This window comes from Lontra canadensis, unplaced genomic scaffold (genome assembly GCF_010015895.1).
Source record: "Lontra canadensis isolate GAN:19392208 unplaced genomic scaffold, GSC_riverotter_1.0 scaffold31, whole genome shotgun sequence".
Taxonomy (NCBI): domain Eukaryota; kingdom Metazoa; phylum Chordata; class Mammalia; order Carnivora; family Mustelidae; genus Lontra; species Lontra canadensis.
In genome coordinates this window covers 7,333,977-7,622,334 of record NW_022631025.1, presented here as the reverse complement: position 1 = coordinate 7,622,334, position 288,358 = coordinate 7,333,977, and the positions used below count along the sequence as shown (strand labels likewise).

Here is a 288,358-nt window from a genome sequence, read left to right as displayed (position 1 = left end):
CACAGCACACTTCAAGCTGGTACAAATGTGGGGGCCTGAGAGTTGTTTTAAGCCTCAGATAGTTAAGGGATTTTCATTCCGGGCTCCTGGTTTTGTTGGCAATGGCCATGCCCTAAAAGACATAGTTGCTTCTGGGGTATTTGCCTTCATTTAGTTCCATGTGTCACTAACTACACCCAGAGTTCTTTTCTAAGCATTACTGTCAGACCTGATTTACTGTTTTGCTCTGTTCCCCCCTCCCCAACACCCTGGCCAAGCCTCTCTCACCTCACTGATGACTTCCTTGGAGCTCTCTAGGATGCTCAGGCAGCTGGCACGGCCATGCCCTCTGCGGACTGTGCCGCAGGGTTGAGTTTGGCTGGGCCTTTGTTGCACAGGAACAGGAAATCCTGTTCCGTGCTTATCTCTTACCCCTCGGGGCCTAGAAGCAAACAGCTTTTTCGGTCTTTGGTGCTCCAAACTTCTGGACTCTCTAATCCATTTGATCCTGCTTGCAAACTGGTCGATTCCATCCTGAGGTTATCTCCTTTTTTTTGTTGCTATAGTCAAATATCTTTAGCGTAAAATTTACTGACTTTTTTTAAAAGGACCATTCAATAGCATTAAGTATCTGTGCTTCTTGGGCAAGCCACCGCCACTGCCCATATAATTCTTTTCATCTTCCCCAGCTGAATCCATCCCATTCAACACTCAAGTTCCCAGCCCTTGGCAACCACCGTTCACTTTCTGTGTGAGAGTTTAATGGCTCCAGGTACCTCAAACACGTGGAATCCTACAGTATTTGTCCTTCTGCATCTGGCTGTCGTCACATAGCTTCATGTCTTTAAGATTCACGTGATGGCACCCGTCAAAAGTTCTTTCCTTTTTAAAGTTGAAGAGTGTTCCATTGTATGCATAGACTACCTTTTGCTTATCCATTCATTCAAGATGTTCTTTTTTGCAGTAATTTGCGAAAAGTAGAAAATAAAAGCCAACATTCCATTTCTAGGATTTCAGGCACCCACTTCCGCTCAAGCTGCAGTCTCGGGAACAGGTAATCTGTCTTCTTGGTTCCCCCCGGAAGACAGCTCTACCTGGTGTTCTGACACTCTGTAGCGCTTTCCTTCAGTCTCTGGTATCTGTTTCCTCCCCTCTCCCCCCACCCCAGGTCTGCATCAGTGTCCCAGGTTTCACTGTTATTTATAACTCAACATCCCACCAAATGATACTACGTATTCTATTTAAGGAATTCTGGTAGCTGTAACGGATAAATCCTGAAATCTCGGTGGCTATCTAAAGTTGGTGTTTCCCCAAAAGGAGAAGCCATCAAGAAACCGCACGCTGGGAGTTCACAGGCAAAGTGATCCTAGGAGGGCACAAACGGAGGCGTAAGCAGAGGGAGGGAGGGAAGAAGGAGAACACTGTGTAAAATGTGTTCCCGAGGCCCCAGCAGGGCTCAGCTCTGGGGTGAAGCATGAGGATAGTGGGTGGAAGGGGGCTGTTTTAGATGAGACTGTTCAAGAAAGTGCCTCCATGGAGTAACATTTGGACAGAGACCTGAGGAGGCCACCTTTGAGAGATGAATACGGTGAGGGAGCTTGCCATGAAACAGCAAGGACATGACAGTGAGGTGAGCACGTAGGTCATGTTTTCACAAATGGCAGCATTTCCTTCCTTTCTGAAGGCTGAGTAATGTTCTAGCGTAGATAAATGAATACGCATATTAGATGGGTATTGATGTACATACACATATATACGGATATCTATTTTTATATATATGCACATATATAACCATTCATCTGTTGATATACACACATAGGTATGCAAATATAAGTATGTGTGTATACATATCAAGAGATGAATAAATATACATGTACATATATGCTACGTTTATACCCATATATGTATTCATCTTTTGATGGTCACTTAGGTTGTTTCCATATCTTGGCTACTGTGAATAATGTGGCAGTGAACATAGGAGAGCAAGTATAACTTCAAAATAGCGATTTTACATCCTTTGAGTAAATACCCTGAAGTTGGATTGCTGGATCATATGGAATTGCTGTTTTTCGTTGTTTGAGGGCATCTCCATACCATTTTCCGTAATGGCTGTGCCAACTTACATTCCCACCAGTAGGGCACAAGGGTTCCCTTTTTTTCCCCCCATCCTTGCCACACTTAGTATCTCTTGACTTTTTGATAATATTCATCCTAACAGGTATGAGAGTAGAGCTCAAGTGTTGTCACCACACCCAAATGAGAAAATGGTAACCATGGGAGGTGATGGATGTGTTGACTGTGTATTTCACAGTGCAAACATACATCAAAATATCACGTGGTTTACCTTAAATATACACACTTTCTGTTTGTTGAAGGAAAGAGCATATGGGTCAGACTTGACAGTCGACAAGAGGCCGTCCTTCCTGGAGCTCAGTGAGGGGGAGGGGAAGACATGATACAGTCAGAGGGACAGTAGGGGATCATTCAGAATCGGAGGCCACGAAAGGAACTTCGGATTATATTCCAAACATAAGGGGATGCCATTGAATGGTTTGGAAGAGGGGATCATTTGATATGATTTGCATTTAAAATGGCTCACTCTGTGTATCTCATGTGGAGAGTATTGGTAACCTTTGGTTACAACTTTTGGAGTGTTTTTTGTTTTCTTTGTATTTGTTTTACAAAGGAAAATAGAAAGCGTAGCTTGTAAAGACAAAAAAAAGGCATTTGTATTAGTTGTTTATTGCTGCATGAAAAATTACCCCAACATTAGCAGCTGAATACCACAAACGTTTATTATCTCCCAGTTTCTGTGGGTTAGGACTCCTGGGGCAGCTTCACTGAGTGCCTCCAGCTCAGAGCCTCCCAAAAGATGGGGTCAGCGTGTTTCCAGGGCTGCAGTTGGTCTCTGGCTAGACTGGAGGAAGATCTGCTTCCGGACTCTGGCATATGGCTATTGGCCAGCCTTGGACCCTCACTGGCCTGTTGACCGAGACATCAATTCTTCACTGAAAGGGCAACTTTCATTGTCTAGAGTAAGAATATCCAAGATGGAGAGAGAACAAGAGAGAGTCCCTAAGATGGAAGCCACAGTCTTTTTATACCCTGATCTCAGAAGTGACATCCCATCTCTTCTGCTGCATTCCAATTTTTAGGGGTCACTAGATCCAGCACATCATCGAGGGGAGGATGAATAACACCAAGCGCATCAACGTTGGAGGCCATCTTGGAGGTGCTACCACAATAGCCATTTTTTTTCTAAACTCCTTATTTTCAGAAGCAGAAACCCCTCTGAGTGTAAACCTGGACTCTACTACGCACTTTGGAACCCTCATAGGATGGCTGTGACAGTATGTCTGAAATGGCTCTGGAAATGTGGAAACTCACTTTGCTTTTCTCATGGACCTGGTCCTTTGGTGTTCACTCCAGATCTGGTCTGCATTCTTCTTCATCCCTTGAATTAATGATATGTCTCTCATGCATGGGTTATGTTTTGTTGGTTTGGGGCTTTTTTTTTTTTTTTTAAAGTGGAAGCCTTCCTGTTTGAACCAAGAAGTAACACCAGGAAGAAAATAGAGGGCCGGCTCCTCCAGATTCAGGAAGGGCTTTCTGTGTAATTGTGTATGTCCCAGTAACAGAAGTCCTGATAACCCAGTCCCCCAAAGACCTGCCCATCCAGCAGAGGGGTGGTGCAACAGAATGGTGTGTTGTGTGGAGAGGGGGCAGTATTTGATACTTGTCTTATCTCATTGCACATTTTTTTAAAGATTTTTTATTTATTTGAGAGAGAGAGCATGAAAGGGGCAAGGGGCAGAGGGAGAAGCTGGCTCCCCAATGAGCAGAGGGCCTGATGTGGGACTTGATCCTGGGACTCCAGGATCATGACCTGAGCTGAAGGCAATTGCTTAGCCAACTGAGCCACCCATCTCATTGCACATTTATCCAAGTTTGATGATAAGCTCCTCGAAGGCAGAGACCTTCTTCGTCTCATAACTTTGGATTCAAGCTCCACCACAAAACAGCTCCCTGTGGAAAATGTTCATTCGTCTATTGAAGGGACTCGGTTTAAAAACAAACAAACAAAAATCCCAAATAAACAAACAAACAAACAAACAAAAAACAGTAGTGACAAAACAACCTTAAAATTCAACCTTGCCTAAATTATCAGGCTATTCCCCAAAGAAAGAAAAAAAAATTTCCTCAAAAAATAGCTCCTGTTTCAAGATACAAACACCTGACTCTGGGCAATTTTCCAGCCTCTTCATGATGGCTTCCCTTTCACTCTGGCTTCCCTTTCTGGGTCCTTCTCCTACCCCCAAGCAACTCTGCCTTCATTTTCAGCCTCCTCTTCAAGTACTAACCTTTCACTCTTCTACTTACTTCTGTACTTCTGTCTTGAGTCTCTGAGACCAAGATTCCTTCATACCCAAGTACCACAGGAGCCTTGTCTCTGCAGACGCCATCTCTCCCTTCATCTCATTTCAATATGGAAGTCTTTCCCGCCAGTGGGAGCAAATCATGGATAGCCAGCAGGTGGCCACAGGGAGTGTGGAAGAAAGGGAGCCCCCAAATCACAGTAGACCTATTTGTTTGAGCCTAAAATTAAGCAAGATTCAGTTTCTTTAGGGTGAATGAATTAGGAGGGAGGTGTCAGAATGGACTGCCCATTATCTGAATCTCCTGTGAATACATTAGCATTAATTAATATATACATGAATATGTTTTACATTAATTTGTGTTATTGAAATATGAAATATATGTGGGCCAGCCATCTGCCCGAGGGCATGCAGGAAGTGTTCCCAGAATTCTCTCAGTAGCCATGAACTACAGAGTTCACCTCTACATTTTCTGTCCAGGGTTGGACAAGAGATGTTTCAGCCACTCACACAATTAGGTAAAGACGTGTTTACAGGAAAGAAGGTGAAGACAGGAAAATGCTGGTGGCAGGGAGCACTCTGTTTAGATCCGTGGTGAATGACACATGCTAAACTTCTGAGGGCCACTCTCCGCTGGGCGGAGGTCGAGTCTGACCTCATTCGATGAAGCTAGGAGGGAGAAGAGAAGAGGCTACAGGTCACTGACAGATGGTACAATCTCAGACACCCGACACATGTCATTTTGCTTAGCCTTCCACTAGGGGACGGCAGGTGAGTGAGCCAGACCAGCTGTCCAGAGGGGAAGAGCGAGGCCCAGAGAGCTCAGGCTGTCCAGAGTCGGAACACCAGGATCAGGGTTCACACACATCTCACTCCAGAAACTGCTCTTATAAACCGCGGACCAGCCCTTGCATGGACAAACCCAGAGAATGAAAAGGCAGAGTCCTCGGGAGTCCTTTCCTAGAGAGAGAGACAGGCCAAGGAGAGAGAAGGAAAGGAAAGGGGGTAGGAGGGGGAGGCTAGAGGAGAACATGAGGAAAAAAAAAAAAAAAGAGAGAGGGAAGGAAATGAGCTTCAGGAAAGGAATGGGGAAAAGAAGTGACCACAAAATTGGGTGGAAATGGACTGCTTTCCATGAAAGAGTGAGTTAACAATATTGTTGAGTCCTATGGCTGAGCAAAAAGAATTGCTATTCTCTTTTAATTATCAACAGGAGTCCTGACTACTGGAGGGGAGAAGAAGGGACCAATGTTGGTTCAGTGCCTTCTGTCAGGGCCTCAGCTAGCCCATGGGTGTGGAAAAAATGAGAAGCAGACGTCCTGTCTCCCTGGAGGCAGCTCCCTCAGCACAGGGCTTGGTGAATGGATTACACCTTCAGTCCCCACTGCCTCCCTCCTCTGGGGAGCAACCTGCAGATGGGGCAGGTCGGTTCTACCTGCTGGGCACTAGGACCTTGACGTACATTATTGTCATACAACACCTATTCCCATATTGTGGGTTGGCAATCTGAGGCCCAAAGAAATTAAACCTCACACTACACAGACACACACACACACACACACACACACACATACACACACACACATCCCAATATCTCAAAGTCACACAGGGAGTGAATTCACTAAAATAGTGTTGATTGTGAGCAATTTGATAGCTCAATAAATAATAAGGTTATTTAATAGCTGACTTAACTAGAAATTTCTGAAATAGTATGAGCTTCAGGTTGGGATTGATCAAGGGGTAGACTGGTTTTCGTCCAGTGCTCTCACCTATGTTCTCTGGGTGCCGGGCTCCCCATTCCTCCTCAGCAGTTGCAAAAGGCACAGCTCCACACCACACAACTTCAAGCGTATCTCCTAGGAGGTCTCATAGCATAAAAAGAAATCTTTTCCAGGAGTTCCCACCATTTGTCTCTTTCATTCTCAGTGGTCCAAACTGGATCACATGTCTCTTTATAAACCAGTACTTGTGGCCAGCAGATAAGATTAGGCTTGTAACATAAGCCTCATCTGTATACCCAGTCCCTCTAGAACCTGGTGGGGTATTAGTTTCTCCCAAAGGTGAAACTTGTGCTGAGGAATTAGGTACCAAACAAAAATCAGATTACCGATAAAAGGAATGGGTGGGAACTTGGGAGGGCACCCATATGTCCAGCACAATGAGTATGATAGATTTTGTGATATCGCTTCATTATTTTGAACCCCTTCCCTGTCTCCCTAGTGTGAGGAGTATACTTTCGGATCCCCGTTGAACCTGGGAGTAAACATGTGATGGATCCTTCCCCACTCTGGACCTTGAGATGTTCACGTGACATGTGTTGGGCATGGAATGTCAGCATATGGGGCAGAAGTCCAGCTGTCTTTGTCCTCTTGCACTCCTGCCATCACCATACAAATGTAAACCAGACGGTCAGTCCACTGACCCAAGAGGATGATAGACATGTGGAGCAGACCTGGGTCTGTGAGTGCTTTCCTCTCTAGCTGACCGAGGGCCACTGAGTCAAACCTGCTGTGTGCCATCTTCTTCCATGACAACATAGGGCATTGCTCTGGCCATCTCTTCTCTCCCTCTTGGCTGCTGTCTGGCCTAGGTCTCAGATGAAAGTGAAGGCTGTGGCTTTACTCCCCATTTTCAATCTCACAAAAGCATCGGAGAGAGTCTGTAGCCCCTTCTGAAGGTCTTTCTAGAGTGCCAGCTAGCTCTCGCTCCACGTTTGCTGGTCAGCTTCCTAAGGCAGCACCACACAGCCCTCCCTTCCCAATCCTACCAAGCGAAACCTCGCAACATTGAAATGGCTGCACCTCAGAGTGTCATGTGATTTCTGTATCATAGGAATTTTAGAAACAGATGGCCAGCACAGACGACGGGGACGGTTGCACGATGCATATGGGGCAAAGGCGAACGAGTGAGCAAGGGACGAGAAGCAAGCAAATTCTGGAGGAGCTCTGGAAGGGAAGAGGACTGCTGAGCGCTTGTCTTCTGTCTGAAAAATGCAACCACACGTTGAGAAGCAGAAACACCTGGCAGGCAGTTGCAGAGGCGAAGAGAAAGGCAGAAAGAGATGCTCTGCTTCTAAAGCAAGGAGGAGGATATGTTTAAACAGTTTTTTAAAAATCATGCCAGGAAAAACAGGCAGCAGAAATAATCAATTCACCTGCGCTCGACCTTTGGGCGGTGGATGTGTTGCTGGAGGAGGTCCGGGCGTCAGAAGAGTCGGGGCTCCGCGAATGTAGAGGAAACCGATTCAGCTCAGTGACCCCCGTGCACCCCACGTTGCCCACGCCGCCAGGGCCCTGCTCCCCAGAAACCCCCTCGATGCTCCGAGGGGTGGGGGTGATTTCTGTGGACGTCTCAGATGGCTGATCTCCTAATTCTATCATGAAATGCATTTCCCCAGGAGCTGGCGTTTATCGCTGAATTCTGGCACAGCTCCTGAAACGTTGCATCTGCACCGCTAAACGGAGGTTACGTGTAGTTCATTAATATGCAAGAGGGGCCACGAAATCATCCCTGTCTTTGACAGGAGTCCCTACATGCTTTTCTGGAAAGCTCCGTTTCTGAAGTGGTCTGGCACCAAGACTTTCCTTGTCTTGTTTTAATCAGCTCCATCTTGTCACTGCGTGAAGAGTTAAAGAAAAAGAAAAAAAAAAAAAAGCTTTCTGAAAATCTCAAGGAAGATGCGATGCGTCCTTCTTTCTCTTTTCTTTCCTCTCTCTCTCTGTCTTTTTTTTTTTTTTTTTTTTTGTCATTCGCCCACCCCCCTCCATGAGCACATCAAAGTAAGACGTGACACGCAGTGCCCTGGAGCTCTTAGCAACATGCTTTTAGGTTTGGGAAATTTCATTTCCTACCTTATGATGATTACATGAGGAAAGATGAAATGCTCGCTTTGAGGTTTATTTGAGAAAGAGATGTAATAAATGTTGCAGCTTCCCACTGAATGGAACAAATCCATTCTGGTCATGTGGGGGACATTAAAAATTACATATGTGTGTGCGCCTACACAGCCCGTGTGACTTCAGTGGCATTTGTGGTCCTCGGTTCTGAGAAAGGAGACCTCGGATGGCTTCTTTCAGAAAATGCTGAATAAAGTTTTTCATTTTATCCAGTTCTGAATGTGTCTGATTCCAAATGAGAACGAGTTCCCACCCTGTCTGAGCTACAGCGGTCCCCTTTAAACCGCCCCCATGAACACACACACACACACACACATAAGCATGCACACACACGCACATATACACACAAAGGACTGTAAGATTCACACAGATTAGCATAGTTTAGATGCCCCTGGCTAAAACCCACAAGTGTGCTGCCTGTTGAAGAATTAATTCAGCATCCTTTTACCAAATAATTCATTTTTCCAAACCCTAGAGCAGGGCAGGGAACCCTTGTGTTTTGTTCCGGCTACCGTGTTTTCCTTTTCTTTTCTTTCTTTCTCTCTCTCTCTTTTTTTTTTTTTTTTTTTTTCCCCTTCCCAGTGTGCAAACGTTTGCTTTTGCTTCAGGAACTTCTCTATGAGCTGGGAGCTGAATGGAAAGTGATAAGCTCCTCTTGCCCAGGAAACGGCCAGCACACAGGGAGATGTACTCATGGTTTCAGACCTCTGTGCTCCCTAGGAGGAATGGATGCTGGAGAGGAATCGTGTATTCACTGAGCAGACCATTTTCCTGCACACGGACGCTGGCAGTCCCGGCGCCGTTCAAAGCTCCCCCACCACGTCCGCCGCTCTTTGTTCAGCCCACAGCTGGACCACACAGGTTGTAAGATGCTGCATTTGCGCAGGCTTTGCGCATCCCCTCCGCTCGGGCTCCCTACCTTCCAGATCCAGGCCATCCCTGAGCACCCCCAGGGCCCGTTCTGCGGCCTCTCCTGATCGGATCGCGGCCACCGCTCGGGTGTGCAGCAGCACCACGAGGTTTTTTTGCTTCGGCTGCAGAAAGTGGAAAGATCCTGATCCTTTTTCATCAACGATCTCAACCGTAATGAGTAATCTGTTTACCCTCCCTCTTAAGGAAATAAGAAATCGCTTTGAGTGGATGCTGTGTGCTCCCAGACGGAGTCCGGCCCTGGTTCTGACCAGCTCTGGATTTAAAGGGAGATGACGACTTGTAAACACTGTTCAGTATTTCATTTTTAAAACTTTTCTCAGGGAAGTCCCACCCTCCCTCTGAGGCAGGTGCTCTTAAGACTCCGCCTTTACAAAGGAGGAATATGCAATGAGCCTCTTCAGTTTGTCCCCCCAAGGGCACGAATGGAGGGAGGGGACAGTCACATCCCTGGGCCGGGCCGGGGACCCCTGAGCCATCCTGCTCACTATGGGGGGAGACACAGGGCGTCCCATGGTCTTCTGTTCCCCTCTGGAGCAGAGGCCCTGTCATTCCAGTCTGCAGATCCGTCCCATCCAGAAGTTGTGAGCCCCTCAGATTTATCACAGACATTTGTTCCCCCGGTGGGACACCTCGGAAATCCTCAATAAACGTTTGTGGAGTGAACTAAAAAATAAAGAAACCAAAAGGCACAGCACGTCAAAGCACTTGAAGGTAGATGAGCAGAGAATAAGATTCAAGACAGAAAAGCTTTAAGCCTCTGGTGTGAAAACAAGAGACGGGAGGAGGCAGGGAGTAAATGAAAGGAAGGAGAAAGATCTGTCTTGACGCGTCCTGCTACTGTTGTTGGGCACATGGCCGTAAAGGGCATGGGCAGGGCAAGTGTGCCGTCTATTGACCTTCCTAGTTCAGCAGAAAGGGCACAACAAAGGGCACAGGGATCACAGAACAGGCTTACGGCTCTGCGTGTCCTCACTCGCTGTCTGATTCGGCTATCCCCTTCGGGCTTCAGGATCTCAGTCTGTGGAGTGAGAAAACCTGATAGGAGCGTCCCTGTAGCCTCGGAGGAAATCAGGGACACGTGATTATATTACAAAGTGGCTGTGAGTATTTTACAAAAATGACCATACGAATAACGGCTGTTAATATCAGTGATAAAAATGGTGCATCGAGTGCTTTCTATGAACCGTACAGACAGACTGATAGATAGCTAGCTATGCAATATACATATATGTTCCTGCCCATTTCCGTGAAGGCAGAGATAGTGGTTCAAAACGTTGCATAACGTGCTGCAGCTCACGCAGTGAGCACGTGGCTGAGCGGGGGCTTGAATTCAGGTCAGTCTGTCTCTGAAGTTCACTCAAAGGCACATCAGGGACTCAGGGCCACTACATTCTCCTCGGCAAATAGCCCTCCCAGGAACCTGCTATCATTTGGACTCAGAAAACCCTAATGACCGCCCAGCTCCTGTGTGCCGTCCTGGCCTGCCCCGGTGATGACTGTCCCCCGAGAGAAGGTCCTCGGCGGTCCCTGGGGACCCTAACAAAACACTCGGCAGTGCTCCCGCTGCCAGGCCTTCCAGCAGCAGACCGAGGCAGGATGAGCAAACTGTTCCCTAGAAACCAAGTCTTCCTGCTCCTCTCCCTTGTAGATCTCGAAGCCAAATCCCCTCGTTAATTCCGGGGAAGCGTCACGTGATGCCACCGTCTCTGCGGCTGTCATTTGCCCATTCACTCACTACATATTGGCAAAAAGATATCCTTCTGTCTGGATGCCATCAAATCTTTTTTCTTCAGCGTCTCTGTCTCTTCCCTTCCAAATTTAAAATTTGCTTCCATTATCGTATCAAAGGCATCAGTAGAAATTTGATACAAAGCGTAAGAGTTTTTAAATGAATCCTCCTTGGGCTTTGATCATAACCTTCTAAACGGCTTTAAATAAACCCCTTGAAGACCACGCATAACTGTAGTCCTTTAAAAATGGTCCTATCATATATGTGTGTGCATATGGATGTATAAATTTATACATGTAACATGTCTGTGTACATAGGTATATATGTATGTATGTCTATACACACACCTGCATGAAGATACATGTCTCAGTCACACAAACAAGAAGTTTATCCTATTTTTTGAGGGATGGAACCTGGGCTGATCACTCGCTCGCTGGCGCTCACATAAATTTCCCCCATCTTATTCTGCTCTGCTGTTTGTTTTTTTTTTAATTTTTTTTTTAAGATTTTATTTATTTATTTGACAGAGAGAGATCACAAGTAGATGGAGAGGCAGGCAGACAGAGAGAGAGAGGGAAACAGGCTCCCTGAACAGGCTCCCTGCTGAGCAGAGAGCCCGATGTGGGACTCGATCCCAGGACCCTGAGATCATGACCTGAGCCGAAGGCAGCGGCTTAACCCACTGAGCCACCCAGGCGCCCCTGCTCTGCTGTTTTTTTTAAGGAGATGAGAACTTGTAAATATTTTTAAATATTTATTTTGCAAATATTTAAAATCTCCGCTGGTGCCCACACCCACGAAGCCTAGAACAGAAAGCCAGAGGCCTCACCTTGGGACATCTTGGGATATGAGGTTTAGAGGAGCTTAACCACATTTTCTGAAGTAGCTATAGCCAACTCTATTAAATTTACCTTTGGAGTAAAAATGACTGAAGCTTCCAGCCACTAGACAGGTTTGAGAAGTGTAACTAATTTGTAGGACAGAATGGAGCCTGAATTATGCGGGGTTCCATCCGGCAAATAGAACCCACACCAGGTCATTCATGGAGGGGATTTAATATGGGGAACTGTTTACAAAGGTGTTTAAAGAGCCAAGGAGCAAACAGTGAGGCGACTAGAAATCAGGAGCTGTAAGAGCCCGCTCTCATCCCTGGGGCTGGATGGACAGAGAGGAGCCTGCTGGTGGAAACTGCTCACAGGCAGCGGGGACCAACAGGGAGGGTGGCCTGGAGGTGGCTGGAGCTAGAGAGGGGGCACAGCCATGCCCAGGGACACTACCAGAAGCTCAGAGAGAGAAGGGGAGAAATACCTAGGCTTCCCCCCTCTCCGCATCCTCCAATCTCCTGCCACAACCTACCCTTGGGCAAACCTAAACAAAAAGAAGCCAGTGAGGCCTGTTTTGCAAGGATCAGAACCTCAAAATACAGAGCAGGGGTGGCAAGTTGAGGGCCTGTAGCCAAGAGGAAGTGGAAAATGGCTAGCCCCCGACTGCAGTGCTCGAAAACTAGTTAAGACCTATCTTACTACTGCTGATAGTATCTAGATATGGATACCGGTGTATGTACTGCATAAGCATACTGTCTCTCTGTGTACATCGCTCGTCCACGTGACTTCCAGCACCTTCCCTCGAGAGGAAGCATAATGAACTCAGAACACAAGAACACGACTTGCTTTGACCGATTGGATATGAGCGGAAGCGATTGGGCTGTGTCTGAACGGAAGCCATAGGAGCCGTCCTTGGTGCCGCCATGTTTTCTCTCCCTCTGCTCCAAGACCTGTGATATCTCAGCTGAGATCGTGAGCCCGTATCATCTATCACCCGAGCCAGGACACGGTATTTATTACGTGTTGTTTCACATTCACAGTTGAACCCCATTGTTTGCAGATAGTGCTACTTCACCTGAGAAGATGAGGGATTTTGAAGGAAAACACCATTTGAAAATGAAATTATCGTACTGTTTAAAAATGAGTATATTCTAGGTTTCCCAAGTTTTTGGATACCAGAGGCAAATAGAGGAAGAGCTGAGCAATGGGGTAAAGGCAAAGTGGTGAAGGCCTCAAAACACAGAATCCCCAATTTCACACAGTCGGTTCTAGCTTTGAGATGAGTAATAGTACTTGGGAATTTTCTAGAAACAATCTTAAAAGAAATTTTTTTTTAAAGAATAACCCCGATCATGTCACCCTCTTGCTTATAAACCTCCCCTGACTCCCTTTTCTACCCAAGCTTCCCAGAAGATAAAGAACAGCCTCCTTGGTTTGACATAAAATCTAATCCCCCTTTATCCGCCTGGCTCTGTGTCTGCCCAACACACCATATATCCCAGAAGCTTAATTTCTCACTATGATCGTGTTGTCATTCCTGAGTTTCGTGCCTGGTGCTTGCTCTTCTGTGACACCCAGAATTTCCTCTCCACCTCCAAGCCTCCATCCTCTTTTTGGCAGATCTTACTCATCTTTCAAGTCCGGGCCCAAATGTCTCCTCTTCCGTGAAGCCTTCCAAAACGAGCGCTCCCTGGGGCACCTGCCTGGCTCAGTGGGTAGAGCACATGATTTTGAATCTCAGGGTCGTGAGTTCAAGCTCTATATTGGGCCTCGAGCTTACTCTAAACAAAACAAATGAGGGGCGCCTCGGTGGCTCAGTGGGCTAAAGCCTCTGCCTTCAGCTCAGGTCATGATCCCAGGGTCCTGGGATCGAGACGCACATCGGGCTCTCTGCTCAAGCAGGGAGCCTGCTTCTTCCTCTCTCTCTGCCTGCCTCTCTGCCTACTTGTGATCTCTGTCTGTCAAATAAATAAACAAAATATTAAAAAAAAAAAAATGAGCATTCCCTGTTCTGCCCATGCAGCCTTTCTCACGGTCCGTCGTAATTATCTGCTCAACTCTCTCTGCACTTGACCTTCGCTCCCCCAGGCCTATGGGCTCTTCATTTTTAGAGGCCAACGGTCTGTTCTGGAGTCCAGTGTGTTCTAGGCCCTCTCTAAATATCTGTTGAATAAATGAGTGAAGGAACGAAGAATTCTATTTACCTTCACCTGCTGGTTAGAAATCATGGAAATCCTTAGAATCCACGGGGATTTCTACATACCCCCGTGTTAAATTCCAGACACTTACCGATGCTGACTACAGATAGAATACTGCATGATACTACAGAGAGTTGAGTCTCATCTGTTTCACGTGCAATACTTAGAACTATTTAAATTGAAAGTTAGGAAAAGCTAACCCCCTTCGGAGAAGGAGGTGTGTTGGAGAGGAGGTTAAGCTAGAAGACTGTGTTGTTAGAGGTCCTGCAACAAACCTTCTGTTCGTTTTTGCAACTACACTTGGCTGTGCTTGGGGAGAAGGTTGATTATGTGAACTTTACAAAAAAGAAAATAGAGAAAATAAAACATATGGAAAATAATCATGCTTGATAATAATCAAATAAATGCAAATTAACTTTCATTCGTATCATTTTACACCTGTTAAAAAAAAAAAAAAAAAAAAGATCCAGGCCAAGGCTGCAAGTGAAATTAGATCCTTGTACACTTCTAAAGGCATTATAAACTGGTACAGCCTTTTCCGGAATGTAATAAGAAAATACAGAGCAAGGATCATAATGTTCACACTGTTTTGACTCTGTAGCTAAAGTACTAGGAATTAATTCTGTGAAATATTTTAGCACTATTAAAAAACCCTTTGTAAGTGTTTACCGCAGCACTACCTTTGAGGACAAGCTCCATGCCCAGCGAGATGGGATGGCGTATTAAGGCAATGAAAATTTTGCTGCCATCCAACAAAATAATTATACAACCCACATACACACATCAAAAATATACAATACAAATCAGATGGAATAGAAATCAAAATACTATGTGCCTTATGATAGCAACTCTATAAAAGCATGCTTACAGAAAAGCATCAGAAGGCAATTTTTAGAGTTGTGATGGGTTAGGATTGTGGTTTTTCTATTTTTATCAACATTTTTATATGTTGCTATGACATATGTTCTCTAATAAGAAACAGGTGGAAAGTAAATACACTCACCAGTGGGAATTGGAAGGGTACAAAGGGACTGAGCGAAGCAAGGGACTCATGTATGTTTTTGCCCCGAGCATCCCTCCCCCCTGCAGTGGTGGGAATGGAACAGGAAGTCAAGAAGCATGTCCCCTGCAGGAAATCTGTCTAATTTGCAGGAAGTCGAGGATGCAGGGGAATCCACTGAAGAAATCTCACTTGATTTTGTTCAGAAGAGAGACAACGATCCGATCAGCTGCCTTCGTGTCTCAGCAAGAGCCCTGCTTTTCTTGGATCTCTGCTGTCCGCTCGTCGCGTCAACTGTTTACCAAGAGACCACCAAGTGCCAGGCGCCAATCCGTTCAAACTTTACATATTCATGTCATCAGATCCTCCGAACAATCCGGCAGTGTGCCTACCGTAATGCTCTCTGCATTTCACGAGGGCAGATTCTGGGAAACGAGGCCTGCGTGCAAAATCCCTTTCTGTTGAGTCATACCATAGGCCAGACTGATCCACTGACAAGCGAGGGTTCTCATTCCACAGAGACAGCTGGGAAGGAGCCAAACCCAGTACTCGCCTGGGCCCTTTACATATGTTATCTCAGTAACCCATGACGTGGGTTGGAAAGAGAGCACAGCCCCCATGTGAACTGCAAAGCTCAAATAGCCGGGTCACAGGTAACCAAGGTGTTCCTAGGCCAAGCCCAGAGCCTGGAGAGGCTGACTTTCTAGCAAGCTAGCAGTTACTCTCGGCAGAGGAGTGACTGGCATTTGGGGCAGAATCCTTCTTTGTACGGGGCTGCCTGACAGATGGCAAGACATCCCATATTCCTGGCCCTGGTCACTACAGTCTAGGAGCCTCACTACCCAGTGTTGTGACATCCACAAACGCTCCCCCACTTCTGAACACCCTCCGGGCTGGGAGGACGGACCTCCGCTTGGGACACATGAAGAGACTCCTATTCATTCCACCAAGAAATGTTTATCAAGTGCCTTCTCCATGCCAGGCACTCTGCTGGCACAAGAGGCAGTTAGTGGGGAAGAATGACATTTAAAGTGGTGCCATAAAATGCAATAAATGTGACAACAGACCAGCGTGCTGTGAGCACAGACAGGAAAATGTGTCTAACTGCCTGGAGCATCCAGGCCAAGCTTGGTGACCTGTCATTAAGAAGTGACTCCAAGGAGAGTTCCAGATTTGCTATTCAAAGACCTCCACTGAAACGTTTGATCTGAATCTTTTTTTTTCTTTTTTTTTTTTTGAAAGTAGGCTCCACACCCAGCATGGCGCCCAAAGCAGGGCCTGAGCTCAAGACTCTGACATCAAGACCTGAGCAGAGATCAGTAGTCCCATCTCAGCTTAACCGACTGAGTCACACAGGTGCCCTCCCAAAATGTTCAACCTGAATCTTTATTATTATTATTTCACTTCAGGCTCCCTGCATATTCCCACTAAGAAGTAACTTCTTCGTATGAAATATGGAAGCCAGGAGCGCATGGGTGGCTCAGCCGATTAAGTGTGGCCTCCTGGTTTCAGCTCAGGTCATGATCTCACAGGTTGTGGGATTGGGCCCCAACTCAGGTTTGAGATTCTCTCCCTCTCCCTCTGCCCCTCCCCTCACTCCTGTACAAATGCACGCTCTCTCTCTCTCTCTCTCTCTGTAAAATGAATAAAAATAAAATTCTAAAAAATTAGAAAAATGAAAGCCATACTAATATCTACCCTACGTACCTCACAGAGTCAGCATGGGAGAAAGCTCTGTGGTGTGCTGGGCACGCTGAGCGATGTAGCAAGGATTCAAGTTTGAGCCTAATTTGTGTTCTCAGCTGGGAATCAGGCATGTCTGGAAATGTCCAATGACTTGGTGGGGCAGACAGCCTACTGGCATCTATTTTTGAGAAGTTGGCTTCCCTGGATTCTCATCTGAGCCCTGTGGATAGAGGTTGTCTGTGGACGCTGAGGAGACTGTTGTCATGAGGGGCTCTGTGAGACACAAAGATGCCAGCAATGCAGCTCGGGTACCCAGATAACAGAGTGAGGCTCCAAGCAGGGGGCTGGGACAGGAAACACTCTCTCTCCATCTTTCTCTCTCTCTGTGCCCTAAACACAGCCTGTCGTAGCTCCATGAGGACTGCTGAGTCTCTGGTTCTGCCCTGTCGCTCTAGTGCAGGCGCCAGGCCCTGCTGAAGGAGAGACCCTGACTGCCCCAGCAAGCTCTCCCTGCCTCCCCGGATCCTACAGTAGCCATGACAGGGAGGCCCTGAGTTGGAGGCCCTCTGCCATGGAAACCCCAGTTTGGAATTGTCCTTCCTCTCAGTGGGCAGTGTACAGAACAGCGCAGTTTTCCCTCAAACCACCTCATTCTTAGTAAAAGCACAATGGCTGCAGAGTGTTTCTTGAAAGGGGTAGTAGCTGGAAATCCATTTGTGACTCTCTGTAGTTCATAGTTTGGGTCACCCAGGGACTCCTCCTGGACAGCTCGTGGTGCTAAGGGGCCGTGGGAGTGGAATCTTGTCTCTTTCCAGGCTCTTCCCAGATGTTGTAAGAGCTGGTCCGGGTACATTAGCTTTCAGGCTGACCCAGTGAGGGGAGAACTCCCACTTTCCCTACTGCGAACTTCTCTTTCCTGTTGCGGCAGTCTGTATTTTCCCAAGATGGAGACCACAGTCTCTTCAGACATCCCCCTTGTTGTTCTTACAGCGTGGCCTTGCCATGTCTCTCACAGAACTGGTGGGGCCCGGGCCCCTTTCCCGTGAGCCTGGGTGGATATCTGTGAACGTGTTAAATACTGAGTATGGTCAGTGGAGAGCCACATGACTTCCGACACTAGGGCATCAAAATGCCACGCGCTTTTGCTTCTCCCCCTTAGAACACCAGCTCCTGGAAGCCAGCCCCTGTGCTGTGAAGCGGCTGTGGAGAGTCCCTTGTGGAGAGAAACCGAAGCTTCTGGCTCCCAGTACAGCGGAGCTTCTAGACCAGGGCCGGCCCTGATTCACCGGCCACGTGAGGGGAGCATCCCGAAAGTGAGTCGTCCAGATTTTGTCGCCATCATTTCTTCCTGATGCTAACATGCTCTTGCGTCTGCGTGCTGGCTGCTCATGCTAAGGTCTGCCTTTGGTCTGCGCCATTTTGTTTTATTATAAAGAAGGCCTGTTTGCTCCCTAAATCGTACTGGTTTGAGCTTTAGAATTTGTCCCATCGCAAAAGATTCAATTTGGTTCATTCATTGTGGCTCTTCCTGAGGGAGAAGAGCAGAACTTGAGAAGCTCAAGATGATACTTTGATGTCCTTATTCTGAAAGCCTTTTTGAAATTAGGAAAGACTGAGAGAGTTGAGCATTTCTCTAAAAGTCCCACAGCCAAGGATCCCTTGTGCTGGGGGAGACGGAAGCGGGTGGGATTTTTTTAATTCATCCTCCGAGTCCCCTTCTCTTTCCACTTCATTTGATGCGATCCTCTGAAAGAGACATCCTTGTCCTGAGCTCATTTAAAACAAAGACACCTCTCAATGATTTCTCCAATTTCAAGTTTGCAAAGAAGGGGGGAAGAGAAAGGAAGGTCTGCGGTTACATTAATTTCACTTATTCTCACCTCATTTCTAAACCGAGTTGTTTCCGCTGCATCTCCACCAGCCATTTTCCTCTGCAACCTCTGGGTTTCCTGCAGAGAGAGGACAATGGGCAAGTTAAGTGAGAGAGATGATTTACAAGGCTTTTTTCCTTTTGCTCTAATTTACAGGAAAATCGTCCTTGTGTGGAAAGACAAGCTAAAGCCCCACATCACTGAGAGATTCGTCATGATGGGGGAGAAATGAATAAAAGGGATATATTTTATATTAGTAATACCAAATACATCTGATGATAGTAGCTCCCTTGTTTCTGGGATATGAGTAAAAATGCCATGTTTTAAAAAAAAAAAACTGAAAGAATATTTGCCTTTATTTCAGACGGTACTTCCCTCCAATTCTTTTGCAAGTGTTAATTTGTCTCTGTTTTAGCGAGGATTATGTTCCACTGCATAAAATAGAAAACCAAAATAAAAGAGATTTAAAACCACCAAGTTCTATTCTTTCATGTGAAAGACGCCCAGAAATGAGCCGTCCAGGGCTGCTAGGGCAGCAGTACAAAGACGCAAGACCCCTTCTGTCTTTCTGCTTTACCATTCCTAGCACGTAGCTTCCATCCTCAAGCTGGCTCTGCTGGGGCTCCGGCATCCTGTCTGGGACCCTGGCGGTCAGAAGAAGGAAGGGGAAAGTAAAACCCATACAGCACCCAGCTGTCTGCCTACGTCTCATGGCCAGCGCGTATTCACGGGACCCATTGCCCCTAGCTGCAAAGGAAGCTGGAAAAACATTAGCACCAGAGCATACAGACACCCTCCCTTCCCTAGGTCCCTCCAGAGTTTCCTGTCTGTACTGCATGATCAAAGACCCATCGACAGCTTCCCTTGTCGCCCTGGGCCCACGAGCAAGCAGAGTTCTTTACTAGAATCGTAAGCTCCGTGCAGTGATGACCAGACCACGTTCACCGTACCTTTCCCAGTCCCTGAGATGCGGCCAGAAGGCATGGCCACGGCCCCACATTTTAGGAGTCCTCTCTCTCATTAAAGGAGGACAATGGGTTTGGGGTCCATAACCAGCAATCTGGTAGGTACAATGTCACTAATGTCTGATAAGTCATTGATCATATGTATTATATTTCAGTCTAATCCAATTGAGTAATTATTGTTGGAGTGCCTCCTCTGTTCCAACTCCAAGGCAGGCATGATGAAGAGTGCGGGAAAAGGGGGCGTGTAGTCGTTAGTTACCCTCAAGGAGTTTGCAATGTTAGTAAAGAAGTCTAGTAAAGAACTCGGGAGACATAGAACAAGAGAGGAGAGCCAGAATCAGGTTTTCTACCCCCTAGAGCAGAAAGTAAGTGCAGAATCGGAAGGGAGGAATTTCTAAGAGCTGTGGTGCTAATGTTTTCCTGAAGCAGATAGAACGCACCTTGGGAGTTGAATATGGCGGACCCGTGTGATAGTTCATTTTATGTGTCAGCTTGACTGGACCCCAGGACGCCCAGATATTTGCGAACCCTTCTGGGTGCGTCTCTGAGAGTGTTTCTACTGACTCAGCATTTGAATGACAGACTGAGTAAAGCGGAGTGCCCTCCCCTGCGCGAGTGGGCCCCATCCAGTGCTCTGAAGGCCTGGACAGAATGAAAAGGCTAAATAGGAGAAAACGCTCTCTCTCTCCCTCTGCCTGACTATGTCCAAGCTGGGACATCGATCTTCTCCTTCAGACTCGGACTTGGTCCGGAACCTACACCATCAACTGTCCCAGTTGTCAGGCCCTTGGGCTTGGACTAGAACTGTACCACCAGCCTCTCCGGCCTCTCCCGCTTGCCAACTGTGGACTTCAGGACTACTTGTCTCCGCAGCTGCATCCTGTGCAGAATCCTTATACAACAAGTATGCGACAAAGCTCATGGCACCTTGAGCATGGCACCTTGAGCATGTCCAAGCCCCAGGCACAGCAACAGGCACAGGAATGCAAAGAGGAAAAAGACATCCACATTCCGGAAGTGACTCATGGACTGCCACCCAGAGTCAGGACAGAGGGCAGGCTGGGGCGATACTCCCGTGGAAATGCCGTGATAAGCAGATGCGCAGAGTGCAGAGGAGGGAAGGAGAGGGGCGGTGGGGGAGGGACTCTCAGGGGGACAGGGAATAGATGTCTTAGAAGATCCCCCAAGAAGGGCTGGCAGCCATGTGGGGGTGTTAGGGTGGACTGGAAGGAGGGTGTTTTCAGTGTGAATTGGGTTTGGGGGGGCAGTGCTGATAGAGCTATTGAAAGTACTGGGGAGAGGGGGGATAATGGGTGAGAAGAGAAGGCAGGAGAAGGGACTCAGAGCTCATGGCAGGAGCTTAGGCCACACTCAGAATAAGCAGTGTAGACAAGGTTCCTGGGCACAGGACTAAAAGGAAAGGGCCCTCCAGATTCCTCCAGTTTAGCAATCCTGGATTCCCAGTGTGGAAAAGGAAGCACAGAACCCAGGGAATGGAGGCTGTGGGGGTGTCATCGGCGTCCCCAAGCCACACTGTGCCCTTAACTGGCCATGACTTGCAGAAACTCCCCCAGCTGCAGGACCCAGCGGAGGTCCCTCAGGGACTCACATTGCCTCCTTTTCCTCTCCACTCTTCCCTGTGATGTCTGTCTATCCGTCTACTCTCCAGTCCATGCCTCCCTCCTTTCTCCTCTTTACATACAGGTCACTCTTTGTAGTCTCGCAAGCTCAGTGGGTTTCCTTCTGTCATCCAGTCATACCGGTCAGCCATTTGTCCCCACTGACCTGATAGATACACTTTATTCTGGAGCCCTGAATGCCGAGCCCAGCCCCCTGCAGTCTCTAGCTCCCACAGGGCAAGTGCAAGGATGCCAGGGTCCCTGAAGTCCCAGAGCAGAGGTGCAGGTGCCAACTTGCTCTGCGGGTCCTGAGGAGGCTGAGAACGGATCCCAAGGGATTCAAGATATGCAAATGATACCTAGATTCAGGTGGTGCGGGTTTGATCTGTGTGATTTGTAATAAATGCAATAAGAGCACCATTTATTTCCAACTCTCCAGTAAGATTATTAACTTTTTCTTCCAAAGATAAACTTGATTACATTACTTATTTATGCTATGTACATTGCATTAGAGTAAAAATGCATTGGGGTAAGAAAAAAATGTCATATGCAGTTTTTTTTTAAATTAGTGTTTTTTTATCCGCTGATAATAACAGCTTAGATTATTAAAAAGGAAGAATTTTAAATATGCAGCTCACCTTCAGGTCTTGGTACTGCTTGTTTACTTTTGCACATTTTGTTAAACTTGACAGACACTCTAGAAATATCATCTCCACTCACTTTCAATTCCACATTTTCATACTAGGGCTGTGCTTTTGTGTTGGAGGTCTGTGATCAGGAGAGGCAGCATGATATTGGGGGAAAAAATAGGAGCCTTGGAGCTGCGTATATTTCAAGTCTAAAATCTGTGTGTGCCTTTTACTAGTTAGGGATCAGTGGCACATAATTCACCAACAATTTAAATTTCAGGGTTTTTTAAATTTTTACAAATTTACAGACGATGACAGATGTACTAGATGCCCATGATGAACACGGCACTAATCTGAGCACTTTATTGTGTTACCACATTTAATCTTGAAAACAATCTGATGAAATGAATATTTATTATTATTATTTATTCCACTTTACAGATAAGCAAGTTGAGACTTAGATTAGCTAAATTGCAAAGGATACTTTAAAAAAATAAGCTAGGTGTCAAAACAACACATCGGACCCTAAGAACTGTCCTCTTGGCGGTTGCCCAACACTGCCTGGGATGTAAATTGACTTCCCACCTCCTAATAGCCCCTACATGGTAGGTGTCTTCCCTAAATAAAGATGAAGGAGGGTAGTAAGAACTGGCCCTCCTCGTCCTCTGGGGATTCCAGCATTCATGTGGTGGGCTGGTAAGAGGGGCCGTGACACGCCATTGGATTTATGCCTTCTTCATTCCAAAAGGATTTAAAATGGGCTTATCATTTAATATGGCATGGCTCCGTTGCTTTAAATTTCACAGAGTACTAACATATATTATCTCATTCAAACCTCCCAACAACCCTGTTGAAAATGAGCTTCAGAGACTTGAAGCGATTGGTTCAAGGCAACAGAGTAATTATCAGTAATACAAGGGAAATTTGACAGCAAATTAACCATGTCTGTGCTAGTTATAATTCTTGGTTATTACGATTTCTCCTTGAGTGTTAAACATGAATGCAGTAAGAAACAGGTGCTTCATTACGTTATCATGGCATCTCTTGGCTTGGATGCCTCTTATGGGAGCCCAACAGTGATGATCTTGAGCGTGACCTATACAAGTTTTACCTCCGGTCCTCAGCCTAAACTTTCTGGCTCCATCCTTCATCACTGCCCTATGTAGCTTGTCAAGCCATGTCCCAGAGGCTACAACAGCAGAATCCAACATCCCCTCATCCATCCAGGCTTCCCACACACCATTCCTTCTTTATGGAACCACTCTGGTCCCGTGCCCTCTTTTGTGCTGAGAAAACTGTCATTGCTCTCTGAAACCCCAGCTCACCCTCTCTGTAAAGTTGCCCCCATAGTCCTTTGTCAGGGAATATACACACTCCACCATACTTGTCTACTTATATACCTTTCTACCTACTGGAACAAGGGTTCCAAGACCAGCAAACTCTCATTCATTTTAACACCCACCACCCAAAGGCACATATCAAGGAAACTGAGGTTTAGGGACTTTCATTACTGCTTTTTGGCTAAATGTATCAAGTGTCTACTATGTGCCTGGATATTTATCAAAATGCTTTGCCTGTAATAACACGTTCAGTCCTCACAACAACCCTGTGAGGTGGGCTCTTGTCATTTCCCCTACTCTATAAATGAGGAAATCGTAAAACAACTTTTTTCTGCAGGTTACCCAGTTAGCAAGTGGTAGGAGCAAAACACAGCCCAGGCCCCGGTGCCCTTTGTCTTGGCAGCTCTGCGACAGTGACCCTTGTTTGTCGGTTCAAGGTGTGTTAAAGGAGGGAATAAGCCCCTCGAAGCTCTCACAGTGTCTAAAGTTTATTCACTTTGATCCTATCCCTGAAAGGAGGGCAGCTGGGCAGCCTCATAGTCAGACAGCCTGATCTCCCAGTTTCACCAGAAGCGAAACCTGCAATCCTTCTCATCCTCTACGGGAAGAGCATGGCTGTGTCGTCGTATCTTCACAGCCGCTTTACAAAGGTCTTTGAGAGAACACAGTCTGATCGTGTCCTATCTTCACCGTAGTTGGTGATGCTACGTGCTTTTCCTTACCAACTCTTCAAAGGCCACATATGAATCCAATAAAACTTAAATTAGATGGAAAACTGTGGCTTTATCTTTTTTCTGGTTGTACTAAAGGTAGCATTTAGGGTGGGAAGGAGGGAATCGGGATTCACATCCCCTCTGACATCCTCAAGGAGGTGGGGAGTGGAGAAACCCAGGGAATTTCCTTGAGGTGCCTCCTGATAGGAGCAGAGGGTGCGGGGCATTTTTTTCTTCAAGTTTCATGATGTAGAGTCTATCTTTGGATTGATTCTCCGACTGAATAATGAACTGGAGGGTGAAGGAGGGTGAATTTACTCTTCCAAGTCCAGGAGAGCACCTTATTGCCTTGTCTATCCAAGCCAATAAATATTTGGGGGACCCCAAAAGTGATGGTATCATGTATGGGAGGGGCAAAGCTGAGCCCCCCTCGGGGAGGTTCAGATGCCCTGGACAGTGCCATCTAATCCACAATACGCACTTAAGTTATGGCTCAAATAGGGAAAGAAGCAAAGCACTAGCATGAGTTATGGGAGGAGGGCTTCTCATGGAGAAACAGAAAATGCTTCGTGGATTGCATGAAGTGAAAAGAGTGAAAAGAGAGTGAGCTCACTGATGTCCTGATTCTCGTAACTTCTCATCGCCTAACATAGGGCCTGGGAGATTCCCGTCCCTGCCCAGAGGGATATAACATTGAAGGACATAGAACTGTAGAAGGAAAGAAGAGAAGAGAAGAGAATGATCCACAGCATTAAATACAGGCCTATACATCCGTTGCTTTCCATGTCTTATTTAATTTAATCCACGGGATCCCTGCAAGGCTGATGTTCCGGCCCATTGCCCAGCTGAAGAAACCAAGACCCAACAGTATTAAGTAACTGGTCCAAGTTCACAAAGTTCCTAATGGCCAGAGCCAGGATTTGAAACGAAGTCTCTCTTTTATGGCATTAGCTTCCTCTCTTTCACTAGGCTGCCTTTAAAAACTCATATAAAAGGCAAATAAGCGATTGATGGTGTTCTTCCTCAAGGACATGAAAGGAATGTACAAACAGCACAGTCATTTTCTATAGTAAAATCTTTTAATTATGACCCACATCACAGCACTGCGGCGATAAGCTGATTGTGAGCGCACCTGAAGTCAAAGCACAGCAAGTCCGGGGGCAACGGTTCGGCTCTTTTTCTATCAGCAAATAGAGAACCCTGGGAAGGTATGTTTTATCCGACTTAGACCAAAATGTTACAGAGTGAGACATTTCGAAGGATGCCAGCAGGACGGGAAACAAAAGGACAAGGTAGGTTTGTAACTTACTATCCTTTTAACTTCTTTCCGGGATCTGCTGGTATTCCCTTTCTGGAATAAAGCTCATCCCATCTGAGGACTGATTTAGGGGATATGTTCAGGGAATGTAGAGACCCTTGATGAACAGGTTAGCAGGACTGGGTGGCTGGAAGCATCCATCGACCGTGATGGATATAGAACCAATTCTGCTGCCCCACTGGAGAGTCTGTGTTTTAGGTGATACTCGGGATTCACGAATGGTTGCTTCTCATAAGTAATGAGATAACTCATGGCATTTGTTTCCCAAGGTAGGTAATGGTTCCTATAATCACCTTTAATGATTTATTTACCCTTCATCATTTTTAATCTTTGAACGTTTTCAATATCTATAAAACACTTGGGAATTATGTGGCCCAAAATATTCTAAGATGTTCTCCTTTGGAAATGCTCTGGGGTGTGCCTGGGTGGCTCGATAGGTTGGATGTCTGACTCAATTTCGGCTCAGGTCATGATCTCAGGGTCATGGAATGGAGCCCCGCATCAGGCTCCATGCTCAGTGCAGAGTCTGCTTGTCCCTCTCCCTCTGCTCCTCGCCCTGCTTGCACTGTCTCTCTTCTCACTAAAATGAATAAATAAAACCTTAAAAAAAAAGAAAAGACTCTGAATCAGGCAACAGCTTCTTAGAACTTCAGTTCCAAGAAGCTTATTATCTTGTTTATTCTTTCACATTATACTGAGATATATGTATATGTATGGATATATAAATTATATATAATACAGGCACACATTGACAAAATTCTGGAAAGTACCATTGCAATTGAGCAAAGGCTTCCCCAGTTCTGCCTGCATTCATTAGTAGATGGTAGAGGAAAATATGTTTGAAGATGACAAGTAAAAGAATCTCCCAGCACTTAGAGAAGGAAGGCACAGAATGTTGAAGAAGAAGAAGAAGAAGAAGAAGAAGAAGAAGAAGAAGAAGAAGAAGGAGAAGGAGAAGGAGAAGGAGAAGGAGAAGGAGAAGGAGAAGAAGAAGAAGAAAGGAAGGAAGGAAGGAAGAAAGAAAGGAAGAAAGAAAAGGGATGTCCTAGAAGAAAGTATACTTCCAGGAGACCCAATAAAACACTGTGTTTTAGGGCGCCTGGGTGGCCCAGTCAGTTAAGTGTTTGCCTTTGGCTCCGATTGTGATCCCAGGGTCCTGGGATCAAGGCTGACATTGGGCTCCCTGCTCAGGAGGGAGTCTGCTTCTCCCTCTTCCTCTGCCTGCGGCTTCCCCTGCTTGTGCTCTCTCAAATACATAAAATCTTAAAAAAAAAAAAAAAGACATTGTGTTTTAATTAAGCTCAGTATTCCTTCTAAGCCACTCTTAACTTGATTCAGTTTTTTTGTAACAGCGTGACAGCTGACGTCATCCCATCTAGAAGCAAGAAAAATTCATTGGGACCTCGAAATTCACTGACTCATGTCTCCAACACTTACGGAGACCGTACTAGTCTTACCCTTGGTGTATCACTATACTCCCGGTTTTGATCAGCTGAGATAGAGGACTTAGTAAAGATCAAAAACAATTTATACTTAAAAAATCAATGTATACGTATTCTGTTGGTGGTGCACATTTGTCACTTGTAGGAGTGTAATCTCTGACTCTCTGTAACGGATCTATTTGCTCAAAAAGTTTTGTCATTGTGTGGGAATCAAGTATGTCCCGTAAGTCTAATGAAAACTTAAAGCTGACGGACTCATTTTCATCAAAACCCTAATATACATCACTGAAGGGAACGTGGCTTACTGTGTTGTCTCGTTAAAAAACATGGCAGGGATGGTGACTTACCACGACAAGGTGAGTAACAAAATGCTAAAATTTTAATGAGAATCATTCACGGTCGCCTGTAGGACGGTTAGCAAGTGTATTCTGATGGTGGGGTTCACACTTTAGAGGCAAGTTGATGGCTGATTGACTTTGTTCATTTCAAAAGTGGGGGGGCGGGGAACAGGGTCCCAGTGACGGATGGGGGGCCACTGGCGAGCATGGGAGACGTGGGGGAAATGCAAAGGTGAGCTGGTGGTTTTCACGGAGCGTTGCCTGTATATATGTATATATATATAAACTGTAGTTTATATACCCGGCGCACATGTGATCTAAGCCCTCAGTGAAGGTGCAGGCACTCGGCCCTGCCAGGAGGGCTCAGCCACAGGACCGCTGACATGCGACCGGCCAGCTGTGCCTGTAAAACCTGGGACAGGGTAAAGAAGACTTGAGGCCGGCTCTCAAATGGGGGCACAGATAGAGAGCAGGAATGTTCAAGATCGTCTCTGAAGCAGGACGGCGAGGCTGTTATCTGCCCCTCCTCCGTTTCACTCTGCAGCTCTGCGTCCCTCCCAACCAGAGCCGGACCGCAGTCGGGAGGGACAAGAGCCAGATCCGCCCTGAGCCCCTCTTTCCTGTGCGGGGAGCCCCCCACGCTCGGAACACAGCACTGTGGGTGGAGGGGCCAGGCGGGCCATGATTTTCTGGAAAGGTGATTCTCCATGTGATGTAATAACCCCCGCTTTTCTCTCGGGAGCAGCTGGTCTGTACCAGCGCCCCTGAGCAACCCCAAGCTGGGAGCATAACGTGGGTATTTGTATGGAGTTGGGTGCTGACACACGTCGTTTTCATAATTACTGCATTTCTCATCTCCATTTCCGTGGGCCGAGCATAAAGTGTGCAGGGAAGCAGCCACCTAGATGTGCTTCTATTTCCTCGAGTTCACAGCGATCGTACCATGCTGATGAGTCCTCTCTTCTCCATGACACTGAGCCACCAGCATCCTAATGTTATCGTTATTATTGTTCGGCAGATCCCATACTACTACATACAGGAATAGTGTAAATCACGGAACCAGTGTTGGAGGTCCATAAAATGCAAGGTTATGAATATTTCATTACTATACATTTTATTTCCCTGTCTATTCTGCATCTCCCAAAATGTTGTTTGTTTATTTATTGGCTCACTGTTCACCAGGAATACTTAATTCTTAATATAAGATATGGACTGGATCCCCAGCCCCAGCCTTGTGGTCTGAGCTACACTGGAAAGTAATGATGGATGTTTTGGTTCGGGTTCTGGTTTTCCTTTTTACACCCTTTTGCAACACACACACACACACACACAAGCATGCGCGTGCACGCGTGCACGCGCACACACACACACACACACGGCTGCGGGGTGACTTTACTCACAGAAGTTTCGGCTTCTTCCGCCATAATTGCATCGATTTGCAAACCCCACAAATTGACCCCCCAAACGTTTCTCCTATGAGCTCCGGCTACATATTTAAATTTTGCTCAACGCCTCATTGTATCCATCTTTGGCTGAAGTAAGCAGACTTCTTCGGCTGCAGATCTTGGCAGAGAAAGACACATTGTCCAAGTGCAATTAGCTTCCCTCCCTGCGCCGGGACAAATGATTTGTACGAATCAGCTGGTCCTGCAAAAGATGCGGCCATTATCACCTGCTTTGAATCTCCCTTTAACCACAAAATTCATATTAGTAAATAGCCCAGGGGATTCAATCTGAGCAAAATCAGAACCTAGAGCGCCCTGCATTAGGGTGCTAACTTCTTTCCTGCTATAGGGCATGGTAGATATTAATACAACTCTTTGGTACAGGCTGCAAAATATATAAAATGTCATAATTATATCTGCAATTCAGCAACGAAACAATTTTCCCCCTTTCTTCACTGTCATCAGCATAATAGCAGCCTATGGGGTTTGTACTTTCTGGCTGTGAGCCCTTTTATGGGGCTGTAGGAAAAAAAATACAAGCAGGTTAGTTTCACAGCTCTGAGAAGGCCTCATGACAGAAATATTGCTTTTAATGTTACTGTCTCTAGCTTATAACCCACTCTCTTTGGGTGGAGAGGCCACTGGGCTGAGGCGAGGCCGCTTAGGTTTTTCTGATAAACCCATACGGTCCCTTCCCTGCTTCTCCCACCCTCCTAGATGGGGAAATGATTAACCAGCTCTCAGGATCAGGCTCCCGGGTGGAGAGGGAGGGGGTTAGGCAGAGGTGAAGGAAGTCAGAAGGAGGCCCATCTCCCGAGTTTCTCCTGGAGACATAAAAGAACCTAAGAAAGACGCAATCCGAATGAATCCTCACATCCCGTGTATTTTGCTAGGCAAGACAAATATCACCACTCGTATCTAACATTTGAAAAGCAGGGCCAGATAAAATGATGGATTAATAAGTCCGAGGACAGAATAATAGAAGGAATTTATAGAGCGTGATTCCCGTGTCAATCTGAAAGGGGTTGGGGGGCGGGGGAGGCAGAAATGGGAATTAAAAAAAAAAAAAAAGCGTGCCCTAGCAACCTTAAGTAAAAACCTTGCTGCAGTTATGCTGAATATTAATTAATGTTACCCGAGACCCCTACGGAACTATTACTTGAGAAACCGGTATCTTCGGACCGTTTAAGATTCTTTTTGTCATAACCCACACGATGGGCATCATGGACTGAACACCAAGCTAAATGTTCCCTCTACGACAATTGGTAATAATATCCCATGCACACTTATATCTCCCATCATCATCTATGATGAAGCTAATCCTGTCCTTTCTGCATAAGCTTTTGGAATACCCAGAACAGCAGGGCAAAATATTATCAAACAGGAGTTTACCCGCAGAAAGCCTAGTGTAACAGAGTTCATTTCTGGAAAACAGGCTAGGGATGGAATTTGTTTGAATGGGCCCTATACACAGACACCTGTGACACTCTCTGGAGTGACTGGCTCGGCCACCGTTGCTCAGAACAGCGTCCTATCAGTCGCGGGACGCCGTCCTGAATACACTTCCACTGTCCTTTAGTCAAGAGGCAGCTCGTTGATGGGAGATGAGGTGATCTGAATTCCGTTGGCATCTCTGCCACAGACACTTACGTGGTCATGTCCCGTGGGCCATTCTGGGACTCTGTTTCATCAATGATGAAGGTTGGGAGATAGCCTTTCTCTATGAAAGCGAGACGTGTAGGAATGGATACCATTTTAAAATCTGCGGTGGGTGGCCCAGAGACCACCCCCTCAGCGACAAATACTTCCTCGACTGTTTTTTAAAACAAAGTGAACGGACCAATACTTTCACAAGCAACAGATCGTTATTTAAATAGACTTGGTCCAGATGTCTTGTAAGAGAATTTAATAGAAGGGAAAGCCTGGAAGTTACCAGAAAAGACTCAACTGTGAAACAGAAAAACTGTAGTCCATGCTCGACCCTTCTTGAACTCTGAGTTTAAAGAGACCGTAGTTTTGCCCACACTTAAGGGAAAAAAAAAATGCAGCATATGAAAATTCAAATTTACAAACCAGATCAATTAATGGGTGATTATTCACACTATAAAAGGATTTATCGCTTTACAAATGGATTCCCTGCAGGGTTCCATTTTAATAACTAAGCCTTCTCGGTGCTAGGAACCACAGCCAATTAAGAGTCAGTCAGAAGTGGAGATAAAGCGACTCTGAAATTAAAATGTATGCCAATGGGAAGTCAGTGGTAGAGCCACAGAAATTCACATCACGTGCAATTTTGTAGGGACAGGGAACTTTTTTTCACCAGCCTTAATTGAACACCTACTACAAACCCAGCCGGTCCTAAAGAGTCACTGTCAAGGGATCTCAGAAAACCATAAATGCTCCTTGTCTTGGGGACCCACACGGCGTGTTTGTAGCGATAGGGTGTGGAGGAGGGACTGTCCCCATTTGGGAGGTGAGGGCAGGGCACTGCTTTCTTGTCAGAGCCCATGTCAGTTCCCAGGAATGTCCCCTGTCATTGTATCAACCACAGAATGCCATCACCTCCATTCCCAATTTCTTCTGTCCCACTGACCCAGTACCCCACTCATTGAGAACATTTCTCACATTCAGAAACTCTGCTTGAATCTGAGGACCTTGGTGCTAGAGACATTCTTAGAATTCGACTGCTTTCAGGTGGAGAGGGAATTAAGGCAGGAAGAAATGGAGCGGTGGATCTTTGCGTGCCCACTCCGGGCATCTCTCTAGTCAATAAATCTCTCTGGAGACAGTACGGCACTTGATGTCTACACTCTGAGCCCCGCTTCTTTCTACTCTCGTCATTTTCCGCGTTTTCCCTCTTTATCTCCGCCCTTCGTCTGAGCTTTCAACAAGGGAGCTTCCTCATTCTTTGTCATCCCTTCCCTGGGATCTCTCTCCTTGCTTTCTCTGCTAGTAGGAGTTTGCAACAAGAAAGGTGGTAAGCGAGTAGCTAGCCCCATGATCCCAGTGGCTTCGTGGGAAGTCTTCCCTAACTCGCTAAAGGGAGATCTCTGCTGGGGGTTTAAGGAGAGAAGGTTTGGAACCTGCCATCAAGGGCTTGATAGGGCATCAGCAACAAGGTGACTGAAAGAAATTATTTTTTATTGTACTTGGTTTCATTAGGGTTCAGCTGATGAGGTTGCACAAAACTTTAACTGACCCGATCCAGCACTTTTTTCATCATTTTCTTCTGCAGCTTTCAGCGGTCTGAGAATGTGAGGAGAGAGCCCTCCTAGAAGCCGTTCATCCCCGACAAGGGGTTAAATGTAAAGACATCGAAGGATCTGGATGTGACAGCAGACACATCATTGGAACGGCCACCCTTGAGGTCCCTCCAGAGACGCAAAGTGACACAGCGGGTGATCTGGACCCCCACACTGGGAAGCTTCAAGAAGCCAGAAGGCATTTGACATGCTGACCCTGATGGTAAGAGAATGGGAGGACAGGAAGCAGCGTTTCCAAGGCGAAGGTCGCAGTCTCAGACACGAACGTGCAGAAGTTCTGCGTAACTGCATTGTCCCTGGTCCGGCCAGCTGGTGTGGTGGAGGCCAAGTGGAAATGAAGTTATTAAGAAGAATGTTAAAGCCCCTAAAAATGGTACGGAGAGAGAGAGCCTGAGACAGGTGCTGAAGTCATTTTGTAAAGCAAATGGAAGTGAATTTGAAAAGAATGACTCAAATTTCCATTAAAATGCCTCTGGGACAAAAGATTACAAGAAGATATGCAACAATTCTCAGCTGCCTTCATATTAGTATAATGCATTGGGGACCTCAAATAAGGCTTCATTGCCCGCTGAATTTCCACTGATGCGACTATTATTCAATCGACAGGTAGGTATTTTGGATACAGAGTACATAGCATAACGATCTGAGTATCAACCCTGTATCAGATACTGTACTAAGCACTGTTTTGCAATTGAAAATGGACAGGTTTGTGCTGTTAAGGTGATAAGCCCTTCAATTTCAGCAGACTAGAGTAAGTACAAATGTAGTAGATGCTCATAGAAGGAATGCCTAACCGAGTCTCTAGAATCACGGAAGGCTTCTTGGAGGAGGCATCGTCTAAACTGGGATTTGAACGGTAATCTGAATTAAAGAATGGACGGTGATAACCGATGGATGTTGGCAAGGAAGCAGCAGGAGCAAAGGCTCAGGAGCAGGAAGGAGCAGCATAGGCTGAAGGAACTACAAGTGTGGAGGTGACAGGAAGCTAGACTGGGAGGGAGGGAGTGGGAAGCTCTACACGGGCTAGGACCTCTTGAGTCACTCCAAGGAGCTGCCATTTTATCCTGAGAGCACAGAAAACAATTCAGAGGTCTTTACGCTGGTGGAACAATGTGATCACATCTGCATTTTCGAAAGCACATTCCCGTTGCCACTTAGCGAGTACATTAGTCTGCAGAGGGCTGGCACGGCCAGATCATGTCCAGTTATACTAACTTATCATACCAGCGCAGGAGAGGGAAGAAGGGAAGCCAACACCCAACTCTCTGGCTTGTGCGAATAGGAGGGTCTTGGCACAAATCTCAGACATCTGAGTGGTCGGTTTGGGCGGGGGCAGTAGGAAGCTATTGGTCCTCGTTTAGGCAAGTGAGCAGGTCTGTGAACAGAGTTGAAGTCAGATCAGACGAAGGGATGCATGGGGGGATGTTGGTGTCCTCTAAGTCTCTGAAGCCCTGGGGAAGGGGAGATCAACCAGACATGGTGGGTGAGAAGAGGGTTTGTAACAGCCTTGGTAGAAATCCAAGCAAGAGATTATGTCAGTCTGGCAGTCTGCGAGATCAGAGCCGTGATATGGTTGGGTTTTTGGAAATGATCTAGAGGTGAATCCACATTCTCCATTAGGGAAGCTTCGGGACGTCTGCAATTATAATAAATGCTCTTTTGACCCAGGTGCTTTAGAAAGTAATCTTATTGTTATGTTTTATATTTGGGGTACGATGATGCTAGTTCACATATCCTTAGAACAGAAGACACACGAGTCAGAAGCAGAATTCAGGGCCGCCATGATACCAGGGAATGGGTTGCAACCCACAGTCACTTAGGGCCTGAGGCTAAAATCATGTCGTGTATGCAAGTCTTGAAGGTATGGGCTGCAAACAGGTGGATAATTTTAGAGCCAAGACAGATATTCCTTGACGCCCAGTATATCTCGGTGATACAGTAATTAGCTCTTCCTCATTGGGCTCTATTTGGCCAAAAGCCCGGTTCTCTCCATCTCTCATAGGCCCTCGGAGAGAGCCTCTGCATTCTGGAAAACCCAGACAGACTCTCCATTGTTGAGGAAAGGCACCATGCACATTGCTTCCTAACATTCAGCTTACTGAATCTCCGTCCTCCATGGTGCCCACCTTTTCTCTTTAGCCAAGATGCCTTTTCTCAGTTATTTTCCCAGTCTCCAGTCCTAACTGGCCTGCCTCCAGTCACTGGTGTATCTCTAGAACCTCCCATCCCTGCTTCAGCCAACTTCCTTTGGTCTTCTGCCCACAGGCTCCGTGCAATGAGCTTCCTGTGCTCTCCAAACCTCCCCCTGCTGTCAGCTACTAAGGGGCTCACAGCTCCAAAGAAAGCCGCTACACTTTTAAAAATCGGCATTTTCAACCCTTACCTCTTGTTACCCATAGTGACTTGGGTGGGGAGAGTTCTCAGTTTTCTCATCCATCCAGTGGGGCTAGGCATGCGTGTGTGTATACCTGTCACGTGGCTACAGCTCAGTAAATCTCAGCTGTTGCTGTCATCGCTGCTGGAGTTGAAGTCCCAGCTCCCATATTCTGTAGCTGTGCAACGCCAGGTAGGGCACGAACTCTCTGAGCCTCAGTGTTCCCTATCGCCCACCCATCTCCTAACACGAAGAGGTTCCAATGGGAGATCCTAAACAAAGACCCTTGCGTATTACAGAAATTCATGGCAATGTTACGTCCCCGAAGTTTTCTTTGAAGATGGTGCCTTACATAAGTAACATCACCAGAAAACCGACAGCCCTTGCACGGGGTGCTGGCTGGGCCTGGGGGAGAGGTGACAAATGGGAAGCTTGACTTTGGTTTTGTCGCATGGCTGCCTCTGATACCTGATATTTGAAGGACGCTGAAAGATTATCTGACTTTTATTTCAGGTTAAATTCTCGAAACGCTGCATAGTTGAGCCATGAATACTTAGCTGCCAGTAAAATGTCTTCTCTGAATTATTTAATAATTCGAGGCTTTTGCAGTTAAGGACAAATCTAAGAAATGACTGAGTGAAGCATGTCCGTGGTCATTTATAAACTTCCCACGGAAAACTTCTGTCCGTTCTTTTGTTCAGCCTCTTAAGGAGCCACACAGCAAATACTGGCAAAACAAAAACAAAACCAGCCCTGGTACTAAATTCAGTTCCTCTTTCTGTACAGTTACGATTCTACCTAGGAAGCAATGAGTGCCGTATCCCATATTCTCTCCTTGCCCGCTTTCTTTTCCCCTTGGTTCATTAAAAAGATGACACACGTGGTCCGGAATGGGCCAGCTGACAGGGATTTAAATCGGCTGGAGACGAGCTCCTCATTTTTTCCTCTTGTAGAATGCCTCCTTCTTCCCTTGGCACCTCGCTCCTTGGCTGGCTCATAATTTCTCCTTATAACTCACTATCTGGCCCAGGTGCTGCCTCATGACCTTGTTTCAGCTTCAACTCCTAGCACTGACTGGACCAATTCTTTCTTGTCCTGCAGTCCAGATTCGGAGGGAAGGGATGTGATTGCCTTGCCAACCACTTGCACATCTGTTTGGGCAATGCCCATCCTGCCAGGCCCCGCCTATCTGAAGGCAGACTGGAGATGGACCACCTGGTGCAGGGGACCGTGGCCAGCCAGGCCAGGCTGGGGCGGAGCCACAGATGCAGAACATGCCATCCCGGCAACTTAGCATCCGAGGTGCGCTCTTTTACCTTTCCTTGTATTTTTGTTTGTCTTTTTATGGTATGTAGGAAGTTCATGATATCAACCTGTAAGCCTTTGTCAGAATAGAGATATTTTTTAAAGAAATGAATAACAATACTGACTTAGAAAGCTTTTTGAGCTAACACTATATCAAAAAAATAAGAAGAAGAAATTTAAAATTAAACTGAGGTTTTCTTAAGGGTTCATTAGAACATTGAGGTTTCATAGAGCATTGAGGTTTTATTCTGACAAAAGGCCATTGCAATATCATCCACAAATGATGGACAAGCTGTCTTTGTCAGTGTTCATGGTACAGAGCATTCATGTCCGGTTTCCAAAGCAGGATCTTACAAGTCCTGAGTAACAGGGTATATGTGCTAAGGCGCTGGGGTCAGCTCCTATGGGTTGTCAAGGGTTGATTGTTCAACTTTCACATATTTTGTTATTGTGGCTTGTTAAAGCCACTATTAAAATTAAGATAAGTCAGCTCATAACTAAATAACTTACATTAAAAAATAAGGTAATAAATATTCAAAACCCATCACTTTCTTTTTAGTTTATGCCATTCTACCCTTATCTCTGCTTCTGAGCTTGCTGACATGCACTGTGTCTACATGGTTGAAACACTTTGGAACCGAGTTCTCCTGCACCCCTCCTCCCAAGCTAATGCTTGGTGACATCACACTGACATCTTGAAATCCCAGATGATGGAAGGATTTACATCATGGAGGGAGAGGCCCGCACTCCAAATCAGCCCTTCTCTGCTGATGCCCCCTTCCCCTGAGACCCAGTTGTTAAACATTGATCAGCATCCCACTGGGCATCTGTTTCACTAACCGAAAGTAAAACATGCAAATTCGCAACAGCTTGGGGGCTTGGCTGAAAAGTACTTTTAAAGGGGAACCATGGCTGTAACCCTGAGTTACCTACCCATGAAACGTATCCACCAGCAATGCCCACATCTTTATACATTGCTTTCTGCCCTGGAAAGTCCTACCCATAAGAAAAAATAATAATAATAATCTCAGAATGTGTTGATTTGGGGAGGAGAAGGTGGTTAAGGGTCTCTGAAGCTCATACACAGAAACCCATACACATGCACCTGTACACAATGCCCAACCGAGAATAGAACGTTCGCCTAATGATGGATTTTTTTTTCCTTTTTTTACCTAATGATGGGATCTAAGCTGCTTGAATCAATTACAACTTACATTTAAATTCAGGTGTTTTTCTCTCTTCACCACTACACGTATTCTTGAATACCAATGAAAAAGTATCCTAGCTTTTTACTCCCCATTTTTGATTCATGATGACCTCACTAGGTGCCAAACAAATTCATCCTAATTATAACCTTTTGAAACATTACTCCATTAATAGAACGTGCAAGAGGATGACTGATTGAGTCTCTGGTTAATGTGTTTTGTCACTTAAGAGATTGTCAAAGTGGTTGAGTGTTTCCCACGTCCTTATAAAGCACATGGACAGAGTGACAGCAAATAGAAACTATATAACCTCGTTGCACTTGGAAAAATCTACGGAGGGGTGAGGGACTAAGGAGCCTTGTGAGCCTGGCGAGGAGGCAAGGTGGGCCTGCCATAAGTCGATTTGTATGATGAGCTAAGGAGCCTCCCAGGCAGGTCTCATCAGAATGGAAAAGAGAACCAGGCACAGGCTCGGTCAGGAACAGAGCCAGGGAGAGGTGATTATGAATACATCAGAGCATCTGTCACTTGGATGAGCTCCTGGCCTCATCCCCCACCCTGTGTCTGCATCCTGAGGCAAGCTGGGATAGTATACGTAGAAAGGATAGAGCTGCTCAGGAGGCTCATTCGGAGATTCTAGACCACAGACATTATTGCTTTGGGAACCCTCTAGTGTTAACAGAAGGCTGAAGAGGAGAGTGTGTCCCCCGTTCCACAACAGGATTCTGAACAGCTGTGATATCTCATGGGTACTTGGCCATCGGTGGCAGAGAAGCCCTGGGGGCTGTGGCCGGTCAAAGCAGCATCTGGGCTCATCAGAGGCCGCAGTCCCCCTGGTAAGGTGATCAGGATGGGCAGAGGCCTCCAAATGTAGTGGAGGAGGGAGAGGGAGACATCAGACACGGTCCCCACACCGAGCACATGCAGAGTGATATCAGAAGACCAAAAACAAAGAGGTTGCATGCTAACTAACTTGACTTTTTCTTTGGGTTCACTGGATACACTACCCAAGAATTTCTGAGAAATCTGGGGGGAGGGGAAGAACTTGCAGAGGCCCACAGTTCTGCATTAGTGGGCGGTGATAAGAACTTTTAAAAAGAGTTGCCTCTTTTCCTGTTGGAAGATTCCCAGTACAGATCTGAGTCACAGAGAACCAAGAGCACACTCTCACCCCGAGCACCAACACTGGTCCGCTCGCATCTTGGAGGTGCATCCGAGCGGTCGGAGGTTGTGCTGGTCACTGGGGGGCTTCCCCAAATGAGAGGTAAGCCCTTTGGCTAAAATTTCAGGGGACTTTCTGGAGGCACATGAAAATACTCACCGTGCTACATGCAGCACCGTAGGAATGCTCACTTCCTACACCGATGTCCCTGCCCGAGGTTCCTTTCATTGGGGCATTTGGACAGCACTCTGAGTCCTTGAAGCAGGAGACACCTGCAGTCCTTGCCTGAGAAGCTCTGTGAAGAGACACAGGGCGGTCTGTGTTCTCTCCATGAAGTGGAAAGACTGTTGGAAGGGCAGAGACAATGAAAAATCCAGGCTGGCTCCCAGAGGATGTCATTAGGATGGAGAAATGAACCACTCCTACCAACACCTGTCAGGACGGCACAAACAGCGTCTTTGTGCAAATCACAAAAAAGCAGCCTCTCTGGGTGGCCAAGTTGCAAGGAGATGCACCTTTTTCAGACTGACAACCACTTATGGGGACACAGCTTGGCAAACAGGGACCCGGCCCCCCAGATCTCAGTGCATATGTGCATGGCAGCCCACCCAGCCTAACGGGCTACGAGAGGGTAAGTCTGCTGGAGGCACCCCACGTCAAGAACCAGGAGTAAACGTGGAAGGCTATGCTCTCAGTGATATGAGCCAGAGGCTTTGCTTGACCTGAAACAGGAAGAGTGTGTGGCTAGAGCCGTTGCCTGGGGAATTAGCATTTCCATCTGGCCAGAGAGTATATGCGGGATGCTGCTTTGCAGCCCCAAGCAGCCTTCTGTCGGGAAGGATACAAAAGGCCAGGAAAATCACATTTTAAAAACCAGAAAGTGCCCGATCCACACCTGAAAAAAAAAAAAATCATTGCAGGCCTGGAACAGATCCTGGAACTGATGGAGGTCATCTTCTCACAGGAGAGGCTATGAAATCCACCGGTGTCCTGGCTGCTGGAAGTGCTCCAGGTGCCTCAGTGAGGACAGCCTCGTGCATGGCGGGGCCCCCCTGCAGTGGTGCCCCTAGCAGGTGCGTCCCCAGGGAGATGGACGCCAACAGAGAGGACACAGACATGCAGGGGGGTAGCCAATGGAGAGAAAATTACGTCCACTAGCTGGAGCTCAGCCGTGGCTGGGCAGATGGGGAAATGAGAAAGAAAGGGCTTATTAGACTTCTGTTTGTGTGACTCCAAAGACCAAGATATATTTAGGGGGACAGAGAGCTGGACACGAAGCCCGCCACTTGTTAGAGGAAAGGAGTACTGCTGGGAAGCAAATAGAGCTTCCCCTTGCATTTTGTCTCCTGGTTAGAACCCAGGGTACTTGTGCGTGCATCTAGAGGTGGGGAGGGCGCAGGGTGGGGAGATGGGAGAAGGCCAGTTTGTGGCACTGCCAATGGAAGCTGCAAGGACTGTCACCAAACTGTGAGTCTGTGGTCACAAGTGGCCACAGTTTAAAGCTCCAGTGTAGAGGGCAGTGTCACAAAAGAGAGCATTCTCCCTGACTTTGTAGAATCCCTGGCAATGTGAGCCTTTCAGAAGAGAGGCAGGACTTCAGTGCCTTCTGAAGGTGCTGGTGCTGTCCCCAGGTGGGGAAAGAAGCCATACTCAGCCCAGCCGAGGTGACCCCAGGCCCCGGGGCCTAGGAGGGCCAGCATATGGGAGGTACCCAGAGAAACAGCACAACTGAAGAAGAACGGTCCCAGAGTCACAGGGTAAAGCACGGATCTATGCACGAGCATATACAGCCTGCCCCTGCCCCCGTGGGACCTAAAGACGACCCAAGGGAAATGTGGGGACTTCGTAGAGGCCTGGGGTGCAACATTCACAAACATGACAAGAGGCAGCAAAACCCAAGTGCTCATGGAGTCTCCCTTCTGTGGGCACACAGGTGTTCTGACGACGGGGAGCACAGGTGAAAACTAAGATGATACCCGTAATCAAAACTGATTCTCGGTACCCTAAAAGAGCTTCTTACCTTTCTGAACTCAGCTGTAAACTGTGAAAATATTCAGGCTTCTGACACAGAAGTGCCTTTCTCCTTGCCTGTTAGGCTCAGGCCTTACTCCTCACCGGCCTCATCTGTCCCTGGAACTCGCAGAGCTCACTCTTCCCCGAGGGTCTCTGCATTTGCTGTTGCCTCTCTCTGGACTATTCTCCCTCCAAGCTTTGCAAAGTGGGCTCCTTCTTGTCATTCAGATCTCAGCCTAAATGCCATTTCCGCAGAGAAGCTTTCTCTGACTATACAATTTTTTAGCCCATCTTTCCACCCACAGTCCCTCCCGCACAGTATGTAGTTTTATGGCTTTAATGACACTTATCATTAGCTGAAATTATCTTGTTTTTTTTTTGTTGTTGTTGTTACTTATCTATTGCCTGTCTATCTCCAACAAAATGTAAGTACTAAAAAAGCCAGGGCATTTGTCTTATTCCCAGCTGTATTCCCCAGCATATGACTGCCTGGCACATAGTAAGTGCTCTTTAAGAATTAGTTGAGGGGCACCCGGGTGACTCGGTTGGTTGGGCAACTGCCTTCAGCTCTGGTCATGATCTTGGAATCTCATGACTGAGTCCTGTATCAGGCTCTGCTCAGCAGGCAGTCAGCTTCTCTCTCTGACCCTCCCCAATCTCATGCTCTCCCTCTTTCTCTCAAATCAAATAAATAAAATCTTTTTTAAAAAAGAATTAGTTGTATTAATTTTAAACATTCATTTTCAGTTTCTCTGCAGTTGGGGGAAACACTCACCCTAGGTAAAAAAAAAAAAAAAAAAAAAAGGTGTCTCTAAACCCTTTGTCTTATTCATTTTCCAGGTAAATGAGATTGAGGACTCCTGCCTCAAACTTAGCATGGAATCGTGATTTGTTCGTATGTGCTGACAGATCACTTTCAAGTTCATGCCTCTGACACCTTTGTACACTTACCCTTTGCATATGTCAATAGATTCATTTTGCTGGAACATCAGCTGTCTCTACTGTTCTGACTGTGCCTCTTCTAACCCAGTGCTATTGAAACAACACATTGCTAATGAGAACTTGTGATCTATCAGCAATGTAGGGAACAGTGTTTTACTCCATTAGCAACACTCAAACCACCTGCATACTTTGTGTCAATCCCCATCCTCAAAACTGAGCCTGCTTTAAAAATATTGGTAGCCAGAGACTCTGTTTGAAACAGAATTCAGGTCCCTCCCTTGTGTTTTAGTAACTTTGCATACCCACTGGGATTATATCTGATGCTTTCCAAGTCCTTTTAGGTGACTGATTTGACACCAAATGAGCTTCTAAGACACATTGCTGAATCATCTTCATTGGAAAGTTTTAAGAATAGAATAGGTAACTGCTTAAGCTAGATGAGATGTCATAGTACTTTGAAGCTAGGGTTAGAAACAAATTCACCCCTTAAGATTTGCTCTAGCAAGGTGATTATTCTATCTCAGGATAATAATTAGTCCTCTAAAACTGGCAAGCTTTACTTTTAACAAACAAAATTATCTTGGAAAGAAAAAAACTTCATTAACCAGTATTGGGGAAAGTATATATATTTCATATTTTTAAAGTATTTACATATTATATATTTTATACTTATGTAATATATATATATATATATATCTTACATTTATATATTTTTCATATTTATATGTATATTCCTTCCCCCCTCCAACCCCAGTTAGGTATACAGCAGAATATTGAAGGGATGTTTGAGACCAAAAAAGACCAGTGACTTTGGGGGATATTTCCTGATGTGTTTGGCACTTTTAAAATTTTTGTTGTTTTTCTTTTTTCATGTAAATCATCCTCTAGTAACTAGCATGGGGTATTTCTGAAATTCATTTACTGCCATTTTGCTGTATTGTCCAACAGATTGTTTCTAGTACCTTCTGATGTGTGGCAGCTGTGTTTTAACAATTCCAAGTGTACCATATGAAAGTAATCAAAGACATTAACACACTAGTGTCTGCAGCTCTGGAGGTATTTCCTGAACTGGGTACTGCTGGGCCAAGCAAAGTTGTACGTAAATTACTTTTTTTTTTTTTTCATATGCTGAAGTTTCCTTTAAATATATGTAGAAGCATCCCATGTTTATGTTTGTGCATCCCTGTCTTCATGGACACAGCTCTCTACAAAGGGCAAGCATACTCAAATCTGCAGTCAAGGCCATTTTTACAGAGCGTAGAATGCATAATACATTAATCTGCGCAAAGTGATCTCTCAGATTCCCAAAGGAGGAAATAGTTAAAGTTTAGTGTTTTCTCTGATATAGTGTACCCTGGGTAGAGTAGTAATCGCTAACGGCATAACATCCTAATGTAAGCGGTTATTGGGAAATGTTTCACAAACAGTATTTTATTATAGTAAGATTGCACTACACTTAAAGTAAATATCCCTGGATCCCTTCCAAAGCCAAAAGAATGTAGTTAGTTTACAGAATCTGCTCATTCAGCAATTGTGTCATGATAAATTAGGAATTTGAAAAGAGGGTTCTTTGTTTATTATAAAAGGTGCAGAGAGGTGGAGTAACCTGAAAAAAGTACACTTTCAGGGAACTGTTGGTCAATAAAATGACGTGTTGTGCAATCTTGAAAGGAGGTATAAAGATATGCCCATTGTAGTACGTCACTGATTGTCAAGTCACATATGTCATGCAAGCTAGGTATCCAAGGATGAAGCTTAAAAAAGAAGGCTCCACATGTGGCAGTTGCTGTCATAAGTCATATTTCAAGATTTAAGTTGAGCTTTCCACATATCCAATTTTACAACACTTTTGCGATCCTTAGCAAAAAATGTGAACTCTCATTAGCTGACTCTAGATTCTGTAAACATGTTACAGGTATAGATCTGGATAGATATATAGAGAATGCCTAGCATCACACTTTACTGTACCAACTCCACTTTCCTTGCTAGAGGAAGTGCGCCTTCCAAATGTGCTTCAAATAAGGGGTTCTAGGACTCTGGTAGAAGCCAAGAGCCTGCGTTTATTTGACATTCCACTTCTCCCCTATGACCACTACTGACAGAGCCTCGGCGTGTCTGGCCCTTGTAGAACTTTCACTCTTAATTAAAATAGTGACACCAAACGCTTTTAATGATTCCCCAAGTGCTATTATAAGGTACAGGGTAAATGTTGGAGCTGGAGCCCCCCTGGGGGGAATAAAACGATTTGGAAGTAACATTTTCCGCACTGCTTTGTCCATTGCCTTCCTTTGGCCTTCCCACAGGACTTCACTAGGCACTGGGCCACATCTAACCTTAACTCCTTACTGAAGGAAACTTTTTGCAACATTAAACACCAGAATAGGACATTTTTCCAGTCAGAAAGAAAAATTGTTAAGACATTCAACTCTGTCTTTTCAATTCCTGGCTTTCTTCTCAATTCCATGGTCTGTCTTCTTTATCCAGATACATAGGGAGGAACCATGAAAGAAATTGTCCCCTCCCCCACAGCACCTTGAAGAACTTACACAGTATCAATCCTCAGTGGAGTTCGTATTTATAGAGAACTTACTACTGGCAAATGGTGATACTGAAGATTTCTTTTTAATTTCTTTTTCATCCCTGTCCTTATAGTTGTGCATGAATATGGTCTAGTAGATCAACATAGATCTATTGATAGATAGACAAATAGATGTTGCTTTGAAAAGGAAGAGTTAAGGATTATCCTGTAATACAGAACTCTCGCTGTCTACCTCTCTCATTGCTGAACCTCAACCTTGCCTGTGTTTCCTCAAGCAAAGAAAATTAGAAACAGTTACTGAAAAACTGCCATTTGGATCAGCTACTTTAATTTATTCCACAAATTCTTTTGATGATACTTAGAATGTGCAAGGTACTGTGCTATGCAGGAGAGATGCACAAAATGTGAAATCAAGCACCCTTTCCTCCCATAGCTTCCTGCCCGGTGGGAGGCTGGGTGTTTTAAGGAAGGACTTCCAGCTGCAGAGAAGCAGAACGAAGGCCCTGAGGGTGGCTACTAAAGGGGGGCACTTGTATAGCATGCTTCGAAATGAAGAATTTCATTTGGCTGAAGATTAATCTGCATGGAGAGATAAGAGAGGAGAAGTAGGAGAGGAGATAGGAATTGGAATGAAGCTAAGAAGAAAGCCTTAATCCAGATTATAGGACTTGGAACATCAGGCTTAAGGTTTGAGTGTTGCATCCTCAGCAATGGAAAACCACTGGGGGCTTTGCAGGGACAATGACCTTGTGATCAAGTATCTCTCTTTCATATCCACTGCTGAGAAGGTCTTCAGTTTAGAAGCCCAAAGATTATTCAGGAGACCTTTAACAGCATCCTTGGTATCACCTACATTTTGTGAGAACAGGGTGGTTTTGAAACTAACAAAATCACAACAGAAAAGACGGGAATTACATTGAAAACCTGTATGTTCCTCTTCAAGAAGCCATGTGCTTAGTTATGATCCTTCTTAGCACAATTGCAGTGTAGAAGAGCTTTGTCTTGGTGCATCCCCCCACCCACTCTATCACCAACCCGCCTCACCCCTGCATCCCCACGTAGTCATCTTCCATCCCAGCCCCACCAGGAAGAAGAAAACTAGCTCTCCACCCTCACCTAGCCATTAGTCGACCTAACTAATGCTTTCATGGAGATGAAGGGCAGGGTATGATATAAAATTAATGTCAGAATAAGTGAAGGACTCCTTCAGGTGTGATTCATGAGTGACAGATTTTAATCTTCCTGCCCTTTCCTCCCCCACCAATGCAAACTCTACTTGCTTGTTTCTCCATGAAATTCCTGGCAACCAGAAATCTATTAGTGCCATAGTTGGACTTAAAGTAACAAGTAGCCAAGGAATGGGGAAAAAAAAAAAAAAAAAACCTTGAACCAAATTAATATTAAGATGTAATGACCAATAGTGTAGAGTAGTGTATCCATCAGGTTCTAGCAGGAAAGAGATGGCATGCTCAAATTAGGATCATTCCATGTGAATTTAATAAATTGAATAAAAAGACTATTTACAGAGTTGTAGGGATGCCATAAGGGTTACTGCAGCACACTGAGCTAATAAAAGCAAAGCTGGTACCATTTCTGGCCCAAGAGAGGAGGGGAGGGAGCACTCGTGCTATCATTATTCAACAGCGTACCCTGCAGAGAGGGGCATCATGAGAGGAGCTCAGACCTTAAGACAAGGGACACCCCTGGTCCAGGGTGACAGAGATGAAGCCAGAGAAATAAATAAATAAATCCCTGTTATCCCTCCCTTCACGCTTTTCTCTGAGGCTCTCCATTGGTTGGACTCAACCAGAACTGGAGGCAAGGTGGTGTGTCGGGGGGTCCATTGATGAAGTTGTTGTAAGTCAGCTTTCCTGTGCAGAGCCAGGGAGAAATGAGTGCAGAGCAGATCTGGAGGCGTAAGTAACATACCCAGCACTAGAAGGAGGGAGAAAAGGAAAGTAGAAGCAACGAGCTTGGGAGAGCTGGTGTGGTATATTGGAGAAGGAAGGACTAAAACTTACTGTTCAGAGTGTTGACCTTGTTGAACACACTCACACACACACACACACACCCCTTCCAAAACTAAAGAAACTCAATGTTGGGACCTCCTTGTCCTAAAGCTGAAGAGAGACATTTTCGGACAACCCCTTACTCCACAAGATGATCACCCTTCTCTCTGTGAGGAAAATAAGCTCACTGAAGTCCAGACACTAATGAGATCTTAAACCATGAAAAGAATTCACTTTGAGGTGCATAGACCATTTGATTAGTCAGCTGAGAGTACCTTGAGGAACTGCAGGTAGAGCAAACCATGTCTTCTCTTTTCCCATAGGATTACCTTCCAGGGATACAAAGTCAGCCTCAGATGGAAACCCAGGCGTTCTTGGAGTGCCTCCAACTTTCCTCTTCTCTCTTCTACTCCTTTGTCCTTCCTCCAACCATGGCCCCCCTTCTCTAGGTCAAAGTTTGGAAATCTTCATTCCTGGATTAATCCTGGGAAGGTACTGAGGAATTTCTATTCTGTACCTCTTTAATTTTCACCAGAAGTAAGATTCTTGTGCCTGAAGCATTTACAGGGGAAACTTTCTCTTGCTAACAGCGAACAACTTTGAGGCATGATTATGCTGTAGAAACTTCTTCTCACCTGCATACATCTCACCCCCACCCCTTTCTCAAAAGGAGTAAGTGTCCAAAGAAATCTGAAACCTTGTTTTGTCACACTAACTTTAGGGAAGTACTTTTCTCTGGTTATAATTGGGTCATGGGCTTCTTTTTAATTTGACCAGTTTCATAAAGTATGTTCATCTTGTATGTAATTAAATTGCCTTTTCATTCCAAAACTTTTCTTGGTTATCTGTAGCTACATAACACTGTGCTAAAATGTGGTGGCTTGAAGCAATAGTGTATTAACTTTCACAAACTTATGGGTTGTCAGGACGCTTGCTTCTTGCTTAGGATTTCTCATGCAGTCATCTTGAAGGCTCCATTGGGCTGGCCGTCCAAGATGGCACTCTCACATAGCTGTTGGTTGAGATGAGCTGGAATCTTTGATTAGACCACTTGTCTGACCTCTCTATGTGGATTTTTATTTCTCACAGCATGGCATCGAGGTTCTGAGAGGGAGCTTCTCAGCAAGAGCCTTCCAAGAAAGCCAAGTAGAGGTTGCCAAATTCTTATAACCTAATGTCAAAAGTCCCACCTCAGACCTGCTCCTAAGAGCACCCAGATTCAAGGGGAAAGGAATTAGACTCTACCACCCATTGGTGCTGAGGAGAAATATGTACCTACAAAGAGGTATGGAATTGGTGATGGCCACATTTGGACTCCAACACAAAGTTTCATCTCTTCTTTTGTGTTTTCCTAATGAAATCATGATCATTCATTTGTACTATCATTATTCAACAGTGTGCTTAATATAGTGGAAAGACCACTGAATTCAGAGTGAGGAGGCCAAGCCAACAGTCCCACCAGGGGCAAAGTGTAGCCAAAGCAGCAGCTGGGCTCTGAGGTACCCGTGCATCCATGGTAGCTCTTGGGCTCTGGGGCATTTCCATGCCTTCTAATCCCATTCCAGGGAGTGCAGAATTCAGAAGAACTCAGCCACAGTTGTTTCTTCTTCATTCAAATGTCTCTTACCTCCTGACATTTTCAGGGAGGGGAACTGAACAGGCAGAATTACCTCAAGAATTCAGAGTAAACGGAGTAGGGCATCATCTGGAGTGTGCCAACACATCAGTTTGTACTAATCAATCCCAAAGCTGTCGAGTACTCCCTCTGTGATCTTGGGTTAGTCACTTCTAATTTTCCTTTTTTCTTTTTTGAATAGGAAATTCTTATTGGGCTTTAACTGTCTGAATTAAGAGATTAGGGGAGAAACTACATATCAATATATGTCCATTATTTCCATCTTTACTCCATCCCATGCTTAACCCTGTCCCTATACACGTTGGATATTTTATTTTATTTTATTTTTTAATTGATGTATCATTGACATTCGATTTTATATTAGATTCACGTGTACAGCCTTGTGACCTGATCATTCTATGCATTAAGTTATGTTCACTACAATGTGTTGTCACCATATGTTATTATAATATTATTGAGTACATTCTCTATGCTCTACTTTTCATGCCCATGACTTACTTATTTTATAACTGAAGTTTGTACCTCTTAATCCCCTTCCCTGTTCATCCCCCAGCCCCCTCTCCTCTGGCACCCACCAGTTTGTTCCTGTATGTATGAGTCTGGTTCCATTTTTGTTTGTCCATTCATTTTGATTTTTAGTTTCTACATATTAGTGAACTCATATGGTCTTTGTCTTTCTATAATTTCCCTCTGTATAATGGAGAGAACAGGCATTTCAGAGGTGCTAGAGGAGCAAGATAAATAGGATAAATAAAAATGTTGTCAACAGTAGAGCCCTAGGGACAAGTAAAGTATTTTCAAGAATATTGCCTAAATCAGGGCAAAGTTTCTCTCCAAGGGGCTAGTTTGTTAATCTTTTCAGCTTAAGGGACCACATGGTCTCTGTCACAACCACTCAGCTCCACTGTCATGGAGCATGAGTGTGAAACCAACCTTAGACAAAAAATGGTAACAAACAGATGTAGCCTCGGGGGGCCTGGGTGGCTCAGTGGGTTAAAGCCTCTGCCTTCGGCTCAGGTCATGATTCCAGGGTCTTGGGATCGAGTCCCGCATCGGGCTTTCTGCTCAGCAGGGAGCCTGCTTCCTCCTCTCTCTCTCTCTGCCTGCCTCTCTGCCTACTTGTGATCTCTGTCAAATAAATAAATAAAATCTTTAAAAAAAAAAAAAAGGTGTGGCCAGATTTGGCCATCATGCTTTAGTTGCCAACCTCTGGTCCAATTTATGATTTCACCTGTGAAAAGAACGGAGCGAAAAGTCTGGACAAGTAAATTTGTAATAATGTCTTTTATTTAAACTTACCGAGGTGCAGACACTGGACAGGTGAACTAGAAATACAAAGAAATGGGAAAATATTGTTTGACACTACGATTTCACACCAGATTTCCTCCTAGAAAGGGAATGGTAAGAGAAAATATCCTGACAATGGAGATCATAGGACCTTGGGGAGAGGATGGCTGGTGTAGTAGAGAGAGGAAGAGTAATATTCCATTTATTCCCAGATAGGAATTAAAATGGCAGGGAGAGTCTAAATGATTCAGTATAGCCCTACCCCCTGAACCTCCATTTCCCTACCAGGGCTGTTTAACTTATGAAATGATTTGAGTGAGTGGCTTGTCTGTTTTTTAAAACCAGTGAAGAGGGGTGCCTGGGTGGCTCAATGGGTTAAGCCTCTGCCTTCGGCTCAGGTCATGATCTCAGGGTCCTGGGATCGAGGCCCGCATCAGGCTCTCTGCTTGTCAGGGAGCCTGCTTACCCCTCTCTCTCTGCCTGCCTCTGTCTATTTGTGCTCTGTCTGTCATATAAATAAATAAAATCTTTTAAAAAATAAAAATAAAAAAATAATAAAACAGTGAAGAGATTGGGGCTGCATACCTCTTTCATTTAGAACAAATCCTCAGTCTCCTACTAGGATCTTGGAGTACAGATGCAAAGAAAACCATAAAAGAGTAAGTCCTAGAAACACCTAGAAATCACAGGGAGGCCTGTATACCCTCACGAGCCATAGAAATAGGGTGCAGAGGGAGTAACCAGATGTCCAGAGGGCAGGGGTCCCAGCTGGAGTCTTTGACAGAAACTTTGGGCATATCATGATAACATGATAGCAATGATTATGGCACTCTTAGAAAACATGTCAAATGCTTTCTATTAAAAGGGTAATTAAAGTTTTTTAAAGGTCACTAACTATCCCATTCTATCAAATATGACGATTTATTTGAAAAAGAAGAAATATACATAACTGGCCATCTCATTGCCTCTCTGGGATAAAACTTTTTTTTTTTTTTTAATGAACAACTCTTTTTGTGAAGAGGTTTCTCATAAATGATATCCTCTGCAATCACATTTCCAAATGGCCCATTGCCAGTTTTGGTTTAGAAAAAAAAAAAAAATAGGAGTCAGCAATTAGCACTGGGCCCTTGAAGAAAAAAATGTTCATAATAACAAAAGACTCCAGATAACCCTTCCATAGAATAGTGTCATGTAAATGTGTGCGTTCGCTTCTCTGGGAATGAATGGTGCTAAGAATATCATGGTTGGCCATGTGCTTACATATTCTGGCATATATTTGGCACATTGTATTTGATTCTTGGCCATAAGATTGCAGCGAGCCCCTGCTAATGACGGCCGAAGTAAACATTTCAGAATGTCTTTATTTTACAGGAAAACCACTGGGATTGAGAAGAAAAACTTATTACTCAGAAATGGGTGATCTGAATTTGAGTTGAAAATCTGCTACTTCTTAACTCTGTATCCAAGTTACAAATGGAGCTCCAAGAGCATCAGTATCATCTCTGAAGGGTAAGACGACCCACCCTTCATCTATCGCCTGGTGGTTGTGAGAATTAAGGGAGAAAAGTCGGCGGGATAATGTTTGCAAATTGACGTAGAAATAGAAGTTTTTCTAAACTGATGTTTGAGATGATATTGTAACTAATTGTTCAGTATTTTTACTATAGTTTCAGGTTTCTCTTAGTAGGATTCAAGCATGCATGTACTTAGAATATGAGTCTTAGCGACTTATTGCCAGGACAGTTGACTCTTAAGCAACTTGGGTTTGAACTCTGGGATCCACCAATGCACAGATTTGTTTCAGATCTAAATGCAGTACTATTTGTGGATTTTCTCTTCCTTACAATTTTATTAGTAACATTTTCTTTTCTCTAGCTTACTTTATTGCTAGAATTCAGCATATAAAACATATAACACCCAAAATGCATGTCCATCGACTGTTTATGTTATCGTTAAGAATTCTGGACAATAACAAGCTATTAGTAGTTTTTTGGAGAGTCAGAATTTACACATGGACTTCTGGCTGGGGGTGAGGGGCGGGTGTCAGTGCCCCTGACCTCCACCGTGTTTGTGTCGGCTGTATGTGAAACATAATATTGTCTTTGCCTCCAGCTTCTTTTCCCGATATCCCCACTGTCAGCAAACTGATAATGAATAGAATGAGAGTAATTGGCAAGTTGTGCTTTGTGTGGTCAGTGCTGCTGGTTGCCTCCCCAAGAGCTGTCTATCCCTTCTCCCTTTCCTGTTAATGGAGTCCAGGTTTTTAGTCATAATCCGTATATAAATCCACATCTCAGTCCCCATTTCAAGGACAAATATTGAGTTTTCAAAGCCATTTACAGTAACCCCCTTCCCTTTGTCAGTGGCTGATTAAGAACTGGCCACATAGCTCAGCTAGGTTTGTTGAATGCATAATAATGGACACTTATGGGACACTGACTCTATGCCAGACACTTTTCCCAATTCTTTATGTATATATTTATGCTAATCCTTACACCACCCTATGAGGTAGGTTGTAGGACTCTCTAAGTTTTGCTGCTGATGAAATTCAGAGCTAGAAAGACAAAAACTACTTGTTCAAGGAAGTGTGTAAGTAGAAATAGAATACAACCCCAGGTGGTGTATCTTGTTGAGCACACTCATTGTCAGTGTGCAACACTAAGGTGGACATCTTCTGAAGGCTTTTGGAAAGGGTCTCCTCACTAATAAAAAACAGTCAAGCAGGATATGCCCTGTTCCTTCTGCCAGATGTCTGGTGATTGCACGGGATGCTCGGGCAGCCATCTTGTGACAATGAGGAGCACTAAGCCAATACACTGAATATAGTCCAGTGAAAAGAAAGAAAAATCCTGGATCTTTGACATTATGTTGAAACACTGACTTTGCAAACTGTGAAACTTGCCTACTGCAATACTTACTAGATGAAATACTCTGTTTTCATCTTTGTGTAAACAGTTTTGAATTGGAGATACCTAATACTTGTGCTAAACACATCCCAGCTGAGCTAACACGGACATGCTGTTAAGTATGGTATGTCCAACCTAACTGACTGGCTTCCTTCTGAAGTAGCAATTTATTATCACTAGATATATGTCAAGGATGCTAAAAGGGGATTACAGTTTGGGCAGAGTAGGTTAGAGAAAATGATCCAAGATGCCTTCCACTTCCACTTCCACTTCTGATTTCAGCGAAATTATGGTTTTCTCTATCAATTAAGATCATTAAGATGGAAGGTAATAAAATACAATTGAACAGTCTTCTGGAGAAAAAAAAATATTTGGAAGATAATGGAAGAAAAGATAAATTAGCAGAAAGGTAGGCAGATCCTGTGGTTCAGTCAAGGAACTGAAACCAGAAATAACTTAAAGATCCAGGATAAGCCAAACTTAATTTGGGGACTTGCTTCCTCAGTTTCAACCTTAAACATCAATTAAACAAAAATTCTTAGCCTCTACCTCAACTACCTCATACTTCTCTTTTCTCTTTACCTCCAGCTTCTAGAAGATCACACAGCCTCCTTCCTAATTTCTCTCATAACCACTGTTTCTATTTACTTGGTTTCTATTCCACAACTGAATGGGAACTCCTCAAGCCGAGGCGACTCACTTCTGCATTTGCAAATCCGAGAGCGTATTTCAGTCCTTGACCCATCCAGTCTCTTCATGGTGTTTGGCCTCAACTTTTAGCTCTTGCTCCACATTTCATCATCTCTCTCTGAGTAACTGCACTGCCTCCCACCTACACATGCCCAGTTCTATTTCGCCATCTCAGAACATTCTCCCAACCTCCAGACCCCTGTTTATAGCTCTTTCTGGAATGGCTTCTGTACACTCTGGAAAAAAACAACAGTCCTCCTGGCTCCTCCATCTCTCTCTCTGCCTCTCCCTCCCTTACATTCTTGTCCATTCAAACCCCCAAACATGTGTTTCATTTGTCCCCGATCCGTTTGCATTTCCAATTCCAGATCTACCTCTAGGCTTCCTTAGGCTCCCAAGTGGTCCACCATCAAATCCCATGCTGACCACCAGAAGAGTAAGTCTGAACATGAGTCAGCATAGGAAGTCCAAGCTTTCTTACTTTGGATGACCCCTCATTGGTTTGAATGGCGATTACCTTCAGAATAGCACCCATTTTCCTTTGGGTGTTGCTCCAACTGGCCCCATCCTACCTGCCGGCTCCTTCATGCACCCCGTGGTTTTCCTTTGTGAAATTGCCCGGTCTTCCATCTCTGTGCTTTGGCTGCATGCTGGTTCTTTGATTGAATTGTTCCCATCTACCATTGGATGGCCTGGCAAACTCATCATATCTCAAGGCACAGCTCCGATTATGTCTTTTCTGTTTATCTTGCCCACCACCAGGCAGACTTTTAGCTCCCCATCTGTTTCTAGAAACGTGCCTCCATTCCAACATGCATTGGAAAAGCAGGAGCTGCCTGGATAATGCAATGTGTCACCACCCCTGGCTTCGTAGAAGTGCCCAAGGCCTGAGGTGCTAACCACAGCTGAGCTAATGTCTCCCTTTCTGGACATATTTTGGTTTGAGACCAGAGAGAACTGGCAACAAATTTCTCTGACATTCAGTCAGGGGAGAGAGTGATTATCTTACACAAAACAAACTCAGGCTTAACCTAAAACTACTGTAACAAGTGACTATTTGAAGATATTTCTTATAAGAAGAAATTATAACCCAATAGTTTGAACCTAAAACATTTTTTATATGTGTGTAAAAATCTCAGCAATCTGAAAACTAAAATTAAAATGCCACTCAGGTGTTTGTTTTGAAAAATTCAAGAAAGGAAGCAAAACTAGAACTCAAGACTTGAAAGGTTGAGTCCTTAAAGACTAATGGTAATTTGGGATTATTACTTTTAATCAAAATTAAACACAAATATCAAATTTGTTTTGATAAAGAAGATAAATAAAAATATGACTCAGTAATATTGATCTGGATATAAAATCACAAAAGATAACACAAAATAGGAAACAAAGGTATTCACATAATTAGACATTCTTATTAAGCATTTTTGAAGTCCTGGACTATGCAGTAAGGTACAAAAGATAAATGGAGTACAAATGACAACATTATTATCATGATTTTGAGATGTTATTATTTATGTGAAAAACTCAAAAGACTCATTTGAAAAGAATAAAGTTAGTAAACTTATATGTGAAAAGAACATGCCTATTATGTATACAAATTCAGAAGTTTTTCCTATGTATCTGTAATAACTGATTAGAAATTTAATAGGGAAATAAACTGTAATTTTATTAGAAAAGAAAAGATAGTTCTTAACTAAAGAGAATGTTTCCAAAGTAAAAGTTACCAAATCATTAATAAGAATAACCAAAACATACATATAATACCTAAGAAAAAAATCTACCTTAATAAAAGATACCGTTCCCAGAAAACTGGAAAATTTTTTGAGGACCATAAAGACTGTAATAAATGGAGAAACATAGCAACAGGAAGACAATATTAAAGAAATGTCAATACCTCATCAAATAGTCCTTAAACTTGATGAAATCCAAAACAATCTCAGTATATTTTTCTTGAAACTTAATGATGATCTACAGTTCCATAAAATCAAAACAAAACAACAAACAAAAAAATTGAGAGGTAAATGAGAGAACCCATGGATTAAGATGTCAAAATGTGTTACAAATCTACAATAATCAAAATAATATGCCACTGATGTTATTTTATGACCGCAATTCTTTTTCTCTCTTTCTTTGCCTACTATAATCCTGACCCATTCAAAAGCATCCCTTTCTGTGAAACTTCCTTGGACCACCCAATCTGGAGGTCTTTCCCCATAATATGCCCTTCTCTTTGGTCATTGATCCATACTCTTGTCTACATAACAAAATTTGTACATGCCTTTTTTTCTCATAGTTTAATTTCCTCTTTTTATTGCCTTTGTCTTAATAGTTTCACACCTCCAAGATAAAAACAGTTGTTTTCAGTATCATCATTGACAGAGGGCAGTGTGATATATAGTAATACCATGATACCAAGGCTTCAGAGTTAGCTCTGAGGACCACCGGGAGCAGTAGTACCTGGGAGCTTAGAAACGCAGAATTTCTGGCTTCATCCCAGATATACAAAATCAGAAGCCACATTTTCACATGATTCTCAGGTGATTTGTGTGCACATTAAGTTGTGAGAAGCACTGCCCTAAAGAATTTCATGGAATAAAAATATTTCATAGCACTCCCGAAGCAATCAGACATAGTCAGATATCTTCCTGTGTTGCAAATGAATAGAATTATTCAAATCTTGTTTCCTTGATAGGCAAAATTTTAGTGACACCAAAAGAGCACTAAAGAAACGTGGATTCAGGGCATGGTATAGATTGAAGGATAAAAAGGCTGAAGGGGTGTGTTCATGGGGAATGAAAAGGCAGTAGTTTGTAATTTGGAAATGATCTGATACCTGGTTACTTCTGTAGGGCTTGTTAATTTCTCCTTCTAACGCTGGTCTCCCCACTAAGACATTAGTCTTTACTGTTGTTCTACATTGGGTTGCCTTAATCTCCCCTCCCACTAACTGTCTTCTAACAAAAGCGATCCCCCTTCATGAGTCTGCCCTTTCCTATCAGCCTAAGCCACAGTCCCCAGAGCATCCATTAGAATGTAAATTCCTTAGCAGCACAGAGTAGCACCAAGTAGTAGACATTCAACCTAGTAGGCATTCAATAATTGAGTAGTCAACAGATGAATCTTCTTTATTATAGCAGGTCCCTAAAGGGAATGATATCTGCACGGGTTTGCAATCAATCCCTTGTCCCCTTAGAACAGTGCTATTTTACCCCATAAATTCCTTTTAAGTCTGTTTTCATTGTATCACTACCATTGCTACCTCATGGCTGGACTGTCATAGGAAAATCTGAAATACTCTCCTTTCTCTGGTTCCCTAATCTAGCTTCAAGGATTTACAGTCTGCTCTTATCCAAAGCATCACACCCAAACCCTTTAGCTCCATACTGAATTTATTTTTAGAGTCCGAACCTTGGCTTCCTTTCCAGCCTCGTTTCATGACTTCCCAAAGGGGACCTTGCTTTCTAGCCAAGACGATCTACACATGATTTCTTTACTATGCTTTCTCTGCTAGGATCCATGTCCCCAGAGTAGAAGTGTTTTTCCCTACCATGTTTGCTGATCGAAACCTACCCATTCCTTAAGACTTGGCTCATCCACTTTCTCAATGGAACATGGTAGCCGAGCACTCTAACCTGGCAGGATTCATCACTGATTCACTCCAGGAATATTTGCAGTGATTTTTCCTCTGAATTCTCCTATCACTTATTATCTCTAGGGCCCATCACTTACTATGTATGATCTCTTGAACATATATCCTTCGGCATATGTGTTTTACATGCATGTCAACAAAGAGGTCAAGAGAGGGTAGCCTGATATTAAAGCATCTCTCTACCACATAGTAATGATGTAACATTAGGCAGTTTTCTTCCCCTCTTTGGGTCCCAGTGTCTTCATCTGTAAAAAAAAGTACCTAATTACAAGATTATTATAATTAAGATAAATCACATACTTTTCAAAGCTCTTAGCAGGTATCTGGAACATAAAGAGTACTCCACAGTATTGGTATTCCATCCCCAGAATACCTCATTTACAGTTGGTGCTACTTGATATCCTTATGTATTTCAGTACAGCAAAATATTTATTTATCCATTGGTGAATTGATAAAGATTAGTGTTGACTATCAACACTGACTTTCCACTGAAAGTTTTTAAGAAAAAAATGTCTTACTCCTTTTGGATCAAAGAGTAGGCTTTCCTCTCTAAAAGAAGTGTATTTGGGGGAGGGTATGAAAGAGAGACAAGCACACAGATAATGTGATTAGAGTCCTATCTTAGAGTATTTAGTCTATTTTTTTTTTTTACTCTATCTTTGATAACATATCTTGTAAGGGAGTCTGGTTTTGTCATTAAAACTATGATGAGTAACGAATACATTGTAAAGAAACTTCACTGTTGGAGCCTTGGTCAAGGGCTAAACCTCTGTAAGCCTGTCTCCCCACTTAACAGTCAGATTAGAGCGATGACCCCTATTGTCCCTTGGATTGCTATGAGAGTATGGTTACTTTGCTGTGGAATATCGAGATTGCATTATCTCCTCCATCTTTCATCTATGTGTCAGCCTTAAGAAATAGCTGTTGAATGATTGATTTCAGATTATAGAAGAACAATTCTAGCAATTGTTAAGATATTAGGTTGTCCCTCAGTATTACGAAATCCCCAGATCTTCATACTCACTCTGAAAAAGTATGATGGCCTTACATTATTTAACAGTAAATGGTAACAATGTTTCGTCTTACTCTACTTTGGAAAAAAGATTGTTATATACCTGTTGGACTTCCTCAAAATTAACTAATAACTTATTGGCCGAAGTAAAGATGGCCCGTAGGTTTTCTGCGTGTGATTGTACTAAATACTACACATGCCCTTTGAGTCTGAATTAGAATTATGTGTAAGTATGGCAGAGTTTAAGTAGGATGCTATCACTTTTTATTCAGTAATACAAAAAATATTTGCTATTGGGTCTCATGCATGCCCTGACTTGACAGGTGATGTTGTATTTAAAACTCACACATGCATATTTCCAGCAAATCAGCATCCATGCTCTGGGTGACATGGGATGGGAGGGCATGTCTATTCTTGCTTCTGACATAGATTTGTTGATATGTTGGGGAGCAGAGTGACACATTGATATTTATTTCCCATCAGCCTTATTTTAGGGTTCTCTTTATGAGTCTGTGGAAGGCCAACTTCAGGCCATACTGTTGCTGTCTGTGGCTACCCTTCCAGTGGCCCATGGGCGCAGAACCACAGACATTCTCCAGCCTGAGTCCCCAGGCTTCAGTAGGGAAGTGTTGAAAGAGTAGCATGTGGTAGGTGGGCCTTCTGTGAGTCTACAGCCCTGAGTTCAGTCGCACTGGACTTAGGAACTGGGCATCCCATTTATGCAGGAAACTTGGTCACTGTCTTTGCAACAAAGGCCGGATCTTCCTTCCCCATCTCGTCTGTCTCTCCATAGAAGAAAAGTTCAGGTACGACTTTCCATGGAAGCTCATGGGGGATATGCTGTACTTACGGAAGACTTCCTGAGCTGGCATTCCCTCACATCAGACCCTCTGGTGGCTCCCTCATTGTTGCACAGGTGACAGTGTCCATATAACATGGGAACACAGTGGGAACCTGTGCCACAAAGCCAGGGGAGGGGCTGGTGGCCTGACCTGAGATTGCCCTCTCCCAAGATTGAGGCTTTCAGCCCTCTGCTTTGAACTGGGTAGACGGGGCTCGGCATGTTGGTCATTCAACAGTGGCCAGCCTCCTGGGGCAACAAGGAAAGCTCAGAGCAGCAGGCTGGCTGGTGTTTCTGGAGAACAAGGTGCGACATGAGCTAGATTTTCAATGGTAACAAAGGGCGCCAAACTGCCGTCAGAAGCATCTCCCAAATATCTTGCATCTTGGCAGAGGTAGGAGTTTGCCTTTGACAGATGCACTGTCCCATGTAAGAGTCAAGCCTGAGACCACCGAAATGGGTTCTGTAGCAAAGAACGTGAGGATATGCCTGTCCTTGATCTGTAGGACTCATATATCCCGAGCCTTCTGAAGGTTTTCCTTTAAGTTCCTTCGGGAATAAAGGACCACACCATATGAGCCCTTCTGGGCAGCGTGGAAAGGCTTCGGTTTTATTCTTACTAATTTGACTTGTGTGCTGCTCCCAGCAGGTCTGAGTGAGACTTGAGCACTGACTGAGCTAAGGGACAAGCCAAATCAAGGTGACTTAGACCATGTACCCTAAGCCTCATGATAGAAACTTGTTGCTTATACTGGCTAGAAGTGCCCCCACATTCATGAGACCCTTGCCTACCAGTGTGTATCTTAGAACCAACCAGCATCATTTCTGAATAGACATAAACACTGTCTTTGTGCCTAGAGGATCCTGGATCAGAATGCAGGAAGCAGGGGTTCTGTCCTCCCATGATTTCCCCCTGCAATTTGTGGTCAGATTATGATATTTCCTGGGGAAACAGCAACCTGGCCATCCTCTCTCTCCTTTCCTACCAGGCCCTGGGCACGGGGGCTGGTGAGGAGAGAAGCGAGGGTGGGAATTGGGGGTAATTCAGCACTGTCATAGATGTTGGCCCATCCCAGGCCAGCCTTTTCTCTCCCTCGTCACCGCCTTCCTGCTGCCAAAGTTAGCATGCTGGATCAGTAGGATACAAAGCGACGTGTGACCCTTTCTTGAGCTGGACGCTGTCATCTGGCCAGATAAACTAACCGGCTAGGAAATCCAGCTGGGCCGGTTGTACTTTGCCCACGTCTGCTACAGCATATGGTACACTCTCTTGAAGTGGCTGGCAGAGCTCTCTAATTTTACCGTTCGTCTGATGCCCGCACCCAGATACACGCAGACTGTCATGCGTTGATGCAAACCAGACTCAGCTTGGTCACAAGCGTGGATCTCACGAGAGGAGCTCTTTAATACTGCATTTGAGCTCCACAGTTCCCAGGATGACAGAGCTGGATAGAAACCTGGGAGGGCGTATCCCTCAGGAGGCCTGTGCATGTTCCTCGAAGAGCTTGATGCAGAAAGATTGAGTGACCCCCCTCCACACACACACACAAGGTCTCACCCAGCCAGTTAGTCCAAGGACTAGAACCCTCAGCCCCTGACTTCCAACCAATGCTCTTCCCAGCCCAGGCCGTCATCACACAGTCAGTTTTCGCCTCATCTTCGAAATCCAGCCCCTAGAACCTTTCCTGGAACTGGACCTCTGGGCCTAAAATGGTTTAATGCACACTTTTGGGAAGGGAGAGAACCATAAGGCCTCTAAGTGGTTTTGATCAAGTTTGCCAATATTTACATCGTAGAGTAATCTGCATAAACTTCATAAATAATGTAAAATTCCTCCAAAGCGAGTAAACCATGAGCTACAGCAGTTTTTGGAAAAATCCGTGTTATGCAATCATCCCGACCAAGTGAACAGCTCGATGGAGCGGCGAAGGTAACCACTGATTGCAGTGACTGCTAGTGACCGTTTTAAGTGTGACTATTTTTAAAATACTGTATGCCTCATTAAGCTGTGCTCTGAAAATGAGAAATTTGCTTTAACTGCATTGTTTTGAATTGCTGAGAGAAGGATCTATCCACCACAAGGTGCCCCGCTGCTGAACTCAGCCAAAAAGCTGTTAATAACCCCAGCAGATGTTTCAGCTTTTAGGCCAATAGACTCCCTCCCTCCCGGCCCTCCCCTTTCTAGAATCTGATGCCAAGAGGACTGAACTCCACTTTCTGCGGCTGCTGCTGTGGCCGCCACCACCAGGGCCGAGGAACTGAGTCTTTGAACAACCAGTGGCCACCCGGCCTCGGCCATTTAAGGTCAGAACATAATTGCTTTCACTGTCCGAAGTTTAAATCTTCAGGGGGGAAAAGGAAGGTGGGTGCCCAGAATTGCTGTTTCTGTTTGGGTGTCTACCTTCATTGCCGGCCATTTTGTCCCACTTGTTGTGGTTTCCCCCTGCTACTCAAAGTCCATTTCTCAGCCTCATGGGGGAGGGTTGGGCTTGCTGGGTGGAGGTCATTCCTATGCTCGTGTCCCCATTGGTCACCAGGAGATGCTGGCTTTATAGAGGGGTCCCCTATGTGATATACAGTTGGGGGTGGTTGTCTGCCCAAGATGCCCTGACCTTAGCAGGTCTGCAATATTAGAAGTGCATATTATAAACACAGTGACATCCCTGGGAGGTCAGTACGATATGAGAGCATCGAGGGCCACTGTAGTCCCACACGGGGATTTGTCAACATCTCTGGGATAAACCTTATACCTTACCTGAATTTAAATCTACATTCCAAGGCTTTCCAAATGAGAAGAATTTTTTTTTTAAGATTTTATTTATTTATTTGACACAGAGAGAGAGATCACAAGCAAGCAGAGAGACAGGCAGAGAGAGAGGGGGAAGCAGGCTCCCTGCTGAGCAGAGAGCCGGATGCAGGGTTGGATCTCAGGACCCCAAGACCATGACCTGAGCCGAAGGCAGAGGCCCAACCCACTGAGCCACCCAGGCACCCTGAGAAGAAATGTTTTTAAAAAGGAGATCTTCCCCCTTCTCTCACACTCCCGCCCTTCCCCCTTCCAGTACTCAGTTATTTTGCAGAGAGCGCTTTAAGGCACCCCGGTGACAGCAGGGTGACCAAGAAAACACAGGTGCACCACATTTATGGAATATCACATTGGCTAGGAACACATCCGAGCTGCACATCTATACATACTCTCGTGCAGAGAATTGCCATTTCAACGGGGGAAAAAATTGAAAATCAGAATTAAGTTCATAAATACTTCGCTTCCTTATTTTGATGCAGCACAAAGGCAGAATATCACAGACTCCGTGGACCTCTCTTGTCAGCTTCAACATTTGCCAGCCATAGTCACTGAACTCTAAGATCTCCGCTCTATGCCACAGTAGCTATAAAAAGTAAGTACCTTTTCCCTGGTGCCAGTGCCACCATATTGTTTAATACGCTCAACACTGCGTGTTTCTCTTTATCAGGAAAAGCTCCTGAGTGTGATGCAAGTCTTTTCTTTCTTTCTTTCTTTCTTTCTTTCTTTCTTTCTTTCTTTCTTTCTTTTAAACTGGATAAGGTAATAGATTCCATCCTAACTTTAGGTCCACATCCTTTTCAGTACACATGCAGAGGCACTCATTAATGTGAATGGAATTTGCATGTATGTATCTAAGGGGAAATACAGTTGCCCGTACCTGTGTGTTCTTTATTTTCTTCTCAGACCGAACATGGTACACTTGGGAGTTCAGTGGCATCTACACCTTCTAATTCTGAAATTTAAGTAACTCGGATTAAAAATTATCCCGGTCATTTTGAAATGGGATGTTCCTACCAGCAAATGGGATGGACATTTCTGCTTAGATGACTGATTCCAAAAAGCCAGTACCAGATGATGAGTCTTTAGTAAAATAAACAACCGATGTCATAACAACAAAATAGGCTAAAAAAATACCCCAGGAACTCCCTACTGAATCAGTAGAGACTACATCCTCATTATTAAAAAAATTCTGTATTAAATTACCTATACGAATCTCCAGAGGAGTGAGAACACAAGATGAGGGAAAGAGAATAGAAAATAATCATTGTTTTGTTGAGATTCCAGGCCTGCCGGCGGTGAATATTGGAACTAGGCATTAATAAACTATGTGGAGGCGTCTGGGGCCCATGGAAATCCAGACCAGGCACTTCATTAGGTCCTGAACTTTATGTGGAATCTTCTACTACAGGTGATGAGTTCCAAGCTATTCTGTTCTTGATTATTTCCAGCCCAAGTGAAATGGACAATAAAGAAAAGATACTTCTATACTATTTCCATGATGGATGTTCACGACCAAAATAACTCCACCATCTGATGTATTTCACAGTTTTAAGTTAAAACAGACCTAGTATAATATGCTTGTACATCTGGCTCAGGTGCTTCGTTTGCCATATGTTTGTGAAATAATCCAAGGAGATGTTACAATTGTACCGCTCCTCTTGGGACCCGAAGAGAATGTGCCCGAGAAGAGTTACCTAATTATTCATTCCTGCCAACAACATCCTCGCCTCATAATAAGGGGGTGCTTTCAATGAGACAATAGTGCTTTCAATCTTGAGAGATGTCAGTGCCACTTATTGTTTCAAAAACAGAAAGTCTTTTGCATTTTTTTAAATAAGAAAAAGATCCATGGCCTTTAACGCAAATAACGTACTCTGCAGGTGGTGTAGTTGGTATTCTTACTGGGGGGACAAATGCTGGGCTTCTGATCAAGGTGCTCCCTGGAACTCAACGGATGAAAGCCCCCATAGCCGTGTGGAGATGAGTAACCCCAAAATCCAGAGTCACTAGGAAGTGGCAGCTCCCGTAACTCTACACAGGAGTGGAGAACTTTACAGTTGGCAAATTGCTAACCACATTTAATTCTCATAACTACCTTGCACAGCAGACAAAAAAGGCACACCTTGTTTAACCTTCCCAGTTGTGCCAATATTTCACAACCCTAACTAGCAGATATGTGAGCTTCTTTTTTAAATATAAAAGAGTTTTTAGTCTTGACCCATAAGCACCAGTTGCCACAAGGTGTTCTCACATGGAGTCAGTGACCATCTGCTTTTCCCTTGTTTGTGAACTTGCATCTTTTTGTCCCGTAACTCACTTAGACGCCCCCCCTCTGTCTCTCGATTCTCTTTTGATCAAGAGGCATAATTTGATTTTTCTTTCGGGGGTTCAGAAAAAAAAAGAACAACAAGGAAATTAACTTAATGATCAAAATATAGGCCTACCACGAAAAAACAGATTTTAATGAGGCTCCAGGCCAGGCTGAAGGTCAGGTGGATAAATCATGCTCTTGGCCTAGCTTTACCCACCACTAAATCAATGTAAAGGAAATGGGGCAAAGATGAAGATATCAGCCAATAAATCTCTGTGTGTGTTAATTGTGCATTCCCAGAAGTGCCGAATGCCAGGAGAGCTGTGTCTCCATTAGGGTAAGGCTGACATGACCCTAAAGTGCCAGATTAGTGTAGGGGTTGGTTTTCCCTGGAATTCCAGTCTCAGGATCAAACAGGACACAAAGGATGAGAGAAGGATAGGAGATTCACCCGAGGTTACCTAGGTTGGGTAAATGGGTGCCAATGTCCATTTGCCTCCAACATGCTTGTTCAAAACAACTAGGAGCTACAAAGCATCCCTTAGTTCTGCTTTGCTGGTTAACCTTAATGGTTTTGGATTACTCAATATACAATATTTTCTGGATGTATATTCCCCGTAAGAGGAAAAGTGCGTTATTATAAAGAAGTAATTGAATATTGGTCTCTTGTTAGGGTAAGAGATTCCCCAGGCAAAATTTTTTCACTCATTGCAATTATACACTTTCTGGAAATGTCTACATTTCCTCCATTGTCTTAATGTTTACTGAGTGCCTACCAGTAGGCCACGTGCTATGGATACAAAGTGGAGAAAGCGATGTCCTACTCTCAGGGTGTTTAGGCAAGTGGAGACGCAGACTTGCCAACAAGTAAATACAATGAGATTTACAAAATTGGTTGATCCACAAAGTTGATTGACACATTAGGAGAACACATGGCAGTCTGTTCTGGAAAACTTCCCAGAGGAAGGAAAAATATGAATAGGTGTTTCCAGGCAGACAAAAGATTTCAAATCGTGCACTAGGAGTCCTGAGATGCTAACGATCAATTTTAAGCAAGGCAGTAACGGAATCACATGTTTGTATTTGAACTCTGGGCCTCCAGTGAAGAGGGCGGGGGGTGGAAATGAAAATTCCTGGAGAGAAATGTCAGGGATTATATGGCAGTACTTGAGGGAGTTAGTGGACCTAAATCAAGTCGAAAGGTGGCCCCCTTAGACAGGAGAGGTAAATGAGAGAAGAATAAATAGGGTTCGTTGCTTGGAACGTGAAAATGTGGTCCAAGGCGCCAAGAATGTTGGCTTGGGAAACTGGGCCAAGGGTCTAATGTTCACTAATACAAAAAGTATAGGAGGGAGAGCCAGTTTTGTGTAGTAAAGAGGCTGAGATGAGCACGCTCGATTATGGACATACTGAGTTTGTAGTGCCTGTGGGATACCCAGGTGGAACTATTTAGAAAACAGTGGGAGACAAGGGCTCAGGAGCGATTTAGATGTTAAACCTCACTGGGAACAAGATCCCCCAAACATGAATAAAATCGGAGAGAAAACACTGACATCTAAGGATAGGGGAGAGAAATAGAACCCAGTCAAGGCACAGACAAGGAGTCACCAGTGCAGACATCAACCAGCAGAGAGAGAAATGTCGTGAAAGGCAAAGCCAGAACTGCAAGATGAGAGAAGAGTCAGCAGGACAAGTCGTATAAGATGAGAATGACAAATGCTTCTTCTGGGGCGCCTGGGTGGGTCAGTGGGTTGAGCCTTTGCCTTCGGCTCAGGTCAGGATCCCAGGGTCCTGAGATCCAGCCGTCCGTCCGTCAGGCTCTCTGCTCAGTAGGGAGCCTGCTTCCCCCTCCCTGTCTGCCTGCCTCTCTGCCTACTAGTGATTTCTCTCTCTGTCAAATAAATAAATAAAATCTTTAAAAAAAAAAAAAAGGCTTCTTCTGTTGGGTGAGGAAGTGAAGCAGGGCCGTCTCAGGGCAGCGACAGGCCCAGAGCCAGGTTGGAAAGGATCAAAGCGCCCATGAGTGGTGTGGAGTGAGAGTGAGTAAATCTCGCTTGCATTTTGCAAAGGAATCGCCATCAAAGAAAAAGACATGAAGGTGCTAAAAAAAATTGGTTATTTAAATTGTTTTTGTTTTTGTTTTTAAGGTGAGGGATGAGCCTATTGGTCTGCTGAGTGGAACAGCCAACAGAACATCAAAGGTAAGAAAAGGATGTTATTGATAAAGCACATTTTCGAAGGAGGCAAGGTGGACTGATGTCCACTGTCCAGTGGACGGATGCTGTTCCCTCTGACAGGAAAAGCATCTTTTGCTAGAGGTGAAGACTGGGACGGGTATTGATGCAGATGGGCTCGTGGGCGAATGGGTGGGAAAATGAAAGAAGCCATTTTGATGGCTGCGGGTCCCTAAATTAGAAACAAGGTCATCCCGAAGAGAAAAGACTGAAGGCTGTGAAGAGTGGGTAAGGTTTCAGAAGAGCAGCTGAGGGAACCGGGAGAAGCCCGGGTAATAGGACTGTGGAGTAGCAGCGAGGGCACAACTGAGATTAGTTTCCCTCCAGATTGATGGTCTCCATTCTCTGTGGCCGTGACGTTTCTGTTTCCTCCGGCAGAGCCGTGCTCGAGGGATGTTTATGGCTAAGGAGGCTCCGCGGGGCACTGCTTGAAGGACATGAAGTCCGTCCATCTCTCCAGGTACTTTAGATTACATCTCAAGACCAAGGTCAACCATCCAAACCAAATACTTGAACCATATCGTTTCGGCTTCTTTGACTTTTACTCACTTTCAGTGACTTACGTTTCGGCATGGGGCCTCGGCCTGCATCGAGGGACCCCACAGGAAACAGCCATTGGCCCGTCGGCATTGTTAGCATCATGGCGGATGTGGAGGAAGCCACTTGCCTCTGAACCACGCATGTGCCACTCATGAGGGCACAGGGAGCCCTTTCCCTTAGAAACAGGCGTTCCCTTGGTTTTTCAGTAGCAACCCCCGTGTGTTCGTCGGGTGTAGGGTGCGTGGTCTTGAAACCACAATGCTTGGGTTCCCATCCGGCACCGGCACCTCGTAGCTGGCTGACCTGGAGGCTCTTAACTTCTCTGGGACTCAGTTTTCTCATCTGCAAAATAACCAAAGTCATCCTACCTACTTCGGACGTCTGCGGTTAAGAATTAAATGACACGGTCAATGTCCAAGTGCTTTGTCCTGTCGTCCGGCAAATCATAAATCCACTGTATGCATTTGCTGTTACTGTTCTCGTGACAAATATGATCTCACCACTGCCCCTGTGTTTATGCGTTGCCTTCATCCTCATTGTGGCGTGCGGTAGCATGTTTTAAGTCATTTCTGGTCACCAATTAATACTATTGTTTTCCTTTTGTCCTTTTTTAAAAAATTTATTTCTTTTCAGTGTAACAGAATTCATTGTTTTTGCACCACACCCAGTGCTCCATGCAACACGTGCCCTCCTTAATACTCACCACCTGGCTCCCCCAACCTCCGATCCCCCCCCACCCCTTCAAAACCCTGATTGTTTTTCAGAGTCCACAGTCTCCCATGGTTCACCTCCCCTTCCAATTTCCCTCAACTCCCTTCTCCTCTCCATCTCCCCATGTCCTCCGTGTCCTTTTGTTCTTTTCCTGTGCCTGCCTCACTTAGTTGTTAATCTGTTATGCACCTAGTGTCATTCTGGAATGAGGCAGAATTTTTAAAAAAGTAAACTAAAAGAGGCCTTATACCAATCAACAGCTACAAAGACACGTCTGTCTATGTTTGCTCTTGCTTTGGGAAAAGTTTCAAAGATGGTAAAAAGGACTTGGAACTTTCTTATCCCACACTTGTATCTAGAAATGCATGTTTCCTTGAAGTCTGTTTCTGATATTTCCTATTTCTGATACTTACTTTTCTTACCATCATTCTCGACTGGCTCCTACAGGGACTTGATCCTAACTCAAGCGCTCACACGCTTCTCGTGGTAAATGAACCGCATGCTAATTTTATGGCAGAGAGGGATGGGTTGTTGTCGTTGGAGAAGCAGCTACAGTTTCATGGTGGCATGAGGGCTGGATCTGGTACTCAGAGGGCCTGGCTTTGGCTGCAGACTCTCTCACTCGTAACTCTTTGTCACCGAAGCCCCCTGGCTTCGGTTCTTCTGTGGCCGAGTAGGGTCAACACCAGTGATCTCAGTGTGGTTGCGCGGAATGAAGATGGCGCTTTGCAGAAATTAGCTAATCCGCCTCTAGTGCAGAGAGGTGGCTTTCAAGTTGCCATTCAAACTTGCACTTGAAAAATTGGACCAAACAATTGAGGCTTCTCTTAAACATATTTAAAGCACCCTGAACATAGGTGTCTTACCCAGCTTCATGACTCGAAATATACATACCAGTCACTTAAAAGTATTTATTCAAAAGTCAAAACAAAAAAGCTCTCATTCCCTTTTAAGCATATTCAAGAAACATCGTCTCAGTATTCGAATATCAACTTGGCCTGTAATGTCATCAGAGAAACATGAAAAATATCCCAGATTGTGTTCTTTGCTTTCAACTAAATGAATGATCTGTAGACCCCCGGATACACAAATACATCTGTGTTACCTCCTGGCAGGTAATAGCTTTCTGTTTGTGTTTTGTTCCTCTTACCGTTACTGCTGCTGGTTTTTGCTGCATAGACCAGTAAGCACACGCAGATGAAAGGCGGCTGTTTTTGGTTTTGTTTCAAATCAAGGGATGTGGGTGTGGGATGGCTTATCCCACCTGTTGATATCAAAAGGGTAGCAAAAGATCAGGGTCATTTCTTTAAGGAAATCAGAGGGCTGACTTCTCTGGCCTCCCTCCCCCATTCAGGCCCGAGATGGGGAAGCAGAGGGCGTGTGCTGGCGGGCCACTCCCACCACCACAGAACATCCCTGAGAAATCAGTGTAGGATAGCACAAAAAGAGCCCAACTACAATGGTTGGTCTTCAAAGGGGCTCATTTATTATATTGCTCAGTGCCCCACAGAGTTGCTCCAAGCTCATAACTGCCACTGATTTCAAAGAGAGCTCTGAACTTGCATACGCTTCACAAGGCACGGCGCGGGATGAGAAATAGGCTGAGTGGCTTGAAGCCATGTTCAGACATTTTTTAATGTTCGTAAATGTCTTTGGCACCATCACTTTCACATAGAAACCCACTTACCTCCTGCCGCAAAGTGTGAAATAAAGCCATTTTCAAGCCTGGGTAGGGGATGGTCTGGAAATTGGGCTAAATCTTAAAACTGCATGAAGACTGAAAATAGGATTCACAGGCTGGGGCTCAGTGCTCACTAAATCCCTTCTAAAGTCAGGTCACTGCAACCCCCTGCTCTGCTAGATACCGTCAGTGCCTCCTTTAAAGGGTTAAGACAGTAAATGCAGTCTCCTTAGTAGCTTCCAGACTGAAGGTCCCCAGCTCCAAGGCATCCCCAGATAAGGGCTATATAGGAAGGAAGCACTGTTTCAGCTGGGGTTTGATGGGCATTCAAACTGCCACAGCCCGAGGGAACCTCAAGTTAGGGACTGGCATTTCCTACCACCCTCCTGTCTCAAGAGATGCTGTGGGTCCCTGCTTGATCCGGGAAGCTTGTGGGAGTCCGACTGAGATCCATCAAAGGCTTTCTTATTGAGCACCTCCAAAAAGACCAGACATCTTCCCCAGTTCTGTTTCTGGGGCTCTCCAGCCAAAGACACAAGGAGAAGGAATTTCCTTGGGGACTCAGAAGTGATTTCTGTATTCTAGGGAGCTTTTGGGTAGCTAATTCTGGAGCCTTCTGGAAGGTTTTATTAGTGCCTTTCTTTTAGAAGGATGCAGGAGAAAGCGGTGTCCTGTCCATATTCACTCTTCCGTAAACATTCACTAAATCTTGGGCAATGCATTATAGTGGGTAGCATCTTTAGCTGGAAGCAGAAAGGGAAAAATAAAAGAATGAAATAAGGAGACATTAGGTGTGTTTTCAGAAATCCAGAAGTGCCTTCCACGAGTTTGAAAGCATACAGCCTCGTCTCTCAAGTTCTTTAGGAAAACACTGCTAAGCATTTATCTACGACAAATCCTCACGATTTCTTTATTCCCTTAACCAATGCTTGCTGAGCACGTGCTGTGTGCCAAAGTCATTGAACTTGCTGGGGTTCAGTAGCGGACAAAGCAGACAAAATTCCCTGCCCTCAGTGAGATTGTGTCTTAGTGGCGAAGACACAGGATAACACATGGTAACAAAGTAAGACCGAAATCACTCAGGTATCTGAGATGTGTTAAGTGCTGGGGAGAAACACAGCGGGAGAGAGCAGGGGTCCAGCAGGGTAGGACAGGGGTGCAATTTGAGGTGGGGTGGCCTTGGGAGGTGTCCTTCAAGTAAGAGTTTTTAGGGAGCCTTACTTCTAAATGCTCGCCTTTTTTTCCTGTTAGTTCGAATATTAGTAGAAAGGAACTCCGAATTACCTGTGACGTCTTTTTAAAACTTAAGAAGTAAAGGCATCTTGCCTAAAACGAAGAGAAGGCAAAGTCGCTCTGCTCTCAGCAGCCCCCGTTGGGCTGAGCTGTGGTTTGGAGCACCTTCCATGGAAACAGGCCTACTGCCTAGAATCCTGTTCTGTATACAGCAGGTGCTCAGTAAATGCTGTTCCATGGTCTGGACTCCGCTCTAAAAGTAAAAAAAAGTAAAAAAAAAAAAAAAGTATAAGTGTTTTTTGGGGATTTTGGGTTTTTTGTTTTTTTGTTTTTTGTTTGTTTGTTTGTTTTTTTTTTTTTTTTTTCCACAAAAAGAATGTCTCCATATTTTCCTCTCTCTTTCAGGGGCCTATGATTATATTGCTTAGATACAGTCATAGGGACAGATGAGACATCACAAGTAATTTCTGGAAATTAATCAAGCCGTGTTTATTCACAGTAGCATCCCTAAATTTCCCCATCATCTATAAAGGACCTTTGACTAATCTGTCTTCACTCACTGCCGCCATTAAATTTCGAGGCAAAATGCCAACGGTCTGCCTCCCTTCTTTCTGGGACACCTCCTTATCTCCAAGATGAGACAACCACCCCAGCCCTAAAACACAACATGTTTCTATACTTTCTCCCTTCCTTCCTCCTTCCTTTGAGCTCGCCTTTTCTTTCCTCAGCATCCATGTTATGCCAAGCATGTTGAACTCCCTCAGGCTCCATCCTAACCACACTAGAAAAATTAATTCTTCATATAGGTATTGTTAGAAGCACCGAAAAGAACAGTGTAGAATGGAAAGACATGAAGGTCAGTAATATTTTTCACTGGAGAGCATTTCTCAGTGGAGTATGTGACTACTGCTGCTGTTTCATGTTGCTCACTTGTACCTAGCAGTTTATGAGTCCTTTGACTTGTGTATCTCCTACAGTCCTCTAAATTTTGACTTCTCAAAGTGTGGCCCATGACCAGCAGCGTCAACGTCTCCTGGAAGTTGCTAGAAATGCAGAATCCCAGGCTCCACCCCAAAACCTACTGAACCAGACTACAATTTAACGAGATCCTCAGGCGCTTGGTCATTTGAGGAGCACTCCTCTCGGTAGTCCTGAGAGCAAATCAGAATTTCTCTTGCCTCACTGACAGATAAGAAATAAACAAAACCCAGGTTCAAAGATGTTCCTTCAGCTCGTGGGTAACAAGATAAGACTTGGAGTCAAAGACCAATATTCTTTCCCCACAACTATGTCCCTTCTTTGGATGCTCTTGGAAGAAACTGTCACATACCCCTCTTTGGATCTGGTATCGCCGAGCCCAGTATTTTATAAGGAGCATCTGAACAGTAATTATAGCCTGATATTGTCCCCTGGTGGTAAGTCAGCAGATGTTAATCTTGTACTTGATTATATGTTCCTTATGTAAGCTGGTCTTGCTGCGTCTTGTCTAAAAGGTCTAGGGTTAATGACAGGAAAGAAATGTCAGATTTAGAAATTTCTCCAATTTTCTCCCAGTTCCTTACCAAAGAAGATCGTGTTCCCTGGTTACCATAATTCTTGAAGTTTCTATTGCAATTTTGTTTTCCTGAAGTGGGTTCTTAAGTGTTTCATCTGGTCATCTTGGAGGAAAAGGGAACAGCAAGTAACACATAGCAAGCCCTGCCTTGTACCCCATGCTCTGGGCTTTGGTCTGTCTCTCATGGTTCCCAGAGAGACCTGTTGTGGAAGCCGACAGGCAAAAGAAACATGCCTGGCAGTGCTGGGAACCGACTCTGTCCTACCATGCTGGCCTCTTCCTAAAAGAAAGTCTCACCTGAATCCTCATGGCAGTTGACCCAAGTCAGGAGAGGGGATTATCATTCCCTTCTGTCTTTTGTCACCATTGATGATGGGACGCGTTCGACCCACCATCTTTTCTAAAAGAGAAAAACGACTACCAAACTCCCTCTGGTTTTAAGGGTGAAGTCACAGATGAAATCAAAACAAAGAGGAACCAACTAGAAGCCACGAGTGCAGAACCTCCCCGAAAGGGACCAAAAAATCAGCACAGTGTCTGTTGCCTGGAACACCCATTTCTACACCATACACATCGGCTAAAACCCAGACAGACGAAGCCAGGCCCTCTAAACGTGTCAGCTTTAAATTCTTCATGCTCAACAGAGAGGCAGAGAAATGTCACCTTACTCTTTAAGAAAGGAAAAGGACAAATAGATTTCACACCGAGAAAGAAGTCTCCCAGAATCTCTCATATCCGTGTTCTCAACCCCGGCTGTCAGCTCAGTCCCAGCCGAGACCCTGGGCTGAAATGTCCTCCCGTGTGACTCGAGGAGTCTGCAGATAGTTTGTGTGGCAGTCGCTCCACTAGTCTTAAGGATTTAAATAGAGTTATAGCTACTCAGATTTTAATATATGCTACAACTGTTTTGCTGGCTTGGCATTTAAGGATGCAAACTTTCCAATCTCTTCTAGAAGCATGACACCATAAAAGGGACTACCGTAATTAGGAATAAAGCTGTGCAGTCCTCATTAACCAGAAAAGCACTTTCTAAACCCAGGGAGGCTCTACTTTTATTCCAGGAAAAGTCGAGAAAATGGTGCCTCCAGAACCCAGTAAAGATTTTGGGTCAAATTGTCCTCGCTGGAATTGACTGGGGTTGATGTAAAATGACTTTAAAAGGCAGAGAACAGCAAGCAATCTCGCAGAGGTGATCTGAGCAGAGAAAAGGCTGGCGAGTCCTGTTAAGTAAGCTAATCTTGCTCCGAGTTGCGTTGTTATTTAAGTCTTGATTGGCCAAGTTCATTCCGTTTTAATGCGTTGCGATAGGTCCTGCCCTTATTAACCATGGACATTATGGTGACTGGTTGTAGGTCTTCTGGTCCCATGGCAACAACACGTGACCAGAAGAATGCTTTCTGAATTAAGCCCGGAGTGATAAGTCCCGAGTGACTCAAAATAGCTAAGGAGTGTATATAAAACCAGGCACAAGCTAGTCTCAAAGATAATTGCAGGCTTTACTTCAGTTCTTTAATCTCCACATCCTTTTCTGTCCTGCCAGAACTGTCTACACGGGGGCCTCCCTATGGCCTTAGCCACGGTAAGAACCAAGCGTTTTGTAAGCCAGTGGTTCTTATACCTGTCCAAGGGGATTTGGTCACTCAGATCACAAATGAGCCATGTTAGAAGGGGTTCCGCTGTGAGGCAGTCCCCACGTAGGAGGAAGACCAGAACGTTCTGAAGGAATTTGATTTATTTATGTTTTCTGCATAGATACTTGTGATGTGTCTGCTTCCTGGAAAAGCTACACTGATAGATTGTGGATAGCAGAATAGCTAGCTCTTAGTCTCTCTTTGAGCTGACGTGCTTATCACCCATGTTTTAAAACCTAATTAAGCTATGGTTCATTTATAACAAAAGGACACGGGACAGGATGGTCCAGGCTCAGATCTCTGCTTTGTCACTAACCAGCTCTGTGGCTCTAGGCAAATTAGCTCTCCACTGGGACTCTGTTGCTCTGTTTTATAATCCTAACAGCTCTGTTTATTAAACACTGTCCCCAAAGTCAGGATTCTGCCAAGTACTTCAACTAGATTATCTCATTTAAACCTCACAGTCCCGCCGTGGGTAAATTCTGTTATTACCTCCATTCTGCAGATGGGGAAGCTGAGGCATAGAATGGGCATGGATCTGCTTTGCCTGCCAAAGAGCCAGGAATTCATCAAATTTCCTTAGACTGGGGGCGCCTGGGTGGCTCAGTCTTTAAGCCTCTGCCTTTGGCTTAGGTCATCATCCCAGAGTCCTAGGATCAAGTTAGGCTCCCTACTCAGCAGGAAGCCTGCTTTTCCTTCTCCCACTCCCCTTGCTTGTATTCCGTCTCTCACTGTCTCTCTCTCTCTCTCTGTGTCAAATAAGTAAATAAAATCTTAGGGCAAAAAAAAAGTTTCCTTTGCCCGGGCTCTAGATCCCTGGGCTGCGTGTTTCTCTGTTACCCTCAGCCGCCCAGCCCAAGGAGGTGTTCTCGCTCTCGACATCCTTCCTTGTACTTAGAGATGATTTAGTTTTAACTCATGTGGCTCATCTCGGCCGCTGTGTGTTTCCTTTATTAAGTTTTAAAAACTATTTTGGTTTTTAAAAACTTGTTTCCTCAACTGAGTCAAATGTCTGAATGAGACTGCGGGAAGACCACTTCCTTGAGGACGACGGGTGAGGTTTTCTGCCCATTTTAGATTCCTCCCTTTATAAACGGAAACAATCATGCCTGGCTTAAGGATTATTTTCAGGCTCTAAGCAAAATGGCTATAAGGTGAAAAGCACTGTACGGATAGAATGTGTTACTAGTGTTTTAAAATATCAGCCCTTTCGGGGAAGACTTTCTTATGCGCTGTATTCTCCATGGCATGAAACACGGTGCCCTCCAAGCTGTGAGACGCTGAAGTGGTTGTGGTGATCACTACTTTGATTGTGGTCTTCAATTACAAGAAGAATTCTTAAATTCATTCTTATTTACCTTAGCACCATAAATTGATGTAGCAGGAGGAACAGTTTAATGGAGATGCTGAAGCAGAAGAAGAGAACTAACATTGGCTGAGGACCTAAATTTGTCCCAGGCGTTACTTCGCTGAATTCCCACCATCTGTCGTTGAGAAAGTTAAGCGAAAACCAAGTACAGAGATGTTAGGCAGCTTCCACAGAACACACAGCTTTTCGCTAAGAGTTAGGATTCAAACAGCGACCAGGGTTTTGCCACGCCATACTGAAGATGAATTTTCTTTAAGATTTTTGAGCCTAAAAATATACATATTGTTCACATATCATTATATCAAAATGTCCAGCTCAATCGTCAACATTTTCTTAGTAACTACGATGATCAACCATTAAAGCATAAACCGAAGAATCCTAAAGGTATACATGGAAAATGACCTTGAAATCAGCAAGTTCAAGGACCAGTCCATGACTTTTCCAGCTTCTCCTGGAACACCTCCCGAAGTGTGGACGGCCCTGTCTCCAGTGGCCAACAGTTTCATCTTTGAACACTTAGAGAGCATTACCACTTGGCTCTCCCTCAGGCATTTCAAACTTAAGATGCTTAAAACTTAGTTCATAAAGTAGTTTCCTAATTTTGTTTATAGTTAATGGGGGAGTTGGGCTCACCAGAGGAGAGTGAATGCTACAGAAGGGAACATTATCCCATCAATAATTAACCGCAGATTACATTCTAAACAACACGTTCACTTTTTCATTACGGAGGCCGAAGGAAACCGTCAGTAAAAATTGTTACCCTATCTCCTTGGGATTTTCCAAGATCCTCTGGTCAGAGCTTCAGCTCTGTTTGCCTTAGAAGACAATTGTATCCATCAGGGTTCCCAGCAAGAAGCTGATGGTGCATTCAAATGGAACTCCAGGCAGGTTAATGAAGGGATATTTACAAATGTATGGGCAGGGCTCAGGGAAATCAACAGAGTATGGTATATTGGAGAATTTAATACCTGAGAGGGTGAGGGGAAGGAGCAAATCTCAGAACCCAAGAAAGTCCTGGTGGAAGACCCTCCCCTCCCCCACCACCTAGGATAAATGGGGCCTGAGGTGGAGGTTTGCAGTTGAGCAGAGAAGTAGGCATCCTGATCTCACTATCCCCCACCCCAGAGTTCTTGCCCATGGCTCAGAGTTTCGGCTGGTACCAGCTGGAGGATAGAAGACAAGGGAGTTTACTAATCCAGTTCAGGAACTCACCGGCCTTCAGGACACAGAGCAAGACTCAGAAGAGCAGAGAATTACAGCTCTACAATGTTCCATGCAGCCCCAAATATTTCTCAGGCCTTGTTTTTCCTTCTTACTCCTCTCTTTCCATTTACCTACACCTTTTTCCCCCATCTCCAGTTACTAAATCAGCAACAGGAAGGACAGCTAGTTTGAAAACAGCCTTGGGTTGGGGCACCTGGGTGGCTCAGCTGGGTTCGCATCTGACTCTTGATTTCCACTCAGGTCATGATCTCAGGGTCCTGAGATCCAGCCCAGTATCAGGCTCCACTCTCAGTGGGGAGTCAGCTTGAGGGTCTCCCTCTCCCTCTCCCTCTGCTCATCCCCCTGCTCTCTCTCTGTCTCAAATAAATAAATCTTAAAAAGAAAGAAAGAAAGAAAGAAAGAAAGAAAGAAAGAAAGAAAGAAAGAAAGAAAGAAAGAAAGAAAGAAAGAAAGAAAATTAGCCTTGGATCATGATGGATAGAAATGATAATCCTAGAGCTCTACTAGATTTTGCCATTCAAAGAGGTTAGCATTTGTCTCTTAAGTTACACAAATTCATTCTAAAAGAAATTGTGTGACCCTGCTTCCATAGTTTTGTGTCATAATCAGAAGACCAAACCTGCTAAGAAATATATAGAAATATACACACATGTGCACACACACACACACACACACACTCATTTAGAGGCCATTTAGTGTTCCCACATCAAATAACTTTTTCTGTTTTTCTCGGATTTCTTTCTGAAACTTAGTCTAATTGTTCGTTGTTAAAGTCTTTTTTTAAGCTTTAAATACTGCCAATGGAAGTTCTAAGCTCTGAATTACTAGTCTAATTGCTTTCTCACCATCCCCGATATGTTCAAAGCCTTGCCTTTTGGGAATTATGTCTTAACTAAAGATTTCTGAGATTAAAGTTTTCTGAATGAGGGGTCTCAGAACCAGATTTTCCAATGGGATCTGCTCATGTGCTTAGAGCAGGCAAATAGCATTCATGCCTGTCAAACCAGGTCCATTGGGAGGACCATTTGTTACAGAATCCCTGAGATGGAGTTGACACAGTTTGAACAAGTTCAAGGAAATTTCTGCATCCATATTACTTGGATCCTGGTGTGATGGTCTGTTCATATGTGTTTTGAGCCCAAGAGAGTTTTTTCCAGACCCCAGTAAATCACGTGCTAGTCTACTCCACCACGCCGCGGAACACCAGTCAACAGCAACACACATCAGTGATAAAGAGGACAGATTCTTGTGCGGCACGAGCAGAATAAGGGCAACGTTTTGTCATAAAAGGTAGCTGATACATTGGTAAGCTCACTGGTGGGGGCTTCAGTTCTAGAATACTTCAAGCTCTGTGTATTTTTCCCCTTGATGTTAGTAATAGGGCAGGAACACTGAGAAATAAGCCTTTTAAATTTACGTACTCATTCAAGTATTGATTAGGCCCCTTCGTCGAGGCAAGTATGGCAGTAGGGGTGGGACATGATATGGCAAGTAAGACGTGATCCCTCTCCTTAAAGAGCTTGTAGTTCAGCTGAGTGACCGAATCACATCAGAATGGGGGCAAATTCTGAAAGCAAAATATCGTCAGAGACTCTGCTCCAGGGGGACCTTTTCATCTGTTTCATCCACAGCCCTTAAGCGGACAAAGACCCACGAGGCCATCTGAGTGACGTTATTGTGGTTGTGTATGTGCCACGGGTTCAACAAACCATGTCTTCTGTGGTTATCAACTGATTCTTAGAGCCATCCCATGCCCCAGCCTCATGACACTGTGCAGTCCAGACACACGTTAGTTCTTGTGTTAAGCAGTTGCAACAACCCCCTGATCGGTTTCCTTTTTCTAATACTTGAGTATCTTCACTTTATTCTCCCTAGATCCGTTCTCTAGCACCCCTGTAAGGATCGTACTAAAACAGACATCTTGTAGTCCCATTTCCCTCCTATAATGTTTCACAGTTTCACATGTCCACCAAGGCAAGGTCCAGACTCACCAGTGAGCGCCACTGTGATCTGATCTCTGCAGAATTTCCCAACACCTTTCATGGCTCCTGCAACTACACCTTTCCGTGGATGCTGCCATCATGAGGCTGACGCTGGTAAGCCTCTCCCAGCTTCCACTTCAGGCTTTAACACCTCCTGCCTTTGTGCCAGACGTCAGTCTACCTGGGCCAGTCTTTCCCTTCCCTTCCTAACTCTGCCTCTGCTTTATTGGTCCAGGTCCATGTCTGTCCATCTCCCCTTCCACCTTGCAAACACCATCACCTATTCCCTGAACAACTACATCTGCTTCCTAACGGGTCTCCCCTCTGCATCTACTCGTGCCCCCTTCCCATCCATTCTTGAGTGCCAGGATGGTGGTAACCGTCATGCAAGCCCTCTTTACCCTTTTCCTATCATGTTGGAGATAAAGAAGAGCATCTTTCCTAGGGCCAATCAGAAAGGCCCTTTCAGGCCCTGCTTGTGTCTCCAGCCTCATGCTCCTTATGCGGTGACTACAACCTTCCCCAATCGCTCGCTAGTCTAGGCTCTTTCTTTATTCTGCACTCTTGTGGAAGACTATTCCTTTTCTTCATAGTGCCTACCTCAGTCTGCAGGTGGTTGTAATCCATGTCTGACCTGCCCCCAAAGCAAGCTTCATGACGCAGGGATGACATTTGATTTTGTTCGTCATTGCATTCCTAGCCAAGCACAGTATCAGGCACAAAGGGGATGCTCAAAAGCATTCTAATCCATCAACCAGTCAACCCTCCAGGACTGTTACTTCATTCGGAAAGCCCTACTGTCATTATCGCTAGCACCCCAGGTGGGACTGGCCTCCAGCAGCCTAGGAATGTGTTTTCGCACAGACCTTTATTCTCTATCATTTTACTTGCCAGTCCTTAAGGATCTCAGAGTCCAGAGAGAGAAGTGCTATCATAATCAACTCTACATCCACTATGCCTGACACGTAGATGGTGAACGATACATTCATCAGTAAGTTTTTTTTAAATTGAGGTAAAATTTACATAACATAAAACTATAACCATTTTCAAGTGTCTAACTCAGTGGCATTTCTCACATTCACAATGTTGTACAATCATCACTATCTGGTTTCAGAACTTTTTTGTCACCCCAAAAGGAAGCCCCTTCCCTGCTGAGTCGTCCTTCCCCACCCTGCCTTCTCCCCATCCAGCTTCTGGCAACCATTAATCTGCTCTCTGCCTCTTTAGACTTTTCCATGCTGGGACATGTTGTACCAAGAGAATGTATTTGGCTTCTTTCACTTAGCGTAACACTCTCAAGGTTTCTCTGTGTGATAATATGTATCAGCCCTTCATTTTCATGGCTGAGTAATACTCCATCGTGTAGGGACATCCCATTTTGCGTATTCATTCACCTGACACATATTTGGGTTGCTTTCACCTTTTGGCTATTGTGAATAGTGCCGTGAGCTCCCACACACACTTTTTTTTGAACACCTGTTTTCAGTCCTTCCACTCCCTTCCTGAGAATGGAGTTGTGTCACATAACTGTATGGTTAGCTGACTGAGCAACCAGCGAGCTGTTTTCCACAGAAGCCGTCCCATTTCACATTCTCACGAGCTCATGACCTGAACTGAAGGCAGACAAGCCACTGTAGTGGTCATTTGTTGAAGCAATCAGCCATCCTAGTCGGTTTGAAGTGGTATCTCATTGTAGCAGTACCACTCCCTATCCATTAGAATAACTACTGTTTAAAAAATTAAAAACAGAAAAATCAGAAAAGAACAAGTGCTGGTGAGGATGTGGAGAAACTGGAATCCTTGTGCACGGTTGGTGGGTGTGTAAACTGGTGCACAAAGAAAAACCTCCTGTTAGGGAAGATAGTATGGTGGTTCCTCAAAAAATTAAAAATGGAATTACTGTATGATCCAAGTAATTCCACTTCTGAGCATATACCCCAAAGAACTGAAAGCAGGGACTGAAACAGATCGCAGATCGCTGTTCATGGCAGAATTACTTGCAATAACGAAAAAGTGGAAGGAACCTAAATGCCCTTCGGCAGAAGAATGGACAGACAAAACGTTGTAGGTGTGTATCACGGCATATTACTCAGCTTTGAAAAGGAAGGAAATCCTGTTAAATGCTACAGCATGGATGAAGCTTGAAGACATTATGCTAAGGGAAATAAGCCATTTGCAAAAAGACAAATATTGTCTGATTCCACTGATGTGAGTAGTCACTTTCCTAGAGACAGATAGGAGAAGGCTGGTGGCCAGGACCTGAGGGGAAGGGGGAGAAACGGTAGGCTAAAGGCTGAGAAAGGCTCCCATTTTTTTCCAAAGAGGCAGAAATGCAAGCAGACTCTCACGTGGGATTGTAGCTTGGATGTTTCACTGTCTCCCATGTTCCTCCAACAGCAAACGGAGGCTCTTCCTAATATAAAGACTCCCTAACAGTTGATGATGACATTAGGCATGGCCTGTAGAAAAGAAGTCCCAAATTGAGAGCAACAGGAGGAAAGGAACCCTGGAGAAAATAATCGAGAAGGGACTACATTTCACAAAAGTACCGTTCGAAACCATTTTGCAAATGGGAGAAGCAAAAGAAGAATTCAGAATTTGTGACAAGACAGCTGATCAAGAAAGAGGAAGACATTCTAGAGAAAAATGCCAAGGCCCAGGGTTCCGCCTGGTGAGCAGAATTGTTGGCTGGTCAACTTCTGGTTTCAAGATAGAAAAGCACTTTGCTTTCTGTAGGTAGCAGATATTATTGCCTGAGCATTAGTTCTAATGAAAGAGCTGGCAAAGCGGGATTTTTGTCTGCAGGTGTTTTATAAGCAGAAGTCATGGAAGTACCCATTGAAACCAAAAAGCAGAAAGTCCTGTTCAGAGTCCTGTATTTGGGGATTCCTTTTAATAACAATTCCTATTTATTTGTGTCTGGAAGAACACCAGGGAATAAAGTTATTTTGAAAAGAGGCTAGATGAAGTACATCTCATATCCGCCCCTCCCCCCCTTCCCCCAGAATGTGCAGTAACTAATTGTATCCAAATGAACTCTCATGTCTAGCCGTTTGAGGGAGTCCTTAGGCTTTTCTTAAAATGATTATTCAGGAAAAAAATTTTCAGTTGGGATTATCCTTACTTTTTATAACCCCTTTTTCTTTCCTGGTATGTGGCTTTTAGCCAGTCCTCTGATTCTTAGAATGCTTCCGAAAAAGATGAATTAAGGAAAAAGGAGAGGAAATTCAAATAAGTCAACGGGGGCTGCTTGGCAATAGTGAACATAAAACATGTGGTTAGGAAGAGGTTGAAATGAACTAAAATCAAGGCAACTGCTTTTTTTCAATAGTACTTGCTATTTCTATCTTCCATTTCCATAGAGGGAGGGAAACTAAAATGGTATAATAGAAACAGCTAATATTTATCCAACGAAACATATGATGTGCGAGGGCCCGTTCTAAAGGCTTCACACGTATTAACTCACTTAATCTTCACATCAACTCCGTAAGGATGGGACCGTGGAAGTGTCCATTGCTAAATTTTCAGGAATTTTGTGAGCCTGCCGGTAGCTTGAGATCAGTCATTGTGGGAGTATTTATTTATACCATGGAAATCGACATATGTTACAAATCGGGGCTTTTGGGGGGAGAGCCATTTGTCAAACATTTTCTAGAATACCACTGCTGTTGTCCTTCTTTCACAGATGGGGAAACTGGGACACAGAGAAGTTAGGTGGAGTTTCCATCATCATTCAACTAGTAGTTAAAATTGGTAGCGTTAAAACTGTCTGCAAGGCAGCAGGACTTAAGAGCCCAAGCTTTTCGCCATCATACCATCCTGCTTCTGATGTGTCTGACTTGCGCTGACTGGATTTGGAAAGCCTAGGGCTCTAATTTGGACTCTTTTACTATCGCTGTTCAAGTTTTCTGGGTCTCAAGACATTTTATAATAGAGATGTGACAATCTTAAGAATGCCTCACATTGATCTCTGCTCTATCACAAATGAAATCGATTATCACAGTGAAAATGCAAAATAATCCTTGATTCCTCCCTCCTTCCCCCCTCCCTCCCTCCCAACCTTCCTTCCTAATTTTGATTGTGTCTTCACTATGAAAGTAGAATACGTGTATATCTCTTCGGACTTTGGAAGCCTTTAAGGAGGACTATAGTGAATTTTCTTCCTAATGCTCACATACTGCTTTCCTCATTATCGTAGGAAGCAGAACAGCTGTGCTGACAGTGGGTATCATCATCATCATTAATAAATATTTATTGAGCATGTCCTTTGTGCTGAGCTCTGAGGACACAGAGAGGTAGAACATAGGGTTCTAGAAGCTTGCCCAACAAGTGGCCCAGAGAGAGAGGAGAGGATCCCCAGTATGGGGGGAAGCCTTTTTGGGAGAGGGAGTAGTGCCTGAGCTCATCATAGGTGGGCAGAAGTGTTTGAAGGAAGGCACCAGGACAGTGATCGTTTCTGTGTTTGGAATAAGTGATGCGATTTGGCCTAAGGAGAAGTTCTGTAATAGGAGATGAGGCTGGAAAGGATGGACTGCTGTCTGAAGAGGACTTTTGAGCTTGACTCAGCAGCCTGGGCTTCATATTTTGAACAGTAAGGAATCACCCGTGGTTCCAAGTGCACCAAAGATGAGCAAAGCCGTGCTATGAATACGATGAAATTTAGCCAGGTATGTAGAATGAACTGAAGGAGAGAGTTGCTGGAAACGGAGATAACAGTAAAACAATAATCTGTTACGAAAGCTTCTCCAACATGGAAAATCCTCATGGAATCATTAGAATTGTAAGCAAGATACAATTAGAATGGCAGACTGTGGTTACAACAGTACAAACACCTACGTGATGGGAAACACTGGAAAGAACCACAACTGAATATCACAGTGATTGGATTGGGCTGAAGAATTATGGGGAATTTTTTTTTTCTTGAATTAAGATTTTTGGTTATGGGGTCATAGTTTATCATCGTGAAAATGCATGGAGATAATTAAAAAAAATGGACATAAGAAGAGGTGCTCGAAGGGGACACAAATTTTAGGTAAAATGATAAATTATGCTGTAGGCAGAACAAGATGAAGGAAAACTGTCCAAACGCGATGCCTCTGGGGCAGCTGGAGATAAGGGGCGGAAAGTTTGGGGAGCGATCGACCCTTGACACCGAGAGTTTTGTGAGCCAGAGAGGAGCTGAGGAATTCAAGGGAGCTCACAGGAGGAAACTCCCAGCGAGACCTGAAATTTGGGCTTGGCCCATGAAGGTGCAGAAGAGGAGGAAGAAGGGAAATCCTTAGACAGAACCAAACGTAATTAATCCAAGAAGGAGGAGGAGTGTTAAGACCTGTTAGGACACAGAGACTAACAGAAGTTAGTTTAAAGAATCATTTCATTTACTGAGTGTTTTCCTCTGTGGTGACGCATGATATGTACATTATCTCTACTGTCTTTTAGGATTCTCCTAACGGTGCTCTGTGTCGGGTGCCATTGTTACCTTCTCCTCACTCTACAGATGGAAAACCCAGACCGGAAACACAAGATGGCACAAATCCTTCCAGTCCGTAAGTGAAGGTAAAAGGGCTCCCAGGTCAAGGTCACGTGACTTCTCCAGACCAGAAGCTCATAGAACAGGGGAGCTTTCGTGGGAGGGAGGTTATGCACGCAAAATCCCCCTGGAGGGTGGCCAGCCCACCGCTAGTGTTGCTGAGCCTTGCCACAATTTGTTACGGGTTTTCACAGTTGATACTGAAAGGACTTTAGTGGTATTTCCTCACTCACTTTCCACATTTTCTCAATACGTAGATTGTCTAAATGTACAAATGTTGATGCTTCTTCAGTCGGTGTTATCTGGCTGCTCCAAGCAGCTTTCCTAGTTCATTATCAGCAGCGTATCTGATGTCATACACCACGAAGCTTCTGAAGCCTGGTAACGTATCCATCAGTAAAGCGAGAACCTGGAGCCGGGGAGGGGGGTGTTATTCAGGAGAGAGAAGGAATTGTGACCGTTCAGCAGAATGTTGATTACAAGTTTAATTCAAGTTACATGCATTGGTGATTCATTCCGACAAAACAAGGTGTTTAGGTTATTAGATGCCTAAGTGACCTTCTCTTCCCCTGTTTATGTTAATAGATAGTGTCTCTGACGCAGAGTATTACTAGATAGTTTTGCTCAGTTTTTAGAAAAGACGGTGAATACACAAATCAGCAGAGGCCAGATCCTATGCCCTTCATAATGACTAGCGACCAACAAATCCATCATGAATCTATTAAAACCGTACGCCCTGGGAGCATTACTAGCAAATTTCACAGTCTGAATTCTTACCAAGGTGGGAAATTTTATGGATTTTGCTGTTAACATAATATGCAACCTGATAGTCACGTGAAAATGTAATCACGAGCTATAGTTTTCTTGTTATTAACTCAAATTAGGATATTGTATCTATTTTACTAGATTTCAAAAAACCTAAAACTGTTGCTCCTGTAGTTTTAGATATATTTATATGTTATAGTTGGCTTTAAACACTGGTTAAATTTTATGTTTAATGTCTTACTACAGTTGTAGGGTGCAGTTCATGCATACTAAGCTTGGTTAGTGGTACTACGATTATCTTTGTAAAAATGACTTACAAAGAATGATTCTTTTATAAAAATATAACTATTATTGCTATTCTCTGAAGTCTCTACAGAAAATGAAAATAAAGGGACTTGATAAAGCTTTATTATCGCTGGCTATTTGCTGATTATGTGAAAAATTAAGCCTAGAACTGACTTGTCTCATTGTCATCCATCATTATTTACTTGGTATCTAGACACCTTAAAAAAAGGAAGGAAGGAAGGAAGGAAGGAAGGAAGGAAGGAAGGAAGAATGAAAGAAAGAAAGAAAGAAAGAAAGAAAGAAAGAAAGGAAGGAAGGAAGAAAGAAAGATGGTCCAAGTATAGGAGCCTGGTGGAAATTTTTATTTGACTACATTTCAGATGATACAATCCATAAAGTCTTGATCACGAGACCCATGTTTTAATAACCTGACCTGAAAGAATATTTAGGTGAGGGCAAGAGGTTCCTGAAATGTGTATCACCTTACCGGTCCAAGGGGTATTTTTCAACTCACTGTGCATTCTGAGTCATAGTGGGGTGTGTGCCACAGTGACAAAAAGAAATAGAATAGGAACCGGTCACTTCAGAGAGCATTGCCATTAGCAGGGCTGAGTGCTCTTGGAGAATTTGTTGCCCTGACTGTGTCTGTTGGCCCTAGATCCCTTCTTCACTCTTCTGCTGGACTCTCTGGGGCCAGTGGGGTTGACTCTGTGGGGCTGCATTTCCCAGGCACCTGTATCTGCTGCAGTCAGCCTCCGGGAGGCACCAGCAAGAGACAGGACAGCTGGAGGACAGGAAGGAAGGGCAAGACAGGGTCTCTTCTCTTTCTGCCTCTGGTTGCTTCTCCAGCAACAGCTGTACCCCCGCAGTGGTTCTGAGAACCGTCATGGGTTCCCATCGCTCTAGGAGACCATGGTCTCTGGGTTCTGAGTTCTGCCTCATCCTTTAGCTCCCTCAGCTTCGAGGTGAGTGTGACTTCTTACTCTTGGTGCTCTCAGTTCCATATCTGACTTCTCAGCTCTTCCCTTGCCTGTGTAATCAATTTCCTGAATTAAATTCCTCCATTTCCCTAGTTGGAAACTCGACTGGCACAATTCACTTATACCTAAGTATTTGTATATTGGGTCGTGATGGAGAATACATTCTGTGGGGAGAGGAGTTGTTACAGCAATTTGAAAGCCACTGTCTATGAAAATGAATCTGACAGCACAGGGTGGACAGCGGTGGGCCTGTTTCTTCACTTGAGCGTTGATGGCTGTTACTGAGCTGAAGACCTTGAACTTGGGAGATTCTTTTTCTCTCTCTTAAAAAGGGGAAGCAATGTGGTACAGGAGAAGGAGTACCAATGGGGGGTGAGGAGACCAAGATTCTAATCTTGGTGGGTGGCCATGAGTAATCCATGTAACCACGTGTTCTAGTCCATGATGCTTCCTTTGTGCATGGAACAAGGGGCTCTGAGATTGGTATGTCTTTTTTCTTTAAAGATTTCTTACTTATTTATCTGCAAGAGAGAGAGAGAGAGCAGCACATGACCAGCGGGAAGGGGAAGAGGGAGAGGGAGAAGCAGACTAGACTCCCCGATGAGCAAGCCTGATGCGGGACTCAATCCCCAGACCCCAGATTATGACCTGAGTTGAAGGCAGATGCTTAACCGACTGAGCCACCCATGTGCCCCTGGCATGTCTCTTTTAAAGGGATTCCTATAAAAAGCTGTAGTGTTACCATTTGAAAGAAGACATTGATACACAGCCTGTGACAGCTCAAAGACCAGTGAGACTAGCACCTGTAGGCTGTTTAAAAGAATAGTCACTTACCTAGATCATTCCATTACACTTGCATTATTTAATTATTTTCCTCAATTGATAAGTATTTGTTTATTATGCTAGCACTAGGAATAATAGCTCAGCATTCAGGTCATAAAGTTCTTAGGGAATAAACATTGATATGGGCTGTGGGACTTGCAGAATATCAGGTAACGGTGGTCACGGTCGTTAATGTCGGTAAATAAATCACTCCGTAGACAAATGCCCCCATGGGAAGATGTATTTTTTAAGTAGCTCAGTAAAATATAGGTAAAGTGTGAAGTGTCGATCTCTTTAAGATGCACACATACCCCCCCATGCCCTAAGTCCTATTGAACAAACAAAAAATGTTGCATGTTTTGATGTTCTTTGACCTTATCAGCCATTTCCTTGCTTTCCTTCTTATTTAAGAAAAGTCTATGACCAAAAGTCCCCAGTCTTCAAAATAGTAAAATTCCAACAGATACCACAATGTCTCTGGTGAGATAAGCAATTGTATATTCACAATTCCAGACCAGATGTGAGCTTTTCCTCTGTGCCCAGCGTTCAGTAAAGCCAGGAACTATTTAGCTGAGTTTATCTGAAGGGGAGATAAAAGATAGAAGCTTCCTGCCTGGCATTAAACCTTGCCCCATGCAGAATCCAGATGCTTGCAACCCTTTCCTCAAACTTTGTATATTTGTTGTTGTTTTTTTTTTTTTAATATTCATCACTTTCTGGCTGGTGACACCATTGAAGACTACAATAAACCATATTGTTGTGGAATGTGCTTTGTCCCCACCTGCGGAGAGACTGATTCTTTTTTTTTCCTCCAAAGCAGATTATTTATCTCAATTTCTTTAAAGAGTCATCTAAGGTAATTTTCATGGTTATTTCTGTTTTTATATGTTCCTGGTTTATTTTCTACTCTTCCCTTGAATTTACATAGAACGACTTCAGACACAGGAAAAAATGGCCGGGATTAAACAACAGCAGATTGCGCTTTTGCGTGTTGAACTTGAAGCAAGAATCTGGTGGGTGATGTGTTGGAAGGCAAGCTGGAAGAGGGTCGCACACACATAAGATGCAATGGACGGCAGCTGAAAAGATAAGTCCGGTAACAGCCGAAGGTGGTCTGAAAGTAAAATGCTGCCATAAAATCTCCTACAGCAGCGTGGGAAGGGGACCCACGGCATGTTCTGCTCCCGCAACGTGTGGTTGAGGGGCTTGGAGATGACCTAAGCGTCGCACTGGTACCGAAGCATATCAGCATTCAGAGAAACAGAGGGGAGTGGGGACAGTGGCCTGCCGAGGAGAAGTTAAAATATTTGAACAATTGATAACAATAAGAACTTTCAGGCTCTGGATTCTTGTTCTGATCCCCAAAATGCACCTGCCCAAAGAGGCGCTGAAGCCTCGGAGATAAGTTCACGACAACATTTGTAAAACCCCTTCTCGTCTGGTCAACAATGTATAATGGAGTATTATTGAAAAAATGCTTCAGAATGAAATTATCCTCAGAAAGCCCATCTCCAGAGACAAATGAAGCCTTCCTTTGGGCAGTTAGGAAGCATTTGAATTATCTAGAGAAATACTGAATTCTAAATGGTTTTTCTAAGGATAGACATGATTGGACGTAGAAAGTGTGCCCGCTTTATTTTGTGAAAGTTAAGGGAAAGGTTAATTTCTTATCAGAAAAGTCCCCTAGATTGTTAATGCTGGTGATAGCTCGATAGCAGTGCTTCTTACCCCCTGTGCTGAAGATCTCCTGGAGGATTTGACTGAAGGTATGGACTGCCTTTGCAGAAAGCACATCTCAACATGATCACGGAATTTCAAACACGGTGTCGAGGGATTGTCGAATTCGCCAAAGATCATTTATATTCCACTGCCCCCCTCTTCATCCCCTAATGGGTTAAGAACCCTGTATTGATGATAAATGATGGAACAAGTTTTTACATGAGCAGCGTAGATCACGCCGAGTCTGGAGCTTTACCAAGCTGGGTTAAAAATTCTGACTTCATCGCTTAGTTCTCTCCAAGTCGTTTGATCACATTCCGCTTGCAGTTAAAAAGGAAAAGAATGAAATAAGGATAGACCATGACTTATGTCTATTAATTCGTAATGCATGTATTCAGTATTACTATATCAATGGTATCATAAAACATACACAAAATAGAAGTTATAGAAGACCGAGATGAAGATGAGTAAATAAAATACCCCGCTAATCACGATGATATCATCCTCTATCAGTAGCTAATATCTCACGGAAAAATAGATTCTCAGATTAGAATTCATCATTAATGACAGTTCATAGAAATCCAAATTGCAAGTAGTCTCGCAAAATTGTGAATGTTTTTGACCTATTTCTCGTCAGATCCAATTAGACTGTCATTGTTTTCACGTCTCGGTATGGCTGGCGAAAAACTCTTAGAACTGAAAGTGGCAGATTTGATCTTGATTTTCACCTGTGAGTGCATTATTGGATTTATCTCAATCTTTGATTTCTTTGAAGGAATCTTTGAAGCCACTTGTTTTCCAAATAAGAGAGTTAATTGGTTAAAACCAGACAAGACACTTTGCGGAAGGTGTGAACTTTAGGCAGTGCCAACACCCTGAAGTCAGTGAAAGAACGAGGTGGGGGGCACTGTCACCCCTCCCCGGGCTCTTCAGTGAGTACTCCTCAGGTACAGCACTGGGCACGTGACCACTTTCCTGGGCACCTTTAAAGGTGCTACTTGAATGAATATAATGAACGTTTGTAAAGCTCTTCTCTTTTTGGTCATTATATATTCTTTTTTTTTTTTAAGATTTTATTTATTTATTTGACAGACAGAGATCACAAGTAAGAGAGAGAGGAGAAAACAGGCTCCCTGCCGAGCAGAGAGCCTGATGCAGGGCTCGATCCCAGGACCCCGGGATCATGACTTGAGCCAAAGACAGTTGCTTAACCAACTGAGCCACCCAGGTGCCCAAGAAATAGAATTAATTTCTTTCTTTCTTTCTTTCTTTCTTTCTTTCTTTCTTTCTTTCTTTCTTTCTTTCTTTAAGATTTTATTTATTTATTTGACAGAGAGAGAGAGATCGCAAGTAGGCGGAGAGGCAGGCAGAGAGAGAGGAGGAAGCAGGCTCCCTGCTGAGCAGAGAGCCCAATGGAGCAGGGGTTCCATCCCAGCACCCTGAGATCATGACCTGAGCCGAAGGCAGAGGCTTAACCCCCCGAGCCACCAAGCACCCCCAAGAAATAGAATTTCTAATGTTCTTCCCAAATCACAGTGAACTGCCTTGCTCACTCCACTATGGAGACCCCACCTTAGGCAAATTATTTAATGCTTCTCAGTTTCTTCATCTGTAAAATGGGGATAATGTCACGTAACTCAGTCGGATCAAGTAGACAAAGGGCATGGGTCAAGGCCTGTGCACAAACCCTGGCCTGTGATTTAAAGGAGAAATAAAAGGAGATACTATTATAACGATTACTACTCTATCACACAGTTGCTAAGTGTACTCATGTTGCTCCTAGCCTAATTTAAAAACCACACAAAACCTCCTCTCAGTGCCCTCTATATGACTTTGAGAGCTGTAGTTTCTCACCTCCGACCTCGCCCCCCGAAACCAAAGAGAACAAACCAAACAAAAGCATATTAGCCTTTTCAGCTTGGAAAACAGCGGATTCTGAACACTTAATAATCCTGTTCATTAGCATGAGAACTATTTGGGAAGACCCCTTAGATCCTATCAGATCATTTTAATATAGGGGGGGGGTTGTTTGCTTTTTGGTGTTTTTGCTTTGTTTTTAAGCAACATACAATGTACTAGACGCCTGGCTAAGTGCTGAGGTTTCAAAGATAAATTGAACTTGCTCTAGGCCCTCCAGGCACTAACCACCTAGTGGAGGATACCAAACAAATAATTGCATCAAAGTGGTAAGAGCTATAATGGAGGTACACACTGGTTGCTATGGGAGCAGAGTAGGCTAAGCAGCTTCTTTTGCCTGGGGAGGGCAAGGAGGGCCACCAGAAGGAGGCTGGGCCATAGCTGAGTCTTGGAGAATATGACTGGGAATCTGCATTTTGGTCGAAGGGAGGTATATCCAGTATGGCCCCTTAGAAACCCGCAGGTAGACCAGTTTTCTGGCACCGAGGGGTTTGAGGAAGTCAATGAGACTGGCAGAAATCCGTCTGTGCTCAGCCTTGGATGACATGCTATGACCGAAATTTATCACAGAATGGATTGGAAATAGACAAAGGCTCTTAAGTGAGAGGGTGATACCATCACAGAGAACAGGGTGGATATTTTGGAGGAATGACTGACGAAACAAAATCTCTTGAGACAGTTGGTTGGGGAAAAGGAGAAAGAAGAGCTTTTACCTCTGTAGTCAATTTACTTGCTAATTCTAAACTTATCACTAAAGTAAATGTCGGCTAATTCACTTTTGTCCAAGAGCCTAAACAAGTTTAGGCTCCATGACTGTAGAAGAAGTATTCATTTCCTAAGAGTCTGACTTGCTCCTGTTGGAAGCCAGGCAACACTTAAGCCAGCCATTACCAGTTTGCCTGGTGGGATTACAAGCTTCCAAACGTTGTACGAGGAATTGTTCTCTATGAGGATGTTATAGCCAGATACCAATTTTCAAACCCAACATCCACTCTAAACAGAACATCAACCACAGCCGACTTACATAACAAGTGAAAGTGGCCATACAGACATGAAAGAGCGACTTCCATCTCTCGATGCCAAACTAGAAAGAGAAAAGCAAGTTCAGAGAACACATCATGACTCATCAAAGTCCAAAAGGAAAAGCTTCACGCACACACAGCAACCCGCGCAACCTCTTGGGGTCCTTTTAGCCTGCAACCATATTGGCTTTTGTGTGGATCTTCTGCGACACAAAAGAACCCCATCATTTTCCTCCTTAACATCAGTTGTTACATGTTGCTTTACCCAAGAGATGAAGCTTCTGCTGCATGTTCTACAGGCTTCCCCTGCACCCGTACTGAGTGAATCATTTCTCCTGAGTGTAGGCCTTACTTTCTAACATTTCTACTTTCTGCAGCGCATGCCACAAACGAGACGATTCTTCCGAGGGAAGACCAGAAGGGAGAAGGTGGTGCCTTCTTAGACCAATACGAAGGGAAAAGGAGAGGCAGTATCTGTATTTAAGCTCTGCTGCTAGAGACAGATTTTATTTTTCAGTTCCCATAGTTGAGTATAGAATGCATTGATACCAGTCCTTCCCAGCACAGCATCAAAATTTTATATGAGCCGAGGAATATACACGTGGAGCAAAGCAAGCGTTTTCTTGTCCACTCTCCCTCTGACAAAACGCCGGGAGGAATGGCCAGCCTCGTCTTCCAGTGTCTTACTAAGATGATTGTTCTGTCTTTGAAATGTTGCATGGCCGGTGAAGATGGAATCCTAAAGGGATCAAAGGTACTTATGCACAAGGAAGGATAAGTGTGAGGTTGGGGTGCCAGAGAAACAAATTGGGCCTGAAAAAAAAATTAGAACCTATTATTAGCTAATATAATAAGCATTGCTATTAGGTGAGGGCCCTCTTACTGACAACTAGATTATCTGGTTATATTATTAGTTGCGGATTATGAGGCAGTTAGAAGTTGTACTTTTACTACGTTGCTAATTTCAAGGTTTCTCGATGTTTGTTTCCTGGGTAAAAGTTATCCTGGCATATCCTCAGGCAGAAAAACAAGTTCTAACAGTCAATCCTTTAGGGCATACTCTATCCTATTTCTCTTAGATGCGTTCTCTTTTGTTTTCCTGAGGTTCACTTTGGGATAGATGGGAAAGTATAACGCCGAAGTTATCAAGCAGGTAACAAGGCCTTAGAAACTACGGGATGGCTGACTTTGACACTCCTTGGCTCCTGAACTTGGTGGCCTTGCAAACTCTGCTTCCCCTCGCAGTGGACCAGCCACGTAAACAGATTTTGTCATTTCATGAGCTGATGCAGCCTTGTTTCTTGTCCTCAACTTCTCCAGTGCCTGGTTCCCAGCATCCTAGAACTGCGTTTCAGAGCTGCCTGGTCCACGAGTCAATTCTGCAACTGCAAAATGGTCTTAAAATAGGATTTTACTCTAGGGGGAAAATCCTCAACCAAATAGCCACAGTGCACTTTGAATGACTAATTGAAGCCATTACATTACAAAATAAGGGATACATCATTCTTTTCATAACACTACCATATAGGAACAGTTTTAATTTTAAGAGTCAAGCACTTACATTAATCTGAGTCTGAAATAATAGGCCCCTGATTTAAAATCTCCTAACATTCTTTCACACTTCATAAAACTAAAAATAAAATTGTCTCAGCAAACACTGACCTATTCCGCCAGCCAAAGAACTGTATTTCAAGGAGAATTGGAACAAGAGGTCGCCCAACTGCCAAGTGCCGGCAATCTACTGTGCGGAGCCTTAATCGCTCTTAAATGCGAGGTGGGAGAGAAGAGCCTGTGGACTGTACAGGATAAGAGATTTATTCCCCTTCTTAAATCAAAAGCAGATTCCATGCTTCAGCTGTCCCCTAAGCCGCCCGCCCCGCCCCCATGGGGTTGTTTTTCCGTAATTTTGTATATATTTTCTTCGAAGATGACAGGTGAGGGAAGCTTCAAGGGCCCTATCTGGTCCACGAAGTAAACAGAGGGGTTAGGATGGGCTTATTTATTTACAAGGCATTCAGCCTCTCAGCTGTTTTTTTCCCTCACTGGCATTTGGAAGCTTGCCGTCCTCCAGAAAAGAGACAGATTTGGCAGGAATGTTCTTTGTGCCCGCCTCCCTTTTTACCGGGGAGAAAGGGGACAGATTTATAATTACAACCTTGAGTGGGGGTTGGGGAGAAAAAGTTTCAGCCGGCACGACGATGCCTGTTTTTTCTTTCACGGTCAAGACCGTGCCACCAGCCGCTCTGGTGCCCCTCGGGAGCCCTCCGCCTGCCCCCTCCCTTTCCCTCTGCAGGCTGGCTCCGGCAGGCGGAGGCACGGTTACATTCCAGCACCTTCTCCACATACCCCCAAACTACTACGCGCTATTACTACGGCTGCCCTGGCTCTCCCGGTGCCGCCTCCGCTTCCCCAGCCTCCCCGCTGCGGGGTGGGGGAGCCCGGCAGCGTCCCCCGGCCCGGAGGACGGCGGGGAGAGCGATAACGGGCGCCCAACTCCTCCAGGGCTTGGGGCTCTCGGCGTCCTGCGCAGTTTCCCTGCTCCAGGCACGAGCACGGCCCGAGAGCCGGCGCCTTGCAGACACACACGGATCCACGCATACAGTAGAGCTGTCTCGATGCACATTCTTGCACACCGCCCCCTCCTTCCCCCGAGCTCCCGGAGTCGCTGAGCGGGGCGAGTGACAGGCGCGTCCCGCCAACCCGCGCCCGGCCGGGCAGGGAGGAGCGGCGCGCGGGGCCAACTGCGGCGCGTCTTCCGGCGCCCGTGGAGGCGGCGAGGGTGGGACGCGGGGCGGAGCCCGAGTTTAGGAAGAGGAGGGGATGGCTGTCATCAATGAAGTCATATTCATAATCTAGTCCTCTCTCCCTCTGTTTCTGTACTCTGGGTGACTCAGAGAGGGAAGGGATTCAGCCAGCACACTCCTCGCGAGCAAGGTAAATATAACTTACAACTCCTTTCTCCTCTTTCCCCTCCCTCCGGCCTCCGGGCTGCAGCCGCCGCGCGAACCCCTCCGGCACCGCGCCGCCTTCGCCGGGGATTATTCATTATTATCCTAATTATTATTTATTGTGCATGCACGGAGACCAAAACAAACAGGCGGGCCAACCGCCACAACAACAACAAAAAAGCCCGCCTCCTCCCCGCGGGCCTCAGGTGGAATGCTCTAACGACAGCTCCCGGGCGGCCGCGGAAGAAACGGGAAAGTTTCAACCGAACCTTGCTGTTCTAATAATAACAGTAATAATTACTACTTCGGGGAGGCGAGGGGCGGGGGGAATCCCCACAAACCACAGCCTTGACCCTAGGTAGGTAGTCAGCGATGCGCTGCCAACTCAAGGTTGCAACACACACACACACACACACACACACACACACACTCCGCCAGGTTGCAATCCCCCCCATCCCCTTAAAGCTGGGGGAGGGGGACGGTGGAGGGGGGAAGGCTGGAGGACCCGGGAGGAGGATGGAAAGGCGACAGTTCACCCCAGCAGTCCTCCCCGGAAGAGTTGGAAGGGGAGCGGGAGAGGAGGGCGAGGAGCCCGGGCTGGCGGCGGGGCGCCAACGAACGCGGCTGCCACCGCTTCCCGGGGACTTGTTTAAAGGGCTCCCGTTGCCGAGACGCGAGCGGATCGCGGCGGGCGAAGCCGGAGCCGGCGCGCCGTAGAGGCGGCAGCCACCGCCGCGGGGCCGGTGCGTGCCGGATCGGAGGTGTCACCTCCACTTGGCGGGTTCTCTCGGGCGGGGATGGGGACGCTGACCGGTACGCAGGCCTTTAGGCAAAGGGGTTACCGGGGCGCTGCGCCCGGGTATCTGCGGACGTCCCTGCCTCGGGTACCTGGCGGCCGCGCGGGCTCGGGTGTTGAAGTTCGGGGTGTCCGGCCCGGGCCGCACTGCCGGGAGGGCGGGAGGAGGCCCCAAAGAAGGAGGTCGGAGGTGCCCGCGGGGCTCAGTTACCCTGCCCTCCCCTTCCCGGGGTTTGTTTTCTTTTGCTTGGCGTCGTCCCCCAGCTTGAGCCGCGGGAACCTCGGGCGTGGGTCGCCCGCGATCGTCCGGGTGCTAGGGGCTCGCTGGGGCCCGGGAGAGCCGCCGTGGCTGCGGGCCGGGAGGCCATGATCTGGATAATCTTCTCTGCCTGACTGTCACAAACAGGACCCGCGCGCACCCGGGCAGCAGTGGTGGCGTTCGCCGGAGAAGGGGAAGGGCTGCGGGGGGGCGGGGGAAGGAGGGAGGGGGTGGAGAGGGCGGGAGGCGGGGAGACCGGGTGGGAGCCTCCTCCCAACGATGACACGCACCCCTTCCTTCTCGCTCCCTGCTTTCGAGTTTGCTTTATTCCCATCCCAACCTGATTTACCCCTTCCTCTGCTCTCCCCCTCCATCCGGCCGTCTTCCCTCCTCCCGTTTGCGTTGCAAAACAGGGCCATGCCATCTGCAAAGGTGTCGCGATGCACTTCCCCAAATAACCGGTCCGGCGTGCCAGTCCCTAGGCGCCCTCCGGCTGCGGGCGCACGCCGAGCCCTGTGCTCCGGGTGCCCCGCACCAGGCCTCGCAGCCTGGGCGCAGTTGCACCGCGCGGGGCGGGGCGCAGCAGTGCGGGCTCCGGAGGACCCCGGTGCCCTGGTCCCGGCACTCGGCGGGTTTCCGGTACACGCGGGGAGATCGCCGCCTGCCAGCGTCTTCGCGCTCGCCCCTGCCTCCGCCGCCTGGATTGCATTATTATTTTTATCCGGGTTGCAGCTTGCGGCGGATCCTGGTGAGCGCGGGGCAGGCCGGACTGCTGGGGGTGGGGGGCGGGGGTGGAGGGAAGTTGGACACAGATCAGGCAGGAAAAAAAAAAAAAAAAAAGTTTGGCAGGGCGGCTAAGTAGGGAGGGGGGTGGGAGGGGGCGGCGAGCTCCCGCCGCTCGCGTCTCCGCGCCCTCGGGGCCGGCGCGAGCGTGTCTGCGCGTGAGTGTGAGTGTGTGTTGTGCGCGCCGGGGCCCGTGCGTCGCGAGCAGAGGCGCCGGCAGCCGCCGGGAGCCCCGGGAGGACCAGGCGAGGTTTGGTGGCGGGGGCCGGTGGGGGTGGCGTGTGCGTGTGGCTGCGAGTGTGAGTGTGCGCGCGCGAGCGGCAGAGAATCAGGAAGTCACAGCAGCGAAGCGCACACAGACATGTTTGATGGCCGTGACATGACGCGCGCGAGGGAGGAAGCGGCGGCGGCGGCGGCGGCGGGGGCCGGGCCGCGGGCTCAGGCGCGGGCCTAGGGCTCGGGTGGGGAGACCCGCTCCGACAGCCGGTCGCGCCGCCGCCGCAGGCTCGCCGAGCCCCGCGCCTCTTTTTGTTCCGCGTCCCCCAGGTAAGGAGCCTGCGCCGGCGCCGCCCGCCGAGTGCGGAGCTTTCCAGCTCTTTCCCTGCCGGCCCCCTCGGGGCTCCCGGCTCGCCTTTCCTGCAAAGTCAGGCAGGCGGGGGAAGCGGGCTCCTCGCCCTCCGATCGATCGCGTGGAAAACTTTCCAGCGGGAAGCCCCGCGAGGGCGAAGAAGAAGGCCTCGCCGGCTGCTGTCGCTTGTCAGTTCTTTCTCCTCCGGGTCCGGAGAGTGGAGTCGCTGCTGTTGCACATTCAAACTTCGGGCCTAAACGTGCCTGCAACTCTCGCAGGATTTACTCCGGCAATAAAATAAATATGCCGAGTCGTCCCTTTGGTCTTGCCAGGCGTTTGGATTTTTTAAGAGAAGGAGACGGGCTTGGGGAGTCGAGGGAAGTGGAGGGGCTGTTGTGCAGAATCCATTCCTTCTCTGATGTCTGCGCCGGGTGTTATGTAATTTTAATAGCACATGGGTGCAAAGCCCACACTGGGCTTCTCCCCTCCTTTGTTTATATAACTTTTGCGAGAGTTTTGCAAGGTTTCGCCTTTTTTCCTTCCTCCCCAATCTGGTGGACGTTGGTGCTTTTGAAACAACAAAGCGACGGGTGTTAATATTTTAGGGAGAGGTGTCATCATTGTCTCCTGGTCATTAGATAGACTCCATTCCTAAGTACCTGAAATGTTAGAGCCTCGGGGAAGCGTTAAGGATACACGTTCATCTCCTGCATGGAGCGGTTATTTTTAACATCTGTGCGTCATGAAGAGCAGAGTTAAATTTTAAACTCCCATTTCAAAGGACTTTTTTATTTACACCTGGTCGTGCCGTGCTCCTAGGAGCAGAATGCTTGTAGGAACAGAAAGCTTGTTGCTGGCGTGTGGAGTAGCAGAGAATTTCTGCCGCACCAGCTAGGACTCAGAAGGCCCTGAGAGCTTGACTAAAATAAAAGCCATACCCAACAGCATGTGTGTGTATAGACACTTAGATGTGCAGGTTCAGATATTTCGGTAATATTTTGCATCGGGTTTTTTGGGGGGGGGGGGGGCACTGCTCCAGGCTTGTTTGCTCACACTAGACCTGGTAGGCGTCCAGCCTACTTTGAGCACACTGGTGAAGTGTTAAGAGGTGTGGCAGGTCTTTATCCAAGTTGGTGTATTGTTATGCAAATCATGACACACTCCCTCTTTTAGGGATCTAATTGCGCTTTTATTCTCCTGGACTTTTTTTTTTTTTTTTTTTTTTTTAAGTTCCCTGACTCCAGTGTTTGCACTGAGAAGGGACTGGGAGATACCTGTTAGGTACCAAAGATATTTATTGCAGTGGACTAAGGAAAAAATCCAAACCTGGGGACCGAGATCCATTTACCTGATTGGAGGCATTAAGCAGAGGTGGTGCCTTGTGGGTAAAGAAGATTGTGAAAATAAATTAGGAGTTTGGGGTATCAGAATCCTTGAAGAATGGTCAGAGGGGAGGGAGTGTCTCCTTCAATGCAGCCTTTCTCTTCTGAGTGACAGCAGTGACATCCCAGCTCTGGGACTAGCTGCACTGTGGCGTCTTAAGAAAATATTCACCGCAAGAGTGTGTTCAAAGGAGCTTTAGATCTTTTCTTTTGTTCGGTTTTAAAGTGGTTTTTGAGCATTTCTTGTCAAGTTTCTTGAAAGGTGCTTTGACCAATACCTGAGGCTTGGAATTGACCAAAAAAAAAAAAAAAAATGCCCCTGCTTGTATTTTATTGCTAATGCTGGAATTATTTCTGACAGTGTAACTAGAAAGGAACACTTTGGCAAATAATTATTCAAAACTTTCTGTCTTTGATTAAGATCAGACATTTACAGGCCAATGTAAAAGCGTATCCCATTCTCTCTAGGAGACCATTAGAGGCCCCTTATATTACTATAATATTTTGACATCTCATTTTAAAGGCTTTGTATTTATTAGAGCAAGATCAGAAAAGTGAAAACTTTCATAAGCTGTAAAATTGGTGGTGTCCTCCAGTGTTTTCCTGGCTTTTTTCTTTTTCTTTTTTTTTTTTTTCCCCTTTTAGAAATCTTCCTTTGTAAACAAGGTCTTTGTTTGTCAAACTGCCCTAGGTCAGCAGCTTTCTGATACTCCAGAGAAATAATAAATCATGATTGGTGACATCTTGACGTGCTGCCATGAGAACTGAATTATCACAAATATAATGCTGGGCAGGGTTTGCCAGCGCTGGCCTTGTGAAGGAGTGTTGATAGGACCTGATTTCAACCAGCCCAAGTTTTGATTCCCACTGTTTGGGGTCAAGTTGATTTTCAGGGGAGCCACGGACAGTTTGTTGCTTAACATGAGTGGACTTGGAGAACTCCCTATAAATGAGTCACTTTTCTCTTCTGCAGTGTTTCTGGTGAACAGATGAGAAAATTTCCCTAATGGGAAAGCCATATTTGGGAGCTACTTCTGATTTTTCTCTTGTCACTTTCTTGTGTGAAAGAGTGGTCTTCTGAATCACTCCTTGTCCTTAAATGTGTTCTGTAGATCGTTTCAGACCTACAGAGGATGCTGACTTCTCTGTCATCTTGGGGAGAGTTTGCATGATGGGACTCTAATCTCTAGCCATTTGAAAAAGTCTCGGGTCATTCCGTAAGTAGTTGGGGATGGTGGTAAAGCTGTTTGGTAGAGTACTTAGGAAGGCCTGAGATGTTTATTTTTTCTGCATAGGAAGTCATGATTATATTTACCAGAGAATACAGAAGTCTAAACTCAGCGCTGCCTCAATCATTATGAAAGACAACATATGTATTTTGAGGTTATTTATCAGCAAGTTAAATGGGATCTTGCAACGTGGGTTTGCAAAACTTTACACCTCTTTGCTATTTATTATGACTTTGGGTTTTTGGTTTTTGTTGTTTTTTTTTTTTTCTCATGTGAATGTAGTACTTTTTCCTGGAAGTATTCAGGATACATTAGACTGTCAGTATTACAGGTTTTAAAGATACAGTCAAAGATGCTTGAACAATTATACCTCAGCAAAACATATCGTAGAGCTGATGAAATTCAGAAACCACCTAGCTGGGTCTTTACGACGTTGGATAGAAGCATCTTTTGATTTTAATTATGGGTGAATAACTTACTAATGCACTCATTTGGAATGATGGTTTAGATACGGAATACAGGATTTTGGCTGAAATATTGACGTAAGTGGTGCCCTTCTGGGCGTCTGGATTTATAACACATTATTATGTAATTGAAGCTGTGAATTGTGATGCTTTCTTCGTTATGTAAGACTTTCAGAACATTCACACAGTTATAATCAGGCTATATGCCTGTGTCATGTAAAAGCTTTAAAAATCACAGCTTTCTCTAGTATTTTCAGGGGCGTAAGCAGCAACCCAAGCATCGGTTTTATACCAAGACATTATCTACAGCGATGCAAGCACTGATGTTTTAGAAAGTTTTTAGGAGCTGATCTCCTCCAAATATGGGCCGACCCTTTCGTGAATTGTCCAGTGGATCCCCTAAGAGTTGAAATAAGTTTGAAGTTTAAAAACCATTAAATATAATTCTAATTCCCCCCACCTTCCCCCCTTTTTTAAAAAAACTGAATTCAGAATTTGAAAATTTAAATTACTTAAAAATAGAAAACTCATATCCGAACAAAAAATACCGGATGTATTGTTTTGTAGGTTAATAGTAACCCCAGGGAAATTGTCTGTTGGTTTGTGTTTGTGTTTTCCTTATTGAGGATGATTACGTATTTCTTCACCCACTTGATGTTGCGTATCCCAATTGTTCTTGTCCCACTGGAAGGTAAGTCACTGAACTTGCAAGTGGAATGGACAGGAGGGAAGCCCCCTCCCCTTTTCCCCCCGCACTGCTTTTGAAGTGGGCTCCTGTTGCCCTTTGTAGCGTCTGCAGCGACCGGGCCGTTGCCGCTGTGCCGTACTCATACATGTGCTAAAATGCTATTAAGCAAAACCCATAACTCCGTGAAAAGTACACAATCTACAACTGAGATTTAAATCTACAATTAAATCTGCAGTTGTGTTTTCAAGAATATATCTGAGAATATGGTAAACTGCGCAGGCCTCGTGATGCAGGGAGAGGTCAGGGGAGCTGTCGCAGATCCATGGGGTAGCCTTGTGGGCAGGGGTGGGGCACATGGGGGTACTGATCATCAGAAGAAAAATCCAGAGATTACAGGGACTGGTCTGAAGAATCCATGAGAAGACATTTGACCTGATGGCTCAGGGAGGAGGTTCGTGTTGGGGAGAATTTGCGGAAGACAATGTTGGACGTGGTAGAAAGACTTGATATCCGGACTGTTGCATGAATATTTTATCCGGTGCTTACTGGAGGCTTGTCTCAGAAGTTTTGAACGAGGGAATTCATGAGCAAAAACAGTTTAGATCGCCCTGTGGATTCGAGGCCGGGGTGGGTGTCCAAACCATTGAAAGGGTGTCCCGGTAATGTACAATTTTTGCAGCAGAGCTCAGAAGGTGTCTCCAAATGTGGTATTTTTACTTGATTCACATCAGAATCGTGGTTGTCGCCGACGATGGTTTTGCCTAGTTTGTAGATGAAGAACTTGAAACTTGAAGCGCTCAAATGAGCTATGGTGGTGATTTCTTGTAAAGGGCATGTTAGCAGTAAATGGCCATTATCCATTTTAATTGCAATGAACTTGAAGGGTTCCTACTTGAACTTTTGTGGCTACTGTGAAAGCCCCGGCAAGTGGGGCATATCAAAACCCGTCTGTCCTGTCCCTGAGGTTCATTCAGCAAAGGAGGGTCGAGCTTTACTGCGAAGTCATAGCGCATCTTCTCGGCCAGAAGGTATTTCAGACTCATATGTTTAGGTTTAATGTGTAAATGCAGTTATCTTAGCGGACAGAGAAGGAGGTGGCTACCGTCATTTCTTACCAGCATCCCAAATGAGGCTGCTTGCACAAGGACCTCACAGAACCGAGGAAGGAGGGTTGTACATGTAAATGGACACAGGACAGTACCTGTCAGGGGGGCGTGCTCTGAAGCGAGCTTTTGTCGGTTTGGTTGGCGTGGTTTGGTTTTGGCCAGTTGCCTAGCAGTTTGGGTTCAACTAAATGTTGGAAGTGATGGCGATCGGTGATAACCTTTATAACTACCAAAGGTTGTGAGTCCTGAGTTGGAAGGATGCTCTGCCCTAGTGTTGTTTTGCTGAGGGACTTTTTCTGGTACTTTGGGTTTGCTCATAGGCACCCTCCTCCGAAGCCTTTTTCCTCAGCGGAAAGGTTGGCTCTCCTCGTGAAGGAGGTCCTGGGATTGTGACACAGGTAGGCCACCATCTTGAAGGGTGATGGTGTTAAGTACCAGGTCCCTGAGTATCCCCAGGGGAGGGCAGGGCAGGAATTAGCTGTTGCAATGTTTGTGTTCTCTTTTGTCCCACACAGAGCTTCCCCTGAGCCTTGGCCAGGTCTGACTCTGGGCAAGGACAGTCCTAGGCCAGGTTATTTAAAGGGAAGGCAGCAGCTAACATCGTTTGTTTCCTTGACCGTTTGACAGAAAAGTTCACAGAAGCCGGACCAAGTACCGTTTTTTAATCCAACCCCTTTTTATTTTTATTGTTTTATTTTTAAAGATTTTATTTATTTATTTGAGACAGAGAGATAGAAAGGGCACAAGGCGGTGGGGGTGGGGGGAGTAGCAGATGGAGAAGGAGAAACAGGCTCCCCAGTGAGCAGGAAGCCTGATGTGGGAATCGATCCCAGGTGGGATCCTGACCTGAGCCGAAGGCAGATGCTTAACTGACTGAGCCACCCAGGTGCCCCAAATCCAAGCCCTTTTTAAAACCTACTTGCCTTTGAATGGGAAACTGACAGAAAGCACTAGGAGGAAAACGTTTTCTAGGCTTTTCTAGAATTTGGGGCCCAGTGACATGTCCCGTTGAACTTCAGGCCCGGCGTGTTTGTTCCCCGTGGTGTGTACTGTTTCAAGTTGCACGTCCCAGACGGAGGAGTGGGAAGCCTTTTGGTAATGTTTCGCTGTCTATCCAGGCAACCTTGGTCTCTGAAAAAGAAACTTCTGGTGGATTTATTTCCTTTATCTTCACTGCTGTTCTTGCCCACGCCCCGCTCCCCCATTAAGAATAGCAGTGCTTCTGTTCCCGTTGGAGAGATGTTGCTACTTCTTGTAGGAGAATTATCAATTCCTTTATAGAGAGCTGCACAGAAAGCAAGAAGCGCTTCAGGTCAGGAGATGTTCTGAATCAGCAAACAGACATAAAAAGAACCCTTATCTTAACTATCTCCTGAGCCGCGCAGTTCTCCCGCAACAGCCAGAGAACTTGAAAAGGACGGAGCTATTTATTCCTGGGGATGCGAGGGGGGCCAAGTTTTTATTGGGAATGTGCCACCTTTGACCCGGACCCCAGTCTTTGTGTAAGTCCGGCAGCGATGAAGATGTGCGGGAAAGCCGGCATCTGCCCGTGCTTCCTCGCATGAGTTACCGAAGAGTCGCTGTCGAGTCGGGATGCCCTGTCTCCCCCCAAAACCCTTTCTGTGCTTAGAAAACGAAAGTGTCTGGGAGACATACATCTATTTATTTGCTTGGTTGGTTTTATGTTTTTTCCTTGGAGGCCTAGCTGAAAGGTCACCTTCTCCAGGAAGCCCACCGGTATTCCCTGTGCCTCCTTCCACCCTGCAGAGTGCAGGCAGTTTCTCCTGTTCGTCCTTAGTTGTTTGCCTTTTTGTCTTGCAGGAGCTTCCATGTGGGCCCCCACTGCTAGTTCTGGAAAAGTCCCTTTCCCTATCAGACTGGCGGAGCCTCGGGGTAAGCCTTCCGGGCCTTTCTGTGCCTCCTACCTGCCTTGTGGGCAGTGGAGATTCAGGACAGCTGGGAATGGACAAGCAAAATGGGCCCTCTGGACGTCTGATTAGACTTCAGCGACCTTCATGCATGCCCTCGCGTCCACCTCCTATGCTCTCCCGGGCTTCTGGTCACTTCTCTGTCCCTTCATAGGTTGATCTAGTATCACAGCGAGATCCTCAGCCTGGCAGGCTCTCCCCCCCATTATTGCCGTCTGGAGACTTCTCTGCCCTTCTCTTTGCGTTCCTGGTTCCTGCACGTATGGGGCTCCCGCCTGCCCAGGTGCAGTGGCTGAGCGCTGGGCTGGGGTAGGAGATGTAGGGTTCTGCTGACAGATGTGACTCTGAGCCGGCTGCGGGGTCCCTTTCTCACTTCCTGCCCTCACCTTTTACAGGGGGATGTGACAGCAGGTGTCCTCAACTCGGGTTGCTCCAATGACTCTGATGCCCCTGGGGGCGTGTTTAAATATGAGGGCAAGGGCGGGGCCAGTAGTATTTTGGCTGATCACAGTAGGACAGGAAAAAGGTGTATGTTTGGTCGCTGTCGTCATGGTCAGGCTGGCGACCCTCCACGTTCCAGGAAGTTGAACTCCTATTTAATATGCTGATGGGTGTGCTGGGGCTTGTTCAGCTCAGGAGAGAAGGAAGGAGGGAAGGCATCTGGGGTGGTTGCAGCTGTGGGAAGCTCCAACGACTTTTATTTTTTAAAAACACACACTCCCCAGTTGTAAAGGCAGGATCCAGACGCAGAAAAAGACAGGGTGTACTGCTGAAAATGTCTTGGCCAAGAACACGACGGCCAGCCCTCGGGGAGTGCATTATGGGAGGACGGGGACTCGCAGTGCAGTGCATGGTGTGGGGGGGATCGCTGCGCTTTACGCTCTTGTCCCCCCAGCCCAGACGCGTTGCCTTCCTTCTGTCAGCCACGTAACTGTGGGACAGGCTGCGCTCATCTGTGACAGTGCGTAACTCTTGCCACCCTACCTCCCAACCCAAAGGAAACTCAGATTTTGAGTGTTACCTTGTGCAGAGACTTGGGCTCCTCCCCTGTCCTGGTGATCTGAGCTTGTTCCCTCCCAGGTCCCTGCTGTGTCCACCCCTGTCACTGCCTGTCTGCATGCTGTCATCTGTGCTTTGAAGGAGTAAGAAAAGCGTTTGATTCCTAGGGACCCCCGGGTGGTTGGTGAAGGAGAAGCTGAGTTGGCCAACACTGGACTTGACACCTGAACCACAGTAACTTAGTAGCGCCCCGCGCCCCTGCTCGAGAGCTGAGCCGCTCTGTCATTCACAGCAGCCGCGTTGCTCTCCACAGTGGGAAAGGCTGGTTGTGCCCTCACACCCGCGATGAAGCTCCCAGCAGAGGGAGGGCCAAGAGGCCAGGGCTGTGACCTCCTCCTTGAGAGTCACCCCTTGTCAGTCTACCTGGGTGCTGGTGGCGAGGCGTGAATCCCGGGACAGGCCAGATTCTGCCCCGCGAACGCCACCGCACGCAGGACTGGAGCCCGCCCTCGAGATGCTTGGAGTCCTGGGTGCACAGGTGGGGGAAGCCTTGAGATGCTCAAGCCCAGAAGAACCAAAAAGACTCTATAGAGGAAAAGCACTGGTGCCCCGGATCCCAGGGTTGGTGGTGGTCCCGGGACGGGAAGACCAGACAGAACCCGCGTCTCTGGACGCGATCAGAGCAGCCTGAGGGTCCCATTCCCGTTTTGGATGATCCTCCAGACTCCTGCCTGCATGAGCCGGGGCAAGGCTTCTCCTCGGTTACACTTCTCGTCCTCTCTGAGCGCCTTTCTTCGCAGACCCGCGCGGTAGGCCCAGATGCCGGATGCTTCTCTTCTTCCTAAGGAGTTTCCTCCACAACACGTTGCTGTGTCCACAGTCCCTGGAGGTATCCAGTACTTTTCCATTCCCCCCTCTCGTCTCTTTTCCCCTTGAAGAACCTTTTTTGGGAGTTGCCTTTAACAAGACGAGGAGCATTTGTATGGGACAGTATACAAGTAATCACAGCACTCAGCCAGATTCCCCCACGGAAGCGATCCCATACACAGGCACGAGGCAGGATTAATGGACAGTATACGTTAAAACAGAAAATGTGGCCAGTGGGGACCGCCAGGCTCTGTATTTGTATCTTCATTGTTCAGACCGCTGGTGGGTTACCGGAATAGCTATTGAAGCCCATTTCAAGGTAAACCATAACAGGAAGTAAGCAATTTCCTTTTATTCACTGAAAAATAAAGGGGTGTATTAGTTTGCTGATATACATGAAAGAACATTATAACTTGTAGTACCTCCGAGTTGACGTCAGCTCCCTAAATTTAGGACGCCGACTGAACGAGCCTGTGTCTGAGGGGGTGGCATGCAAAAAAAAAAAAAAAAAGGTAAAAAAAAAAGTTACTTCTGCCTGCTTTGTTAATCACAAAGAATAAATAATAACATTTGGCTCTCTAGTGAATTCAAGGCTATAATTCACCCTTGAAGCTTCCCTGTTGTTTTAGAAACCACTTCAGCTGGGTTCTGAGTCCCATCTTGTATCAGCAAAACACTGTGTTATAATCCCTCCAACGTAGCCTTTCATTGCTTCCCGTTTTAGCTCAAATTCATTCATCAGAATGGCCTAAATTCTTTCCTCCCCTTCCTAGATTTCTTTATGTGAACATAGCTCAGGCACGGATTACGCTCTAATTTTTTATTTATCAAATAACAGATGCTATTCATAGTTTGCCCTTGGAATCCGTGGGCCTCCATTCAGCTCCTTTTTGAGCCCTTCCCACACTACAGGCGGGCTGGAGGAGCCGGGGACACACAGGAGTGAAGGAGAGCAGGACCTGTGTCCTCAAGGCCCTCACTTTCCAGAGACTCAGCCAGAGGGGAGAGCCGGTGGCTACGAGTGGAACTAATGTGCATTTTTTGCGTTTCCCCGGCCATGAGCGGCTGGGCCCCTGTGGTCCATTCCCAGCCCTGCCACTAAGTAGTGGGTGAGCAAATCACCGAGGGGGTCTCATCCTGTGTTTTTTGAGGTTGACGGCAGAAAAGTTTTTGTGTGGACAGTGTGCGTGGCCCCAGGTAGCGTAAGGTCCCGTGTCACACTGAACACTAACACTCTTCAGTTATCATTGATGGGGCCTTTGGGAAACAGCATATTTGCTCGTTTTGGCTCCTGTCCAAGAGGCAGGCATGCCCACCATGAGGCGGTTCCCCACGAGAGGGGATGCCAAGAAGTCTTGGAGTGTGGGTGATGGAATCTGGCTTTCCCGAAGTCAGAGAACTGGGATTTTCTCACTTCGTCCATGCTGGGTGCCATCCGGTAGTCACAGATGACTTCTCTTGGAGATCTTGGGCCACAGAGAAGCCAAGGTTGAATCCCTGGTCTCAGTTCTCCAAGTGGTCTTCGATTCATGAGCCGGCAGGAGGACCACACTTGAAACCGTTCCTTCCGGGGCACCTGGCTAGCGTCTGCCTTCAGTCCAGGTCATCATCTCAGGGTCCTGGGATCATCAAGCCCCTCCGTTGGGAATCCCTGCTTCTCCCTCTCCCTCTGCTGCTCCCCCTCCTTGTGCTCCCCGTCCCTCTGTCAAATAAATAAATCTTTTAAAAAAGAAATCAGTGAACTGTTTCTTCTGATCACTTGTGGTACAGCAGAGACAGTGGGGACAATAATGATGCATGGGGGGCAGGGGAGGCCCGGAGGTCGCACACCACTTACACTGTGTTTTGGTCTCAGCCAGTCGCTATTCTGCGTGGGTATTTGAACCCCTGTCCCACAGCCTCTGCTTTTCCCACAATGGCTAATTCTCTTTCCTTCTCTGTTTCTGAAATTGTACTTCTTTCCCCCCTTTTAACTGTCTAGAATTCTCTGTGAAGTTTCCGGCGCTCATTCGCTTAGGAAAATGTGTCTTGGTTGGATACTTTTTCAGAGGTTTTATGTTTTAATGGCTTTGGGGGGTTAATGACTTGTAAGGTGCACAAGCCAGTAAGTAATGGAGAGCATCTGTTGACTCCAGTAATAAATTTCCAACTTGTTTAGAATTCTGCTTATGTGTTAAATTTGAGTTTCTCCAGTGGGTCTTTTTTTGTATCTTGGATGATTTATATCTTTCTGGGGAATCATTTAGAGTGGGTTTTTTTTTCCCCTTTTAAACAAGTGGTCTTCATAAAGACTAGGGCAGATGGATCTCTATCACACTCCCTCAAACATCTGGACATGACAGGGCAGTCCTGCTTGATGTTTGTTACAGAAATGGCACCATGAAAGACTAACACTGTTTCATTCTGATCTTAACATCATGTTGAAGACATTCCTTTCTCTTTTCTTCCTCCGGACTCAGGATCCCTCTACTGATTGGCCAAGACCGGAGAGGTAGATGTCCACGCCCACAGACCCTGGCGCGATGCCCCACCCAGGGCCTTCACCGGGGCCCGGACCCTCACCTGGACCCATTCTTGGACCCAGTCCAGGACCCGGACCGTCCCCGGGTTCTGTGCACAGTATGATGGGGCCGAGCCCTGGACCTCCCAGTGTCTCACACCCTATGCCGACCATGGGGTCCACTGACTTCCCACAGGAAGGCATGCACCAGATGCATAAGGTAAGAGTTTATTTTCTTGTTCACTCTTGTCTTCTGAGTCATGGATGGCTAATATCCCTAATAACACCCCCTCTCTTTTTTTTCCCCTACTCTTGTTAATAAGAGAATCAAGCAAGGTCTTTGTCTTATCTTGTATATTATTAAAAACATACGTTCTGAGGCTCTGTTATTGTTATAGATGTTGTAAAGGAAGATCAAATCTTGGCTTTTTGAACAATGCTAGAAAGGATTTGTAGTTCTGACAATTAGATTCTGTGATTTGTGGGTTGTGGGCTGTGGGCCGGGTGAGTAAGTACATTCGCGCATAAATCTTCATTTTTCTCCAGCCGTATATGTAAAATCACATATCATCCACGAATGGATGTATTGAAATTTATTCTTCCCTAAGAATGTTGATACTTATTTAAAAAAATAGATCCCACAGAGTGGAAAGTAAACGAGTCATTTTCTAAGGCTTCTTTTTTTGTTAAGGCTTTATCGAAATAAAGTAGTTTCCAGGGACTCCCTAAAATGCACTTTGCTGTCTCCTCCGTCAAGTGGCTTTATTCCGATTTTGGCAGAGGGCTGGGATTCTGCAGAGCGCAGGTCCATTTGTCTGTTTCTGGACTGAGGTTATAATACTCTCCTATTTATGAGGCTTAGATTGTGGCTATAGGAGGGATCCCTTCAGTATAACTAGGTGTTAGGCCTTTCACAGGAGATGCAAAGAAGAGAGAACTGCCTCTTGAGAAGGCCAGATCCTGTGACCATTTGCTCTGAAGGGGAGTAAGTGGCCAGTGAAACTCAGTGAGGCCACACTGTAGTGACCCGAGGGTCGTGTGTGATGAGACAAGTAGAGGTTTTCCATCCCTTTCAGATGACGTCACAGATAGATGGGGCAGTCAGGCTGCCTCGGTATTAAGTACACAGACCATGGAAGATCCTGGTTTAAAACAGAAGGATTACATCAAAAAAGAGCAAGTCTTTCCTCTAGTCGTGTAGGACTGGAGGTCAGTTTTAAAGTAGGGCATCAGAGCCCAGAAGGGAAGACCCTTTTTCTTACCCTTGTCTTGTCTTGTCTTTTCCTTTCCTTTCTTTTCCTTTTTCCTTTTCCTTTCCTTTGCTCTTCTTCTTCCATTTTTTTTTAACAAATCTGGTTATTCGATGATTTTCAAATCAGGAAAGTAATATATACTCACTTTGAAAAGTAAAACCATACTGAGATAAAGAAACGGTTAATTCTGGCCTCACCCCAGGTAACAGCTTTGTGCTTGCTTTTTATACCTCACGTTCCTCCCTGCTCAGTGAAAGGTCCTGGATAAATCCAGGTGTACGCATCATACAGGCCTGACTTTTTGGTTTTGTTTTCCTTTCGCCATAATACCACCATGTCGTCACTGTTAATTACTCTGGAACCTCCTCTTCTCCTTTGACAACACACACTGGATACCCTGCATTGTAGCCCCATGTTCTTGCTCTGCTTTCGAGTTTGTTTTGTTTTTTTAACATATTTTTAGCTTGTCCAGTATGTGAAGAAATAAAGCTGCTTTGTTTTCCAAATGATATTCTTGAGGGGACGTATTGAACATCTTGACATACTGAAGTCATTACATTGTCTTGTGTTCCTATTAAATTAATTTGGGAGCTATCATAGGCCTGATCTGTCACTCGTGGGCCTTAGTCCAAGTGGTTTGAATAATTTCAGGGCGGTTCGAGGCTGTCTCACCTCCCAAATGAAAGATAAAATGTGAAGGAAAGATTTAGCTGACCTTTAGTATTATTTAGGCATTTGGAAGGTGAAAAGCTATGACGGAGTGTTGGGTCACGGATGGATTTTTGCACTGGGTCGTTTCTATGGGTGATTATCTCTTCTGATCTCTTCTATTTTGTGACCTAGTGCCTTTCTCGTATCTTCTCATTATCCCCCACGATACTCTTTTTTTGTTTCACTTTTCTCTTGTTTTACGGAGTTTGCATTTTTTTCCCTCCTGTTTCTTCCTTCCTCCCAACCCCCCAGATGATTCCCTGCGTGGGGACGCGGTTAAGAGCCTCGAGTTCACACCTGCTGACCAGATGCCTCCCCTTTCTCGAGTCCTTTTCCAGGGCAGCTCTGTGCCTTGTCTTTCTCCTCCTTCTCCCTCTGAGATGCAGCTTTTCGCTTTTCAACATCGCTGGAAATAAACAAGTGGCCTAAATACATCTGCTTGTGTTGCTTTGATTTCCTCCCTATTATTACTATTTAACAGACTCAGAGACACTCTTTATACCAAATTCTTCCCATTTTTCTTCCGAACATCCTCTTTATGGTAAATTTCTCCTCTTTTCAAGTGCATGCTTTTGACTCTGCAGAAATTAACTTTCCTTTCTGTAAAACTGCAAACACTCATACTTTCTTGCTTGAAGTCATTTGGTTTCTATAAACTCCTGGAACTATTTCTTTCAGGCGGTTCTGAAAATTGCTCTTCCAGTTTGGGGAGGAATAGACTTTTCCTCCCCACCCCCTCCCCCACATGCTCCGTTGCCCAATTCTGGATTGGATTAATGTCAGCTCAATGGCTCTTTATCGTGTGCCTGTTAGGCACGAGGCCTCACGTCCTGTTTGGAGTCCCTGTGATCTTGACTTTTTCTTTTTTCTTCCCAAACTCTGCCTTTAAAATGTTTGCAAGTCGTCTTCTGTCTGTGGTGCCGGTTCATCCATCACACCTTCCTCCTCTGGCCGCAGCCCGCCCGGCCCTGGGTCTTCCTCTTTTCCCGACTGCCTGGAACTTTCTGGTTTTGACTTTGAAACATTCCATGTAGTTCTTTCCTCACTGATGAAAAAAAATATGACCAAAAAAAAGCAAAAAGCAAAAAGCATCATCATAGACATTTCAAATAGCCTTCCTTCGGACTTTGGCCCGCCTTCAACCACAACAGGTCTCAGGGCTTACTTGAGAGGGTAGGGAAGAGCGGCTTGCATCTGTGAGCAGGACGTCACTTTTATTTGTAGGCGTTTGACATCACGCACACACAAAAATCCACCTGTTAAGGGCGCCTGGGTGGCTCCGTGGGTTGGGCCGCTGCCTTCGGTTCAGGTCACGATCTCAAGGGTCCTGGGATCAAGTCCCGCCTCGGGCTCTCTGCTCAGCAGGGAGCCTGCTTCCCCCCCACCCCCGCCTGCCTCTCTGCCTACTTGAGATCTCTCTCTCTCTCTCTGTCAAATAAATAAATAAAATCTTAAAAAAAATCCAACTGTTTAAAGCCTTAACTTCCGACTTATGAATAGTTTTGCTGACCCTCTTGGTGTAGTCTTATTTTTTTTTTCATCCCCACCTGCAAAGTATGGGTAATACATGAAAGTACAGGTAGTACAGGTATAAACGTATATGTCTGTCGTATGAGCAGTGGATGATCATGCCACGGTTTTGAACACTTTAAAAGTCTTAAATCTTAAAGGCCCAGATGGAAATCTTGTACCTTCCGGAGGCATCTAACTGATATCCTTTCAATGTTCCAGCCCATCGATGGTCTGCACGACAAGGGGATTGTAGAAGATATCCACTGTGGATCCCTGAAGGGTTCTGGTATGCGGCCGCCTCACCCGGGAATGGGTCCTCCCCAGAGTCCGATGGATCAGCACAGCCAAGGTTTGTGTCCGCTGCACACCTGCTCTTGGCTCCGCACTGTCTGTCTTCTGTCTTACCGGTTACTTTACTTGTGACTTCCAAAGAACGTGTCTAAGGAAGGCTGAACCCTGCAGGCTGCTTCTCCCCTCAGCCATGCCAACATGACTATGATTTTCGTATGGGCAGTGTCATTTCCAAGGTCCTTGTGAATTCTACTAGCCCCCACTGTGTCCAAGCAATCTGCAAAGTGACTTTGTGCACCCAATGCGGATTCTTTATTATGATCTTTGAAGGTAAATGAGGTCAGCCCCATTTTCTAGATGGGAAAGCTGGATCTCTGAGAATTTGCTGTGTTTTCTTAAGTGAGTAAGCGACAGGGCCAGAAGGAGAAACCAGGTCTGCCTCCAGATGATAGCAGAGATGTGAAGGTAAGATGAGCCACCTGTGTCCCTTGAATTGCATGCTCAGACATTGTCAGGTGGCTTTTTCTGGCCGTGGAATTACCTGTCATTGCTGGTGGGTGGCTGTGTTTGTCTCCTAGGACCGCTGTAACCAATTCCCACAAACGAGGGGGTGGGGGCGGCGGGCAATGAAACAACAGAAATTGATTCTCTCCCAGTTCTGGAGGCTGGAAGCCTGAAATCAAGGTATCCGCGGACCCTGCTCTCTCTGAAGGCTTTCAGGAAAAACCTTTTGTTTTGCCTCTTCCTAGCTTCTAGTGGTTGAGAGCAACCCTTGGCACCCCTTGGCTTGTAGATCTCTCATTCCAATCCGTCTTGGTCTCCATGGGAACTTTGGAGTGTCTATGCCTGCGACCAGGTTCCCCTCTTCTCGTAAGGACACCAGTCATAGGTTTAGGGTCCCCCCCTAATCCAGTATGGTCTCATCTTAACTTGATGACATCTGCAAGGATCCTGTATCCAAATCAGGTCACCTGCACAGGTCCTAGAGGTTAGGGCTTTGGCCTATCCCTGTAGAGGACATAATTCAACCCACAGTAATGGCCAATCCATATATGACATATTTCTCTTCTCCTCAGCGCCTTCCTTTCTCACTGTTGAAGGCACAGTGACTTTGAGTACAGTGTGACCTGTTTGCAGAATCACTGGACGGTCATTTCAACATGCAAGGGCATGCCTTAACCAAGGACCAGTTAACCCTAACATGTTGATCTTCGCATTCAAAGTTTGTGGTTTATGTATTGTCATAGGTAGTCCTTTGTCGTTTAATATATTGGGTTTTTTTCTCTGTTCGTGATCGACCATCCTTCCACCCGAGGGGAGATTTTTTGACTGAGGATTTTGAGAAAGGTATTCAGAATTAAATATGCGTGTGTGTGTGCACGCGCGCAAATCATGGAGGCATAGGAGTATATCTTCATTCATAGTCAAGCAGGTTTTGGATATCCCAGCCTCTGATTCAAATTTTTTTTTAAGATTTTATTTATTTATTTGACAGAGATCACAAGTAGGCAGAGAGGCAGGCAGAGAGAGAGGAGGAAGCAGGCTCCCTGCTGAGCAGAGAGCCCGATGCGGGGCTCGATCCCAGGAACCTGGGATCATGACCTGAGCCAAAGGCAGAGGCTTTAACCCACTGAGCCACCCAGGTGCCCCTCTGATTGAAATTTTGATGGCAAACAGCTATGAGTATCGCAGATGACGCCTCAAATTTTGATCACGTCAGCCAGACAGCCTGATTCCTTTGGATTTTTTGCAGTATAGGAAGAAAATACTTGACCTGTTCAGGACTAAGAATGGGTTTAGACGACATTCGCAGGATTAGCAGTTAAATTCTAAGGAGCCAGTTGTGTTCCCAGAGCTAACGAAGATCTGTTTTGTACTCCCAGAGAGGTGTAGATGAATGATGTTCCACGATGGTCAAAGCCAACTGCCTGCTCTGTCTGCTCCTGGCTTTGCAGTGCCTCTAGGAGTAGGGCCTGAGGGAAACCTCCAACACAAAACACTTTAAATGCACGAATTTTCGGTGAGCACTTTCATGTATCTTAAAATTTCTCTCACTGCTTGGTTCCTTTTATCCTTCTTGGGATCTCCAACACTTGGTACATCATCTAGCACTTAACTGGATAGATACCTTGTTCATTTTGCTCAGTTAGGTAGAGAAGTGAGCTGATGCATTCACCAGTCAACCATTTTAAATAGATACTAATTTTTATATAATTTCGGCAAGTCGTAATTACCTGGAAATGTAGGGGTCTGCGCTAAATGGAATCCGAATTAGCATGTAATATATTTCTGCCAACCAGTAAAGTGCATTATAGGCTGGGGAAGGAGTTATTTAAAAGCATATTTTTGCATAAAGTAGTATTGGTATAATAGAGTCTTATTCTATGTAATGATCTAAAAAGAAAATAGACCCTGTAATAGCATGTATCTTTAAAGACCCCATTGTAAAAAAAAAAAAAAACAAACAAACCTTTATAAACACACGTATGGAGAGGTATGGTATCTATTGGAAAGCTGCTAGCTTTAACTACCTAGCAACGTGTTAGGTTATTTTGTGGTATTGGTTGAGAAACAAAACCATTTCCATCAATAAATACTGAATCGTGTACCTTATGGTCCCAATGATAACATTGTTTATTTTTAGTCCATTGGAAAGGAAAAGCCTTCAAAGGCAAGTATATAATATTCAATGCGTGTGTGTCGGGGTGTGTGTGTATGTGTGTGTGTGTGTGAGAGAGAGAGAGAGAGAGAGAAGAGAAAATTCATATAAAATTGGCACTTATAAGTTCAAGATTATTAAAAGGAGAGACATGACGGCTTCTCTTGAGGCAAGGTGAAACCAGGGAGAAAATGGCCCTCACAGACTTGGAATGGAAAACTGCCACATTTTGGGGGACCACTTTTGAATGAGCAATTCAAACCAGAGTTCAAAAAGAGCAGATTCAGTATTGACACTGGCATCCCACAGACAAATGTCTATTCTCTCTCAGGCAATTGCATTGCCCCGTTTCCTTAACTAAAGATAATTACTAAAATACATTATTTTGTCTCATCATTTAGATTCTGGTTTTTCCTGAAGTTTTATAGAATGCTAGTCATGTAGGGGGAAAAAAAATCTCTTCAGCTTAAACACTGTCACATTTTTAATGTCATACTGAGATAGAATGATTCTGTTAACATTCCCTGTATTTCTTAGGAAAAAAAATTTTTTTTCCGATCCCCAGTTTCTTGTCACATTTGAGGTAAAATTTTGTTGCATGGATTAATTCCAGAAAATGATTTTTATTCCACTCTCAGCATCTTCCTCAGTGAATGTGAGGTAAACCTAATCGTTGTGCCAGATACAACTGTCTCACTTTTCTAGACTCATTTTCCCATACTTCGTAGTTTGACAGAGCAGTTTAGTCAACAGTTGAGTTTTGACTGCATTGTCTGATGCTTTGGTCCATTGTGTTGGCCGTCCTGTGACGGATCTTGGGGAAGCCACAGATGATGACCTTGGAAATAGGAGAGACCGGAAGGCAGGAGACATAGGACCCATTTCAATGCCTGATGGTATCCATTCAACTATGCAAATCCCAGTAGGAAGATTTTTGGTAGCAGGTTTCTCCCCCTGTGGTAGACAGAGGGTTGGTCAAAAAGGTGTCAGGAAGGTGCTTTCAACAATGAACAAACTATATGCCCGCAGGTACCAGCATTACAATTAAGGGGCGAACATAAGCCTCATGGAGGAGGAAGAATGTTAATGACAAAGTTATGTGCGTATTGGGGATCCACTCAAATGTTTTTTGTCATAAGTGACAACATACCAGGCTTTAAATTTCTGCTGGTCATGCAGGCTGCTCTGGGGCATTTTCTTGGCTGCCTCAGATGGCTGACTAGAACCCCAGTGGCTGAGTGGTTTTGCACTCCATTATGAGGTAGGGATTTGGGGAATGAGACTTAGTAGAACTTCTAGTTCTCCTCAGGGCCGCGTTGCTTTGAATGGATCTTCTCAGCTCACCAGCTTGTCAGACAGAACCTACCCTCATCTTAGAGCATCTGAATACCTTTGTTTCCCTTTCCAAACTGGGATTCGAGATAAAATTATGGCCTTTCTCTTCTCTAGTCTTTCCAGTGATGATGCTGAGTCCCCACTCAGCGTCAGTCTGATGTTCTTGGGCCTCCGTGATCCCACGTGGATGCCCAGAGCTTTCTGCTCAAGCCCGACATAGGTTCCAACACACAGCAGATGTCTAATAAACACCTGTGTGATGACCTTTATGATAATTGTGACTTGGAGTACATTTATTAAAGGGCAAAGACCTTGAATCTGATATTTTATATTGTGTCTTAGGACACCCATGACTTGATTAATTAGCACTCAGTTTGAATTCACGGCAACCTTTAGGATTGCAAGGGACTACTTCGTTCCCTCCTCACCTTGACTGTCGTGCCAGCAATGCTCATAGGTTTTTCTAGGAATTCGTTGGCCAGGATCTATAGTTCATCTCCTGAAATGAGTTCCTTGAAATACTTCAGATTTTTTTTTTTAACTTTTCTTCTCCAAGAAATGCATTCTTAAATTTCCCACGTAGCTCTCTTAAAGCCCAAACAGATTACTCTCGTGTTTATGTGATATTGTAAATGGTTCCTAGAAGATTTCGGAGACATTCAAGTCTCTAACTTGTTTGTATAAAACCAAATTAATATTAGAGCCTGGAAAGAATATATACACATTGGAGTCAGATGGACTTCGGTTTGTATCTTGAAGCTGCCAAGACCTAATTATGTGACACTCTGAGTCTCAGTTTCCTTATTTAAAAAAAAAAAATGAAGGTGACAGCACTTAGCTTTGGGGGCTATTGTGAGGATTAAAGAAATAATGTGTACGCCACTCATATCCCTTTAATTGTCCTTACCCCCCCTGTCTGTGCTCCCACCCATCTGAAGTCCACTGACCAGCCTGCCATCTTGCCTCCAGTGGAGCCTCCAATGGACTTGAGCCCCTCTTACCCACACCTGGAAAAGTCCCTGGGGACTAATAATCCCCAGAGTAAAACCAGTGACCTAAGCAGTGATTGAGGATCCTAAAGAGTATAAATACCCCAGCTTCTTCCCCACCCCCATTTCATTCCCTAGGATAATTTAGAGGTGAGTCATTGACCTCATACCCCAGAGGTTGTGCCTAAAATTAGCACCCACCAGAGCAGCTGCTGTCTCCTACTTACTTCACCTCTACCCACCCCCCAAGCCAGTGTGTTTGCACCTTCCAAGTAAATCCCCTGCACTCAATCCTTCCATCAGGCTCTGTTTCAAGGGAGAAAACTAAGTGCCTTATGTAGTCCCTGTGGCAGTGGAGGCCCTCAATAATTGTGCACGATAATAAACCAAGTAATAATTTGCTGTCCCATAAGACGCTCTTCATTCCCCGTTGCGAGATAGTACACACTCCCCAGGTTCTGTTCTGGAGGTTGGAACTACTTTTAACATATAACACTGTCCCCTGCTGTCTTGGCTTTATGTGTGTAACAGCCACTAGCAGCATACCTTCTAGGACACATGTAGCTATTGATCATTTTGCTTAAAATGTGGCTTGTCCTAATTGAGATGTGTTGTCACTTAGCGCGAAAAAAAGAAGAATGTAAACTACGTCTTTAATCATCTTTTATTTTGAAATGATGATATTTGGGGTATGTTGATTTCAGCAAAGCGTTATTACCAAACTTGGCTCTGTGTCTTTCACTTTTTAACGTGATGACTGGAAAATCTTCACCGCATGTATTTGGTACAGAGCAATTTGATAATCACCCGTAGTTCTGTAATTATTAAGTGATGCATATTTAAATTTCTAGCAGGCAGTGCCATTGCAGAAAACCATCCAAATGACCACGAATGCCGGGCTTCCAGGGTCATTGGGGGCAGCATGTGATCTCCTTTCCTGTTTTATTCTAGGTTACATGTCGCCACACCCGTCTCCGCTGGGAGCTCCAGAGCACGTCTCCAGCCCGATGTCGGGAGGCGGCCCGACCCCTCCCCAGATGCCGCCGAACCAGCCCGGGCCCCTCATCTCGGGCGATCCGCAGGCGATGAGCCAGCCCAACAGAGGTCCCTCGCCTTTCAGCCCCGTCCAGCTGCATCAGCTGCGAGCGCAGATTTTAGCTTACAAAATGCTGGCCCGGGGCCAGCCCCTCCCCGAAACACTGCAGCTTGCAGTCCAGGGGAAGAGGACGTTGCCCGGCATGCAGCAGCAGCAGCCCCCGCAGCCCCAGCCGCAGGCGCAGCAGCCGCAGCAGCAGGCCCTTGTTAACTACAACAGACCATCTGGTAGGTTAATGTGCAACCAAATGAGTAACGCGACGGTCCAGCTCGGCTAAGGAGGACTGCTAAGGGCGCAGAGGCGCTGGGCTGCTCTCGGCCCTGTTCTGGCTTAGCCTTTTGTTGTACCCTTGTGTGGCTTCCGTAGCTGGATCCCTGGGCTCCCGCCCCGCAGGGCTCCCGGGAAGGAAGCCGTGTCCCCGGCGATTCTGCATTCTCTTTCAAGAGGCTCAAGGTTGGTCCGGTCGGGGGCCCGGCCACCCGGCCCAGGTTAAGAACCAGGCCCCTAGAGCGTTCCCAGGGCCAGAAGGTGCCCCTAGACTCAGCTCTCCTCGAGCCACGCTGTGGGTGTTGATTTATTCCTCTCTGCCCCTTGGTGTGGTGAAGAGCATTTAGGGAGACCTCCGCAGAGCAAACCTGCGGTAAAGTCGTTATCAAGTAGGAAATCAGAAACAGAGGGAAATAGCAAGCAGTCGGGGTCAGGGAGGTCAGGGGCGTGGAGGGCCCCCCAGAGCTCACGGTTGCTGCCCCGGAGCTCGAGAGAGGACTGCGGCTTCCTGGCAGCCAGGAGAGGAGACCCAGGGTCTGCTACCAAAGCCTCACCATGCCGGAGCAGGCGGCTTCCCCGTTGCTCAGAGGAACGCAGAGCCTTTTCTAGCCTGAGACTATAGGGTAGATTTTCCAGGTGGGATTTTTTTTTTTAATTATTGGTATTATTATTGTTGTTGTAAGAGACACTGCATGATAGAGGCATCGATAAGATTTGTTCCTAATAAACAGAGTAACAGAATCCATGCGGCCTCTTTCTTCTATAGACCCTGGCATCAGACCCCAGGCTGTGATAGGACGTAACGGGTGGAGATGAGCCGGTCCTTTGCGTGGCCTGCTGACGGTCTGGCTGGACCCCGCCACTAGAATTCAGAGGTGCGGGGGGCTGTGCGATGAGCTTCTGCGAACGTTGTTTTCTCTGGCAAGGTTTCTGTTAACCACCAGATAAACGAAGAGTTGATGGTTCTGTCCTAAGTAGAGTTTGGAATCCCAGGGTCTTCCTCAACGTTGATACCCTGTCCTGTGAATGCTTCCCTCTCCCTGGGGCAAGCCAGGACGTGCCGATCTCTGCCAACGATTCGTTTGGGGCATTGGTACTTTGTCTAAGCTTGGGGACTTAGGCAGTGGAGGGGAGTTCAGATTAGTAGTAGTATTATCTTTCGGTTATCGTCTGCCTTCTGGGCTTGCAAATGTTTCTTTTCTGGTGGGGGAGGCTCCGAGAGTTGGCCTACCGGAAGGATTAACTCGCCTTGTTAATTGCAGATGTAGCCTTAGGAATGGGTTTTTAAGGAGTTTTAAGGAGCAGGAGAGGATCGTGTCCGCTCCAGACTTCTGTGTAGGGACCATGGTACTCTGGCAGGTGGAGGACCCTGTGGCACTGAGGAAAGCCAGGCCGAAAATGGGAGTGTGGACACCTGTTGTGTTTAAAGGGTTCAGAACAGCCTAACTCCAGCTCTTGGGAAGGCAGCCAGAGGGAAGGAAAAGTACACGCGCGTCTCTGGGCGTGTAGCCTGTGCTTCCTAAGCCCCCATGGGCCTGCCTTGTGCGTTGTGCTCAGCTTGAATGTTCTGCGCGTGGGCCCCACCTAGAACATGGAGAGTCGGGACGCCCGTGCTAGCGGTCTGCCCCAGAGCCTGTGTCCTTACCCCTGCCCCGACTCCTTCATCACAGAGGTGCTCATGCATGGCCGGGAAAGAACGTGTCCTAAACCGGGAGCCAAAGACAGCAGCCGTTTTCCTCATGGGTGTCCCAAAAGGAAAAGGATCTCCGCTCCTTACCTAGAGGCTGTCTACTGGTTCTCCAGACACAAGGGCAGCGAAATTAGGACTCTTGACATGCCACATTGCAGTAGTTTCCTCTAGAACCACCAGAGAGTTGGTAGTTGGAGGAGGGAGAAGCAAAGCCAGTACCTCCCAGGCGCTAGTGGTGTGGGACCATGTCCTATAGGTGTCCTTCACTGTGCATCGAAGCGTGGCCTGGGGTGTCATCACAGACCTCCACGAGCATTGCTACTTTTTTTTTTTTTTAAGATTTTATTTGAGAGAGAGAGAGAGCACAAGCAGGGTGAAGGGCAGAGGGAGAAACAGACCCCCTGCTGAGCAGGGAGCCCGATATGAGACTCGATCCCAGGACCCTGCGATCATCACCTGAGCCCAAGGCAGATGCTTAACCGACTGAGCCACCCAGGCGTCCCAGACATGAGTGTTTTTTAAAATGACCCGTGCACAGCAGGAAAAGAGGCCAGAGTACCCTTTAAGAAGGCAGGAAGCTGAAGGGTTCATTTCAGAAAACTTTTCACCCAAAGTTCGCATAAGGAGACCGATGAAAGTAGTAAAACTTAGGGGATCAAGTTTCCGTTGTCTGGACGCTGTACCTAACGGCCACTTCAGTCCCAGTAAGCACAATCCCGAGTGTGTTTTCTGGACCAGACATTACCCATCTCTGATGCTTCGTCTTTGCTCACTAGGCCTTTGTCGTCAGGAGGAATCCGTTGTGTTACTCAGTGCTCTGTCTCTTGTGTTTCCGGCGGTCAGGCTTCATTAGAAGGGAAGGTACTTGGGCAGATAGTGTTTTATGCCAGAGTGGGCAAGGAGGCTGTGCACAAAGCTGGAAGGAGCTCCCTCCTGCCAACAAAGCAGACCCATTCCTGCCACTGGGAAGGCAGCTACACCCCAAAGTGTTGCACAGCTTGTCCCCAAATCTCAGCTTTTAGAGTCAGATGACATCATTACTTGACAGACTTTTTCTGGGGGGGGAGGTTGGCATTTAGGGCAAGTCAAAATAAGGCAAAGCATATTTTATTTTTAGAGTTAATATTTTTTAATTTGTTATTACTTATCTCCATCCCTCTTTAATTTTAAAAAAAGTATTATTGTGTATTAATACCTCTACTAATATATCAGGGGAAAAAATAAGTTTAAGGATGTCCATTTATCTGGCAGTAAATTCCATGTTTCTTTTGTCCGACTTTGTAGTGTTACTCGTGTTTGGGAGAATCTCTTTGGCTGGGGTGGTCTGCCTCAAACCTGCTCTCCCTAAGTGACCCATATCCTCAGAGGCCACGACTGGAGAATTATGGGTTGACTGCAGGAGCTGCACACTGAACAAATAATTCTTCTTAAATTTAAACAATTCTAAATCCTTACCTGCTGTGGGCTCCGTGCACATCTAAGCCATCATCTTTTTTTATTCACTTTGATTCATTTTTTTCTTCTATGGAGACTAAAGCAAAATTAAAAATAAGAACTGTGTAACTTTGGGTTTTTCAGGGTTTTTTTTTGGTTTTTTGGTTTTTTGTTGTTGTTTGTTTTTGGGGGTGTTGGTTTGGGGTGGGGAAGATCTTATGGTAGAAAGTAAACGTTTCATTGCTAATTTTTCTCAGCGCTTGTCTCTCCTGCTCCATGCCCCTCCCACCCCCACTCTTTTTGGGTACCTAAAATATCTAGGTACATTCAATTTAAATACACTTCATTACATTTATTTTTTTCAACCCATGGAAACCTTAAATCCTTATTTAAGGCACAGAATATTGAATGAGGATCCTAGTGTGCTAGGAAGACAGTGTGAGCCCTGAATGCACAGAAATTCTGTACATGTGAGACTCCGGTGTTTTAATAAGTTTGTTTTCCTGTTTCTTAAAATCATGGAAAAGGGATGCATCTGAGAAGGATGCCCCCTGCCCACCTTAGCTGCATGGGGTCACTCTCAGGGGTGTCTGGACATACCTCTGCCTTGATTTCCAAGGTGAGGACTGAGGGGAAAACAGCCACATTTGGAAGCTCTGACAATTGAACCTAAATTGTTTATGTTGGGAGGAGGTAGATAGGAGATAAGCTGAGGAATGTAATTTGTCTTACGTGTGAAGATCCCGGGAAGCGGTCTGATCATTTAGCAGACCGTGGGTGTCGGTAGCAGGGCTGGCTTCTGTCGATAGAAAGCCAACCCAGCCAGGCACCTTGGCTCTAAGCGGCCTGAGGGACAAGCAAGAAACCCAAGGAACAGGCAGTTACATTCTGGGCATGTCCATCTGCGGCAAGCTGCCCTCGCTTCCCTGGGCTCTGTAAGTAGGAGTTTTTATGTAATCTGTTGGGAGGGAGGAAAAAATAGCCCCACGCAGTATATGAACTCGCGGTGTTTAGTCGGGAAAGGAATTTGCTTGTAAGTGGCTCTTGATAGGAGCTCGGCAGGAAGCAGGTGGCAAGCCGACTTATCTGAGTGTTTGTGCCAAGTTGTCTTGAGCCACAGAAACATCCTGAAGTTTGCTGTAGGAGAGTGTACTCCCAACGCTGCCAGCCAGCACAGTACCAAGCTTCCCTACAAGCCTTGCTTTCGCCATGCGGTTTCTCTATAAAGCTAAGTAACTGAATTAGACTTAACCTTCGTGGCCTTGCTAGTATTAAAAATGACCAGAGTGGAGGCTTGGAGCACGTGGCTACCCGATCTCACTGAGTCCTCACTCCAATCCTAGGGGGTGAGGTTACTACCCCATTCTATGGATGGGGAGACTGAGCCTCACGGGGTTAAGGGACTAGCTCAGGCTCGTTCACAGCAAATTGTGGGACTTTTTGAATTGGGATATTTGAATATGGAAGTTCATGTTTGGGTTTCTGTCTCTCTGCTTCTCCATTTTAAGGGTCGGTCAGCTGGCTAAGAATGTCTTTGTCTTTAATGGATTCAGAAAGTCGAATTATTGTGTGTATTAGATCTTGTCTTGAGTCATAGGCTAAAAATGACTAGGACTGGAACTAGGGGTATCAGACATGGTTCGGATACCTTCCTTTGATGAAATGTGGCTTTAAAAATACAGACTTGAATATACCTCAAGGAATCATCAGAGGCTTCTGCGCCAGTAATTACAGGCGAGAAAGCTAACGAAGAAAGTTCTGGAACCAGGTGGAATGTGTAATACCAGTGCCCTGTTCTGGCTTTTGTTGATGAATTATTTAAACTTTGAAAGGAGGAAAATACTCGTAGAACTGAATACACAGTAATTATTATGATATTATCATATCAGCAAGACCCGCATTTTCTTTATTAAAGATGGTGGTGTTTTTAGGGGGCTTAGTGAGTGGGTTTTAGTATGCTTATACCAAGTCTTGAAATATATTTAATTCTCCCAGTTTCTTGAGTTTATTAAAGAGATTTATAGAATCACAGAGAATCAACCTGTTAGAAATCTGTCTCCTCTCTTTTTGACTGGATCACACCTAAAGTAAACCAGATGAAAAATCTACCCTGTTTTAAAGACCTCTAGGGAAAACATATTCTAGAACATCCCTCCATAACTCATTCCAATGCTTAACAACCCTGAGATTTAATGTGTAGAAATTGGTTTCTTATATACGGATGAACGAAACTTCTAAATATAAAATATTATGGAACGCGATGCATTATGTAAAAGACTTCCCATTCAGAAAAAAAAAATCAGAAAGTATTTAGCTGAAAAGAATCTCTTTATTACGACAGTACATCTACGATGCCTAAAATAGAAAATTTTTTTAAATGTATTTTTTTTTTCCCTTAAGAGTTTTTCATCCCTCACTGGACCCAGGGCTACCTCAGGATTATGTAGCTGCACGTGTTTTGGAAAGTTTACCTAATTTCACAAGGAAGGTGAAAAAAAGCACATTAGTACCATGCACACACACACACACACACACACACACATACATACACACACACACGTGTACAGTTTCCTAAGCAGTTTGTTCTAATTCCTCACTTTCCTCCTGTCAAAATGTTTGCTTATACTCTCCTTGCATTGTCATTTAAGCCCATTTCTGAATGGTGTTTGCTGGAAATTGAATAAATGTGTCTAATTTTTCATAATGTACGTCTTTGTATGGTTAATTATTAAGGCGCTCTGAAGTATACAGACTATTATTTTATTACCGTTTAATAGTTTTAACTTTTCTTAGAGAAGATATAGAAAATGCTTGGGAGAATGCCTCTCAGAGGTTTTAACAGCTTACTGAGATATTTTTTTTCATTTCCTAATTCATCTGGTAGCATCACTAATCTTATTTATAATTTTGAAGTAAGTAAAAATTTAACTATGAAGAGAGACAGGACACTTCTTATTTTCAGTCCATACCTAGCAATCAATTTGAACTCCTGAAGTTTAATGTGGAAAATTGCATTACATTAACTTATTAAGTACATTTTGATAAGCTTGATTGCATATCCCTTTATTCTGTTAGCATGAGAAAAAAAATGCTCTCCTGAATCTTAATATTTGCTAGTTTTTATAGGTAGAATGAGTGGATTTGCTCCCCCCCCCCCACACACACAGTGAATGTTTTCAGAAACATTTTCTTATATGTGGTTTTTTAAAAAAAAAATCCACACAAACAAACCTTCAGTTCCTGAGATGCACTGATTAAGCCTGAAATATGCCTTTTAGGTCATTAAGGGAAAACGTGTGCCCCTTTTGGTTCGCAGGGGAGGGCTGGCCGAGCTGCTGGCTGTATTTGGAAACCCCAGCTTAGGCTAAGGGTCTGTCTCAAGACCCACAAGGTGCAGTTTGCAGAATGTGATTTTAGGACCGCACCCAGATTGCATCTGACTGCTGCATGACTCCCTTACTTTCCTGAGCTCTTGAATGCACCTGCAATCCTTAAGAAAACAAAAACAAAAAACCCAACAGTCTACTCTAGAGCTACATTAAACGCTGACCATCCGTTTCTTTAATGTATGTACGAATTGCGTCGTCTTTGGACCATTTCACCGGGGTATATCACTGAATGCCACCGCGCTCTGAGAATAGATGCCGGGCTCTTCTCCTTGACTCCCCCCCCCCCCCCCCCCCCCTTCCCCATCTCCTTTCCTCCCCTCCTCCTCCCTTGTCTGGAGATGGTCAGTGGTCCCCCGAGGCGGGGGGCCGGCGGGCAGGCCGGGGGTGGCCGCAGGGCGCCGGCCCGCCCGAGCTGCCCATGTCGCTCTTGTCCCGCAGGCCCGGGGCCGGAGCTGAGCGGCCCGAGCACCCCGCAGAAGCTGCCGGTGCCCGCGCCCAGCGGCCGGCCCTCGCCCGCGCCCCCCGCCGCCGCGCAGACGCCCGCGGCCGCCGTGCCGGGGCCCTCCGTGCCGCAGCCGGCCCCGGGGCAGCCCTCGCCCGTCCTGCAGCTGCAGCAGAAGCAGAGCCGCATCAGCCCCATCCAGAAACCGCAAGGCCTGGACCCGGTGGAGATCCTGCAGGAGCGCGAGTACAGGTACCCGCACCCCCGGCCCGGGCGGGGGCTGGCCGCAGTGTCCTCCTGAACACCACGAAGCCCGGGGGAGGTGGAGGGTCGCCCTGCCCTGTGGGACGAGGCCCAGGCCGGACCCCAAGTTTGTTTGCCACTGGGGTGATGGGAGTGGACAGGACTGTGATTTTCCGCCACAGAGTTAGAAAATGGTCATCACCCCCTGTGACGTGCCAGGCACCGTGCTGGGCGCCAGGGAGGTGAAGACCGGAGCCCAGCCCCAAGAGCTTGTGGATCCAAGAAGGGCGTCTTCTCACTCTTAGCCCAAGCGGGGCTGCCTTGTGGCTTGTCATTTTATCCTGCAAATGACTCTGAGCGGCCGCGCCTTGCGTGCGCCCTGCCAGCCGGACCTCCGGGGTCATGACACATCTCATGCTACTAGAGCTACTGAGTGGGGTTCTTCATTGTAATGTGTGCATTTGTGGCTTTCCTGCTTGCTCCAGCCTTAGGGGTAAGCTGCCTTCACACAGAGTCTGTATTTAAACTCTTGTTCCAGAAACTTGATTCTTACCTGACTTGACACATTCGTTGGCAAACCTTTTCTGTAAAAGTCCTGATGGTAAACATTTTACCCTTTGCAGGCCCATAGCTAAGGTCCCTCAGCTCTGCCCTTACTGAGAGAGCGTCCACAGACAATGATGTACTGGCCGTGTTCCAATAAAACTTTATTTATAAAAACGGACTGTGGACAAGCTGGAGCTAGCAGACCCTTCATATAAATAAGTGGTTAATGTTAACCAAAAAGAGAGTCCATGAGTAAGGAGTGAAGATAAAACAAGGTTAAGATCACCGTCTCTGGAGTTGGCCAGTCATGCGGGCTCTGTCACTTACCAGCTGTGTTACCTTGGTCAAGTTACATCTCTCTCTCTCTCCTTTTTTTTCTTTTTAAGATTTTATTTATTTATTTACTTGAGAGAGAGAGAGAGGGAGAGAGCATATGTGAGTGGGGTGGAGGCGTAGAGGGAGAGAGAATCCCAAGCAGACTCCCCACTGAGTGTGGAGCCTGACATGGGGCTCAGTCCCATCACCCTGAGATCATGACCTGAGCTGAAATCAAGAGTCAGACCCTTAACCAACTGAGCCACCCGGGCACCCCAAGTGACATTTCTTCTCTATGACTCAGTTTCCTTCTGTGTTAAAAGAGAGTGTTGCAGTACCTCTTATGGGGGGGGGAGACTAAACGATACAGAGTTTCTGAGGACATACCAGCTATTATTGTTTCCTGGTTATTATTTCAGTCAAAAGAAAACTGAAGTTTAGAAGTCCTAGGGAATGTTAGTAAATAACATCCAGCTCCCTTGAAAGACATTATCCGGGTCTTTATTGAAAAACGCATGACTTGTTATTAGATTAAAATACTAACTTGCCAGCTTTGAGTGTGACTCTGAGGAAGAAATCGCAGTGACTTGCCATTAAATGCACTTAGCTTTTTGGATGAAGAGCAGAGCTCTGCTCTCATTCCTAGTCCTAATCCTCAATGAAGAGCTTTCATGTTTCTGTTTCCCGAGTTTCAGGTACCCCCTAGAGAGTTAGATACCCATCAGTCCGTTGGGATTGCCATGTTGCTACGCAGATCACTGTGTGGTACGAAGTCAAATGTTAGCCCTATATTCTCATTTGGGGTAGGAGAACTTTTTTATACGTGGTCCTGTATGCTGTTACCAAGTTAAAAACAAAAGTCAAAAGTATTTCTTTTAAAAGATTTGTTTATTTAAGACAGCGCATACACTGGCAAGCTGGGAAGGGGTTGAGGGAGGGGGTAGCAGAGCCCCGTGGGATGCGGTACTCGAACACACGACCCTGAGCTCGTGACCTGAGCCAAAATCAAGAGTCGGCTGCCTAACCGACTGAGCCTCCATGTAGCCCCATAGGTATTTTTCAAAAAGACAGTAAATGGAATCAAGGAGGTATTGTTTAGTTACTCTAAAATCCTGACTTCCTACGAGCTAGCATTTTTTTTTTCCCTTCCTTGAACGTGCGAAGCTACCAGGACCGTTGTCTGTCATGCTAACGACATTCAGAACAGACACTCTCTATACCTAGAAACACATCTGGACTTTTTTTTTCCTTACTCAGCCTGTGTCATGGGTGTGTATGTGTTTTACTGAGTCCTAAATTTTCTTTATTGTTTTTACCAGAACTTTAATTTGCAGGCCTTTCTAGTCATGAGCCCATTTTAACCCCCTTTTTAGAAGCGATCTTAACGGAAGACGTCCCAAAGTATACAGGACCGAGTGGTACGGTGTAGCCTGTTCCAGGGTGGAAACATTTTGGTCCTCTGGTCCCATGCCAATAAGAAAAAAAAAAAATACAGGTGTCAGTATCTTTTAAATGATAAGCCCTGCACAATATGGGGTAATGACTATTGTCATATTATTATCATTGCTTGATAAACGTCTCCTCTTCTGTAAAGCCACGTGGTTTCCGAAACCATCGCTCTGGCAACCCTGGGTCTGCAAACCTGGTGGGGTCTTTGGACTTGAACTTTCCTGAGGCCATCTTGAGAAGAGGTACAGGTTTCCATGGGCAGCCTTGCAGTGTATCTTTTATCTTCCTTGGTCAAAGGGGTGAGAGCTGACTTCTCTGTATGGAGATGAATTGTTCAGCAGCAGAAATTAATTACATTTCTCCTTTAGAAAGGGTTTGATCAAGTGCTGTGGGCTCTTGTGAGAGCCATTGGAGGAACTCTTGCCCTTGTTGAGAGAGCGGCTCACTCATCTTTAGCACCAGTAACTGGGGGGGGGGGGGGTCCGATGTTTTTTTATCTTCTGATTGAGTATTTGAGCAAGGTCTAAGGGGAAAAAAAAACCCTCTTCTATAATGTTATGAACTTGGCTGGAGCAAAAATCATCTGTCAGAAACTCTAACAGATGTTCATGTCTTGACCGTTGTAATATCACTTACCTCATCTATGAAAATTGAAGGGAACTTGTCAGAATCTCAGATTTCTTTCTAACTTTTAAGTCATTTGGCTGTTTCTCTTGTTCATCATAAAATCAGAATCTTGACAAATTGACCTTCTTCACGCGGCAAGAGCATAAATAAGTTTTTGCCTGTGCACACTTTGCCTTAGATCCGTACAAGCTCTGCCATTAAAACATTTTGTTCCCATTTAAATTGGATCCTTTTCTTCTTGACCATCTTTCTCTTAATGATGGAATGGACTGCCTTTTCCTGTAGTAAGTGTTGGAGAGATATTTCCAGTTTTGTTTTTTGTTTTATTTCCCGGCCTTTCTGGCACACTTTCCTTGCCCTGTCAGTATACCTGACTTCTGTTCTTCCACTTCGAGGTAGACATTTGGACAAAAGGGCTCGGGGTTGTCACATTAGGATGCAGACGAGTTCTACAGATGTTTGCATGGAAGGTGCACTTGTCATTCCAACGAGTTATCCGAGAAAAGCCCGGTCGCATCAGGCCAGGCCTCTCCGGGATCACCTCTGGATTTAGTGTGGACACGGTGGCGCACCTTGCTTCAGGAAGCAAGCCTCGTCTGCTTAGCCTGCCTTCTGTCCTTCCCCAGCTCCCCCAGTGCAGCCCTGAAATTCATTCCCGAAAATTACCAAGGGCCGTTTTATCAGCAGAGTTACAAAAAGTCAGTCTCCTTCTCCCTCTCTCTCTTTTTTTTTTTTAAGTGTCACTTAAAACTTCAGCTTCTTGAAGGAACAAAATGTACCAGTGTCATTTTCTGTTCAAATAACTCTCCTACAGGAATCATAAACTTCTCCTCTAGACCTGAGCAAATATTCTGTTACCTTTAATGGAACTCTTTTTCTTGCCGGAACAGTAACCCCTCTTGATTTACTGTTCAATCTGTATGAAAAACCTGAGTGACCTAATTCTGCTTCAATTTTCTGTGCTCGTGAGGACACTAAATGAGTCTCCTGCAGTTAGCAGTATTGCTTGTGTTGTTGTTTCTGGAAGTTTAGAATCTCAAATCTCTTTATCGGACTACCTGCTGGATCCCATTGATGGGGAGACGAAATTGTCTGGAGAGGAGCATTATTTAAAATGAAGATTTCTATTAACAATGACAACAACCACTGCAAGGAGAGAAAATTTCCTACATTAAAGGAGCCCCTCCTGTACCCTCGCTCCCCACCCACCCTGTGCTGAACCAAATGCATGTAATTTTACTCTGGAATCTCCCTTCCCTATTCTGCAGTTTAAATGTTCGCACTTTGCACTTCTTGCCTCCCTTTCGTAAAAGAAAGATTCTTTTGTGCTGGGGAAGCTGAGATTCACTGACAAATCACTAGGCCCTTTGGAGAAGCACATGTTTCAGGAAGAAGGCCCCTGCCCCCGCACCAGCTCCCACCTTCTTGACTCCCCACCTTCCTCCATCCCTTCCCAGTCCCTGTGACTTAATCTCGGTGCTCTCAGCCCTGTTGTCCTAAGATTATTTGTTTAGTCCTATTTCCACAGACCTTTGGAAGATTAAGGAAAAGCAGCTATGCCTCTAATTTCGCACCTGACCCACTTTGTCAAAGAGAGGAAACCAGAACACCAAGGATGGTTGGAGTTCTGGGATATTCAGATGAAAAAGGTCTACAGTCAATCTAGAACCAGGGAAGTAGCCTGATGAAATCACTGGCTCTCACCACTAATTTTCCCATAATATGGGCTTCGTTTCTGCTTGAGTAAAGTTGTTCTCTTCAGGGTTTTTATTTTCCTATTTAAATTAGATATTTGGGGGCACCTGGGTGGCTCAGTGGGTTAAAGCCTCTGCCTTCGGCTCAGGTCATGATCCCAGGGTCCTAGGATCGAGCCCTGCATCAGGCTCTCTGCTCAGACCTCTCTCTCCGCCTGCCTCTCTGCCTACTTGTGATCTCTGTCTGTCAAATAAATAAATAAATAAATAAAATCTTTAAAAATAAAATAAAAATAATAAATTACATATTTTAAAAAAAAAGTAGTAGGTTTTTCTGTCAAACTTGTAGTTAAGATGCATCATCTTTGGCTATAATTGGAGATTAGGGGCTACGTCACTATTTAAAAAATTGAATTGGACAAATGAAATGGACCTTTGTTCCTACAGTGAAAAATAAAATAAAAATTAAAAAAAAAAAAAAAACATGGTAGAGGCTCCTGGGTGGCTCAGTGGGTTAAGCCTCTGCCTTTGGCTCAGGTCATGATCCCAGGGTCCTGGGATCGAGCCCCGCCTTGGGCTCTCTGCTCAGCAGGGAGCCTGCTTCCTCCCCTCTCTCTGCCTACTTGTGATCTCTGTCTGTCAAATGAATAAATAAAATCTTAAAAAAAAAATGGTAATGATCCCATGAGTATCAATAGGAATGTAAAAGAATCTCGGGTAAGTCTGAACAATTTGATGAAAAGAGGAAAATGGTGGAAGTTTATTATTTTTTATTTTATTTTTTTTTTATTTCAAAACTGATGGAAGTTTACTGTTGTTGTTTGCACTCGCAGATGTTTAGTCTGTTGCAAAGAGGAGAGAGAGCGCCACTTAAAGGTGTGATTGCTTGTGTTGGCACATACAGTTGAAACAACAGCAGGATAACAATGACAGTACTACTAATAGCACATTATGACGATGAATCAGTCAGGAAATCAGAATTAATAATGTGTGTGTACCAAATAAGATAGGAATCTGTCATAATATTGTTTGCAGTGAAGTCAGTGAAAAAAATGATGTGTTTCTCTTACTATCATTTTTGAAGTTTTGAAAAAAATCCCATTTCCTTTTCTACCAAAGCAAACAGCTATTAGTTTTTTGTTTTTGTTTTTGTTTTTTAAATTATTCATTTTGATGTTTGGGCTAATTGAAGTATTATGATATTTTGTGACATCTAGGTCAGACAAGATTTTACTTCTTCATGTTAACACACAGCATCTTAAAAGCTGACAAAACCATGATACAGATTTGTGTTTAGTTATTTTACTTTTTTTTTTAAGGTTTTATTTTTTAAGTAATCTCTACACCCAACATGGGGCTTGAACTTACAACTCTGAGACCAAGTATCGCAGCCTCCACCGACCGAGCCAGCCAGGCGCCCCACATAATATGAATTTTTACAAAAATCTTTAATTATCAACTTTTATAGTTGAAGGTCCCAACGCTGCAGTTAGGAAGTGGATATTTGTTATCTAGGGTGTCACTGTGGGGAGTGAGGCAAATGAGGGCTCCTGTCTGGGCTCCCTCCTTCACTAGCTCTGTAAAGTCTGCCTGTTGCTTGCTCTCTCCAAACCTGAAGTTTTTCATCAGGAAGATGGGACCATTATAACTTTGACCTTGTAGGGGTGCATGCATGTGTGCGTATGTGTGACCGAGACAGAAACAGAAGGAGAGAGGGAGGGAGGAAGAATTAAAATTGTACATTAGCTACACCTTAGTGTAGTGAGTGTTAACTTAGTTTAACTTACTGCCTTTTGCTGTTCTCCATGAAATCTATTCCACGATGCTCCTACCCCAAGTTTGGAGGGAGGTAGTTCTAAAAATAGATTTAAATGGCATGTAATTCTTTGTAAGGACAGGATCCAGGTGAACCTGAAGCCAGTGTATATGGGTAACGGTAAAAGTATCCCAACTGAGTGAAGAAAGTGGGTTGTCTTTTCTCTTCTGTTCTGCCTTTATTATGAAGAAGGGCCTGCAGTTATATTTTCGAGGATGTCTGAGATGAGAATCCACAGCAATCCTTCTCTAGAAATTCATAGTTTTTCGTTTTTATTTTTTTAAAGGTTTTATTTATTTATTTGGCAGAGAGAGCGAGCGAGAGAGAGCACAAACGCAGAGCAGGAGAGGGAGAAGCAGGCTCCCCGCTGAGCAGGGAGCCCGATGCGGGGCTCAATCCCAGAACCCTGAGATCATAACCCGAGCCCAAGCCGGATACTTAACCGACTGAGCCACCCAGGCGCCCCAGAAATTCGCAGTTTTTAAACACTGTTACTTTACCATCCTCTGCTACCCCAACCCTGTTTTTTAAAAATGCCTAATTTGCCTCTTCTTTTTTCAGACAAGCCCGGCTCACAGAGGAAGTGGTTGTGGTTGGCAGGGCTCTCTTTGAATGTTTTGGGTTGGCTGATTTCTGTGGCCTCAGCAGCACCTAAAAGGGCCCTTGTTCACTCAGCTTTAACGGCTGTTGTCATCAGCGTCTTGGCAAGGAGGGCAAATGGCCTGGTTGCCTGGGGCAGGCCTAGAACTTAGGAAGAGATCTCAAGTTCTGCACTCTGACCAGCTGGGCGTTCGGGAGCCAATCCCGCCGTCCTGTTTCTCGTTTTCTCTCTGTTCAAGGCGAGCTGTGACACTTGACTTCCCTCCTCGGTGTATCACGAGCCGTTCTTGTGGGTGTTAGCGAGAGGTCAGTGAAGAAGGTCAGAGTGTCCCGTAACACGTAGCACCTGTCTGCATTCATGCGAAGGTAGCTTTTCTCTGTTTAACATCAGAAACTCTAGTTGGGTGTCAGAAATCGGCCGGCCGGCGATATCTGGAATGTGTCTTGCCAGGAACTTAGACCCACTGAGGGTTCTCGTTTATCATTAAGGCTAAATCGTAATGTGTATTTCCACCTACCCCTTCCCTCATGTCATTGTCTCCTCTAGGCTCCAGGCTCGCATAGCACATAGGATACAAGAACTGGAAAATCTGCCTGGCTCTTTGCCACCAGATTTACGAACCAAAGCAACGGTGGAACTGAAAGCACTTCGGTTACTCAATTTTCAGCGTCAGGTAATGCCTTTTCCCCAGCGAATCTGAGACGTAGGAAATAGATGTACGTCTGTTCAATATTGTTACAAAGATAGAAACTTAGTAAAACAGTGTATCTTTTAGACCGCCTGCATAGAGCTCAAAGTAATAAAGACTGAATTGTTTATTATTCTTTTTTTTTTTTTGCTTCTGTATATCAGAGACATCCCACCCCCCCACCCCCCATATTATGGTTTCCAAAGTCAGAGTAATGGCATTTTGTTACCGTGGATGAAACCTCGAGAATGAATGGGATAGCTTCCCAGCAAGAAGGTGGGAGAGCAGGACCAGAGCCGCTTTTGTAAACACGAATGTAAAATCTGAGCCGTGATGACGAAAATAATTTTAACAAATATGATAGCCACTCTGCGAAATGAATAACTCATCATTTACAGAAACATGTAAAACCGTTTGACCCCATCAGGCCCCCACGTGGCGACTGATCGTGGATGATCGTCTCTGTTCTTCCTGTGGTTCTTAGTGGTCGCTGGTGAAACAGAGCTAGCGCCATGAGCTGTTTTATCATCTCAGTTACTAGAGAAATGAAGGAGAGCGAATTGTTACGACAATGAGTTTTGCTTTGTGGGGCCAACAGGTGTAGGTCGCCCGATCCGCACACTGCCTCATTTAAGCCAAAGGGGAAGAGGGACGTGTGCTCCTCAGGTGGGTGGGTTGACTTGGTGAAAGTCTCAGGGCGTGCAAAATGAATTATTAATGAATGAAAGCAGTTTGGAAGTATTGAATTGCATGACTCGGTCTGTTGCAGGAAGTGACTGAAATCGCAAGGCTACCCCACTTGCTACTGTCCCATGAACCCGGGAGTGCATTTGCCCTCTTTGTTATAATGTCCGTGGTGGTGGGGTGCCAGCTGGCCATAGTTCCGTGGGAGCAGATTTCAGTTGGAAGTCGAAAAGAAAGAAAATAAAAGGCTCTGGGTCCTACTCACTTATAGGTGACATCCTACAACACCTTGATAAAGTGCTTGATCCAGTATTATTAAATGTTTAATAACCAAGCATATTTTCACAAGTGAGATTATAGTCAGATTTGCTTCACTGTGCCAGACTCTTACTGGTCTCTGACTTTTTACTTGATATTATAGAAAAATCCACAATCTATGAAGCTTCCCAGTGAACTAACTGTAATTGATGCTGAGTTGAGGTTCAACTGAATTATTATTTTAATGTATATTCCTAACCCATTCCCGGCTGCCACCACATAATATACAATGTGGATAGGACATCGTATTGATGATAATCTAGGGGCGCCTGGGTGGCTCAGTCATTAAGCGTCTGTCTGCCTTCGGCTCAGGTCATGATCCCAGGGTCCTGGGATCGAGCCTCGCATTGGGCTCCCTGTTTCTCCCTCTCCCACTCTCCCTGCTTATGTTCCCTCTCTTGCTGTGTCTCTCTCTCTCTGTCAAGTAAATAAATAAAATCTTTAAAAAAAAGACATCATATTAATGATGATCTAAAGGAACTCCATGATATAGTGTGAAATGTAAATATCTCTAAGAATATCATTATTGGGAGTGGGGGAAGTCAGCTCCAGTGCTTCCCGTCGTCTGTATGAGCATGAACATTGAACTAATACTGGGTGAGTGCCTGCAGCTCCTGTATGCAAACAGGAAGTCATTTCTCCACTCTTTTTTTTAACAGAGCAGCATTCAAGTTAATCTTTAGACACAAAGAGAATGTTACTGTGGCACTTAAAATGAAGTCAAATATTTCAGAAGATCATTAGCTAATTAATACCATTAGACTAATTAAGCAGAATGAATGAATTTATTTAAAACCCAAGTCAGTGTCTGGTTTTTTTTTAGTGTTAACAGTGCTGTAAGTTTGTGTGTGCCTGTGTGTGTGTGTGTGTTTCCCCTGATTTGAATGTCTTGGAAAGAAAACTTATGCCATCTTTGAAAATACCCCATAGATTTCGAATGGTGTAGTCCCTTCATTTACAAAAAGGCCACCTGTGGTGCCAAACCTTCTAGAGTCCACCGTGTGCCTCCACTAACCGGGAGCTAGAGCAGGGTAGGGCCTGGGAGCTGGGCCTTGCATCTGGGGACAGGCTCCAACCGCTCATCCCCCCCTGCCCCTCGACAGCTGAGACAGGAGGTGGTGGCCTGCATGCGACGGGACACAACCCTGGAGACAGCCCTCAACTCCAAAGCCTACAAGCGGAGCAAGCGCCAGACCCTTCGGGAGGCCCGCATGACCGAGAAACTAGAGAAGCAACAGAAGATTGAGCAGGAGAGGAAGCGCCGGCAGAAGCACCAGGTACTGGGGGGCTGGACCCTGTGCCCCCACAGTGGCAGAGACGCCCCGACCAAGCCCTCTGGCGGAGGCAGGAGGACTGGAGAACAGACCACGGGGCTGGGCAGTGGGAACATGGCAGAGCAGAAAGGTTCCCTGGAGCTGCAGTAGGCCGACCGCCCCAAGGAACAGGAGGGGACAACAGGCCACGCCGGGGAGATGGGTGGTCTGTCCACAGCCTCCTGTGGCTGGGATGAGGTGGAGGGCCCTGCCTTCTGGATACCAGGCAGGCGTCCTCCTCACCATCCCGCCTGCACCTGCCTGCTGCATGGGCACGGGCAGGTTGCCGGAGGGCAAAGGCCCCCGGAGTGGGAACTTGGAAAAGGAAAGAAGAGAGCAAATGGTTATTTTTATAGCAAATATAAATACAGTCTCCTGGGCTTTTCCAGGGCCCAGCTGGAGGTCTCCTAGGGGCAGATATTTTAAAACATCCCTTTTCTAGGCGTTTGGAAGTCGTTTGATGGCGGATCTGATTTTGCGATGCAATCCCATACATTGTGCTTGTTTTCCTGGGCTTCATTTAGTGCCCGGCTTCGTTTCATTTTGAAAAATGTTAGACGTTCATGGGTACACGTTTCCTCTCCTGTCTTTAAAAAACTGCTCCAAACCCTCTGCGGCGAGTTCACCTGCCCCTCCACGGTATTTCAAGTCGCGGTCCTAAGACATCTGAGTTAGAGCAGAAGGAGGCATCACTTTTATGACCTGTTCTCCCTCGAAATGGCCACCTCCCTCGGGTTGATGGGAGGGTGGTTTGCTTTCAGTCTTATCCTCACCCATTTTGCAGGCTTCTGTCCCTGATCTTGCAGTTTTCATGAGGCTCTATCCTCGAGGTCCTAGAGGCTTCCCTTACAAGCTGGCGCCTCCTCCCAGAGGCTATTTTTCCCACTAGCCCCAAATCGCTCAGCTCAGCTGCCAAGAGGCATCCCAGGGCACCTGCACCACAGAAGATTCTAGTCTTCTGATGTTGTGAAAGACACCCTGAGTGTTTTCTTGGGCTCCACGGAAACCTCAGATGACATTGGGAAGTAGGCTTTAAGGATCGTTTTCCCTCCTCTGTTCGGGTCCTATAGGAGTACCTCAACAGCATTCTGCAGCATGCAAAAGATTTTAAGGAGTACCATCGGTCTGTGGCCGGGAAGATCCAGAAGCTGTCCAAAGCAGTGGCAACTTGGCACGCCAACACAGAGAGAGAACAGAAAAAAGAGACGGAACGGATTGAAAAGGAGAGAATGAGGAGACTGATGGTAAGGGGCTCGCCTGCGGGGACCACGGGCGGTGGGGTTCCCGTGTGCACCTGTATTGAGAATGTTAAATACACCATCTCAAGAGTGGGTAAAAGCAGCTTGTCAAATATATGAACATGTCCCTTTGCACTTCCTCCAGAAAGAGTAAAAACATCTCCCTCCTGGACAATGCATGCCAAAAACCCAGGGCCACAGCTGACGGCTATGTAATATTTCCGTGTCCTGGGGTGGCCTTGCTGTGTAGAATTCAGTGTCTCCCATCGAAGCAGGCACCACAGTTTGCAGGGCATTTAACAACTAGACCTGGAAGGACTGATATGATTGTTCTTATTAAAATAGTGCCTCTTTGAGACTAAGGACACAAGTTGTTTTGAGCAAATGTGTCATTAACTTGTGTCTGGACTCGAAGAAGTTCCGTTTCTTGAAACCCCTAGTGCTTAACCCCCCCTTTTTTTTAATGGTAGAAATTTCTCCCTTCTAGTATAAAAAGTGATTTTTAAGTTAATTTTGAAATGTCACTTTTTTGGTTATGGCTGTGTTATTGTCAGATGCTCTTCATGGATCATTACCTTTGTGCTGTTGTTTTTTTAATGCGGAGATAAATCCAGAAGGGACGGTTCACATCGCTGGCCCGGGTGTCTGATTTTATTGACCATTTGTTTTTGGAATTGGACCTCAGAGCACACTGTGGATTTTAGAAAAGTCTGTGTGATCTATAATGATAGGAGACCTATCTACCTGGGACATAATGCCAAACTATGGGATGGAGATAAAATCGTTAGCCTTGACCCCTAATTATGTCCCTGGAAAATTCCAAGTGACACTGTCTTCTTTGGTGGACCGGTGGTTTGCATTTTGTTTTCATTACCTTTTTTGGATTCCAGAGAGTAAGCATATTTCAAAAGACTCTGCATCCAGGTACACTAAATCTTGTCATCTTCTCCTACCTCCCTTCCCCCCTCCCATTTTTTTTACCCCGGGAAGGAGAAGACTGTCCACGAGATCTCTACCCAGCCAGGGAGGCCCTTTTCTAGGGATCTGAGTACGAAGCAGATTTGTCTGATTCAGCTGGAGTGAAGCTATATTAGAACCTCAGTAATAGATTGGCTTGACACTAATGATTAGGCATTTGCAAATCATTAATTTGTGCAATTAAATGATGGAATATAGAGATAACAGCGAAACTGAAGTTTTTTATCACTCTTTCTTCAAGTGAGATCAACCATAACCAAAAGCAATTAGAGTTATAATAGCATTTGGGGTTCCTGCTCATCCACGGGGCAGACAGCAGCTAGACCAAGTGATAAAATGCCTGTCACTCGGGGAGACACTGGAGTGACGCCCCTGGACAGAAGATCCTTGGCTGGGCTGCGGTGCCCTGGCCTCTGGAGGATTTTGTGACATGTCCCTTTTATCCTGAGTCACACGAGGAGAATATTCTGGGATATCCTTTTGGGACGTATAAAGAAGATTTCTCCTGCAATGGCTCCAAGGACATCAGTTTTTATGGCATTTAACCCCATGGTGTTGCTTAATGGGAGGTAGAGGTGGAAATGACTGAATCTGTTTTATCATTCAGCCGTATCAGACTCTGGGTGCTAAACGCCTTGCCTGTGGTCACTTAGGCCCGCTCTGCCAGCCTGTGACAAAAATCCCCCCAGATCTGACATTTCCTGTCAACTGCCCGGTTTGTCATGCTTTTACATACAAGAAGTTACACTTGTCAAAGTCCATTTGGGTCTTTGCCCTTAGAAGTGCTTGATGAAATGTTTCCAAATGAAACAATGATATGTCTGGACTTGGCTGTAGGATAGCCCAGTTTGGGACCAGGGAGAGGAGTTGCAGGAAGGGTAGCGGTGAGACGGGAGTCATCATGAGTTCATTTGGGTTGCTTGGTGTTGGTTACCTGACAGACATACTCCTCTCTCCACTTTGGGTTATTCTTGAGAATTTCCATCCTTCCAAGTGAAGGATATACTTTGGATGATGAATTGGCAAATTTTAGCATCTTTCTCTCTCTTTTTGTTTTGGGCAAAGAAACCTGGAAAAACACAGAGCTGAGTCAAAGTGCTTGCCCGCACTGGTAAATAGTGTTGGTTTGGGTCCTGACTTTGCCGCAGAGCCCGTGTCCTGGGACTCGGGTGGGCAATGCACTCCTGGGCACACCCCCCGCACCCCGACCATCCTGCACTGCTCACAGTCCCTCCCGCAGCCTGGGTCATTCAGTTCACGGCGCCTCCCAGCCGTCCGTTCAGACGGCGATGGGGAGCGCTGAGTGGAGAGTGGAGCTGTGTACATCTTTGCTGTGCTCTCATCATGTCCTTCTTTCCTTAATAGGCTGAAGATGAAGAGGGCTACAGAAAACTGATCGATCAAAAGAAAGACCGGCGTTTAGCTTACCTTCTGCAGCAGACCGATGAGTACGTGGCCAACCTGACCAACCTGGTCTGGGAGCACAAGCAAGCCCAAGCAGCGAAAGAGAAGAAGAAGAGGAGGAGGAGGAAGAAGGTCAGTGCCTTGATGGCGGCAGCCGAGGTGGTGGGGGCTGTGCGTATGGTCAGGGGCCACTCGAAGACTCTTTCATACGCACTCCTTCCTGACCTGGTGGAAGATTCAGGTGACCGAGTTGCAAAAAATGCTTACGACAGTGGGCAGCACGGTGTGAGGGAGGGAGCCAGGCACACCAGAGAGGATGTTGGAGATGAGCGTGTAAGGGGTAGGAAGTGAACTGAAACACTCCAGTCCGTGTTTCCTTGTTCCATAGCGTGTTTCAAAATGAAGCGTACATGGTCAATAGAAAAAGGAAAAACATGGGCACACATGTGTGTTTGCTTGAGGTTAACACCGGTGTGGCAGGGCCTTGAAAATGGAGCGGAAAAGGCAGAGTGCCGTTGGAAAGAACCCGAGGAAGGGGTGAGAGATGGCTCCAGGGTGCAGTCAGAGCCTGTTTGAGCCTGTTTGTTCGGACGGACAGCAATGCCCAAATGGTGCGTTCAGTTCAGCTGCCCTGTTGTGGCGCTAAGGTGAGTGGGCAGACCAGGGTTTTCGGTTGTGACAGAGGACAGTAAATGGTTTCATGTAAAGTAGAACCTAATCAGCGTGGAAAGGGAAGGATGAGATTTAGACTCTGAGCTCTGCAGCTATTGTAATGTCGATGCAGGTATAAATGGCCCGGGTCGACCTGTGAGTGTAGGTCCTCTTGGAAGCTTGAGTGGTTTGGTTTGGTTTGGTTCTTGGTTCATATTTGGTTTTTATGGTGGATCCTGAGTGGCCTGGATGCCCAACGTCCACGGGAACCAGGAAGTCTTCATCGGGTCGTGAGGAGCCAGGCTGGGCGGCGTTCATCATGTATTCTCTGCACTGAATCACTGAACAAAATGTTTTTCAAAAAAATAATTAATTTCATGGCTCCTGAATTCTCATACCTGCTTTGTAATTAAGGGGCGGGGGGATGAATGATGGAGAAGGCGCCTCCTTGCCCCTGACTCCTTTGGCATAAGATCGCTTCCTGCATTGTGAAGATGAACAAGGGATGACTCAGGGCTCAGATTTAGACAATTTTGTCGGTGAGAAATACCTCATTTTCTTGTCAAGGTAGCATTACAGACTTTGCAGAATTCCAGCTCCCAATTTCTAACTTAAAAGGACGTGTTCAGAGTCAGGAGAGAGCACTTGGGCAAACAGGTGGGATTCTGTAACATTCCATGAGGGGACCCCGTGAAGTGACGGTTTTCGCTTTTCCTAACGCGGAGATGTCTTTTGCACAGGTTACCACAAAAGGTCACCGTTGGTGTTTTCGGTACTGAAGTTCAGATTCTACTTTTTGTGTGTGATTAAAAGCTAATGGCCCAGATTTGTGCTTCTGGCTTATAATTACTAGATTCCTGTCATGATATTAGATGGTTATATCATTGTCGGCAAAGAAGGATATATCACTGAGTGGTAGTGATGGCGCCTGTATTTTCGGTTAATCCGTACAAGGCAGGAACCTGTCATAACATTTTTCCTGGTGCTGCCAACGCCACGTGATCTCTAGACTCTACTTCCCAGCCCCTGCCTTTGGGTTTGCCGATGGCAGATACTCTTTCTCTATCCATTCATCTGGCGCACATTACCTGGACGCTTACCGTGAGCCAGGCAGAGGGCTCAGTGCTGGGGGGAAGGAGGGAGATGTGGAGGAGGAGTACACTTGCCCTTTCTCTCGCTTCCACCAGAGAGCGAGAGGCAGACAGACATTGATCAAACACACACCCAAAGAGATCACCGTAAACCGTGAAGATCGCTGTGAAGGAAGACTGGGAGCCAAAGTTGGGGGGAGGGAGCCTGATTTCCTGGCAAATGAATGATCCATCCCAAAGCCAGTCCCGCTCCCCTCTGCCGGACAGGACGCGCCAGGGGGCTCCCGCCGGTTATCTCACGTGACTGGACGTGCAGAATCGTGACTTTGTCATCAGCTCTGCCTCTTCCCTGGTGTGCTTTTACCTAGCATTTGAGCTCGCCCTGCCCTCCACAGGGCCTAGGAGCACAGGCAGGATTTCCTTCTAGAGCCTTCTTGCTGGGACGGATGGGATGAGGAAGGAAACCCAAGAGACCTGGTCCTTCCCACCCCCCGCTACCTCCAGTCCTTCCTGAAAGCCATCTCTTTCCTGGGGCTTTGAGATTCGGTTCAAAGCGAGTTACCTAATTCCAGATGCACCTTTATTCAAGTGCAAAGAAAATGGTTGCTTTCCAAAGCTGATTATTGGACAGTCTGGATTATCTGTCGTTCTTCCCTCCATTAGAGTGACTGATTGAGGGTGGTTTGTTGCAGCTTCTCTGCTGGGGAGGACGGCCGTGTTCAGAAGCTTCAATAGTCATCGCTGACCCCTTCAGTTCTTCCCACCGAGCCGAATATGATGCTGTGCCTATCTAGAGCATGTTTTTGCGATTAAGTAAGGCCTCAATAAGCCTTTGTTTCTCGAGACCCACTGGACCGACAGCGCTGGGCTGCGACAACAGGTGTAGGGGCAGCTGGGCCACAGGCACCTCCGTCCAACATGTTATCAGTTGAACTTGGGATTTCACTGGAAAAGGATTCATTTTTTTTTTTTTTTTAATATTGCCCCAGTGTAACCGAGAAGGTGTGTCTCTTTCTGGGCAAGTGTGTTGCTGACCAGGAGAGTGGGTTTCCTTGAACCTGCCATGAGCGTGTTGGCACCTCTGTTCTCGCCATGAGAGCCACTGCTGCGAAGTATACATTTAGAAGTTATTCTGGAACTTACTGCTCTCAGCCCGCTCTTCCATTAATGCCCTTGAAGTGGAGGAAAAGGAAGCGAACTACTATGTGTGTCTACCTAGGTGTTCGAGGAGGAGTAATTTGCAAAGTAGTGAAATAGCCATTATGTGAAACCAGCTTTTGCTGGGCGACAGGATTAATGGACTCCGATGTGCCCTCAGCGTGACCTTGAGGTCTCTGTCCTCTTCTCTTGATTGTTTTCTAACATCTGCAGGCTGAACTACAGGATGAAAAAGGGCACGGGGCTAATAAAGCCACCAGGGTATGTACAGATAGGCTTGAGTGTGCTGATGTAAAAAATTGGGCCACCGCCCAAGAACTCAGGTCTGTCTGCAAACTTCTAAGTTCCTCACTGCATCAGAAAACATACCCTACTGATTTGCTTTTGTTCCCTTATAGAATATTTCCTTAAAAGATTGGTTGCCTGCTACTTCAGGCTCCTGAGCTGTGAGGAGGTGATGGGATTACGTGGCCAAATGTATTTAGAGCATTTAGAAGGTACCTGGGCACATAGTAAATGCTCAGTAAATAGTAGTTATTTTACCAAACAATTCTGTGGTATAAACATAGGCTAGCAATTGTTGAAACGTGGTTCCAAGGGTTGTTTTTTGTTTTTTTTTTTAATAAAATCTTCTTTTTTCCCATGTTACATATTTGCGATTATGTCAAGAGAATAAATGTTTGGCTACCATTTTTCCCCCCGGTTTAGGATCAGTTAGGCGTTGGGTAGGATGTCTTTTCGGACATTGACAGATTCTTTGACCATTGAGGCATGTGGTTGGAAACGAGGATTTACCCTTTTTGCTGGACTCTGCTTACCCCTCCCTCGCTAGCTCTGACACAAAGAACTTTCTAATTGTGGGGCCCCTCATTTGTAGTGGTTTCTGGTGGTAATCAGGTGGTCCTTGTGGAACTCAATTTTTTTTTAAAGATTTAATTTATTTATTTGACAGAGAGAGAGTGAGAGAGATCACAAGTAGGCAGAGAGGCAGGCAGAGAGAGGAGGAAACAGGCTCCCTGCTGAGCAGAGAGCCCCATGCGGGGCTCCATCCCAGGACCCTGAGATCATGACCTGAGCCGAAGGCAGAGGCTTAACCCACTGAGCCACCCAGGCGCCCCCCTTGTGCAACTCTAGGGTGTTTTTCCTTAAGCTCTGGTTAGGAGCCCAGGCTCATCGCCCCCTACACACCTCCCACGTCCAGCCTACTGAGAAGTCTAGTCCCTTCACGGGTTCTGCCTCCTGAGCAGTTGACTTCAGGCCGGAAATAAATATTTAATTCCCTCTTCCAGATCTTCCAATGCAGCATATACCAACAGAACTACACCCTTGTTGTGAATGTGTGACATTTCTTGGAAACTCATGACACTAACAGGAACCAGCAGAGAATCCGTGGGGACCGCTGTGCCAAGTATTTTTTTCATCGTGGTGTTTGCTCTTCCTTCTGAAAGTTCTTTTATTCTCTTTCTCAGCAAATGCTGTTATAAAGCACATCTCAGGACTGTGACATTTTGGAGGGGGGCTCTTTCTGGCACAGAATTCTACACGGGTCAGTAGAGTAACGGGAAGTGTTACCCTTTTTAGATAGCCCCAAATCAGAAAAACCTCTCAGCATAATTTTTGGTGACGAGCATGAGAGGCACAGTAGTGACGTCATTGAAACATTCCTTGTCAATTCAAGTCACTCTCCTGTTCTTCTCAATTCTTTTCTCTCTCCCATTTGCCCCCAAGATGAAGATTTTCCCTTGCAAGGAGAATTTCACAGGTGAAAGGAGAAGTTTCTTTTTCTTTTCTCTTTTTTTTTTTTCCCCCAAAGATTTCTTTATTTTTTAGAGAGAGACAGAGAGAGAGGGTGAGGGAGAGAAATCCAAGCCGACTGCACTCTGAGTGCAGAGCCTGGCGCGGGGCTCGATCTCACAACCCTGAGATCATGACCTGAGCCAAAACCAAGAGTCAGATGCTTAACCGACTGAACCACCCAGGCGCCCCTGAAAGGCTCTAAGGTAATGCTGGGCATTTTGAGTGTAGGGACAACCAGGAACGGCAGGTGGATGCGGTGCCATGGTGATCAGTCATTTGATTAGTCCAGTATCAAAATGGGTGAAAATAGAAGTTTGGATCATAGTCCTGCTTAACTGGATTGACCAGTTACTTGAGTCAAAAATGTTGGAATTGGCTTTTGTTGCAGGGTACAACCAAAGTAATGTGCAATTGGATATTTTTTACTGGATCTTTTTTATTGCCTGATCACCTGTCTTCATGCTCAGAGATCCACTTAAATGACAGTATAAGTAACCCAGGTGGTTTCTGGATGCTTAGGTTTCCCCTGAAACAGAATGAGCCTTGAATTTGCCCACACTTTCGAATGTTGTTTTAGCGGAGGAGAAGAACCCCTGCTGGGAGGTCAAATGCACTCACTTTATAATATAAATTATAAAATTGTAAAATATTGGTACAAAACTGTTTTCCTCACAGATTGAAGCTGTGGCCTGCGTTATGGTAATGGGAGTGAAGCTCCCCTCTGGGGTTTGTTTTCCTGGGTTTGTCTTACATGGGATTTTCCCGTCTCGGGACTCCTTTGCCTCCTCATCCCTGTTGCTGATTATTTTCTATAGCTTCTGCCAGAAGACAGGTAGTGGGTGAGGCTGGTAAGACACAACTTGGTGAGGCCTGCCAAGTGGATCTCTAAATTGGCTTTGACCTTTGAAATTGGGGAGCCACCTTGTTTTTCGTTTTGAGTGGTGTGTCCCATATCCCCTCCCATCACCACGAGAATGGCCCTCCCCCCCCAGCAGCATAATTAGTTCCCAACTTCTTGATTAATGGGTGAAGGGCTGCAGATTGTTTTGTTTTGTTTTTGATCCTTGGAAAAAACCCAGCTCAGCCTTCTGCTGGTGGTGTAGGACATGTTTGTGATCGCAGGATGGAGATAACTATGTGATGTTCCCCAGGTGGTGGGAGACATTGTAGCCCCCGTCGCAGTCTGTTTGGAGTTAATCTTGAATCCAGAAAAGGGAAGCGTTTTGTTTTGTTTTGTTTCATTATGTTTTGTTTTGTGGGGGGAGGATTGGACAACGAGGATAAAGCCACCCCTGTGATGTGAGAACCGGAGATTGTCACCAACTGAAAGAATCCAAGGCATGATGGGAGAACATGGTCTCTCTTGTCATAGAGAAGACTGCCACCTGGCTTCCACTGCCTGTAATAACAGCTGGGCTGGGTGTAAGTTCAGGGCGTGCAAGAGACCTCTCGCAGAGCGACAGTTCAGTGAGGAGTGTGTGTGTGTTCTTAACTGTTTTATGGCTGCAAATAGACCGTGTGTGTGTGTGTGTTCTTAACTGTTTTATGGCTGCAAATAGACCGTGTGTGTGTGTGTGTGTGTGTGTGTGTGTTCTTAACTGTTTTATGGCTTGCAAATAGACCGTGTGTGTGTGTGTTCTTAACTGTCTTATGGCTTACAAATAGACCGGCATCTAATTCCAATAATGATGACCCACTGAGTCCACTGAGTGTGTGCTAAGTGGAAAGCATTGTTCCAGATGCTTCCCTTCCTTCAGTCGCCAAACATTTACCTAGTACCTTTCATGTGCTAGGTCTCTGTAGGTGTGGGGACACACGAATGACAAAAACAGACAGAAATCCCTGACTTCAGGCAGTGCTATAGCCAGTTCTCGCAGACATAAAGGAGCGGTCCTCGGACTAGCATCGAATCTTTCACATTGTGGAGATGGACGCTGGCCTTATATATTTCATGGAGCCTTGGATTGTGCATCCTGAAATTTTGACCTAGTCCTGCCTCCACCCGACGAGGGAGGGATTGGTACTGTCCCTTTCTGAGGGAAGAGGGAACCAAGACTCAGATTTGCTCAAGATCACACAGCTCATGTCTCTCGTATGGAGCGGGAGAGCTGGGATTCAAACACCGGTGGTCTAGTCCCAGAACCAAGTTTCTTAAATCCCATATTACGTTGCCTCTCGAATTTGATACCACATAGAATTTTTAAAATGAGTTTAGAGGATTTTCAGTAAAGGAAGGGCCTGGTGGTGGGGTGGTTTTTAGATAACACTCTAGCGAGTCAGTAGCATATTCGTAGAAGACCATCCTTGAGAATGGTTCTGAATCTATTATTTATGGTCCTTCAAGCTTTTTAATGTTCTATTCATTGAGATGGTGATGCAGTTCCACTAGCGAGATACTGGAAATTGGCTTATCCATTGTCTCATTTGATTTTCTTTGTTGGCCAAATTTGTAGCTTATTTCCGATTTGTATGGAAAGAATGGTGGGATTAATTGACTTCTTCCCATTAATTAAAACAGTCGCCTGAGTATAGTGCCTGAGAATTCCAAAAAATGGAACTGTGAGGGGCTGGTTGAAGGGGTGGTTTCCTTTCTGAGCTTTTCTGCCATTGTTCTCTGTGTCCGTAGCCAAGACATAGGGCCTGGCGCTTTTCAAAGCTGACCATTCCTTTCGAGCCTGGGAACGTTTCACTTTGGGGTGACATAGATAATTAAATTCTGGGGAAGTCATAACCAAAGGGAGCATTTTATTTCCAACTCTGTGGTGGAAATGCTGCACTTTTTCATGCCTTGTGCTTTGGCGTACGTGCTTACATGTATTTCTTGTAAGAAAATTTTGAAAAAACTTCAAAAATTTCAAACATTTATGGGAACTGCTTTTCTTCAGTGTAGACAAAAGGTTGGATTTGGAACATTTTCTATAAAAGCTGTTTTGTCAAGAGACAATGGAGTTATTTTTCATGGAAAGCAAAAATGTATTCTATAATCAATGCCTTAAGTAAACAAAGTAGAGTTAATATTGATTCTGTATCATTATATATATTTTTAATTAACTAAAGAGCCCAGGGGAAGAAAGCTCATTTTCTTAAATGTCTTGATAAAGGAAATGACTAAAGTTGTGTTTGGTTTTTTTTTCCTCACGCAGAAGTAGTGTAGCTTTCCAGCAATAAAAATAAGGATTCTGTAAAGGTGATGGTAAAGATTTCATTTGTCAGAAAGGTTGTTATAAATGTAAGAAATTTGAGACTTTTTTGTGTTTATTGCAGATGAGACCCTCTCAGGTATGTACAAAATGTGACATAATCTTAGCTTTTCATTTAGGCTGTCTTTGAGGCATATAGAGGTTAATGGACTAAGATACTGAAATATTTAAGAAATGGTCGATGACAGAATTTTTCGTGAGATCACAGTATCTGCATCCAACTTCCTCATATTGCCAACCATGGAAATACTATATAGTATGAAAAGCCAATTAGGTAGAATGGAAAACATCCAGAGAGTTCACAGAAAGTTGTATGATTCTGTATTTTTATGACCCAGGAAGTGGTTCCAAGTTTACCGGTGGTCGACATTTTTAGAAAACTTGCTAAGGGAATGAGAAAGTCGGGCTGGTTATGTCAGGGTTTGCCAGACACGAGAAGGACATCACACACGCGCTGACCTCAGCCCTGCTGCTCCCGTGTCTTCAGCTCTTTGGGTTCTAGAAAATGTCATCCACGAATTTTTGGTGTGGGCCAAACTTGAATCACACCTGGCATTCAGTAACTCCCTCCAAGTTGCCAGAAAAAAAAACAACGAAAAATCCCACACACTTTGTGTCAGACAGTGAAGAGAATTGGAAATAAAAGACGTCAGTACTTACGCTCTGTTAGAGGACGGTGGTGAGTAGCAAGGAAGTGCTCTTTTGGGCCACTGAGTTGCCACGAAATCTTTCCGATAGCCATCTTCTTTTTTTTTTAATCATTTTTTTAAATTTATTTTCAGCATAACAGTATTCATTGTTTTTGTACCAAACCCAGTGCTCCATGCAGTCCGTGCCCTCTCTAATACCCACCACCTGGTTCCCCCAACCTCCCACCCCCCACCTCTTCAAACCCTTCAGATTGTTTTTCAGAGTCCATAGTCTCTCATTGTTCATCTCCCCTTCCAATTTCCCCCAACTGCCTTCTCCTAACTCCCCATGTCCTCCATGCTATTTGTTATGCTCCACAAATAAGTGAAACCATATGATAATGGACTCTCTCTGCTTGACTTATTTCACTCAGCATAATTTCTTCCAGTCCCGTCCATGTTGCTACAAAAGTTGGGTATTCATCCTTTCTGATGGAGACATAATACTCCATAGTGTATATGGACCACATCTTCCTCATCCATTCGTCCATTGAAGGGCATCTTGGTTCTTTCCACAGTTTGGCGACCGGGGCCATTGCTGCTATAAACATTGGGGTACAGATGGCCCTTCTTTTCACTACATCTGTATCTTTGGGGTAAATACCCAGTAGTGCAATCGCAGGGCCATAGGGAAGCTCTATTTTTAATTTCTTGAGGAATCTCCACACTGTTCTCCAAAGAGGCTGCACCAACTTGCATTCCCACCAACAGTGTAAGAGGGTTCCCCTTTCTCCACATCCTCTCCAACACATGTTGTTTCCTGTCTTGCTAATTTTGGCCATTCTAACTGGTGTAAGGTGGTATCTCAATGTGGTTTTAATTTGAATCTCCCTGATGGCTAGTGATGATGAACATTTTTTCATGTGTCTGTTAGCCATTTGTATGTCTTCATTGGAGAAGTGTCTGTTCATATCTTCTGCCCATTTTTTGATATGATTATCTGTGTGTGTTGAGTTTGAGGAGTTCTTTATAGATCCTGGATATCAACCTTTTGTCTGTACTGTCATTTGCAAATATCTTCTCCCATTCCATGGGTTGCCTCTTTGTTTTCTTGACTGTTTCCTTTGCTGTGCAGAAGCTTTTGATTTTGATGAAGTCCCAAAAGTTTATTTTCGCTTTTGTTTCCTTTGCCTTTGGAGACATATCTTGAAAGAAGTTGCTGTGGCTGATATCGAAGAGATTACTGCCTATGTTCTGGATTCCTGTCTCACGTTGAGGTCTTTTATCCATTTTGAGTTTATCTTTGTGTACAGTGTAAGAGAATGGTTGAGTTTCATTCTTCTACATATAGCTGCCCAGTTTTCCCAGCACCATTTATTGAAGAGACTATCTTTTTTCCACTGTATATTTTTTCCTGTTTTGTCGAAGATTAACTGACCATAGAGTTGAGGGTCCATATCTGGGCTCTCTACTCTGTTCCACTGGTCTATGTGTCTGTTTTTATGCCAGTACCATGCTGTCTTGGTGATCACAGCTTTGTAGTAAAGCTTGAAATCAGGTAACGTGATGCCCCCAGTCTTATTTTTGTTTTTCAACATTTCCTTAGTGATTCGGGGTCTCTTCTGGTTCCATACAAATTTTTGGATTATTTGCTCCACCGATAGCCATCTTCTTGATTGATGTGTAACGTCTGACCTTGCTTTGCAGAAGGCTGAAGAGATTGCCGAGGGAGGAGAGTCTGCCCTGGGACCAGACGGAGAGGTGAGGAGTTTTGTGCCCATTCCTGCCCGTGTTCTGCTCAATGAGTCCCTGCCATGCCCTCCAGCACCATTTTCTGTGAACACCAACTTTATTTTTACTCAGCTTTTCATTTCTAAGTAAAAATAGTAGTACATTAGCATAGTAGAAAATTAGGCAAGTAGAAAAGGGATATACTGGAACGTAATCTCCTTCCGTCTCAGACTGCCAATCAACTGATATTAAGTTTGTGTACCATTCTGGAATCTTCTGTGCGCATATATGTTTATGACTCTATAGAACGTGTAAAAATCTCAAGTGATTCTATAATTGCATTTTCCCCGTAAATGATATAGAAGCATAAAGATATGACCCAGTTTCCTCAGTATATTACTAATTTGAAATTATAAAACTCCGTAAACACAAACAATTTACATATTTGGTGAGCTTCTTTTTTTGACATTTTTGTGTAGGCTCACAAGAGTGCTTCTCTGTGTAGATTCATCACCACATGCCTAATGTGATTCCTCAGGATTTTGAAAATTCCCTGGAATCATGAGAACACACTTACTTACTTACTGGATTTTTTTTCTCCTCCGAAAACTCAAAAAAGTTCTCTGCCAGGGATTCACACGAGGAGGCGTGGCCCCAGAGAAGGATGGGAAGGAGTTTGTTTCAAATGGCCTTCTCCCCTCTCAGATTCTGATAAACCTGCTTGGGGGACCCTTCTAGAATCTGTGCATGCCAGGCGTACTGCGAGTGTGAGCAGCCTGGGTCCGGAGCTGAAAGGTTGAGACCACTGTTCCCTGCAGAAACTCCTTGAACAATAAGTGTTCCTTCACCACTGTAATCTGTCACAAGGAAAGAAAGGATCGGGATGAGTGTCTCATGGGTCAGTCACCCTCAGTGGGCCGTTCTGGGGGAAGAACACTATTTATTGGAGCACTTCGAAACAATGCTAATTTGTGAAAGCCCCCAGCCTTACCGAAGCACGGCTCACGTGGGTCTGTAATTAACAAGCACGCAGGGGAGAGCAAATGCGTTCGCGCGACAGTGCTCCCACCTCTTACCGTCTGTTGGGAAGATCCCCCGATGATCTTGGGCTTGCGACGTACACCTTTTTTTTTGTTTTTTAGATCTTAACCCATGTGCATTCTGCTCGCTGAAGTTGGCAAAGTGGGCATCTTGCTCAGTTTGTTTTGAAATCATGTTCTTATTCTCTGCCGTGCTCATTCAAGGCCTTTGCCAAAGTCCTAATTCCAACCACGGCGACTCCCGATTTTCTCTGAGGCACGACATAAGCAAGAAAACAGGCTGTGTTCTCATAGTCCACGGTAATGGAATACGGTTTCTCCAAGGGAGGCGATAGCGACAGGTAGATTCCTTGCTTTACCGCGCGGGCATGTAGATGACCTTGCGCCCCAGCGAGGAAGAAACGTCACACGTGCAGAGCAATAGTGTCCCAATCTGTAGCTTTAGCCCACATCAAAGAAAAAAGAAGAGACGGCCTGGAGTTGGACTTTTCTTTTTTAAAAGCTTTTTTTTTTTTTTTTTTTTTTTGGTAGATACTCACTAATATATTGTTTTGGGGGTTTTGTTTGTTTTTTATTCTGACTGTTTTGTTGAAGGAGAAGGGAGAATGAACTTTTTTTTTGTCATTTCCTCTAAGATATGGAAGATACACTGCAGTATCCTGTGTTTCCTGTCATTGTTATTTAACTCCAATTAAGAACAATTGAGAAAAAAATTCTTCAGAATTAATGAATTGTGTAAACATTGAATTTTATTACTTCTAAGGAGATGGATAACTTGGACTGCTCACAAATCAACCATTTCCAGGCCAGCGTCTGGCCTGGGGGGTCTGTCCTGCAGGTGTGGTCACCGGGTAATCAGTAGCATTCATTTGCATAGGATTGATTACTCCTTTTTTTTTTTTTTAGGCCTTTTAAAACAATTTGTTCCCTGAAGTAGGTTAGACACGGCCTCTGTGATTTCATTTATCCTCTTAATTTTCTAAGCAAGACATTCTTCATGAAGACTCTAATAATGAACTTCAGCTCTGGCTTGGTCCACGCGCCTGGTTTCAGAGGATCCAGCTTCTGGCTGTGTCTCGCTGCCAGGTGCCCGTGGCCAAGCTAGAGAGCAGGACACTGGGTTCTGCAGAAGCTCAGACGGGCCCCTCGAGAGGGGACACAGATGACAATACCTCTTTCTTTTCCCATTCTCTCAGAAACCATGACTTAGAGTAGTTGTTATGCGGGGGGTTATTATGTGGGGGTTCTTATTTGCAAATGACAAATGACAACTCTGCCAGATTTAAATAAGAAGGGAATATGTTCATAGGATATTGGGTAATTCATCAGACCTCCAGGAAGCCTGGAGAGCCTGCCTTGAGGCTAGAGTAGGCCATGTTCTACTGTCCAGCCAGTCGGTGAGGCCGTGGCTGACACGGTGCATTGGCAGGGGCTCCGCACGGCCCGTCCCTGTGCTCTGCCCTCCCTCCAGCATGCCTGTTGCTCCCGGCTTCCCCAAGCCTCGGGCTCCTAATTCCAAGCCTTGGTGAGTGCGTCCAGTTGATGGAGCTGAGGTCTGCACTGACACCCTTGCTGCAAGGGAGGCTGGTGCTTTCAGCATCTTTAGTAGGAGGTGACCTCCTGCCTCTTGCCAGGACTCATAGGTGGGGAACTTTCCAGTCACAGAAAAGGGTTTCAGATGCTGGGCAGTGTCCAGCACAGAACTGGGAGGTGGTCCTAACACCCAGCGGTGACGTGTTTTTGTTTCTCCTTTCTAGCCCATAGATGAAAGCAGTCAGATGAGTGACCTGCCCGTCAAAGTGACTCACACGGAAACTGGCAAGGTCCTCTTCGGACCAGAAGCACCCAAAGCAAGTCAGCTGGACGCCTGGTTGGAAATGAATCCCGGGTACGACATTAAAGCAGAAATTCTGGTGTCCAGTGGCTTCTTAGGTGTCTGTGGTCCCCATAAAATCTCAGAACACCAGCACCATGACCTTGACTGGTGATTCCCTGCATTTGTCATTTGTACGCAGAACATGCTACGTAGGTCATGTGCGTGTGTGGTGTCTTCTAATTTTAGAAAAGTAAGCCCCCTCTCCTTCCCACTCCTTTTCCTGCAGATACGAAGTTGCCCCGCGATCTGACAGTGAAGAGAGCGATTCTGATTACGAGGAGGAGGTACGTGGGTATCTCAGTCTTTGGGGTGTATGTGGAAAGAGCCTGTGTCTATCACTGCGTCCTCCAGTGCTAACCTTGGTGTGACATCTGGAGCTGAGGATGCCCCAGAGCTATGGCGATGGTGTCCAGCAGTATAGTGACCTCGCCGGGGCTCTTGGCCAGTGGCGGGACTCGGAGAATTCTGAATTTATATGAAACCAAGAAAAGAGAGGCTGACATGAAATGGGAGGTGGTGGAAAGGTCTTTTGGGGAGAACTGGAGATGGGTTACTCTGGGAAGACGATGCCCTGCCTTCCCTGGCCCACACTGAGGCTGAGCCACCCAGAGGTTTCTGGGGTCCTTTAGGTCTTAGAGTTTACTCAAAATTGTAAGTCTGGAAGGGTAGATGAAAGGGCAACACAGACTTGGTTTGACGAAGTTATTGATCCTCTTGGTTTCTCTTTAAATGTGATTCTTGTTTAAATTCCTTGAATATTCCCGTTACCCCAAGAGAAGCACATTTCTCAGTCTCTTGGAAGGAACGAATGGGCAGTAAGTTTACCTAGAACCTAAAATGGTAACGTTGGATACTTTTAACAGAACTTAAGAAAGAGTAATAAAGGGTTTTTTCTTTAGATCAACTACGAAATAGAAGGATTAAAAGAAGATTTTTATCTCCTTGCTGAGAGCATTGTTTGTGGGTAGTCATTAATTCTGTTTACCAGGGTCGAGGAATCTTGGTTCAAAGAGCACCGTGGCCACAGACTGGGCGAAGCCGCCCTACCAATCAGGTCACTCACCAGAATTCTAAGACAATTGTGATTTTCTTGTATTTTGCAGAACCTGCCCTTTTTTCCCCTAAATTAATCTACTGTGAACACTTGGTAACTTTTACAAAGAGGAGTAATTAAAAAGTTATGTTTTAAGAAAAAGGTACCAGCAAAAACAGTTGCTTTGGGTTGCATATTATTTATTTTTTACAGGCCGCTTTGGCTCTGAGGTCTTTGAAGCTTCCAGAATCAATTTTAAAAATGTTTCTTGTTCACTGGGATGAATGGGTCCGTAAATGATCCATTGGAAGAAACCAAAAGATCCACTGGAAGTCATTGGGTCAGAGAGCCAGGGAGGGACAGGGGGGTTGCTGAACCCTCAGGTGTCAGCCCAGGACAGACAGCCACACACAGCTCCGGGCAGCTGGGACTAGAATGAATTTGAACCCGAGTCCCCATCTTGGGTCTGTTACTCACGGTGAGTCACGTCCCTGCTCAGAGCCTCACTCCTTTCCTGGAAAACAAAGGAGCCAGACTGATTCCTCACCTCACCTCCCAGCATCTCAGTGGTCCATTACCAGAGGTTTGGTTGTTAGCATGAATATCATGTCCGCTCCCATTTCTTCACCCAAGAGTGATGGGAAAGCATTAATCTCTTAAAACCTGCTTTTAAAGAAATTCCACCGGTGAGTCTGGAGGGTTTAGCTCCCAACAGCAGTGGTTGGCCGTGGGCATAATGACTATGTAGCAAAGCTTTCCAACAGATCAGCAGAACGTAGTATGTGGCTAAGAGGAGCCCGTAATGAATCCTTTGCCAAGTTACTGACAGCTTTCGTCTAAATATTCGGAGATCTGTGGTGTGAAGTAGTCCCAAAGCAGTGGGTTTCAAGTTCCAGCCCCATTACCTGGAATGCATGGGGCCATCCAACTCTCCTTGGCTAAATTATTGGGGGGCATTTTTATGAGAAGGGCAGTAGTAAGTGTCTGAGTCTGGCTTTGGCTGTAGAATTTTTCTAAGAGAGAGCAGGTATGGTCTGTCAGACTCTTTGATAACCAATGATAAATACCCATCTGCCAGTTATATTGGGAGCAAGGGTTCTAACAGATCCTCAAAGGGTTTCTTCTGTTCTCTTCTCTGTGATTTAAACAGAAATGGAACAGCGTATCGCCTGGTTTAGGGAGGTGTTAAATTTACTTTCTCCCTACATCGTGTTTACTCTGTGAAGCTGAACACCGTTCAGTCTCCCTTCAGAAAATGCCAATCCTAAAGATTATGTCCCTGAAATGGAATCCTTCCTGTGTCTTTGTTCCTTCCCCCAGGATGAGGAAGAAGAGTCCAGTCGGCAGGACATGGAAGAGAAAATACTTCTGGATCCCAACAGCGAAGAGGTTTCCGAGAAGGACGCCAAGCAGATCATTGAGTGCGCATCACTCCGTTTTCTCCCTTGTGAAAATGCGTGTCCCCAGAATTGTGCTTTACGGATTTTCTTTCAGAGAACTTTGTCTGAGGAAGGAAGGCGACCAAGTTCATGGCCACGTTCCCCTTGAAATGCTGCCATCAGAGGTCACCACCCCGGTTCTGGAGCTCGGCTTTCCCACCTTCCTCAGTGGCATCAGCACTTACCCAGGAATGCCCATGAGAGAGGCCGTTCCACCCAGGTCCCCGCTGCCAGCCAGCCCCCCCTTCCCACATGGCCTCCACAGCACCCCAGGACCTCTTGGCACCTCATCCTCCTCCCCGAGTCCGAGTGCCGGATCCAGTCTTCACTAGGGCCGTTCTCCATGTCAGCTCTTTGCTTGTGTGGCTCTAATGTTGAAACTTGGGAGAAATGATATGTAAAATAGAATACTTTAAAGTAATGAGATTTAAAAAAAAAAAAAAGCAAAAATAGGCATTGTGATATTGTCTCCTTTTTTTTTTAAAAGGTTTTATTTATTTGAGAGAGAGCACAAGCAGGGGGAGTGACAGTCAGAGCCGGCAGGGTGAGAAGGAGACTCCCTGCTGAGCAGGGAGCCTGACACAGGGCTCGATCCCAGGACCCGGGGACCATGACCTGAGCTGAAGGCAGACACTTAACTGCTTAACTGACTGAGCCACCCAGACGCCTATGTTTTCTCCTTTGATTTGAGGTCTGTGGGCCCCACACTAGGAAACTTTGTTTTCTGGGTCCGCCAAAGGTTTAGAACTGCCCAGTGGCTCCTCACTGCCCGTGGAATTAAACACCAGCCCGTTAGCAAGGCAGAGGTAGTGGAAGCCGGCTAGTGCCTTTCCCATCTCTGTGGTCACGTTGCTCCCTCCCTCTTGTGCCCAGCAAGCTCTAGACACCATTCTGTGGATAGGGTTTATCTTTGCATCTGGAGAGCCTAGGCTGGCCTCCCTGGCCACTGGGTCATCTGCAGGGATGTGGTTCCCGCTCGGATCAGTCATTGGAGGTCAGGCGGGCCTGCCTGCCGGTCCTGACTCTGTGACCTTTCCCAGGGCCCAGGCACACGAATTAACCTCCGGTTGCTCGCTTTCTGTGAGGGTTACCAGACTTGTCTTTTAACCAGAAGATGTACGGGAGATGATCAGTAAACTATACTTCGCACAGCGGGGCTTGGCTCTCCATCCGTACGCCCAGTGATGTGTAGATGATTCTCGGCTCTCTGTGTCTCAGGACGGCCAAGCAAGACGTGGACGACGAGTACAGCATGCAGTATAGCGCCAGGGGCTCCCAGTCCTACTACACGGTGGCCCATGCCATCTCCGAGCGTGTGGAGAAGCAGTCCGCCCTCCTCATTAATGGGACCCTGAAGCATTATCAGGTAACTGGTGGGGGTCGGGTCCTCTGGGGCAGCCATGGCCCTCACCTCACTTTGGGCGGTGTATGTCTTGCACATGCATACGTGGCTTGCGTAAGGAGTCTGATGGTGGTGAGGCCTCTGGGGTCACGTTGCTTAAGATACAATGATTCTCTGTGGCGCCTGTAATTCTTGCTTTAGAGAGGCTTCTGTTCTACCGTTATACCAGGGCATCCCCTAGAAAGTTCCCTTCCATGAATTTAGGATGACTCGTGTTCTAAGAAATACAGGCTTAGCATTTAGAACGGCTTTGCTGTGGATCTCTTCACAGTGGAAAACCCAGTATAGGGAACATCATTGCCTCGTCTTGTAGTCCATGAAGCATTTCTTCCACCACTTTGGTGCCATGGATTCAGCTTCTAGAGCCGCTGTCCACTACATGTATGGCCTTTTTTAAAACACAGTAAAGTGGTGAGCTTTAATGAGACGCCCACTGTAAACAGAACAGACGTTTCGTCTGACCTGTTAGAATAAGGGCAGCTCCTATTGTCTACCGCCTACTACTCTGGCGTTTCCCAAAGTGTGTTCCTTGGAACACTTGGTTCATGAGCTGTCCCTTAAAAAAAAGGAAAATGGGGTCGTGGTCAAATGAATACGAAGAAATACTATCATCCAGAGGTAGGATTGTCATGTAATTGACTACTCCAGATTTGGATGCTTACAAGAGTGAATAAGGGCCCTTCTTATTCGTACCAAGCGTAACCCAGGACGATCTTGAGCCAACCAGACAGAAGAGCACTGTGCCAGTGACCACTCCTGGTAATCCTTGGTGTGCGTGAGCACATTCATGACTCTTGTAATCGATGACTGCGTGTCAGCGTCCTGCAGTGAGATCACTTTGACTTCCTATTTCCCAAATTTCTTGGACCACCCAACTTTATGTTCATATATCCCTTATTAATGTCTTGTAATTTAGAAAGTATATGCAAAGTTCTCTGAGTTTATGGGCTTGGCTCCCCTGAACTCCTCACTGCCGGCACTGGGCTGGCTGCCACAATGTGGGGGTGAAGGGTCCAGGGCCTATGGACCTAAATCACGTTTAATGCCATGTTGATTTCCTCCTGCAATCAAAGCCTTTCTCATCACTTGTCCTCACCGCCTTTCCAAACCTGTCTCCCCCATTTCCATCTGAGCTTCCTCTTCTGGGCTGCTTGTAGACTTCCTGAGCACGCGTCCGCGTCAGTCCCTTTACGGGCTTTTGCTCCACTGACTTCCTCCTTCCTGGACTCTGACTGCCCGCATCATACCCATGAGATCCTTTCCATTTCTCACAAACTGATTCCAGCTATGGCTCGGGGCCTGCCTGGATCACCCTGTCCACAAGTAAGCTTTCTGCCACCTCGCTCCTTGATGGTTCACGTATCTTTAATAATTATGTAACCCTGACCTAGTGGGGTGTCTTCCCACGGCTTCCTGGGAAAGCCACACAGGTCTAGTTCACTCCCCAGACCCACCCCTTCATGGTCTGGGGAAACCCGTATCACCTCCCACTGTTTTCATGAATTTCTGGTCTCCTCTGCTGCCAGCTTATGCTTCTGTTTTATCTGGGTTTAACACAAATGCAAAATTCAGCCCCTTGGCCAGTTTTCATTAAAAAAAAAATCGGGGCACCTGTGTGGTTCAGTTGGTTAAGCCACTGCCTTCGGCTCGGGTCATGATCCTGAAGTTCTGGGATCGAGTCCCACATCGGCTCCCTGCTCTACAGAGACTCTGCTTCTCCCTCTGACCCTCCCTCCCTCTCATGCTCTCTGTCTCTCATCTTCTCTCTCTCTGAAATAAAATCTAAAAACAACAAAACAAAACACCATCACGACTATCGAGATGTTTCTGGCATTTAGTTGACTTTCCTAAAGGTCTGGTGGTCTGGGGATCCTGTAGCGGGTCTGCAGCCCTTCCGGTTTGTGGTCACTTCCGGCTGCAGTCACTTCTGGTTTGCAGTCATTTCCCCGTCTGCCCATTCCCTCGGAGCCCTTCCTGCTTCTCCCGTCTCTTGGTGTTGTTGTCCTCCTGCAGAATCCTTTAGGATGATTCGGAATCTTGCACGGTACAAGGTACCCTAAGTGGCCTATGGAAGTATTTCTGCAGACCATCGCAGGGCTCTCCCCAAGAAAATCTCTGCTCGCTGCAACTCAACGTGCGTGCCAGAACAATTTTAAATAAGATGATACGTATTCATATGTGTGCCACGTACTTTGAACCCCTTCTCGGTGCCTGTGGATATGCGATTGCCTTTGTTTCCTCTTGGACTGCAAGCTTCTGCAGGGAGGCTGCCTCCTGCGGAATGGGCAGGCGTCCATTTGCTGTACCCCCTTGCGTGGTTCTTTGCACAGAGCAGTCATTTAATAAATATTGAAAATAATTGAATTACTCACTTGGTTCTTACATAAAACAAATTAAAATTAACATTTCCCTGAGCATAACTTAATTAGCAAGCTAAATTAACTTCAGCAGACATGCATATTTATATATTTGTGTATTTATGTATATTCACTTACATGTAATACATAACATAATATGCACAAATAGCTGTATGTATTTTATAATATGTACACACGCACACGTGCACGCACACACACACATGTATATATACAGAAGTATATTGAATTGCTCCTACCATTTAAGCCCAACATCTGTGTGACGGTGGTGGTATTGGTATTGGCGGTTGGGAGAAGGAAGGGGAACAGTTTTGTATTTTCACCCCAGCCTTTCTTGTACTTAACACAGGAACGCCACAAAGCTCTGTCTCTGGTGCAGACCTTTCGTCCTTTAAAAATATGTCATCCGTGTTTCCAGTAATCAGCTTCCCTTGCGGTGCCCCGGGGGAGCACCCCCATGGCACCCCCTGCGGGCCCAGCAGCGGGCCCGGCTCCCTGGTCAGCCGGCTTGCTGGCAGAGGGGATCACGGCCCGGGAAGGCTCTTCATGGCCAAGAAGGCTGTGTCTAATGATCTCTGATATGTGTGCCAAACCCGCCTTCTGGTTTGTTTGTCTCTAATCCTCACATTGGCTTTTTGTTCTTGGAGTGGTTGGAATGGATTTTCGTTTGGGTTTTCTTCATTTATAATAACTCTGGAATGTCATATACTGTGAAATGCTAAGTAGGGATGAGCAGCAAAGCTGCTTAAAATCCCACCAGTATGCTACAGCCCGTCATTTCTAAATCTGATTAACACTTAGCACCTGCCAAGCAGCAGGGATGATTACAGGCTCATATTTTAAATTCTTTTTGTGTTGGTGCTATCCCCCACTTTCCTACTGTGGGAAATCCAACATATAGCACGGAGGAGTTAAGAAGTCGCAGCCTCACTTGAGTTGTATTAGTATTAATTACCTGTGCAGATCTTGGATAATTGAAGCAATTACTCTTCATTTCAGCTCCAGGGCCTGGAATGGATGGTTTCCCTGTATAATAACAATTTGAACGGGATCTTAGCTGACGAAATGGGGCTAGGGAAGACCATACAGACCATTGCACTCATCACTTATCTGATGGAGCACAAAAGACTCAATGGCCCCTATCTCATCATTGTTCCCCTTTCGTAAGTAAAGTCATTTATTCCTTACTTATCTTTCTGTAGGTTATAGATTGTCCTATTAGGAGCTTGTCCTTGTTTTCCACTTAAGGCAGAATTGTAACCTGTAGCGGGATCACCAGAAGCTGCTGATCTGAACTTAGGTTTTCGCTTCCCACCCACGGCCTCTTTGAATGGCTATTTAACCACAGGACAAAGTGATTTCATCCGCCCTGAGCATCACGCCGCAGTTCACAGCCCGCATCATACCTTAAGTGGCTCACGGGGCAGAAAGGTTTTGATTCCTGTTTTTTAAAGATTTCTTGGATTTTTTTCCCCCTTGTCCCATTTCCAAAAGCTTACATACATTCAAAAAAGTATGACTTCTTAAATCTGCCTCGACTGTATCTTTTAGAGCAGAATGGATCACAATCTTAACTGTGAATTTGGCATTAAACCGCTTTCAGAACGGACAGCCTAACGTCCATGATTCCGCTGCTCCACCAGCGCAGGTCCTCCTGTCCTCCACTCAATGCCCAGAGCCTGGGCGGCTCCTCCTAGGTCTTTTCTGGGCCTGAGAGAAGGAATACCTGTTCAGAATGGCCCTCCTGGGAGGGCAGTGGCTCTGGCTGCTGGTGTGAGGTCGCAGTTCCAGCCGCTGAGATCTTTGTCGATCTGGGTGCTAAGACAGACTTGGACCTTGCAAAACAGACAGATAGACGGGCGGAGGGATTCTGGTTTCTCATTTGCAAATTCTGTCTAAACAAGAACTGTTTACAGACCTTGGGAATCTGTATTAGCCAAATCCATAGTATTTAGATGTCCTTGGTATTGTGTCTACGTTTCGAGTATATATTCAGTTCTTTATCTATATTTTGCATGTTCTGATTCCTGTACTATGGTGATGCTTTCAGGGATTTAAAAAGAACAAAAAAGGCATTCCCTATTTCTCCCCCTGCTCCCTCTTGACAGATTTATTTAATATTTTCATGTGCTTTTGTCATTTATTTTTTTTCCTGACTCAACTTTTCTGTGAACTTACATGGCTGTTTTTCAAGAATCCCCAAATCACTCTGGCAGTTGCTGTTTTCAATATTGAAATTAAGGTTTTTTTTTTTTTTAATTTCCCCTTCTCTATGTTTATGCATTTTTAAAAATTTTATTTATTTATTTTTTCTTATGAGATTTCTTAGAAACTGACAAACACACTTGTCATGCTTTGGGCCCAGCTTATTTCCCACTTATCTCTTATTTCCACACCTTTCAAAGAATCCCGTAGTGGAGATATTTTCTATTCTCTGTCCCCTTTCAAGGTGAGGCCTGAGCATGAATAAGGACATCTTTTTAACCACCGATCGCAATAGCAATGTCGTTTTCTCTGTCTGTTTTCTTCTTTGTTCTACAGGACTCTGTCTAACTGGACATATGAATTTGACAAATGGGCTCCTTCTGTGGTGAAAATTTCTTACAAGGTTTGGAATGCTGTGTTTATATATAAATGTGGAAAAGCAAAAAATAGACCCTCCTCTTTTTTTTTTTCTTCATTCCATATGCACATCTGTGAACTGTATTTGGTTGTAAAGTTTTGTCATGTACATCATGTACCAAACAGTGTGAGTTAATCATCCCAAGAAGATTACTGTAATAAACCATAATTACTTTCAGATAGTGAAATGCAGAAGAAAATTGTTAATTATCATATTGCGCGGTTTCTGATGAGAGTAATACAAATGACAAATACCGCACATTCCGTGGGCCGCCGCCACCGCGCCCGCTGTTCCTGCGAAGTTCGCCAATTACCGGGGCGCCCGGGCCGCCTGCTCCCACGGAAATGGAGCCTTTCAGCCAAGCAGCGGGTTCCCCGCCACCTCAGGGTTGCTGTAATTTCCCTCTCCGTCTTCCCCCTCCCTCAGTTTCCAGGGGGAAAGCCTGCCTAGAAGGGTCTGGAAAGTGTCCAGATGTGCGCGATTTTGCCAGGCACTTTCTTTGTGGATAATGGGTCCGTATACGGTAATGCATAGAGACGCAGCCCACGCTCACGGTCTGGGCTCCATTAAGCTGTGAACAGTGAGGCAAAATGCACACATAACTCACATTGGGTCATATATATATAGATGTATGTGTTTCTTTCCATTCAGGGCACCCCCGCCATGCGTCGTTCCCTTGTCCCCCAGCTGCGGAGTGGCAAATTCAACGTCCTCCTGACTACTTACGAGTACATTATCAAAGACAAGCACATTCTTGCAAAGGTATGTTTAAAAAAAAAAAAAAGTTCTTTTACCTCTCATTATGGACCATCGCGCTGGAGTGTAAAGGATTCCCCAGATCATGCCCACTGGGATAATTTGATTGTTAGATGGCTTTTCCCTCTCATTCTCTCTCTCTCTCTCTCTTTCTCTCAGAGTCAGATGTATTTTGGGAATGGGTTTTAATTTTAGGCATGCTTTTTTTGTGTGTTTCATTTTGTTTTGTTTCTTTTGTTGGCCTATGTCGTCGATTCTGGTTCTGCGACGGAGCCTCTCATAGTTTATGAGTTTACATCTCTTAAAAACATTCACCTGGGCTCCTTGCACAGCTCCTTTTCTCTCCAGCGGCCCTGAATGTGCTTGTGGAAGAAATAATTGTTTTTGTTGCCCTGGGTTATTGTCAGCAGCATGACTTCATTCCTCTTGTGCCTTTGTCTCTCCAAAGATGAGTAGGCACCCCTCCATATGGTTTCTCCGTGTGAACAGTTGTCCATGCTACGGCTTTGGTGCTCTTCCTGTGTTGGGTTTTTTTTCCCCTGGTGAAATAATGGGCCACTGTATGGATGGCTCTGGGCTGTTTCTGTGCCTATTCATTCGAAGCCGAGAAAGAGTTGTTTTCTACCTGCGACACGCTTGTCTCCTAATTTGTATGTCCCAAATTGTCCTTCAGCCAGAAAATAGAGAGTTGTTCTTTGATTTCTATCGCCTGGCCTCCTAATGCATTCATTCAGCTTACCTTCTTTCATGGGACCAAACACGGAAACTTCCATTTTCTTCCTCCGGTGATTTCTCCTACCCTGTGGTGTTTTGGAATTGCTGTAATCGGAAACTAAGCGGTGGCCAGAAGAAAGCAGAATCCCTGTTTCTGGGGTCTGTTCTCTCTCCCCACTAAACCTTTGCTCTGGGAACCGTTGAGTTCCCTTCCTGGCATCACGGGAGCTCCTGTACAGGAAGTATGCTCCCAGGGGAGGTTTAATAATTGAGACGGCACTGGCAACAGTGCCGTGTTCCTGCTCCTCGTTCTCAGGAATTTGGCAGTGTCAGAAATGACATGTTTTTGGTAGGACTCTGGGAATGTGTGTTTGTACATCAGAGATCCTTTAAAAAAAAAAAATCCTATCCCAGCTTCTGCATATGTATTTCCGCGTTCATCAGAGATGCCTGGTAACGAGATGAATTGCTTTTATTTGTTGCTGGAGGAATGAAGCTATGGAAAAAGGTAGTGGAATTTTGTTCAAGCGGAAGACCTAATTGGTAAATGAGTAGATGAGCAGAATCGAAGTCCTCTCTGATTCCTTGTTTATTAGGTCATAAGCGAAATTAGGAAAGTGAATTTTGACGGCTGACTTAAATACGTTTGTATCTGGTGGCCTCGTTTCATGCTGTGGGTCAGCTTGGGGTAGTTGTCCATACAATTTCATTCTCATGGACACTTTCCTTAGAAGTAGTGGAGGAAGAATTAAAATAAGAAAAGCTCTGGTAGTTTCTTTTACCCAAACATCCCAGCCTGACTGATTTTATACTTCTTCTCCCCCGACTTTACTGTCACTTCTAATGAGGAAGGCAGGACCCTCTAGAATACTGCACTCACCTCCCTCCTCTCTCTCTGGGAGCTTTGGAGCAGGATCCAGGGACATCTGAACACCAGATGCTTTTCTTGGCCATTGCCACTGTTTTGTAGGGAATGAATAGGCTTAGTGGGACATTCCACATTGTTCTCACTTAAAGAAACTGAGACCAGTGACCTTGAAGAGGGCTGAAGGGTAAGTTGTGAGAGAGGAAGAGGCCTGTGTACAGACTTAGGGAGGGAGATTGTGTTATGTGGCCTTTCTTTATTTTTCACGCAGCAGCCATGCTGGGAAAGGAGATTGTGTTTAATTCCAAAGTTCTGGCAAAAACAGAGGAATGATATTTTAGCATTGTCTTCACTGCCAGTGAGTATATCCTTTCACTTTAGATATCTTAAAACAGTGATCCGAGACCTGGCCAGCGAGGACCTGGGTCAGAACCCAGAGACTCCTGGTCGCCAGATCTTACTTTTTTAAGAGAAGCTAGATGTTCACATTTTTGTGTGAAATATTCCAACTTTTGAATGTTAGCAACTCATTCAAATTAAGAAGAGAAAAGAACACTGAGCTGAGCCAGGCCCTAACGATATAACAATAGAAGCAAAGGCAGGAAGCCAGAGCATCTCAGCTGTACGTACCTACTGACGCCATCTTGGAAAATCGGTCACTAATTTCTGCTTCAAGTGGGGAGCCCTCTTCTCTTCTTGCTATGAGCCGAGGCAGCATGAGCACTGAATCAGGGAGAGCCGTCATGGTCTAGCATTAATAGAGGGAGTATTGGTTCAGGAGACACAGGAACTAGTCCCGGCCCAACCATTTCATCTTGGGCCCAAGTTCCCCTCTTTGGCAAGAGCAGTTTGGAATCACATGGCCCCGAAGCAGCATTGGCATTGACATCCCATTATCACAAAGGAGAGTCACACCATATTATGCACATATTATGAATTCCTTGGTTTTCCACACCACGGTTTGCGTGTTGGAGGTGGTTGTATTTCCGCTTGCTCGTCTCATGTTGGTCCTTCCTCTTGGGTTACAGATTCGGTGGAAATACATGATTGTGGATGAAGGCCACCGGATGAAGAATCACCACTGCAAGCTGACTCAGGTCTTGAACACTCACTATGTGGCCCCCAGGAGGATCCTCTTGACTGGGACCCCACTGCAGAATAAGCTCCCGGAACTCTGGGCCCTCCTTAACTTCCTCCTCCCCACCATTTTCAAGAGCTGCAGCACCTTTGAACAGTGGTTTAATGCCCCATTTGCCATGACTGGAGAAAGGGTACTGGTCTACCTTTTGTATCTTCCACTCTATAGCAATGAAATGAATGTAAAGAACCAGAAGCTGGGAGTGTTAGAGCCCTAGAAAACCTGTAGGGTGGTTGACAATGTCGCTCACTTTACAAAACTCATCATTGGGTGCGTGTGTTCTCTTTCCAGGGGTGTTTTCTGCCCTAAGAAAATGGATCTAGTGATGGGTCTAGGGTCCTAGGATCTAGGATCCTTGGTCTTTTCCCGACACGTTAATCAGGCCACTAGAGAATGATCCTGACTGATGGAATCCTTATTTGTACAGGCCACAGGGAGGACGAATGGAGAGAGATTTGTTGAATCAATTTAATCAGATCAACCGACCCAACTGAACACAAACCTTAAAGCACATATTTCCTTGTAAAACTTGGGCTTCTCCTTAAACTGTTTCCCTATGGAGAGTTTGGGTGTGAAACTGAATTAGCTCACACTGATTTTCTGTATACACTTTTTTCCCAATTTTAGTGTGAGCCTGTTTTATGTCTACATTAATACTCCTCAAATCCGGAATAGCCATTTTCAAATTCCTTATTATTCTGTCCACCATCTGTCTTCTCTTGGAGCTCATTTATGGAAGGAAGACACGGGCCATTGCAAGAAAAGGAATGGGTACCTGTCCTTTTGATTAGTGGTTTCTTAACTGTGGGAATGAAAAGCCACTTAGAAGGATTTCAGGACATTTATGTTGAAACTATTCAGCACTTTAATTTTGAAATACATCATAGGGACTTTTGCCTTTTGTCAGTAATGTATTGGCTTGCCCATTTGTAGAAAGTAATGTCAATCAAGTCTGCCCCCTAGAGGTTCATAGAGAAAGGTGACCAGAGGTTCTAGAGAAGGTTCCAGATAAAGAGGACTGACCAAGATAAGGGGAGAGGGAAGGAAGAGTGAGGTACAGGGGCTTGGAAACCCACCACCATCCACTGGGTCTACTCTCTTCTTCTTTTCCTGTTCAGGCCTTGTCGCCTTGGGGTGTTTCTGCTTCTGAGACAATCCAAGTTAAGAGCCTAACTTAAGGCTTTGACTTTGAGGAAGCACACATGAACTCTTGCCCCTTTACTTGGGTTCTGTCTCAGTCTTCAGTAAGGCTTTGTTGCAGTCCTATCCAAAAAATGTCTGAGCTGGGAGACTGGTGGCTCTGGCCCCTTTTCCATGGAACTCCACATTAAGACAGACGCCCATTTAGACGCCATTTTATTACCACTTGGCACATAGGAAGAGGATTCTGAGGCATGCAAAACAGGTAAAGACCTAGCCTTAATGGACATAAAATTTCAATCACATATCACAACAAATTAATAAATGTAACCCCTACAGCATTATTTTGTGAAATATCATTAAAAAAAAATGTCCGACTCATCTGAGGTTCTCTCGTAGGTGGACTTAAATGAAGAGGAAACTATATTGATCATCAGGCGTCTACATAAGGTGTTAAGACCATTTTTACTGAGGAGGCTGAAGAAGGAAGTCGAGTCCCAGCTGCCCGAGAAAGTATGTTGCAAATTCCAAAGCTGTGGTTCCTTTCCCTGCCGATCTCCCAAGTACCTGCATCTGAAACTTTCTTTTCTTTTCTTTCATTTTTTTTAAAGATTTTGTTCATTTATTTGACAGAGAGAGAAACAGCGAGAGCAGGAACACAAGCAAGGGGAGTGGGAGAGGGAATGCAGGCTTCCCCCAAGCAGGGAGCACCATGTGGGGGCTTGATCCCAGGACCCTGAGATCATGACCTGAGCCGAAGGCAGAAGTTTAAAACAACCAGCTCGTGTTTTAGTCCCAAGGATCTTGGAAATATTGCACAGGACATTTTTGTTTGAGAAAAGCTAGAGGTTTGAATGCAGAGAGAGAGAAGGGAAATTTCAACATTTTCGGCCTGGTTTCCCTAAAGCTCTGGCGCCGGCTTTTATGAAATTAACAAATTCATCGAGTCTCCTGACATTTTCGCTCACGCTTACATCAACTCAGTTATATTAGTTTAACATTATATTTTAAGTTTGGATTTTTTTTTTAAGTTATTAACCCCGTGAAGTTCACTCTTGTGGGCGCCACCGAATTGATCTGCCAGTGAGTCCAATGAGGATATGAGTTTGGGTCTTACGTCATCACCAGAAGTCCTTGTAAACATTTACCAGATTTCCTAGAAGTGTATTTAATGCTTATGATGTCACTCTTTGGATAATAAGTGAAAAACAGAGTTCCTTCAAATTACAGACACATCATCTAATTATTCTCGGATGTGGTTTTTGCCCTGTACCATAAAAACTAAGTCCCCATGAATATTTGAAGCAGGTAATTTTCACATGGTGTTTAGCATCCTGACTTCTCGGAGCTTTAGAATGTCTTTTGAGCCCTTTGCTCCACATTTTCTGGTTTGGTTCGGGTATTAGTTTAGTATGTTCCCGATCATATTTTGGAACCACACCCTTCTGAGTTCTAAATTTTATTCTCTCTTTTTTAAAATATTTTATTTTTATTTATTTAAGAGACAGAGAGCATAAATAGAGAGGCAGGCAGAGAGGGGGGCAAGGAAGAAGGCTCCTTGCTGAGCAGAGAGCCCGATGCGGGGCTCGATCCCAGCATCCTGGGATCATGACCTGAGCCGAAGGCAGAGGCTTAACCCACTGAGCCACCCAGGTGCCCCTAAATGTTATTTTCTTAAAGATAGGTTGTTGGGCGTTGTGTACTACTTGTGGCAGGAGAGAGATGGGGATTTGAGTTTTCTCTGTACATTTCCCAGTTCTGAAATGTGTATTTCGTGTCACTGTGTTTTTTCTGTGTCGTGACTCTGGTTTTTGTACAGATTGGTTCATCCTATTCATTTCTTAAGTAGCAGTTGACAAGAGAGCATACAAAGTTGATCACCTTATGAAGAGAGGATCTGGTTCCAGATTCCCCTGTTCATTAACAGGGAAAAAAAATTAAACTTAAGCACCGTTCTTACATCATGCTTATCCCACAGAAGCCTAAATATTTAAGTATTTAAGTATTTTATTTTTCTAGTGAATGCATCTTGGGTTGAACGGTCTTGATATTGTTTTTGACTTCCCATGGTCTCGGCGTCTTTGGGTGACCCCCTCACTGTTCAGGGTGGACCTTAGTTATTGAGTAAACTGGGGAATGGTCCAGTTGTCATGTGGCCACCTTGAACTACTTCCCAGCAAGAGATCCTGCAAGGTATAGAGACGGATGTTAACAGTTTTAACGTGTCCTGGGCTCCTTTGTTTCTTTAGCAGAGGTATAAAAATCAAGGGTAATTAACTGAAGTCCTTCATTTATTCATTCTTTAGAACATCTTCATCTTATTTACTTAATTTCCAGGACTGGCTAATAGAGATAGATTTTTGAAAGCTCATTACAAGTTGGAAATATGCCCAGTTTGAAGAAAATCCACTCTATAAAAATCCAGACTTGCCCAGCATAAGGGCCTTGGGGTGATGAGTTGTATCACAAAGGAATTCTCTGCTTTACTAAAATATTTATTCCACTGTTCCATTCACAAAAGAGCTCCCTGAGTATTGGTACACTTAAAAAAAAAAAATCAGGGTTAGATTATAGCGCAGTATCTCCTGCGTAAAGTACACTTACCCTCTTTAATACCCAGGGTAGTATTTGAGTATTTGAGTATTTGAGTATATATATGTTAACTTAGCCTCGTATGTGATACATTATCTATGGATAAGCTCCCTTTCATGGAGTGGAAATCATGGGCCCCCTGTCAGAGCGCACACGCCCTATCACCGTCCCTGTGTCTTACTAACCATTTGGCATCGATCAGTGAATCCAGTGGGGCTCCGTGTTCTCCCCAGTGAACTGGCAGAGAAATACCACCCACCTCACGGAATCATTGAGAGGACTAAGTGGATGTAGGACCCCTGGTCAAAGCCTGGCATGTGTCGGCTCTCAACTCCGACAGCCACTGCTGCCTTACTCCTCAGCATCAACTCCCGCTGCTCCGACTTCTAGTTCCCCTTTCCGTTCCTCTCAAGTTCTCTTTCATGCTCTGCTCTTCCTCGCGCTTTCCGTGGCCCTCCCCCACCCGTGAGCTCGTCAGCCTTTCCAGGGCAGTCGGGGAACTCACCACTTTGCCCACGTAAGTAGCTGTTGGTGTGGTTTGGCCTGCATTCCCTCTACTTTTTCTGTCTTGTTAGGATTTTTTTACCTGAGGGAAATTGGCCACTGAAGTATCATCCACGGGGGGTAAGGAGCTTCCCTCTGCCACCATCTGCTTACAGCCACGAACAATGCATGTGTCTTTCTCAGCCTCTCTAAAGAGCCTGGGCAGGAATTCTGGCTGATGTCAGGAAAAAGGCCAACTGTTCCATAGCAGTCATTCTGAAATGCTCTCATGAAAAGCCACCCGTTAAGGAAGTGGTTTTTTTGTGTGTGTTTTTTGTTTGTTTGTTTTTAACTTTATTTCTAAATTTACATATAAAATCCACTCTTTGGGGTCTATAGTTCTGTGGGCTTTGACAAATGCAGAATTGTGTGAACCACACCCACAGTCAAAATACAGAACAGTTCTCCCTCCCAGGACCACCCCCCCCAGAGTCCCTGGTGCTGTTTGTTTTTAGTCACATCCTTTCTGGAACCCTTGTCCTGGTCTGACCGCTGATCTGTTCTCCATCCCTGTAGCTCTGCCTTTTCCAGAATGTCACAGGAATGGAGTCAGACATCAGGTCTTGTCATCAGACCTTTTGCTTCTGGGTTTTTTTCTCTCAGTGTACCGTGTTGGAGCTCCGTTCAAGTTGTTGCCCATAGCCACGGTTGTCTCGTTTTTATTGTTGAGTTAGCATTCTTGTCTATGGACGCACCACGGTAGGTCCGTCTGTTTCATGGAGGGAACAGTTAGGTTTTCTCTGGTTTTTGACAATTATGCATGCATGTGCTGTACCCATGGTGCATAGGTTTTCATTTCACTGGAGTGAAGACCCGGCGACAGAATTGCCGGATCCTATGGGAAGTGCACACGTAGCCTTGTAGGAAACTTCTGGAACCATCGTGCAGTTGCACCAACAATGTCTGAGCCTTGCATTTCCTCCTCGTTCTCATCAGTCCTCATCGGCTACCATCAGTTTCTTGACATTTTTAGCCATGTCAGCAGGCGTGCACTGGTATCCTGTGATAAATTTGCATTTTTCTAACGTCCACTGGTAGTGGGCATCTTTTCCTTGCCTGTTTGACACCCATATGTCTTCCTTGATGAAACAGTGCTCAAGTCAAGCCTATTTGTTTGTTTGTTTTTTTTTTAATTGGGTCATTTCTTTTCTTATTATTGAGTCTTAAGCTAGGAAAACTCATAAAAATATAAAATATATTTTCTGTGTCCTACATGGTCATTCTGTCTTGTAGCTGGACTGTGATCAGATGGAACTAAAGCAGCCATAGGAGGGTCAAAAGTTGGATGAATGCAGCTCTGCTCTGTAGCAAAATTAGTGTTCATGGATGAGTATTTAATAAAAATGAGCTTTCATTGACAAGGATTTAATAATGTCATGAGTCCAATGACACACCCAATGGCCAAGGGAAGATACCATCCCCCCAGTACCCCAACACCACCACCAGGCTGTAGCATTAAATCCATTCCTTGTACTCAGGAAAGAATGGCAGCTCGCACGAAAGGACATATGTAAAACTTAACGTAAACTAAATAAAAATTGATCTTGTGATTTAGCTCCCATTTGGGGTTGTCTATGCTGACTGTCCACTTTGTTAATTCATAGATAATCAAGAACCACTAGACTTGGAGATGGCTGTATGTGTGTGTGTGTGTGTGTGTGTGTGTGTGTGTATATATATATATATATATGGAGAGAGAAAGAGAGAGAGAGATATGCCTGAATATGCTAAGATACGTGTACAGTGTTGGAGGCTCACTAGAGGCTGACCTACCTAAAATCGGTCCTAATTTTGATTTGACCTGCATGAAACAACAAATCAGCTTCACCGAGATGGGCAACTTGTACATTCATGATGCAGACATTTGGAATGCTTGATGTAATTAAACATTACTCCATTCCGCCTTTGAGATATGTAATCTTACTGTTTGGAAAGCTCAGTTCAGAAAATGGTAATATACCACACCCCATAGTCTTCGAGCGGCTGTCAGGTCCTCGAGGTGGGCTCGCCTCTCTATTGACCGGCATGCCGTGGGCGGTGGGGCTTGGCATCCCTATTTACGTGGCATCATCGTCTGTGCCTCCTACTTCCCAAACTCCCTCCCCTCCAGCGCTTAACACTGGCTGACTGATGGGAAGGGGGTTGAGGGTGCCGTCCCTAATTCTGTATCTGCTGGGCCCCAGCACACTTAAGAGCCAGCAGTGGCAGCCATCCCTTCCTGCAGAGAGTCCCCCCAATGGCGGTGAGCATGGGAAAGCCTGAACGTCTCCTAGGTCATCCTCAGCACAGAGCTTAGAAGAGTGGACTCGGTGACTCGGTTTCCGGTCCTAACCGCAGCATTAAATACCCCCATCACTTTGAGCCAGTCTTTTAAATTTCAGAGGCTCAGGGTCTGTATAAAATGCAGACATGACATTGTCTTGTGACATAAAGCACTCCGTGTAGGTCCTGGTCAACAGAAGGAGCTCAGTGATATTAACCCTTGGGGCCATTTTTTGTTTTTTAAGATTTATTTACTTATTTTAGAGAGAGGGAGGGGCAGAGGGAGAGAGCCCTGCAGACTCCATACTGAGCACAGAACCTGATGTGGGGCTTGATCCCACGACCCCAAGATCATGACCTGGGCTGAAATCAAGAGTCTTGATTTGAAATCAAGAGCTTGACTGACTGAGCCACCCAGGCGCCTGCCTTGGTGCCATTTTTATGCTCCTACTGGTTGCGTCTGAAGTTGTCCAATGCTCTTCTTCACCGTGATCAAATTTCATTTTGAGAGTGAACATCTCTCGAAAAAGTCAAAGTGCTTTAAAAAATAGGACATGATCAGGCATCTGGAACAGAAAGCCTGGAGCAAATGCATTCTTATTTATTAAACTTGGAGATTTCTGTTTTTCCCCCTCTGGCCAAGGTCATTAGAAACAAAAACAAGTGTATAAAAGGTCACCTGCTTTCCTTAACTTTTCTGCAAAGGACCCTTTCTCCAGTCTTCTTTGGTGCATCAAAACAAGTGGCGAAAGGCTATTAATTGCAGTTCCATCTGGCCCGACAGGTTCCTCTTGAAGCCACAATTGAATGAATATTCAACTTCTCTTCATCTGTGACCTACTCGCCCTGGCCCTTGGAGCTGAAAATAACCTGATCATTTTTAATCAGTTTATTAAACATTAGACAGCTTGCTGATTTACTTTTAATCACATTCTGCAGATTTCTAGGCATTTATCTGATGTTTATTATGAAAATTACACATTTGTATTCTGGGGATTTTTTTTAATAAAGAAAATAATACTGGGAAATAAGGCAGATTTATGCATTAAGAACCTTCTAGAAGTATTGCAGGTGTGTGCTGAGCCAAGGGCACGTGAATTCCCTTTAACTGTTTTAAATCGGATTTTTTCTTCTTTTTTTGTGATAGTCCAACTGGAAGCTCACAAGGCTTTCTTTGCCTTCTTGAGGTGGTCATAAAGTTGCATCCAATCCCCACCTGCCGTCCACACAGGAAGTAGTCTCTTGTCTCTGAAAAGCAGAGGTCAGTGGCAGCCAACCTAGGGCTGTTACAGCTCTCACTTATGGATTAATACCGGGGGTTGCTGCCTGTGACCATCGAAAAAATTATCTTACAGGGGTTGCTGGGTGACTCAGTTAGTTAGCCATCTGCCTTCGGCTCAGGTTCATAATTCCGGGGTCCTGGGATCGAGCCCCGCATCGGGCTCCTAGCTTATCGGGGAGCCTGCTTCTCCCTCTCTCTCTGCTTGCCACTCTGCCTACTTGTGCTCTTTCTCTCTTTCTCTCTCTGTCAAATAAATAATCAACAGTGTCTTACAGGGGCGCCTGGGTGGCTCAGTGGGTTAAGGGGCTGCCTTCAGCTCAGGTCATGATCTCAGGGTCCTGGGATAGAGTCCCGCATCAGGCTCTCTGCTCAGCAGGGAGCCTGCTTCCCTCTCTCTCTTTCTCTCTGCCTGCCTCTCCGTCCACTTGTGATCTCTCTCTGTCAAATAAATAAATAAAATCTTTTAAAAAAAAATGTCTTACAGAGCAAGTCTTGGGATATCGGACAGTCGGTGTTTTTCTCTCATATCAAAGGGGGTATACTGGGAAGTGGAAGAAATACTAGGAGGAATTTATATTGAGCATCTTTGAATTTGAATAGTTTATAAGCTTCTCTCTCTCTCTGTCTCTCTCTCAAATATGGAGCAAGTCAAGAAATTTCAGAAGACGTGACCCTCGATCACATACACCCTTTGGCAGGTTCCCCCATCGTTATGGTCCCTTTAGCATTGATGACCATGGTCTCCACCACCACCCCCAGCCACCCCCCACTCCGTGAATCCAGGGAGGGGAAACGGAGGGACCCCAGAGTTCCAGGACTGCCACCCACTGCCACGTCCCCGCAGTCTTCTCAGACCAGGCCCCTTCCTCTCTCCTGCTCCAACATACCCGCTGTTTTCTCTCCCCCAGGTTGAATACGTGATCAAGTGTGACATGTCTGCGCTGCAGAAAATTCTCTATCGCCACATGCAAGCCAAAGGGATCCTCCTCACGGATGGTTCAGAGAAAGATAAGAAGGTACATTTCAGAAGATGACGCAACGCAGTGTGGGGTGTGTCTGTCTTCTCTGGGCCGTGACGTCAGATCCTCCCAGGAAGCGTCCCTGCTCATGCTGATCTACTAAACCGTATTTCTGGGCCTTTTCCATAGCTGCCGTAGCTGCCAAAGGAAATCTGATAACCTCCAAATTGCAAACTGCATCGGGGCAGGAAGAATGGAGTATATCCGTATCACCAAAATAGCTTTTATCTCTGCTCGTGTCAATTCTACAGGGAATATATTCCACTTAAATGTCAGCAGGGGGCACCTTAGAAGGTTTTAAAATCCTGTGTCCCTCCCTGGGCATCTGTTCCAGGCTTCTGTCTTCCCAGAATCCCGGGGAACAGTCAGTCATGTCACCAAGCCATCAACTCGATATGACTCCCTCCTGTAGGATAAGTTAGTCACGAGAAAGATGTTGTATCTGTCACTGAGAAACTTTTATAGAACAGGATCTCCAGACCCCCACAGGTGTAGGTTACGGAGAAGACCTCTGGCCCTTTCGTAAACGCCTCCTTTTTAAGAAATGGGGGGTATCTGGTCAATTAACGATTTGTTTGTTCTGTGTTTGCTCTCCCCACTCGTCCTCAGGGGAAGGGAGGTGCTAAGACGCTCATGAACACCATCATGCAGTTGAGAAAAATCTGCAACCACCCCTATATGTTCCAGCACATTGAGGTAAGTCCGCATTCTCCGCTGTGATTCTGATCCCACCTGCCCTGTTCCTAGTCACACCACTTTTTTAAAAAGGAGAAAAGAAGGAGGGTCGAGATGGGTGTGGACGCTGGAAGGTTGTGTTCTGATAGCTTAACGAAGAGAATCAACACACGTGAGCGTTCTGGTTCCCATCCTCCCTGGCACCAACCGCTGTGGCATCTGGAATTTTAGAACTAACGGTTCGAAGCATTGAGAAGACACTGCAAGCTTGGGCTCGTCCCGTGGGCTGGGGACATGCTGTGAACGGCCTCGTTACGGTAGGAGCTGTGAAATGGAAGGAAGGAGGCTATGAAAAATACTAAGATGATGTGTTTGTACCCACTGGAGAGGAAGATGCCCTCGAAGTATTTTCTTTGTAACAGACGCTGCCTTTGGTTCAGCTCCGTAGATCTGCCTTTCTCCTTTCTGGCTTCCATCCCGACATCCTGGCTTTTATCCTGACACTCGGGTTCTCACAAAGCTATTTTTAGGGGCATTTTCTGGCCTGTTCACGGCGTTGTAATAACTTTCCTAAATGGACAGAACCTTCAGCCCCGTGGGAGCCGTACACCCGAGCAGGAGGGAAGAGGAGCCACACCGGAGGCCCCACTGTCCCGTGTGGCGGCCAAGGCACAGGGTTGTGGTGGGGCCTCCTGGCCACGGCGTGCGAGCGAGCCCTCCGGCACCTGCCCCGGTTCAATAAAAGGGACATAAAAGAAGGTTCTGGGAAATCAGAATTTTAATAATTACAGTACAAAAATCAAGTTGAAACACACCTGCCTTTGAAATATTCTTGACTTCGACAGTTTTTTTCCCCTCCCTTATTTTGGGCCATCACACTTGTCAGATGAGTATTTTATGGCACACCCCCTCCCTGCTCTGGGGACCCGTCCCAGCCTGAGCTGGCTGTTGCCTCCTCATCCAGAGGGCAGGGTGTCCATAGGTGGACAAGCTCTAGACCCAAGTCCGTTGACAACAGCAGCAGTACCAACGACGAAAATAAAATCCCACGGGAAAGTCACGGCTGTTGAAACACTCAAGTGAAGAGAATCCCACGTACAACAAGGAGGCTGTGTCCCTGGGCCACTTTGTAACCATGACCTGGTGAATATCTCTTTGCGTCTCCAAACTTCCATGCACTTGTCCTATCATCACATGCTAATAGCTTGTGGGACCGGCAGAGGCAAAACTTTAACAAAAATATATAAATAACAGAGGAAGCATCTTAAGAATTTATAACCTCTATTAAACAGGTAGAAGGTATCGATGAATTAGTAGCAGCTCTATATTGGTCTGTGGCTGGTGGGAGCCAAAAAAAAAAAAAAAATGTCAAATGATGAAAATGACCAGTGTCATGGCAGGTGAACCCGTCACCCACCGTCCCATCCCCTTCTTTCCCGAAAACAATTTTGAGATACTTATTCTGATTCATAGAAGGGTTTGAGGACTTTAAAGTTATGAAAATTAAGTGTCAGTCTTACTTCATTTTGGTTGTCAAGCAAAAATTAGCCTTTGAAACGTGCTAGACCGTGTCAGAAGGGGGATGAAGCCTTCCATCCTCGGGCTTCTGTCTGGAGAACCCGGGGAGCCGAGCCTAAGTAACCTGCCCTCCATTCCTTGCATATTTCCATTCTGAATAGCCGTCAGTAGAGAGATGGACTGATTTGCAATTTGTTTTGAACATAAAAACTTTCGGAAGCATATTCCTAGCAATGAGACCCAGAGTCTTTGGCACACATGGCCCAGCTCTGGCTCAGGGCTGGTGTGTGCATTTTGCCTCTCTGTCTTTGTATGCTTTGCACATCACCTCTGTTCGTAGGAAATCGGCCCAGAAGCCCCCTTTCCCTGCTGGGCTCACTGTTTCCCTGGGGACCTTCAAACCAGGGAAATGAAGACATTTTTTTAAAAGGGTGCCGATTCCTGGGACGCCTTGGGGGCTCAGTCAGTTAATCGTCTGCCTTCTACCCAAGTCATGATCTCGGGGTCCTGGGATCGAGCCCCACGTCTGGCTCCCTGCTCGGTGGGGAGCCTGCTTCTCTCTCTGCCCCTGCTTGTGGCTCCCCCTGCTTGTGTTCTCTTTCCCTCTCTTTCTCTGTCAAATAAATAAGTAAAATCTTTAAAAAAAACAAACAACAACAAAAAAATGATGCTTATCACCGTGCACGGACACGTACCACTCTCGGGTTTTTATAGTCCTGCTTAGGCAATAAGGATGGATCCCAAAAATGTAGCAAGGCGTGGCTACAGGTGAAGAGGGAGGGCATGGCTCTTGGAGTCAGAGTGGGGTTTCTGGCCATTGTCCGTCGGTGTTGACTTTCAGAGCCCACCGTAAATGATGGGCAGTGAGCAGACGTGAGAGGAAAGCTCAAAGGGAAAGAGAGCTAGCTGATCCCTTGGGAGGAGAAGCTTTGCTGATGAGGGAAGGAAAGGAAGCAGAGGAGGGAGATGGCGGGCGGCTAGTGTGAAGGCGTGACATGCTTCCCTTCCCCACAGATGGTCGCCCGTTCCCTCCAGTCAGCCTGGAAACATCCCTCGGAGAACAGTCCTTTATTTCTTCTACAGGATCAGTGAGGAAGCAATTACATGATTCAGGAGTTTAAGTTCAATTTGAAGTTCTGAAATTCTCATTTTAAATTTCAAGTCCTGTGTTTCAAAGACGGGAGCCCGGACACCTGAGGGAGCGACCGGTGTCCACTGAGGGCCATATGTATAACAGAGAAAAGCATAGTACGGAGGGATGTCAGGATTTCTCGAAACTCAGAGTTAGAATATAGTATACAGTCACTGTGACTTGTCCTGTTAAATATTTTTGCAATGTATTTCCGTGTACGTCTGAATCCTTATTTGCTTCTGTTAGACCCTCTCTCTAGTCTAGACTCTAAACTCCTAGGGGACAGATAGTTCAATTCTTTCTGGATTACCCCCCCTTTACCTGCCTGGCTCAGCCCTGGGTCAGTAGATGCTTAATCACTGTTTGATGTGTGAACTGACCGTGACATCTCTATGAGATTCTGGAGACTTAAGGGACCTCTAGGACATGTTTATGTCTGCATTCAAAGTCTGCCTTCAAAGACCTTGAGTTTCTGGTTCATTGTCTAAGGAGTATTTTCATACTTACTTATTATTTTATTTATTCTCTAGAAATAAATGGGATGACCTCACCAAAAGAATAATTATTAAATTAATAATTTTACATATCTGGGTGGGTTTTTTTTTTAATCATTTTTTTTTTCTCCTCTCTCTTTTAAAGGAATCCTTTGCTGAACACCTGGGCTATTCCAATGGGGTCATCAATGGGTAAATGTTAAAATTTATCTTTCTTCCAAAAAACTGTTTGTTGGTCATACCAAAACTTTTCACACCCCATTGTCTCCTATCACACACTGCCAGCCTTCTGCGCCCACCGCTCACCTCAGCATCGGAGTTGTTAACCGAAGTGGTATTAGCCCTCTCTTACTTCACTGGCATTAATTTCTGCATGCTTTGATCAAGTCACTATTCAAAGAACATGGATCTCATTTAATAGAATTAATAATAACCTCGTGTCCTAAAAATGCGGTGGAAACTTCAAAGAGTTTTACTCACAACCAGTAATGTAGCTTGGGCCAAAAGTCCTTGGATCGTATTGAATTTCAAGTTGATACTTAACATGGGCGTGGTTGAGGGGAAAGGTCTTACCCACCCTACCTATGTGTGATTTTGTGTTCATCAAAGTATGGTCCGTATAGGAAATGGGTTTTTTTGTGAGCAGTGGCCATCCTTACAACAACAATGGAAAAGATGTTTGCATTCACAGACAGGCTCTGTTTTGTACCCGGGACATTGATTATTAGGATGTGGGGGCCACACTTGGATTCCAAGGGCAGACAGTGTCACTGGGCTAAGAACTAGGACTTGGGACCCATCTAGAACCAGAGCCACGAGGCTATCCTGCTCCTGCTTGCTTCCCTCTCTTCTGGGTCCCATGGTCACGCCTGGTGCTGTGAGATTGGCCAGGGTTGCATAGTAGCACTACAGCCCCGGAGCAGGGGACAGAGGTAGGGAAAACATGCACGTGAGAATGTGTCCGTTAGAGACGGCGCATGCTACCAGCAGTTGCTACGGACCCGTTGTGGTGTTTGTCAAGTGAGTGCGCTGATGAGTTTTCCCGTCCATAGCCACCCGACAATTAAGTTTTAATAATTTATCACATCCCTGTTGACAAAGGAGAGGAGTTTATTATGAAGGAGAAAAGGCCCTGCTTTAGCTCCTTGACACTCTGACAGCAGGTACCACCCCCACCATCCCCTTTGTGATTTGAATTTCTGCATAACCCAGACCTCATGTCCCCTCCCCAGTCCATTTGTACAGTGTACATGGTGACATGGAGGTGGCAGATAGCACCACTGCCCTGTTTCAGACCTTTCGGTGGCTTTCTGTTGCACTTAAAGCTAACACACTCAGTGTGGCTTAAAGAGTTCTCTGGCATCTGTCTCCCCCCATCCCACACACCCACTGCCTCTCTGCCCCCATCTCCAGAATTCCCCTGTTGCTTATGTTCAGTTCCTCAGACTCCCCAGCCTCTTTTACGCTACAGGGCCTTTGCACATACTCTCCCCACTTCCTGGAATCTCCTCCTCTTCCAGGCCCCCATTCTTTAGCCAGCTGTCTTGTTCATTGTTTGAGGTTTTTGCTCCATTGTTCTCTCTTCATCAAGGTCACCTGCATCAAGGGCTGGGAAATTTTTTTCCCTGAAGGGCCAGATCTCAAATATTTTTGCCTTTGTGGGTCAAAAGGTCTGTGCCCCAGCTTTGCCATTGTGTGGCATGAAAGCCACCACATAGACAAAACAGAAATGAGTGAGCCTGGCTACGCGCCAGTCAAACTCTATTTACGAAAACAGGCAGCGGGCCAGGCCCCAAATTTGCCAAACCCTGCTCTGACTTAAAGATGTCCTGTGTTGCTATGTGTCGTCTCATGGCAACTTGTTATTTTTCTCTTTAGTGCTCATCACAATTTGCAATTAGCCGTTTGGAAGGCAGGGGTTCTGTTTTCTCATCCCTATACACGTGCCTGGAATTGTGCCCAGCAGGTTGTAGTAGATGCTCAAGAAATATTTGGACCCATCTTAAGTGCCCTAAATTAGTAACTTTATGAGCTTACCAAGTAGCAGTTTAAGGAAATTTAATAGATTCACGACTATGTGTGTGCCTAAGAGAGAAAGAGAGAGAGAATGAAGAGAGGGGGAGAGAGAGACAGAGAGTGAAAGTATTAGGAACATGAAAGGATTTCCTTCTCTTTGCAGAATCTGTCCCCATACGTAGCATCTGGAATGTACTCTTTGTGGGTTTTGTACAGAAGTGTTTCCTTCTTCCACGCCCTGCCCCCATCGCTCCGGGGTGGATACCCACACATTCATTCAGGCTATCCTGGATCCTTGGAAAAGACAGCAGTAACACCGTCTTCTGGTTTTGCCTTTTTGGGTTCAGGGCCGAGCTGTATCGGGCCTCAGGAAAGTTTGAGCTGCTTGATCGTATTCTGCCAAAACTGAGAGCAACTAATCACCGCGTGCTGCTTTTCTGCCAGATGACGTCCCTCATGACCATCATGGAGGATTACTTTGCTTTTCGGAACTTCCTGTACCTTCGCCTTGATGGTGAGTCCCAAAGGGATCAGGCTTGGAAGCCAAGCCATGGGGCGTGGCGGGGGGCGGGGGGGCACGTAGGTCCAGCCCCAGCAGGCAGGAGGAGGGAAGTTGTTGGAGAGTTAAACTAGCAGGGTGAGGGGCAGCTTTGCCAGATAGCGTTTTTTATATCCTCCAGCTTAAAATAAGCCGAAATCACTGGTACAGCTGTTTGCCTCCCCCTCCCCCCAACCCCGGACAAGCCAGCGCAAGTGGACTTGGAGGCACTGATAAGTGCCACGATTAAACTCAATGAAACTAAGTTAAAATTTAAAAGCCCTCTCTGCTTTTGGGATGGTGGGTTAGCTACGCACCCTCCCGAATGTTCTGATGAGCCCTGAGCTTTTTTTGTCGAGGCTTATTTTAAAGGGATGAAGGCTGTGTCTCCTCTCTTGGTAACACTGTAATTATTCATTTAGAATGATATGAATTATCGCTAAAGCTTCTTTCTTCTCCTAAGTAGAACATATCTCCATGCTGCATTAAGAGATGGGGCCCCATTGTGTCCTGGATTTTATACAACTATGTGAAGTAGTTGCTTGATTTGCCTGGTATTTCACTTTTTGGAAAATCAGTAAGAAAATATGAATGGGGGCGCTCAGTTGGTTCAGCATCTGCCTTCGGCTCAGGTCATGATCTCGAAGTCCCAGGATCGAGCCCCACATCGGGCTCCCTGCTCAGCGGGGAGCCGGCTTCTCCCTCTCCCTCTGCTGCTCCCCTGCTCTCCCTCTCTCTCTCAAGTGAGTAAGATTGTAAAAAAAAAAAAAATTATGAGTGGAAGGAAACGTGTATTTAGAGATACTTATTTCCAAAAGTACTATATGATTTGGATACCAGCCCTAATATTTTTGAGGCTGAAAGATACCAAATTCCCCATGTTGTGGCAAGGGGATAACACTTTCAAAGAGCAATGCGTGGGAATAAGAGCAGATTTACAGCCAGGAACCTATGGAGTCCCTTGCACACAGAATAGTAACGGTGTTACTACTGTCTGTTTTTGTCTGATGCAGTCTTCAAGTTATGGCTACGTGGGAAATTAGAAGTTTACGTTCCTTTAAAAGGTTTTGTTTTGGGCGCCCGGGTGGCTTAGTCGGTGAAGCCTCCGACTTCTGATCTAAGCTCGGGTCTTGATCTCAGGGCCGTGAGTTTGAGCCCCTTGTTTGGCTTTGCACTAGGAGTGGAGCCTCCTTTGAAAAAAAAAAAAAAAGAAAAGAAAACTAAAAACAAAACCAAAAATAAATAAATAAAAGGTTTTGTTTTACGTTCAGTCCAACATTCTGTCCCGCTGGTTGCCACTAATTAGATAGAACTGGACACACACCAACCTCAGACTTGCCCTTCTCTTTTATTTTTATTTTTAATATTTATATTTATATATTTAACTATATGATATTATTTATTTTGTGTATTTATATATATTATATAAAAATATATTACTTAATTATATATTATATTTATATGTATTTATATTTATGTATTTTTTATATTTTTTTTTAATATTTTATCTTTTAAATGAATTCTCTTTATGGCATGGGGTTATGGCTACCTCCTAGGGTATTATTAAATTTTGAACTAATTATGCCTCAGACGGACTTGATTTTGAAAAACCTTTTTACCTCTCCCCTCCGAAGTCACTGCAGAGAGACTCATGGCTGAGTCAATGTTCCTTCTTGATTTCGTGACACAGTTCTGCCATCCGCAGTCTGTCTCTTTTGGCAAATCTCCCACACTGCGTCTTGTCCTTTGTCCTTTGACCTGATTCTCCCATCCTTTCTCCGGGAGGGGCAAGGTCAGCACCCCTCCGAAGGGCAAGCCCGCCTTCCCAGCTGCCCAGGTGAGGGGCATGCTGGCGTCCCGCTTAGCTGCTGTTTCACTGTGTGGCTTTTCATGGAGCCTCTCCCCTCTTGGAGAATTGCAGCCTTGGAGTATTCAAGTCTGGGAAGCTGGCAAGTGCTTTCCTTGAAACAAATCTCTGTCTTGTTTTCCTGCCAGCTTGAGAGAGTGTCCTTCACAGGTTGCTGTTGCTGGCGGACCCGTCTCCATTATTTACTAATAATAATTGTCATAAAAGATAACGTTGATGGGATGCCTGCTGCATGTGGGCCACCGAGCAGAGCGCTTCATGTGCGTTACTGATTTAATGTTCTCAGCAAACAAGCTACTTTTGCCCCCTTTTACCAAGGTATGAATAGGATCCCCATTTCACAGATGGGAAAACAAAGGCTTAGAGACACGCGTAAGTTAGAGACGCGCAAACTTAACGCATGACGCAAGTGGCGAAGCCAGGTTCTAACCTCGATCTCAGATGCCAGCTTCGTTCAGAATCCGTTTCAGCAGACCAGGGAGCTACCTCCCCTCTCCAGGCATGCAGGCTGCTGTCCTGGTGGCAGCATTTCAAGAATGATTTCGAGCTTACTCAGAATTTTTTAAAAAATGATGAATTGAAACGAGGTACGAGCTGAATGGAACCGCTGTGTTCCTGTCATCAGGGCCCTCACCATGAGGCTGGAGGAGACAACAGGTAGACAAGCTTCGTGACAAAATGTTACCTGTGGAGTTGAGAACACAGTACAGGCTCTGCCACAAGAAACAGCAGCCCTTTGTGGAGGCGCCGGAGAGAATCGATGGGCAAACGATCAGTCTCCACACTCACAGGTGCCCCAGCCTCCAACCACCTGCCTCTTCCCCCGTTTGCTAAAATGACTTCAGATTTCCGTTGCTGAATTTGAGGTCTCAGATTTTTTACCTCGGGGCGGGGCGGGGGGGGAGGGCGGAAATCACTCAATGACAGCTAAACGGATTTTTCCCCCTGCAAAGATTATGGTTGCGTGAACAGATTTGGCCACACCGTCCCGTTATAGTCTTTGTTTTCCCTGGAAAAGATTTTTGAGTGAGACCAAGTGGTGCAGCTACATCCCAGAAGACAAAATTTCCCCAAAGCAGCTGAAACTAAGTTAAAATTAGTAATCATGAAAGCCTGGCAGTGTGTTCCTTCTGGCACATTCTGCAACTTTCAGCACAATCGCACTTGCTATTAGTTGTGTTCTTGGTTACATTCTACCTCAGAAGTCTAACAGAGCGTGGGAGTGACGCTCCTACTGAGCGTGTGAGGTCATGTGCCACGTGCAAGGAGCATTTATTTGCTCTGGGGGTAAACCGACAGCACTTTGAGTGGCCCTGAGGCGCTCTCCCCAAGGTTGCTGATGATGAGCAAAGATCTTGACTTGGGGAACCTGTGACCGTTGGGAATGGTAACCCAGCAAATTCTGAACCTCGTCATTAGAAAGGTCTTCGTTTTTTGCATGAAGAGTAATTTAATCATAGATTTTTCATCACGTTCCCAGCTACTTAGCATGAATCCATACCAGACACACGGTTGGTCTCTGCTTGAGTTATCTGGCGGAGGAGGACCCAAAAACTCCTTTGACCAAGTCCTTTTGGTGTTTCTTTTGTTTTCCAGTGCTTTATTTTGACTTTAGGGTTATTTTCATCCCCAGGAGGCATATCCCCGAGCCCCTTTAGTTTATAGCTTAATGCATGTGGCCGGTAGCCGATTGGTTTTCAGTGGATTTAAAACCAAACTTGTAACCTCACTGTACCCTGCTGTCCCGAAATGGACGTCCTTGTCTCTGGAAACTCCTTCCCTTCCCTTTGGAAACGTTTTTGCCGTTGCCGTTGTTTCTGTGACTTTCCCTCTGGCTTAAGGCGGAGGTAAATCATGTGAGCGGTGACTGCACGTGAGTCCTTTTGTTTTAATGATTGCACCTGGAAAGACAACAGCAGCAAGCCGGCTTCACGACACCACAGAGCTCGTCTGCCATTAGGATTGCGAACAAACAGGTCACTGTGGTCTCAGAAAGCCAACTCTGAAATGAAAAGAGGAAAAAAAAAAAAAAGAGCCCCACAGAGTGGAGACCTCACTCAGCACATTTAGTGCCCTCCCCCCCACCCCCCTGCCGCCAAAATAGTCTAAACTCTGCTGTTTCTCCCCGCAGGATTTGACCAGGTGGGTCAACTGGAAATCTCATTTAGAAAGCAAAATGAGCTCTCCAGAACGCTGCTTTGTTTAATGAGGAGAACCCCCAAAGCTCCTTGGTCCTAATCCCCATTTGCTATATATGGGGAATTGGGCTCGTTTTTTTTCTTTCCCCTCCTCCTCAGGAGGGTACTTACCATTTTTATTCACAGGAAGAAGAGCTCTCCCTCTCCCTCCCCCCACCACCCTTCGCCCTCCCGAGTTTGGGTATTTGACCCTCAGGGTAACATGATTTCCTAAACTGTCCTCACCTAAATGTTTTGATCCTCTGAAATAAGTCGCTCTTGTGTTTTTATCTTTAAAACAAGAACACCACGTAGAAATAATATTTGTATAGCAGATGTTTGGGAACTATCCTGGGACATGCATATCTGCTTCCCAACAGCCTAAAGCTTTTCTCAAAACTCTGCAGCAGTGCTCCCCCCAACCCCCCGCCACCCCAGAAGACATTACAACACAGGTGGCTGAGTGGTTAGTTTGGGAGGTGGGTATGGGGACATCAGGCCCTGCACCTGATCGCCCTACTCTGCCGTCTGGCGCTCTCCGCTTACCCTCCCACCCCGCCCCCCATTGTGGGGTCCTTTCAGGCCCCCTGGGTTATATGCCACCGCTGGGCTGGGTCGCAGGTCTGCACCCTGTGAACTCAGCAGAGCAGAATGTGCCGGTGCGAAGCAGCCTGAAGAGCTTCCATGTATGTGTACTGGTATGTGTACTGGTATGTGTACTGGTATGCATGGGTTATTGTGGCTTCAGGTTTTGCTAATCGGGATAAAAATACTCCTTTCAGGTTTTGTGTTTTTTCCCAGCCAGATCACGCTCAGGAGCAATCCAAACGGTAAAACGCAGTGGAAATCGGTTTCCCTTTTTTTCCCACTCTCTTGGCATCAACAAGTTCTCCCTCTAAATGCCTGTTGGTCAAATTGCCTTAAACCAGTACAATAATGTTCGTAGGGGTGTGTGTGTTGGTAGGTGGGCTTGTAAAAATCATTTGGTGTTTTAAACCACAGAAATCTAGAAAATGTTTTCGTTAAGTTTTAGGTTAATGTGAGAATGTTCTGGAATTTGTGGAGTTACAAAGATACCCAGTCCTCAGTATTTAAACCCAGCATTTTGAAACAATAGGTAATAGACAGTGTTCCTTCTTGATTTGAGAAAAGTCTCTCTCTCTCTCTCTCTCTCTTAATTGCAAAATGTCCGAAGTTCCTTTCAAAAAGTAAAAAAAAAAAACAAAAAACAAAAAACAAAAAACCTCCGGGGATTACCTCACTAATGCCAGCAGGCATCTGTTTCTCCAGGAGGCCGGCCAATCTCTCTAGCTCGGTGCCATTTTCGGGTGGGAGTTCACTGGCAAATTTACTTTTCTTCTACCCCCAGGCACCACCAAGTCTGAGGACCGCGCTGCGTTGCTGAAGAAATTCAACGAGCCCGGGTCCCAGTATTTCATCTTCCTGCTGAGCACCCGAGCAGGCGGCCTGGGCTTGAACCTGCAAGCAGCGGATACCGTGGTCATCTTTGACAGCGACTGGAATCCTCACCAGGTCTGTCTGTCTCTTTCGCGGGTGCCCCCGTGTCCCTTCTGGAACTACAGGGGCTGAAAGACTAGCGGTGTCATCGTTCGCATGTGTGGGGAAGAACGGATTTCTAAAGGAGCCATCGCTCCAGAGGGGAGACGGCCGTGCACATCAGGACGGCTGTTTGCTTGCCTCGCTCGGGGGGTAGGTAGTGAGACGTCGTCCACATGCCTTCGATGTGCCTTTGAAAAGCTCCAGTGTGGGGTCCAGAAACTACGTTTCTGCTCCATTTTCAGCCCATCTCCTGGGATGGATGTTTGGGTACAGGATAAATCACAACAGCTCTGAAGCAAAAGCAGCAACAACTCACATTTATTAGACCCAACTCTGTGCCGGCCTCTTTATGGGCATTGGTTCATTCCGTTTTCCCAATACCGTAAGGTTGTTGATGTCACTAAATGCACCTTTCCGGGTAAGGAAAGGAGTTTCCAGAAGCCATAAGTTGCTGAGGGTCAAACAATTAGTATATTTGTATACAATTAGTAGTTTTTCTTTTAATCTGAGTGTTTTGTTTAAAATCGCCATCAAAAACTGTCCCACGGAGCATCTACTACCGAGTTCTTTGAGCCAGGTCAATATACGTGTCCGTTTACTCCTTTTTAGAGGCTGCTTTGATGGTTGAAAACGCCCCAGAGAATGGGTCTCTTGTGGCTCTCCTGGGGTTGCCTCCGTGACCTGTGGAGGTAGTGCACCTGCTCATGAGGAATCGGGTAGAATGATGTTCATCGGGGTTTGATTCATTTTGGAGCACATGCGAATTCAAAACAGTAGACGGGAAAACCGCCGCTCTCCCGTAGGAATGGGAGGCGTACGTCAGTTTCACCGGGGCTGCGGCCTGCGCCTCGGTTTCCTCCACCTGCAAACACGCCGAGCGGTCGTCTCACTGGGTCACAGTGCAGACTAGGACGAAAAGGCTCATGGGATCATTTGGAGCAGGGAATGGTCATGGGATGCACAGAATCGTGAGAGAGCTTTTTAAAAATGCACGCACGCCTGCTTCCCATTCCCTGCCACCCCACGCCCCATTTTGCAGGCGCTTCCCAGACTTGTGGAGACATTGAAAAAGCTCCCCAGAGATTCTGCGTCATTTCTCTCCTAGCTGAGGGCCACTGATTTCAGAGCCGTGATTCTGAGCCTCGGGGAGGCCACGGTCACTGAACCCCTGCAGTGCCCCCCGGCCGTTCTACGTGAGCGCAGCAAAGAACGTTTCTCTGCAAACGTCCGGACCTTGGAAAGGGTTCGGGAGCCACCAGCGCAGAGTATATTAGTTCCAAGTCTTTGGGGAATATTTTTATGTTTTTTATACATTGTTATAGCCCACATTGCGTTCCCTAGGCACAGGTAGAATTCTTATTCCCGTGGCAGACCTGCAGTTTTCCTGTCCCCTGTTGGGAACTCAGCGTCCATCCCACATTTCGAGAGTGGCTGCAGGCCCACGGGCACTGAGGCTCGGCTGGGCATCTAGGGGAGGAGTATGTTATTCTTCTCCTCCCCAGGGAGTTCAGGGTGGTTTATAGCACCCTACATCTGCTGCCTAAATCTTTCCTGAAGGGAAAAAAAAAAATACTAGCTTGTCTCTAGGTGATTGGAGGGTTCGCTGGATTTTGTCTTTGGAGGTAAATACATCTGTGGCTTCTCGGCTGACCACCTGCGTTGGCAGATTGGATTCCAAGTGCCAGGGCATTCACTGCCTCTAGACATGCTGATCTACCAGGGAAAGGATGCTGGGCCGTCCGTGCCTGTCTCTGTTTCTCTCCCTCCACCCCTCTCTTTTGACTTAGAGACGCACAGGCTTACATTCTGTAAACTGCTTCAGCCTAGAAACACTAATTTTTGCTGCTTTCCAAATAGATAAATGGCTTTATAGACACAACACACCACTGCCAGCCCCACAAAACAAAACCCAACAGAACCCCTCATTGCGGCCAGCTGGCAGGGACTCACGAACTTAAGACCCCCTTTGTAGATGTCCCAGGCCCTCTGCTTCCTTGCCTGTCATAGTCTTCTGTCACCTGGATCTCAATATTTTTGTGATTTATCAGCATCTTCTATAGTAGAGGTTAGCAAACTGAGACCTGGGGGCTTTTGTAAGACTTGTGAGCTGAGAACGGTCTTCCCCCATTTTTAAGTAGAAAAATGTAAAATGGGGAAAAAAGAGTATGATGCTCAGCTTTTTGGTAAGAACAGGTGCTGGGTGTTTGCTCTGGGCCCAGACAACCTGGAATATTTACTATTCATAGAAACTTAACTCTTGGGCCCATTACAGAAACAGTTCCCTGACCCCTGTTCCAAAAGATAATCCAAAGGTTGACAGCACACAACTGGCCATCTTGGTCACTGCCTCACCATGCTGGTGAGCGTGCATTGAGAGAGATGATTGAACCAAGTTCTTATAAATGATGTGTAGGGCTCTGCCTCCTCACCACCCCCCCCCCAACTTTGGATTTTACTTACCCACCTCACTTTCTCCTCTTTGGAAAAACATCTGATCTGGATGGGTGCTAGCTGTGTTCTTGGGTCAGTTGTCTGATATTTGACATTATTCAGACATCTTCTGAGGAACAATTTTTGCCTCATTAGTCTTTTTTTTAAAGATTTTATTTATTTATTTGACAGACAGAGATCACAAGCAGGCAGAGAGGCAGGCAGAGACAGGAGGAAGCAGGCTCCCTGCTGAGCAGAGAGCCTGATGCAGGGTTCAATCCCAGGACCCTGAGATCATGACCCGAACCGAAGGCAGAGGCTTTAACCCACTGAGCCACCCAGGCGCCCCGCCTCATTAGTCTTTTAATCATAGAGGTCCCTGCAGCAAAGACGGGGTGTCTCCTGGGTGGACTTTGACCCGTTGTCACCTCTGCCACATGCACGACCAGGAATGAGCTTAGAGCTGTGGAGTATCAGCTCTGTGTAAAATCGGGATGTGGGATACAAGGGACAGACTTCTGGCCTGAAAATGTCAACAGGTCTAATGGGGGACACATGGAAATCACTCCTTAGCGTGGGTGCAGAGACCGTCGCCTGGGCCAGAAGGAGTAACAGTGACGGACTGAGAAGGTTTTATTATGTAGCATTAAAATCCTTGGCCTCAGGTTTAGGGAAGGTTTTTATTGAAAGATTTCATTAAAACCTTTTTCTTCTTCTAAGAATAATATATGTTTAAAGCAGAAAAAAAAAAGTTAAACCATTTGAACATAAAAGGAGGAGAATTTAATAGTAACTCTTCTCTCATTACTTGGAAATGTCAGTATCAATGGCATGTCCCCTCCTGCCTTTTCTAGGCCTCGGTCCTCAGGTACCTACTCATATGTAACTTGTAGTTTTTACTTATCATAGCTCTGTGTCACTAAATTTCTAGTTGATTTTGTATGGTACTATACAGTATATAGTATATGGTACTTAACATTACAAAGACTAATTATTTTAACCAATCTGTTATTGTTGATTTTTTATTTAATTCTGCTTTTCAAAAATTGTAAATAATACTTAACAGCGAGAGGTATACCCTTGTAAATCTTGGTACATATCCATGATTATTCCCATAGGATAAGTTGCTGGAAGTACAATTTCAGGAGTCAAGGACCATAACCAGTTTTCACACCTTTGATACACACTGCCAGATTTCTGCCCCCCAAAATGTGACCCATTTAGTATTACACTAGCAATCCTTTTCATTCCCCAAACTGAAGATTGCATCTCTGGTGGGTTTAGATGCCAGGAGATCTGTCCCCTAAGCAACCCCTGTATGTGCAGTGCGTGCGTGCGTGTGTGTAATTCATGACTGTTTTTAAAATCTTCTTGAACACTTGAAACCAGTGGCCATGATTTCTTGAAATTTAAGGTCACTTGTAGGTAATACCAGAGTGTAATTGTGATATCAAATGTATTGAGTTTTGTCTGTCTAGTTGTTTAGCTGGGGACTAACGCTGATGGTGAATGGAGCTCTGCAGAGCCCAGCTTCCCTCTGTTAGGGAGGAACAAGCAATGAAAGCAGAATCTTTGATCGTGCGGGTGGTGAAATAGCCCTTTCTCCCATCGGGGGCAGGCTCCGCCCATGGGCACGGGTGCCGCTCACCGCCTGTCCTTGTCCCACACAGGATCTGCAAGCACAGGACCGAGCTCACCGCATCGGTCAGCAGAATGAGGTCCGGGTGCTGAGGCTATGCACCGTGAACAGCGTGGAGGAGAAGATTCTCGCCGCCGCCAAGTACAAGCTGAACGTGGATCAGAAGGTGATCCAGGCCGGCATGTTCGATCAGAAGTCCTCGAGCCACGAGCGGAGGGCGTTCCTGCAGGCCATCCTGGAGCACGAGGAGGAAAATGAGGTATTACAGAAAGCCGAGTGCATGAGGTCCGACGGTGACCTTCCGTCTCGGGAGGATTAAGAATGACCTCTTTGTTCTTTAAAGAATTTCCTAGGCTGGCGTTAATTAAAATGAATAAATTAGCTGCTATCTTCCATCCCAAGCCCAGAAAGCCTCTGAAAGTTATCCAAGCCAGGGCCTTGGGAAGCATTTGCTAGAGGGACTGTGAGGCTCAGCCAGGACGCGCTTCTTCCCAGGTTTCTCCCCAGAGATGCAACCCAGGCGTGGGGCTGGATCGTGTTATAAATGCTGCCCTCTGTAGGGCGCACGCAGAACTACAGGCCGGCCCCTAGGGCAGGAGGCTGGTGGGGACAAACCCAGCCCATGAGACAAGACCCCTGGGGAGGAAGGGCCCCTCCTAGCCCTTTCTCTCTGCCATCCCCCCCGGGCCCTCTGTTGTCTTTTGCCTTTCGATTAAGCACCTCCGTAGGCTTGTAGGATGAGCCCTCAGAACCACCTTAACCTATTTACTCCTACTTGGAAAGCACGACATTTACCTCCAATTTGGATTTTTCTGTAAAAGCCGATCAATGGCTGAGAAAATGACCAGTTTAAAAAAAAAAAAAAGAAAGAAAAGTAAAGAACCTCTTTTTTTTCCCTTGGCAAGGTTGTTCAAAGAACACATTACTTATGTTTCTCTAAGGGGGGGGGGGGTCTTCAGGTCATCACTTGTTTTTTGTTTGTTGTTTGTTTTTTTAGATTGCCAGTTTGAGCAATTTTTTTTTTAGATTTTATTTATTTATTAGAAAGAGAGAGAGCGCATAAACGGGAGGAGGGGCAGAGGAAGAGGGAGAAGCCGACTCCTCGCTGAGCCAGGAGCCCGAGCCCATGATCCCAGGGGCTCGATCCCAGGACCCCGGGATCATGACCTGAGCCGAAGGCAGACGCTTAACTGACTGAGCCACCCAGGCGTCCTGCCAGTTTTATTAATTCCGTACTAAATTTTCAAGCCAAGTGGATTTGAAAGAGATTGAAGGACATAGTTCCAATGTAGTCTAGAAAACTGTGCAAAAATTCCAGCACCCATCCTTATCACAGGGTTGTCTTGGGAAGGACACGTTTGGTTTGATGTCCCCATATTTGTAAACTGAAGAGCGGGTTGACCTTACAGCAACCAGCGAAGCACTCTTCTCATTGCATATATTATATGCAGCTTGACTTTGCCTTCTGTAGGATATAGGTTTTTGAAATCTCCTATAAATTATAAGGCAAATTCTTTTAAAAGCCTCCCGGTACAGTTTTTTTTTCCTGAAACAGAGTCTTAAGTATGAAGTAGATTTTGATATTTAAATGAATCCTGAAATAAAGTTTTCCACACACTGAAGAGTTATGTATGTGATTTCATTAAAATAATGAAAAGTAGGTGTGCACATGCATTCCTACCTTGACACACATTTTTAAAATTTTGATCTCGAATAGTTCACCACTCTGATTCTTGAAACTGAATATGTGATACAGGTTCGATTTCTTGAAATTAAGTATTTGGTACTAATTTAGAATCAGGTTTTTGGGTGATTTTGTTGTTGTTGTTGTTGTTGTTATGGTTTATACACCTGGGAATGTAAAAGAAAGGGGGACATGCGATACGTGCAGTCCCAAAGCAGGTGTGGGCAGAGCTGACACTCAGCCCAAGGCCTCCACTGTGTTTTTGCTTCATTTGTTTTGTGAAGGCCTTGGGAAAACAGAAGCTGGCCTGGGTTAGATGGGGCACAAGGTAGCCTGGAACTTTCTCTCCCTTCTAGGCTGCGGGGACATGTCAGTATCTCCCAGCCCTGGGGGCCGCTGGGGCGGGGGGCTGGAGTGGGATCATTACGAGCAGTCTTGCTGGGGCTCCAGGCTCCTTCCAGGCTGTGAGTGTGTCAGACCCGGTACCATTTTCTGGGTGGCCTTCGGGATGTGAAGATGTTTGGGGACACTGACAGACCGCCGTCAAGGCCTCTGGTACCAGATATTAAGGCCACTATCTGCCTGGTTGACAGGCCAGGAAGGACTAAGGCACAAAGAGTCCAGGAAAACATTTCACCTGCCTCCCAGGCATTCCAGTCTCTGGGAAGATCAGGCCACTTTAAGCAGTCTTCTTGCCAGTTTACAAGAGAATCTTTTTTTCTTTTTTTAAGATTATATTTATTTGACAGACAGAGATCATAAGTAAGCAGAGAGGCAGCAGAGAGAGAGGAAGGGAAACAGGGTCCCCACTGAGCAGAGAGCCTGATGCGGGGCTCGATCCCAGGACCCTGAGACCATGACCTGAACTGAAGGCAGGCACCCCATAAGAGAATCTTTTCATCCTAATCATGGGGATGTCAGAGTCCTCTATTGTGTAGACAATGAGTGGACAGTATGGGGTTCTGGGTATAGAGTGGGCAAAGCAGAGCACATTTTCACCAAAGGATCTGTTAACCAGATTCTTTGTATGGTAAAGTATCAGCCCCCTGCCAGCTAGTCTTTGTCAGATGAAATAGAATATTGAGACAAATTGACTTTAATCAGTCTAGAGATGAACTAGCATAGAAAGCTTTTTAGAAGTAATTATTAGCTTGAATCATTAGAGTTTTGTGTTATGGAAATGCATTCATTTCTAACACAGCACGTCAGACATTATCTTGGGAAACGCCCGAGTTATCTCATTTAAGCCACTCGTACACTCACACTGTTTCTAGAACAAGGTGCCTCGTTGTGAATGTATAATTTGGGAAATTGAATGTTTAAAGTTCTGGGTTTTCCTCCTTCCTCCTGCTAATACACTGAAATTCTCTGTTCAATTTTTAACACGCTTAGCCAGCATATGATAAAAATAATTTTGGAAGGTTAAGTTCTGCAGCTTCTGCCCAACTTTTAAAATCATGTTTTTCTTCAAGTATGGAAGTCATCATATTTCTAGGAAGCTGGAGAACTTGGTTTCTGAGGAATTTGCAGAGAGAGCATGTGCCTTGGTCTAACACAATATAAAAAGGAAATGTTAGCCCTTGTGTACCTGCTTTCTCTGCTTAATTTTTTTTTAATTAAAGATAGTTTGTGGAGGGGGTTGTGATAGCTACATTCTGAATTGTCCCATCCACAGCTTTAACCATTAGCATAAGAATTCCCACTGAAAGACACTGATGATCCATATCTTAAAGGCTCTGCATTTGATCTGTCTGTATAATTTTAAGGTCTTGCTCTGTGCCTAGTCACAAACTATCAGCTATTTGTGGTTTTTGTAAGGCTTCAAAAATAAGCACTTACATGTAGATTGAGATTAATAGAAGTAAAAGAATTTATGTTAGGCACTTTCCCCTGTGCATTTCTGTACTTAAATGTTGCAACTTATCTTCAGAGTAAATGTCATACCCATTTTACAGATGAGGTCATTGAGGTGGGGAGACGTTAAGTATCTTTGTTTTAAAAGTAACGGAATCAAGATCCATGCCCCCCAAACCCCGGGGTTTTTCGTCGTGTACCATGTTTTCTTTACAAACAGATTTTTCTCAGGGAAGATGGTTTGAATGGCTTGCAAAATAAGGATGGCAAAGAACACACCCAGTGACCCTTGTCTTTGCTTTCTGGCTGTGGTCTGTAGGACAGACCCACGTGACTCCTTGGTACCTTGCCCCACTTGTCCAAGCTCTTCCTTAAAGCCTGCTAAGTCCTTGTGTTCTTGACCCCAGGAAGAAGATGAAGTGCCCGACGATGAGACCCTGAACCAAATGATTGCTCGACGAGAAGAAGAATTTGATCTCTTTATGGTAATGTCATAGGAACTCACGCCCCTTTCTCTGTTGACCCAAGGTGTCCGGGGCCCGCGTGCCCCGGCGGTATTTCGTTTATGAAGCCTGTGACTTCCCTTCAGTTCAGAGGCTGCAAACTGGCTGGGTTTAGCCTGCAGACATATTTTGTTTGGCCCACGCAGCGTTTTTTTTTTAAATTTCCAATTTGTTCCCAACATAAAAAGAATCCTGATTTCTGGCTTCTCTTGAAAAAGGAGAATAGGCAATACCAGGCCCACGTCTCTGTGTGGAAGCACTTGGCCAGGGCTTAGTAGCAGCTGTGCCCTCTGGACAGGCCATGTGGTCCACAGCTTTGCCACAGACTCCTACCCACCCCCCTCACCTGCTGCCCCCTTCCTGGCTCGTTTCTAATTCCAAGCCAGCGTCTTCTGGGAAACCTGCCCGGCTTCCGTAGGTGGTCTGTAGCCAGTCTCCCCACTGGGTCACAACAAACATGCCCCACGGCGACCCAACAACAGGGTCATGCTTCTTCTTAACAGTGACAGGAGCCTGCTGAAGGGAACGGTAACCTTCCAGAAGCATCTCAAGGTGCAGCTTTGATGTGTCACCTTTCAGTGAAAGAGTCAGTTGGATTTCACTGGTCTGGACAGGTAGAATAGAACCTTGACATTTGAGGGTTTAACATCCACAGTTTCAACCTCGATGTTCCACCCTACGTAGGTAGTCACGGGTAATTTGTGGAAATCTGCATTCGGTTTGTGTGCATGGCCTGCCACAAGGTCAGGACGTGCGGAAGCAAGTCCCCTTGGCAAGCGAAGGAGGCCCTGAGGAGGGATGTTTTACTACATTCTCAGGGCATGTGGGTAACTATCTCTGCTTCCCCGACGCTCAGAACAGCTCGCGGCACGTAGTGCTTGCTTAACAAATACCGATTGAATGAATGGCGGCCTTTGCAAAATGTTAGGCCTTGAGATGATGTCAGCGTGGATCAGGACATAGAAAAGTTGCCAGGCCCCCTCCACTACCATCAATCATGCGGATCTTCCTGACATTTAGTTTGATGGCAGATGAGAGGATAAATGTGAGCTGTAACGTGCAGCCCCCTCCCCAGTCTGAGTGCCCTCAGGTGTCAGACACGCAGTTTGCAGGAGTGAGGAGAGTGGAGGGGTAGGGGAGGGGGTGGCGGTGGTAACCTGGAGCTGCATTGTCTGAGGGGGACAGAGCCCCAAGCCCCACAGAGCCAGGAATTCCACATTGCCAAGAGAAGCTGGAAATCTAGGTTTTTCGTGTGTGATCGCTGGGTTTCAAAATGTTTGCGGCTAAATTCAATTTTTTATTATGATCTAATACTGCATGCCAAACAAAACGGGACCCTGGGCCAGATATGACCCACAGGATTTGCGTTCTCTGTCTTCTTCGTGCAGACAGTCCGAGAAGGGAGTTCTAGCTGTGTGGAGGCTTACTTTTTTTTCTTTTTGGGGGGTGGATTTTGTAATTTTTGTCTAGGGAATAGTCATTGTGTCCACACATAACGATTCAAGATAAAAAGACACTTAATTCTCTCTGAGGGAAGTTTTAGGTAGCCATGGGAATGATTCCCAACCTGGAATGTGTACTTTCCTCTCCTCCCCCCATGTACCATCCTCCCCGGGTTGGGCCATTTTAGATCAAAATGATGCAACAGGATCATATAACAGCAGGGTCCATGTAGGGTGTTCCTAAAACCAAAATTTCTTTTTTTTTTTTTTTGACAGAGACAGAGATCACAAGTAGGTAGAGAGGCAGGCAGAGAGAGAGGAGGAAGCAGGCTCCCAGCTGAGCAGAGAGCCCGATGCGGGGCTCGATCCCAGGACCCTGAGATCATGTCCTGAGCCGAAGGCACAGGCTTAACCCACTGAACCACGCAGGCACCCATAAAACCAAAATTTCTTAACTTAAACTGTTGGTCCCTCCCTTTATAGCCTGTTCTCTACTGAGGGACGTTAGAGATATACAGAGGAAGCAGATATTTTTTTCTATCCTTGAGGAACTTATTAAAACGTGAATTCCTGGGGAACATGGGGGCAAGAGGCCCGTAGCTTCCCTGGCTGGTCACTGACTGGCAATAATTCAGCACAGCCCACAGCCTCGGATACGGGCCTCATTGTGTGTCATTAACACAAATCAGAGCAGGCCCAGAGATGGAGATTTCCATCAGTAGCCCCAGAGTGAGGGGAAAAGAGGACTTCTCTTCTCTGACTTTTGGGCTGGGTGTTTGCAGAAATCGAAAGCCTCAGGGCAGGGCCGGGCGGGGGGGGGGGGGGGGGGGGGGGGGTGGAATTGAATGTCTGGCCAAGGCCCAGCCTTCTTTTAATTTGGGAGTATTTTATCATGCAAAGAACAGGCTTAGAACGATGAAGCTGGCGAGGGAGCACTTTTTGGTAGGCATTTCAATTTCGGGGCATGTTCTGCTTTTTCTCAATGGTTGACTTTTCATTTTTGGATTATACAAATTTGGGGTTGGGTTTGGTGGTGTGATTTCTTCTAGTCTAAGCAGTGGCCACCTTTGATGGGTTTACTGTGCATTAGCACCTCCACCAGGGGGCAGGAAATCAAATTTGAATCCTTGCCAGCTGCTCTAATGAAGTTCAGTGAGACAAGAATGGAATGTGAGCTAGATTTGGATTTCATATATTTAACCTTTTTATCCCTTATTGTTAAAAAAAAAAAAAAAGTTCTCTGTAAAATTTAATGTAAGCTTATGATTTGGTTTATCATAGACATGGTAGTTAAATAACACTCATCAAGCAGACAGTCTCTTTAAAATAAAATCTTTCTTTTGAATATTTTTCTCATTTCCTTCTAAAAATGGGACTTCAGAAACAGTGATCTTTCATGCTGGTTCCCTATGAATTTTACCTAAAAAGATCTTTGACACACCAAGGTACAAATATGAAACATTTTGGTAACATACAAGCATGAAACTTTATAAACTGCTATGTTCCCTACAAAGGCAAGAAGTACTTTTTAAAAATAACTGTACTTGTTAACACAACATTTATTTAATCAGGTCTTAAGACAAATATATTCTTGTCGTACCTGAGTAGTAAATTAGACATCCTTGCATATCACCTTCAGATTTCGTTCTGGTCTTCTGCAAGTAGAAATCCCTGGGGAGAGATGCAGCCATCAGACCTTTAAGCTTATTGAAAAATAGTGCAACAGCCTTTTCTAAAAGAAAAAAAAAAAAAGGAAGTGCAATTTACTTTTTATATCCAATTTTATATATCAATTCACTTTTTATTTTTTATACCAATTTGTTTTTATTTCTATGTCAGAAAAGATTATGTTCCCAGTCGTGGACAAATGCATGGTGTAAGTCATTTTTAACAGTTCTTGGTTTAGGTAATGGTGGTGGTCAAACCAAAAACCAAAGTGTCATCTCAGTAGAATGCGTTAACCAAAAAATGTGTATTTTGGTTTTTTTCTTATTAGCTGTCTAAAGTAGTGTCAGGAGGGCACTTGGAGAGGCCCCTCTCCAGGCTGCATTGCCAGCAAGGCATGCACTGTGCTACCAGTGCAAGTTTGGTGGATCCCATATCTGATACCAGAGCATTAGGAGTCAGGATTAAGAACAGCCTGTCCAGCTAACTATAGCACATGACAGAACAGGACGGCCACATTTATCAACCAATGGGGCTCCCCCATGCTGCAGGCCTGCACCATCTTGGGAATATAATGATTTCCAAAAAAAGTTGAAGCGCCGTTTAAGGGACTTTGAACTTGCATTTTTTATGTGGATCCTAGAGGTCAAGTTTGGATTTGAATAGAAATGTCATTGACCTTCGGTTGCCGGTTTTAACTCTTACGAAAAAGTTATGTTGAATCCCTGTTTCAATACGGTAGAACCGAAGGAGGAAAGGGGAAAGGTAAATCATTTAACGGTTAATGGTCTATTCGATTGTAGCAATAGTACATCTAGCTAGCAACCTCTCTATCTATCTATCTATCTATCTATACACTTATATAACTAATGTATACAGCCGTCCAGTGGAGGTTTTATTTGCTTTTTGAAGCTAGCAGATTGTTTAATTACAGGTTAAAGCCAAGTATGTGGCATTTAACTTTCTTACAAGTACACTGGATTTTTTCAAAGTAAGCAAGAGGTGGGGACACAGGCACTTGAGAGTCTAGGAAAATATATGAAAGAGAGACACTTCACTGATGACCTAAGCAGCTGAGATGGGCTCGACCTTCTTGTCTGGTGCTGTGGTATTTTCGTAAGAGCTCAACTTTTTAAAAGCTAGAGCTGAAGGACATCTCTCTCGCGGGGCCCACAGTGCACCAAAAATTCAATACCTTTGTGGCTGAATGACTGATCAAGCCTTTAACATGCCCACATGTCCCAGTCCAAGGGTCGCCCCTCAGTTGTTTAATTAAAAGCATGAGCCCTATTGAGGAGAGGGAAGTTTTCTTCATGGGGTTTTTCTTTCCTGGGCTTTCAGAGTGCTTGGATGCCAGGGAAGCAGTGAGTTATTTTAAATACATCCCCAACTGGACTTTCCTCCCTACGCCTTAAAGCGGGAGCTTTGTGCACACGCAGACGTAGTATAGAAATTTTTAAAGAGTGTCTTCTAGAGGCATGAATTTCGAAGATGGGGTCCGGAGGGAGGGAGGAGATTTTTACCTTGCAGAATCCCCGTGGGGACAGAGTGCTCGAGGAATGAGCTAGAACATGTTGGTCAGGATCTAGAGACTTTATGGGAAAAGTAGAGAGGGACCCTGAAACCACAGGAGGTGACCCGGGGACGTTTTGTGTGCCGTGAGGTCGACCCTGTGCCGAGTCCCGGTCCCCACTGGTGACACTGTCGTTACTGCCTCCAGCGTATGGACATGGACCGGCGGAGGGAGGACGCCCGGAACCCGAAGCGGAAGCCCCGCCTCATGGAGGAGGACGAGCTGCCCTCCTGGATTATTAAGGACGACGCCGAAGTAGAGAGGCTCACGTGTGAGGAAGAGGAGGAGAAGATATTCGGGAGGGGGTCTCGCCAGCGCCGGGACGTGGACTACAGCGACGCCCTCACCGAGAAGCAGTGGCTGAGGGTAGGTGTGGCCGCTTTCTTACCTGTCCTTGCCTGGCGGACGCTCCCCTGGGCTCGAGCGATCGGGAGCCCGGGGACAAGTGTCCAGGGAAAGCAGAAGCGCCTCTTGAACACGGGGAAGGTCGTTTGACGGTGGCAGTGGCCTCTTTGCGTTTCAAGGCAGGGCCTTGGAGTATAATGAAGAATGTTGCGTGAGAGCAGAACTGGCCACTGGCAACAGTGAGGCGTGAGGCCCACTGAGGCTTTGTGGCCGCTCGCCTGGTCAGGCCTCACTGTGGGATTTAGGATCCGAACGCGGAAGGGGGTCCGAGAGATCATTTTAATTGTCCCCCCTCAATTTCCTGGTCTTGAGTCGGAGTTTTACTTTTCCAAGGCCTGCGGAGAGAGTTTGGAGACAGTGTGGTTTCTAGCTGCGTGGTTCCTTCTTCCACCCTAAGAAATTAGAGCTGGAAGGTGTCTTTGTACACTCTTGGTTATAGGGAAAAAGCAGTTGTGGCCCAGAGAGGTTCAGTGATGACGCAGGGATGCACAGCTGGCTAGAAGCAAGAATTCATGAGTGCTGAAGCATTCGCGTGCTCAGTTTTGGCTCATGTGGTCTGTCCATGGCAAGCACAGACGGGAGTCACTGAAGTTTGGAAATGTTATTCTGCAGTTTGCGGGTACACCCCCCCTTTGGAAAATGTTGAGTTCTCATTTTGACTGGGGAATGAAATCTCAGAGTGTTGCCTGGGGAGCAGAGACATATCTCAGTGGCCCTAGGAGTGACGTGTGTGCATGCCATGGCCGGTGGGACTCTTGCATTTGAAGGTTTTGCCCCACTTTTCCTCGCTGGGAGCAGACTTAGGACCTGTGTTGACAGCAGTCTGGGACCCTCGTCCCAGGCAGGACCGGTAAAGGCGCTCTGGAGATGCTCCATTGGGTTGAAAACCAAACAAAACAGAAGCTGTTGTCAGGGGTTCCTTTTATGGAAGGGGAATGCCATTCTGAGCTTTGCGACACGTGGCTTTAGGACCCAGGACACAGGTAGGTAGGCGGGTAGAAAGGCAGGGGACGTGTTTCGAGATTGGTTATCCAAGGCCAGCGGGTCTGGGCACCACTTGAGATGTGATGTACTGCGGTTGCTGTATGATGAGAGAGACGTGAGCTGAATTTTGAAAAGCCTGAAAAAAAGAAAGAGACGAAGAAAGCATCGCTCAAATTTATGGCTGAACAATGGCATGCGAAATCCGGCTTCCTATGTGTGACTGCATGACTGTCCTATCCACACATCCCCGTGGCCCCAGAATGTGTTTTGTGGGTTCCTTTTGTTTCCCGATTGTGAGGTTGTAGCGGTATCGTTAAGATTCGTTCTGTAATGGGAAGAGTTTGGTGTTTGTTTAATAATCATTTCCGAGCTCAGGAAAATTCTCCTCCCTTTCTCTTTTATTCACCTGAGTACCCAGAGTCCCATTATAGCAGACGACACAGCCTTCCAGGCCGACACGGAAAGTCGGTCTTTGCACACAGAATCTACAGATGTTAACAAACAACATTACCTTATCTTTTAGGCAAGAATGTAGCTGAACTCACCCATTTTAAAATAATCTTTGGGAAACACTCTTAAGGAAAATAACATGGATCTTAGGGTTGCCTGGGTGGCTCAGTGGGTTAAGCCTCTGCCTTCGGCTCAGGTCATCCCAGGGTCCTGGGATCGAGCCCTGCATCAGGCTCCCTGCTTAGCAGGAATCCTGCTTCTCCCTCCTTCATGCCCCCTGCTTGTGTTCCCCTCTCTTACTATGTCTCTGTCTGTCAAATAAATAAATAAATTCTAAGAAAAAGACAAAAAAATAAAAAGAAAAAAGAAAAATAACGTGGATCTTAGAGAGTTTTCAAGTGTAGAATGCCTCATTTGCTCTCTTTTTCCTTCAGTGTCTTTTACTAGTGAACAGCACAGTGCCCGGCATATAGTAGGGACCCAAGGAATGTTGGCGAAATGAAATTGTAACTTTTAAGGGGAAAGTGGACATTGACTCGTTTACTATAATGTTAGGATAGCATTTCCCTTTTCTGGTGGTCCAGTAGACCTTCTTTGACTTCTAACATACACATCTAAAAACAGAAAACTGGTTTGTTTTTCAAAATGACACCGTGAATTCATGTTTATAATATGATATAATATGTTATATACATTATAATTTATATAAGTATATTTTATATATTATATTATATATTATATCCTATTCATGCTGAGCTGTCTTGTGAGATACGAAGTCACCCAGGAAGGACAGAAGTGTGCTCAGCACAGCTCTGTTGTAATCCATCTTTTCTGTGATCCATTCTTTTGCATACTGTTGGTCAGTATTTGGAAGGAGCTGGTAACTCGCTATCAGTTGGGACCCACAGTCCAGGAAGCTCACCCCGTGGCCTGAGCATTCAAAATAGATGCTTTACTGTCATTTGTTTTCTCATTCACCAGCTGCAGTCCTGTTCGATATCAGCCTCGCAAGCTTTTTTTGATAATAACATTATATTCAAGGGGTTTTCACAAGCCCAGACACGAAGAGATGTTCTCTCCTGGCTTATGACTGAGCGCGCTAAATGGGCCTGGCCGACCCAGCCTTGAAAGGGAATATGGCAGAGACTGTTGTGGAAGAAATGCTGAGACGGGGCTAAAATAATTCTTCTTTCTCCTGGCAATGTTGTACAAAGCCTGCTTGGCAGAGGCCTCGGAGATGCGGGGACTCGCAGAGCTGGATGGCAGCCGAACGGAGCAGCTCCCCACCCCGGGCTCACACCACGGTCTCCGCAGCCCCAGTGCCAGGAAGCAGGCCGTCCCTCAAGGAAACGCTCTGCCTTTCTGCCCGCGTTCGGTATGGGAGGCACTTCCCCACCCTTTTCCTTCTCTTGAGCCTTTCTCATCCTTCAAGGGCTAGCTCCACCGTCACCACACCCGTGGCGCCCTCGCAAACCGTCATGGAACGTTCTCTGAGCCCTCACATGTCTGTGCTCGTTCTTTGGGCCCAGCTCACAACCCAGTTTCCTCACGTTCTTGGTAGTTTCCCACACGCCCGCTCTCCTCGTAGTAGGTGAGGTGGATCTGGTTGGAACTTAGGAATTCTGTGTGCAAAAAGTATGCGCCCACTGATTGCCACATTGAATTAGCAGCAGATTGAGGTGGAAGAGTGCGGCCTAGGCTAACGCTCATGGTGGCAACGGCTGGACCTACACATGCCCTACTCGTGGGCCTATCAGAAAAAAACCAGTAGAAATTTCTTCCTCACATCAAAGCCCAAGATGGGTGTTTCTGGTTGGTGGTGGCCGCTGCTCTCCATGCGGCCATTCAAGAGCCCGGGCTGAGGGAGCTTCCGCCGGCTTCTTCGTCTGCACCCCAGCAAGTGGGAAGTGGAGAGGATAGCACAGAGTGGCGGTTGTGGGGCTCAGATGGGCCGGGCCTGCCACGGCTCTGTATCCCTTCCGCTCATGTTCCGCGGGCTGTGGCTCGGCCATGCGGCCACACCAGCCATAAGGGAGACCGGGAAATGGGGTCTGGCCACCAGCCCAGGAGAAGACAACTCTGGTGACTAGCTAGCCGTCTCTGCCTCAGTACGCTTAGGTTAAATTTAAGTGATACGGCCACTTTCTTTGAACATTGTATTATGGTTTTATCACAAACAGGTTTTATTTTATAATCCTATTATGCTAAAAATTCCCACAGTGACCTTTAGACAATCTGTTTAGTTGGAAGACTTTAAAATGTTTCTGTATTCGTAATACTGTTTTAAATGAGAAGGATCACAATTTCAAACAGTTCAATTAAAAAAAAAAAGGTTTTTAAAAGTTATTCTGAAATCCCTGTTTTTCATTGAGGGAAACTTAGATTTCTTTGGTGTTAGCCAATTTCAAGTTAACATATCTTTCTGAGGTAATCAGGTCAACATTCATGAGTCCCAGGGGCTCTTTCTCTCCTCTCCTGGGGGCTGCTGTCCCACCTTCCTTCCCAAGTGGCATCTGGATAATGGTAGAAGCTGGTGTTTCCTGGTGGCCTTGGGGGCGGGTGCCCTGGTTCTCCCCCTATCTTGTGGGTCTCTGCTGGGCTCAGCACAGGCCTACCCATCTGTCCCATCCCTGGAGGTCTCGACGTCCGTCTGGTCCCATCTCATTCCCTGGGAGATTTCCATGATTTGAGCTATTCAAGTCTGGGGTCCTGGCTCCATCTCCGGTTGGCAGCTTTCCGACAGTCTGAAGTCTCATGAAGACCCCCAACCCCTTGGTGCTGTTCTTGTGCTCCCAGCTCTTTTGTGCCCTGCTTGAGACTCTGCAAGGTCTTGGCTGCTTTCTTCGTACCACCCGAGACCATGCAAGAGAGTCTAGCCCTGTTGTCAAGACTGAAGTTTCTAGAATCTGATGTCTGGGTGGGTGAGGAAGGTTTGTTGTTGTTGTTTTGGGTTGTTTTTTTTTTTAAGATTTTATTTATATATTTATTAGAGAGAGAGTGAACATGGGGAGGGGTGGGGCAGAGGGAGAGGGAAACTCCTCATTGAGCTGGGAGCCTGATGCAGGCCTCATGGGACTGGATCCAAGGACTCCAGGATCGTGATCTGAGCCGAAGGCAGAGGCTTAACCAACTGAGCCACCCAGGTGTGCCAGTGAGGGAGCTTTTTAACACAAGCAAGACGAAAATGTCTAGCTTTTGCACATTGTATCTGCCCATATGAACATATCGTGAGGGACCATCCCAGAGCCTTAGAAGGAGCATGTGAGGTAAGAGTCCTGAGGTTTGCACGTTATTATTAGCTTCACAGAATACCTATCTTTGGGTACCTTTAGGGTCTCACTCCTCTTGCTCCTTGCACCCAACCCCTCAAACACACCACTCTTGGACCCTCACGGGCAATTATTCCATTTCAACCCAACCAGGCTCACTACCCAGAGTTGGCACAGACGCCACAAGTTAACGGACTCAGGCCCCAACAAGGCCGTGCTTATTCCCCCCACCCGCTGCACTCTGGGGGTCCCCAGGCTACCTCCACTACCTGACTGACTGGCTGTAAGTGCAGGGGTTCTCATGAGCCCTTCAGGTTCAGTAATTTGCTGTGATGATTAATGGAACTCAGAAAAGCACTACTTGTGGCCACAGTTTTCTGACAGAAGACCCAAGTGAGGACCAGCCAGTGAAGACAGGCATAGGGAGGGTGAGGTATAAGCAGCAGACAAAGATCCCCTTCCTGCCCTGTCCTTGTCAGATCACCCTCCTGGCACATCAGTGCGTCTCACTGAGCAGGAAGCGCCACTGACCTTCAGTGGCCAGAGTTTTTACCCAGGGCTCTTACTATGTAGGCACAAATGATGAAAATCATTTGCTGAGGGAAAATAAAATAAAATAAAATAAAATCATTAGCTGGGTGATTAGACCTTCCCCTCCCGTCCTCCACCCATCCCAGGTCCGCCTGGCTCCACAGCCCAACCATGTCATCAAGCAGTTGGTCCTCCTGGTGACAGCCCCCATCGTGGAGCCCTCTGGGGGGCCCTCTCTGGGCACCTCATTAGCATAACAAAGACACCACCACCACTCCGGAAATTCCAAGGGCTTTAGAAGCTCCTTGCCAGCATGCCAGGACAAATACCAGACAAATTCTTGATGATACAACAGGTGGCAATACCCTCCAGCTTGACCTCTTACCTCCCTTCCTCTTCACTCCCGCCAACACAGGAGGCGCCCTGCCCTGCCTTCCTGTCACATATGCTGAGCAACTTCCCCTACACAACTGGCCAGAGGGGCCAACCCAGTGGCTTCTAGTGGTTCTCAGGATCCCCGTCCCCCAGGCACCGCTGTTGATCCCAAAGAGACTTTGCAACTGAGGAGACGCCTCTCCCTCCACAAATCCTGATTTAGCCTGCTGTCTGATGGTGGGCTCACAAATCCGTTTTTGGAAGGCGCTGGTATCAGTCGTTTTTTTTTTTCCTCTTGCATACCAACTTTATCCTAATCCTTCTAAAGGCAGTGGGTGGCGCCTTTAGAAAGCGTAAAAGAGAATATGAACGCGGTTTTAAAAATAGGGTCTCCATCAGCATTTCAGAGCTTTTCCCATGGTGGACCCAAGGCGATTACTGGGCTGCACTGCGTACTGCGTGTGTGTGTGTGTGTGTGTGTGTGTGCGCGCGCGCGCGTGCGCATACACAATAGTTGGCTCGTGTTGATAATTTCTTGGAAAAATATCTCTGTGTGTCTCCGTGTGAGAGCAGGCGTTCCATCAGCCTGAATTGGCAGACGTCTGATGAGCCCAGGGGGACAGGTTTTTCGGTTTAGCTCCAGCCATGCGCGCTGTCTGTGATGTCTCCAGTATTGTCATCACTACCGGGGGCAGGGGCTCCATAAAATGGGCGGGGGGACGTGGATTACAAAGCTAAAAGCTGAGCCGAGGGTGCATCCTGGAGTCCTTGCTTTTTCTCTTCTTCCTGTTCCTTTGGTCCTTCTGCCAACTTCAGCATCCTTCCCTCCCTTAAAACATTTAGTGACATCCCAGAATGTTTTTAATTGCCGAGTGAGTGATTTGTACCCTACAGCACTGGAAGATAATTGGAATGCAAACTAAATTATGTGCTCTGTGTAATATTTAATTGCCAACCAGATAGAAGGAACGAACTTTGAAGAGTACTCTTTTGTATCGCAATGGATGTGAGAGTCTTGAAATAGTAATTTGGCAGGTCCTTCTTACTCACTGGTGTCTCTCTATGTGGTCCTCCTGCATGAGGAGGAGGATGCTTTTTTAGGTATCCTGTAGAAGCTCCCAGTGATGAAGGAAGTTATCTCTGTGTCTGCAGTGCCCTGTTTTTGCAGTTGGGCCCCAAACCAAGTTACAAGGAAGAGCGGGCTAAGACTCACTTCCTCCCATTTTCCAATCTAGGGATAGATGCAGCTGGTTTGAGACGATTTGGGATTTCAAGATGGCAGCCCTGAGAGGAACGGCAGCCCAGAGAGGAAGGGCAACCCAGAGAATGCCCTCTTTGTCCAGCCAAGTCATAGCCCAAGCTCCCCATGATTTCTGTGCTCGAGTGGGGACCTCTCCTGGTCCTGTCTTCTGACCACTCAGAGGATTTGGGGGGATTCTCCTTCCCGCAGCTTGAAGTGGGGGAAACAGTAAGAGAGTCTTAAACCATACAGTAGTGGGGGTCATCAGTAGGTAAAATGCAACACTTCTCAAGGGAATTTACCTGGGGGTGTCTTAAAAAGCTACGTAACACCAGGGTGCCGGAAACAGGATAAGATCCCCTGGTTGGCTTTCCATCACCAGCGGCCCATGTCAAAAACTACAGGGGAGAGGCAGAGAAATCAAAGAACTGGAAAAAGTACCAAGAAAGTTTAAAGAAGTTGGAATTTCAAACACAGTATTTGAAATTCTGTTGAAATACACAAGGAGAAAGAGCGAACTGTCTTGTCACCCATCGGAAGAGGATTTTTCCTCTCGAGAGAAATTTCTAGAAATCTCTGAAACAGTATAGTGTCTCCTGTATTTGGTCTGGATTCAGTACAATCCAACCTGAAATCAGAGACGGGGGCTGGAAACTCCTCACTGTAATCCCAGCTGAGAGCACCTGTGATTCTGTGAAATGTCCCTTTTCTCCTAAAATATCTTACACCGACAAGACTTTATGTTTGTTTGTTTTTGGTTTTTGGGATTCTTTATCAAAAGTATAATGTGCAGAATGCTTTTAACATTTTGTTGCCTTTGTTTTGTCACTTTAAATAATCTTTCTTTGCTTTTTGCTGTAAGACGTAAACATGGGTTTTTTTGTTTTTATTTATTTTTTTGTTTTGTTTGTTTTTTAATCAAATGGCATTTTCTAGCTTTTAAAATTGGGTCATCTGATATACTGGGGCAAAATTTCTAGCAAGCTGCATTTCCGTTTTTATACACAAGGGAGAGCTAAGGACCTAGAAAATAGATTTGGATTTTGCCAAATTCCTGTTCTTTGTACTTTAGGAAGGAAGTACTGAAATGATTAGTGGCAAGAGTTTGAGTTGTGTGGGGAAATGCTTGACAATAATAAACGAATTCTGGTAACTTTTCCACAGTTTTTATTTTATGCTCAAATCCAAATCCCGGCTAGATTGTTTTCACAGCACTTGGACCTTAATGTGCTCCCTTTTGTCAGAATTCAGTAGGGTAAGTTCGGTAGAAGAGATAGTCCTCCAAGGGTCAACTAAACAAAATACTACAGGTTGAGAAGCAGGAGAGACTTGTTTTGCTCAGTTTTTAAAACTGTGATGCGTGGAATTTCTGGTTTCAAGTTCTATCCTTTGAAATAGGGATTCAGCTCAGAAAAGTAATTCAGGCATGGAAAAGTAACCATGGGAAATTGGATCGGGCTTACAGATATGTACAAGCCCGAGTAAGTTTGCCTTATCTTTATGTGGAGCCAACTCCTGCGGAGAAATTGATGGTTTCAGAAATATGTCTGCTTTTTTGAAATCAAGATTTGGTTCCTGTCCCGTACTTTTTTTTTTTTTTAACTTTTGTTTTCTTTAATCAGTAAGGCTGCAGGAAGAAAATCTTTGTTTATCCTTAACAGGTAAAAAAGTATATATACTTAAGGCATATGATTTGACGTTGTGATACAGGTACACATTCTGCAATGATTTCATTCATGGTGGAGGTGGGGGAAGGTGCTGGTCGGGAAGTTAGAGGCAAGGCAGGATGATTTTACCACCCCTGTGTCCACATCTGGGTGGGCGTCACAACTGGGACTTTGGTGATCGTGTACCTGGATAGCTTAGGATCGTGGTCCAAAAACGGAAGCCTTGGAATCTGATCACCCAGGGTTCAAATCCCAGCTCTGTCTAATTATAATTAGCCTGCAAGTCTGCGTGCTGAGTATAACTTGTAGCTTTTGCCATAAAATGGGGTGGGGGACAATAGCATGTACTTGGTAGAGTTTTCTGAAGTTTAAATGTCTTAACGCTTAACCTGGCTCATAAAAGAAGGGTTCCGAAAACAAATTGCCTATCACAAAAAAGGAATTAAATTATGTCAGAATAAACCTGATAAGTAATAGTAAAAGAGGGAAAAAAAAAAAAAAAACGCAAACCATTTCCATTGTATGTCTTGAATATAGGGCTTGGGGCGACCGGGGAAAGGGAAAGGGGAAATGAAAGAGGCTCCCATCCCCGCTCATTAATGGACTTAAAGAGGAGGAGATGGGGGCTTCCTGAATAGGTGGTGGGATGGGCCTCTTCTCCTCAAGCCCCCGCAAGCTCTACACACTCAGCTGTGAGCTCTCTGTCCTGCGGGGTTTTCTACTTAATCCTCCATGTCTGCAGAAGAGCGTCGGGAACGGGGCCCGTGGGTCCCAGCCCTGCCACCTGCTGAGGATGGGACCCTGGGCCTCCTGCGTTGAGTGAGCTGTATTACCTTGGACTCGCAGGGTCCCTTCCACAACCTCTAAAACCACGTGAAGCTGCTTTGACTTTCACTTTGTGCTCTGGTTTTAAGAATGACCCCCCTCTGGTTGGGTGATGGACACTGGGGAGGGTATGTGCTGTGAAGTGTGTAAGCCTGATGATCCACAGACCTGTACCCCTGGGGCAAATAATATATATGTTAATAAAAATAATTAAAAAAAAAAAAAAGAATGATCCCCCTCTGCTTTCCTACTAGCAGGGCCATGCACAGAGGCTGCTTAAAAGCAAATTCAACGTGACACCCATTTCTCCAACATGGAGGAGGCTGAGCCGCTCTGTGCACGGACCAGAAAACAAGGTGTTAATTGTCAAGTTTCCGTTCCTTACCGGCAGAGCGGTGCCCGCCTTATTAGTGCAATTAAGAGCCAGATTTGAGAGACGCTATTAGAGATAATAGTGCACACTTAGCCACCTTTAAGAGCTTGTCGAGAGCCGGTCTCCAACTGTACACAGATGGGAATTAATAGAGATTAAAATAGATTGTGAGATGCTCTGACTTGTACAGCTTGAACTGTTCAAGACATGAGCAGAGTTTCAGCGATGTGGATCCTACTTTGTTAGGGTTAGTGTCCTGCTTCTGGGGACCCCGCTTAGGATTTTCCCTCCCCCACAGGAGGGAAAGGCAGCTCCCCCTCCATGCCCTCCAGAAGGGGAAGGCGAGTTCACCTGCTTGGGAGATCCAAGCCTCTGATGGCCACCCCTGTGCCCCTGGACCCCACTGGAGGAGAACAACAGCACGTCCCGTACCTTTGAGTAAAGAAAAGGCGATGCAGGTCGTTAGGTGCTGAGGCCTGCAGAATGCGTTGATTCCTGGCTTTGCGGGATGGCTTTTCCTCTTAGTTCACAGCCATTCCGTGGCTACCCTGAGAGGTCAGAGGGTCTACCTGCCAAAGCAGACACCAGCTCCCTGTCACGCCCTACCCACTACTCCCCCTCCTCCTCCCCACCATGCCCCCACCCACTCCCCCTGCCCCTCCATATCCCCACCCCTGCCCCATTCCCACCGCCGCCACAGCCTCCTATTGCAAGTGCAGTTAAGCCCAAACACTTTAGGGCGCCCAGGGGGCTCAGTCAGTTAAACATCTGCCTTTAGCGCAGATCATGATCCCGGGGTCTTGAGATCAAGCCCCACATCAGGCTCCCAGCTCAGCAGGGAGTCTGCTTCTCCCTCTCCCTTTGCCTCCCCCCGCCCCAACTCGTGTTCTCTCTCGCTCACTCTCTCAGATATATAAATACAATTAAAAAACAAACAAAACAAAACCCAAACACTTCAGCGTGGTCTGTGACCCGGGGCTTTCTGGCCTCAACTTCTCCCCTTGCTCTCAAGGGGGCTGTCACGCTGGGCTGTCTTTCAGGTCCTCTGCACTTCCAGGAAGCCTCCTTCCCAGGCCATCACACATGGCTGTCTCCTTGTCCTAGTGGTCTCTTTCCGGAGAGATCCCTCCTGACCACACCAGCTGAAATCGCCAGGCCCAGCCAGTGTCTGTCATGTGACTTAAGCCAGTTTTCTGCATGGCCCTGCCATTGTGCGAAGGCGAGCTCCTTGTCTCCTTCCACGAGTATGAGGCTCCAAAGAAAGCCAGCACCCTCGCCTGCCTGGTGCACTAGCACAGGCCAGCATGAGAGCGCCCCGCACGCAGTAAGCACCTTATGAATACATGACTAAGCAAGCATACCCGCCGGAAATGCAGGCTTGCGGGAGATGTGGCCGCAGTCTGTGTCCTTTCGGCAGAATGAGTGAATCCTGTGCTTTTTGACTCATGAGGGTCAAGGTAGACATTGCTGGCATTCTTCCCATTCGATGCCAGTGATCTGTGTCTTCTCAGAAAGACTGCTTCCTTAAAAGAATTCAAAAGGCATGCGGTTCCGACAGAAGCGCTCGTGAGCTTTTCAAGAATTTGCAGGCGCCGTTCTCATTTCAGAGCCCCGTAATGAAGATCACTTAAATTTGCACCCAAAAGTACAATCGCCACTCTCCTGCGGCAGCCTCCTCTGCCTTGCAGACGGCCGTAGATTTCACAACTGCCTACCAGTTCCGACCTTTTCTTTCTTTTTTGGCAAAACCCATAGTAATACACCCAATCTAACTCCAAATTAAAAGACAAAAAGGAAGCGCTACATTAACTGGGGTTTCATGTTTAGTTTCCTACAAAAAAGTACCCAAGAGAGCATGTTGTTTTAAGCAGAAGGCCTTCGACTTCTATATTTTCTTAGGGTTTCTTTCTTATTTTTTATTAGAGAATGTTGGATTGTCAGAATTCATGAAAAAAAAATTGTAGATGGGACCATGAAACTCTGCTCCGGGCAAAGCTTACTCTGCCACTCCTCCTGACATACAATATTTAAGATCGCGGTGCTCAGTGTCCTTTGTAGAAAGCATATTCCTAATGCAGGTGCCGTTTTCTAAAATAGCCTTCCCTTGGACCTTGTGTAGGGTATTTTCTAAAGATGTCCTACAGATTATTTAAAAGGATATCTTCAGAACTTTATCGAGGTTGTCAGGGGATCTATTCCTCTCTTCCATGTTGCCTTTGATAACTTAGTGGGAGGAAGGGGGGGCTCAGGCACCAGGATCTCAGAGGTCTGGTTCCAGATCTGTCGTCATTTTGCTACGTGACATCTCGGATAAGTCATTTCACCTCCCTGAGAGGGATGAGGGTGAGGAAGAGTACATGGTCCCGTCTTTCCTGCCCTGCCCGTCTTTGACTTTGCCTTTGGTGACCCTGGAGAGAACTCTGGATTTACCCTGGTCTGGTTCCAGCTCTGAGACTTGGCCCTAAAACTTGGAGGCACATATGTGAGAGACTTGCTCCTTGTCCTTGGGAAGGCTTTGTCTTGAAAATGAGGGCTTGACACAGGGTCCTGTATCGTGTTGGTGGCCTCAGGACATGGTCCAGCATTTGGGACGATCTCCTTGTTGGCCGCATTCAGAGAGTTGAACCGCGTCCATGGGACATCACGGATGGGAAACCAGTGTGGTGGTGGCCACGACGGACACACCTGCCTGCCATATGGAGTTCCCTTCCCCACACAGGTAGCTGGGGACTTCTGCCATTCTCTGCAGAATGAGACCAAGAATTTTCTAGCACTTTGATGTCAAGAAGAAACCACCCAACCCCTTCGTTTTTTTTGAGTCCCCGGCAACTACCGAACAGCATGCCTAACAGGTGCCAAAGGGACCTATTTTGTCCGTGGACACATAACAGGTCCTCCCTCCCACCCAAATTATCAAGAACAAATTCATTTGCATTCGTATTAATTTTTTTAAAAAATCAGTACACCAGTGTCAGGGGATACTACTGGAAGGCAGAGGAAGGTACTTGGAGTCCAGCAGACCTCAGTGTCAACCCCACAAGGGATTCCCTGTCATCAATACAGATTCTGCAAGAGAAGTAATAAATGCAGTTTAGGGTTTCACTCGCCATTTTGTCTTGTTACACGAATCTGATGATTGTTTTCTTAGTTGTTATCTTTCTGCATTTTTTATAATCCGCATCCCAAAACCCTTGGAGCTTTGCTTTTTTTTTTTTTTTTCTCTTTAATGCAAAGTTGAAAACAGCTTTTTGGGAGGCATCTTTCCCTGTTGTAAAAGCGTAACAAGAAATACAGAAGATCGAGGGAAAGAACACAGAATCACCTGTGATCTCCCTGACCTTCACGTCCCCAGGTTGGAAAAGTAGCCAAGGCAAACATGGCCGGGGGTTATTTCAGTGCCATTACGTCCAGAATTATTTTTAACCTGTTACGAGGCTGAGCTCTTTTGTAGCCGTTTCAATAAATCCCAGCCGGCGATATCCATCAAGCCCCAGCCTGCCGTTAATAATATTTGCATGTCCTTCCATTTGGTTTAAAAACAGCCTATTTTACAGGGCGCCCTGTGCCAAACAACTTTTTTTTTTTTTTTTTGAAAGCCATTAAGGGATACGTGGGGGCATGCCTTCCCACACTGGGATAGTGATTTTTGCTGCTCCATAAACAGAGTTTTCAAGTCTCTACTTCAGATTTCACAGGCTGTTCCCCCCTCTTGCTTTTACCTCTCCATGTCATATAGCTGGTGCTTTTTTTTTTCTTTTTTAACCTGCAAAACGGGCTCCCATCACTCCCCTTTGCAGGACCGATGTATTTTCTTTTCTCTGGTATATAATTGATGTAAAAATACTGTCTCCTTTTTAGTTGCCAGGTCTGAATTCTTCACCCAAATGCCTTCCCCTGGAATTTTCAGGACTTTTGGTTCCTCCACCGTCCTCTCCCCCTCTGTTCCAGACAGTGCCAGCCTGGGACCTCTCAATCTCTGTCTCGATTTCATCCCCTTACGTATTCGGAATAGCTAGTATCTTGCCCATTTTACAGACGAGGAACTAAGCCTCATAGGCAAGGAGCTGGTTTTTGGACCTAGCATTTACTACACGGCAGGTAGATTTGTTGGATGAATGCTGAACCTTCAGTTACTTTATCGCCCTGTAGATTTTGAAAATGCCTATCAGGGCAGGTCTGCGGGACTGTGGGGTTTTGGCAAAAGACAAATCCTATCCTGACTGGCAGCCCCTTTGCCCACTGAGCTGACCTCTTCCTGGCGTGTGAATTCCAGCTGCTTCTTGACAAGGTGCAGGAGCTCAAGACAGATGGGCGACAGGCGAGTCTCTTAAGGACCCTGGGCGCACTTACATCTAGAGAAACTGAAGACAGCCCTTTAGGTGGAATGAGTGTTAAGACGCGCTTGGCAAAGATGACTCGCCCCGCCAGTCCTCAAGAGGGCGCTCCTTGCGGCCTCCATCTTCCCAGTGGTGGGACTCTCTATCCCGTCTTGTTTGTCTTGTTCTCCGTCCCCCCGGAGGTCCGAGCCCCTCCCGGTCCTCCTCCTTGCATGCGCTGCTGGGCTTGCACACGTGCCTCTGCCTTTTCACCAAGTGAGGGGCTGGTCTTGGGTGTTCCTCCAGGTTAGCGCGTTCTTTTTGCCGGTGAGGCTCTCTTATTTGGGCCGTTTTACTCCCAAAGCCGGAGCAAGACACAGGATGGTATAATAACCAATTAAAATAAAGGCAGCTTAGGGACCCCTGGCTGAGCCCAGTCTGAAGAGCGTGTGACTCTCGATCTCAGAGTCGCGAGTTTGAGCCCCACTTCAGGTTCAGAGATTACTTAAAATAAGTAAATAAAATTTAAAAATAAAATAGTGGCAGTTTATAGAGGGAGTTTGGACCAGGGTGAATAGAAGCCAAAAATACTTATTCTGCCCCATTTGTCTGGCTTCTTTTAATTCACCGTATTAATTGTGGAGCTTCCTCAAACAGCCTTACAATGTGCTTCCTTGATAAGCCCTGCTACTTTGAGAAAGCAGAAGAAAAAAGAGCAAAGATTTAATTTTCTTGCAACAAGATTTTTGGGCCCTGCTGGTGAGTAAGGCATCAATCTAAATGCCTTTACATTTTGATTTAGGGGACTTTTTTTTTTTTTTTTTTAATTCCCAAAGAGATGTCAGACTGATAGGAGATTCGGGTATATTTTGAGAGAAGAACAAAAGTCATACAAAGCAAAATTAAATCAACAGTGAACAAAAGTATGTGTGATATATTGTAAAAAGTACAAGGGAAGGAGGAAGTCCTGTAGGATTTTATGAAGGAAGGGACGTTTTAGCTGTTTCTTTGAACAAGGAGCCTGATTTGTGGAGGACGGGGGCTCAGAAGGAGAGTTCCAGGCTCTGCGCCACACTGAGGCATGGAAATGTGTGGCTCCTCCCTCTGCGACCTTGTGTGTTAGGAGCACCGTGTTTTTATAGGGTTTTTTGTAGGGATAGGAGTAGAGGAGAAAGATTAAGGTAGGGCCCTCCCTGGAGGCTTTACTCTAGGCTTTACTTTGTTCCGTAGAAAGACCATAGGCTCTGAAGTGTAAGAAAAAATGTGCGTTCCTCCTTCTAAGCAGAAAGAAGATAACCGCTGGCTTTGTAAAGGATGAATTAGGGCCCAGGAGAGAGGGCAAGAAAAACCCATAGGGAGGCCATTATAGCTGACCCTGCTCGTGCGAGAGGAGAATGAACAGAAGGGAATGAACTCTTTCAGAGGTAAAGCCCGCAGTGACGGGCAGGCCTGCCTGACTGTAAGGAGGGAAAGTCATGATTTTAAAGGTCTTTTTTTTTTTTTTTTTAAGTCTGGATAACTGGGGGGAAATGATGCTGCCCTTTGATGAGACAGAGAGATCCAGGGAGAAATATTTGCTCTTCTGGGAGAAAAGCGATGACTTTGAGCTGGGCCATTTGAGGGGATATTGGAAATCACAACTAGTAACTCCAAAGCCAGTACAGGCTGCAGAGAGAAGGTTTGAAGCCATGTGCATTGAAGTAACAGCGAGGCCAGGGGAAATCTGGATCTCCAGGGGACCCTGCTTCTTGCAAGGACCTGTCACCAGTGGCAAGGGGCTGTTCAGAAAGCACCCACCACCCTGCGGGTCGAGGGTCTGTGACCAGGTTGCTCAGCAGAAGGAATTCTGCCAGGAACCGTGCTGTAGAAGTGGGGAGGCCAAAGCCTTCCCAAAATAACGTCATATCTTCCCCTCCCACCCACCGGAGAGAGGTTTTGAAGTTCTCCAGTAGCCCGTACTCCAAGGACTATTAAGAGACATCTCAGCACCTGCCGTTCTAGGCACCAGTGATGTCCATTGCGGACCTGGGGCAGCTGGCCACATTTCACCGCATGTTGACTGTCATGAGCAGGAGAAAAGAGACAAAGGCCAAAAATAAAACCTGGGGAATCCGCGAGTAAGGAGAGAAAAAGGTAGTGAGAAAAGCTGGAAACCCAAGACTGTAGCATTATAGGGAGAGATTTTAAATAAGGAGCAGTGGAGAAGGAAATAAAGACCAGACTAATAGGGGGATTTGGAAGCTTTGTGCAACTTTTGGAAAATCTCAGTGTCCTGTCCTGGGTGCTAATGGGTTTTCCCTTGTGCTCAGGAAATAGAGTCATTCGTTCAGGTGACTCCAGAGGTTGGCAGTACAGGGCAAGTGAGCGAGGAGAAGGCAGAGGGAAGACACAGCAAGTTCGATGCTAGAGTTTATGATTTTGTCCTTGAAGATGAACACAGAAAGATCTAGAACAGAGATGCTTGAATTCACGGCTGGTGTTCAGTAACCAGGTGTAGAGCCATGAGCAGTTTTCCCAGGGGACCCTGCCTAAAAGTTCAGTTTGTATTCCATGGTATTTATACTACTTAGCTTTTCTTCCCTAAGATCTGCACTAGCTGCATAGGGGAACGGAGAGAAATCAGGCATGGCCTTGGTAAGGACAAGATCAGAGTGATAGGTTACGGCTGGGCAAGACCCTGAGCAGGGAACGAGCTGATGATTGATGCTTGGCACAACGTGCACAGGTACGAGGGATTGGGAAAGGTGCTCCAGGTGAGAAGTGTGAGAGAAATCGAGAAGGGGGAGGATAAATACGGCGCAGTAGGGTCGGGTCCTGGCTTTCTGCTCCTGTCTCGTGTGGGGTGTTCACGGGTCAGGAGGTAATGGCCAGCCGGGTTGGGTGAGATCAGATTGGGGAGACTTGGAGTTGGCGTTCTGAGGATCGCCCTGCAACTTGAGTCGGGCAGTAACCTGATGAAAGAAAGATTGAAGATCTGGCCAATGAGACGTAGCCCACAACTGCTTAGGGAAAAATCAGAATCCAGCTGTTGAGATCTTACTGCCGGGGAAAAAAGGCTGAATGACAAGAAAGAACAAGCAAGGTAGTGTGACTTTCCTTTTGACTCCCACTCTGAAAAGAAGCCTTCTTAACTGAAATAATCATAATCCACAGCGGGTCGGTCACTGAAAATAGTAAGCTGAGAAAATGTCGCCTAAAGTAGACGAAACCTTTAATAGAAAACATAATGTGTATTTGCCACATTTTTACTTAAGGCTAAAGTTGACTCTTGGAGTCTGCTGACTAGTCTTCTTTGCATAAGTAACCCTATTATGTTTCACTTAGGATTTCCAGTTTTGGCATTCTTAAAATCTTTTTTTTTTTTTTTGGTAGGTTAGCTTTACTGAGGTATGAGTAATGAGATTAGAAGACCTCTCAAGCATGCATTCTGAAAGCACTCCCCAGTCTAGTTAATGATCACCTCCATCACCTGCGTGAGAATCTCAGTCCTTACAAGCTCCCAGAGTGCAGACTCCCCCCACGTTAAGAGAGTCTAGCCCTTGCCAAAGTCAGCAGTGTTTCCTTCTGTGTTGTAAGCCACTCCCCTCTTACAGTCTTCACCGTCCTCCCTGTTCTTTGAAATCAGAGCCCCGTGTCTTTTCACAATCGTGCTTCGTTTCACGTAATCTCCAGTTGCATTACGTAGTTCCGATAACAGCGTAACTGGCATCTCCATCTTTGGGAACACAACTGATTCTTGGCCTACATGACAGGTGGAGCGAACAGGAGGTCCTCTCGGTGGGCAGGGCCTTAAGTGGAGTGGATTGAAGGAGCCTTTTTACCTTCTTCAGATCTAATGACTGAGAGCTGTGCATCCCCTTAAATTCCCTTTCTCTGTGCTCTGTTCTTAGAATGCAATTAGGAGAGATTTTCTGCAGTAAATGTCCCTGCTAGGTAGAGCCAGCCCCTGTGTGCATCCACACTGGGCACATCACTGATCACGTTTCAGGTGACCCAGTCTCCTGATGTTGCCTCTACTGCTCCCCAGCACAGCCCATACACATACCAGCCATCATTTCCCAGCAAAACTCTGGCTTGCACCCCAGGAGGCCCTGGGAGCTGTGCAAAGCCAGAGGAGTGCTAAGCATGTTTGTTATTAAAACCTGGTCTGTCTTAACCCCTGTTCTTGTTTCTTTGTGCTTTAAAATTACAGACTCATTGCAAGGTTTATTGCATGACAGATTGTGTTAGAACACCTAGAGCTTATAGCTCATCGGGGCTCAAAATTCCTTTTAGAATTTTTAGCTTTACTGGCCCTGCATGAAGTAGAGGAGGAGAGTCCCACCTGACAAACAGCTTTACGTGTATTTAGAAGTGCTGCGTAGACGTACCTTGAGCAGGTCTAAATCTGAAATTATGACTGCATGGGCCCCAGTTGATTCTCAAGTTGAACTTGGCCTGGGTGCTCCTCTGCTGATGCTCTAGTGGTCTCTCTGCATGGGTGTGTGTGTGCACGTGTGTGGGTGTGCACACTTACGTGTGGATGCAGGCGTGTACCCGCATGGGTCTAGTCCGTTACAGGTATGTGTCTGTGCATAGCTGGAACCAGCGTCTTTCTTTGTTTCTTTCATTCATTTTCCATTCTCACACCCATGGGACTCCCTCTTTCATGCTTGCAGTCCAAATTCCTAAAAGAAGTGAACTCATTTGGGGGCTTGTCTGCTAATGCCGAGATCCTCTTGCCAGGCCCCACACAAGGCTGAAGACAGGCCACCCTGAACACAGGGCACGGGTCCCACTTCCACCGGGTGAGACCAGGCCTGGGAGAGGCTCCCTGACACAGAACTCGGCAGCCCGGGTCCGGGCAGGACAGTTTCTCTTAGATTCTAGGACAACGTGAGACACAGCAGCTGCTGTCCCTTACTCACACAGAAGTTCAGTTTCTTGGAGGTGGTCCTCAGGCAGCGTCCTTCCCGAACACACCCATTTCTGTGACAGAGACCATGACGGACTTAAAAAACCTCAGTCCCCAATCAGAAATTCCAGTGACCATATGAATTGGTCTGCAGAGGCTGCAGGAACAAAATGCCACAAACTGGGTGTCTTACAGTGGATCTGGAGGCTAGAGTCCAAGATCAAGGTGTCCACAGGGCTGGTTTCTGCTACAGCCTTCCTCAGCTTACAGTTGCCACCCGCTTCTCCCGTGTCTTCCCGTGGCCTTCCCTCTGTGTTCCAGTCTCCTCCTCTTACCAGGACACCAGTTGTGCTGAATTCGGGCTCACCTGAGTGATCTCTTTCTACCTTAATTACCTCCCAAAAGGCCCTGTCTCCAGACACAGCCCCATTCTGAGGCACGCCCAGGGTTAGGACCGCCCAGTATGAGTTCGGGAGGGGACGTGGAACAGCATGCTATACCGTGTCATCGTATCAAGTACAGACTTTGCTACTGGCTGTTTGGCCTGTGCTGTGTCCGTGAACAGGTGTGTGTCATGATCCGAGACCGTTCCCATCCCTTCTTGCAGAGTGTGTTGGTGACTGGTCACAGAGTAGCTGTGGCTCAGTCCAAGGACCGTCCATGAAGCATGGGGTTGTGGTGCCTCCTTGTCTCCCGGTGACAGACCCACACGACATTCCCACTGAGTAGATGATCAAGAGTGGTAATTGGCCCCCAAAGGCGAAAGTGAGGTGGAAAAAAGAAAACAGGACAGAAGGTGAAACTGGAGGTGGCTAGAGGGTTTGGAAATGTGGCACCAGGCGTGAAGCCAGGAGTCCTGCAGGAAATTCCGCTGTAGACCATGTCGGAAGGGGCGCCTAGGTGGCTCAGTTGGTTAAGCGTCCAACTCTTGGTTTTGGCTCAGGTCATGATCTTGGGGTTGTGAGGTCAAGCCCAGCGTCAGGCTCCGCTCTGGAGCCGAAGAGCCAGCTGGGGATTCTCTCTCTCCCCCTCTTCCTTTACCCCACCCACTCCTCATGCTCTCTTAAAAAACTATTGGAAAAAGTCGGTGAATATTAAAAACAAACACCCAAGCTCAAGTCCTCTCCGTGTATTTTAGTTGAAACTGAACTGGAGCATTTAGTTTGAGTGGAACACTTGTGTGTGTGTGTATAAATCCCAGTCCCCTTGGCTGGTGTTCAGGCCAGACTGTTGCAGCGAATGTGTGCGTTGAAAGAGAATGGTGATGACAAGGACAGAAGAGCCTTTTCTGCTGGAAAGGGCTGGTTGCATGGTTTCAGGAGCCGAAATCCGTGTGACCTAAGTGGGTCGGTGGTGCCGTCCCGGGCAGACGAGGGCACTGCTGTGAAGTGTGTCCCCAGGTTCCAGGGATGACTTCGGGCAGCAGGTTCCCCTGATCGTTCCAGTCTCGACGGCTGGGGAGACAGGTTTTTCCTGGAAGCCCCTTCTATGGAGAACCAAAGGAAGCTGTGAGGTCGTAGAGAGCCCGTGTGGAAGGATCTGGATTCTCAGCGGGAAGAACTTCTGTTGAAGACGAGTTTAGCGAGGTGAATGGGGAAAAGCGCTTAAAGAAAGGCATGAAGAGACCAGCCATCCCCTCCCCACCAAAGGGCTCATCTGAGATACTGCGGGGCATCGGAAGGGCAGAGGGTAAAATGTTGGGAGCTGATCCTTGGCAATTTGCCAAGGCCCAGGAACGAGGCTTCTTCTGTATCCTAGATTATTTAATGAGTGGAAGAGGGCAGATGGAGTACAAAACTGATAAGTTTTTTTTTTTTTTTTTTGTACCCCAGAAACAACAAAACCTCTTACTGGTCGTTTCTAAATGTTTTAAGTCCATCTGCTAAATAGGTATTCATGCTACTGTGTTTTACATTTTCTTCCGCGTAATGAGAGTTCTAAATTTTTCAACGGGCATTTGCAAGGGGCAGGGGATAATCATCGTTTCCTGATTGTCAGGCTGGCTTTTTGCAGTTTCACCTCTCACGGTCATCTTTGTGGTCCCACACTGCCGTGCAAAGCAAGAACTGCACGTGTGTGCGTGTGTGTGTGCGCGTGTGCCGTCTTATTAAGATGTAACCTGTTATGTCTTCAGACGCATTATTCATCTAAGCCTAGCCAGCATAATTACACTTTACCTGATGGTTCCCAGTCTTCATTCGTGCTATAAAGTAGCCAATACCATGGTTAAGGGTGTGCGGCTTATGCAGCAAACTTTCAGAGCTGAAATCCTGGCTTAGCTGCCCACCTGGGTCTGATCTGGGAGCCTCCGTTTCCTCCCCTGTAACCCAACAAGAGTAACCGTACCTGCCTCCTGGTGTTGGTGCAAGGTTAACTGAGCAAATGTGTGTGTAGCTCGGAGTGCCTGGCGACTGTGGAAATGCGTGGGTAGGGGATGCTGCTGGTGATGATGACTGGTCGTAGGGACAGCTGAAATGTTCCCAATGCCAGCTATCTTCAGATGGACTGAAACCGAGACCCTTTCCTCTATGGGATGGCCTTAGGCTGCAGTGCTGTTGATTCCTGGCTTTGTGCTATTTACTGTTCTCCTCCCTTAATTTGTCAATTACTGGTCTTTGCCTCCACCTCAAGCAGAACAAGCATCCTACTCTAAGCCTCCCTCTTATTTGGGATTTGATGCTTTTCACTTACGGGGGTGGTGGGGGGATCAGAGCTCTGAGAATCTGTCTTGTGTAGAAGCCCTCAAGAGGGCCCCATGTCCCAGGCAAGCCCCAAAGAGAACCATTTCTTTGGCTCGAGGGCCTCCAGAGGAGGTGGTACTCCGTCATTGTCCATCGCCTGTCTATCTCAAAAACATCATGTTAGTCTTTGTAAGCATTGAAATTATGCCGCAATCTGTTACCTTCTTTTGGCATTTCCTTTTCTTTTTATTTTAATATACTGAGAACCCTGAAGTACAAGGTGACCCAGGCCTCCCTGAGAAGCCCCATTTGGGGGATGAGTGGGTCGTGAGTTACAGTCACTGACACATGGTCTCGGAAAGCAGAACTGTGTTTCTTCTCATTCTCTATCGTTTGTCCAAGTCTCTTGCTGGTTCACAAATTCTCTCCGGTTCTTTGTTCCACCCAAGGGAGCTGGAACATCGCAGGTGCCTAATTTGTGAGAACAAAGGTGTCCATGCCTCGTGTTTGTAATGTGGTAGGGTCTAGGGGGCTGGATGTTTCTGGGGCTGCCCTCTACTAAATCTGAAAGTCCTGCTCTGAACAGAGTCCCGGGCTCAGTACTCCCTAAAACGTACCCTGTGGGCTCTTGGTTGATCCTGTGGCTGAAATAAGTTTTATACGTCTGTCCTTATTTTTTTCCCCTCTTCCCACCCCAGAATTGCTCTTTACCTGAACTACAGTTCTAATTTGCCTTGTCTCAGTTGTATAAGCTCACCCCTTTCCCTTCTTCCAGAGCTTCCTTGGGTAGCTTCCTTAGGCCATTAGGGGTAAGAGAGCACCTTGGTTTGTTTTTGCAAAAGTGATCTGAAGTCGTCGAGGAAGAAACAGAAAAGCTCACTGTACTGAGAATGTGGTATATGGGGGCTCCAGGCGCTTACCCTTCATGGCCAGTGCTGTCCACTTCAGTGGCCAACTCCCAGGTGCCTGGCTTGAGTAAAGTAAGAAATGAGGGTCCCCTGAATTAATAGGTTATCAGTTGATTGCACCACAGTAGCAGGGGGGGAAACCTATGCTTTAAAAACAAAATAAAACAAAAAAACCTTTTAGATCAACTCCTCTCTCTCTTTTTTTTTTTTTTTTTTTTTTTTTTTTTGGTGGAGGATGTGGGTATCGATCCCACTACTTCTTTGCTCTCTTTCTTTCACTATCTGAGGCATTTATTAACAAAACTCTAAAGTCTGTGAATCGATAGGCCCCTCTATGCAGGTATTTAAATGCGTCCTGGGTATTACCTTAATAACCTTTGAATGGATAAGGATTTTTGGAAAAGGCTCCTGGTCCCTGACAAGGGCAAGACGGAACCTGTTGAAAATGCTGGAAGGTCTGAGGCTGGAAGGAAAGCTAGCAAGATTTCCCTGGTCTTGTGCACGGTGCGTTGAGGTGGTAGGAACACGCAGGAACCTGTTGATGGGTTTGTTTGTTTCTTAAATATTTACAGAGCTGGGTTCCCCCACCCCCACCCCAACCCCGTGACTTTTCTTGTTTCAGTTGTGGTAAGAAGCACATCATGCAAAATTGACTCCCTTCACCATTCCGAGTGTACATTTTAGCAGATGGCTCTGCCACCATCACTCCTGTGTACTGCAGAACTCGCTATCCCAGCCCGAAAGTCCGCACTCCTTGAACACTAACTCCCCACTCCCCCTCCACTCCAGGCCTGGCAACCTCTGTTCTTCTTTCTCATGTAAGTGGAATCCTACAGTGTGTGTCCCTTCACTGTCTGGCTTGTTCTACCTAGGGAATTTGATTTTATGCCGAGATTTTCAAACAGTTGCTTTCAGGGATGGTAATGATCAAAAAACCTAAAATTTGTCCCAAGCCCCAAGTCTCAAATTCTGTATCCAGGAGTGCTAGGGTCTTTATTCAACCAAGTGACTAAAATGAGGTGGCATTTTGGGTAAGAGCTCCATGTTCAATTTGTTGCTATCATTTAAAAAAAAAAAAAAAAATCCCCGTGGTAAGAAAATTTCCTGTATGTGAAATCTTAAAGTTTCTTTTAAAATCCACTTTTTTTTTTTTTTTTTTTTTTTTTTTTTTTTGGCCACTGCTACTGCTGGTAGTCTGGTTGTCTTGGAGAATCCCTGCCTGTCTTACTGGCTTCCAGGGTCTCGGCAGGGCTGAAGAGAGGGTTAGCCTCCCCTAATATTAGAATCAAGTTTAGCCAAGTGTGAGTGGTCTTCAGGAAGCAGTAGAGTATTGAGCTGTAATTGTCTTAACCCACATGCTTTAATGCTTAGCCCTCCATCTGTAGCCCTCCCCCTACCCCAGCAGTATTTAGGATCCTCTTCTGGAATCTAATGCAAGTTCCTAAGGAAGAGAGACCCCTCCCCCACCCTCCCACCCCCACAGAGAGAGCAAGAGACCTTGGCCATGGGCAGAAGCTGTGATATTTAAACATCAGAGTTAGGTATTAGAATATGGACTCTCCCATTTCCTATCCTAGACATTTCCCAGGCATTGTCTAGAGGTCTTTAGAATTGCTCCTTTTTATTTTTCTTAAGATGGTCCATTCTGCCGTTGGGGGGGCTGTGGCACTCTGCGTGGTGGGCTTGGAGATCCCGAGTGGAAAAGGCAACGGCAGCGAAACAATGCCCCAGAGTTGCCTGTGGCTTTGTTTGCTTGTCCCTGTTTACCTATTCACAGCCATGGATCCCTTCCCTTCTCCCGCGTCCTACTGGGAAGTCAGGTTTAATAACGCCCCGTTACAGAGAGGGTTATAGGAACAAGGATAATGCCCACTTTCTGCACTGTCCGTCTTTCCCTGAAAGACCTAGCTTGTGTTGGGATGACAGAGAGGGGCACGGACCAAACCCACGTGTGGGCGATTTCCCGGTCGGGTCTGCCATGTGCTTTTTTGCAAGCTGCAAAAGTGTTTGCTCTCCAACGGCTCACCCTGCACAACGGTCTCCTGCATTCTCTTATCAGAACCTACGCGCTGCTTTCTTAAGAGCTAATTGAAGAAGGAGCCCGTCTGTATCTCGTCCCTGCACATCCTGTGTCATGAAAATGTATTCTTAAAAAAGAGAGACAGCGAGAGCGAGAAAGAGAAAAAGAAAGAAACGAAAAGAAAGAAAGCAAAAAGAAGGGGGTGAGGGGAAGAAAAGGTTGCCATCCAGTGGAGGAAGGAGTAATTCCCAGCTTCATTCAGGAAAAACGCAGGCTGGAATATGCTTAACTATTTTAACTTGGCCGGGGATTTTTATCACCAGAAGGGTTTTTTCAGTGACATCCGGAGCCAAATGGGTGCAGTGTGCCTTTAAGGAAAGAAGTGCCTCACCAAACTTCCCCATAGTTGTAGCTCACCGTTCGGATAGGGAAGGAAAGTGTTAATTTCTTATTTGTACACTTTTTTTCCCCCGACTTCCTTCCTATTCACTTCATTAAATCTAGAGGCAGTTCAGCATGGGAGCCGTCTGTATGTTGAATTAGGGCTCGCACTCTTGCGCAACACGTCACCAGTCGGAAACTGGGGGTTTGCTTCTGTGATTTATTTCATTATTGTGCTGGTAAAAGGTTTGGAAGGGCATTCTTTTCGGGGTAGTACTTTAGCGTTGTGTAGCAAGTTTTTTTTTGTTTTGTTTTTTGTTTTTGTTTTTTTTTTCTTTTTTGTGCCTCCCCCCACCCCTAGCACTGAGTTGACTCTGTTCAGCCAGTTTAATAAATAATTTTAAAAAAAAATAAAAGAACAGTTTTAAATTTCCATGAATAATTTTTACTTCCAGGCAGGAGTAAGCTTACTCTACTTCTTTAAGTGCGAAAAGCACTGGGAAATATTTAGCGAATTGATTTCCCTTAGAAAAAGACCCTTAGAAAGCCCTGAACATAAAGTACTACATGTGGACGTGTTTGGGGTCTTTGGGGAGGAGGGAAGATGTTTTGTAGCTGACGGCATTCCTGCATAAAACCTTAATTTAAGGGGAATAATGGTCAGTACTTTGTGTGTTTCCTTGTGATTCCAAAACCTAAATTTCATACGGATCTGCACGTATTAGCAATTGTCATAAACATTGTCTCCACTAGTTCTTTTTGCAATTTAATTCGTTTTCGCTTCTTAGCCACCCCCAGATTTAAAGATTGAGAAGTCCAGATATCACGAGCTTATGCTTTGTTCCGTTTTTTTGTTTTGGGTTTTTGTTTTTTGTTTTTTCAAAATTAAGGGGAGGGGGTGAGCCTAGACTTATCCTTTTCACAACTTCCCCCCTCTTCGTGTACCCCACTGAAAAGAAAAACAATGAGAAATTTTACAGCAGGAAACTGAAAGGGAAGTGTCATAGTTGTTTGGGATTTTCTTTAAGGAGAAAGAGGACATTGTATTAAAATGTTTGAACTTGAGAACATGCACATTGCTTTTACTGACATGGATTTAATGAAAAAAATTCTTTTATACCCAAAAAAAAAAAAAATCATCTTAGGTTACTCCAAAAACATGCAGCCTCTCTTTTCTTAAAAGCACTAAAATAAGGCTTAAAATACAAAAAAAGAAAGCATAAATTGTTTTTAATTTTGTAAGATAAATTTGAATATTAATTTGTTTTCTTATTGGCTTAATTGTGAAAATGAGAGCAAGAACCAGAAACCATCTGAGCTAAAAAATCTCTAATTCTGCTGCCTGGAATAATAAGGGGGGAAAAATATGATAAGTAGTTGTCAATATTAAAACAGGCTGAAGGAGGAAGGCTTCGGGCCTTGTAGTAGGTAGAATGAAACAGCAGATTTGAGTATCCACAATCCTTTCAGTATTAAATTTTCAGTAAAATAAAATTACTTGTATATGAAAACATAGCCTTTCCCCAGCTCTCTTTTTTTTCCTGATCAGCTGATGAAGAGACTAGCAGCTCGCTGCTTTGCTGGCTTGTTAATTTTATCCCCACTAACTGTGATTTCCGATAGCCGGCCTGCTGATAGTGGTAAGGTAAATATCCTTTTTCGTTGCCGTCTTGAAGATTCAGTAGAACTACATCCCAGGCATGTGTAGGTGTGTAACACATCAAAAGCCGGTGTTCTCCGTATTTCTGTGTGCAACTGGGTGCCTGAGGAGAGCAGTACCATTAACTGTTGACAGCCTTGCATGCTGAATTCATTATTAGTATGTTCCGTCTCCAAGATTTGCGGGACAATTTCCTTCTCTTCATCTTCGCTTAGCTGTAGTGTGTTTAGCTGTATAGTGGGTGTCCTGCTTTTAGGCAAATGAATATTAATGAAATAATGTGGAGCTTTTTTTTTTTTTTTCTTTTTTCTTTTTTTTCTCTCCTCTTCTTCTTTTTCCTCATAACTCATCAGATCTCGCCTCCTTCATAGTGGTTATCTGAACACTGTAGGATCGTGATGGAAATTGTCTTTTGATTATTAAGGCCTGGCCTCAGACTGTCCCTTAGGATTCTTGTCTGTGTGCATGTTGCTTCTGATGGGTTTGCACCTTGGAAAGATGCATAGAAAACATTCTTTTAATCCCACCAGCATTTTTCACATGCCAGGTTGTTTTGTGTTCTGCACCAGGTTTTCTTCATAAAACCTTTCTTTTTCAGGAGGCATTGTACACAAGTGAAAGAAATTATGTCTGAGCTGTAATCACTCTTTATATTGATTGTTATACTCACATGATCATAAATATTAGCCATGTTTGGTGCTGTGGAGAAATGAAGGTAATTGCTTTATGATTAGGGCTCTTTCAGCTACGAGAAAGGATTGATTAACATTTGCATACTGGAAGCAATATTGAGAGGCAGGAGGAACAAATAACATCAGTTATTTTGTGTGAGAAAGCAATCTTGAAATGTAATGTAAAGGTTTTGTTTTGTTTTGTTTTTTAATTCTTCATGGTCAAATTTCCTTTTATCTACGTTTTGCTTTTTTTTTCCTCATTGCAATTTTATTTTTAAGTTCTGAGGTTTACCAGGTTGGGGGGGGCGGGAAAAGAAAGTTTAAACTTCTGGGTCTGTCACATGGATCTTTTAGCCATTTACGAACAGGTTTCTTTTATACCTGGTTGTTTTTATAGCTATTTTATTATCTCTCTGCATTAGTGCTGCTGGCTGTGGTTTAAAGCAAGCGTTTGCAGGTAATTGGAAAAAAAAAAAAGTGTTTGTTGTTTGTGAGTGTGTGTGTTCCTTATCAGACGATTTAGAATGTGGCTTTTGTACTTCCTGTTTCCTTGTTTACTAATTGCTACATTAGAACAAAATCTGGATGGAATTCTGATTTATGTTGTGAATCATGAGTAAATTGATGTAAAACCTCCAAGGAGGGTCAGAGCTTATGTGATTGTAAGGATGTATTTTTAGTGGGATTTTTTTTTCCTTCACCAACCCCTTGTTTTGCTTTACCATTCCCCCCCACCTTCCTTATAGTAATGAGACAATTAAGGTCTTTTTCTTACATAGAGCTAAAATTTCATTTGGATTCAGTTATCTTTCAGACGCTTAAATGTATAGCTCTTTTTGTACTCATCATTTCTTCTCATGATTAGTGTTTCCGGCTTTCAACATATTTTGTTCACGGATTAGACGTGGTTTAAAGACGCGTTGATTCAATATGGCGGCCTTCGCTCTTCTCACTTGACTGGTTACTGTTAACTTCCATTTTTTTTTTATTATTTTATTTCTGTTTCATTTTATTCTTATTAAAAAGGTTGCCTTTTTAAACTTGTCTTGGTGATTCTCCTGTCTTGAATTTTCCTCCTTCGTTCCCTGCCACGCCAGGCCATTGAAGACGGCAATTTGGAAGAAATGGAAGAGGAAGTACGGCTCAAGAAGCGGAAAAGACGAAGAAATGTGGATAAAGATCCTGCAAAGGAAGATGTGGAGAAGGCCAAGAAGAGAAGAGGCCGCCCTCCGGCTGAGAAACTGTCCCCAAATCCCCCCAAACTGACGAAGCAGATGAACGCCATCATCGATACTGTGATAAACTACAAGGACAGGTGAGTGTTTCACTCCTACCCTGTGATCATCTTCACCAGGAGCAGGTTTGATACTCACCGCAGAGCAGGATTTAGGGGCGCATGTGCTGGAGCGTTCAGGTTCTTTCTCGTTGATGTTTCATGGCTTTTGCCCCAAAGGAACCAGGGACCTTATTCACCATGGCTGCCATTGCTGTTCTGGATGCTGTTTGATCAGCTGCTGTTGGGGATATTTGGAAACAGGAGTTAAGATTACAAGATTAAGGTCTGAGCTGGAGGACGATTCTTAAAGGATCTCAGAAATAGCATCCTTTACGGGAAAGGATTTGGGAGTGGGTGTATGAAATTCTACTTTGGGGCTGAGTTAGGGAGAGAAGAACCCTAGTATACTTAAGGTAAATATTTCATGTCAAGATTCTGTTGAAAACGGAACAGATGCTTCGTCAAAAATGCCGTTCCTTCTTTCCTTCAACACCCTTGACCGTCTGAGCGCTTGTCTTGACCATCTCCTTCTTCGTCATGATTCTCCTTAGTGTGGTCTGTCAGCAGACATAACTCGTGTTTGTGGCACTTTTCAGCGTAACATTGAGAAATCTGTGCTCGACCCTGTTATCCCCAGACCAGTGTCTGTCAGCCCAATATGGTAGATAAACTAGTTGGGCAACCTTTTCGGGAGTTGTTTTTGGTTTCTGCTTGATAATCATGTGATGCAGTTTTCATAGGAAGATCACCTCTCGTTCCAATTGAAGAATGGATAGGAAACAGAAGAATTAAACGCTGTATTTCTCTCGATGGCATAGCGGCACTGATCAGTTTTTGGTTACCAGTTTTGTTGTTTGTTGTTTTTTTTTGTTTTTTGTTTTTTGATTTTTACATTAATTAGTGTTGCTCTGTACACCTGGGAGTGTTTAACATGAATAACTAAGTTGGGATTTTAGTTTTTCATTGTGACTTTAGTGTATGTTTTATACCAGGAAGAAAACCTCATTATAAAGGTGAAATAGTACAAAAAGGAAGACACTTTCTACCCAGAGGTGGTGTGTTTTTTGTTGTTGTTGCTGTTTTGTTTTTTTAAATTTTATTTATTTATTTGACAGAGAGAGAGATCACAAGTAGGCAGAGAGACAGGCAGAGGGAGAGGGGGAAGCAGGCTCCCTGCTGACCAGAGAGCCCAATGCGGGGCTTGATCCCAGGACCCTGAGACCATGACCTGAGCCGAAGGCAGAGGCTTTAACCCACTGAGCCACCCAGGCACCCCAGAGGTGTTATTGTTAAATCTTTGTTATATTATATGTAAGGAGTTTCCAGAAGTGGTGCAAAGTGGCAGGAGGAAGTATGTGTGAAGAAGTCAGAATTTCATGCCCCTCTTTGTGTCCCAGATTTTTTAGGTTCTCTGCTCACTCTTTACCCTTTCCTCCTCCTTCTCCTCCTCCTCCTCCTCTTCTCCTTCTTCTTCTTCTTCTGTTGTTTTTGTTGTTGTTTTCCAAGTGCATCCCCTTATGTATTTCTGAGGTGGCAACAGAGAGCAGCCCCATTATATTGGGTTTCGATGAGCCTGCTCATTGACAGGGGAATGACAGCCGTCCAAGGAAGAAAAATTTGGCCATAAGCCCATTTCTTTGACCAGAGCAAACATGCAGACCTCCCTGTAACCAAGAGTCCATAACTCTGTCATGTTTCTCTCCGTCCCCAGCCCTACCGGCAAACGTACGATAGGCAGGAACAGTTTCTAGGAAACCAGCTTGGACAACAATGCCTTATTTGAACAGCCCCTGTTGCAAGGAAAAATAAGTAGGATCCCTCCTGCATATGCCACCAACTCTTTTGTCGTTGTCTTAGAGAGTGCAACAACGGTCACTTTGCCCAGGTGTGCCTTAGTTTGTAACCTGCTGGGTGAGTCTAGGGCCAAGAAGAGGGTTAGAAGCTAGGCCTTTTCTTCCAGGTGATGGCTCATTCCTCCGTGCATGGTGTAAAAGAGGTCACCAGCTGGTGGACCACATATTGCCAACAGATTGATTTATTTCATGGTTCATGTTGTTGGGGTGTGGGCAGGGAGGACAACAAGAAAGCAAACACTTAAAACTGGTGAGATTTCTTAGAAATTTCAGGTGTTTCCCATTCTTTGCAAAAAAAACCCTAACGATCATGCTGCATTCTACCCAAGTTTCCCCAAGGTCATAGTTGGTGGGAGTGAAGACGTGGCCACCCCCGCCCCACGGGCTCTCCTGCTGTGGGCATCCCCCCTCCCCATCACCTGCTATCACCCTTCCTGCATGGAGGGCTGGCGGCCATTTGCCATCAAGCCTTTCCCACCTGGCCCACTCGACTCCTTATATCACCTGCTGGCTCCTTGGCCTTTGGGGTTTATGCCTTTCAGAAACCCATAGCTGGGGGCTGGCCACTCTCCATCCCTTACCCTCAGCTCAGCCCAGCCCGGGAGGTGATGGCACAAGCCCTCCTCTGGGTTCAGCTCCCCATGTTGGAGTCTGCACTCCCGCCTTCACTACTGGCGGGCACCGGGGCAGCTGCCTCGACCTCCCTGAGCCCGTGTGCCTCATCCACAAAATGGAAGGCTGACTGTAGCTGCCTCGAGAGGCCCTCCGTGAGCTTGAGGATTGAGCATGGGCTGGGGGAGTCGTCTCCTTCCTGATCGCCAGCCTCTCAGACTACTTTGAGCCCCTTGGGTGGGTAAATGGAGCTCCGGGGTGCTTGAAAGGAAGTGTCCTTGCTGATAGGATTTCCGTGCTTTTTCCCCCCCCGAAAATAGAAAACACCGTTTCACTGGGAATGATGATGGAGCATGTCTCTGCTTGTATTGTCGGGGAACGAATATTTAAATATTTTAGCATGCAGACATTAAGTCTTTTTTTTTTTTTTCTTCTTCTTCCCCTCCCCTTTCTCTGGTTTCAATGACTTCTTTAACCCTTCCTCGAAAAGTACCCTCCCAAGGCCCATCCTGCCGGCTTCCACATTCAGGTCCGTTCTAGGGGGCACGTTCCCAGTAGCTGCCGCGTGTTTCATGGCCTGTTCGTGTTAGTAATCTAGAAAAAGCACTGATTCTGAATATTTCTGTGTTTTATTTCTCTTACCAAACTTGGTTCTCAAGTAGGAGGCTCTCAAATTAGGAGGGCCTTAATTGGATACATTGTTATATTTTTGTTGGTTTTAGAAAATACTGCTGGGAAATGGACCTACCCCTCCATGTGTTGAGAGTTCTCTGCCATTAAAGTCAGCTACTAATATAGCAACTCAACCTACCTGTGCAAGAAATACCAGCCGTACTCACCTCCCTCCTATCACCTCAGCCAAATGTTAGGGTTCTGACAGTCCTACAGATTAGCGATGTATTAAATAAGATCTGCCATCTATATTTAACTGATACATAAGAATTAATTAGCTCTCATGAGACAGTTTTTTTCAAAGTTCTTGCATGATTCTGGGACAGATGTATCTTTCTTTTTTATAAAGAACTAGGATAATTTGAGAGTCTATTTATCCCCTTTGTTTTCAGTGCCAGGCCTGTTTTTTTGTTTTGTTTTGTTTTGTTTTTTAAGGAGGATACTTTTTAAAATGTGACCCCAGAGAGCCAGTCATTTTGTGTGATTCACAAATGTAGACTCCTTCGGCAGTAACTGCTCTCTAAAGGTAATTCTGGTCAGCTACGACTCGTTTCCATCGTTTTCTTTCCCCAAATCAAGTAGTGTGAGAAGGCTTTGTTTTGACTTACTATATTATGCGTTGTTTTCTGTTTCTGTAGAAGGTTTTAAAAAAATCCTATTGTAAGATTATGTGCTATTTAACCTCAGACTTAATTTCTTTCAAAAAGGGATTCATCCAGATGTGCATTTGTAAGCCTTTAAAATGGCCCCGGGGATGAGCTCTAGAGCAAGGTGTGGAGGGGTAGGGTCTCGGAGAGATAGCTGTCCCAAGTCTAGAGATGGGGCTTAGACTTGCCTGGATAAGGAGAAGATTCTGGAGGGATTCCGTGTTTTAGCTCTCCCTGGTTGATCTTCCCACAACACAGGTGTGTCCCCCACACCACCACATGGGACAGACTGCCATCCAGCCTTTGTGTGCCTACCCCCAAGGGTTAGGTTACTGGGTTAGGGCGCAGTTCGCGGCACCGAAGGAAACCTCTAAACACAAAGTCATTTCCCATATTAAAACTGATTCAGCCTGCTGTCGTCTGTTTGTTCTCTTTGGACCTTCAGAGAGTAAACTCGTTCCTCATTTCAAGAAATGTCCTTTGTGGACAACGTACCCACCTCACCACATTCTCCTCGAGGTTTAAATCCCCCCCTTTGCTCTCTGAGTGATATCTAGACGTGCGCCTTTCGGTCCCCTTCCTTGGGCACCTCCTGCTTTCTTAGTGTCCCGTTTAACATACAGCACCCAGAATTCCGCCTGTATCCTCATGCCGCAGCGTGGGGTGGTCCGTTTCCTTGGGCTGGATACCAGTGTTCTGTTACCGTGACTCAAGACTGCATTAAAGTTTTCCAGCAACTCTGACACAGACTTAACCTTTATGGAACACAGCCTTGTTGAAAAGCTGCCATTCCCCAAAACATGCAGAAAGCTCTTTTGTCACTTGATGCTGCCACGGTTAGCCTTCGACTAAGCATTTGATTTTTTGTTTTTTTTTTTTGGAACCTGTACCTACTGACTTCATTCCTTCCCATGTCAGTTCCATTTAACTGACTCATGTCCCATCTTTCCAGTCTACTGTTATAACTTAATTTTTAGGCCTTTTAAAAGAAGATTTCCTTCAAGTTCTTTTTTTTTTTTTTTTCTTTTGGGCATCGGAAGATTTGTTATAAGCTGTTGCTGAGAAACTTCTGAAGGGCAAAGGACAGGTCTGTAGCCTACCCCCCTGAAAATCACTTCAGGGTCACAGGAATGTGGTAGCGAGTAATCCCTAAAGTCGATTAGCCACGTGCAAACTCACATGACCATCCATCATGTCACGCACATTCATCTGTCCTTTGTCAAGGCTATCAAGAAAGGCTAAAACCAAGAGGCAACCACATTTGTGGCCTCTCCAGTCTATCCACCCAGAAACCCCGCCGAAAGAATGAAATGAGGTTGGCCTGCCATGGCTTTTTCTAGGAGACCCCCTGCTGGTACTCAAATGATGTTATTTATCTTCCCTAAATAGCCCGGTGGCATCTGAATAATTTTTTCTCAATTTTTTTACCGAGGGTCCAACATCAAGCATAGCAGCCTCAAGTTTCCTTTTCCATTTTGACATGGGGACACAGGCACTCTTCTCGTCTTCTGACTCCATTTCTGCTCTTTGTGATTTCTTAAACATGGTGAGAAGCAGTCCACACTCCTTCAGGATGTAATTCGTTTGCAACCGGAACTTGTGCCCATGTGAAGGGCCTTCCTGTGCTCTGCCAGTAGCTTTTGTTCAACGTTTATTGTGCCTTGCTTTTCAAATCTGAGCACTGTTCTCATCCCTGAAGAATCTGGACACAGAAGATGAGGTCGTATCATGGCCGCGCTCCCTGACCGTTGTTGGAAGACTTTGGCAGGAGCATTGCAGGAGGACAGGCCTTGCTGTCTGCCAACAGTTGGGACTTCAGGTCCAGCATTAAAGACAGACACAGGGAAGCAGTGCAGGAGGCAGGAGATACCTGTCTGGCCGGTCTGATCAGTGGATGAAACCCTGGCCTACGGTGGGGGTGGAGACAAGTCTGGTGGCCACTGGGCTCCTTCCTCTCTGACACTCTTGAGGCTCTGCTGTCCTCCCAGAACAGGGACTGTCCTCTTCTTGCCCTGAATTTTAAGAAGCCTTGGTGACCTGTCCGAGAATGGTGGAAAGCCTTGGCTTGTTCTGAATTTTAGCTGTCCTCACCTGTAGAAAATCATTCCTTCATGCTGGGAGCATTTATGGCATACCTTCCTCGTTTCCAGCCCTGTCCTACAGAATAGGGCCAGAAGATAAAAATAAACAAACAAAAAAACCTCAAAGTACTTACGCACTTGCTCCCCGTACGTGCACTGGAGGACATAGTCTTCCTGCCACATGGTCTTCCTTCCAGTAGGTGGCTGGCCAGGGGAATTCAGGGACGGAGGGGTCACATGAGCTCATTATAGGAGGACACAGTGACGTTCTCTTGTGTTTAGGGTCACTTTTAGGGGGAAAAAAAATACCGTCCTCATAAAGACATTGACCCCGGGAATGGAGAGCCAACATTTCATTACATTCTATTCCATTTTAGCACCTTTCCACGGAAGGACTCGGTAGACCTCCAACCTTAGGACGAACTGTCCTTGCTGATGTCCTGCACGTCCCGAAGTCCCTTGTAGCATTTTCCCCCTACTTGAGGAAGGCCGAGCTGCTGGCTTTGAAGGTCCACATCCCATCAGTCCATTCTCCAGAAGGGGTGGGCTCCTGTTAGAATGTTCCCTTCTTCCAAGGTTTCCTCTCGCGTGCTTGACCTGATGTGTATCACTTACCGTGGGGCTCCCCCGCACTGAGCACCCTCCAGAGGCGCCCACCCAGCGTGCACTGCTCCTACACTGTTCCTCCTGGCCCTCCAAAGTAGATCTCTGGTAACAGAGATGGTTAAAGCCAAATCCACATCCCTCTATTCTTGTTTTAACTCTTTTGTTGTTGTTGGCATTTTGTACCTTTTTTTCCTTCCCCCACCTAAGGTGGTCAGGTCACTGACCTGGGCAGGTCTGTCCCCATGCACTCCTTACCTGAATCGCTCAAAATTCCTCTGCAGGGATCGCTCTTGTTCCAAGCCTTGCATCCTTTGCGATCTCCAGGCCTCATTAGCTTCAGCTCCCAGAACCTTGCTCATCGTTCGAATTATTTCCATCCTGTGCTGCAAACGAAGCTAGTATTTCTGGTGGTCACGTTTCTCTTCCTCTGCTACTGCACGTCCTGTGACCCCGTGGTCTGTTTTCCTCTGTATCCCCGTGGTTAACCTAATCACCCACCCAGTGTCCCAGAGGCACAGCAGAAAAAACGTTCCCAACCCCATGCCTGATTCCTGATAACGCACGCACGCCAAGTGCCCTCCACAGGCACGCCAGCATCTGTCCAGGCCACGCTTCTTCCGGGGGCCGTCCCGTGGCTGGCCTGGCCTGCTGCCCGTGTCCCTTGCCTCCCATCTGCTCCCCATCCTGCCTTTCTGGGATGTGGATCTGAGTCTGTCTCCCAGGTAACACTGCACACCTTCCCTTTGCCTACCGGGTAAGGATGATCTAGTTTCTTAGCACAGGAGAGGTGGTGGTCCACAGCCCACCTCGATGGCCTTCCCACCATTGTTATCCATCATATCCCTTCCCGTTCTCCCTCTTCTTTCAGACGTCCCAGCTCTTTCTCTCTTTTCCCACCTCTCTGCTCTCCCCGGTCTATACTCCCCCCCCCCCCCCATCCCCGTCATGCCTCGAGCCCTAGAGCTGGCAGTGGCTCCGAGAAGGGATTTTTCTAGGCGGCCCCACGTAGGCAGTGTATGCCAGAGGGAGCTGTCCTCACCTGGAGGAAGGTCTGGACGGGAGGGCGGTTTCTGCTTCGGTGTCTCATGCCTGGCAGCTGCTTGGTTGGCCGCCACACAAAGGGACACCCGTGTAGCAGGCCCAGGATGGCTCAGGATGGCTTCCCTAGAGGTCATGGAAGGGCCAGAGGCCTCAGGTGGTGTTTCCTGGTCCTCCGCAGTGGAAGGGACTTACTTGCAAAGACTAGAGGTCTGGGAGGCAGAGCCGGCCGCCTGGGTGGTGTCCCTAGGCTGGCTGCTGTCACACCTTGCGCTCCAGCTCTCTGAGGTAAGTAGTAGGAGCCAGGCTCGGACAGGGACAGGCCACAGCTTCTTCCGGGAGGTCACAGCCCCCTTTGGCTCCTCCCCAGCCAATGCTGCCTGCCTTGCCCTTCTCCGGGAGCAGTGGAGGGAACCCGTGCCCTAACGCTCCCCCGAACATGTGCAGGAGGAAAGGGAACCAACCGGAGTAACAGGCTTTCGCATGTCTAAGAGAAGCAGGACAAGCCTCAGAGACACGAGGAAATCATTGTTTGCCCCCCACCATTTTCCGGAGAACTGTGCATTTTCTCCGAGTGTGGTTCCAGGCATAACCTCCTGTGGTCTTCCCTCAAACCCCCAGAGGAGGTGAGGCAGGAGGGTGAGCGGTCTGAGGCTTGGAAAAGCGAACCGCCTTCCCCCAAGGTCACCCAACAGGAAGAACTGGGCTGGGACTCGAACCCAGATCTTCTGACGCCAGTGTTCTTTCTACTCTACCACAGGTGTAACGTGGAGAAGGTGCCCGGTAATTCTCAGTTGGAAATAGAAGGAAACAGGTCAGGATCTGTCTCGTATGCCCTTGTTTCTGAACACAGGTATCCCTTGGCCCAGCCACAGGCCGACTCCAAAGGAGCTGGAAGCACATTTCACCGCGGGCCCCCCACCCCCTGACCGCCCCCAATGGGGTGGAGGGGGGCGTGGAGGCGCCCGGATCCCCTAAAACACTGGCCGGCCCCGGGGCTTTCCAGGTGTCTCTGCGCACCTCCATTCAGAGTGTCCGCGCCGGTAGAGCCCCTCTTCCTCCCCGCGGGCTGCTGGGGCTCCCCGCTCCCTGAGGGCGCAGCTTCTGCCTCCCACCCGCGGGCCCCCTAACTCGGGGCCCCCTTGGCGTCCGGGTTTCCGGAACAGCGCCTGCGGTGCGTGGTGCCTGGTGCGTGGCTGTCCGCGGGGGTGCGGGGAAGGGCGCATGCCCTGTGCCGGGTTTCTGGAGGCACCCGGGGGGCTTCTGGGCTCCCCTGCCCCTGGTCCTCAGTGTCCTGAGCCAGTCCCTTTGACCTTTGTGTGCTTTTGCTTCTGTGGCTGTAAATGGAAATGCTCTTCTCCTAGAGATTTTGGGAGAAGGAGGTGCTGTTTGGTGGAGTGGGAGAGGGGGATGGGCAGGATTTTCCCAGGGTGGAGCTTCTAGTCCTGCACTGAAGGTTTTTTTTCCTTTCAGTCAGTATGAACTTAAAAAATAGGTATCTGGTTATGATGCTTGACCATCCATATTCCATTTCTGTTGATTGACCCAGTGACATCCTTACAGCATCTTTCTTCCTCACTCGTGGTAGGATCCAGTCTAGGGCCAGGAGGAAGAGGCATGGAAGCTGCTTCTCTAGTGCATTCCAGAGCGAACACCCATCCCCGGTGGTGCATGTAAGGCGATGAAACGTGGGAGTGATTGGTGCCTCCCCATGCCTGTGTGGGGTTGGGACCGGTGTGCAAGACGGTCGATTTGTTGGTAATTCCTGGGGGGTTGAAGAAACAGCACTGAGCCCTGGAAGCCAGACCCTCAAACCCTGGTGTGTGTGCTGGACGTCAAGAATCAGGTTCCGTCTCTGCCACCGGGAGACAGAACTCCGTCTGGATTTGCATTTGGGGATTGAAACAACATATAAGTCAGACTTTATTAGTTTGGCCACTTTAAATAAGGAAGCAACTTGGTTAAACACTCCCCCTCCCCCCTCCATTGCCCCCCCCAAACATGGAAAGGACGCTTTAATGGTCGAAATGGTGTGATGCGGCTAAGCACCCAACCCAGTAGTCAGGGCAGACATAAGCTCCTTTTCCCCTTTGTCCGTCAGAATGGTCATGTGACCATGAAAAGTGGATTAATCCCAACTTTAAAGGGTACCGTAAGCCTCCCGTGTCCTGCCTGGGCTTTCCGTGGAGGTGATAGGGCTGTATGTAGTCGGGACCTAGATAAATACATTTTTACAGAAGACACATTTAGACTGTGATTTTTAGCAGTTCCGGGCCTTGGCATTTCCTCCGGGCTCTGGAATCTTTCTCGTCCCTTACTGTCCCGTGTGCGTCTCTTCTCCATACGCCCAAGTTTATGATGTGTGTTGTTCCGAGCTTGTATTAGGGTAAACAGAATTGAAAGTTCTTTTCACGTGTTCAGAAGCACTGAGCACTTTGTGTGCCAGTCTCTGTGCAAGTACTGAGAACAGGGTAGGAATGAATCCAAGGGAAAGCCTTAAAACATAGCTGGCAAGGGCTAGGAAGGAAGAACACGCACCCCGTATGAGTATGGTGTGTACAGGGAGGGCGTGGAGGGCCAGCGCAGGATCTGTGAAGGCATTGGGTCATCAGGTCTGCTCGTGCACAGAGTGGGGATCCCCAAGTAGACCGCAGGGGTGGGGGACAAGGCAGAGGCCCTTGGTCCCCTGTGCATGGGCCACCATGGTGATAGGGAAAAGCAGGACCCTCTAGAGACCATCTGGATCCCAATAGGACTGGATCCTGCAGGGTCAGGGAAGGGGCCAAAGCGTGGGACAAGGCAGTGGGTGTGAGTACAGAGGTGACTTGTCAGACATGTGACTGACAAGACGCAGAGCAGACTGGATGTGAGAAGGGAACCTACAGAATGCCCTGGGGTCTCTGGTAGGTGGATATTGTGCCACCCACGGGAATGTGGGGGGAGGGACGGGTGGCGTGTGTGGGTCCCACATGGGGAGAGTGTGTGTGCACAGCTCCCCTGCCCGGCATCCTCCCTCCTGGAAAATCCGATTTCTCTCCGTGACTATAAATGGCCCTTGATGTAGTGATTATGTTGCTAGTATTGACTGTCCCTTCAGGACCAGCCAAGAAGCTCGTTCAGATGGAATTATTTTTAGCGATGTTGGCACCAGACATAGTTCTCTCTTCAGATAGGGGAGGGAGGCTAGGAGTGTGGATCTAGGGCCCAAGCCCTTTGGCATATAGTAGCTCTAATTAGATGCGAGAGACGTTGTCATGAACTCGGACACACTTGGAGGTGAACAGCCTTGCTTCCTGCATTAGATACTTGGGGCTCAGCCTCCTCTTACGTAGCTGTAGCCTGGTGAGGTTGTAGCCTCCTGCATTGTCTGAAAGGGTGATCCCTGGACCAGGGTCCTCAAACTTCTGTCCCATAGCTTCTTGGAGACCCCCTGGTGCAGTGAGAGGCTTCAAGAAGTCTGACCAAAAGTCCCCTATTGGGCTTCTTTCCACCTAGTGTATCCCAAACGCCTTCGACCAGCAAAACCCCCTTTCCCAGGGAAACCCATTGAAAATCGATTAAGCTTGTGTTCCTTGGAGCACACTTTGGGAAAGGCCAAACTGGAGCGCAGGAGCTGCATTTTGTCCAGGGAGAATTTGCTCAGGGAAGTGTGGATTTCAGAACTTTGTTTTTATTTATTTATTTTTATTATTATTTTTATTTTTTTATTTGACAGAGAGAGATCACAAGTAGGCAGAGAGGCAGGCAGAGAGAGAGAGTGAGAGGGAAGCAGGCTCCTTGCTGAGCAGAGAGCCCGATGCGGGACTCGATCCCAGGACCCTGAGATCATGACCTGAGCCGAAGGCAGCGGCTTAACCCACTGAGCCACCCAGGCGCCCCAGAACTTTGTTTTTACTTCCTGACAAATACTGCTACTTGTGGCATGTTTAGTCAAAGAGGCGGCTTGGACTCCTGGCCACTTGGCACTCAGTTTACGAGGCTCGTCCGGTTATCCCCACACAAAACAGGTGGGCAGCCCACAGATAAACCTAGCCTGTCTGTCTTGCAAGGCGCAGAAGGCCTCTGGAGGCTTCTAGGGTCCGTCTGGCCCGGAAGGGCAGCGTGTCTGCCTCTCCAAGCTGCAGGCCAGTACCAGCGTCCGTGACCTCTCTCTGAGGGAGGAGCCCCAACAGGAGTAACAAGGCAGAGTTTCTTATGGGCTGATAAAACTGTCTTTAAAGCCATTCTACGAGCGTTGTAATAAAAAACGGATTGCTCTGGAAGACGGCAGTTCCTGGGCATGTATGTTCTTGCATATTCACGGGGAGGGAGTCTACTTCCTCGCGTAGAATCACACGTCCTACACCTTCCTTAGGAATATGCTAGAACAGCCACTTAGAGCAGCCCTCCGGTGCCCCCGGTAGCCCACCCATCTGGCAAAGTGACGTGTGGGACTTGAGGCTCAGGTGGGGAGCATTTGATTTTGCTTGCCTGCGAGAGTTTTGTGCTTTTGAGTTGGGCCAAAGGCTTTGAAGAGTTTTTTACTATTGCAAAGCAGACACACCCAGGGTCAGATCCAAGGATAAAACACTCAGGGGAAGGTGGTCCTTGCGTTTTGGAAGGAAGACATTCTTCGGGCCCTGTCCCACTCTTTCAGAAGACATGACATAAACAGGTGAAGCAGCTGTCTGAGGTCACAGCTGGACAGGTGGGCGGTTAGGATGCGATACTTCTACCTGCTCTTAGGAAATGTCAAGTGAGAAAAAGAGGGGAAGCAACCAGACATCCAGGGTCAGTATTTCTGAGTCAAGTGATAGGTACTACATCTCCAAGCTTCCTCAAAATGCTTGTCTAAGCAATCATATTCTCGGAATCCCACGTCCTGCCGAGCACCTTTGATTTGTAGTAGAAAGTTCAGGGAGAGAAACCTGAAGAAATAAATGGGAACTTTTAACAGTATAGTAGATTCTGAGAGTTGTGATACATGATAAATCGTATGCGATTATTCTCTTCTACTATTCTATTTATTTGGCTTTATTATAGTAGAATTAAAAGGTGCCAGTAGGTGAAATGTGCTATTTATGGTGATATAAATAAAAGGTGGTCATATACCCCTTAGATAGCATTTCCCTGAAAAAAATTAGATGAGGTTTTTGACTTACAGCATGTTGTCAAAGAAGGTAACCCAGGAGAAGTGTGTGAGACCGACTTTACTTACGGATAATGATACGGTTCCAAATTACATTAGCGTGTAAATCTTCATCCTGTTGAGTCCGAGTACGTTGTTGGGAATGTTTATGTATGCTCTGGCGGATCTCCTTGTGGTCCTTAGTTGGTGACTTTTTAAAAACCTAGTTGCAGTTGGGCTACATTTACAATCGGACACCCTGTCTTCTTATATTTATTTGTTTTTACCGAAGGTCCCAACAAGGCTTTCTCCCTTCCTCAAGGCATCCTCTTCAAATGCGTCATTTCAGACCCTCTAGCGTCCTGTTGTCCTTTCCCCAGCAAGCGTCCTGGCTGGTTTGCGTTAGCTATTCTCAATACTGCTGTGAGGAACGTCGTGTGTGTATGTCTCTGTCCTTTGTATGGACATGCTTATGTTACATACGTGTATTACCGGCCTAGAGAAGATCACCAAAACCAGAGGCGTGCAGCTGGGCATCCCTGTAAAGCCTCGCTGCTTTTCTCACTGAGCTGAGTGAGCCTGCTATCGACTGCTGACGCCAGGGCGCTCACCTTGCCTTAACCTGATGTGACCTGATTTTTGTTGCTACTTCGGGCGCATCCTGTATCTGCAGTCCTGACGCGCCCCCCGGGGTGATTTTTACCCACTTCCCACTCCCACGGCCAAAAGCACGTCTGCCCCCACTGTGTTCTGTTCTGCCGTAACCTCCCGTATTCTTCCGAACTCCAAGCTTGTTAGGAATTACCGGTCCGCGCTCAGGAAGACCCAGGTGAGAGTTCTCAGTCGTGAACACGGAGGGCAGGTGCTCCTCACACCTGTTGCCGACCTGGCTTGGGTCTCTGGGGGCTCTCAGGGGAAGTGGGGCGCTACTGTGTTTGCGGTGCATTTCAGGTGCACGGGAATCTGACCCTGAAAAGCAATAACTTACTTTCACCTGCTGCCCTCCAATGTCGACCCAGTTTTTTAAAGTTTTCGTCCAGAAAGATTTTCCTGTGTTTGACTCCTTTAGGATGGTCGTAGCTTTTTTGTTGTTTTGGTGAAATCCTTCCAAGTGGGTATTCTAAATCATGACATTGTTTTTCTTTTTTTATGGTGGCAAGATAGGTTTTGTTAAGTTAATAAGTGTAAACGTGTGGCAATTTCAGTGCTAGCTAAATTCTCTTTTTTCAGGAGTCTCCATTATCCATGCTTGTCAACAGATCAGCCTAGGCAGGTAAAAAGAAAACCATAAGACAGAAAAAAAAAAAAAAAAAAGCCCAGAAACAAAACCCAAAAAACTTCTCAGCTAATACCTTATCTTCTTGGTTTGGGTTCATAGGGAAGGCAGAATCGTGAGCATTTTAAAGGAGTAGGTCTCTTAGCGTGTATTTCCCGTCTTCTGCCATGCCTAAAATGGAATTAGAGGGAAAAATGAGGTTTATGTTGCGTTCATCGTGTACGCAGTCATCATTTTAGAATCCCAGGAGTACAGACATGAAAGTTGCATCCTTTGGTTTGCGGAAGTAAGGGAGAGAAGTGGGTTCCCAAGTGAAGCCGAGCGGAGGAAACCTCATGCGTGTGCGTGTGTACCCACGTGTGCGTGCGTACCCATGTGTACGTGGCACCATCCATGCAGTCCTCAGTGGCGTATTCCAAACCACGTGCCCACAGTAGCACGGGAGCCCTTCTGTCTCATACACCCTGACACTGGGGCCATATGTTCCTGTGCCCATTCACCTCTGTGGGGGGGAAACCCCTGGGCTGCTGGCCCGCCAGCACCTGGAAACTCTCAGAAGGTGCACAGGGTTATTTTAGATTTTAGGTTACACTCCTCCCCTCCTCCCAGGCTGTTCCTATCAGGCCCACGTTTCCTCTTTGGCGATCGATCACTGTATGAAATAGATCTGAAGTCATGGACCATCAGTGGAATCCTTTCTTCCGTGGAGGGGAGTGGGTATCCTTTCTGTCATGGGAAGTGCACTCTTCCAGTGAACAGTTTCTACTTCTAGGCCTTAAATTGTACAAAATGACATAATGGAAAAATACCTGGAGTTGGGGGCGGGGGTAAGCATTTCAACAGAAACAGAACACCTTCTGCAAACCATCGTACAATTAGTCTATTGTTCTGGACTTAAAAAAAAAAAAAAAACTTCCCAGCACTGCAAAAAAAAAAAAAAAAAAAAAAAGGCATTGAAAAGGTATATTGAAAAAAACTTTACTCAGCGTAAGTTTGAAAAATGCCGAGAATTCAAAACTTTCAGGCTATTTCACTTCCTTTTTAATTTTTTTTTTAACCTTTAATGTAGGAAAAAAATAAGTTACTGTAGTGATCTGTCAGCAAGTTGTCCTCCTAACTTGATGCTTGCTCGCTTGCTTTGAGGGAAAGAACATACACAAGTTGGGGGCAGGAGGTGGGGAGGGGGAGAAGCAGACTCCCCATTGAACAGGAGCCCGACCTGGGGCTCGATCCCAGGACCCTGGGGTCATGACATGAACTGAAGGCAGACGCTTAACCAACTGAGCCACTCATACACCCCTACCTCGTGGCATTCTATAGGTCACAGAAAGCTGGTTGTCCTCCTGACATTCCTGCCCAAGCTGGTCATCAGAACCACTACTCCAACAGGGAGGGGACGCTTTTGTCCGCATATAAGATGTTCCCATACTCTTTGGAAAAGAGCAGAAGAAAAAAGAAAAAAAGCATGTACATAGAAGAATTAAGTTGTGGGCAGGGGGGAGGTACCAAGGGTTAGTTTGATAGTAAGAATTTCTTCCCATTTTCATGGAGAATGGCTTCTTGAAGTATGGTTGGAGGCATGAAGACTGGGGATGAGTAACCAAGTGGAGGTTGACCACGGTCTTCACGGCACAGGAGAAAGAGGCTGTCCTGGCGAGAAGAGTCAGGTCCTCAGTACAGACTGGATTTGCAGGGAATGAGCAGAAGAGGGCCTTGAAAGCCAGACTGAGGTGACTGTGTGATGATTGCGCCAACAAACCACAAGAGGTCTTTTTCCAGTAGCTTCCGGGTCTTGTGTTTGCCCTGTAACTCTGTCCTCAGGGAGATGGGAGATAGGAAGTAGGACAGGAATAAGGAGTCAAGTGAACCTTAAGTTTTTAAACAGTATCAAAATTTTGTCTTATTTTCTGAGTCCCAGAACGTTCAGCTCTCTCCTTTATGAGCACAGATAATTCTCAACCTGTCTTGTCACAGGGTCTAGAATTCCCACAACCCGACTAAGGGCAGGGACATCAGACCAAGATTGTTTTGGCCATGTTGTCCCCCCCACCACCACCAACCCCCCAATTCGAAAGTGCTTTGTCACCATTCTTGGTGTAAACGGCTTATATCTCATGTCACCAGTAGTACAGTTGAAACTGAGAGTCTGTCCATCACAGGTGTACAGAGCACAAATGTCCTTGTAATCTGTCAATAGAAAAATGACACCATCTGTTGGCAATGTACAAAATGACAGCGTAAAGATGTCACTGAGGGTCAGGTGTTCAGTCCAAGATTACAAAGGGGTCTGACTTCCTGACTGTGGAGAAGACACGGATAGCAGTAGAAAAACTGATACCTATAAATTGCCTTTCAGAGACTCCTTTTCAAACAGGTAAAACGTTTGTGTATATAAATCTCAGAATGGGACGGAAAGAGACCAACCAGAAATTGTGGGCCTATAGTGAAGGTGACAGTAAATAAACCAGCTCTTGTCACAGTGTCTATGGTATAATGGATGGAGGTACAAACGCATGTGTCAGCCGGGAGAACGGGGGTAGGGGTGGCTGTAGGGTGGGAGGCTCTCCTTAGTTCTTCCCACGATAACCTGAAAATCCAATTCCCTTGTAAATTGCAGTGTTTTTCAGCCCCTCGTGTGTGCCCCCGATTTTCATATTCATGAGGCTCCTATATGTCTTAAAAAAATAAAGCCGAGACCCAGCATAACAGAAAAACTCGCCCATTCCTTTGACAGAGGATTTTCGGTTAATTTATGCAGGCCCCTATGCTCTTCAGCATTTCCCCCACTGGTTGCTAAGCAACCGCTTGAGTTACTGCGCATGCCTTTTTTATGATAACTGTCATTATGAATATTTTTTAATTATACAACGGGGACCATGGATTAAAAGAGCATATTGTCCCTCATTCTTCGCCATGGCTTCTAGCGTGCTTGCACAGCTCTGGACTCAACCTTCTGGAATTTACATGGCAGTGATGTATGTTTATTTATTTGGTAGGTCTGCCTTCACAAAGGAAGTAGAGACTGCCTCGTAAAGGAAGCGAGATTTTTGTGAAAAATAACTCCAGCCTGCCTCACAAGCTGCCTCATTGATCTGGAGAGGCCGAGTCAAATGTTAGACTCTTGAACCGAAATTATGAGTATCTTTGTTCCTGTAACCGTGCCTGCTTCCAGTGCTATAAGTGATGTTAAAAGCTCACGGTGCATTAGAGACTGGTTTTCAAAGTTATAAATTGTGAAACATTTGTTGCTATTAAATTTGCTTTCAAATAAAGCGACCATGGACCATCCCAGACATGCGAGGCGTCCACGCTTGCTACAGAGGTCAGGTTTTTCCTGCCCAAGGGGCTCCGTGCACACATGAGTGCAGTTAGGCGATCAGAAGGGGTTCCTCTGGCAAATACTAATAAAGGTATGCGTGGTTCACAGTGTGTAAAATACTCTGAAAGGAATAAGACAGAAAAGAAAGACACACAAAGGCTTTTCATCTGAGTTTCCGGAGTATATTCTAACATACTATGCTCTAAGTAGACAGAGAGTTTAAGACAAAGGAGTATGGAAATAAAGCCATTATGGACTTTTTTTTTTTTTTAACCAATTCAATTATATTCGTTTAAAAATGGAATTGTTGGTTGAATAGGACATTTTGAAGATTTCTATCAAAAAGCAGAGCTGTGTTCACTCTGAAGGAGGAACTCACAGTGGACCTGCCATGTCCTGTGTGTGACAGAAGTGGGGATCTAATGGCATCTTAATGTGATTCTGGAGTGAGCTCAAGGAGCACGCATCTCCAGTACGGTCGTGGGATTTTTCTTGATTTAAAGGGCCCCCACGTCCACAGGCACGGGGTGCTGTTTGCTTTTTGGGCATTTTCTGAATCAAACTCTTTCCTCGGTCGCATATGATCGGATCTGTGTCTGTTTGTCTCTCCCACCCTACAGTTCAGGGCGGCAGCTCAGTGAAGTCTTCATTCAGTTACCTTCAAGGAAAGAATTGCCAGAATATTATGAATTAATTAGGAAGCCGGTGGATTTCAAAAAAATAAAGGTAGATATTTTGTTTACACACTTTATAAAAAAGAAGGGTGAAGCCCTTGAAATGCCAACATTGAGAACTGGGCAGTGGTGTCCTTATCTGAGCACCATGGACAGTCCCCCCGTAAACCCCCAAACCGCCCCCCCCCCAATCTAGGGCTTGTCACCAAAATGGCGGAGAGATCCTTGGGCCTTCCCGTGTATTTTGTTGAATTGCGTGGAGAGCTCCTGCTATATTATGTTGCATTTTATTTAAGACGTTTCAGACTCCTCCCCCACCCTTTTGCTGTTTTTGTGTCCCATCCTGTGCTGCTCCTTCCCCCTTACAAGAAGGGACCCCTGTGGGAGGGGGTCTCTCTGACTGGTCTCTCTGACTGGCGCCCCCTGGAGTTGTTCACTCCCACATTCCCAGCAGGGCTGTCTGCTGTGAAGACAAAGGGAAAATCAAATCGGGCTTTTTCTTGGACGAAGCAATGATTGTTTGCTCTTTTTTTTTTTTTCCCCCTTCCTCTTTTTTCCTCTCTTTTATCTGGAATTTGCTTTAGGAAAGAATTCGTAATCACAAGTACCGGAGCCTGGGTGACCTGGAGAAAGATGTCATGCTTCTCTGCCACAACGCTCAGACCTTCAACTTGGAAGGATCCCAGGTATGTCTTCAGTTTTCTGAAAAATGTGGAACCTTACCTGTGCTCCTGTGCTTTTAAGTGATAGATTTCATTTTTCTGCTGTTTGAATCATTGCTGCTCCCCCTGGGTGGAATCAAAAATGAGAAGTAAAAACATACATCCTAAGCTAGTATGAAAGTAAATTGAGGCTTTGGCACTTTGAGATTAAGGCCAGCCTCTTTGTACCATAGATGTGCTAGTTCCTACTTGTGCTTCCCTTCAAGGCTTGGCTTCTAATTAGAGGAGGAATTCCAGGAAATCACTTAGTGCAATGCTTAAAGGCTAGAGGTACAGTTTCTGCTTTTGTCAAGACTGTGTATTTGATTATATTCACCTTCATTTTTCTGACCGCAACCTTGCATCAGGGAGTGAAACTACTGTGATTTAGGAGGAAAAAAAGAAGTGAAACTACTGTGATGTAAGGGGGAAAAAAAAAACCTAGAGAAAAAAGAACCACTGTCTCTAATTGCTTACAGAAAATGCTTATCAAGCCGACTGCATCAAGAACTCCCCTTGTCTGCTGTGTATGAGCAAGTGACACTCAAGTCAATGAGAATAACTAGGGGAGGAGACTGTCACTTTAATGACACCTCAGTTCTGCTTTCCTTGTGTAGGTGCCCCTTTTTTTCTGCCTGTATTTCCAGCCCAATGCCCTTGTATCATGGGGAAGGAAGGAGAGGTCCGTGTGTCTGCTGCCCGGTGTCCGTGTCAAGCCAGCAATAAGTTCCTTAGGCTTCTCTCTGGATCTTGCCTTTTCTGCCCTCATGGCCATTCCAGTCGTGAAACTGGAAAACATGAGAATCCTTGCATGGACCTTTTCTGAAAAGATGGTACATTTCCGGGTTCACGGTGGTGTCCTCTACCCTACTGTGGCAGCATGGTGCTAGGCCTCCAGGCCCCATCCCATACCACAGCCTCCCTGTCTGCCCACACCCTGTCTCACACATGAAGTAGAGTCACAAGTGGCTTCTTGACTGGCTTCCTTCTCCATCTTGGGGACTAGTTGCTCTCTCTCTCTCTCTTTCACATCCTTCTTTGTCCTCCCGTCTACTACCCAGCGTGCACTATCAGGGTCTAGAATGAATTTCATCTCCATAGGCTGGTTTCCAAAGTCATACCCTACTCTTGTGCCGTAGCCTCCTTTTCCTGCTGCTTTTCCCCCTGAACAGTTTGTGGTCTAATCACATTGGGCCCGTGACCACTTGCTTCCCTGGATATACGTCCTGGTGCAAGCAAGAGGACAGAGAGAACCCACGTACTTCTTATGTGGCCACCAGACAGCAACATCTTGCCCAACACAATCCACGGTCATGGCCAGAAATTGACCTTGGCACAATGCCAGATGCATACACTTGGTCTCCTTCCCTAGAAAGCCCCCTCCTTTCTCAGCCCTGATGGAATCCTCCTCACATGTTCCTCTCCAGCTGAATTCTCATTTCTGGCAGATTCTGCCCCCACGGCCCCATCCCAGGACCCCTCCCTACCCTCTGTTCCCTTCGCACTCTGTACTGTGGTGCTCACTCCAGGGTGTCCCGTCACCTTCGTGAGCTTGTGGCTCCTCTTTACAATAAAGGACTCTGTTCTACAGCCAGGGCCATTGTTGTCCATGGTTCTTTATTTGTTGAAACACCTAAAATGTCCTTTTCACCATTTTTAAGGGTACAGTTCAGTATTATATTCTCTTTATTGCCCAACAGATTTCCAGAAAGCTTTCATCTGATAAAGCTGAAACTCTCTACCTGTGAAACACCTCCCCATTGCCCCCTTCCGTCCCCCCCCGGCTCCCTGCTCTGGTCCCTGGGAACCTGTGAATCTGACTACCTCAGATACCTCACAGAAGCGAAGACTGTATTTGTCATCTTGTGACTGGCTTCTGTTACTCAGCATCCCATCCTCAAGGTTCAACCTTGTGGTATCAGGTGGAAGGATTTCTCCTTTTTTAAGGCTGAAGAATTCATTTTCCGTATACACTGCATTTTGTTCCTGCATCTAGTGGACCCTGGGTTTGCTTGCACTCCTGGCCCTTCAGAGACAGAGGTGTGCAAATCTCCCTTCGCAGCCTTGCGCTCAGCTCTTTTGGGTGTATACCCAGAGGCGGGATGGTAGGATCACATGGCACTTCTGTTTTTAATTTTTTGAGAGAAGGGAGCATTTTGGAGCTTCAGATCTTGGCAACTCTGCAGGGCTGTGCTCAGGTGTGTGCAGACACTAAAAGGGAAGTACTGACTGGAGTAGTAATAGCCCGTGCTGATAAACGGATGATAAAGATGAGCCTCCATTTTGTTAGGGCTTTTGCTTGTTTAAGGAGGTCACTTTACCACAGTTTTGGATAGAACAACTCAAATAAGAAATGCAGTGTTTTGTTTTGTTTTTTTTTAAGATTTTATTCATTTATTTGATAGAGATCACAAGCAGGCAGAGAGGCAGACAGAGAGAGAGAGGGTAGCAGGCTCCCCACCGAGCAGAGACCCCAACTCGGGGTTTGATCCCAGGACCCCGGGATCATGACCCGAGCCGAAGGCAGAGGCTTTAACCCACTGAGCCACCCAGGTGCCCAAGAAATGCAGTTTTTAAAACACTCTTTTTGTTATCAAAAATGAGAGGCTATCTTACAGAAGCCTACCCTTTCCTAAATATTTATACCCATGCACATGGGCGCACACACACGCACACACATTATTTCAACCATAAATGGGCTTTTTTCCCAGAAGAATCCGTGTGTCAGTGTTTGCGTTCAGTGTTTCCCTGTTGGGCTTCCTGCAGGCATGAAAACTGCCACCGTTTCTAATAGACTCACCCATCACAAAGCAGTCAGGAGGATCTTGGGTCCTCAGCTTGTGGTTTGTAACCAGTACCACTATGACCCTCTAGATCTACGAAGACTCGATCGTCTTACAGTCCGTGTTTAAGAGCGCTCGGCAGAAAATCGCCAAAGAGGAAGAGAGTGAGGACGACAGCAATGAAGAGGAGGAGGAGGAGGAGGAGGAGGAGTCCGAGTCGGAGGGTAAGCCCAGGCCTTCGCTTCCTCTGCTTCTCTGCCCTTTGCCACCTACCTTGCCGGTTCCCTAGGGGCTAACAAAGATTCTCCAGCCCCGCAGATCTGGATTCCATTCCTTGGTCTCCTGTGTCCTTGCTGGGCAACCTCAGGCCAGGTAGGTAACCCTGCTCAAGGTTACTTTCCTTCTCTATAAAAGCTAGGTATTAACCCCTCTCCCCCCGGGCGCGAAGGGAGCTTAGCATTGGGCTGGCGTCCTAGCAAAGGCTCAGTGAATGTTGTCTTTGAGAAGTCAGCGAGAAATACATTTTCTACGCACACTGCTCTTCATGCCTATCTGTTGTGTACCATGGTGATCTTCTCCCCTGGAGGGACTGATGGAGTGTCGATCCGTGGGTGCCACCCCCAGAGTTTCTGATTTTGTAACCTGTGTCGGGGCTTGTGAGCATTTCTGACCTGCTCCCTGAGGCTGCTGGGCCCAAGACCAAGCCCACTGGGAGAATCTGTGTCTCAGAAAATAATTGTCAAAATGGGTTGGAAACATTGTCCTTCTTACCCATCATGGATCAAACATGGATCCTGTCGTTATTTAAGTTTTGGTATTCATCGTGGATTTTGGGGGGGGCATTAACTTTGAGTTTTTCTAATACTTCATCAGGATATTTACCGGGATTGCTGAATTTTGGTGTGTTCAGAAGTTAATTAAGTTTTTTATTTTAATGGCAGAATAGTTACCATCCAGTGTTACGTTAGCTTCAGGTGTACAATAGAGTCATTCAGTGATTCTGTACATCTCTCAGTGCTTTTCAGATGAACACTGTCCTTCATCCCCATCACCTACGTCCCCCATCCCTCCCTCCTCCCCTCTGGTAACCCTCAGTTGGTTCTCTCTAGTTAAGGGTCTGTTTCTTGCTTTGTTTCTTTCTCCTTAGCTCATTTTTTTGGTGCCTTAAGATCTACCTATGAGAGGGATCATATGGTATTCATCTTTCTCTGACTTATTTTTATTTTACTAACATAAAATCTATTATTAGCCCCAGGGGTACAGGTCTGTGAATCATCAGTCTTACACAATTCACAGCACTCACCATAGCACATACCCTCCCCAATGTCTGTCACCCAGACCTCCTATCCCTCCCTCCCCCACCCCCCAGCAACCTTTGCTTTGTTTTCTGAAATTAAGAGTGTTTAATGGTTTGTCTCCCTCCCAATCCCATCTTGTTAAATTTTTTTCCCTCCCAAACCCCTGACGGCCCCCTGCCCTGCCTCTCAAATTTCTCATATCAGAGAGATCATGTGATAATTGTCTTCCTCTGATTGACTTATTTCACTCAGCTTAATACCCTCTAGTCCCATCCAAGTTGTTGCAAATAACAGGATTTGGGGCTTTTTTCATGGCTGCATAGTATTCCATTATGTATATATACACACCACATCCTCTTTATCCATTCGTCTGTTGATGGACATTTAGGTTCTTGCCATAGTTTGGCTATTGTGGTTTGTAGACATTGCTGCTATAAGCAATTAGGTGCACGTGCCTCTTCAGATCACTGTGTTTGTATCTTTAGGGTAAATACCCAGTAGTGCAACTGCTGGGTTGTAGGGTAGTTCTATTTTCAACTTATTGAGGAGCCTCCATACTGTTTTCCAGAGTGGTTGCACCAGCCTGCATTCCCACCAACAGTGTAGGAGGGTCCTCCTTTTTCTGCATCCTCGCCAGCATCTGTCATTTCCTGACTTGTTAATTTTAGCCATTCTGACTGGTGTGAGGTGGTATCTCACTGTGGTTTTGATTTGTATTTTCCTGATGCCGAGTGATGTGGAGCACTTTTTCATGTGTCTGTTGGCCATCTGGATGTCTTCTTTGCAGAAATGTCTGTTCATGTCTTCTGCCCATTTCTTGATTGGATTCTTTGTTCTTTGGGTGTTGAGTTTGATAAGTTCTTTCTAGATTTTGGATACTAGCCCTTTACCTGATAGGTCATTTGCAAATATCTTCTCCCATTCTGCCAATTGTCTTTTGATTTTGTTGACGGTTTCTTTTGCTGTGCAAAAAAAGCTTTTGATCTTGATGAAGTCCCAGTAGTTCCTTTTTTCCCTTGCTTCCCTTGCCTTTGGCGATGTTTCTAAGAAGTTGCTGCGGCTGAGGTGGAAGAGGTTGCTGCCTGTGTTCTCCTCAGGGATTTTGATGGATTTCTTGCTCACATTGAGGTCTTTCATCCATTTTGAGTCTGTTTTTGTGTGTGGTGTCAGGAAATGGTCCAGTTTCATTCTTCTGCATGTGGCTCTCCAATTTTTCCGACACCATTTGTTGAAGAGGCTTTTTTCCACTGGCCGTTCTTTCCTGCTTTGTCCAAGATTAGTTGACCTTAGAGTTGAGGGTCCATTTCTGGGCTCTCTATTCTGTTCCATTGATCTATGTGTCTGTTTTTGTGCCAGTACCATACTGTTTTGATGATGACAGCTTTGTAGTAGAGCTTGAAGTCCGGAATTGTGATGCCGCCTGCTTTGGTTTTCTTCTTCAACATTCCTCTGGTTATTCAGGATCTTTTCTGGTTCCATATAAATTTTAGGATTATGTCTTCCATTTCTTTGAAAAAAGTTGGTGGTATTTTGATAGGGATTACATTAACTGTGTAGATTGCTTAGGTAGCATAGACATTTTCACCATAGTTGTTCTTCCAATCCATGAGCACAGAACATTTTTCCATTTCTTTGTGTCTTCCTCAGTTTCTTTCATGAGTACTTTATAGTTTTCTAAGTACAGAGTCTTTGCCTCTTTGGTTAGGTTTATTCCTAGGTATCTCATGGTTTTGGGTGCAATTGTGAATGGGATCAACTCCTTAATCTCTCTCTCTTCTGTCTTGCTTGCTGTTGGAGTATAGAAATGCAATTGATTTCTGTGCATTGATTTTATATCCTGACACTTTACTGAATTCCTGTATGAGTTCTAGCAGTTTGGGGGTAGAGTCTTTTGGGTTTTCCACATAAAGAATCATATCATCTACAAAGAGTAAAAGTTTGACTTCTTTGCCGATTCGGATGCTTTTTACTTATTTTCATTGTCTGATTGCTGAGGCTAGGACTTCTAGTACTATGTTGAATAGCAGTGGTGATAGTGGACATCCCTGCCATGTTCCTATCCTTAGGGGAATAGTTTTCAAGTGTTTATCAATCTTACTAATTCTTTCAGAGAACCATCTCCTAGTTTCATTGATTTGTTCTACTGTTCTTTTGGTTTCTATTTCATTGATTTCTGCTCTGATCTTTATTATTTCTTGTCTTCTGCTGGGTTTCGGTTTTCTTTGCTGTTTTTTCTCCAGCTCCTTTAGGTGTAGGGTTAGTTTGTGCATTTGAGACCTTTCTTGTTTCTTGAGAAAGGCCTGTATTGCTGTGTACTTCCTCTCAGGACCTCCTTCACTCTGTCCCACAGATTTTGAACAGTTGCGTTTTCATTTTTATTTGTTTCCATGAATTTTTTTTAAATTCTTCTCTAATTTCCTGATTGACCCATTCATTCCTTAGTAGGATGCTCTTTAGCTCCCAAGTATTTGAGTTCTTTCCAACTTTCCTCTTCTGGTTGAGTTCTACTTTCAAAGCATTGTGGTCTGAAAATAGGCAGAGAATGATCCAATATTTTGGTTCTGGTTGAGACCTGATTTGTGACCCAGGATGTGATCTGTTCTGGAGAATGTTCCATGTGCACTAAAGAAGAATGTGTATTCTGTTGCTTTGGGATGGAATGTTCTAAATATATCTTGTGATGTCCATCTGGTCCAGTGTGTAATTTAAAGCCTTTATTTCCTTGTTGATCTTTTGCTTGGATGATCTGTCCATTTCAGTGAGGGGGGTGTTAAAGTCTCCTACTACTACTGTATTATTGTTGATGTGTTTCTTTGATTTTGTTATTAATTGGTTTATATAATTGGCTGCTCCCATGTTCAGGGCATAGATATTTAAAATTGTTAGATCTTCTTGTTTGACAGACCCTTTGATTATAATATAGTGTCCTTCCTTATCTCTTATTATAGTCTTTGGCTTAAAGTCTAATTTATCTGATATAAGGATTGCCACTCCAGCTTTCTTTAGATATCCATTAGCATGGTAAATTTTTTCCCACCCCTCACTTTAAATCTAGTGGTGTCTTTGGGTCTAAAATGAGTTTCTTGCTGACAGCATATTGATGGATTTTGTTGTTGTTTTTTTTTAATCCATTCTGATACCCTGTGTCTTTTTATTGGGGCATTTAGCCCATTTACATTCAGGGTAACTACTGAAAGATAGGAGTTTAGTGCCATCATATTGCCTGTAAGGTGACTGTTACTGTATATTGTCTCTGTTCCTTTCTGGTCTGTTTCTTTTAGGCTCTCTCTTTGCTTGGAGGACCCCTTACAATATTTCCTGTAGAGCTGGTTTGGTGTTTGAAAATTCTTTGTTTTTGTTTGTCCTGGAAGCTTTACATCTCTCCTATTTTCAATGACCGCCTAGCTGGATATAGTATTCGGCTGCGTATTTTTCTCATTTACTGCTCTGATTGTATCATGCCAGTCCTTTCTGGCCTGCCAGGTCTCTGTGGATAGGTCTGCTGCCAATCTAGAATTTCTACCATTTTATGTTACAGATGTCTTGTCCCAAGCTGCTTTTAGGATTTTCTCCTTATCAGTTGAGACTTGTAAGTTTTACTCCTAGACGATGGGGTGTGGACCTATTTTTATTGATTTTGGGGGGGGGTTCTTCGTGCTTCCTGGACTTTGTTGCTTGTTCCCTTTGCCAAATTAGGGAAATTCTCTGTTATAATTTGCTCCAATATACCTTCTGCCCCTCCCTCTCTCTTCGTCTTCTGGGATCCCAATTAGTCTTACATTGTTTCATCTTATGGTATCACTTATCTCTTGAATTCTCCCCTCGTGGTCCAGTAGTTGTTTATCTTTTCTCCGCTTCTTTATTCTCCATCATTCGATCTTCTAAATCACTAATTCTCTCTTCTGCCTCATTTATCCTAGCAGTATGCGCCTCCATTTTCTATTGCATCTCATCAATAGCTGAAATAGATTTCAGCTTGGTTAGATTTTAGTTCTTTTATTTCTCTGGAAAGGGATTCTCTAGTATCTTCCATGCTTTTTTCAAGCCCAGCTAGCACCTTTGTAATTGTCATTCTGAACTCTAATTTTGACATATTACTAATGTCCATATTGATTAGGTCCCTAACCTTCAGTACTGCCTCTTATTCTCTTTTTGAGGTGAGTTTTTCCACCTTGTCATTTTATCCAGATAAGAATAGATGAATGAGAGAACAAAATACTAAAAGGGTACCAACTACCCCAGAAAAATATATACTAACCAAATCAGGAAATACCCTAAACTGGGGGGAGAAGAAAGGAAGAAAAAAAGAAACGACACATATATGTATATTAGACTGGTGAACAGAACAGAGCCACACATTTGATTTTGGCTGTATTTTGGTCTGTTAGAAGAAACTACCTCCCAAATTTTTTAAAAATAAAAAACTTATATATAGACACAAATAAGGGTAAACATGATGAAGGGATGGAATATGACTGTAAGGATGAAAATTAAAAACATTCTAAAAAAGGAATTGATAAGTGGGTTGAAAAAAGAAAAAAAAGAATGTGATCAGGCTGGAGACAAGAACAAAGCCATGTGCTGGATTTAGGGTATATTTTGATCTGTTAGAAGAAACTGTATCCCAAAATTGTAAAGAACGAAAATCCTATATGTATACCAAAAATAAGGTTAAATACAATGAAGGGGTAGAATATGACTATAGCAAGGAAAATGAAAAAAGATTTTTAAAAAGGTATTGATAAGATAGTTTAAAAATATAAAAACAGGCACATGAAAAATGAAAAAAATAGAATAAGAAAAAAATGAAATTAAAAAAAATTTAACTTTGAAAGAGTAACGAATCAAGGGGGAAAAGCCATGAATTCTGTGTTGCTTTCCCTTAGCTCTGGAGTTCCGCAGTTCTGATTGATCAGCAAACTTGGTCTTGGCTGGAAGTTTTTGCTGATCTCCTGGGGAGGGGCCTGTTGCAGTGATTCTCAAGTGCCTTTGCCCGAGGCAGAATTGCACTGCTCTGGCCAGGGGCCGGGCTAAGTCATCTGCTCAGGTTCACTCTCGGGACCTTGTGTTCCCCGAACGCTTTCCATATAGCTTTGGAGGACGGGAATGAAAATGGCGGCCTCCCAGTCTCCACCCAGAGGAGCCAAGAGCTGGGACCCTGCTCCTCAGTGTGCCCTCAGAGAAAAGCAGTCAATCCTTTCCATCTCCCGGGTCTCTGGCTGCGCTCTGAGCTTACCCGGCCTGTGACTGAGCATTTCTGTCTCTGGCGCACAGCCCCATTTGGAGTCTCCAGACGCAGCAGATTTCTGCAGCGCACTCCTGTGCCGCTCCTCCCAGAGGAGGAAGGAAGGAGACTCCCCGGATCTGCCACCTGTGGGGTCCCTGCTTGAAGAGCAGTGGCCCGACTGTGCCACGGATCACAGTTTAAGGTAACCCCAAGCTGAGAGCCCACTCCTCAGCTCCATCTCCACAGTGAGCTTCCCCGCTCTGATACCTGGGGGCTCTGCCACACTCAGACACCCCTGGTCTTTCTGTGACCCTGTGGGTCCTGAGACCACACTGTCCCCGTGAGGGCTCCATCCCTGCTGAGCCTCTGGAGTGACGTCCCTCAATGGAGCAGACTCCTAAAAGCTTCGATTTTGTGCTCTGCTGCTCCACTGCTTCCCGGGAGCCGGCCCCTCCCCCTGCGGTTTATCTTCCACTCGTTTCGGATTCACTTCTCTGCACATCCTACCTTCCCAAGAGTGGTCAATGTTCTGTTCCTAGAATTGCTGCTCTTCTTCTGTTCTCTCTCCTGTTGAGTTTATAGGTGTCGAGAATGGTTTGGTAACTATTGCGCTGAACTCCTAGTACCCAATGATCTTTAGGTCTCCTACTCCACCATCTTGCTGACTTATTTCATGTAGTGTGATATTCTAGCTCCATCCGTGTTGCTGCAAATGGCTTCATTCTTTTTATGGCTGCATAATATTATAGTGTGTGTGTGTGTGTGTGTGTGTGTGTGTGTGTGTGTATCACATCTACTTTATCCATTCAAAAATTTTGCACCCTAGACCTCTTCTGTCTTAGCTTCATCCCAGCTCTGGTTGATAATTCTTGTATTTATACAAGGTTAAGGCTGCCTTCAAAACTCAAAACTTTCCTACCTAATTACATCCTCACCCCATACCTCCTCTCCAGGTAATTAATCCCAGTGGTTTATGGTCTGCTGTGTGAAACAGTACAGATACACTTCAAACTTTTTTTATTAGGTTTGTTCCTGATTACATATTTATTACAGACAACTTGGAAAAGATTTTTTCTTAAGAAAGGACCATTTGTAATTCCATTACCCGGTATACATTTAGCATTTTGAGAATTTGCCTTCCAGTTTTTTCTCTACCTATTTTCTTTGTAAGAGCACAGCACACTGTTTCGTAGCCTAATTTTTCTATTTTATGAACATTTTCCCATAGCAGTGAGTGCCTTCGGACAGCAGTATGTGTTACCATCCATTATTGAGTCCAAGAAACCGATCAGTCTTACTGTAAATACTCCCCCTGAAAATGTCTACCCCTGATTCACTGCAGACGTTTTTCAAACATTAGACACAGGAGTCCTGCCCCTAGCCTAGAGTTTTGATCTCTGTCAGCACTGTGATGAGTGTCTGTGTCCCCACACCCACATCTGTTCTCGGTGTCAGTCTTTTCAGTCAGTCTGCCTTTTATTAATTTTACCTTCTCTAATTCCATACGGTTATTCCCCGGTTCTGATAACCCAGCATTTGATGCCTTAGCTCTACCTAAGGGACCTCAGTGAGATCCTTCCTTCTTTTACAGCCACATCTCTAATCCGCTTTCACAGAGCTGCCCTCTGACCCCTCGCGGTTTAGTTTCTCTGAGCTCTCCTGAGACGCGGTGTGTGAGCTTTCTGGGGCCGCCGTCACAAACCAGCACAACCAGCACAAATTTGGGTTGGATTAAACAACCCATATTTACTACCTCACAAATCTGTAGGTCCCTGGGTGCTGTGGGTCTGTCTAGAGCCTGAAGGCGAGAACATTGTACTCACGCTGCCTCTCTCTGACCCTATTTTCTGCCTCTCCTTCCACTTTTTCTTGTTAAAACTGAGGGTATAAGTGACATGTTAGTTTCAGGTGTACAACATACGGGTCGTTGTATTTATTGTAAAATGATCACAGTAAATCTGATGGAGCGGCATCACCACAAACAGTTACACGTGTTTTCTTTTGCCGGGATCCTAGATCTCCTTTCTTACCAACTATCACATACACAGTGTTACTAACTGTAGTTACCACACGCTACCATAACCCACCAGACTTACTGATTTTCTACCTAGAAGTACCTTTTGACCCCCTTCACTCACCCTCCAACCTCACCTCTGGCAACCAGCTTCAGGGTTTGGATTCTTGGTGGTTTTTTTTTTTGTTTTATTTGTAAGAATTCACATTTAAGTAAGATCATATGGGTATTTATCTTGCTCATTTCACTTAGTATAATGTCCTCTGGGTCTATCCACGTTGCCACAAATGGCAGGATTTCATTGTTGTTATGGCTGAATTATATTCCACACTCACCAGCACCTCCCCCACCCCTGCCATTTTCTTTATTCACAGTGAGGCCTTCGTTGTTTTCAAATCCGGACTGCAAGTAATGCTGCAGTGAATACGGGAGTTCACATGTCTTTTTAATTTAGTATTATGTTCTTCATGGAAACACGCACACTTGGAATTGACGGGTAATATACTTTTTTTTTTTTTTTAATTTTTGAGGACCCTCTACAAAGTTTTCCATGGTGGCTGCACAAATTTACATCTCCACCAGCATTGTTCAAGGGCCCCCTCTTCTCCACATCCTCACCAGCACTCTTGCTTTTGGTCTTCTTGACTCCAGCCATTTTCACAGGTGCAAGGTGAGGCCTCATTGTGGATTTGATCTCCCATTTCCCTGATGATGAGAGATGTTGAGCATCTTTTTCTGTACTTGTTGGCCATCTATATACGTCTTTGGGAAAGTATCTATCTAAATTCTTGCCCCCCCCCTTTTTTCTTTAAAAGATTTTTATTTATTTATTTGACAGACAGAGATCACAAGTAGGCAGAGAGGCAGGCAGAGAGATAGGAGGAAGCAGGCTCCAGCTGAGCAGAAAGCCCAGTGTGGGGCTCGATCCCAGGACCCTGAGATCATGACCTGAGCTGAAGGCAGAGGCTTTAACCCACTGAGCCACCCAGGCGCCCCCCTCCTTGGCCCCTTATTTTAATTGGATTGTTTTGCTATTGAATTGTAGGAGATCTTTATCGATTGTGAGTATTAACTTCTTAACAGAGATGATTTGCAAGTTTTGTTTTCTTTTCCTCCCATTCGGTAGTTGCTTTTTCATTTTGTGGATGGTTTCCTTTGTTGTGTAGAAGCTTTTTCATATCATATAGTCACACTTGTTTATTTTTGCTTTTGCTAGCAATAATTTTTCAGAGCAGACACCTAAGTCAAGACCAATGTCAAGGATCTCACTGCCTGTTTTCTTCTAGGAATGTTATGGTTTCGAATCATATTCCCAAGTCTTTAGTCCATGTTAAAATAATTCTTGTTATGTGTAAGGTAGTGGTCCAGTTTCATTTTTTTGCATGTGGCTGTCCTGTTTTCCCAGTACCACTTACTGAAGAAACTGTCCCTTCACAGTGGTATGTTCATGGCTCTGTTGTAAATTGATCATGTGTGTGCTTTACTTCTAGGCTCTCTATTCTGTTTCATTGATCTATGTGTATATTTTTAATGCCAGTACCATACTGTTTTGATTGCTATAAGTTTGCAATATAGTTTGAAATCAGTGAATGTGGTACCTCCAGCTTTGTTCTGTCTCAAAATTGCTTTGGCTACTCTGGATCTTTTGTGGTTTCACAACCCCTAAGGGATTGTTTCTTTGATTTCTGTGAAAAATCCCATTGGAATTTTGATAGATTGCATTGAACCTACAGGTTGATCTGGGTAGTATGGACATATTAACAATGCTGTTTCTTCCAGTTGATAGCACTATTACTTTTTCCATTTCTCTGTGTATGCTTCACTTTGTTTCATTTAATACCTGATAGTTTTTGGTGTACAGGTCTTTCACCTGTGTGGTTAAATTTATTCCTAGGTATTTTATTCTTTGGGAAGCAACTGTAAGTGGAATCGTTTTCTTAATTTTTCTCGTAGCTTGTTACTAGCATACAGAAAGATTGTGGTATACTGATTTTGTATCCTTCCACTGAATTCTTTGATTAGCTCTAACATATTTTGAAGTCATTAAGGTTTTCGGTTATCTAGTAAGATCTACAAATAGTGGCAATTTTTCTTCATCCTTTCCAGCATGGGTGCCTTTTTTTTTCTTGCCTAACTTCTCAGGGTAGGACTTAACAATATTGTGTTGGATGAAAGTGGCAAGAGTGGGCATCCTTGGTTTTGATCCCTATCTTAGAGGAAAGGCTTTCAGATTTTCTCCACCAAATGTAGTATCAGCTGTGGGCTTGTCACATACAGCCTTTAGTATGTTGAGGTAGTGTCCCTCTATATGTACTTTGTTGAGAGTTTCTGTCGTAAATGGATGTTGGATTTTGTCAAATGATTTTTCCACATCTATTGAGATGATCATGATTTTTATCCTTTCTTTGTTCAGTTAATGTGTTGTATCATGTTGGTTGACTTACGGATTTAAACCATCCTTGCATGCCTGGAATAAATCCCTCTCTTTTTCCTTAAGATTTTTCCTTAAGATTTTATTTATTTTTAAGTAATCTTTATATCCAACACAGGGGTCACACTTACAATCCCGAGATCAAGAGTCATATGCTCTACTGACTGAGCCAGCCAGGCGCCCTGGGATGATGACTGATTTGATCTTCTTACACAATAATTGATCTGTTCATATTTTCTTTTTACGATTCAGTCTTCGTAGGTTGTATATTCCTAGGAATTTATTTCTTCTAAGTTGTCCTATTTGTTGCCATATTAATTGTTCATAGTAGTCTCATAAGCTCCTTTGTGATTCAGTGGATCAGTTGTAACTTCTCTTCCATTTCGATTGTGCGGCCTTTTCTTCTTGGTGAGTGTAGCCAAAGGTTTGTCAGTTTTGTTGGTTTTCAAAGAAACAGCTTTTAGTTTCACTGATCTTTGTCTTTTTACACTCTTGTTCATTTATTTCTGCTCTGATCTTTATTTCTTATTCTTTTTACTAACTTTGGACTTGGTTTGTCCTTCTAGTCCCTTGAGGTGTAAAAATAGGTTGTTTGAGATTTTTCTTCTTTCTCAGTGTAGCCTCTTAGAAACGTTTTTGCAGTGTAAGTTTTGGTATGCTGAGTTTTCATTTTCATTTCATCAGTGTATTTTTTTATTTCTCCTTTGATTTTTGTTGTTGTTGTTGTTGACCCATAGGTTGTTCAGTAACATTGTTTAATCTCCACATTTTAATGTGTCAGTTTTCTTTTTAAAATTAGTTTCTGTTTTCATACCATTGTGGTCAGAAAAGATGCTATTTCAGTCTTCTTAAGTTTATTCAGATTAGCTTTATGGCCTTATGTATGACTTATCCTGGAGATTGTTCCATGGGGACTTAAGAAAAATGTGTATTCTGTTGTTTTTGGATGAAATGGTCTGTATGTATCTGTTAAGGCCCTCTGATCTAACATGTCACTTAAGACCTATGTTTCATATTGCTTTTCTGTCTGGTTGATCTCTCCATTGATGTCATTGGATGTAGTAAAATTGCTGTTTGTTTCTTTAGGTCCATTAATATTTGCTTGATGTATGTAGGTGTGCCTATGATGGCTTCAGTAATATTCACAATGTTATATCCTCTTGGTGGATGGACCCCTGCATCATTATGTAATGCTCATGTTCTTATTCCAGTCTTCTTTAAAAGTTTATTTTCCCTGATAGAACTATAGCTACCCCAGCTTTGTTTGGGTTTTGATTTGTATGTACTGTCTTTCTCCATCCCATCACTCTTAGTCTGTGTTTCTTTAGATCTGAATTCTTTTGTAGGGAGCATATAGATGGATCTTTTTATTGAAGTATCATTGACATACTATATCCTCTTAGTTTCAGGTGTACATCATAGTGATTTGATATTTTCAAGTATTACAAACTGGTCTAGTTACTATCTGAATCCATAAAAAGTTATTACAGTATTATTGGCTGTATTCCCTATGCTGTCCATTATATGTCCAAGACTTTATCTTATAAATCAAGGTTTGTGAAGTCCCTTTCACAACACCTCCCCTCTCTGGTAATCATTTGTCTCCTGTATCTGTCTGGTAATCATTTGTCTCCTGTATCTGTCATCTATTTTGTCCATTTGTTTGTTTTCCTTTCTAGATTTCATACTTAAGTGCAATTACATGGTATTTGCCTTTCTCTACCTGAGTTATTTCACTTAGCATAATATCCTATTGATCTATCCATGTGATAGCAAATAACAGGATTTCATTCTTTTTTTGCGGCTGAGTGCTATTTCATTGTGTATATAGATCACATCTTTATCCATTCCTCTATTGGTAGATCTTGGGTCACTTCCATATCTTGGCTGTTGTAAAGAATGCAGAAATGAACAGAGGGTACATCTATCTCTTTGAATTAATGTTTTCCTTTTTCAGATAAATACCCAGAAGTGACACTGCTACATCATCTGGTAGTACTATTTTTAATTTTTTCAAGAATCTCCATTCTGTTTTCGCTAGTGTCTGCACAAATATACATCCCTACCAACAGGGCATGAGTGTTCCTTTTTCTTTCACATCCTCACCAATAGTTACTTCTCTTTTTAATTGCCAGTCTGACAGGTGTGAGGTGCTTTCTCATTGTGGTTTTGGTTTATATTTCCCTCTTGGTGAGTGATGTTGAGCCTCTTTTCATGTTGCTGTTGGCTGGCATCTTTGGGAAATGTCTATTCAAGTCTTCTGCCCATTTTTTCATTGGGTTCTGTCTGACATTAAATTTTGTGAGTTCTTTACATATTTTGGATATTAACCCCTCACTGGATGTATAATTTGCAAATATCATTAACATTCAGTAGGTACTAGGTGCCCAGTAGGGGCACCTGGGTGACTCAGTGGGTTAAAGCCTCTGTCTTCAGCTCAGGTCATGATCTTAGGGTCCTGGGATCGAGCCCTGCATTGGGCCCTCTGTTTTCAGGGAACCTGATTCCCCCTGACCTCTGCCTGCCTCTATGTCTACTTGTGATCTCTGCCTGTCAAATAAACAAATAAAATCTTTAAAAAAAACATTCAGTAGGTTCTTTTCATTTTATTGATGGTTGCAGTGTACAACAGTTTTTTAGTTTGACCTAGTCCCTTTAGTTTAGCTTTTGTTGCCCTTGCCTGAAGAAACTAGTACCAAAAAAATACTGAAACTGACATCAATGAGCTTACTGTGTGTTTTCTTAGAGGACTTTTATGGTTTCAGGTCTCACATTTAACCTTTTTATTGTCTTTTGGATTTATTTTGTATTTGGTATAAGACAGTGGTCCAGTTTCACTTTTTTTGCATGTAGCTGTCCAGTCTACCCAGCACCATTTATTGAAGAGACTGTCTTTTCCCCATTATATAGTCTTGCTTCTTTTGACCATATAAGCATAGGTTTATTTCTAAGTTCTCATCCTGTTCCATTGATCTATGTGTCTGTTTTTGTGCCAGTACCATACCGTTTTCATTACTGTAGACTTGTAGTGTAGTTTGAAATCAGGGAGCTTTCTATCTCTGGCTTTGTTCTTTCTCAAGATTGCTTTGGCTATTTGATGTCCTTTGCGGTCCATACAAATTTTAGGACTTTTTTGTTCTAGTTTTCTGGGAAAATGCCATTCATGTTCTTATGGGGATGGTTTTGAATCTTTAGATTGCTGTGGACAGTATGGACCTTTTAATAATACTAAGCTTTCTAATCCATGAGCATGGTATTTCTTTCCATTATTTGTGTCATCTTCAGTTTCTCTCATCAATGTCTTAGAGTTTTCAGAGCACCGGTCTTTCATCTATGGTTAAATTCATCCCTAGGTATTCTTGTATCTTTGGTGCAATTGCAAGTAGGACTGTTTTCTAGATTTCTCTGATAGCTCATTAGTCCTATAAGGAAACAAAAAAATTCTGTGTTAATTTTGTAACCTGCTACTTGGCCAAATTCATTTATTCATTCTAATAGTGTTTTGGTGGGGTGTTTAGGTTTTGCTATATATAGCATCATGCCCTCTATCAATAGTGACAGTTTTATTTATTATTCTTCAATAACTGCTCTGGTTAGGACTTCCAATACTGTGTTGAATAAAAGTGGCAAAAGTAGGCATCCTTGGCTTGTTGCTGATCTCAGGGGAAGAGCTCTCAGTTTTTCAATATTTGAATATGTTGTTGCCTGTGGGTTTTTTGTATATGGTCTTCATTATGTTGAGGTATGTTTCCTCTACACCTCCTTTAAGAATCTTTATCATAAATGGCTGTTGAATTTTATCAGATGTATTTTCAGCATCTACTGAGATACGTTCATCCTTCATTATGCTAATGTGGTATAGCACATTGTTTTGTGGATTTGAACCATCCTGCCCCCTTGAAATAAATCCCACTTGACTGTGGCATGTGACCTTTTCATGCATTGTTGAATTCAGTTTGCTAACATTTTCTTCAGAACTTTTGCATCTGTTTCTTTCACATATATTGGCCTGTATTTTCTTTTCTTGTGCTGTGTCTGTGTGGTATCAAGGTACTGCTGCCCTTGTTAAATGAATTTGAAAACATCCCTTCTTTAATTTTTGGAATAAATTGAGAAGGATTGGTTATAACTGTTAAGTGGTTGGTAGAATTCACCTGTGGTACTTTCTGGCCCTGGACTTTGTGGGGTTTTTAATTAATGATTCATTTCTATTACTTGGAATTGTTCTATTCAGATTTTCTACTTCTTCATAATGAAGCCTTGGAAGATAGTTTCTAGGAATTGATCCTTTTTTTTCTGTTTTCCAGTTTGTTGGCATATAGTTGTTTACAGTAGTTGCTTATGCTCCTTTGCATTTCTGATTTTATTTAAGCCCTCTTTTGATGAATCTGGCCAGAGGTTTATCCATTTTGTTTATCATTTCAAAATATGAACTTTTAGTTACATTGATGCATTCTATTTTTTTTTTTTTTTAGCCACAATTTCACTAATTTCCCAACTTCTTTCTTCCCCTAACCTTGGGCTATATTTTTCTAGTTGCTTATTTATTTGGGATTCTTCTTGTCACTTGTGGTAGGCTTGTGTTGCTGTGAACTTCCATCTTAGAACTGCTTATGTTGCATACACAGATTTTGAAACCTTGCATTTCCGATTTTCATTTGTGCAAGAGATTTTATTTCCTTTTTGATTTCTTTGTTGACTCACAGGTTTCTCAGAATGTTTAGAATCCACATCTTTGTGTTTTTTCCCGTTTCCTTCTTGTGATTTCTAGTTTCATACTTCTGTAGTTAAAAATAAAAGGTGCTTTCCATGATTCCATTCTTCTTAGATGTTTTGAGAAATGTTCTGTGGCCCAACATGTTATCATGTTGCATGTGCCCTTGAGAAGAATGTACCTTCTCCCATTTTTGGATGGAATGTTCTCTAAACATGTGTTAACTTTGTGATTTCATGTGTCATGTAGGGCCATTAACTGATGTAAATGAGATTCTGAGGTCCCCTACTTTTCTTGTGGTACTGTCCTTTTCTTCCTTTATATCCTTTAATATTTGCTTCATGTATTTAGGTGTTCCTATATTGGGTGCATGAATATTTATGAGTGTTCTGTCTCCTGGATTGACCTTTTTATCGTCATGTAGTGCCTTTCTTTTCCCTCCTGGTATAGTCTTCGTTTAAGTCTGGTCTGATCTAGCTGTTGCTGCTCACAGTTTTGACTTGCTTGGAGTATTTTGTTTTCCATCCCTTCCCTCTCAGTCTATGGCTGTAGAGCTGGAGAAAGTCTCTGGTAGGCAGCAGAGAGTTGGCTCTTGTTTCTGTTGATCCAGTCAGTCAACACATCTTTTGATTGCCCCTTTAGCCCATTTATGTTTAAATTAACTTTTTTAAAATTAATTTTTTATTAACATATAATTTATTATTTGTTTCAGGGATACAGGTCTGTGAATCATCAGTCTTACACAATTCACGGCACTCACCATAGCACATACCCTCCCCAATATCCATCACCTAGCCAGCCCATACCTCCCATCCCCTTCCACTCTAGCAACCCTTTTTGTTTCCTGAGATTAAGAGTCTCTTAAGGTTTTTCTCCCTCAACGGTCCCATCTTGTTTGATTTTTCCCTCCCTTACCCCTACAAACCCCTGCCTTGCCTCTCAAATTCCTCATATCATGGAGATCATATGATAATTGTCTTTCTTTGATTGACTTATTTCACTTTGCATGATACCCTCTAGTTCCACCCATGTCATTGAAAATGGTAAGATTTCATTTCTTTTCTTTTCATGGCTGCATAGTATTCCATTTATACATATACCCCATCTTCTTTATCCATTCATCTGTTGATAGACATCTAGGTTCTTTCCATAGTTTGGCTATTGTGGACATTGCTGCTGTAAACATTCAGGTGCACGTGCCCCTTCGGATCACTATGTTTGTATCTTTAGGGTAAATACCCAGTAGTGCAATTGCTGGGTTGTAGGGTAGTTCTATTTTCAACTTATTGAGGAGCCTCCATACTGTTTTCCAGAGTGGTTGCACCAGCTTGCACTCCCACCAACAGTGTAGGAGGGTCCTCCTTTCTCCGCATCCTCGCCAGCATCTGTCATTTCCTGACTTGTTAATTTTAGCCATTCTGACTGGTGTGAGGTGGTATCTCACTGTGGTTTTGATTTGTATTTTCCTGATGCCAAGTGATGTGGAGCACTTTTTCATGTGTCTGTTGGCCATCTGGATGTCTTCTTTGCAGAAATGTCTGTTCATGTTTTCTGCCCATTTCTTGATTGGATTCTTTGTTCTTTGGGTGTTGAGTTTGATAAGTTCTTTCTAGATTTTGGATACTAGCCCTTTACCTGATACGTCATTTGCAAATATCTTCTCCCATTCTGCCAATTGTCTTTTGATTTTGTTGACGGTTTCTTTTGCTGTGCAAAAAAAGCTTTTGATCTTGATGAAGTCCCAGTAGTTCCTTTTTTCCCTTGCTTCCCTTGCCTTTGGCGATGTTTCTAAGAAGTTGCTGCGGCTGAGGTGGAAGAGGTTGCTGCCCGTGTTCTCCTCAGGAATTTTGATGGATTCCTTGATCACATTGAGGTCTTTCTTTCATTTGGAGTCTGTTTTTGTGTGTGGTGTCAGGAAATGGTCCAGTTTCATTCTTCTGCATGTGGCTCTCCAATTTTCCCGACACCATGTGTTGAAGAGGCTGTCTTTTTTCCACTGGCCGTTCTTTCCTGCTTTGTCCAAGATTAGTTGACCTTAGAGTTGAGGGTCCATTTCTGGGCTCTCTATTCTGTTCCATTGATCAATGTGTCTGTTTTTGTGCCAGTACAGAAAGGAAGCAGCAGAGGTCCTGGTTCAACTTTGGTTTTTTCAACCTTCCTCTGGCTATTCAGGGTCTCTTCTGGTTCCATATAAATTTTAGGATTACGTCTTCCATTTCTTTGAATAAAGTTGGTGGTATTTAGATAGGGATTGCATTAAATGTGTAGACTGCTTTAGGTAGCATAGACATTTTCACAATAGTTGTTCTTCCAATCCATGAGCACAGAACGTTTTTCCATTTCTTTGTGTCTTCCTCAGTTTCTTCCATGAGTACTTTATAGTTTTCTGAGTACAGATTCTTTGCTTCTTTGGCTGGCTAGATTTATTCCTAGGTATCTTATGGCTTGGGGTGTAATTGTGAATGGGATTGACTCCTTAATTTCTCTTTCTTCTGTCTTGCTGTTGGAGTATAGAATGCAACTGATTTCTGTGCATTGATGTTATATCCTGAACACTTTACTGAATTCCTGTACAAGTTCTAGCAGATTTGGAGTGGAGTCTTTTGGGTTTTCCACATGAAGTATATCATCTGCAAAGAGTGAGAGTTTGGCTGCTTCTTTGCTGATTCATATGTTTTTTATTTCTTTTTGTTGTCTGATTGCCGAGGTTAGGACTTCTAATACTATGTTGAATAGCAGTGGTGATAACGGACATCCCTGCCGTGTTCCTGACCTTAATGGAAAAGCTCTCAGTTTTTCTCCATTAGGAATGATATTCGCTGTGGGTTTGTCGTAGACGGCTTTGATGATATTGAGGTAGGTGCCCTCTATCCCTACACTGTGAAGAGTTTTGATCAAGAAAGGATGCTGTACTTCATCAGATGCTTTTTCAGCATCTATTGAGAGTGTCCTATGGTTCTTGTTCTCTTTTATCAATGTATTGCATCCCACTGATTGATTTGCAGATGCTGAACCAACCTGCAGCCTAGGAACTCTTGATAGCTCTGTGCTGATGGCCATATTGTTAATTGCTTTCTAGAGTTTTTGTGGTTCCTCTTTGCACCTTTCTTCTCTTACATCCCTTCATCTGTGGTTTCTTGACTCCGTTTAGTGGTCTCCATAGTTCTCTTGATCTTCTGTATATTGACTGTAGGCTTTCACTTTGTGTGGCCAGGAGACTTTCATAATACAGTCTACTTTAAGTTTATAATAGCTTAAGTTTTAACATATTCTAAAGTTCTACATTTTTTATCTCCCCTCTGCACCATTTAGGATTTTTTTAAAAGGTTTCATTTATTTATTTGAGAGGCAGAGCGAGAACACAAGCAGGGAGAGGGGCAGAGGGAGAAGCAGACTCCCTGCTGAGCAGGGAGCCTGATGTGGGACTCAACCCCAGGACTCTGGGATCATGACCTGAGTCAAAGGCAGATGCTTAACTGACTGAGCCACCCAGTCACCTCTCCACATTTTATGTTTTCAGGGTCACATTTAAATCCCTTTATCTTATGTATATATTTGTGTATCTCAACTAATTACTGTAGTTATAGTTACTTGTATCATTTTTATCTTTTAACCTTCATACTAACTTAACTTACAAGTGATCAGTTTACTTCATTTCCTATATATTTACCAGTGAGATTTATTATTTGCACCTTCTGTTTTTAGCCAAAAAAGTCCCTGTAACACTTCTTAAGCAGGCCTGTTTGGTGTCGATGAGCTTTACTTGGTGCTTGTCTGGAAAACATTTTTCTCTCTCCGGTTCTCAATAATAAACTCACCCAGCTCAGTGTTCCTGGTTGGCCCTTTTTTTTTTTTTTTCCTTTGAGCCCTTTGCATGTATCTGCCACTCCCTTCTGTGGTAGAAAGTCTGCTGAAGTCTGCTGAAAACTGCTACTCTGAGGGGGTTTCCAGTGTATTTTTCATGCCCCCCCCGGTTGGGTTTCGGTCTGCCTGCTATGGAACTCCCCTCATGGAGCTTCCACTTCCAGCACTGCATGCTGGAGTTCCGTCCGTGACCTTTATTGGCTGCTGTCGGGTATTCTCTGCCTGTTTGTGGAAGTTCTCACCATGTTTATCCATCCTCCTACCCCGTTCAGTGAGCACTTTTATGGCCATTATTTATTTTCAATTCCTCTTCTGACAAAGTCCTCAAGAACATGGCAGTCAAGGGTATCCCTAACTGAGGTTTCACCTTCCTCTTTCATTTGGAACGCAGTCCTGCTTCTGTTTTCCTTGACTCGGCGTTGGTTTCGATGTGTTATATCATCACTTCTCTGACTCTTGATGGAGTAGCCTCTCAGTGGAGATGAAACTTCTTCACCCCAGCCTCCTGGCTGGCTCGCTCACCTTCGTGATGGTCCAGGCAGCCCATTTTTAGGGGTTCCCTGTAGTTAGGATTGTGCCAAGGACCAGTCTCAAAGGGGAGGATCTCCATGAGCATTGTGGTTCAGGCGCTTAAATGCCAGACCCTCAGGCAGCAACCTGTCAGGTAGGTAACCCTACGGCGTGCCACTGGGTCACAAGCCGAAGCCTGCTGGCCCCCAGGGCCGGGCGACCTTGAGACGGCCTCTGGTTGGCAGTCATGGAAACCCAGGGTGCTAGAACGGTCTGAAAACTGCCCTTTGAGAGACACATTCTCATGCGTGGCAGATTAAGAGCTCAGAGATAGCGCCCCCGGCAAGGTCACAGGAAAGGGTTACTGTCTGTCCTTAGATGGATGTGTATGTTTCATTAGAAGCTTGTCCCTCAGACCGTCCCTGGGAAGGTAAGCTGAGAGGTCTCTGTCACCGAAAGACTGGCGTTCTTGGACTCCCGGCTTTCGTTGTGCCCTGAGGGGGTGGTAGCTGCTAAAATTGGGGTACCAGAGGAGCATATAAGCTCTTTGCCAGGAGGTAAACAGGTATGAGGTAAACTGGTGTGAGGTAGGGGGGGAAGTGCAAAGATCCCTCCATCCTTAGAGAGCACCCCAGCGGGCCTTCAAATGTGGGTCCACCTTCAGGGTGATGCTTAACAAAGAAGCCTCTTTTACTGGAAGTCTGGGTGCTGCTCGGTCATTGCCTCTGTCCTGAGTCCTGGGGCAAGAGACCCATTTCTCAGCTCCCTGAAGCCTTGTGGGGTTCTTACACAGGCAACCCACGGGTGGTCAAAGCTAGATGTTCCAGAGACTCCTGTCTCAGGTGCCAGTCTTAGAAGTTGGGGTGCACAGTGTGGGGGTCAAACCCTTCACTTCTTGGGGAGCGTCTCCACGTTTTGAGTTCCCTCCTGGTCTTGGATCACCATCTCAGGGGTGGGGTTTACGGTGAGTGTCTAAGCCTCTCCTACCGGTTGGATGGGTTTTCCTTACTTACCTGCCAGATGGCAGTCACTCAGGCCGTGTCTGTGTTTTTTCACCTGAGGAAATTGTTCTACATGTAGCTGGGGATTGGGCGTTTCCTTGGGAGGTGAGGTCAGAATGTTCCTTTGCTCCCATCTTGGACCAGGACCTCTGCTGCTTCCTTTCTTACAACTGGGGGTTCACGTGGTCTGTCTGGGATTAACTTCCCTTCTCAAGGTCAGCTGCTCCGCAGCCTTCCCCTTTGGCCGTGTCATGTCACATTTGGGGGATGAAGACAGGGACCGTTTTTCTGCCTGCCAGCCTTGGTAATTAGCCCTTTTCATGGGTCCGTCAGGGTGGGATCGTAAAGCCTTGGGACGCTGTGTACAGTGTCCCTCTGCTGGTCCAGTCTCTCACCTGCATGAGCCTGGCAGCCTGTCGGGTGGGTTTTTGGAAGTCCCTGTCCATGGACTAAGCCTGGTAGTTTACCAGCATCCCACACTCCAGGTGTAATTAAATCCTCTACTTGGAGAGACATTTTCTTACCTTTTCTGCCAGTCTTCTGCCCTTTTCCACCTTGCATGGATTTTTCTGTTCTCCTAATGGCAGGAAGTGCTCCTCCTGTAGATAGATACTGCATTTTTTTCTATTCATCAAGATTTTTTTAAGAGGCCTTTACAGCTTTATGCATTTCCTTCTCATCCCCCGTCTTTTCTTCTTTTCCCCCCATTACTCCACCCAAACAGCAGGCCCCTCTCTTGTAAGTCCATTCTGCCGCAGACATCTGGGGACCGAAGCCCGACAAGGAGTACTGTTTTGCGTACTGGGATTTGATGGCCTCTACCGTGTTTGGCGGGGACAGCGGGCATAGGCTGGCACTACGGTTCAGAGCAGCTCTGATCTCAACTGTGTTGTCAGCCTGTCTCCACAGAAAATTTCACTTTGGCAAATACTGTGGTGGGTTCCCCCACTTCACAAAAGTCTGAGAACCTCTCCTAAGTTTCCTTCTGGAGGTATGACTCCCTCCAGGGTAGGGTCTATTTCTAGGCGCCTTGAGACCCAACAAACATGAAATTCCAGTATGACTGGTTGGAAAGAGAGCCCCACACGCTCCGTGACTTCCTCATCAAGTCCTAAAAATGGCATGCGGTGGTCACCTGTTCCAGAACAATGCGGCGGAACACAGATTTTCCTTGTACCCGGGCTTTCACGCCTACCTCCATGGCCTTGCACGATGAGCTCTCCCCTGTGTTTGTATTCTCAGAATCGCCCTGTGAAGGTGGATAGGGGTGCTGTCTTGTGAAGGCTGATGGAACAGAATGCTTAGAAGTTTACCATATGGTTCTACTCCCCATACCTCCCCCAAATTCTGCCAGATGTGTCAACAAAGAGGTTTACAGCAGCTTTGCTTATTACATTGGCAAAAAAAAAAAAAAAAAAGGGGGGCATGAGCAGCCATCACTAGATGACCAGTTAAATCATTCCTAGTGGACCCTTGGAGGTAGACTCTTTCCAAGCCTTGGAAAGAATTGGGCAAATAGATACTAACGGAGAGAAGTGCCCAACACCCCCCCCCCCCCGCCACAGGCGAGTATGAAGGTAAGGATGGGGAATCGGGGCGTGCATCCAGCAAGTGAATGACTGTGTGCTGCCCTTGAACTCTTTATGTTCCCTAATTATGTAATTATAAACCGTACATTGTTTGTTTCTGGAAATCATCCCCCGGAAGAGCAATCAGGAGGTGCTAGAGGAGGGGAAGGAAAGTGTTCACAATCCTGTAACTTGCCGTTTTGCACCTTTCGGTGCTGTTACTATTATTCAGCTCTGAGTTTTCAAGTCAGCTGGAGTTATCTACACAGTAACCTTGGCCTTTAAAGAAAGAAAAGGCTTTATACTTACGTATACTTTGTCCCAACCAAATTCTACTGAATAAACACCGCCAACCGTCCCCCAGCAAGAAAGGCAGCTCTGCTTCCCCTGTTTAGGAAGCCCCTGCCCAACCCTGAAGCGACCACAAGAAGGACCCCATGCCGCTGCCTTCGCTCCTGGAGCGTGTTCTGGGGAGCAGTGCCTGTGTCCTCCTGCCCGAGCGGGTGCTAGCAGGGTGACGGCAAACAGGCATCTGTCGAGTGTTCCAGGCGCTCTGGGGACCTTTGCTCTGTGCTCTGCAGCCTGACGGTCTTTTCACTCCCTGCGGAAGGACTTGCCTGCCATTGCTCACTGCTCTTCCGTTTTCTGTCGTAGCCAAGTCTGTTAAGGTGAAAATCAAGCTCAATAAGAAAGACGAGAAAGCCCGGGACAAAGGCAAAGGCAAGAAGCGGCCGAATCGGGGAAAAGCCAAGCCTGTCGTGAGTGATTTCGACAGTGACGAGGAGCAGGACGAAAATGTAAGTGCAGCGGCTTTGGCTGAAGCCCAGAAGCGCTCTCCCTCCGCCCCTGCCGTCTAACCGCTCTTTTATCCAGAAAGGGAAAGGTAGAGACTCGGGGGAGGTTTCATTCCTGAGGGCTGGGAGCCAAGCGGCATGATCTAGGACACAGAATTTCAAGCTTTAGGTTGTGCCTTTTTCACGGTCTCCAAAAATGAAAAGCTATTCCGTCGAGTTTCCTCTCCTTCCTTACGTTCCCACTGCTTCCCAATACGGTGTTCTCGAAGGCTGCCTCTTTTTAATCCCGGAAAAATTCAGGAGCAGGGATGGAACCAGGCCCTGAAACACTTGCCTTCCCTTGTGATGTCATCTTTAACACTCGCGGGGGCCCCCAAGGAGCGCTGTTACTTGCAACGTGTCACAGAAGCCCGGGCCCCAGTTAGGTGTGTTTGGCTCTTTGCGAGCAGCAGAGGTTGGATTCAGACCCAAACAGTGTCCCGGATGTGGGTGACACGTGCCGGCGGCCGCCATTATATTCCCTTTCCAGGCGACCTCAGGTTCCTGGGCACACACACCCCCACTTCAGCGCACTGCCATTTGGGTCTGATGAAAAACATTTGCGAACCCTTCATCAGCCTTCACCCTGGGCCCAGACTTTTTCAAATGCATTTAAAATGCTGTGTTTTCTTTCAAAGACTTACCTGTGCGTTGACATCAAATGCATGGTCCTTTTGACCTCTGGTGAATTTTCTAAGCCCCGTGTGCTAAAAATAACAGTAAATAGCCTTGACCTTCTTATGCCAAGGCAGAAGAAAATGAAACGGCGGTATAGATGGGGCGTAGTGCTTTGGGATTCGCAGCAGAAGCTCCCCTTTGGACCTTGGATTTCTCTCGGGTGTCCTGCCACCTTGCCCCAGAATGCGGAGACGTGGGTTAACCCTTTCCAAAATGCCATTTCCGTTCTCCTTTGCCTCTGGAGGGTCTATTACACCTTTTTCTTACGTGTGATTTCATGCATTTTTATCATATTTTAATTTTTAGGAGCAGTCAGAAGCAAGCGGGACTGATGATGAGTGACCAGTGTGGACCTGCCCCCACCCCCCCCCCACCCCCACCCCGGTAGAACTGAACTCCTGCCTCCCTCTCTCATTTCTACCCCGTGCGTGCATTTGTCCTACAGGCACTGGGTTGCTTATCATCCTCATCTATCAACTAGCTTTAGGATAGTGCCCGACAAACATATGATATCATGGTGTAAAAACAACACGCACAGACACGCACATAGACACACACACACACACACAGACACAAATATTTGTAACATATTGTGACCAAATGGGCCTCAAAGATTCAAAGATTAAAACAGACAAAGCTTTCGATGGAAAATATGTGGGTGGATAGTGTATTTCTACGGGTGGGTCTAATTTGGTAACGGTTTGACTGTGCCTGGTTTTACCACCTGTTCAGATGAAAAGGTTTTTTTTTATTTTTTGGGTTTTTTTTTTGTTTTGTTTTGTTTTGTTTTTTTTTGTTATTTTGTAGAACTGCTAACCAGGAGAAGCCATTAAAAGCCACTGGTTATTTTATTTTTCATCAGGCAATTTTCAAGGTTTTAATTTGTTCGGTATTTTTTTTTTTTTTACACTGTGGTACATATAAGCAACTTTACTAGGTGATAAATGTACAGTAGTTAGACTTCACCTGCATAGACATTTTTTCCATTTTATGCTCTATGATCTGAAAAAATGCTTTTTGAACTGTATAAGATTTATGTCTACTGTAAACATTGCTTAATTTTTTCTTTGCTCTTGATTTAAAAAAAAAAAAGTTTTGTTGAAAACGCTATTGAATATTGCGATCTCTCTAGTGTATTGGATGGCTTCTTTTGTCCACCTGATCTCCTACGTTACCGATGTGTATCGTCTCCTTCTCCCTAAAGTGTACTTAATCTTTGCTTTCTTTGCACAATGTCTTTGGTTGCAAGTCATAAGCCTGAGGCAAATAAAATTCCAGTAATTTCCAAGAATGTGGTGTTGGTGCTTTCCTAATAAAGAATTTAGCTCAACGAACTGCCTCCTGTTTTTTTGAGTTCTAGGGGGTTGAAACCCTTGCCTGAGTGAAGGTTTCCTGCGGAGGGCTAGGTAGGCTCTGGCCATGGACTGCTTGGTCAGGGGCGGGGAGAAAACAAAAAGGAGGAGAGAGCTGCTCTCCTGGGACGAACCAGGCTTGTTGCAAAGGAGAAGAGTCCATCACCTCCACCACTAGGAGACATGTGGCCAGGGACCAAGCCATGCTAAACCCAGCTCAACCGTAATTAGGGCTTTAAAGTCTGCTTCTAGCCATCCCATCTGTATGGGAATATAGATTTCTCCTGTGCTATAATATGGTATGGAACACATCTGTAGTAATAGCTTTTGATTTTGAAAGATTTCACAAGATCTCAAGGGAAAGACGAGTTCCGTGCACGCCTATGCTCTCCTACCAAGACAGAACCATGGTTACTGCTTTGTCCCCCTCCCCTTTTCATGAAACCATTTTGAAATTAAGTCCCAGCAATAACACTTCACCCCTAAATACTTCAGCATGAACCTCCATACCATTTAATCCATCCCTCTGGTTTCTACAATCCTACTTTCATACCAGAGGGAATTAACAGGGTACCTGGGTAGCTGAGTTGGTTACGTGACTGCCTTCAGCTTGGGTTGTGATCTCAGGATCCTGGGATTGAGTCCCCCGTCGGGCTCTCTGCTCGGTGGGGAGCCTGCTTCCCCCCTCTCTCTGCCTTATGTGCACACTCTCTCTCTCTTAAAAAAGAACTTTTTTAAGAGACAGAGCGTGCACACAAGGGGGGAAATGAACAACAGTTTCCTAATATCTCCTGTGTTATCGTGGTCATGTTTCCCCGATTGTCACAAACCTGTCTTGCATTTATTCGTTTTGAAAAGTTTTCAAAGAAGGTTAACACCTTCTTCCTTATGGAACTCATGACTCCAGGGACCAAAATGGAAAAGTTTTCTCTCTTCTCTAATAGAATGATAAAAACCTTTCCTAGAATCGCCTGGGGAGAATCCACAATTCTGGTTTTCCTAATGCCAAGTATCACCAAGTCATCCTCCTTTGAATCCTGCAGGAAATCAGACCCACACGACATGCGTCCTCCGGAGACACTCCCTGGTCCCTGTGAGTGTGCGCTCCCCTGTCTGCATTTCCACTTAGTCTGAGCATCACAGACTGGGCTGTTTCCTCCTACCCTTTGTAGAGTTTACCAGCCACAATGGGCTTGGCGCTTCCCCTGTAAAAGGGCGCTGGGTTAGAGTCTTTTATTGAAGGGGTTTGGTTCCAGTTCCAAGAGAAGAGCCCTGTCTCACCGCGAGCCTCCATTTCCTCTATTTCGTGTACAAATCCGACTCTTTGCAGCCTGAGAGGCTCTGGTGCTCTAAAGCCATCCAAACCACTGCCTTTGTGGTTCAGGATCGCGACTGAGTTAGACTGTTCTCTGACTCAGTTTCCCTGGCTCCCACAGACTGGCGGGGCGGCAGGGAGGCAGGGAGAGGGAGCGCATGAGCCAGAAGCCGGCCATCCTGCCTGCACTGGGGCGCTGCCCGTTTGCCTCCTCCTCGGGAAAGCCGTTTTGTTCAGCCGGAGCAGCCGAGCCCACCAGGTAGGCCTAGTTCTTTCCAAGAAAGAACTATACTCAGATAAGAGTATAGGCCAATCCACCGGATCCCTTAATGGTTTATTTAATGACAGGATCGCTGTAAAGAAGGCACAGTTCTTGTTTCTTTTTTTGCAAGTAGGGATTGTGCAAACAAGAGACCCCAGAGCTGTGGCCAGTGCACCAGAGCAGAATCCAGAAGTGAGGCTCTCGGCTCCTGGGCCCACGAGCCGCGCCGAGGGGAGGCGTGGCTCCCGCCTCATTGATAAACCTTAGGTGGCATCTGCCCTGCCCTTGCAGACGCCACCACACTGACAAATCAGTCCGGGCTCAGGACTGTACTCCCGACACCCAAGCCAAGTTCCCCCAGCCGGGTTCCTTGGCTACCCTGGCTCTTCCTGCTCAGTGACAAGCCACTCCAAGGACCAGAACCTTGTCTCTTAGACCCCAGCTGCTGCGGGAGACCCAGCCGGTGTGGACAGCGCAACTGCTCTCCGGGTGACTCTGATGTGTGCTCCAGTTGGAAAAGCAGCACGGGCTCTGCCATATTGTTCATCTCCACGACTTCACCCCTGGGGAGCTACAAGAGGCCACCTGGAACGTGGTCTTGATTTCTGTCATTGGTACAGGTGGACACATCCATCCCGCAACTGTCACTGTGGTCGAATCTACCACAACGGGGATACGTGAAAAGGACAAATGTCCCCCGCCTCCCCGGCCCATCCCGGGACAGAGCTTTCCGGTCATCGGCGTTCCCAGGAAGCAACCTCCATTTGTGCTTGCCTTGAACCGCATTCAGACCAAAAAGCTATAATACGAGCTGAAAATTTTTCGGTCCACCTCACCGAAGGATAGAGACATAGTCTCCACAATAAAGGCGGTCCCCATGAGATTTTTATACGAACAGTCGATCTCATTTTACAGATATCCTGGAAGAAGAGCCAATTCTACCCCTCTCCCTAAAATTTACTAAGTAAGAGCTACGTCAAGCCAGATAAAACACAATTGCTGATGTTCCTCAGACTGTCACAGCGTATGAGTCACAGGATTTCACTCTCTGCTGTGCTTAGGGAGAGATGATCAAAGACGAGGGGAGCACAGCGTGAGAGGCGATGATGGATAGGTGTGGAATTGCTAGAGGGATGTTCAGGTGAGTGCCATCCATCACTGGCGTGGTTTGGAATGGCAAACTTAATGGAAAGTGGAAGGGACGTGTTCCGAATGACTGAGCCCTTTCGGTAAGAAGGCATCCGTATTCGCCATCACTTTCAGTCAGGATTTTCCAAAGGGATTTACTAAATTGCATAAGGCAAAACAACGAAGTCAAGAGTATGGGGAAACCAGTTTCCTGTTTATAAACACTGGGGTGGATTGAGTACAAGAAAGAGGCCTTTGTGAGCCCAAGTACTGTTATGAAGCAACGCTCACCGTGGGAGTCTAAACTTCAGAGAGAACGGATGTATAGTCCCTCCAGCAAATATATGTATTTTCTGAATTCTCTTGCAAAAGTTTTAATTAAAGTCCGTTATAAAATGGACATGGGTCTACCACACCTAGTGAAATAATACCCCCCCAAATTTTATTTTTTTAAATTTACCCCCACCAGGCAGCTAGCTTTAAGAGCCTGATGTGCTTACTCCTGTCCCTTTCTTCCTGTTCACATAAATACGTAGAATCCTATGTGTCGTCGAAGGCCGGGTCCCCAGCTGTCGCCAGAATCACCTGCCAACAGGACAAGCCGACCGTATTGCTTGCTGCGGGGAGGGAGAGTGCTACTCGATGGAGCTTTGGTAGCTTGCGGGGCAAGGTCAAGGTTGGACTTAACTGAAATTTGATTGAAGATGTGTCTTTCAATGTGGGGATTTGTTTACAACTGCGTAAAGATCATGATAGGATAACTGAGGATTGGGGGAAGTAGGAAAGCAAGGATTTTGGGTGGAGAGTCAAACGGTCCTAGGGACTTAGATGTCAGTTCCGGTGCTTTATGGAAGAGTTCCTGTGTCTTTCAGGAAGTTCCTGTCATGAACAATAGTAATTTGCTTGGGCAAGAGTCTCCCTGAATACTACAATTGTCCTGATGACACATGGGAATTGTAAAGTCATTTTAAGGTAGATGGTAAGCTGTGGGGGAGGGGTAAACGTTCCTGTTTTTTATTCTTTTTTTTTTTTTAAGTACCATGCTACTCTCTGCACCTTGTCTTATTTTTGTCGAAGTCAACAGAGATTAAACTCCTTTTTAATGTTTTCTATATGAAAAGAACATGTTTTCCTGTTCATTTTAAAAAGGAATATGTGTACATTGTAGAAAATGTGGAAAGTAAGGGACATACGAAGGGGGAAATCACGGAGAGCCTATCCACTAGACAGAAACACTTGAGCTTCCGTGTTTCTTGGCTGCCATTTCAGGAGCTGGGACGTGCTCTCTCCCATTCACCCAACAAGAAAGCTGAACACGTGGAAAATCAACCACCCTTCTTAGATACACCAGAGAACTGAAGTCACAGGGCAAACCAGTGCCTCCTGAAAGTGAGGACACAGGCAGACACAGAGAGTCCCCACTGGGTTCTCTGGACAGGGGGCCAAACGCTGCCTAGGAAAACCTAATCTATAACTAACGAACTCCTGGAGGCTCGGTGTGGACAAGTTTGAGAGTTCAAAACACTCGGGGATCCAGTGTCAAGAGGGGCCCCACACCTGCCTGACTTTTTCCACCAGTAGCCTATCATGTTTTCACAGTGAAGACAGGAGAAAAATCCCCTCAGTCTTGGAGCAGAAAGAGAGGGAAAGTAGCTGTTTTTAAATATATCGAGAATGTTCTATTCTTTTTAACAAGGTCTGTCTTCACCGGAGCTATTTTATCAGAGCCTAACCAATGCAGAAGAAGGGAAATACCCAGCTCTGGTAGGCTCTAGCCTTGGCGTCTCTCCGAAAGGGGGGAAAACAGTCTGAGAAGCCCCGGTGACGGTCACAGCCCCAGGGACAGAGGCGCTCTAAAAGACTGGGACCTGACTGGGGGGCCTGGAGAACAGGGCTCCCCCAACACCTCACCACACCCTTAGGGCTGCTGTAGAGTGACCTCAGTAAGGTTGCAAACACTATGCATCACAGGTGGTGCTTTTAACGTCTCCAGGGAAACCCAAAGATAACAAAGGAGACCAAAACAAACAAACAAAAAACAAACAAACCCCACCCGCAGCAGAGGAAGGTTAGCCCCTGACACCTACAGCTACAGCAAACAGTGAACACAGCCTAACCGCTGACAGATAAACCTTAAACATCACACTAAGGCCAATCTACCTGGTATATGAATATTTAAAATCTCACACTGAGGTCTATTTACCTAGTAAATGGTTATTTTTTTCACCTCGTACATCGTATCCCATTCACGACAATTACACAGCACAGTAAAAGACCAAGAAAAAAAAAAAAAAAAAACAAAAAACCCAAACCACATTTTGAAAAGAGCATCAGAAGGAGACTAGATACGGCAAACATGTTGGAATTATCAGATAGGGAATTTAAACCAACTAATATGGTAAGGGCACTATTGGAAAAAGTGGAAAACATGAAAGAATGTGGGTAATGTAAACAGGGAGATGGAAATTCAAAGGATCAAAAGGAAACACTAGAAACAAAACCAGACAAAACAAAACACTACCAGATGTGAAGAATGCCTTTGATAGGCTCATTCGTAGACTGGTCACAGACATGGCAAGAATCACTGAGCTTGAACAAGCATCAATAGGAACTTCCACAACTGAAATCCAAAGAGGAAAAAATAAAAATAAAACAGCATCCAGGAACGTGAGACAATTACAAAAGATGTAACATATGCATGATGGAATACCAGAAGGAAAAGAGAAAAACAAAAAAAGAAATGTTTGAAGCAATAATGACTGAGACGTTCCCAAAACATGATGGATACCAAATGACAGATCAGGAAACTTAAAGAAAATGGTGGGAATGCAAGCTGGTGCAGCCACTCTGGAAAACAACATGGAGGTTCCTCAAAAAGTTAAAAACATCATTATCCTATGATCCAGTAATCGCACTACTGGGTATTCATCCAAAGGATACAAACGTAGTGATCCAAAGGGGCACGTGCACCCCAATGATTATAGCAGCAATGTCCAAAATAGCCAAACTATGGCAAGAGTCCAGATGTCCCTCAACACATGAATGGAAAAAGAGGATGTGGTATATATATACAATAGACTATTACTCAGCCATCAAAAAGAATGAAATCTTGCCATTTGCAATGACATGTATGGACATAGCATTATGCTAAGTGAACTAAGTGAGAGAAAGACAAATACCATATGATTTAACACCTATGTGGAATTTAAGAAACAGATGAATGTAGGGGAAGGGAAGGAAAAATAAGATGATAATAGGGAGGCAAACCATAAGAGACTCTTAACTATAAGAAACAAAATGAGGGTTGCTGGAGGGGAGGTGGTTGGGGGGACAGGGTAACTGGCTGACTGATGGACATTGATATATTGAGCCCTGGGTGTTATAAGCAATTGATGAATCACTAAATCCTACCCCTGAAACTAATAATACATGATATGTTAACTGAATTGAATTTAAATTAAAATTTAAAAAAAAATAAAAGAAAACCAAGCAGGTTAAATACAAAAAAAAACAACAACAAATAAAAAATTTAAAAAATCTACACTTAGGCATATCCTAGTCACACTGAAGAAAATTAAGACAGAAAAAAAAACCTGAAAAAGTCAGCATGTATGTGGGTAGAAGGCAATAACTTGCCTATACAGGATCAAGAATTGGTATTACATTGGAATTCCCTTAAAACCGGTACAAGAGAGTGAAGAGAAATATTTACATGTTAAAGGAGTCACCAACCTAGCATTCTTGAACATAATAATAAAGAAATAAGCTCAAAACAGGTTAAGGACCTAAATATGAGACCTGAAACCATAAAACTCATAGAAGAAAACATGGGCAGTAATCTCTTTGACATTGGACTTAGCAACATTTTTCTAGATAGGTCTCCTTAGGCAAGGGAAGCAAAAGCAAACATAAACTATTAGGACTACACCAAAATAAAAATATTTGCACAGAGAAGGAAACCATCAACAAAACAAAAAGGCAACCTACTGAATGAGAAGATATTTGCAAAGCACATACACGATAAGGGTTAATATCCAACACATATAAAGAACTTACACAGCTCACTACCCAAAAAGTCAGATTTTAAAAATGGGAAGAAGACATGAACAGACATTTCTCCAAAGAAGATATCCAGATGGCCAACAGACACAGGAAGAAATGCTCAGCGTCACTTGGTATCAGGGAAATGCAGATCAAAACCACAATGAGATACCATCACCTCACACCTATCAGAGTAGCTAGAATCAAAAAGACAAGAAATAACAAGTGTTGATGAGGATTCAGAGAAAAAGGAACACTTATGCCCTGTTGGTGGGAATGCAAGCTGGTGCCGCCTCTGTGGAAGACAGTATGGAGGTTCCTCAGAAAGTTAAAAACCAGTCTCCTACAATCCAGCAATTCCACTACTGCGTATTTATCCAAAGAATTCAAATACACTAATTCAAAAAGATATATGCACCCTATGTTTATTGCAACATTATTTCCAATAGTTGAGATAACAGAAGCAGCCCAAGTGTCCATCAATAGGAGATATATATATATATATATATATATATATATATATTCATTCAGCCATAAAAAGAATGAGAGCTTGCCATCTGTGACAATACAGATAGACCTAGAGAATATTATGCAAAGTAAGTCAGAAAGACAAATACCATATGATTTCACTTATATGTGGAATCTAAAAGATAAAACAAATGAACAAACAAACAAGAGCAGAAACAGACCCATAAATACACTGAATGAATGTAGCTGGAGGGGAAGCGGGTAGGAAGATGGGCAAAATGGGTGAAGGGCCACGGCAGGTACTGGCTTCCAGTTACGGAGTAAGTTCAATCATGGGAATACAAGGTACAGCATAGGGACTAGTCAGTGGTACTGTGATAATGTTGTATGGTGACAGATGGCAGCTCCACTTGCGTGAGCACCGCATAATGTATAGACTTGTCATCTCACTATGTCGTACAGCTGAAACTGATGTAACGTGTGTCAACTGTACTTCGGTAAAAATAAATTTTATAAGAGCTTTCCCTATTACAGTGACTCAAGCATGGGCCCTATATAGAAATACTAGTTCTAACAGTGTCAAAAGTCACCCCACAAGATTTCTTTGTCCTACAGCAGTGCTAAGGAATCACACCGTATTTGTAGGGCATGACGTACTTGAGGTGTTTAATTCTGAGCACGCTTCCCTTCAGTATGAATCAGCCCTTATGACCTTGTAGAATTTCGACGGACTCCCTGGGAATATTTTTGAGAGTCTGAATCCTCAATAAACAGCCTAAATAGGAAAAGTTTCCCTAGAGTTGAATATGGTTTCCACTGCTTTCAAGGTGTATTCCCCATTTTCAGCCTATGAGTTTGCTTTGATGATCTTCCTTTATAAAACACACAGAGGGTGTCCCACACCATGTCCTATGCTCAGGGCTGGGGAAATATCAGCAAGTGTAAACCCTACTACCTGTTTGCATCTCCCCTATAAGCAGGAACCCTCCCTGGCCACTCTGCTACCTTCAATCCATCCTCCGTGACCAATGATCCTGGGCATGACCTCATCACCTACTGAGCACCAAACTCTGGCTGAGCCGGAGTCAACCACAGCATCTCTTCCATTGAAGGATGGATAGGAGTCACAACTTGGACCTGGTTCTAAGTTATTTAACTGTTTGTTCCCAAACCAGCAAGCAAACAGGGCACGATGTACACCAGATAAAGACACCAACATGTGAAGACACCCCTCTTTGGCCTCCTTCAGTGACCCACAGAGGTGTATCCAAAGTTCTGTGGTCATTGCTGCCAATGCAGAGTGACAAACTCCCCAAAGAGAGCAGCTCCAGTCCCCAGCCATCCTAGAGGATTTGACACTAACTAGAGCTAGCCCGTGTGCTTAACAAGCAAATACCATGCTTTTTCGTCAATGCTAAAACTCATATGTTTTTACATCTGTAAAAGACACATTAATGTTCTTTAATCTTCGGTGCTGTAATCTTGTTTGGCACCAATTTTCCCTTTTTAGAGAGAAAATCATAATGCATCTACAACTGATGATGTCTGAGCATCAATAAAATATTCTGTATTTTTTCCTTTCCTTCACACACATCATATGTAGCAAAGTAATGCACGTTCTTCTTCATTTTCTCACTTAATTTATTTTAGAGAGCCTTCATATCAGTGCCCAAGGAATTGCCTCATTCTTTCTAACCAATGCATGCATATCCCATTATGTTGTTATTATAACTTGCTTAAACAGTTCCATATTGATGGGAACTTCTGGCTGTTTCTAGTCTGTGTTTATTTATTGTTGCCAAAAGTTATAAATGCTGTGAGAAGGGTGGGAGCCAGATGCTATGGAGGGAACCTGAAAATTTTGTGGAGGATATGAAATTTGGTGTGAGACCCAAGAGAGAGAGACACGAGACAAGTCAAACTGCTCTTGGAATTTAAATCTCTGTAGGCCATGGGCAAGCCACCCGCCATCTTTGACTGGTAGGGTGTGCTTAGAATGTGCAGATTTCAAATACTTCACAAGAAATGCCTGCCCTTAAGCTTCTTTTTAACTGGCCCAACCCCCTCCCCCTTGGTCACCCTGGAAGATTAACATCCACCTCAATGTCCTGAAAGGGTCTTGGAAATAGTCATTAGAGTTGACCCTTGAACAATGTGGGCTTGAACTGTCTGGGTCCACTTATACATGGATTTTTTTTTTCAGTTAACACAGTCAGGGTAAATGTATTTTCTCTGCCTTATGGATTTTATTAATGTTTTCTTTTCTCTAGTTTACCTTACTATAAGAGTAACATATAACATATAAAATATGTGTTGCTGACCCGATGTTATCAAAAAGGCTTCTGGTCACCAGAAGGAGGCTATAAGTAGTTAAGTTTGGGGGAAATCCATAGTTGTACATGGATTTTCTACTATGTAGTGGGTCGGTGGCCCTAACCCCCCACATTGTTCAAGGGTCAACTGCACTCCCTTCTTCAGGCTGACATATGGCACGTGGGAATAGATATATAAGAGGAGGTATTGAGGGTCTTTAACTATTTGAGGATAACGATTTAGGTAAGACTGAGAAATTTGCAGTAGGTTCCTAGAGAGAAAGGAAGGCATGAATGTTAAAGAGATAGACCAGGGTAGCAGGAACTAACAAAATGAAGAAAGTGAAGTCAAGATGGTCCTAAGCTTCAGAAACCATCCAATCTCTTCTTGTATTTGGTCTTGGGAATACCAGGTATTTTAAACAGTATATTACACTAGCATTTCAGTTCAGAGTGGAGGCTAATTCCTTAACGCATCTCCTTCTCCTCTGTAGTCCCCTTGAGTTGTGGGAATAATTGCAATATTGCTTGTGTACTGCTATAAGCTTTTAGACAGACAGACAGACAGACAGACAGACAGATAAAAGGTTAAAGATATAGATTCACTTAAAATCTTTGCAACATCCACCAGGTAGACACTACTAGTCCTGTTTCGGAGAGGTGACCTGCCCAGGGTCACCCACCTGCTAAGTAGCAGAGCTGGGATCCAATCTTCAAGCAGACCAGCTCCACAGTCCTTTCTCTGAACTAGGACTCCAACCGGAACTGCAGCTGCCGCCCGGGGTCTCTTCTCTCTCCTGGACCATATGCTCCGTAGAGGGCACAGATTACATTATTCATCTTTGGGTGAGTCCTTCTCCTCCACCCACCTGAGTAACAGGCACCCAAAACTATATTACGCAGAACACCCCAATGTCAATGCCAGCCAGCGTTCCCACGCTGGATGACTCCCCGTGGTCCCTGTGTGGATAGTCTGGCCCCTCTCCACTGCATGAGCCACCCTCCGGCCAGTGTGTGTCTAAAATACTAGACTGATCATACTTCCCATTGGTTTTGATCACTGCGAGCTTTCCTAGGAGCATAGTATAGGTCTTCAGCACAGCTTATAAAGCCCTACAACGCTTGTTTACCCTTACCTGCTTCAACCTCACTATCCCACACTCCCTGCCCCACTAACGACACCCTAGACCAGCACTGAGCAGTGGAAATCTAACATACATAATTTTAAATTTCCTACTAGCTGCATTTTAAAACATGAAAAGAAACAGAAGTTAATTTTAATGATATGTTCTATTTGACCCAATATATTCCTAAAATGCTATTTCAACAGGACATCAATATACAAAGTTAGAGGTATTTTATTTTTTTACAAAAAAGTTCTGAAAACCAGCATGTATCTTAGGTGTGGAGTATGTCTTGGTGGGGACTAGCCACATTTCCAGCACTTATTAACCACATGTGGCCACCATATTTGCCAGTAGGGCTGGACACCAAAGGTTCTCAAACTTGAGCTGCATCAGAATCACTTGGAGGGCTTGTTGAATACCAGATTGCCGGCTTTATCCCTAGGGTTTTTGGTTCATTAAGTGAAGGCAGGCCTGAGAATTTGCATTTTTGACACGTTCACAGGTGGTGCTGATGGCGGTCTCTGTACCACACTTTCTGAACCATTGTTCTAGATCAGAGATTATAAACTGGGGCCCCCAGGATGCATCCAGCAGGCAGGCCAATTTATTCAGACCACACAGTGTTTTAAAACTTTCGTGGAGTAATTACCAACATTTTAAAATAGCCAGATTTCTCATAAAAGTCTAGACCCTAAGCTTCTGTTGAAAATTTATAAATCTAATTTTACAGGGTTGTACTTCTGCCTGGCAATAAGCACCAGGAGACAAATCACAAGCACCCTGTCCTGAACGGTCATGAAAGCCCACTGCACTCTTTTACAATATGGAGGTTCCCACTGTGACTGAGTTGTCATCCCCAAACCTAGACCTTCTTGACTTCTCCCAGTACCTAAATACACCGAGCTCTCTTTTATCTCTGTGACTTCCTACATCTGGTTCTCTCTGTCTGGAACATTCTTTCCAACACCACCACGTCAACCTGGCCAACTCCCACTCGCCATTCAAGGCCCAGCTGAGATGTCATTTTCTCCAGAAAGTCTGATCTGCTCTCCTGTGACTGAGTATCTGGGCTTCTTCTGTGCGCTTGTCCTGTCAGAGCTCTCACACAGAACTCTACCTCCCACTAGCTTATTTGTCTTGCTCATCATTATATGAGGTTCCTGAGGGAAGGGAATCACTTTTTTTTTTTTTTTAAGATTTTCTTTATTCATGAGGGACAGAGAGAGGCAGAGGGAGAAACAGGCTTTTCACAGAGCAGGGAGCCCGACATGGGACTCGATCCCAGGACCCTGGGATCATGACCTGAGCCAAAGGCAGACACTTAACCATCTGAGCCACCCGGGCACCCAGGAATTGCTTCTTTCCTATTCACCACTCTATCCACAGTGTCTGGCCCACCCTCAGAATGGCACACAGCTGGTATTTAATAACTATTTATTGACTACATGGATAGATAAAGACATAAAAAAGCTAGAACAGGTCTTTAAAATAATATCACCCAATTTTTGACTTTCCTGTACATGGCTACAGTGAAATCTTAGCTTTATTCCCAATTTTAGAGGGGACAACGACAAAAGAGAAAACTGTAAATTGTAATTTCTCTTAAAGCTACAGTGCAAAAATAAATAAATTCAAGCTTATTTAAAATGTTCCACCAGCCTGAGCTTAACTTCACCCTGCTCAAATTATTGAAAGCCCACAGGAATGAAATTAAGTACAATACCACTGGATTATAAAGTTATAGACTTCTGCTCAATTTACTGCATATTCTGCATGTCATCTACACTGTACCATCATTTTATTGGTTTAAAACCAAGAAAAATCTTTCCTCACATGAAAAGAGTCAACATTATTTCACAGAGTCTTGGAATATGGCCCTGTAAATTTGCAGGAGGGAGATGAGAGAGAAGACAGACTGATACCCGCTATCTACACCAGCCAGTGTTTTGGGTACTTTGGAAATCACAAAGATATAAAGGTAGAAATTCTACTCTTAAGCAGTTCATCACCTAGTACAGAAGATAAGTCATAGGACACAGAGAAATGTAACATAAAATAGGAAGAGGCAAGTGTCCGGTGACAAGTGAAGAATGTCACATGAGAGCTCAGACAGTAGAAAGTTCTCCCAGCTTGGGCTGAGATCTGCAAATCTTACACGGTATAGGTAGCATGTGACCTGATCTTGTACTGAGATTGAAAAGATCTATGTCCTTCGGCAAATCCCATTTCTTCTCAAACACATTGAGGAACACACGGCAATCTCTCTTTCAAAATTCAAAACATATGAGGAAGTTGGTTAGTTTAAGAGAAAAATGCTTGACGATTCTGGAAACAAGGATTTTAGACCCGGCTCTGCCAGGAGCTAGTTTGTGACCTTCAAGAAGTTTCTTGATCTCTCTGGACAGAGTTTTCTCAGCTGTAAGCTGCACAGATAATAAATGATCTCTCAAGTCCTTTCTGGTACTCGCATTCACTGTCTATATTCTAATTTTTTATGTTGATTAGGCTTTTGTGGTTAAATGCAATTAGTTTTGCTATGTGCTTCACAATAAATTCAGACTTTGCAATTCTTCATTATGCACAGAGGCAGTCATGTCTTATTGCTTAGGAGACAAATAAATTGTCAACTTTATATGAGGAAAATGATTAGAGATTATGTGTCTGGAGGGGAAAAGTAACTCTTACATTCAACAGTGGAATAATAACTCAAGAAGGTCTTGAAAAGACTATTGAAATGTTCTTTCGAGTCAGATAATTAAAGAAGAAAAAGTGCATGACTAGGGTCTCAAACGCAAACAAGCAAGGCAATCATTAAATAAATGGTATTTCATTAGTCCTGACCAGGTAAAGGGGGAAGAGGAAAGAAGATCATGCTGATATATTTTGTCCAATTGATTAAATCTTAGAAAGAACATTCAATCTATTTTAAGGAAAACCTTTGCATGGCCAGAATTTGCATCCTTCCTTGTTTATTTAATACCTATGTCCCTGGTAGGGATATGTGTTTCGAAGCAATGCTCAAACAAGTGAAATTGAAGAACCCAGGAGCAGACAGATGGAAAGTCCATTGGAAAACCTCCATGTGACATCAATACCGGTGATATTTTACTTAACCTGGCTCTAAACCACACAGTGTTTGCAATTAAGAAATACACATTATTTGGTGACACTTTACAGACGAAGATGGAGTTACTCCCAGACCTACCAAAACGACTCTCCTAGAAGCAAGCTTGTGGACACAGGAAACTTCAAATTGATCTGCTATTTTTAAAAGTAAGGTGCCTTGCTGAAATTTGAGAACGGGGCAGCAACAGTTCCCAAACAGTGGGCTGCTTAAAGCAGCATGGGTATTTCAGTGTCTTTCCTTCAGAGCGACAATAAAAATACCGTCTTCTGATCCACGGAATGAAAACAAGTCAAGAGCAAGAGGAACTGTACAGCTCAGGGGAACACCCAGGGGTTTGGCTCCTTGTTCTTCCAAGCTCAGGCGTTGGTTGGCTGCCTCCCGGCGGGTCTGGAAGTCGAAGCAGCCATGAACAAGAAGGTCAAGTCCTAGCAGCAAACGTGATCTGGGGATCTGGACAAACAGAACCAGGACGCAAAAGGGTTTGGGTCGTGGAAAGCTGACCTTAGGGGAGTTGGGCCAAAAAGAATGTCCAGAAAGCTGAGGTAGAAAGGAGGACAGAGAGCATCAGAGAGGTCACCCAAGGTCAGAACTAGTGAGGGACTGAAGGTGAATTAAACCCCACAGTCTTGCCTTCTTAGTTCACTGGATAAAGATGGGCAGGGCTTTTATTTTACTTGGAAGGGAGAGTGGCATGGCGAGATCTGGAGCCACATGGATGTGGACAGAATCCCAATGAACCATGTGAGAAAATGAGGTAATACTCATCAAATGCCTGACACATACTTGACACCCAATGAGTGTCCGTTGTCTTCTCTGTCATCACCCTGCACCCCCGTATCTACCGATAAACACCGCTCATAACTGTTTTCCATTTTCACGACAAGGTTCAAGAATCGTCTTCCTTGACAATAGGCAAACACATGGAAAAGACAATCTATGTTTACTTAACTGTGATGTGTTGGCTTTTAAGCTTTTTACCCAACCTTTTATTAAATGGTAACACTGGATAGCTTTACTGTGGCTTAGTAGGTATAAGGATGGGTCCAAATGCTATTTTAGAAATAATTCTCAAAATGAGTCTGCAAGGTAGAGAGTATTGTATTTCTATTTTACCCGCGAGGACAGCGAGCATGGAGCGTTCCACAGCTTGTCCAAGGTCACGCAGTCCCTGGCAGAGCCAGGAGTCAGGCAGACAGTGTGGTGCCACAGCCCTGCCCTGTTCTTAATCCCTCGGCGAGGCTGCCGACCAACCTGCTTGGGCTCTTCTTCATTAAGTGCATAGCATGTGGATCTAAGATATTATTAATCGGACTAGGATCGACGGAAACACAAAAACATCTGAGCTCATTTATCATCAACGTCAGAGACATTAAAATTTGTCCTGGGGAAAGACTACGTCAGAGCGATTACAAATCCTCAGCAATACAGTAAGTTAATCGGTGTGTCCCTGTCGCCCCCGCCTTTCCCCAGAAGCTTGTGTTTCTACAACTGAATCTCAGAAGAAGATACAATTCAGTGAATCACATGTTAGTCTATGTACTTACCATTCATTCACCACAAGTGAATGAACAGAAGATTATCTAAAGCATGCTAACCCAAGTAGGGCATCAAAACACACAGGAAATAGGACTTTGCCCCAAATACTGAGCAACCTCGGAAAGGTATTGCAGCCAACATGATAAATGAACTAAAATTAAATATCATTAACCCACTATTATTTTTGGTTCAGTTCAGCACAGCAAACATTAGCCAGTGAAGAAATTGAAGGCAAAGGTTATTCTGTTTGAGACAACAACCTTCAAGCAGCCTCAAGCACTTTAGAAACCCTATTTAGGGGCACCTGGGTGGCTCAGTGGGTTAAGCTTCTGTCCTCGGCTTGGGTCATGATCTCAGGGTCCTGGATGGAGCCCCACATCGGGCTCTCTGCTCAGCAGGGAGCCTGCTTCCCCTTCTCTCTCTGCCTGCCTCTCTGCCTACTTGTGATCTCTCTCTCCCTGTCAAATAAATAAATATTTTTTTAAAAAAGGAAACCCTATTTAATTATAACAGTAGATATTCTGGTTATTAACAGATATGTAATATTAATACTGTAGTTGTTGTAGTTTGGGGTGCCTTAGCAGCCCATCTCTCTTTCTTTAGAACTTCCCCTTTCCCCAACCTCCCGTGCCGCACCCCTAGGGTGAAGGAGTGGGCGCTGGAAGCTGTCCCTGTGGCTACAGTCATTTGGATGAATGCATAGGCGCACTATGGCCAAATGCATTTTTTCTCTTGGGAATTTAAGTAAAGACACAGAGACCACATTTAGGTGTTGCTGGAGTCGTGCCAAAGACAGAACCAAAAAACTGAGCAAACACAGAATCTAAAGTAGAAGAAAGGAACAGATACAGAGGTTCAGGGCTAAGTGATTAGATAGACTCTGGAGAGACCCAAGAGTTCCAGACTTCATAGTTTTAGTACCTAAGTGAGCCACTGGAGGAGACAAAGAACCCAGACTCATCACTTGAAAAATAACACCTAGTGAATCCCATGAATTGCATCGCCCAAGGAAAGCGAGGAGCTGTTCTCAGATCAGCAGGGACAAAGGCCCCCCAGATGCTCCGGTAGAGGAGAGAACTCCCATTACTCTGCCAGGAGGGGGAGATGAGGCAGGCCTTGAGCTCATATGGCAGCCCATTTTTAAGAGGCTCTTTAGAAGAAAAGATTGCAGTGTTTGT

At 45.4% G+C, this 288,358-nt stretch overlaps 1 protein-coding gene and 1 long non-coding RNA gene across 8 annotated transcripts; one reads left to right on the top strand and one right to left on the bottom strand.

Annotated features, from left to right (window-relative positions):
• Nucleotides 1–89,900: 89,900 nt before the first annotated feature.
• Nucleotides 89,901–92,049, bottom strand: LOC116872982. The gene is made up of 3 exons (XR_004383722.1): nt 91,610–92,049; nt 91,117–91,250; nt 89,901–90,267 (listed from the first exon to the last, which is right to left on the bottom strand). It is a non-coding gene; the product is annotated as an uncharacterized LOC116872982 (long non-coding RNA).
• A 187-nt stretch (nt 92,050–92,236) lies between these two features.
• Nucleotides 92,237–270,883, top strand: SMARCA2 (SWI/SNF related, matrix associated, actin dependent regulator of chromatin, subfamily a, member 2). 7 transcript variants are annotated; one of them, XM_032866542.1, is made up of 34 exons: nt 92,237–92,388; nt 105,931–106,191; nt 109,667–109,796; nt 115,673–116,044; nt 123,036–123,291; nt 130,877–131,003; nt 133,124–133,297; nt 134,404–134,577; nt 136,915–137,085; nt 147,187–147,240; nt 150,008–150,138; nt 150,353–150,410; nt 152,480–152,580; nt 153,817–153,964; nt 157,375–157,538; nt 158,917–158,983; nt 159,650–159,760; nt 162,362–162,604; nt 164,011–164,124; nt 171,199–171,306; nt 171,919–172,005; nt 175,274–175,320; nt 177,492–177,658; nt 183,096–183,259; nt 187,387–187,614; nt 191,301–191,378; nt 196,224–196,442; nt 224,827–225,044; nt 233,275–233,328; nt 242,837–242,942; nt 243,475–243,576; nt 246,466–246,598; nt 269,656–269,798; nt 270,819–270,883. In XM_032866542.1, exons 2-34 carry the CDS (start codon nt 105,967–105,969, stop codon nt 270,852–270,854), a joined length of 4,710 nt encoding a protein of 1,569 aa, XP_032722433.1. In that variant the 5' UTR covers nt 92,237–92,388; nt 105,931–105,966; the 3' UTR covers nt 270,855–270,883. The 7 variants fall into 7 exon arrangements, with proteins under 7 accessions (XP_032722433.1, XP_032722440.1, XP_032722437.1 ...); XM_032866546.1 differs by lacking the exon at nt 92,237–92,388 and adding an exon at nt 93,767–94,205; XM_032866544.1 differs by lacking the exon at nt 92,237–92,388 and adding an exon at nt 94,372–94,490.
• Nucleotides 270,884–288,358: the final 17,475 nt, after the last annotated feature.

Bases quoted from the DNA above. Each gene is read 5' to 3' on its own strand.
- SMARCA2 (XM_032866542.1), top strand. From the start codon at position 105,967: ATGTCCACGCCCACAGACCCTGGCGCGATGCCCCACCCAGGGCCTTCA. The intron at 159,761-162,361 runs GTATGTTTAAAA...CTTGGGTTACAG, and splicing joins ACAAGCACATTCTTGCAAAG to ATTCGGTGGAAATACATGAT. The intron at 242,943-243,474 runs GTAGATATTTTG...AATTTGCTTTAG, and splicing joins TGGATTTCAAAAAAATAAAG to GAAAGAATTCGTAATCACAA.